Source organism: Polyodon spathula, chromosome 31 (assembly GCF_017654505.1).
Source record: "Polyodon spathula isolate WHYD16114869_AA chromosome 31, ASM1765450v1, whole genome shotgun sequence".
NCBI lineage: Eukaryota > Metazoa > Chordata > Actinopteri > Acipenseriformes > Polyodontidae > Polyodon > Polyodon spathula.
In genome coordinates this window covers 2,544,844-2,833,201 of record NC_054564.1, presented here as the reverse complement: position 1 = coordinate 2,833,201, position 288,358 = coordinate 2,544,844, and the positions used below count along the sequence as shown (strand labels likewise).

The 288,358-nt window shown below is 42.2% G+C and overlaps 2 protein-coding genes across 4 annotated transcripts; one reads left to right on the top strand and one right to left on the bottom strand.

Moving 5' to 3' along the window:
- Nucleotides 1–97,562: 97,562 nt before the first annotated feature.
- On the bottom strand, nt 97,563–242,072 carry dock5 (dedicator of cytokinesis 5). 3 transcript variants are annotated; one of them, XM_041233352.1, is made up of 53 exons: nt 241,950–242,072; nt 202,835–202,918; nt 201,696–201,736; nt 200,865–200,920; nt 198,728–198,824; nt 197,570–197,718; nt 196,749–196,884; nt 195,097–195,254; nt 193,962–194,043; nt 190,692–190,821; nt 188,169–188,241; nt 179,211–179,353; nt 173,689–173,814; nt 172,970–173,094; nt 170,524–170,622; nt 169,641–169,713; nt 168,520–168,623; nt 167,705–167,885; nt 167,009–167,106; nt 165,397–165,486; nt 163,866–163,966; nt 163,295–163,429; nt 163,077–163,188; nt 155,938–156,008; nt 154,744–154,850; nt 152,591–152,727; nt 150,764–150,859; nt 149,323–149,421; nt 146,232–146,326; nt 145,335–145,413; nt 144,625–144,725; nt 140,655–140,713; nt 139,956–140,110; nt 139,707–139,792; nt 139,080–139,236; nt 138,610–138,650; nt 138,005–138,095; nt 136,498–136,617; nt 135,149–135,238; nt 134,180–134,284; nt 130,380–130,521; nt 129,610–129,691; nt 128,252–128,336; nt 123,402–123,488; nt 120,382–120,558; nt 118,011–118,094; nt 116,117–116,254; nt 115,679–115,842; nt 114,452–114,504; nt 109,383–109,468; nt 102,789–102,939; nt 102,027–102,148; nt 97,563–100,497 (listed from the first exon to the last, which is right to left on the bottom strand). In XM_041233352.1, exons 1-53 carry the CDS (start codon nt 241,990–241,992, stop codon nt 100,393–100,395), a joined length of 5,601 nt encoding a protein of 1,866 aa, XP_041089286.1. In that variant the 5' UTR covers nt 241,993–242,072; the 3' UTR covers nt 97,563–100,392. The 3 variants fall into 3 exon arrangements, with proteins under 3 accessions (XP_041089286.1, XP_041089285.1, XP_041089284.1); XM_041233350.1 differs by lacking the exons at nt 97,563–100,497; nt 102,027–102,148; nt 102,789–102,939; ... (5 more) ...; nt 120,382–120,558; nt 123,402–123,488 and adding an exon at nt 125,601–126,309; XM_041233351.1 differs by lacking the exons at nt 97,563–100,497; nt 102,027–102,148; nt 102,789–102,939; ... (6 more) ...; nt 202,835–202,918; nt 241,950–242,072 and having other exon boundaries at nt 115,326–115,842; nt 197,570–197,657.
- Nucleotides 242,073–260,121: 18,049 nt separating this feature from the next.
- Nucleotides 260,122–286,224, top strand: LOC121303037 (matrix metalloproteinase-21-like). Its single transcript, XM_041233433.1, has 8 exons — nt 260,122–260,168; nt 260,399–260,462; nt 263,544–263,853; nt 265,399–265,538; nt 269,969–270,110; nt 274,794–275,051; nt 284,125–284,297; nt 285,922–286,224. Exons 1-8 carry the CDS (start codon nt 260,122–260,124, stop codon nt 286,222–286,224), a joined length of 1,437 nt encoding a protein of 478 aa, XP_041089367.1.
- The last annotated feature ends 2,134 nt before the right edge of the window (nt 286,225–288,358 follow it).

Genomic DNA, 288,358 nt, shown 5'->3' with positions numbered 1-288,358 from the left:
AACAGTATCCCAGGAAATGTCTTCATTTGCAGAAGGTATGTCCCTATTCCAGATAGCATTAATCACTAAAGGTTTATACGAGGCTTTTAATAGGTGAGTATGAAGTGTGGACACCAGTCCTTTTGTTCTACCCCCATGTTCAGCATGTAAAGCATGAGATGAAAGCTGTGTCCCCCAGGGAACACCATGTACACATAAATAAAAAAAAGAAAGAAGTACCAGGTAAATTATAACGCAATTGCAGGTCCTGAAATGTGCAAAACTAGCTGTCTTTAGTAACATCCGCCAGAGTACGAACACCCCTATTACTCCACTGTGAAAAAACAAAGGGGCAGCCGCCTGATAAGAACACAGCATTGTGAAAGATAGGTGAATGAATATACTATTTTGTTTGAAATAGTTTAGTGTGCTTTTCCACCAATTGCCAAACTGTAACCAAATAGGAGATTATAAGACCATAGCGTAGTTTGCATTGCTTAAGTGGAATGCCAGAATAAACCAAGTCTTGCAGCCTATGTGGAGAAACAACATTTTCTTAGGCCATGCAAACCTAGAGATCGCCGAGTGCTATGTATCCCAATATCTAGTAGGGGGAGGGAGAGGAAGCATTGAAGTGAAAAAGTTCATACGTGGGAGTATGTTCATTTTTATTATGGAGACACAGTCTGGAGTGAATCAGGAAGCTGCATCCTTCTGTTTAAATCATCATCAACCTGTCTGAATATCTTATTAAAGTGGGTTTGTGCAGTTAAGTGTAAGCATGGGTGGATTTCCACACCAAGATATTTAAAATGCTTAACTACCTGTATGTTTGCAGGCAAGCGTATATCTGTCACTGCAGCATTCAGAGGCATCAGGCCAGACTTAGCCCAGTTAATTTAATATCCTGACGTGTACTGAAATCATTAAAAAGAGCAAGCAAAAGAGGGAGTGCAGCAGCGAGGGCTGCTGCAGTAACGTCAGACCAGGAAATGAAACCAAAACACAAAGGTAGGAACTGGCAAATGGCGCTGCTGCGCTTGCATTTTAATTAAATATAAAATATTTGAACAAAAATAAACACACAGAGCAAATTAAATAGTCAAACAAATCACGAGCACAAACGATTGCCTTCACTGAGCCTTATCTTTAGTTTACTTTGTTTTAGACTCCTCTCACTCTTTCTCTCTCCACTACTCTCCACCCACAGCACAAGAAACTGCAGGCTTTTTATACAGATGACTTTCCGCACAAGATTTTTTATGATGGGGCTTTTAACCCCAACCATGTTGCTAGACAAGAACAAAACACACACAACTATTTGTCATCATTTATAAACAATACACAATATATAATATACATATACATATACATATACATTTATAAGTGCAGGACTCTCTCCTACTGCCCTGCCACATATCCCCCTTCCTTGTGTGCAGCACACATGGCACAACGGCCACCTCCCCCATTAGTCTCAAAATCCCAGTGCGCTTTCCGGCCCAGGAACAGGGGCAGCAATGGGTCAAGGGTGGCGGTCATGGTGGGAGGTCCTCCTCCTTTGTAACCATTGGCAGCGGCCAGGCTAACCGTGCACAGGCCAAGTCCTCTGGCCCAGACAGTCCCCACCCCCCCCCACCCAACAACCATTGGCTCCCTAGCTGACAGCGGAAAGGCTGTCAATTTACCGGCTGGCAGCAGAGCCATTAATGGCTTCCAGGCTGGCTCCCCCAGCCCCAGCAATAAACCACCTCCAGGAGATGGCGAGCAGGTGACCCCAGGCGAAATAGAACAGACAGCGACCTCAGGCGAAATAGAACAGACAGCGACCCCAGGTGAAATAGAACAGGCAGCGACCTCAGGCGAAGCAGGACTGGCAGCAGCCCCAGGCAAAGCAGAGCAGGCAGCGACCCCAGGCGAAGCAGAGCTGGCAACGACCCCTGTCAAAGCAGAGCTAGCATTGACCCCTGGCGAAGCAGAGCTGGCAGTGACCCCTTACGAAGTCACACAGCAGGCATCCCTGGGCGGTGATGTGCAGGCACCCCCAGGTGGTGAAGCCAGAAGAGGAGCGCCTGGCCCAGATGGCAGCAGCGGACCCTCGGGAGGCAACGGCGGCAGTGGACCCTTGGGAGACGATGCTGGGAGGGGAGCTCCCGGCCATGAAGGCAGCTGCTGTTGGAGGTGGGCACAGCTGCCAGTCTTCCTCTGCTGGAACAGCAGCCCAACTCCCTTCTGGTGGTGGAGGCGGTAACAACCAATCCTCCCAGGGTGATAGAGGATGAACCAGCAGGCATTCTCTTTCTGCTGGCTGAGGCGCGAACAGTGGGCCGGAAACTTGTGTTCTGGACCTGTGGGCTTCCCCTTCTTGGGTTGTGGACGCTTGGCCTTCCGACTCTTAAACTGTGGACGCACAGGCTCCCCCCTTCTGTGTGCTGGATGCACAGGCTCCCCCTTCTGGGCACTGCTGCTCTCCCTCTGGTGGTGAAAGGAGAGGCACAGCCTGCTGCTCTCCCTCTGGCAGTGGAAACAGAGGCCCCTCGTGAGGTGATGGCAGGAGGGTAGCCCCTGGTGATGAAGGCGGGAACATCCCTTCCATGGATGTGACAAAAGGAGGAGAGGCAAGCAATCCTCCTCCAGCCATAAGAAGGTGCAGGTTATCATCACTCCTTCCACCCGGGCACGGCGTTCCCTCTCCTCCTCTTCCTGGAGAGCGAGGCAGCCGACCACACAGTGGCCTCATCCTCCACAGGCAAGGCATAGGTTCTCGGCCTCGAGAACGCTGAGGTAGGCCTCCCAGTTGCCCCTTGGCCATCCCTCCTCCTTTCCTGGCCAGGGGCAGTTGAGGATGAAATGGCCCCTCTCCTCGCAGAGTGGGCACCAACTCATTGTCTCCACCAGGTATAAATATTCGTCCCAGAGGCCCTTCCTGGGCGCTGAACGCTGGGAAGGTTGCTGCTGCCTTCTTCTGCTGTGTTTTCCCTTTTCCCTTTTTAAAAAAAAACAAAAACAAAACAAAACAAAAAATGCTTTTCAAAAATAAATAAAAACAGCAGTCTTTCCTTGTCTGACTCAGAGGCTGTGGTTTATCCCACTCAGTATACCATAGACTTGGTAGTGAGGGCTGCAGTGGTAACGTCAGACCAGGAAATTAAACCAAGACACAAAGGTAGGTATTGGCAAACGGCACTGCTGCACTTGTATTTAATTAAATGTAAAATAAATATTTGAACAAAAATAAACACACAGATAAAATTGAATAGTGAAACAAAAAACAAATCATGAACACAATAGAACACTAAGGTCAGGCTGAGCAATTACCTTCATGATCCTTATCTTTAGTTTACTTTGTTTCAACTCCTCTCGGCCTCGCTTTCTCCACTACGTCCACCCAGAGCGCAGGAAACTGTAGGCTTTTTATACAGGTGACCATTAGCAATAAATTAACTCGGGAGATGGTCACTTTCTGCACAAGGTTTTTTATGATGGGGCTTTTAACCCCATCCATGCTGCCAAACAAGAAAAAGCAGTGGAGTGTCTATGTCCATGGCCACATGGATAACATGAAGGAGATGGCAGACATTATCTGTCGCCAACCTTGTCTTAATAAATCCTGTTTGATCATGGTGGCTTTATAGTCATGTAGGTCTCAAGTCTGATGAGAGCACCTTAATACAATTTAGCGTCTGCGTTTATCAGTGACACGGGGCGATAACTAGCACAGAGAGAGGGATCCTTTTCTTTTATCAGTAACAATGCAATGATAACAGTGTTAACATCTGTACAAAAGAAACCCCTCTCTATCTCCAATAGTAAGAGTCCCAATTGATTCCATAAAATGAGATAAAACTCAGGGGGTATGCCATCAAAACCAGGAGATTGGCCCTTATTCTTACCCTGTACCACCTCTTTCATTTCCTCCAGAGAGATTGGAGCACCCAGTGCAGCTTATTTGTCATCTGAGAGACGTGGCAATTGAAGGCTCTGAAGAAACTGCTCACACTTGTCTCTATCATATGGGATATCTGAACTATATAATTTAGAATACAATGACTGAAATTCAGCATTCATTAGAAGTGGGTTTGAAACTGTATCTCCTTACGTGGTCTTCAGAGATGGAATGGCTGCAAGACGTTCGTTGTTGCAGAGCCTTAAAGCTAAAAGGTGACTTGCTTTGCTGCCATGAAAATAATAATTCTGTCTAGTCCTATGAATGAGGAACTCTGCATGCCGTCTAAGTAAAATATTAACATCCTTCTTAGTAATATCCAATTTGAATCACAATTAAAAGCAAGAAACTCATTGAGTTTGGATTGAAATGAGGTTTGGAATAATTCATTATGCAGTAGAGTACTACTGAAGCGCCATCGTGTGGCTCGATTGGAGATGTCATCGAGGACTAGTCTGCAATACATTGAGTTATGATCTGACATCATCCGTATGAGGGGTAGCCGATGCAACATTCTTTGTACCTCCCTGTTGCATATGTGATCTATCAAGAACCGAGTTCAACACAGCAGTCATATCAGTGCCAATAATCAAGCTAAAGTCAGACAGTTCTAATAACAATTTGAAAGAAATATGCAAACTAACATATGCTTAATCCAAATATGAAAATATCGAACATGAATTCAAAGTTCAGAGGCAGACAAGCAAGATAAGGAAAAAAATAATAGAATAGCATTGAAACGATCAAAGTCCTCTCCATCCCTTCCCCCTGAGGGGGGGGTTTAGTGGTGGAAAACCAAACCCCCCCCCCCCCCCCCCCACAAAACACCAAAAGTACTCCGACTTTCTCTTGTTTTTGACCGTGGGGGGGGTGTGGGGACATTTCAGTGGTTAGGCACCCACAACACACAGTGATGTCAATCATTAACCCTCCATAACCCTCCATAACCCCATAGCAAAAAAGTGACACCTAACTACAATCCCCTGCTGCATACATAGCACTCATTTACAGAATACCAGACAGTATCAGCAGCTGAATATAACAGATACAGTATTCTCCTATGTATCAGCAGCTGAATATAACAGAGACAGTATTCTCCTACTTATCAGCAGCTGAATATAACAGAGACAATACATTCTCCTACTTGTTAGTGTCCTTTTCCATAGCAGATCAATCGATCTGAAGAGCCTCCTAGAGGGCAGCGACATTGGGATGGCCAGATGAGACAAAAAGGTTCAGAAGATACAAACGAAAATTTTCACCTTTGTATGAAACTTGCACTGCAGAGTAAATTAGGAAATTGTCCACTCCTTTTTGGCGAAGCCTAGCCCTGACCTCCGTAAAAGCCTCACGCCTGATGACTGTTGCTTGACAGTAATCCGCAAAGAAGCTCAAGCGATGACCATCCACTTGGCTCGGCTGTGTTCCCCGTGCTCCCTGGAGTACAGCCTGCTGGTCGGTGTAGCGCAGTAGCTTGAACATCAGGGTGCAAGGTTTGTTGGATCCAGTTGCAGCGCCATTGTAGATGCGATGGGGCCTGTCAATCTCAATCTGAGCCATCAAAGCTAAGGGGAGACTGGGAATCCAACGAGGGAGCATTCTTTGCAATTCTCCAGTGGGATCGTCCCCCTCCAAACCTTCAGGCAAGTTGACCAGCCGAACGATACAATGGCATGATTGATCCTCGAGGTCATTCAGCTCATCCTGAAAGGCAGTGTTAACGTCCATTTTAGCTTGACACATTTCTGCCTTTACTGCATCAACTTTCGAGGTAAGTTTCTCCATCTCTTTGATATGAGTATTAAGGTCCTGTCAGAGAGCGGGGCATTGTTACATTGTCCTGCATCACCTCATTGATCGGGCCCAAAGCCTTGGATAATATTCCTGCACCAAGCCATGAGTAGCTTTGTTCTGGGCTGCCACAGCTCGCTCAATCACCGAGGCCAACTCTTCCTGCATGGACGATTGTTTAAAACGCTTCCCGTCTGGTGTAGATAGAGGGGAAGACATGTCTTTCTTCATGGATGACATTGCACAGCAGGGGATTCAGTAAAAATAATGAAAATTACGCAGATAAGTAATTACTTTAAGATATTGGGGGTAATGGTGTGGCGCCTAATGAAAAGTGACCATCTCAAGTGTGTGTCATGTGATCTCCCCCATGATCTACTTTGTATGTTCTGTGTCCTATATTTGATTAGCAGATCCTGTATTGCTGAGTTCTGTCTTGTATACAGTTAATTTGTATATGTTTAGTTTTCTCATTATTGTAATTTTTCTCTATCAAAACAATAAAAATTACTGGTCCAAAAAAAATAAATCTATTCTGTATTGCACAGGGAGCCCGTGTAGGAGGCTAAAACAGGGTAGTATGTTCACTATTCCAGGTTTTAGTCAGAATTCTAGCAGTGGTATTCTTAACGAGCTATAAGTGAGACAGCATAACTCTTGGAATGCCAGAGAGAAGTACATAACAGTAATCAATTCAAGATGAAATAAAGGCATGCATTAATCAGATACAGCAATAATTGGTCTACATTTGGCTATATTTCTCAAATGGTAAAAAGATACTTCTGTAACTTCGCTAATGTAAGTCTCAAATGATAGATCAGGATCAAAGATGAGCCCCACATGTTTTCATTTCTTGTTCAAGATTTACTATGGTCGAGCTCCTGGAATTTAACATTAAATAATTCTGAGACTTCCAACACTTGATATCTGCAAGACAAGCAGCAAGTAACTCCCCAGCAGAAGTATTTCCTGGCTTTAGGGACAGATATAGCTGGGTATCATCCGCATAGCAATGGAATGCCACTCCATGTGTGCGGATAATATCAACTAACGGTACCCTATGCAATGAAAGTAACAAAAGGACCTAGAATCGAGCCCTGTGGAACACCGCAGACAACTTCAGGTCTTTCAGATTTTGCCTCCCCAATAGAGACAAATTGAATTCTATCAGAAAGATAAGATTTGAGCCAAGACAGTCCCACTGTGTTTTCAAGATGATTCAATAAGATGGAGTGGTCTACAGAATCAAAGGCAGCACTTAGATCTAAGAGAATTAACACTAATGGAAAACCATGGACTCCAGACTAACTTCTCAGATACACCATTAGAATTAGAACTCTTTCTAGAACCTTATCTAAGAATGGTAAATTGGAGATTGGCCTAAATTGTGTTTCTTAAGCATAGGCTTTAGCACAGTGTAACAGGGAGATCTGTGCTGACTACCTGACACATGCATGATTCTGCAGGTTGGTAACCTTGTAGGATTCATCTGTCAATCAGTGATTTCCCCACAACCTTCCACACACAGCTACCTTAACTGCTGAGGGAACTATACCAGAGGAAAGTGGACCATTTATATTTTTAACAATGTGGGTATTAATAGCACCAGAAACATATTTGAAAATTTTTGTAGGAATAAGATCAAGAGAGCATGTGGTAGCTTTCATACGCTGAACTAGTGCTGTCAGTTCTTGTAAGTTAAATCAATGAAAAAGTCTCTATAGTAGGCTTAACAGTTCTAATTGGTAATATTGAGCTAGAATCCTCCTCAATATTAGGTGTCTGTGTAATTTGATTTCTCATGTATAGTATTTTATTTTTAAAAAAGTTTAAAAAGTCATTGCAGCTAAGAGAGGCGCCAATGTCAAGGGTGGAACTATGAGGGGGTTCATTAATTTGTCTAGGGTAGCAAAAAGAAATCTAGGGTTATTTTTATTTGTTTCAATTAAATTAGAATAATAAATCTAGCCAATGCCAGAGCCTTCCTATAATTAACCAGATGGCCCTTCCTGAAATGTAATGAACATGCAATTTGATTCCCTCCATCTCCGTTCTAGTTTACAACCCTCATATTTCAGTTTACGAATTATATCATTAAACCATAGTGAGCTATTTTTAAAAGACTCTCTTCAAGTTTTAACTGACACTACAGTATCTAAGATACCAGTCAAGGAGGTGTTGTAGATATTAACCAGCTGATCTGCTGATGAGGACTCAGTGAGTCAGAGACATCAGAAAACTTTACAGCAGCTGAAGAATTAATTACCCGGATCACAATCTTTGTAGATATTGGTTGATTAACCTCAAAAACAATGGCAAGATGATCAGAAATAGTGAGATCTATCGTTATGACAGATAAACCATGAGAAATGACCTGATCTAAGTATAGCCACGATTATCGTATGCCCTTATACATGCAAGATATAATCTAAGGATTCCAATAGCCTCAGAAATTCTAAGGATAGAATCAAAATCAATGTCACCATGAAGGTTAAAATAAAAGGCCCAATAAAACAATCCTATCCTATTTGACTGTAAGTATAGACAGCAGATCACCAAATCTACGCAAAAAGGGGTTTGATTTAGGTGGTCGATAAATAATTGCAATATATACAGGTAATGGCCTGTTTAATGTCAAGGTTAAAATTTCAAAAGATGACTAACCTTCAACAATTTCCAGTTTGATTTTAACTTCACTACAGAAGACCATAGCAAGTCCACCTCCCCACCCAGGAGAGCAAGTTTTTTGGAAAAAAAAAATAGCTAGGTGGAAAAGCCTCAATCAAGGAAATGTTGTGATCGGTCCAAGGGAAGTTTCAGTTAAAGAGTTATCAATGTTGTAATCCCTAATTAACATAAGAAAGTTTACAAACGAGAGGAGGCCATTCAGCCCATCTTGCTCATTTGGTTGTTAGTAGCTTATTGATCCCAGAATCTCACCAAGCAGCTTCTTGAAGGATCCCAGGGTGTCAGCTTCAACAACATTACTGGGGAGTTGATTCCAGACTCAGACAATTATCTGTGTAAAAAAGTGCCTCCTATTTTCTGTTCTGAATGCCCCTTTGTCTAATCTCCATTTGTGACCCCTGGTCCTTGTTTCTTTTATCAGGTCGAAAAAGTCACTTGGGACGACATTGTCAATACTTTTTAGAATTTGGAATGCTTGAATCAGATCGTTCGCATAGTCTTCTTTGTTCAAGACTGAATAGGATAAATTAAACACTTTTCACTATATATCCAAGCATTTTGTTGGCCTTTTTTATAGCTTCCCAACATTGTCTAGATGAAGACATTTCTGAGTCAACATTAACTACATTAAAGTCTTTTTCATAGATTCCGTCTTAAATTTCAGTATCTCCCATATGACGTTTACAATGCACATTTTTAAATGTCATTTGCCACGTGTCTGCACAGTTCTGAATCTTGTCTAGATCATTTTGAATGACATTTGCTGCTGCAACAGTGTTTGCCACTCCTCCTATTTTTGTGTCATCTGCAAATTTAACAAGTTTGATTACTATACCACTGTCTAAGTCATTAATGTAGATTAGGAATAGCAGAGGACCTAATACTGATCCCTATGGTACTCCACTGGTTACCACACTCCATTCTGAGGTTTCTCCTCTAATCAGCACTTTCTGTTTTCTACATGTTAACCACTCCCTAATCCATGTATATGCATTTCCTTGAATCCCTACTGCATTCAGTTTGAGAATTAATCTTTTATGTGGGACTTTGTCAAAAGGTTTCTAGAAATCTAAATAAACCATGTCATATGCTTTTTTATCCATTGTCAATGTTGCATCCTCAAAAAATCAAGCAGGTTAGTGCAGAGAGGTATAGTAAAGATATTTAAAAAAAACAAACCATGGGAACCTATGGTAAATCCACAGTATAAGCATGGCAAAAGCTTGAGAACACTGCAAGATTAACCCCTATGCACATTTACCATGGTCAACATTTAAACAGGCATTGATTCAGACATGTTCACATCAGTTCACTTTATTTATTTATTTTCATAATCTCAATGGGATGTGTTCCTGAAAACCATATTCCGCTGCTGTTTTGTTTGTCACCTTGTCCATCAACTTGGGTTCTGGGTAAATCCAGGCCAATTCGAGCTCACTCGAGTCGACTTCATTTGGCTGTCCATGGAAACGAGGTATTTTATATATATATATATATATATATATATATATATATATATATATATATATATATATATAATATTACATAATTTTATTCAAATGGGGACTACCCTGAGGGTTTGCCCAATTATTAATAAAATAATTTACACATGAAGATGTACTTTCCACCCCCTAGAGAGGTAGGGGCCCAGGCTCACCTGACCTGTAGGGGTCGCCGCAGAGTGGTGAAAACCGTCTAAGCCAGATCCCACCTCCCCACCCCCGGGAGCACCAAAGCCAATACATACATGCATACAGCTTCAAACAGCAAAAGCATCACACCTGTATTTCTATAGGTCTTCCTCCATTTGAATTCTGAAAGCATTACAGGTAAACTTGTAAATGTTTACTCTTTAGTTAACATCTGTTTTATGATCAGAGAACATCCACCTGCTTTATTACTGTTTGTACTCTGCTTTACCATACCAATGTGTGCATTGTCCTATATTACAAAATACTTTTTTTTTTCAAACTCCTGATCATTGTGGTAGATTTACTGTGTGTGGAATATAATTATCTGAATATTGTTTAGCAAAACACTCTGATCACCTTCACAATACAATTTTTAACATACTATTATAAGAAAATATTTTGAGTATATATATATATATATATATACACACAGCTCTGGAAAAAATTAAGAGACCACTGCAAAATTATCAGTTTCTCTGGTTTTACTATTTATAGGTATGTGTTTGGGTAAAATGAACATTTTAGAAATAATGCAAAGAAAATAAGTTCATATTCATTTTTAAACAACACAATACTAATGTTCCAGCAAGGCTGGAATTAGGCAGATTTGTCTTTGTGAAGGACGCATGAATCAAACCATGTACAAGGTTGTCCTGGAAGAAAACTGGCTTCCTTCTGCTCTGACAATGTTCTCCAATTCTGAGGATTGGTTTTTCCAGCAGGTCAATGCTCCATGCCACACAGCCAGGTCAATGTATAGAAAATGGCTATTATTCCCCACAAACTTTGCTTTTGTGACCAGGACAGTGATATTTCAAAATATCACTATTTCCAATGGGAAAACGGGCAAATGTGTGTCTTTTTGTTCACATAAAGTCAGAAAAAAACAACATATGAATCCAAATTAACATGTATTTATACTAAAGTAATACAAAAATGACTACAAAAGATTTAGGAGTGAGTAGTTTTTCGAGATTTACGATTATACTGTATTTATATTTTGAAATATCACTGTCCTGGTCACAAAAGCAAAGTTTGTGGGGAATAATAGCCATTTTCTATACTTTTGAGGCATAAGCAATTAGGAAATAACACTTACTACTCAGGAACAAAAAAAAAAAAAAAAAATTGTTACACGGTGTTATGTCCTCTGCTGCCTATCTGATGGCCCCTGTTACCCTTGAAAGCCGTGGTCTCCAGTTGAAAGTTGACACCACATCATTGAACAGAACCTCTTTCAGGACTGCTTCTCTCAAGCAGTCACATATCGTACAAGAGGGCAAGCTGGTTAACATCCTTGCAGGGCATGAGAGGAAGGCCATGGGTCTTGGCAAGCGGAGAAAGAAACGGCAAGGAAGATCACTGGAAAAAAATACTTCTACACTACAACAACAACTTCTGAAATCCCTACCAATCCCACTGGATCTGCTGGGCCCATCATTTATCAAACCACCATGTTTCGAACCAGCCCTGCTTTTCAAATGACTGACTCCCCTCCAAGCCTCAATGATACTGTAATTTATTACATCAACGAGACACTCTGTCCAGATAATGACAATTTCTTTGACTGCATTGGTTTAAATGCAACTGAAAACCGTGAAGGCATCTGCTTTTACTTCCAAAATAGTAAGACAATCAACTGTGAAGATGCCAGGCTTAATAAGGTAAGATCTTTCTAAGGACTACTGAGATGGGGCTGTTTGGTAGTCTGAATACACAGTGTAGCATCCAGCTCTGGGGTACAATTAATTATCCATATAATGTAGAGCAGCAAATGAAAAAACAGATCCTCGCAAATCAGAACCATTTGGAAGAACCCTGCTATGATTTGTCTGGAGTACAGAATGTATTATGTACAAACTCAAATTGAGAGACAATCATTTTAACTGTTTGATAAGCGTAATAAAAGAGCAAAAACAAAATTAAATTACCAAATTAACAATCAACTGAATCTCATTATCGAACAAATATCAATTAGGAAATAAATGTTGTAGGTGGCATAAACAACTTGTTAAGAAAATAATGCCTAATATCACTCAAATCAACATTTATCATTGTTTATCCCTGCGACAGAGAGTGAATGAATCCATCAACTGCTTCCGCGTTGATTTCCGTAAGGTAAATGCTATTGCCAAGTTCGATGTCTACCCCATGCGTCGGTTCGACGAGCTTCTCAACACACTGGGAACGGCAAAGTTCATCTTGACTTTGGATTGACGAAGGGATACTGACAGACCCCCTTAACACACAGATCACATGAGAAAACTGCCTTTTCTACCCCTGATGGTCTGTTTCATTTCACAGCCATGTCGTTTGGACTACATGGTGCGCCCGCTGCCTTTCAGAGACTGATAGACCAGGTCTTATGCCTGCATTATGAATATGCAGCAGCGTATATTGATGATGTGGTTATTTACAGCTCCACCTGGCAAGAGCATTTAGCTAGGCGCATGGCCATCCTACAGTCTCTGAGGGTACCCCGGCTGACAGCCAACTTGGGTAAATGTACATTTACAAAAGTAAAAACGCAATATTTGGGATTTGTTATGGGACATTGGCAGGTGAAACCCATCGGCACCAAAGTCTTTGCTCTGATGGACGCGAGAATCCCAAAAACCAAGTCCCAGGTGAGGTCTCTCTTGGGATTGACCAATTATTAATGACGATTCATCCCGAAGTACGCCACAGTGGTCAACCCTCTAGTGAACCTCACTAAAAAGAGTACATCAAATTTAATTAAATGGACGAGAATGTCAGGGGTCTTAAGCAAATACTCTGCTAAGCCCACACCCTTATCACACACGATTTTGACAAAGAATTCATCCTCCACACCAGCACTTCGGATGTTGGTCTGGGGGCAGTCTTGTCCCATCCCAGCAGGTTGACGGAGTATAACACCCCATCCTGTAAAAAATGCTCTCTCGGGTGCATAACTACTCCGTCATAGAGAAGGAACGTCTGGTCATTAAATGGGCTACTCAGACCTTACTTCCTATTTGGACATTAATTCAATCTCGTCACTGACCACGCCCCACTCAAGCCACAAGCACTATAAAAGATAGCAATGCCCGGATAACTTGGTGGTCTCTAGTGCTGGAACCCTTCATGTATTTTATGACACACCGTGCAGGGAAAGATCACCAAAATGCGGATTACTTTTCATGGGAGGGGGGTTGTAATGAGTAAAGAAGATTCAGCCGAGTGTTCCCTCGGCTCCAGTCTGAGTGGTGGGATATGTGACAGAGAGCGAATGAATTCGAGTCAATAACCTCCCTCCCAACTTGTGAGGATGCTGTGTAACAGAAACAGTGCGCCTCGTACTGGATGGTCTGGCAGTTGATTTCAGGGTCAGTCGGAAGCCGGCCATCCAGGATGGGGGCAGAGCCACAATACCAGAAGTCATCGCCTTAATGCGGCAGATGATGTGTCAGTCATGGATTGGAGGAGACCTGATTGGCCGTGCCAGCGAAAGAGAGCTTGACTGAAAGCATTTAGTGGCAGTGGCTGACAATTCCATTTGCATTTTGAACGCAGTAGGGATTCAAGAATACACATGTAGATGGATTAGGGAGTGGTTAACATGTAGAACAGAAAGTACTGATTAGAGGAGAAACCTCAGAATGGAGTGTGGTAACTAGTAGTGTACCACAGGGATCAGTATTAGGTCCTCTGCTATTCCTAATCTACACTAATGATTTAGATTCTGGTATAGTAAGCAAACTTGTTAAATTTGCAGATGACACAAAAGTCGGAGGAGTGGCAAACACTGTTGTAGCAGCAAAGGTCATTCAAAATGATCTAGACAAGATTCAGAACTGGGCAGACACATGGCAAATGACATTTAATAGAGAAAAGTGTAAGGTACTGCACGCAGGAAATAAAAATGTGCATTATAAATATAATATGGGATATACTGAAATTGGAGAAGGAATCTATGTAAAAGACCTAGGAGTTTTTGTTGACTCAGAAATATCTTCATCTAGACAATGTGGGGAAGCTATAAAAAAGGCCAACAAGATGCTCGGATACATTGTGAAAAGTGTCGAATTTAAATCAAGGGAAGTAATGTTAAAACTGTACAATGCACTAGTAAGACCTCATCTAGAATATTGTGTGCATTTCTGGTCACCTCGCTATAAAAAAGATACTGCTGCTCTAGAAAGAGTGCAAAGAAGAGCGACCAGAATTATTCCGGGCTTAAAATGCATGTCATATGCAGACAGGCTAAAGGAATTGAATCTGTTCAGTCTTGAACAAAGAAGACTACATGGCGACCTAATTCAAGCATTCAAAATTCTAAAAGGTATGACAAATTTGGCAATGTCGATCCAAGAGACTTTTTCAACCTGAAAAAAGAAACAAGAACCAGGGGTCACAAATGGAAATTAGACAAAGGGGCTTTCAGAACAGAAAATAGGAGACACTTTTTTACACAGAGAAGTGTGAGAGTCTGGAATCAACTCCCCAGTAATGTTGTTGAAGCTGACACCCTGGGATCCTTCAAGAAGCTGCTTGATGAGATTCTGGGATCAATAAGCTACTAACAACAAACGAGCAAGATGGGCTGAATGTCCTCCTCTTGTTTGTAAACTTTCTTATGTTCTTATGTTCTTATAAATTCTAGATCTGCACTCAGGTCTCTGCTTCCTGAACAACGTGTATTGATAAAAGATAACAGGGGAGGAGGAAATAAATGGCAAAATGGGATAATTAAGAAGGTACTAGGTCCAGTAACGCATATGTTTTTGGTAGCAGGTAAACTTGTAAAGAGACTGTCACAAAGACGGCTGTAATGGGTGACGCCAGACCAGAAACAGGGTCCAACACAGAACAGACACAGAGACAGGGAGTTTGGTGAAGCTGAGCGCTTGCTTGAAAGACAAACAAAACACAAGACATGGCACTGGTAGCCAAAACAAAGAGACAAACAAAACGGACTACACAGACAAATGCGGTGAGCTGTTATTATGATTTACTATTACCTCCATCTCCAGTCCCTTTCTCCAATCACCGAACACACAGCCCTGAGTGAGTGAAAACATGCTGCTTTTATGCAGCTGTACCAAGACTCGATTGCTAATCAGTCATTCAATTGGAGTCACGGTACAACTGCACGTGAATTAATAAAGTGCAATTCCCCGTGCTTGCATATTATTACATTTTACCGGCACGTGAAGTGCTGTGCAATCCTCGTGCCTAAATACAAGTATACATTTGAAACGCTTGTGTGCATAACCCATATTATATCTCGTGTACCAACTACAATTCACCAACATTAACACAATACACGCAACATAAAACACAGAAATACACACAGGGGCGGGGCTATATTGCCACATATACCCCCCTTGTGCGTAGCACAAATGGCCTCAATGGCCACCTCCCACTGACCCATTCAGCCGGGGCAGTCCTGGCAGAAGTAAGGGTGCGGGGGCAGGTGGTCCCCCGGACCTCCCCCTTCTTCATAGCCGGAAGCTCTCTTTTGTGGGGCTCCGGCCACAGTACTTCCAGCAATGAAAGTGCCTTCGGCTGGACTCAACGCCCTGGGTGACTACAAGCAGGCAACCCCAGGTGGCAGTGAACTCACCTCCCCAGGCGAAGCAGTTCCAGCGACCCCTGGCGATGACAGCAGTGGACCCTGGGGTGGCGAACTCAAGAGGGGAGCCCCTAGCCATAGAGGTGGCAGCGGGAGCTTCACTTCTGCCTCGTACCCTGTGAATGGTGGCTCCACCGGCAAGGCAGAGCTGCAGGCAACCCCAGGCGATGCAGAGCAGCAGGCAACCCCAGGTGATGTGAAGCAGCAGGCAACCCTAGGCGATGCGGAGCAGCAGGCAACCCCAGGTGATGTGGAGCAGCAGGCAACCCCAGGTGATGTGGAGCAGCAGGCAACCCCAGGTGATGTGGAGCAGCAGGCAACCCCAGGCGATGCAGAGCAGCAGGCAACACCAGGTGATGAAGAGCAGCAGGCATCCTTGGGCGAAGCGTGGCAGGCATCCCCGGGGCAGTGACGGAGTCAGGACCAGTCGTGGTCCTGTGGTTGGCAGTGGCTGCGGTGGTGCTAGCCCTCTTCGTGGCCGCTGCAGCCAGGCTGTTTTCTGCCATGCTTCTCTCAGCAGACTATGCAGTGGCTGCTGAGGAATGCTAGCATCACGTTCTGGTCCTTCTGGTGAAGTCAGAGGCAGCTCCTGCTGCTCTCTCCCTGGTGGTGATGGAGGCAGAGGCTTCTCCAGCTCCTCTCCTTGTGATGGTGATGGTGGGGGAAGTGTTACCAGCAGGTATTCACCCTCTGCTGGTGGAAAGGGACCCAGCAGGCATTCACCCTCAGTTGGTGGATGGGGACCCAGCAGGCATTCACCCTCTGCTGCTGGAGGGGGACCCAGCAGGCAATCATCCTCTGCTGGTGGATGTGGCAGAGGCAGATACAGCTCCTGCTGCTCTGCTCCTGGTGGTGGAAGCGGTGGAGGTGGGAGCAACATGTAGTCTCCTTGAGACGGAGGTGGGAGCAGCATGTAGTCTACCCTTGTTACAGGGGACTGGTGCGGCTCTCCCTCACTTGCAGGGGACTGGTGCGGCTCTCCCTCACTTGAGGGGACTAATGCGGCTTTCCCTGATTTGTAGTGAACAGCAGAGCTTCTCCCTCTCACTCTGGAGACAATGGTGGGACCTCTCTGGAGGCGAAACCAGTAGGCATTCTTCCTCTGCTGGTGGAGATGGGGACAGCTGGCTTTCTTCCTTTGCTGGTGGAGGTGGAGACTGCAGGCATTCTTCCTCTGCTGGTGGAGATGAGAGCAACAAGCAGTCTTCGTCCCTTTTGGGCTGTGGAGCTGGCACTGGCTTCTTCCCCTTTGTTCTGTGGGCTTTTCTCAGGGCCTTCAGGTGAAGCCACTCCTCCGCATCCTCCACCTCTCCCCGATCGAGGTCCTTCAAAAAGAGAGGGGCTTTGCCCTGCTCTCTTATCCTGTACAGGGCTCCTAGCCCTGTTACACGTGGATTCTTCTGTAGTTAAAAGAGGAAGAAATGAAATACAGAAAATGCAGATGGTATAAATCATCCATTTAATAAGCAGGTTAATGTGGCTTCATTTGTCACAGAGAATATACTTTCTCTGGAGGAAAAAGAAAACTAAATTTAAAAGGCGTAACTCATTAAGTTTCACATTCTGTCTTACAAGTGCCGAATGCCACCCCTTCAGAGACGAAGAACATGATGCTGATGGGAAACCATATATTGAAAATAAACACCTGGACATTTCCGAGGTTTAAGAGTATAGTTTCCCTGGATCTCTCCTACGGCTGGCTGCATGAAGTAGAAGGGAACACATTCACTTACATGCACACTCTGTACAGAATAGATTTTGAGGCAATGAGGAAGCCCATGTTTGAAGACACTGGCCAATGCTCCCTGAATACCTTGGAGATATTTTACTCATCCATAAACCTGATAGACGACTCTGCATTTTCTGCTCTGCAGGACCTGAGAGAGCTTCTGGTGAAAGAGTCCTCAATAAAAACTGTCCACCCAAATGCTTTGATGAAACTGCATGCTATTGAGTCCTTGACCCTTGAGGGGTGTTCACTGGACCAGATGCCATCTGCTTTCCTGGATTCCCTGACCAACCTTCAGGTTCTTAATTTAAGGAGAAACATGCGGCAGACCCTCCCAGCAGAGCTGTTCAAATACAATGGGAAGTTGTTCCACATCGACCTCAGTCTCAATCGTCTCCAAACTCTGCCTGAAGGCATCTTCAGACTCTTCCCATCTACTCTGTACGTGAACCTCAGCGGGAACTATTTCACGTGCAACTGCAGCCTGGCCTGGGCTTCTTCCTGGGTGAAGTCCCTGGGAAACACAACCAATGCAGAGGATTTCATATGCTTCGCCCCAGTAGAGCTTCGTGGCAAGCAATTGCAGGATTTTAATCTCATATGCATGCCTGAATATGTAGGGTATGTTCTCATAGTCATCCTCGGAATGACTATCTTGTCGATTGTGGTTGTCCTGCTTCAAAAAATATTCAGCGAAAAAAGGCACTTTACAGAGCATTAAAAAAGGACCGAAAAGAAAGTACGCAGAAAGAGTACACGGAACTGCAAACGCAAGTCAAAAAGGAAGTTAGAAAGGCCAAGAGAGAAATAGAAATGAACATTGCTAAGGGAGCTAAAACCAATTCCAAAATGTTTTTCCAATATTACAACAGCAAGAGAACATTCAAAGAGGAGATTAAATGTTTAAGAGATACAAATGGCAAAATCGTAGAGGAAGAAAAAAAAATAGCAAATATGTTAAATGATTACTTTTCACAAGTTTTTACAAAGGAAGATACTGACAACATGCCCCACATGTCATCCAGTTCCTATCCAGTTTTAAATAACTTTAGCATAACTGAGGCAGAAGTGTTAAAGGGACTAGCAGCTCTTAAAATAAACAAATCCCCTGGGCCGGATGAGATCCTCCCAGTAGTACTCAAAGAAATGAAAGAAGTAATTTACAAACCGCTAACCAAGATCATGCAGCAGTCTCTTGACACAGGGGTGGTACCGACAGACTGGAAAATTGCAAACGTAATACCGATCCACAAAAAGGGAAACAAAACTGAACCAGGTAACTACAGACCAGTAAGCCTGACTTCTATTATATGCAAACTTATGGAAACTATAATAAGATCCAAAATGGAAAATTACCTATATGGTAACAGGGTACTGGGAGACAGTCAACATGGTTTTAGGAAAGGGAGATCGTGCCTAACTAACTTGCTTGATTTTTTTGAGGATGCAACATCGATAATGGATAATTGCAAAGCATATGACATGGTTTATTTAGATTTCCAGAAAGCTTTTGACAAAGTCCCGCACAAAAGATTAATTCTCAAACTGAACGCAGTTGGGATTCAAGGAAACACATGTACATGGATTAGGGAGTGGTTAACATGTAGAAAACAGAAAGTACTGATTAGAGGAAAAACCTCAGAATGGAGTGTGGTAACCAGTGGTGTACCACAGGGATCAGTATTAGGTCCTCTGCTATTCCTAATCTACATTAATGATTTAGATTCTGGTATAGTAAGCAAACTTGTTAAATTTGCAGACGACACAAAAGTAGGAGGAGTGGCAAACACTGTTGCAGCAGCAAAGGTCATTCAAAATGATCTAGACAAGATTCAGAACTGGGCAGACACATGGCAAATGACATTTAATAGAGAAAAGTGTAAGGTACTGCACGCAGGAAATAAAAATGTACATTATAAATATCATATGGGAGATATTGAAATTGGAGAAGGAATCTATGAAAAAGACCTAGGAGTTTTTGTTGACTCAGAAATGTCTTCATCTAGGCAATGTGGGGAAGCTATAAAAAAGGCTAACAAGATGCTCGGATACATTGTGAAAAGTGTTGAATTTAAATCAAGGGAAGTAATGTTAAAACTGTACAATGCACTAGTAAGACCTCATCTTGAATATTGTGTTCAGTTCTGGTCACCTCGCTATAAAAAAGATATTGCTGCTCTAGAAAGAGTGCAAAGAAGAGCGACCAGAATTATTCCGGGCTTAAAAGGCATGTCATATGCAGACAGGCTAAAAGAATTGAATCTGTTCAGTCTTGAACAAAGAAGACTATGTGGCGACCTAATTCAAGCATTCAAAATTCTAAAAGGTATTGACAGTGTCGACCCAAGGGACTTTTTCAGCCTGAAAAAAGAAACAAGGACCAGGGGTCACAAATGGAGTTTAGAAAAAGGGGCATTCAGAACAGAAAATAGGAGACACTTTTTTACACAGAGAATTGTGAGGGTCTGGAATCAACTCCCCAGTAGTGTTGTTGAAGCTGACACCCTGGGATCCTTCAAGAAGCTGCTTGATGAGATTTTGGGATCAATAAGCTACTAACAACCAAACGAGCAAGATGGGCCGAATGGCCTCCTCTCGTTTGTAAACTTTCTTATGTTCTTATGTTCTTATGTGTATCGCTGGAAGATCTACTATCAGTGGTACCTGCTGTTGTCCAAGAGGAAAGATACAGAAGTCTGGGAGAACAACCCCAGGTTCAAGTATGATGCTTTTGTTGCCTACTGTGAGAGTGATTTTGAATGGGTAGTCCACGATTTGATTCCCAACCTAGAGGACAACGCCGGTCTTCCGAATGTGAAGCTGTGTGTGTCAGACAGAGATTGGGACCTGGGAGGCAACATCCTGGACAACGTGGAGAGCAGCATTCAGAGAAGCAGGAGGACCATCTGCGTGATATCCATGAACTTCCTGAAGAGTGAGTGGTGCAAGCTGGAAATGAGCCTGGCTCACATGCAGCTCTTCTCAGAGAACAGAGATGTCTTGGTTTTCGTATTCTTGGAGAAGATCCCTGTTGAAAGGCTGTCACAGCACCAGAAGCTCCGCAGGGAAATGTGTAAGAAATCCTGCCTCGACTGGCCAGGAGGAGAAACGACAGCTCAGAAAGTCTTCTGGGAGAAACTCAGGTCTCTCATTTTCAAAATCCCTGTCCAACAAATTTAAACTAAATGAAAAATCTACCGTGGCTCATTAACAACAGTGGCAAAAAAATAGAAATGTGTTGAGATAATTTATCTTGTGATTTTGACAAAACAAATTTTTATTATGATTGTTTTCCATATCCATGTCATCGTAAAAATGCAGCAGTGGCACATTATTCATTATAAATAAATAGTATATATCATAATTGTCTTATTTTGACAACAAAGACAGATAAGTAATATAAATAATTACTTTAAGAGTAGAAATTTAGAAACACTGACTGCTCTTCCAACAAAATGTTCCTTATGTTCCTTTAAAGATCCTGGAAAGCTAATGGGACCATAGTAAATGGAAAAGATATTTAGGAAAATTAAGATTTCAAACAAAATAAGTAATAAGAAAAATTCATGGAAATTAAGAAAACAGTGAGACTAAATAAAGATATCCCAACAAATCAGTAATAAATAAAATAAGATTAAGAATAACTGAAATTAACTAAATTACAGCCCTCATCCACCTTAACATAACAGATCTAAGTGCTGCCTTTGATGCTGTAGACCATTCCATCCTACTGAATCGTCTTGAAAGCACAGTAGGACTGTCTGGTCTTGTTCTATGCTGGTTCAAATCTTATCTTTCTGATAAAACAAAGGTTATGCTAGTGGGCTCACGGAACTAACTAAAAGGAAATGTAAGATTATATGAGCTCGATCTTTGCAGTCTCTCATTATAATTTAAACTAGAAGTTAAGAGTTTGGGGATTATCTTTAATCCTGATCTATCACTTGAGTCTCATATTAGGGAAGTTACTAAAGTATCTTTTTACCATTTGAGAAATAAACCCAAACTTAGACTAATTATTTCCATACCTGATGCCGAGAGACTAAAGCATGCCTTTGTTTTATCTGGAACTGATTATTGTAATGCACTTTTTTCTGATTTCCCAAAACATGCGTTATCCCGCTTGAAGCTTTTTCAGAATATCGCCACTAGAATCCTGACTAAAACCAGGAAAACTGAAAATATTGCCCCTGTTTTGGCTTCTTTACACTGGTTCCATGTGCAGTATATAATTGATTTTAAGATTTTGCTGTTAACTTACAAGGCCCTGAATGGATTAGCACCTAATTATTTATGTATACTGTTGCTTAAATCTGTTATTTAAATGGTCTGACTGTGGCAGTTGCATGTGTGACATGCTATACAAATGTATTGTGGTTTGTTCTTTTTTTTCTGCTATGTCCTTGTGACAGGCTGACGGGTGGATAGAGGCCTAGAGACAGACTGCAGTTCAAAAAAATAATACTTTTATTATAAATAAGCACAAAATAAAAGGGCACAAGGGCCAAAACAAAGGGATTGAAGCACCAACAGAAAAACACAAAACCAGACTTACAAAATTAAAGGTTTCCAGGCTGGGCGATGCCTTCATTGGACCAGAAAATTAAAAAAACCACAAAACAGCAAACAAAAAACAACAAGCACAAGCTTTAGCTTACTTTCTCAGCTCCATCCTCTCCCTAATGGAAAGCTGAGGCCTTATTTATGTCAGGTGGCTGGGTGCTGATTGATCGTTAATTACTCCAATCAACCCCAGCCACATGAACACAATAAACCCCGGCAGGTAGGGGAATTTAACCCCACCCCTGCCAATCTATACAGGGCAGAGCTCTGCTCTGCCATAGTCCTGTACAGAGCTTTACAATACTTTAATATAAAAAAAAAAAAACGCTATATAAATGCAATAAAAAAAGAACTAAAGAAATAAATAAATAATGAAATAGAGTAGCACTGACATGTTTAATACCTTGGGTTATGGAGAGAAAACTGGGAGGGACTTTCTCCTCATCATGCTACAGCAAACCTTGCTGGCCAGGCGCCCAGTGAGCTCAAAGGCAGACATCTGTCATAAGTGGACACACTAAAAAATCTGTGCTTGTATGTGATTAAATAACAAATAACTTACCATATGAATGGTTCTTTAAAAGTTGTTCTAGAAATAATTAAGGTACTTCCCCTGTTAGTCTGATTCCATTCAGTACAATCTGATTTGTCCTTATGAAACTATAAAATTGTTCCTATTGTAATTTTGGTAATTTATAGTTGTGAAGTAATTTTAGAGACTGCCTTACATGCTACATACTATACCTTGCCTCATGCTATAGTACTGCAAAATATCTTAAATGGGAATTTACGAAAGAGTCACCATTGTTTGAGAATGTCTTTTAGAGAATGTCTTATAGGGGATCTCTTAGAAGTTACTTGTCACATACTACAGCAATGGCTAATAGTTTTGCATCACCCTATATAATTAACACATTTTGCTTCATAGAGTCGATGAAACCTGATGTATAATGTTACATTAATATATTCAATGACAGACCACTTTGTTGTTTTCCATATACCCAATACTGATAAAAATGTAAAAATGTGACATTTCGAAATCTTACATGAAATATTGTACTACGATTATAGGTTCCAGTAGACTTTTGCGATATAATTTTGTAGTTTGTTTGATTACATGATGTTAAATAAAAGATCTAAATGATGTTCATGTAGTTTTTCTTTTGGCCATAGCTGTAGTGGAGAATATCTTACATACAGACTCAGATATTTCAGGAGTGGAGCACTGCCTTTTAAGAGCCACAACTTAATTAAGAGTCCTTGCTGTAATTGCATGCAACCTGCAGTTTTAAGCCAAGTGATTTTGAGAGAATCTCTTATAGCTCATTCTATTGAAGTTGCATTGACTAGTTACTCAAATGCTATTATTGTTTGCTTTGTTATGTTGTATGAATAAATAATTATTGTTTAAACAAACTGAAGTCTCATTTACAAGCTTAATTTGAGATATATATATATCTCAATCTCAGGCTGGAACTCGAGTTAAGAAACTCCAGGCGTAATGAAAAGGGTTTGAATCCAAGGTAATGACTGTATTTCTGAAGTTGCTATAGTTCTCACCAGCTTTCATCACTGGGTGGTGACACTATGATATCTACTAGGTTGAAAAAAGAAACAAGGACCAGGGGTCACAAATGGAGTTTAGAAAAAGGGGCATTCAGAACACAGAAAATAGGAGACACTTTTTTACACAGAGAATTGTGAGGGTCTGGAATCAACTCCCCAGTAATGTTATTGAAGCTGACACCCTGGGATCCTTCAAGAAGCTGCTTGATGAGATTTTGGGATCAATAAGCTACTAACAACCAAACGGCAAGATGGGCCGAATGGCCTCCTCTCGTTTGTAAACTTTCTTATGTTCTTCTTATGTTCTTATGATCTAAAAAAACAAAGACACCTTGTGGTGGAAGGGTGGTGAGTAATTCACTGACACAGGAGACAGACAGGTGGATTTGGCAACACCGCACAGGTGCCCAGTTTTATTTTCGGGGTGCTATTTTTAAGTTTATCCCGCAGATGGCACTGTGGGTCCATGGTCTGATTTACTAACGATGGTAAACAGAACCACGGGCATACCAAGCGATGGTACACAACACCGGTGCCCTTGAAGGTGCTCAAAGAAATAATAATGAAAACAGAAGGCGAAAAGAACAATGGAAAATAAAACAGTAATAAAACTACAAAACAAAAGGTGCTGCACTCTGCAGCAATATCCCGGTCGCCGCTGCCCGTGCGACCCGGATCACCGTCCTACGCTGCCGGCTACCTAGCCTGCTCCGCTAGACTTTTAAGGGGTCTGCCCAAGGGTTCCCCGCCCTCACTGTCTCGCTGTGACACGTTCGTTTCTTTTTCTCTCCCGGCTGGTTCTCGGTCCGGGACCAGCGTTTCCGCACTCTCAGCGTGTCTATAAGGGCAGACCTGAGGAAACAGCAGAGCGTTATTTTATAGGACCAACAATCTCCCAAGACTCGCCTCTCAGCCATTCAGAGAGGGGGAAAGTCCACACACCCACTTTCCCACCTCCCCTTGTCACTGCCATGACTCACAGGCGGTTGTTGGACGACTGCCACCCTCTTCCTGCAGCCCTGTGAACGCGCCAGCAGAGTCAGCACAGATCACTCCCTGCTACAGTTGGTTTAAATCATTAAAATAGGAACTTCAGAAATAAACTAGACCCTCCCAGTCCCTGTTAGCAGATTGGTTTTGGTAATCTCAACACACCTTTTTGGTTTAAGAACCATATAACCGAGAAATTCTTAAAGGATGAAAAAATGTATACAGATATATATTACTAACATAAGAAAGGCTGTCTTAAATAAGTTTAGTTTACTGAATCTGAACAGATGACTGAATAGACACAGTATGATTGTTTAAAAGCACCATCAGTTGAATTGCACTGTGAGTGTCCCTGCTGCTATTAAAGAATACACATTGCTTTTTTCTCTACTGCCAAATCAAAACAGCCATGCTGTGCAGCTCAGTGAGCTATAAGCCATATATGGCCTACACCTTCAAGTATTAATATCATATTCAGGGAATATGCACCACAGTGTGAAGAAAAGGTTGATGACCATAATAGGGCTAAACAATCAATCATCTGTGTGTTCAGTCCTGAAGGTAACCAAACCCAAACAGCAGCATCACAACAAGTCTCAAACAGAAGGTATTTAAGAGAGTTAGAGATTAATTCAGTGCATTCCTATACAACACACACCATCTACATCTATCTAGAACTGGTAATTATTGCTTTTGTTCTGCATTAGACTATCAACTTACTGTATAAGTCAAAATGCCAATATACCAGTCATAGGATGGAGATTAATACATTGTTGGTAAGATAAGGACTGAACCTCACACTGAGTAATAATGATCCATTTTATTATTCAGTATAATGTTATAACTGTAATCTAACATGTTGTGACAGAATATCATTTGATACCATTTACATATTGATTTAAAATAATGATAAGTAGCTTTCAAATTAAGGTTATATATATATTATATATATATATATTATATATATATATATATATATATATACTCGAATGTTACGTCGGACGGTCGTGAATCATAGAGTCCACCAGGATAACGTAGGTTCATGATTGGTCGGGTTCGTAACGAAAAGACGAATTGTAACGTACCATTTAAACAAGGCTAAAACTTCTCGAAGAAACCGGCAGTCTCTGAAACGTTGGGTCCCAGGGATGTTCTTCAAAGTAGAAGAACTGGGGAGTTTCAATTCCAGCTTAACTTTCGTGATGTAAATTTTTGTTACTCCAACAATCCCTTTATACGTTTATTCGTAACGTTCTGGTTAGCCAATCTCGAAAGCTACTTGTTACTACTGTGAAGGCGGCCCATCTAGGAGGCAGCATACCACCATCCTTATCCGTGAGGGTCTGGAATCAACTCCCCAGTAATGTTGTTGAAGCTGACACCCTGGGATCCGTCAAGAAGCTGCTTGATGAAATCCTGGGATCAATAAACTACTAACAACCAAATGAGCAAGATGGGCCAAATTGCCTCCTCTCGTTTGTTAACTTTCTTATGTTCTTGTGCTCTAATGTTCTTTCTTTCTTTATCACACTCTGAATTAACAACAAATGAATCAATTTAGAGAGGGTCATATTTAACACGATTTTAGTGGATGCCAACAAACAAACAAAAATTCTTGTTTTTGAATAAACACAAAATACATTCAGATCATACCACAACAAAAACACCTGTTCCCAAAGAATACATTTCCTTTTTTTAAATCCTAGTAAAACTATTTACAATTATTCCGGGCTTAAAAGGCACGTCAAATGCAGACAGGCTAAAAGAATTGAATCTATTCAGCCTTGAACAAAGAAGACTACGTGGCGACCTAATTCAAGCATTCAGAATTCTAAAAGGTATTGACAATGTCGACCCAAGGGACTTTTTCAACCTGAAAAAAGAAACAAGGACCAGGGATCACAAATGGAGATTAGACAAAGGGGCATTCAGAACAGAAAATAGGAGGCCCTTTTTTACATAGAGAATTGTGAGGGTCTGGAACCAACTCCCCACTACTGTTGTTGAAGCTGACAGCCTGGGATCCTTCAAGAAGCTGATCGATGAGATTCTGGGATCAATAAGCTACGGACAACCAAATGAGCAAGATGGCCCCAATGGCCTCCTCTCATTTGTAACCTTTCTTATGTTCTTATGTTCTTATTTGCTCAATACATTGAACACAAGCAGGGCTTTGCCCTGCCCTACTAACTGTGTACAGGGCTCTCTTGTGCCCTGCTGCAATCCATTTAATAATTATTCAAGAAAATAAGAAATAGTTACCATAATAATAAAACCCGACACCTGCAGCTAAAACTACTTTAGGTAATGTAAATCACCTGGTGAGCAAACACAATCTAGTATCTAATGAAGTAGAGTACACAGGAGGCTGGAAAGTATAGAATGCATATTTTATTGAATGTGATTGTGGTATAAGTAATAAAAAGGTTGTAATCCCTTTGGGTATCTTTACCATTCAATTCCAGGCATAATTATGTGCATGATTCAACATTTATATTGAACTGGGTTGATGTGCATACATATATAATTAAAGCATGTTTGACAGTTATATTATTTAGATTTAAAATACAAGAGCTATAAAAAGCATCATCTGCAGATCCTAATAAAGAGGATATGGCCGCTCAGCAAACATCCTTATGGAATTTTTCTAGGAAATGTCATAAAACCCTGTTTTTTTAATTAAATCTGTTTACATGGAGGGACTCTAAATTGACCTTCCTGAATGAGGTGTTTATTTAGTTCCAATGACCAATATAAAATACTAATAAAACGAACTGATATGGTGACAACTTTAGTGTATGCCAGATGTGCAGTGGCACCAAACATTTAGACAGTCTAACAGTGAACTGGGATCAAAATACCTCGATTCATCCTGAATAAAGACTTTTTAAAATGTTTTTTCTGCAACTATGTGGAGATGTAATACTTTCTAATGGGCCCTTTTAGCCTATGGGGCAAATCTGCTGATTTCATCGGACACACCCTGCACACTAGATGGCTGTGCCTTTACCAGGTGAGTCACTCGGGGACCCATAGATATGTTTATAAAACACAATTAGCCTCAAAGCAAAAAGCCTAACATATATCACACAGATATAATGTAACGTTACTCTTTATGAGGCAAAATGTTTTCAATTTTACCTCTAAGTCTGGAAAACTTCCAAACAAAAAGCCAACATAGTTTAGATTCAGAAGCATTCATTCATTATTTCTATACAACTATAGAAACCAGAGGAGTAAAATAAGTAAATTAGTTTGAATGAATGTTAAATAAATGGATTTATAGTAAAACATGTGTTATGTGAAAAACAATCCACTTAGAATCAAAACAGAAATGAATGCTTCTTGCAAAATGAGAAGTGTATCCAAAGCATGATTTGGGTTGGCTGCACAAGCCACTCTTACAACAGGAAGTCTATAAGAGGAAGTGCCTGAAATAAATATACTTCTTTATTTATTTATATGTAGTATGTAATATAATAATAAATACATAGCTCTAACACAAAGGCTGCCTACCGATCCAAATTCTCCATTCAGTCACCACTGTACGTTTAGAGAAGGCAGAGACACTCTTGTTCCCTCTGTAGTTATGATCAGCACGTCTGTTAGCCAATCATAAAACACTGAGTAAAGCGATGACACTGTTTTTGTTTGAAGGTAGGAGCTTATATAGCATGGCAACTGCCACAGTTTTGCATTGCACAGCGAGCAGGAGAGTTGACAGACCAGAATGCTCTCGTAAGTATTTAAGGACAACTTGTTTTAATTGTAAAGTGAGTTATTGCTAGTTTAATGCTGCAAAGTGAACGATATTTGCCATTTGTGCTGAATTAAGCATTTGCCAAGTAACAGCAGGGTGCAGCTGATTCAATTACTGTAATTTGCAAGCCACTGTCTGAAGCACACAGCTCTCGACCTCCAGGGTATTATCTATGCACTGACGTTAACCTCGTGCGCCAGCCCTCAGCAACAGCTCACCGAAGGGTCTTATCACCACTACTGTGGTAGTCCAAACGAGGACCGGATGCACAATCTTTTAACCAAGCAGTGACCGTGAAGGTTCAAACTCCAGACCAGGTTTGCATGCACTTTCCTTTCTTTTATATTTATTAATTAATGCTCTTGCTCCTCTTGTACCTACCTGTGTTCACCTCTCTGCACCACCCTCTCTCATAGCAACTTTTACTCCCTCTTCTCTACTGCTTCCTACCATGATTAACTTTAATATCAGTGTAATCCTCTCCTCTCATCCTCTCCCTGGCTTTTCCCTGCAGCTGCAAATTGAGCTTCTCTAACCTGATCTCCCTGCCTATCCCCCTTTCCTCTGCTCACCCCCCTCCTGCGCCCTCTCTGATGCCCTCTGGAACTGCCGCTCAGCTTCCAATAAGGCTGACTGTATCTCTGCCTTTGCCTCTCCCCTCTCTCTTGCCTTCCAGCTCTCACTGAAACCTGGATCTCCCCTGATACCTCTAAAACTCTGGCACCCTTTCCTCTCTTTGTGTCCTCTCCCACTCTCCTCGCCCCTCTGGACAGGGTGGGGGAACATGACTTCTGCTCTCTCCCTCCTTGCTCTTTTATGCCTCTGCTCTCTACTCTCTCGGTTAGCACTTTTGAGTTTCACGCGGTTGAAATCACCTCCCCTTGTCGCCTCCTCCTCTTTGTTCTCCACCGCCCTCCTGGACCCCTTACTCACTTTCTCGATGAAGCTCCACTGTGCTCCGCTCAGCTCGTACTGAACTGCGCTCTGTTGAACCTCCTCAACCACTCTGCTGCCTTTGACAGTCTACCACTATTTTTATTCCTCGCTGACCTGGGCTTCTCTGGCACTGCTCTTGCCTGGTTCTCCTCCTACCTCTCCGATTGCATGTACCAGGTGTCCTGGCGTGGATCTTCCTCTGCTTCTTGCTCTCGCTCATCCCCCAAGGCTCAGTCCTGGGACCCCTCCCGTTTTCTCTGTGTACACCCACTGCCTGGGTCTCCTCATCTCCTCTCATGGCTTCTCATATCATCTCTATGCTGATGATGCCCAGATATTCCTCTCCTTTTCCCCTTCTGACTCCCATACCTCCTCCAGCATCTCTCAACCATATAACAGGGATATATGTTCCAATCCAAGGCTATCAATGTAGGATAGCCAGGTCCTGTTGTAGGGTAGTACCCAGGGTCTGGACACTATGGGGATGATTTCAGAGAATACTATGGAGACTGAAATCAAGTACACAATTTTTTTTAAGAGTAGTGCCTAATACATTAAAAATTAAAGGGATATTTCAGCCTATATTTTGCATTGTTTGACTTGGACCTTTTTGTATGTTTTGTTCATAGCATCACCCCTTTTTTAGGATATCTTGAAACAAAAGTCCCGCTCTACAGCAGTTACTGCATTTTATAATGCATCTTTATCCTTGTCCTTATCCTTACACTTATTAACTTGTGTTATGTTACAATACATGATGATAGATGCCAGGTACAAAGTTTTCAGTATTTTCAGCTTCCTTGTTTATGGTGAATTTGTTATTAAACAGTTATTTTTTAAGGCTTGTTTTGTATTTAAAAATGTATCACGTACCAAAGTATGTATTCATTTGCACTCAAATTGTCTGCATTTGTTAAATGTTTACCTATAGGAAAAAAAAGCAGGTCTGCTGCTCCTGTCTGTGCCTGTGAGTACCTGCACAGGTCCGCTGCTCCTGTCTGTGTCTGTGAGTACCTGCACAGGTCTGCTGCACCTGCATTTTTTGGTTGAGAATTTAACTCTAGATTGAATCATTTAAATTGGAAAAAATGTATGCATAATTAAGAGTACTGTTTCTATTTGTTTCTTAGAATTGTAATCTAACTGGCTGTGGAATCGAGGGCTGGCTGAATTATTTACTTTTTATTAACTAGATAAGTGTCATATGTACAGAACAGAATATACAGTCGTCACTGCCTGATCGAGATACCGATAATCAGGGTTTTATGCTTAAATGGGACAGAACTCTGGGAGACGGTTCTTCCTAATGCTTTTTATGCTGCTTAATTGGGACGACACTTTGTCTAATTGGGATGCAGTATTTTCAAATTATGAACGGAGCTCGTTTTTTAAAGTAGGAACGTAATTTTTAAAAAGCCCTCGTGGCAGGCTGGCGAGTGGATAGAGGCCCAGAGACAGACGGCAGTTCAAAAAAAATAAAGATTTTATTATAAATAACACAAAATAAAAGTGCACAAGGGCAAAACAAAAGGATTCAAACACAAATAAAGCAATACAAAAAGCAAACTTATAAAAATAAGGTTTCCCGGCTGGGTGATGCCTTCATTGGATTCCAAATTTCAAAAATACAAACAAACCAAAAACCACCAACCTCTTTCCTCAGCTCCCTCCTCCCAAATGAGAATCAGAGGCCTCCTTTTATCTCAGGTGGCTGGGCGCTGATTGATTAATTAAGTTAATCATTTAATCAACTAATCAACCCCAGCCACCTGAACATAATAAACCCAGCCAGGTATGACGGCGTAGCAGTGCGTTTTGTTTTGTTATTGTTTTGAAAATGTATTTATTGTAAATCACCCCAGGGCTGTAAGTTTTGTTTTTGCAGCTTGGATGGGAAGCCCATCCGTTAATAATTAGAACTCGTGCAGAAGGTGGCCATCTCCCAAATTATTTAAGTGATCAATTTGTTGCTAATCGGGAGATGGTCACCTGTATAAATACCTGCAGCTCTCTGCACTTCGAGGTGGGTGTACCGAGGAGAGAGGTAAAACGACACTGAAACTCAGCTACTGCCAGCCGGATCAATGTTATGTTTTGTGATCAAGATTTATTTTTGTTTAAACTTTTTATTTTCGTGCTCTGTGAGCAGTGTTTGTTTTGTTTTAAATATTTTTTATTTTTTGTGTTTGAAATAAAACGGTGCACGTCGCATCTTTTTCACTGCAGTCCTTACCTGGTTTGTTGTTGTTCCGCCTTCTGGCCATATAATGGTGTGGTTTTATAAAGTTTTCTTTCTTTTCCTTTATTATTTTAAATTAGTGCTGATCCATTTCACAAAAACCTGACTCCTGTCTACTGACAATGGTAACCAGGACAGGACAATAAACAAAAGAAAATGTCCAAACAAAGGAAAAACGCTAACTGAAAGGTTGAGAGTTCAAACAAGACAAATAAAAAAAAGTAAAATTATCCAGGCTCTGGGTGGCTGACCTCACTACTCCTGGTTAGTTGTTTCCGTTTTACAGCAGTTTGTTCAAGTCTGCTGAAAAATCAAAGTTAGCATTTGTTTTACAAAAGTCCAGCAGCCCCTCTCCCATACTTCTGTGTAGTTCCAAGGACCAGCCTCGACAGCTACAGCACGACCCCCCTTATGTGGCTTAGAATGCCCCCTAATCAGCAGAACACCAACCAGCGATCAGTGTTTTAATCGCCTCTCAATTCTGGGACTTTATAGCACATTCCGTGTTGTTGCCCGTCAACAAAGATGGCGACCATCCTTTCAAGACTTCCGCCCCAAAAGCGGAACTGCCGCATTGCACGATCCCAGTTGGGGACTTCTAAACTGGCTCGTAGCCCCCCTGGGAGGGTGGGTTACAGCACAGGATCGCTTTACCTCATCACATGCCCACATGCCCCCCCCCCCCTCAGAGTGATGCCAAAGGAACACTCAGACCTGAGGAAACAGCAGAGCATTATCTTATAGGGCTAACAATCTACCAAAACTCGCCTCTCAGCCATCCAGAGAGGGGGAAAGTCCACACACCCACTTTCCCAGCTCCCCGTGTCACTGCCATGACTCACAGGCGGTTGTTGGACGACTGCCACCCTCTTCCTGCAGCCCTGTGAACGCGCCAGCAGAGTCAGCACAGATCACTCCCTGCTACAGTTGGTTTAAATCATTAAAATAGGAACTTCAGAAATAAACTAGACCCTCCCAGTCCCTGTTAGCAGATTGGTTTTGGTAATCTCAACACACCTTTTTGGTTTAAGAACCATATAACCGAGAAATTCATAAAGGATGAAAAAATGTATACAGATATATATTACTAACATAAGAAAGGCTGTCTTAAATAAGTTTAGTTTACTGAATCTGAACAGATGACTGAATAGACACAGTATGATTGTTTAAAAGCACCATCAGTTGAATTGCACTGTGAGTGTCCCTGCTGCTTTTAAAGAATACACATTGCTTTTTTCTCTACTGCCAAATCAAAACAGCCATGCTGTGCAGCTCAGTGAGCTATAAGCCATATATGGCCTACACCTTCAGGTATTAATATCATTCAGGTATTAATATCATATTCAGGGAATATGCAATATCCATTTTATTATTCAGTATAATGTCTCAAACAGAAGGTATTTAAGAGAGTTAGAGATTAATTCAGTGCATTCCTATACAACACACACCATCTACATCTATCTAGAACTGGTAATTATTGCTTTTGTTCTGCATTAGACTATCAACTTACTGTATAAGTCAAAATGCCAATATACCAGTCATAGGATGGAGATTAATACATTGTTGGTAAGATAAGGACTGAACCTCACACTGAGTAATAATGATCCATTTTATTATTCAGTATAATGTTATAACTGTAATCTAACATGTTGTGACAGAATATCATTTGATACCATTTACACAGTATTTATATATAAGTATATAAGGTATATATATATATGCATATATATATATATATATATATATATATATATATGCCTACAGCACTCAGTATTCTGGTGGTCTCTCATCCAAGTACTAACCAAGCCCAAGCATTGCTTTGCTTAAGCATTGCATGGTAAGTTCGATTTGAAGAGCTTTTTGCCGTCAGAGACGTTGCCCAGGGGTCACTACAAGGAAGTAGCTCTTCTTGACCCCTCAAGTTAAGGTGAATGAAAGCAATACATTTAAAAACAATGAGTTGTAGGGAAATATGCAAATAAAGCATTGCAAGAGCCAATCAAATTGTGTGATGCTTTAACTCGAAAGCTACTTGTTACTACTGTGAAGCTAATACTGTGAAGGCGGCCCATCTAGGAGGCAGCATACCACCATCCTTATCCGTGAGGGTCTGGAATCAACTCCCCAGTAATGTTGTTGAAGCTGACACCCTGGGATCCTTCAAGAAGCTGCTTGATGAAATCCTGGGATCAATAAACTACTAACAACCAAATGAGCAAGATGGGCCAAATTGTCTCCTCTCGTTTGTAAACTTTCTTATGTTCTTATGCTCTAATGTTCTTTCTTTCTTTATCACACTCTGAATTAACAACAAATGAATCAATTCAGAGAGGGTCATATTTAACACGATTTTAGTGCAGACAGGCTAAAAGAATTGAATCTATTCAGTCTTGAACAAAGGAGACTATGCGAAGACCTGATTCAAGCAAATCAGTATTGACAATGTCGACCCAAGGGACTTTTTCAACCTGAAAAAAGAAACAAGGACCAGGGATCACAAATGGAGATTAGACAAAGGGGCATTTAGAACAGAAAATAGGAGGCCCTTTTTTACATAGAGAATTGTGAGGGTCTGGAACCAACTCCCCACTACTGTTGTTGAAGCTGACAGCCTGGGATCCTTCAAGAAGCTGCTCGATGAGATTCTGGGATCAATAAGCTACGGACAACCAAATGAGCAAGATGGCCCCAATGGCAACTCAGGTAAGACAACCATTAAATGTATTTATCTAAATGCTATAAGTATCAGAACAAAATTCTAGAACTTGAAGCTACTGCACTAACAAGTAATTATGATATGATAGGTGTTACAGAAACTTGGTTGTCTGAGAGTGATGGGGACGAATATAATATTTGTGGGTATACACTGTATAGGCAGGACAGAAGAGGAGGAGGGGTAGCGCTATACATAAGAAACAGTCTTGAAGCCCAGGGGTTAAACCTGGACAAAGAAAATAAAGCCGAATCAATATGGGTCAGAATAACGGACAAAAATTCAAAGGGCATAATAATAGGAGCATGCTATAGACTGCCAGATTCAGACGGTGAGCAAAATAATCTGTTATACAATGACATTAGAAATGCGTGTAGCAAAGGAGAAGCCATACTAATGGGGGATTTCAACTTCCCCCATATAAATTGGGAAAACCCGGCTGGTAGCACGAAGGATGAAATTGAAATGGTGGAAATGACAAATGACTGCTTTCTAACACAATTTGTCAAGGCACCGACTAGAGGGGAGGCATGCCTTGATTTAGTCTTTTCAAATAACGAAGATAGAATAACTAAAACAGAGGTCAGAGAACCACTGGCAAACTCAGACCACAACATGGTCTCATTTGAAGTGATTTTTAAAACCCCAAAAGTAAAGACTAAAGCTAAGGTTTAGAATTTTAGAAAAGCAAACTATGAAGGTATGAAACAGAGACTAACAGAAGTAGATTGGAGTAAAATAGAGAAAACACCCTGTGGCAGAGCAAAGCTCTGCCCTTTTTAAATTGGCAAGGATGGGGTTAATTTCCCCTACCTGCCTGGGTTTATTATGTTCAGGTGGCTGGGGAGGATTAGGTTAATTAACGATCAATCAGCGCCCAGCCACCTGACATAAACGGAGGCCTCTGCTTCTCATTTGGGAAGAGGGAGCTGAGGAAGCAGGTTGGTGTTTGTGGTTTTTTGTATTTGCGCAATTCCCTCACTGGATTCACAGCCTGGAAACCTTAATTTTGCAAGTTTTGTTTTTGTATTGCTTTATTTGTGTTTAAATCCCTTTATTTTGCCCTTGTGCATGTTTATTTTGTGTGTATTAATAACAAAAGTGTATTTGTTTGAACTGCAGTCTGTCTCTGGGCCTCTATCCACTCACCAGACTGCCACACACCCACAGAAGGATGGTTGTTCTTCAAAAATGTAGTACTAGTGGTGTAAAACAATTACATCCCTAAAGTAGACAAATCTAAATGTAAAACTAAATTGCCAAAATGGTTTAATAGATCAATTAAAAAAAATATTCAGCAAAAAAGAAACTTTACAGAATATTAAAAAAGGACCAAAAAGAAAGTACGCAGAAAGAGTACACAGAACTGCAAACGCAAGTCAAAAAGGAAGTTAGAAAGGCCAAGAGAGAAATAGAAATGAACATTGATAGGGAGCTAAAACCAATTCCAAAATGTTTTTCCAATATTACAACTGGAAGAGAACATTCAAAGAGGAGATTAAATGTTTAAGAGATACAAATGGCAAAATTGTAGATGAAGGAAAAAAAATAGCAAATATATTAAATGATTACTTTTCACAAGTTTTTACAAAGGAAGATACTGACACCCCCCCCCCCCCCCCCCCCCCCCCCCCCCCCCCCCCCCCCCTCCCCCCCCCCCCCCCCCCTCCCCCCCCCCCCCCCCCTACATGCCCCACATGTCATCCAGTTCCTATCCAGTTTTAAATAACTTTAGCATAACTGAGGCAGAGGTATTAAAGGGACTAGGAGCTCTTAAAATAAACAAATCCCCTGGGCCGGATGAGCTCCTCCCAGTAGTACTCAAAGAAATGAAAGAAGTAATTTACAAACCGCTAACCAAGATCATGCAGCAGTCTCTTGACACAGGGGTGGTACCGACAGACTGGAAAATTGCAAACGTAATAGCGAGCCACAAAAAGGGAAGCAAAACTGAACCAGGTAACTACAGACCAGTAAGCCTGACTTCTATTATATGCAAATTTATGGAAACTATAATAAGATCCAAAATGGAAAATTACCTATATGGTAACAGGGTCCTGGGAGACAGTCAACATGGTTTTAGGAAAGGGAGATCGTGTCTAACTAACTTGTTTGATTTTGTTGAGGATGCAACATCGATAATGGATACTTGCAAAGCATATGACATGGTTTATTTAGATTTCCAGAAAGCTTTTGACAAAGTCCCACACAAAAGATTAATTCTCAAACTGAACGCAGTTGGGATTCAAGGAAACGCATGTACATGGATTAGGGAGTGGTTAACATGTAGAAAACAGAAAGTACTGATTAGAGGAAAAACCTCAGAATGGAGTGTGGTAACCAATGGTGTACCACAAGGATCAATATTAGGTCCTCTGCTATTCCTAATCTACATTAATGATTTAGATTCTGGTATAGTAAGCAAACTTGTTAAATTTGCAGACGAATCAAAAGTAGGAGTGGCGGCAAACACTGTTGTAGCAGCAAAGGTCATTCAAAATGATCTAGACAAGATTCAGAACTGGGCAGACACATGGCAAATGACATTTAATAGAGAAAAGTGTAAGGTACTGCACGCAGGAAATAAAAATGTACATTATAAATATCATATGGGAGATACTGAAATTGGAGAAGGAATCTATGAAAAAGTCCTAGGAGTTCTTGTTGACTCAGAAATGTCTTCATCTAGACAATGTGGGGAAGCTATAAAAAAGGCTAACAAGATGCTCGGATACATTGTGAAAAGTGTTGAATTTAAATCAAGGGAAGTAATGTTAAAACTGTACAATGCACTACTAAGACCTCATCTTGAATATTGTGTGCAGTTCTGGTCACCTCGCTATAAAAAAGATATTGCTGCTCTAGAAAGAGTGCAAAGAAGAGTGACCAGAATTATTCTGGGCTTAAAAGGCATGTCATATGCAGACAGGCTAAAAGAATTGAATCTGTTCATTCTTGAACAAAGAAGACTACGTGGCGACCTAATTCAAGCATTCAAAATTCTAAAAGGTATTGACAGTGTCGACCCAAGGGACTTTTTCAGCTTGAAGAAAGAAACAAGGACCAGGGGTCACAAATGGAGATTAGACAAAGGGGCATTCAGAACAGAAAATAGGAGGCACTTTTTTACACAGAGAATCGTGAGGGTCTGGAATCAACTCCCCAGTAATGCTGTTGAAGCTGACAGCCTGGGATCCTTCAAGAAGCTGCTTGATGAGATTCTGGGATCAATAAGCTACTAACAACCAAACGAGCAAGATGGGCCGAATGGCCTCCTCTCGTTTGTAAACTTTCTTATGTTCTTATGTTCTTATGACTATGTCATCGAATTTTGCCGACTATGCAGAAGTAACACCTTGTCCATCAATCTTTTGAAAATGCATGGGCACCGTGAAGACCAAATGGCATAGTGCAGAATTGTAAAAGACCTTCAGGGGTAACGAATATCATTTTCCCTTAGATTCCTCAGTCAACGGGATCTGCCAGTATCCCTTCGTCAGGTCCAGGGTCAAGATAAAGTGAGCCTGCCCCAAGAATTCATCCACCCGTGGCATGGGGTACACATCAAACTTGGAGACAGTGTTTACCCTCCTGAGGTCAATGTACAGCCTCAAAGTGTCATCAGGTTTCTTAACAATCACAATAGGGCTACACCATTCACTTCTAGAGGGCTCTATAACTCCAAGCCTAAGCATACTCTCCACCTCTGCCCGGACGGTTTCCCTCTGGCTCTCCGGGATCCGGTAGGCTTGGACTCTGACCCTGGTACCTGACGTTGTGACAAAAACATGTTTAATCACATGAGTTCTACCAGGCACCCTAGAAAACACATCACCAAACTGTTGAATGAGCTGCCTTAATTCTCCCTAGTGATCATACGTTAATTGTTCCCCCATCAGAACATCAGTGTAGCTCTAGTAGCTCAACTGAGGTCCCAAAGTCCTCCTCAATATTCTCTGAGGAAATAAAATTGACTTCTCGTTCTATCCAGGGTTTGAGTAGATTGATATGATAAATTTGATTTTCTTTGTGGCACCCAGGCTGTCGTATTTCATAATTAACTGACCCAATTGCTCGAATGATCTCAAATGGGCCCTGCCATTTAGCAAACAGTTTTGATTCTGATGTGGGGAGTAATAACAACACCTTCTCTCCTGGCCAAAAGATCCGCATTCTTGTCTTTTTGTTATAGTGTTGCTCTTGCTTTTGCTGTGCCGTTTTGAGATTTTCTTGAGCCAATTGACCAATCAATTCTAGATGGTCTCGTAGTTGTACTACAAACTTTACTACATTTTTGGATGATTTTGAAGACTGTTCCCAACCTTCTCTTATTAGGTTGAGGATTCCCCGCGGTCGACAACTCAAATGCAGAAAACCCTGTTGAGGATTGGGGAACCAATCCATCTGTGGATGATAAGTTGAGGTTCTAATAGAGCAAATTATAATGAACTTGCAGAGCTGCTGAACTCAGTCAAACATACAACTGGTGTCCTGATCAGTGAGAATTTATTTTGGGATTCCCACCCTTGAAAACATTTTTGCCAATTCTTCCGCTATTGTTCCAGTGCATCGTGCGTAAAGGGACTGCCTCTGGGTATCGGGTAGCATAATCCACCACCACTAATATGTACAGATTCATTTCCTTCCAGAGGTCCCACCAGATCTACGCCAATGCACTCAAATGGTGTAGAAATAATCGGCAGTGGGACCAAGGGAATGGGGTGAACTCGTTTTGTGGCTGCTAAATAACTATTAGGATAATCTGAGACATATTTCCGAACCTGAGTGTAAAGCCCTGGCCAATAAAACCAGGCCAGGATGCGCTCCTGGGTCTTTTCAAGCCCTAGGTGGCCTACAAAGGGTAAGTCATGTGCTAATCACATAACTTTGACCCAAAAGGGCTCAGGAACAACCAACTAAGTGTGCTCTCCATTTCTGGCTGCCCGGGTTACTCTATAGAGCAGGTGCGTGGCCACAATGAAGTGCGGAAACGTCTCAGGTTGACTGTTATTTAAATCCTCCACCTCAATGGACCTGACCTGCTCCATAGCAAATTTTAAAATGAAGTAATTCTGTTGTTCCAATGCTAGGTTTCACTGAATGGCTGTTCCCTTGCCAAACCGTTTAGTACTTTGGCTTACAAACCCATCAGTCCCCTCCCTTAGACGTGTTAGTGTACCTTCATGACGCTCCGCCCTACACTCATGGTGTGTCTTTCGTGGGCGAAATGGGGAATAAAACAGATCAGATTGGAGTGAGAAAATTTCACCAATTATTTTCTCCCACTCACGGTTGCATTGCTGAATCGGGACTGTAGCCACTTGTCGACCAAGAATTAAGTCAAAGAATGGTCGGTCTCTTCCCTGCAATACCAGATATGGCAGGGTTTCTGCGTCAGTGACTTTAACGTAGTAGGGTGTGTCCTAGTTTCGCCATGAATACAAGCGATAGTCACTTTGTTTTGTGGATCTTAGTTTACACCCTCCAACACTTCTTGCTGAATTAATGTCTGCGCGCAGCCAGAGTCTGCTAACGCATGTGTGACAGGACAACGTGTGAGGTGATGTCAGGCCAGATGCAGGAAGAATAACAGAGCACTTTGCGCCGTTTTGTTTTCAAATAACAAAAATAAATAAAAGGTTTTAACAAAAAAAAAAGACTTGCTCACAGACCACAAAAATAAAACATATTCACAAACACAAAAACACAAAACAACCCTTAAGGTCCGGCTGGGCAGTGGCCTTCACAGATCCTTTAAGCTTTAATCTTTTAGTTTTCTTTTCTCTTCGTTCCGTCTCGTTCCTCGTCTAAACTCCCACACAGAACCGAGAGCGTCGCAGGTTTATATACCGTGGCCGAGGGGTTTAACTAGTTAGTAATTATTCTATTACCCATCGGCCACAATCTGCACGGGTTTATTAATTATGTGTGACTGCCGGCTAGTTTAACAATGCACTAGCTGACAGCCACACATTACCACAAGGTTTTCTATTTAACAAACAACAAAACAAAACTCACGGTGCTTCACCATCATATATAAACAAACACAAAATAACACAAGGGCAGAGGGGGAGACCCCATTCTAAAAATAAATACACATTTAAACAGCAGGGCTTTCCTACCACCCTGCTACATATCCCACCTTTGTATGCACACATGGCCCCAATGGCCACCTCCCCTCTCAATCTCAAAGTTCTGGAAGAGGGGGAGCAAGTTGTCCATGGTGGTGGCCATGGTGAGAGGTCCTTTACCTCCCACTCCTTCGTGGCTGGCAACTCCCTCTTCCAGGGCTCCGTCCACCGTTTCTCCTGCCACGAAAGTGCGGCTGGGGGAGCTGGTCTCCTGACCCCCCCTTCTCCATGGCCGGCAGGTCCCCTTTGTGGGAAGCAGAGCAGGCAGTGACCCCTGGAAAAGCAGAGCAGGCAGTGACCCCAAGCGAAACAGAGCAGGCAGCGACCCCAGGCAAAGCGGAGCCCTCAGCGACCCCAGGCAAAGCAGGATCAGCAGCAACCCTAGGATAAGCAAAAGAGACTCAGGCTGCCCCAGGCGATGTGGAGTAGCAGGCAACCCCAGGCAATGCGGAGCAGCAGGCAGCCCCAGGCGATGCAGAGCATCAGGCAGCCCCAGGCGATGCAGACATGGCATGCCTGGCGGTGCGAGGCAGGAATCCCCGGTCAGTGTGAGTCAGTGTGAGGCAGGCATCCTTGGGCGGTGCAAGGCAGACATCCTTGGGCGGTGTGTGGCAGGTATCCTTGGGCTGTGCTAGGCAGGCCCCCTTGGGCTATGGCGAACTGGCATCTCCGGACAATTGCGAATTGGAATCCCCGGTAGACACACGACAGGGCAGCAGTGGTCCCCCGGGAGGAGACGGCAGCAGCGGACCCTCGGGAGGTGAATGCAGAAGGGGAGCCAGGACTAGCTGTGGTGCTGGGTATGGCCCTCTCCGCTCCCCTCAGCAACCTATGCAGGGGCTGCAGAGGACTGCCAGCATACTGTCCTGGTCCCTCCAATGATGAAGGGAGAGGCAGCTCCTGCTGCTCTCCCTCTGTCGGGGGTGGAGAAAGAGGCAGCTCCTGCTGCTTTGCTCCAGGTGGTGATGGCGGTCGATGCAGAGGCAGCTCCTGCTGCTCTGCTCCCGGTGAAGGCGGCAGGGGCTCCTCCCCTTCTAGCTGCTAGTGGGGGGGGGAACCAGCTGGCAAGCTCCCTCTGCTGGTGGAGGTGGGAGCAGCAAGCAGTCCTCCCACAGCGGTGCAGGCGATATCAGCAAGTATTCTCCCTCTGCTGGTGGAGATGGGAGCGGCAAGCAGTCCTCCCACGGTGGTGGAGGCAGAACCAGCAGGTATTCTTCCACTGTTGGTGGAGATGGGAGCGACAAGCAGTCCTTGACTTTTGGGTTCCTCCCACTCAGGCGCAGGACTTTCAGGCTCCTCCCACTCAAGTGCAGGATGTTCAGGCTACTCCCTCTTGGGCTGTGGATGCATCGACTTCTCCCACTCCAGGTCCCTGTCCCCTCTCTGCCTCCTTCTCCTCACCTTCCTCTCTCTCTTGGCCTGTAGAGTTGATGGGGTCTGCAGCTCCAGCAGCCAAAACCATCCGGACACACAGGACACTGTCTCCATTGAGTAGGACTCCCAGAAGCAGGGGTCTTCATATGGGCAGTCCTCCCAGTCATGTCCAAACACACTGCACATGACGTATAGGAGGCCCCTTCAGCCCTCCATTGCTCCTGCTTGGACTCCCAGTATGGGGGTCCCAGTCGCGTGGGGTCCCGTGACCACCATCTCCTCTCACCTCTCTCCTGTTGCTGCTGTGACTTCCTTTCCATCCTCCTCTTCCTCACTCCACAGAAATAAAAAAAAATGGAAAGCTACAGTACCCTTTTCTGGCCTGAGTGCAGGAGGCGCTGTAATCCCACGCTGGACACCACGTGTGATAGGCTGGCGTTGTGGTGACATCAGGCCAGAATGCAGCAAGCAAAACACGCAAAAGATACTGCAGCGAGAAAGATGCGCTGTGTGTCGTTTATTCAAATACATAAATAAATAAAAGGTTCAAACAAAAAACACTGCTCACAGAGTAAAAGTTAAGGTTTAAACAAAAAATAATCACAAACACAAAATAAACGGTAAGGTCAGGCTGAGCAACTGCCTTCACTGATCCTTAGTCCTTACTTTTAAATATCTCTTTTTTCTCTCGTTCTCCCCTTCCTCCTCTGAGGGCAGAGAGCTGGAGGCTTTTATGCAGGTGACCATCTCCCGATTAGCAACAAGTTAATCACTTAATTAATTCGGGAGATGGCCACCTTCTGCATGAGGTTTTTAATTATTCCTGGCAGAGGACAAGTTGCCGACCCTGCCTCTGCCAGAACACCCCCAAACCAAACAGCAAAAACCTGGCTACGTTGTCATATTTAAATAAACTAAATAAATCATAAACAAAACACATGGCATTCACCGTCATTTATATACATAAATAATAAATAAACAAAAACAAAATAACACAGGGGTGGAGGGGGAGACCCCGTTCTAAACATCAACAACTGTACAGGGCTTCTCGCACTGTTACACTACCGCAGTATCACTGTAAGAAATACCACACAGAACAAAGGGGATTTACTACAACCACCTGTGGTACAGACTAACTAAAGCCATATACCCTCTATATCTGAAGTAGGAAACTAGGTTTAAGTAAGTTGTTTATGCAGCCAGCTGTAGCTGTTAAATTGTGCTGAAATGTATATGCATCTGCTGCTTCCACACAAACTTAGTTTCAACAGTAACAGGAAGTCTTAGCTAAATCGTAGGCAACAAGAAGCCCTAGCTAAACCTCAGACAGAGCTTATGTGACAAAAGAACTAGGACTGCAGATGGGACCTTAAAGCAGAACAGAAACAGAGCTAAACCCCATATATAGAAAACAGAAAGAATGTTCTAGGTTGAATGCCATATATGGTTGTAAAAAACTAACTGCTGTAAGAATGTTGACTGCCTCTGCTGATGTAACAGGCGAAACGCTGTTCCTGTACTGTATAAAATAGACTGGAAGTTGCAATTCGGAGAGCTTGCCTTGTGAATTGACGCAGGTGTAACCTCCTGGGCTCGAGATTAAAGATTTTTCCTTATAACAATACACAGGGGGACCACAAGGTTAAAGTAAGTTTATGACAGGAAAAGAAGCTCAATCTCATTCTCTTAGGTGAAGTTATCTAGGAAGTGTAAGATTAACTGAAAGTATGGCTTACAAACTTAGATATATTTAACCTCGGCTAGTACCAGATATAGGGCTTTAAAAAGAAAACACATTTGAAAATTATGTTTCTTGAAAAACTGCACATATGAGACCAATATACTGTAACTAATGGAAATGCACAATGGGTAAGATTTATGTAATGATGCTGTTAGGTAAAACCACTTTAAGGAACTCTTGTTTATTTCAGGTGAAAGTCGCGCAATGCTTCTATTTTGGATTATGTCTTCTGCTGCCTATCTGACGGCCCCTGTTACCCTTGAAAGCCATGGTCTCCAGTTGAAAGTTGACACCACACCATTGAACAGAACCTCTTCCAGGACTGCTTCTCTCAAGCAGTCACATATCGTACAAGAGGGCAAGCTGTTTAACATCCTTGCAGGGCATGAGAGGAAGGCCATTGGTCTTGGCAAGTGGAGAAAGAAACGGCAAGGAAGATCACTGGAAGAAAAATACTTCTACACTACAACAGAACTTCCCACAACTTCTGAAATCCCTACCTATCCCCTCACATCTGCTGGGCCCATCATTTATCCAACCACTGTGTTTCGAACGAGCCCTGCTTTTCAAATGACTGACTCCCCTCCAAGCCTCAATGATACTGTAATTTATTACATCAACGAGACACTCTGTCCAGATAATGACAATTTCTTTGACTGCATTGGTTTAAACGCAACTGAAAACCGTGAAGGCATCTGCTTTTACTTCCAAAATAGTAAGACAATCAACTGTGAAGATGCCAGGCTTAATAAGGTAAGATCTTTCTAAGGACTACTGAGATGGGACTGTTTGGTAGTCCGGATACACACTGTAGCATCCAGCTCTGGGGTGCAATTAATTATCCATATAATGTACAGCAGCAAATGAAAAAACAGATCCTCGAAAATCTGAACCATTTGGAAGAACCCTGCTATGATTTGTCTGGAGTACAGAATCTATTATGTACAAACTCAAATTGAGAGACAAACATTTTAACTGTTTGATAAGCGTAATAAAAGAGCAAAAACAAAAATTAAATTACCAAATTAACAATCAACTGAATCTCATTATCGAACAAACATCAATTAGGAAGAAATGTTGTAAGTGGCATAAACAACTTGTTAAGAAAGTAATGCCTACAGCACTTGAATCAACACTTATCATTGTTTAACCCTGAGAGCAAATGAATCCACCAACTGCTTCTGCGTTGATTTCCGTAAGGTAAATGCTATTGCCAAGTTCGATGTCTACCCAAAAATTGAAATGGTGGAAATGACAAATGACTGCTTCCTAACACAATTTTTCAAGGCACCGACTAGAAGGGAGGCATGCCTTGATTTACTTTTCAAATAACGAAGACAGAATAACTAAAACAGAGGTCAGAGAACCACTGGCAAACTCAGACCACAACATGGTCTCATTTGAAGTGTTAAAAGCCCAAAAGTAAAGACTAAAGCTAAGGTTTACAATTTTAGAAAAGCAAAGTATGAAGGTATGAAACAGAAACTAACAGAAGTAGATTGGAGTAAAATAGAGAAAACACCCACAGAAGAAGGATGGTTGTTCTTCAAAAATGTAGTACTAGAGGCGCAAAACAATTACATCCCTAAAGTAGAAAATCTAAATGTAAAACTAAATTGCCAAAATGCTTTAATAGATCAATTAAAAAAAAATATTCAGCTAAAAAAGGCACTTTACAGAGCATTAAAAAAGGACCAAAAAGAAAGTATGCAGAAAGAGTACACGGAACTGCAAACGCAAGTCAAAAAGGAAGTTAGAAAGGCCAAGAGAGAAATAGAAATGAACATTGCTAAGGGAGCTAAAACCAATTCCAAAATGTTTTTCCAATATTACAACAGCAAGCGAACATTCAAAGAGGAGATTAAATGTTTAAGAGATACAAATGGCAAAATCATAGATGAAGAAAAAAAAATAGCAAATATATTAAATTATTACTTTTCACAAGATTTTACAAAGGAAGATACTGACAACATGCCCCACATGTCGTCCAGTTCCTATCCAGTTTTAAATAACTTTAGCATAACTGAGGCAGAAGTATTAAAGGGACTAGGAGCTCTTAAAATAAACAAATCCCCTGGGCCGGATGAGATCCTCCCATTTGTACTCAAAGAAATGAAAGAAGTAATTTACAAACTGCTAACCAAGATCATGCAGCAGTCTCTTGACACAGGGGTGGTACCGACAGACTGGAAAATTGCAAACGTAATACCGATCCACAAAAAGGGAAACAAAACTGAACCAGGTAACTACAGACCAGTAAGCCTGACTTCTATTATATGCAAACTTATGGAAACTATAATAAGATCCAAAATGGAAAATTACCTATATGGTAACAGTATCCTGGGAGACAGTCAACATGGTTTTAGGAAAGGGAGATCGTGTCTAACTAACTTGCTTGATTTTGTTGAGGATGCAACATCGATAATGGATACTTGCAAAGCATATGACATGGTTTATTTAGATTTCCAGAAAGCTTTTGACAAAGTCCCGCACAAAAGATTAATTCTCAAACTGAACGCAGTTGGGATTCAAGGAAACGGATGTACATGGATTAGGGATTTGTTAACATGTAGAAAACAGAAAGTACTGATTAGAGGAAAAACCTCAGAATGGAGTGTGGTAACCAGTGGTGTACCACAGGGATCAGTATTAGGTCCTCTGCTATTCCTAATCTACATTAATGATTTAGATTCTGGTATAGTAAGCAAACTTGTTAAATTTGCAGACGACACAAAAATAGGAGGAGTGGCAAACACTGTTGCAGCAGCAAAGGTCATTCAAAATGATCTAGACAAGATTCAGAACTGGGCAGACACATGGCAAATGACATTTAATAGAGAAAAGTGTAAGGTACTGCACGCAGGAAATAAAAATATACACTATAAATATGATATGGGAGATACTGAAATTGGAGAAGGAATCAATGAAAAAGAGCTAGGAGTTTTTGTTGACTCAGAAATGTCTTCATCTAGACAATGTGGGGAAACGATAAAAAAGGCCAACAAGATTCTCGGATACATTGTGAAAAGTGTCGAATTTAAATCAAGGGAAGTAATGTTAAAACTGTACAATGCACTAGTAAGACCTCATCTAGAATATTGTGTGCATTTCTGGTCACCTCGCTATAAAAAAGATACTGCTGCTCTAGAAAGAGTGCAAAGAAGAGCGACCAGAATTATTCCGGGCTTAAAAGGCATGTCATATGCAGACAGGCTAAAAGAATTGAATCTGTTCAGTCTTGAACAAAGAAGACTACGTGGCGACCTAATTCAAGCATTCAAAATTCTACAAGGTATTAACAGTGTCAACCCAAGGGACTTTTTCAGCCTGAAAAAAGAAACAAGGACCAGGGGTCACAAATGGAGATTTGACAAAGGGGCATTCAGAACAGAAAATAGGAGGCACTTTTTTACACAGAGAATTGTGAGGGTCTGGAATCAACTCCCCAGTAATGTTGTTGAAGCTGACACCCTGGGATCCTTCAAGAAGCTGCTTGATGAGATTCTGTGATCAATAAGCTACTAACAACCAAACAAACAAGATGGGCCGAATGGCCTCCTTTCGTTTGTAAACTTTCTTATGTTCTTATGTTCTTACCCCATGTATCGGTTCGACAAACTTCTGAACACTCTGGGAATGGCAAAGTTCATCTTGACTTTGGATCAATGAAAGGATATAGACAGATCCCGTTAACATGCAGATCACGTGAGAAAACTACCTTTTCTACCCCTGAAGGTCTGTTTCATTTCATAGCCTTGTCGTTTGGACTACATGGTGCGCTCGCTGCCTTTCAGAGACTGATGGACCAGGTCTTACGCCTGCATTATGAATATGCAGCAGCGTATATTCATGATGTGGTTATTTACAGCTCCACCTGGCAAGAGCATAAGGCCATCTTACAGTCTCTGAGGGTAGCCCGGCTGACAGCCAACTTGGGTAAATGTGCATTTACAAAAGTAAAAACGCAATATTTGGGATTTGTTATGGGACATTGGCAGGTGAAACCCATCGGCACCAAAGTCTTTGCTCTGATGGACGCGAGAATCCCAAAAACCAAGTCCCAGGTGAGGTCTCTCTTATGACTGACCAATTATTAATGGTGATTCATTCCGAAATACGCCACAGTGGTCAACCCTCTAGTGAACCTCACTAAAAAGAGTGCATCAAATTTAGTTAAATGGACGAGAATATCAGGGGTCTTAAGCAAATACTCTGCTAAGCCCACACCCTTATCACACACAATTTTGATAAAGAATTCATCCTCCACACCAGCACTTCGGATGTTGGTCTGGGGGCAGTCTTGTCCCATCCCAGCAGGTTGACGGAGTATAACAACCCATCCTCTAAAAAATGCTCTCTCAGGTGTGTAACTACTCTGTCATAGAGAAAGAATGTCTAGTCATTAAATGGACTACTCAGACCTTACTATCTATTGGGACATTAATTCAATCTCGTCACTGACCACGCCCCACTCACGCCCCAAGCATGATGAAAGATAGCAATGCCGAGTGTGTTCATGTATACTGCACGCACGAAAAAGTTACAATGTATATTAACACGTGTAAGGCTGCATGATAGCTAACATGTGTAAGGCCGCATGTTAGCTGCACTATAAAAGGGAAGGTGCATGTATGTTTCAGGGGTTCTTGGGTTTCTGTGTTCTGAGGTCTGTGTTCTGTGTGTAAATGCCTTAATAAATAACGTTTGATTTTGTACAGTTCTCCTTGTCTGGGCTTACTTATTTCTGGACCCACAATACATAACAAATTGGCGATGAGGATGGGATTTTGCTAAAAAAGGATTCAGCACAGTTAAAAATAAGAAAAGAGCAAAAGGATGGCTGCCATTGGAAGAGCCAAGGATTTCCAGTTCAACGAAAAGGACGAAAGTTTCGAAGTGTATCGGGATAGGCTTAAGCAGTACTTCTGCACTAACGAAATCGCAGATGAAAGTAAAAAGAAGGCAGTTTTCTAACGGTGGTGGGCCAAAAGACACATGGCGTGCTCACCGACCTTATGCTTCCAGACAAACCTAGCGAAAAGGAGTTTGATGCGCTAAACATTGCGTCCGAATTACCGAACTAAGAGACAGGTTGCTGAATGCTGCTTCTACGAAAGACCTAACGCTGGCTGCTGCTACGGAGATGGCCTCGGTGTACAAAAGCACGAAGAAAAGTGCAAAGCCATTTTCTCAAAGGCCAACTGTGTGTACAAACGTTATCAAGGGTAAGACGGAACCGATGGTGAAGAGGAGCCCTTGTTTTCGTTGCTCAGGAACAAGCCATGCTCCAGATTCCTGCTACTTTAAGGATTTAGTGTCGGGGTTGCGGAACGGGACACGTCTAGAGGGCTTGCAGTTCAACTACACCGAAGAAGAAAGCAGAGATTGCTTGAGAAAGTCGCAGGACATGGGCCACTGGCGGGGCTCGCTACCTTGCAAATCGGCCAGTGGACACCCCAGAGTCCCCAGCATTAAGCACAGATTCTGAGAAAAGTAACCGTGAGTCTGGTTGCGACGTTTAATTGTACAATGTAAATTATGCGCTGCCTGTGGGTTGCCGGATGAGATCGTCTCATACAATGGACCTCAGTTTACTTCCGAGGAGTTTCAACAATTCATCACGCTAAATGGTATTAGACATGCTCGATCAGCTCCGTACCATCCAGCTTCCAACGGTGCTGCGGAACGATTGGTGCAGACATTTAAACAAGCTTTTGAGAAAAATAGCAAACCGGCTTGTCGATACAGTATCGAGTTGCAAATTTTCTGTTAGCTTACAGATCGACTCTGCAGTCGACAACAGTGAAAACTCCAGCAAAGCTGTTTTTAAACAGACAGCTTTGCATGCATTTCTCATTGCTGAGACCAGACACATCAAAACACATGCAGCTTCAACAACAAAAATGCAATTTCCTGTGCTCACATATTATTACATTTTACCTGCATGTGAAGTGCTGTGCAATTCTTGTGCATAAATACAAATATAAATTTGAAACACTTGTGTGCATAATCCATATTATATGCCGTGTACCAACTACAATACACCAACATTAACACAATACACGCAACATACAACACAGAAATACACACAGGGGCAGGGCAACATTGCCACATATCCCCCCCTTGTGCGTAGCACACATGGCCTCAATGGCCACCTCCCCCCTTAGTCTCAAAGTACCGGTCGTATTTGCAGCCCAGAAACAGGGGCCTCCATGGTGGGACGTCCTCCTCCCAATCCAACAGCCCTAGTGGCCAGGCTGACCATGCCACAGCTGGCTCCTCCGGCCGAGACAGTCCTGGCAGCGGAAAGGCTGCTTTATCCCGTTGTACCCCTGGCAGCTGAAAAACTGCCAAGGGCAATGCTGTCAGCAGACCTACGGACAACTCTCAGACTGATCCATTCACCCGGGGCAATCCTGGCAGAAGAAAGGGTGCGGGGGCAGGTGGTCCCCAGACCTCCCCCTTCTACATAGCCGGAAGCTCTCTTTTGTGGGGCTCCAGCCACTGTACTTCCAGCAGCGAAAGTGCTGCAGCTAGAAACGCCCTGGGTGACTACAGGCAGGCAACCCCAGGTGGCAGTGAACTCACCTCCCCAGGCGAAGCAGTACCGGTGACCCCAGGCGAAGCAGTTTCCGGCGACCCCAGACAAAGCAGTTCCAGCGACCCCTGGCAACGGCAGCAGTGGACCCTGGGGTGACAAACTCGGGAGGGGAGCCCCTGGCCATAGAGGTGGCAGGGGGCTCTCCACTTCTGCCTCGTACCCTGTGAATGGTAGCTCCACCGGCAAGGCAGAGCCGCAGACAACCCCAGGCGATGTGGAGCAGCAGGCAACCCCAGGCAATGTGGAGTAGCAGGGAACACCAGGTGATGCGGAGCAGCAGGCAACCGCAGGCGATGTGAGGCAGGCATCCCTGGGCAGTGACGGAGTCAGGCCACTGTGGCAGAGTGCTGAGGTGGTGCTAGACCTGAGGCATTCACCCTCTGCTGGTGGAAAGGGACCCAGCAGGCATTCACCCTCTGCTGGTGGACGGAGACCCAGCAGACATTCACCCTCTGCTGGTTGACGGGGACCCAGCAGGCATTCACCCTCTGCTGGTGGAAGGGGACCAAGCAGGCAATCACCCTCTGCTAGTGGAGGTGACAGAGGTAGAGATAGCTCCTGCTGCTCTGCTTCTGGCTTTGGAGGCGGTGGAGGCAGAGGCAGCTCCTGCGGCTCTACTCCTGCCGGTGAAGGTGGTGGAAGCAGAAACAGCTCCTGCTGCTCTGCTCCTGGCAGAGGAAGCGGTGGAGGTGGGAGCAACATGTAGTCTACTCTATTTATAGGGAGCTGGTGCAGCTCTCCCTCACTTGCAGAGGACTGGTGCGGCTCTCCCTCACTTGAGGGGACTAATGTGGCTTTCCCTGATTTGTAGTGAACAGCAGAGCTTCTCCCTCTCACTCTGGAGACAGTGGTGGGACCTCTCCGCCTGTAGGCGAAACCAATAGTCATTTTTCCTCTGCTGGGGGAAATGGGGACAGCATGCGTTCTTCCTCTGCTGGTGGAGATGGGAGCGACCAGCAGTCTTCGTCCCTTTTGGGCTGTGGACGTACTGACTCCTCCCTCTTGGGCTGTGGAGCTGGCACTGGCTTCTTCCCCTTTGTTCTGTGGGCTTTTCTCAGGGCCTTTAGGCGAAGCCACTCCTCCAAATCCTCCACCTCTCCCCGATCAAGGGCTTTAAAAAGAGAGGGGCTTTCCCCTGCTCTCTTATCCTGTACAGGGCTCCTAGCCCTGTTACACGTGGTTTATTCTGTAGTTAAAAGAGAAAGAAAAGAAATACAGAGCATCCATTTAATAAGAAGGTTAATTTGGCTTTATTTGTCACAGAGAATATACCTTCTCTGGAGGAAAAAGAAAGCTAAATTTACAAGGAGTAACTCATTAAGTTTCACATTCTGCCTTACAGGTGCCGAATGCCACCCCTTCAGAGACGAAGAACATGATGCTGATGGGAAACCATATATTGAAAATAAACACCTGGACATTTTCGAGGTTTAAGAGTATTGTTTCCCTGGATCTGTCCTACGGTTGGCTGCACGAAGTAGAAGGGAACACATTCACTTACATGCACACTCTGGAGCACCTGTCTCTTCAGCAGCACCACTCTGTGCTAATGGTGGGATCCCAGGCCTTCTACCCACTTTATAAGCTGAAGTCTCTAAGAATTGGCAAAATCCAAACACAAGACATGAAGACTATATTTTTTGATCTAAGAAATAGCCAGCTGGATACTTTGGGTCTGTACAGAATAGATTTTGAGGCAATGAGGAAGCCCATGTTTGAAGACATTGGACAGTGCCCCCTGAATACCTTGGAGATATTTTACTCATCCATAAACCTGATAGACGACTCTGCATTTTCTGCTCTGCAGGACCTGAGAGAGCTTCTGGTAAAAGAGTCCTCAATAAAAACCGTGCACCGAAATGCTTTGATGAAACTGCATGCTATTGAGTCCTTGACCCTTGAGGGGTGTTCACTGGACCAGATGCCATCTGGTGTCCTGGATTCCCTGACCAACCTTCAGGTTCTTAATTTAAGGAGAAACATGCTGCAGACCCTCCCAGCAGAGCTGTTCAAATACAATGGGAAGTTGTTCCACATTGACCTCAGTCTCAACCGTCTCCAAACTCTGCCTGAAGGCATCTTCAGACTCTTCCCGTCTACTCTGTACGTGAACCTCAGCAGGAACTATTTCACATGCAACTGCAGCCTGGCCTGGGCTTCTTCCTGGGTGAAGTCCCTGGGAAACACAACCAATGCAGAGGATTTCATATGCTTTGCCCCTGTAGAGCTTCGTGGCAAGCATTTGCAGGATTTTAATCCCATATGCATACCTGAATATGTATGGTATATTCTCATAGTCATCTTCGGAATGACTATCTTGTCGATTGTGGTTGTCCTGCTTTATGTGTACCGCTGGAAGATCTACTATCAGTGGTACCTGCTGTTGTCCAAGAGGAAAGATACAGAAGTCTGGGAGAACAACCCCAGGTTTAAGTATGATGCTTTTGTTGCCTACTGTGAGAGTGATTTTGAATGGGTAGTCCACGATTTGATTCCCAACCTAGAGGACAACGCCAGTCTTCCGAATGTGAAGTTGTGTGTGTCAGACAGAGATTGGGACCTGGGAGGCAACATCCTGGACAACGTGGAGAGCAGCATTAAGAGAAGCAGGAGGACCATCTGCGTGATATCCATGAACTTCCTGAAGAGTGAGTGGTGCAAGCTGGAAATGAGCCTGGCTCACATGCAGCTCTTCTCAGAGAACAGAGATGTCTTGGTTTTAGTATTCTTGGAGAAGATCCCTGTTGAAAGGCTGTCACAGCACCAGAAGCTCCGCAGGGAAATGTGTAAGAAATCCTGCCTCGACTGGCCAGGAGGAGAAATGACAGCTCAGAAAGTCTTCTGGGAGAAACTCAGGTCTCTCATTTTCAAAATCCCTGTCCAACAAATTTAAACTAAATGAAAAATCTACCGTGGCTCATTAACAACAGTGGCAAAAAAATAGAAATGTGTTGAGATAATTTATCTTGTGATTTTGACAAAACAAATTTTTATTATGATTGTTTTCCATATCCATGTCATCGTAAAAATGCAGCAGTGGCACATTATTCATTATATATAAATAGTATATATCATAATTGTTTTATTTTAACAACACAGACAGATAAGTAATATAAATAATTACTTTAATAGTAGAAATTTAGAGACACTGACTGCTCTTCCAACAAAATGTTCCTTATGTTCCTTTAAAGATCCTGGAAGGCTAATGGGACCATAGTAAATGGAAAAGATATTTAGGAAAATTAAGATTTCAAACAAAATAAGTAATAAGGAAAATTCATAGAAATTAAGAAAACAGTGAGACTAAATAAAGATATCCCAACAAATCAGTAATAAATAAAATAAGATTAAGAATAACTGAAATTAACTAAATTACAGCCCTCATCCACCTTAACATAACAGATCTAAGTGCTGCCTTTGATGCTGTAGACCATTCCATCCTACTGAATCGTCTTGAAAGCACAGTAGGACTGTCTGGTCTTGTTCTATGCTGGTTCAAATCTTATCTTTCTGATAAAACAAAGGTTATGCTAGTGGGCTCACGGAACTAACTAAAAGGAAATGTAAGATTATATGAGCTCGATCTTTGCAGTCTCTCATTTTAATTTAAACTTGAAGTTAAGAGTTTGGGGATTATCTTTGATCCTGATCTATCACTTGAGTCTCATATTACGGAATTTACTAAAATATTTTTTTTACCATTTGAGAAATAAGGCAGTGAGCTCAAAGGCAGACATCTGTCTTAATTGGACACACTAAAAAATCTGTGCTTGTATGTGATTAAATAACAAATAACTTACCATATGAATGGTTCTTTAAAAGTTGTTCTAGAAATAATTAAGGTACTTCCCCTGTTAGTCTGATTGCATTCAGTACAATCTGATTTGTCCTTATGAAACTATAAAATTGTTCCTATTGTAATTTTGGTAATTTATAGTTGTGAAGTAATTTTAGAGACTGCCTTACATGCTACATACTATACCTTGCCTCATGCTATAGTACTGCAAAATATCTTAAATGGGAATTTACGAAAGAGTCACCATTGTTTGAGAATGTCTTTTAGAGAATGTCTTATAGGGGATCTCTTAGAAGTTACTTGTCACATACTACAGCAATGGCTAATAGTTTTGCATCACCCTATATAATTAACACATTTTGCTTCATAGAGTCGAATGAAACCTGCTGAATAATGTTACATTAACATATTCAATTACAGACCACTTTGTTGTTTTCCATATACCCAATACTGATAAAAATGTAAAAATGTGACATTTCGAAATCTTACATGAAATATTGTACTACGATTATAGGTTCCAGTAGACTTTTGCGATATAATTTTGTAGTTTGTTTGATTACATGATGTTAAATAAAAGATCTAAATGATGTTCATGTAGTTTTTCTTTTGGCCATAGCTGTAGTGGAGAATATCTTACATACAGACTCAGATATTTCAGGAGTGGAGCACTGCCTTTTAAGAGCCACAACTTAATTAAGAGTCCTTGCTGTAATTGCATGCAACCTGCAGTTTTAAGCCAAGTGATTTTGAGAGAATCTCTTATAGCTCATTCTATTGAAGTTGCATTGACTAGTTACTCAAATGCTATTATTGTTTGCTTTGTTATGTTGTATGAATAAATAATTATTGTTTAAACAAACTGAAGTCTCATTTACAAGCTTAATTTGAGATATATATATATCTCAATCTCAGGCTGGAACTCGAGTTAAGAAACTCCAGGCGTAATGAAAAGGGTTTGAATCCAAGGTAATGACTGTATTTCTGAAGTTGCTATAGTTCTCACCAGCTTTCATCACTGGGTGGTGACACTATGATATCTATTAGGTTGATCTAAAAAACAAAGTGTGTTGGTGTGGAAGGGTGGTGAGTAATTCACTGACACAGGAGACAGACAGGTGGATTTGGCAACACCGCACAGGTGCCCAGTTTTATTTTTCGGGGTGCTATTTTTAAGTTTATCCCGCAGATGGTGCTGTGGGTCCATGGTCTGATTTACTAATGATGGTAAACAGAACCACGGGCATACCAAGCGATGGTACACAACACCGGTGCCCTTGAAGGTGCTCAAAGAAATAATAATGAAAACAGAAGGCAAAAATAACAAGGGAAAAATAACACAATAACAAAACTACAAACAAAAGGTGCTGCACTCTGCAGCAATAACCCGGTCGCCGCTGCCCGTGCGACCCGGATCTCCGTCCTACGCTGCCGGCTACCTAGCCTGCTCCGCTAGACTTTTAAGGGGTTTGCCCAAGGGTTCCCCGCCCTCACTGTCTCGCTGTGACACGTTTGTTTCTTTCTCCCGGCTGGTTCTCGGTCCGGGACCAGCGTTTCCGCACTCTCAGCGTGTCTATAAGGGCAGACCTGAGGAAACAGCAGAGCGTTATTTTATAGGACCAACAATTTCCCAAGACTCGCCTCTCAGCCATCCAGAGAGGGGGAAAGTCCACACACCCACTTTCCCAGCTCCCCGTGTCACTGCCATGACTCACAGGCGGTTGTTGGACGACTGCCACCCTCTTCCTGCAGCCCTGTGAACGCGCCAGCAGAGTCAGCACAGATCACTCCCTGCTACAGTTGGTTTAAATCATTAAAATAGGAACTTCAGAAATAAACTAGACCCTCCCAGTCCCTGTTAGCAGATTGGTTTTGGTAATCTCAACACACCTTTTTGGTTTAAGAACCATATAACCGAGAAATTCTTAAAGGATGAAAAAATGTATACAGATATATATTACTAACATAAGAAAGGCTGTCTTAAATAAGTTTAGTTTACTGAATCTGAACAGATGACTGAATAGACACAGTATGATTGTTTAAAAGCACCATCAGTTGAATTGCACTGTGAGTGTCCCTGCTGCTTTTAAAGAATACACATTGCTTTTTTCTCTACTGCCAAATCAAAACAGCCATGCTGTGCAGCTCAGTGAGCTATAAGCCATATATGGCCTACACCTTCAGGTATTAATATCATATTCAGGGAATATGCACCACAGTGTGAAGAAAAGGTTGATGACCATAATATGGCTAAACAATCAATCATCTGTGTGTTCAGTCCTGAAGGTAACCAAACCCAAACAGCAGCATCACAACAAGTCTCAAACAGAAGGTATTTAAGAGAGTTAGAGATTAATTCAGTGCATTCCTATACAACACACACCATCTACATCTATCTAGAACTGGTAATTATTGCTTTTGTTCTGCATTGACTATCAACTTACTGTATAAGTCAAAATGCCAATATACCAGTCATAGGATGGAGATTAATACATTGTTGGTAAGACAAGGACTGAACCTCACACTGAGTAATAATGATCCATTTTATTGTTCAGTATAATGTTATAACTGTAATCTAACATGTTGTGACAGAATATCATTTGATACCATTTACATATCCAATTAAAATAATTATATATATATATATATATATATATACACACAGCTCTGGAAAAAATTAAGAGACCACTGCAAAATTATCAGTTTCTCTGGTTTTACTATTTATAGGTATGTGTTTGGGTAAAATGAACATTTTTGTTTTATTCTATAAACTACTGACAACATTTCTCCCAAATTCCAAATAAAAATATTGTCATTTAGAGCATTTATTTGCAGAAAATGACAACTGGTCAAAATAACAAAAAAGATGCAGTGTTGTCAGACCTCGAATAATGCAAAGAAAATAAGTTCATATTCATTTTTAAACAACACAATACAAATTTTTTAACTTAGGAAGAGTTCAGAAATCAATATTTGGTGGAATAACCCTGATTTTCTATTACAGCTTTCATGCGTCTTGGCATGCTCTCCACCAGTCTTTCACATTGATGTTGGGTGACTTTATGCCACTCCTGGCCCAAAAATTCAAGCAGCTCGGCTTTGTTTGATGGCTTTTGACCATCCGTCTTCCACTTGATCACATTCCAGAGGCTTTCAATAGGGTTCAGGTCTTGAGATTGGGCTGGCCATGACAGGGTCATGATCTGGTGGGGAACATTGTCAGAGCATAAGGAAGCAAGTTTTCTTCCAGGACAACCTTGTACTTGGCTTGAATCATGTATCCTTCACAAAGACAAATCTGCCCGATTCCAGCCTTGCTGAAGCACCCCCAGATGAGTCCAATTTTCAGCTTTGCCTAACACCTGGTCGTCTAATGGTTAGACGGAGACCTGGAGAGGCCTACAAGCCACAGTGTCTCGCACCCACTGTGAAATGTAGTGGAGGATGGGTGATGATCTGGGGGTGCTTCAGCAAGGCTGGAATCGGGCAGCTTTGGCATGAATCAAGCCAAGTACAAGGTTGTCCTTGAAGAAAACTTGCTTCCTTCTGCTCTAACAATGTTCCCCAACTCTGAGGATTGGTTTTTCCAGCAGGACAATGCTCCATGCCACACAGCCAGGTCAATCAAGGTGTGGATGGAGGACCACCAGATCAAGACCCTGTCATGGCCAGCCCAATCTCCAGACCTGAACCCCATTGAAAACCTTTGGAATGTGATCAAGAGGAAGATGGATGGTCACAAGCCATCAAAAGCCGAGCTGCTTGAATTTTTGCGCCAGGAGTGGCATAAAGTCACCCAACATCAATGTGAAAGACTGGTGGAGAGCATGCCAAGACGCATGAAAGCTGTAATAGAAAATCCGGGTTATTCCACCAAATATTGATTTCTGAACTCTTCCTAAGTTAAAACATTAGTATTGTGTTGTTTAAAAATGAATATGAACTTATTTTCTTTGCATTATTTGAGGTCTGACAACGCTGCATCTTTTTTGTTATTTTGACCAGTTGTCATTTTCTGCAAATAAATATTCTAAATGACAATATTTTTATTTGGAATTTGGGAGAAATGTTGTCAGTGTTTATAGAATAAAACAAAAATGTTCATTTTACCCAAACACATATCTATAAACAGTAAAACCAGAGAAACTGATAATTTTGCAGTGGTCTCTTAATTTTTTCCAGAGCTGTGTGTGTGTATATATATATATATATATATATATATATATATATATATATATATATATATATATATATATATCCTTGTAGGGAAATATGCAAATAAAGCATTACAAGAGCCAATCAAATCATGTGAAAGTTGCCTAAAGGCTTCTACAGTCACAGCGTTTTAAAAGTCAAAATACAGTAGCTGCATACATGTTTCGCCCTTTTTGGGGCTCATCAGTACAGCACAACTGTGTTTTGACTTCAGAAAGGCTCAGGAGAGTAAGTAAAAACAAGTAGCTTTCAAGTTTTCCATAATATATATATATATATATATATATATATATATATATATATATATATATATATATATATATATATATATATATATTAAGCTTAACATGCAGCCTACAGCACTCAATATTCCCAGGTGGTCTCCCATCCAAGTACTAACCAAGCCCAACATTGCTTTGATTAAGCATTGCATGGTAAGTTCGATTTGAAGAGCTTTTTGCCATCAGAGACATTTCCCAGGGGTCACTACAAGGAAGTAGCTCTTTTTGACCCCCTCAAGTTAAGGTGAATGAAAGGAATACATTTAAAAACAATGGGTTGTAGGGAAATATGCAAATAAAGCATTGCAAGAGCCAATCAAATCATGTGATGCTTTAACTCGAAAGCTACTTGTTACTACCGTGAAGCTACTACTGTGAAGGTGGCCCATCTAGGAGGCAGCATACCACCATCCTTACACAGCGCCCTTTCTGGTTGGGAGGGAGATTTACAACATTGATCCTTGTTCATTGATCCGTGAGGGTCTGGAATCAACTCCCCAGTAATGTTGTTGAAGCTGACACCCTGGAATCCTTCAAGAAGCTTCTTGATGAGATTCTGGGATCAATAAACTACTAACAACCAAACGAGTAAGATGGGCCAAATTGCCTCCTCTCGTTTGTAAACTTTCTTATGTTCTTATGCTCTTATGTTCTTTCTTTCTTTATCACACTCTGAATTAACAATAAATGAATCAATTCAGAGAGGGTCATATTTAATACGATTTTAGTGGATGCCAACAAACAAACAAAAATTCTTGTTTTTAAATAAACACAAAATACATTCAGATCATACCACAACAAAAACACCTGTTCCCAAAGAATACATTTCCTTTTTTAAAATCCTAGTAAAACTATTTACAATTATTCCACTATTTACAATTATTCTGGGTTTAAAAGCCATGTCAAATGCAGACAGGCTAAAAGAATTGAATCTATTCAACCTTGAACAAAGAAGACTATGCGAAGACCTGATTCAAGCATTCAGAATTCTAAAAGGTATTGACAATGTCGACCCAAGGGACTTTTTCAACCTGAAAAAAGAAACAAGGACCAGGAGTCACAAATGGAGATTAGACAAAGGGGCATTCAGAACAGAAAATAGGAGGCCCTTTTTTACATAGAGAATTATGAGGGTCTGGAACCAACTCCCCAGTACTGTTGTTGAAGCTGACGCCCTGGGATCCTTCAAGAAGCTGATCGATGAGATTCTGGGATCAATAAGCTACTGACAACCAAACAACCAAGATGTGCCCAATGGCCTCCTCTCATTTGTAACCTTTCTTATGTTCTTATGTTCTTATTTGCTCAATACATTGAACACAAGCAGGGCTTTGCCCTGCCCTACTAACTGTGTACAGGGCTCTCTTGTGCCCTGCTGCAATCCATTTAATAATTATTCAAGAAAATAAGAAATAGTTACCATACTAATAAAAACCTGACACCTGCAGCTAAAACTACTTTAGGTAATGTAAATCATCTGGTGAGCCAACACAGTCTAGTATCTAATGAAGTAGAGTACACAGGAGGCTGGGAAGTATAGAATGCATATTTTATTGAATGTGATTGTGCTATAAGTAATGAAAAGGTTGTAATCTCTTGGATATCTTTACCATTCAATTCCAGGCATAAATTTATATTGAACTGGGTTGATGTGCATACACATATAATTAAAGCATATTTAACAGTTCTATTTAGATTTAAAATACAAGAGCTATAAAAAGCATCATCTGCAGATCCTAATAAAGAGGATATGGCCGCTCAGCAAACATCCTTATGGAATTTTTCTAGGAAATGTCATAAAACCCTGTTTTTTTAAATTAAATAAATTTACATGGAGGGACTGTAAATTGACCTTCCTTACTGAATGAGGTGTTTATTTAGTTCCAATATCCAATATAAAATACTAATTAAATGAACTGTTATACAGTGTATGCCAGATGTGCAGTGGCACCAAACATTTAGACAGTCTGACAGTGAACTGGGATCAAAATACCTCAATTCATCCTGAATAAAGACTTTTTAAATGGTTTTGCTGCAACTATGTGGAGATCTGATACTTTCCAATGGGCCCTATGGGACGAATCTGCTAATTTCATAAAACATGTGTTATGAGAAAGAATAAAAAACAATCCACTTAGAATCAAAATTAAATGAATGCTTCTTGCAAAATGGGAGGTGTATCCAAAGCATGATCTGGGTTGGCCGCACAAGCCACTCTTACAACAGGAAGTCTATAAGAGGAAGTGCCTGAAATAAATATACTTCTTTATTTATTTATATGTAGTATGTAATATAATAATAAATACATAGCTCTAACACAAAGGCTGCCTACCGATCCAAATTCTCCATTCAGTCACCACTGTACGTTTAGAGAAGGCAGAGACACTCTTGTTCCCTCTGTAGTTATGATCAGCACGTCTGTTAACCAATCATAAAACACTTAGTAAATCGATGACACTGTTTTTGTTTGAAGGTAGGAGCTTATATAGCATGGCAACTGCCACAGTTTTGCATTGCACAGCAAGCAGGAGAGTTGACAGACCAGAATGCTCTCGTAAGTATTTAAGGACAACTTGTTTTAATTGTAAAGTGAATTATTGCTAGTTTAATGCTGCAAAGTGAACGATAGTCGCCATTTGTTCTGAATTAATTATATGCCAAGTAACAGCAGGGTGCAGCTGATTCAGTTACTGTATTTTGCAAGCCATTGTCTGAAGCACACAGCTCTCGACCTCCAGGGTATTATCTATGCACTGACGTTAACTTGCGCCAGCACTCAGCGGCAGCTCACCGAAGGGTCTTATCACCACTACTGTGGTAGTCCAAACGAGGACTAGATGCACAATCTTTTAACCAAGCAGTGACCGTGAAGGTTCCAACTCCAGACCAGGTTTGCATACATTTTCTTTTATATTTATTAATGTTCTTGCTTCTCCTGTACCTACCTGTGTTCACCTCTCTGCACCACCCTCTCCCATATGAATTTCTACTCCCTCTTCTCTACTGCTTCCTACCATGACTAACTTAAATATCAGTGTAATCCTCTCCTCTCATCCTCTCCCCTGCTTTTCCCTGCAGCTGCAAATTGAGCTTCTCTAACCTGATCTCCCTGCCTATCCTCCTTTCCTCTGCTCACCCCCCTCCTGCGCCCTCTCTGATGCCCTCTGGAACTGCCGCTCAGCTTCCAACAAAGCTGACTTTATCTCTGCCTTTGCCTCTCCCCTTCGCCCTCTCAGTGACTCCTCTCGATATCTCTGATCACTGCTTATCTCCTTCTCTCTGTCGCTCCTATCCCTTCCCCCTCTGCTGACCCCCTCGTCTCTTTCAATCAAAAACTCCATTCTTTCTCCCACAATGTCTTTTCCTCTGCTGCTCTCTCGCATCTCCCCTCTATTGACTCCTTCTCCCAATTCTTTGTAGACTCCGCTACGTCCACCCTCTTCTCCTCCCTCCTCCTGTTTTGTCTCTCTCTGCCCCTCACCTCTAGACCTGTCCCCCCTCCCCACCTTAGCCCTGACTCTACACCGTGCTCCGCTCAGCTCGTACTGAACTGTGCTCTGTTGAACCTCCTCAACCACTCTGCTGCCTTTGACAGTCTACCACTCTATTTTCCTGTCATTCCTCGCTGTCCTGGGCTTCTCTGGCACTGCTCTTGCCTGGTTCTCCTCCTACCTCTCCGATTGCATGTACTGGGTGTCCTGGCCTGGATCTTCCCCTGTTTCTTGCTCTCGCTCATCCCCCAAGGCTCAGTCCTGGGACCCCTCCCGTTTTTTCTGTACATCCACTGCCTGGGTCTCCTCATCTCCTCCCATGGCTTCTCATATCATCTCTATGCTGATGATGCCCAGATATTCCTCTCCTTTTCCCCTTCTGACTCCCATACCTCCTCCAGCATCTCTCAACCATATAACAGGGATATATGTTCCAATCCAAGGCTATCAATGTAGCATAGCCAGGTCCTGTTGTAGGGGAGTACCCAGGGTCTGGACACTATGGGGATGATTTCAGAGAATACTATGGAGACTGAAATGGCCAAGTCAAGTACATAATTTTTTTTTAAGAGTAGTGCCTAATACATTAAAAATTAAAGGGATTTTTCAGCCTCTATTATGCATTGTTTGACTTGGACCTTTTTGTATGTTTTGTTCATAGCATCACCCCTTTTTTAGGATATCTTGAAACAAAAGTCCCTCTCTACAGCAGTTATTGCATTTTGTAATACATCTTTACACTTATACTTATCCTTATCCTTACACTTATTAACTTGTGTTATGTTACAATACATGATGATAGATGCCAGGTACAGAGTTTTCAGTATTTTCAGCTTCCTTGTTTATGGTGAATTTGTTATTATCAAACATTTCTTTTTTATGGTTTTTGTATTTAAAAATGTATCACGTACCAAAGTATGTACCCATTTGCACTCAAATTGTCTGCATTTGTTAAATGTTTACCTGTAGGAAAAAAAAGCAGGTCTGCTGCTCCTGTCTGTGCCTGTGAGTACCTGCACAGGTCCGCTGCTCCTGTCTGCGCCTGTGAGTACCTGCACAGGTCCGCTGCTCCTGTCTGTGCCTGTGAGTACCTGCACAGGTCCGCTGCTCCTGTCTGTGCCTGTGAGTACCTGCACAGGTCCGCTGCTCCTGTCTGTGCCTGTGAGTACCTGCACAGGTCCGCTGCTCCTGTCTGCGCCTGTGAGTACCTGCACAGGTCCGCTGCTCCTGTCTGCGCCTGTGAGTACCTGCACAGGTCCGCTGCTCCTGTCTGCGCCTGTGAGTACCTGCACAGGTCCGCTGCTCCTGTCTGCGCCTGTGAGTACCTGCACAGGTCCGCTGCTCCTGTCTGCGCCTGTGAGTACCTGCACAGGTCCGCTGCTCCTGTCTGCGCCTGTGAGTACCTGCACAGGTCCGCTGCTCCTGTCTGCGCCTGTGAGTACCTGCACAGGTCCGCTGCTCCTGTCTGCGCCTGTGAGTACCTGCACAGGTCCGCTGCTCCTGTCTGCGCCTGTGAGTACCTGCACAGGTCCGCTGCTCCTGTCTGCGCCTGTGAGTACCTGCACAGGTCCGCTGCTCCTGTCTGCGCCTGTGAGTACCTGCACAGGTCCGCTGCTCCTGTCTGCGCCTGTGAGTACCTGCACAGGTCCGCTGCTCCTGTCTGCGCCTGTGAGTACCTGCACAGGTCCGCTGCTCCTGTCTGCGCCTGTGAGTACCTGCACAGGTCCGTTGCTCCTGTCTGCGCCTGTGAGTACCTGCACAGGTCCGCTGCTCCTGTCTGCGCCTGTGAGTACCTGCACAGGTCCGCTGCTCCTGTCTGCGCCTGTGAGTACCTGCACAGGTCCGCTGCTCCTGTCTGCGCCTGTGAGTACCTGCACAGGTCCGCTGCTCCTGTCTGCGCCTGTGAGTACCTGCACAGGTCCGCTGCTCCTGTCTGCGCCTGTGAGTACCTGCACAGGTCCGCTGCTCCTGTCTGCGCCTGTGAGTACCTGCACAGGTCCGCTGCTCCTGTCTGCGCCTGTGAGTACCTGCACAGGTCCGCTGCTCCTGTCTGCGCCTGTGAGTACCTGCACAGGTCCGCTGCTCCTGTCTGCGCCTGTGAGTACCTGCACAGGTCCGCTGCTCCTGTCTGCGCCTGTGAGTACCTGCACAGGTCCGCTGCTCCTGTCTGCGCCTGTGAGTACCTGCACAGGTCCGCTGCTCCTGTCTGCGCCTGTGAGTACCTGCACAGGTCCGCTGCTCCTGTCTGCGCCTGTGAGTACCTGCACAGGTCCGCTGCTCCTGTCTGCGCCTGTGAGTACCTGCACAGGTCCGCTGCTCCTGTCTGTGCCTGTGAGTACCTGCACAGGTCCGCTGCTCCTGTCTGTGCCTGTGAGTACCTGCACAGGTCTGCTGCTCCTGCATTTATTTCATATCCTAACCTGCATAGGTTCTGCTCCTGTGAATTTTGTTGATATCTTAATTATATATATATATTTAAATATATTATAATTGTATATTTTAATATATATATATATATATATATATATATATATATATATATATATATATATATATATATATATATATATTTATATTAAGAGTACTGTTCAAAGATAAACAAAGAATTTTAACAACAGATTGACAGACACCTTACCTCCGACCCGACTTAATAAATGAAAAATAATTATCTATTAACAGTATACATGTCTTGCCATAAACGGTATATACAGTCGTCGCCACCTAATCGGGATACTCATAATCAGGGTTTTATGCTTAAATGGGACAGAACTCTGGGAGACGGTTCTTCCCCAATGCTATTTATGTCGTTTAATTGGGACAACTCTTTGTTTAATTGGGATACAGTATTTTCAGATGATGAGCTGAGATCACTTTTCAAAGTAGGAATGCATTTTTAAAAAGCCGGTACACACATAGATTGATTTTAAATTTGATTCACATTTGGTACTGAGATGCTCCAGCGGGCATCTAGCGGCTATTAAAGCCCGCTCATGGGTGAGAGACGGCAAGCGTAACACAATGGGGGCGAGAAATACGCACACGAGGATAACACAAAGAGGGTGTGGGGCAGACAAGAGACCTGTACATTAAATTAAGTGCAACCGTACAACAATTAAACAACAAGTGGAACAATCACTTCAATTAAAAAGAGAAAACTTCATTGTACGTCCTGCAGCGAATGCTGGCAGTTAAAATAGCGCACACATATACCCACACACACACACACACTGAACTGTTAACATAACTTTCAAGAAGTATTTAATCAAACAGCTTAGTCTGACTCAGATTTTTTTTTCTTCTCCAAAAGAAAAAAAAAGAAGATGGAGCTAGTTTAAATATGCAATTATTTATTCTAATTAATAACACTGCTCAGTGTCTCTGCTTTCTCCCGTGGTGAAAAAGTTCACATTTTTCCAGAAGGCTTGGAGTACAATTCTTGTTATTGCTTTATCTGATGATGTGCCAAATGCAACGAGAACAGTATCGAGTTAAACGTGAAATTGAGGATTACATGAGACGATATTTATCTTCTATAAATAATAATCACTGTTTATATATATATATATATATATATATATATATATATATATATATATATATATATATATATATATATATATATATATATATATATATATATATATATATATATATATATATATATATATATATATATATATATATATATATATATATAATATATATGTGTATATACGGGATAGTGTATGTGTTTAAAAGGATCTGGGTTAAGGACACAGAGCTGTTCTTCCGTGGATTGCAGCATGTGAACCTGGAAGTTAATGCCATAATAGTATCAGCCAAAACACCAGAGTTCTGAAGTACAGTTTATAAATATTTTAAAACCATTGTATCTTTTCATTAGTGGAAAAGTAGCTTTGAAAGTAGCGAGCCACTTTTTTGTCAGAATAGCTTGTAGTGTAGCGAGCTACTTTTTTGTCAGAATAGCTTGTAGTGTAGCTTGTAGTGTAGTGTAGCGAGCTACTTTTTTTGGAGAGTAGTTTTTAGTTTAGCTAGATACTTTTTTGTCAGAATAGCTTGTAGTGTAGCGAGCTACTTTTTTGTCAGAATAGCTTGTAGTGTAGCGAGCTACTTTTTTGTCAGAATAGCTTGTAGTGTAGCGAGCTACTTTTTTTGGAAGTAGCTTTTAGCTTTAGCTAGATACTTTTTCAAAGTAGCTTCCCCAATCCTGAGCCCGCTAGAGCTGGAAGTTGATTGGCTGACGGTACTGAATCGTTTTTTAATACACACTGGAAACTTAGCATGGGATACCAGCAATACCGAATTCAGTTTAAGAAAACTGATATTTTTATTTTATTTATTTTATTTATTTATTTTACCATTAAAGAAACACCGCTTAGAAAACCTCCTAGGGACCTTTTTTCTGTCTTGTTTAAACCGTGTCAGTAATCACTGCCCTTTAAGTGCTGAACCACAGTGCAGTGACTGTGTGTTTGCCCCATGGTGGCCCCATGCAAGTAATACTGCGCTACGATACCATGACTTTCAAACAGGGCAACAATGACACTATTTAATGTTTTGCATTTACTACAGCAATCGCAAAAGAGAAAAACACACGGTCACGGTGCGAGTGGTGTGTGTGAAATAAACAAGGATCACAATGATAGATTTCCTTCCCAAAACGATCCGTAACTAACAAACAAACACTGGACAAAACAACAAACACTAACAAGCAAACACTGGACAAAACAACAAACAATAACAAACAAACACTGGACGAAACAACAAATAAGTACCGTGCTGGTCCTCCAGCATTACGAAGCAATTATTATTATTATTATTATTATTATTATTATTATTATTATTATTATTATTATTATTATTATTATTATTATTATTGCCTCACTCTCTCCTGTTCTTTCATCCTGAGCACACAACCCCGAGTGAGTAAAACATTCACCCTTTTATGTAGCTGTACCGAGATTGGATTGCTAATCAAACATTCAATTGAAATCTCAGTACATCTGCACGTGAACTACTTTGTGCACTCTTCGTGTTCACGTATTAATACACATTTAACCTGCACGTGAAGTGATTGTGCAATCCTTGTGCCTAAATACGACTTTGGGCCTCTGTGACAAATGGTTGAGTTAGGTGGAGCTGTAAAAATAATAAAGATGGCTTTGCAGGGGTGACGTCAGACCAGAGATGCAGACTCCAAACAATGATGAATGGCGGTGAATCTGAGACGCTACGGCGTCCAGAGTTTTATTGTAAAATAATAATAACAAACAACAGATTTAAACAAAGCACATGACTGAAAATAAAGGGCACGTTGGTCAAAGGAGATAGACAGACAAACAAACAAAGTAGACAGACAGAAAACAAGTACCATGCCGGAGCTTCCAGCACGAAATAACAATTGCTAATAGAATAGACTCTCCTTCTCTCTCCCGTTCTCCACTCACGAACAGACACCATCCGAGTGAGTGAAAACATGTAGCTTTTATGCAGCTGTACCAAGACTCGATTGCTAATCAGTCATTCAATTGAAGTTTCGGTACAACTGCACGTGAATTAATAAAAGTGCAATTCCCCGTGCTTATATTATTTTACCTGCACGTGAAGTGCTGTGCAATCCTCGTGCCTAAATACAAATATATATTTTAAACACTTGTGTTTGTAACCCATATTTATATCCTGTGTATAAACACCAACAATAACACACTACATACAACATAAAACACTGATAAACATAAAGGGGCGGAACACTCCGCCACAAATCCATACAATGGTGTGGTTTTCTAAAGTTTTCTTTCTTTTCCTTTATTATTTTAAATTAGTGCTGATCCATTTCAGAAAAACCTGACTCCTGTCTACTGACAATGGTAACCAGGACGGGACAATAAACAAAGTAACATGTCCAAACAAAGGAGAAATGCTAACTGAAAGGTTGAGAGTTCAAACAAAGCAAATAAATAACAAAGTAAAATTATCCAGGCTCTGGGTGGCTGTTCTCGCTTGTCTGGCCGGACACCGGACGCCTCCTGGTTAGTTGTCTCCGTTCTACAGCAGTTTGTTCAAGACTGCTGAAAAATCTAAGTCAGCGTTTGTTTTACAAAAAATCCAGCAGCCCCTCTCCCATACTTCTATGTAGTTTCAAGGACCAGTCTTGACTGCCCCCTTATCTGACGCAGAATGTCCCCTAATCAGCAGAACACCAATCAGAGATCAGTGTTTTAATTGGCTCTCACGAGAAAAATAGTCTGTATTTGGGTGTAACTTACCAGCTCGATGTTGGACATCAAAAGAGAAGGGCTGCAACGCCAGATACCACCACATTGCCCTGGCATTCTTGTCCTTCATAGTGTTCAACAACTGTAAAGGGGAGTGATCTGTGATGAGTGTAAAGTGACATCTCAGGAAATAATATTTGAATGTTTCCATGGCCCATTTTACCACTAAGCATTTTTTTTCTATTACAGAATATTTTGTTTCTCTAGGAAGAAGCTTATGGCTAAGATAAAGAATGGGGTGTTCTATGTTATCTTTCTCTTGAGCCAGAACTGCCTCCAAACCCACCTCAGAGGCGTTGGTTTAAAGGATGAACTCCCGACTGAAATCCGGTGCAATAAGTGCTGGGGTCTGACTAAGGATTGTCTTAATAGATTGAAAGGCCCTCTGACATTCTGCACTCCATTTTACTCTGCTTTTTTTTTTAGTAAGGTGGGTGAGGGAGTGGCTATGGTGGAAAAGTCTTTTATAAACTTACGGTAGTAACCCACCAAGCCTAACAGTGACCTCACCTGGGCTTTTGTGGTAGGGACCGGGGTATGTAACAAAGCCTGGACTTTAATAACAAGCAACTTAATCCTACCTTTGACCATGTGTGACGGGGAACTGCCCCGTCTATATGAATGTGTTTGGAACTGGCAGGGAGGGGGTTAAATTTCTCCCTGCCAGGAAAACATGTGAGAATGTGGCTGGAGCTCTAATTGAATGATTATTGATTAATTGGGCTCCAGTCACAGGGGATAAAAGCCAGGGGAGAGGCCCTGGCTGGAGGGTGTTTTCTGATTGAGGTGTTTGCTTTGTGTTGGAGAGTTTTTGTGTTTGGAAAAAAAAAGAGTGTCTTGTTTTAAAAGCCTTGGAACCTGACCATTTACTTTCATAGGTTCACTTATTTTTGTTTGAACTTCTTCTTGGTGACCCTTGTGCCTGTTTATTTGATTATTTTGTTTAAATAAAGACCTTTTTTACTTTACATTGTCTCTGAGCCTCAGGTGGCGCTATCCCACTTCTTATATCAAGTGTGACAGGATGACAGAGGGCTGAGGCTCAGAGACAATGTAAAGTCAAAAACTGCCCCAAACAGTCCAAGAATTCATCTACCCGGGGCATGGGTACTGTAACAGGGCGAGCAGCCCTGCACAGTGTTTATTTTAGAACGGGGTCTTCCCCTCCTCCCCTGAGTTATTTTGTATTTGTTTATTGTTTAATGTTTGTTTATAGATGACGGCGATCCGCCATGTGTTTTGTTTATTATTTTTTATGACGGCGCAGCCGTGCATTTTTGTGTTATTGTTTTAAAAATATATTTGTTTATAAATGACGACGAACCGCTGTTCATTTTGTTTTGCAGTGTGGATGGGAAGCCCCATCCACCTTTTAAAACCTGTGCAGAAGGTGGCCATCTCCCGAATTAATTAAGTGATTAATTTATTGCTAATCGGGAGATGGTCACCTGTATAAAAAGCCTGCAGCTCTCCATGTTCGAGGAGGGTGTTCAGAAGTGGAGAATGGGAGAGTGAGAGGCGAGAAAGAGATCTTAAAAAAAGAAAATAAGGATCAGTGAAGTCAGTTGCTCAGCCTGACCTTAGCATTTATTTTGTGTTCGTGATTTATTCTGTTTAATTGTTTTATTTCGGCTCAGTGAGCAAGTGTTTATTTTTGTTCAAATATTTTCTTTATTTTTTTGTTAATTAATAAAATGGCGCATGCGCCACTGCACCGTACCTCTGTTCTGGTTGTGCTTCCTTCTGGTCTGGGTCACCGCAACGGCGTCTCTGTCACACGTGGTGTCCAGAGTGGGATCACCAGCGCCTCCTGGAATTTTTTTTTTTTTTTAATTAATCGTTATTTTTTTGGAGTGAAGAAAAGGAAAGGATGAGAAGGAAGCAGCGGCAGAAGCAGCAGCGCGGGGCTGGTCGCAAAACCCACCATGCATCCAGCAAGGTGAACGTCTGCCTGACCTGCTTGAGAGGGGAGGAGTGGTGTTTTGAAGTTGGCAAGGTCTGGCACATGTCGCCCGACTACCACCACTCCCCACCTCAGGAAGAAGAGGTGGAAACAGAGCCACAGCCACAGGAGGAGGATGGATGGGAAGCCTTCCTCCACAGCATGGGAGTAAAGTATTGTTGCTGCATCTGTGGGGAGTGGGGCCATTTCCCAGCTAACTGCCCCCTCCCACCAGAAGAATGCCTGCGGCCTCTGCATCAACCACTGCCACCAGCAGAGGGAGCGTGTCTGCTGGTCCCACCCCAGCCACCAGAGGAGAGCAGCTGGGAAGCCTTCCTCCACACTTTGGGGGTGACCACAGAGTTCTACCTCTGCGGGGAGTGGGGGCACGGTACACTCAACTGCCCCCTCCCTCCAGAGGAATGCCTGCTGTGCCCATCCCCACCAGCACCAGCAGAGGGAGCATGCCTGTTGGTCCCGCCGCTGCAGCCAGAAGGGGAGGAGCCCCGTCCGCCTTTGCAGCCAAAAGGGGAGGATCCCCTTCAGCCTTTGCAACCAGAAGGGGAGGAGCCCCATCCGCCTTTGCAGCCAGAAGGGGAGGAGCCCCGTCCACCTTTGCAGCCAGAAGGGGAGGAGCCCCGTCTGCCTTTGCAGCCAGAAGGGGAGGATCCCCGTCAGCCTTTGCAACCAGAAGGGGAGGAGCCCCGTCCGCCGTCGCAGCCAGAAGGGGAGGAGCCCCGTCCGCCTTCGTAGCCAGAAGGGGAGGAGCCCCGTCCGCCTTTGCCATCAAGAGGAGAGGAGCAGGAGCTGCCTCTGCCTCCACCACCTCCACCGGCAGGAGCAGGGCAGCAGGAGCTGCCTCTGCTTCCGCCACCCCCACCAGCAGAGAATGAATGCCTGCTGGTATCACTTCCACCACCATCACAAGGACAGCCGCAGGAGCTGCCTCCATCTCCATCACCACCAGGAGCCGAGCAGCAGGAGCTGCCTCTGCCTCCATCACCCCCACCAGTAGAGGATGAATGCCTGCTGGTATCACTTCCCCCACTATCACAAGGAGAGCAGCAGGAGCTGCCTCTGCCTCCGCCACCCCCACCAGCAGAGGATGAATGCCTGCTGGTATCACTTCCCCCACCATCAAAAGGAGAGCAGCCAGAGCTGCCTTCATCTCCACCACCACCAGGAGCAGAGCAGCAGGAGCTGCCTCTGTCTCCAACCCTGCTAGAGGAAGAGAAGCAGGAGCTGCTTCTCCTTTCAGCATTGGAGGGAGCAGGGCAGGATGCCTCGTCCACTCCGCCCAGGGATGCCACGTCCGCGCTGCCCGGGAATGCCTGCCTCGCACTGCCCAAGGAGGCTACTTCTGCATCGCCTGGGGCTGCCTGTTGCTCTGCATCGTCTGGGGCAGCTTCTCTCTCTCTTTTATCCCCTAAGATCTCAGAGGGTCTCGCTTCACCTGGGGTCGCAGAGGGTCTCGCTTCGCCTGGGGTTGCCTGTCTTTCCTCCGCTTCGCCTGGGGTCGCAGAGAGTCCCGCTTCGCCTGGGGTCGCCGAGGGTCCCGCTTCGCCTGGGGTGGCCTGTCTCTCCTCTGCTTCCCCTGGGGTCGCCGAGGGTCCCGCTTCACCTGGGGTTGCTTGTCTCTCCTCCACTTCGCCTGGAGCTGTTGCCGGCATTGCTTCGCCTGGGGCCACTGTCTGACTTGCGCCGCCTGGAGCCGGTACTAGTCCTGCAGGAACGCAGGAAGCACCGGGGCTGGCGCCTCAGAAAAGGGGGCGGCCGGCTACAAAGAAGGGGGGGCAGGTCAGGAGACCTGCTTCCCCAGCCACACTTTTGCGGCAGGAGAAACAGTGGCTGAAGCCCCGGAAGAGGGAGCTACCAGCCAGGAAGACATGGGGGGAGGAGGACATCCCACCATGGCCACCCCCATGGATTACTCCAAACCCCTTTTCCAGGACATTGAGACTGAGGGGGGAGGTGGCAGTTGGGGCCATGTGTGCTTTGCACAAGGGGGGGATATGTAACAGGTCAAGCAGCCCTGCAATGTGTTTATTTTAGAACGGGGTCTTCCCCTCCTCCCCTGTGTTATTTTGTATTTGTTTATTGTTTAATGTTTGTTTATAGATGACGGCGATCCGCCATGTGTTTTGTTTATTATTTTGTATGACGGCGCAGCCGTGCATTTTTGTGTTATTGTTTTAAAAATATATTTGTTTATAAATGACGAGAACCGCTGTTCATTTTGTTTTGCAGTGTGGATGGGAAGCCCCATCCACCTTATTAAAACCCGTGCAGAAGGTGGCCATCTCCCAAATTAATTAAGTGATTAATTTATTGCTAATCAGGAGATGGTCACCTGTATAAAAAGCCTGCAGCTCTCCATGCTCGAGGAGGGTGTTCAGAAGTGAAGAATGGGAGAGTGAGAGGCGAGAAAGAGATCTTAAAAAAAGAAAATAAGGATCAGTGAAGGCAGTTGCTCAGCCTGACCTTAGCATTTATTTTGTGTTCGTGATTTATTCTGTTTAATTGTTTTATTTCGGCTCAGTGAGCAAGTGTTTATTTTTGTTCAAATATTTTCTTTATTTTTTTGTTAATTAATAAAATGGCGCATGCGCCACTGCACCGTACCTCTGTTCTGGTTGTGCTTCCTTCTGGTCTCGGTCACCGCAACGCCGTCTCTGTGACAGTACGCATCAAGTAAGCCTCAAAGTCCCATCAGGTTTCTTAACAGGCACAATAAGGCTGCACCATTCACTTCTAGAGGGCTCTATAACTCCAAGCCTGAGCATACTCTCCACCTCTGCCTGGACGGCTTCCTTCTAGCTCTCCGGGATCCGGTAGGCTCGGACTCTGACCCTGGTACCTGGCGGAGTGACAAAAACATGTTTAATCACATGGGTTCTACCAGACACCCTAGAAAACACATCACCAAACTATTGAATTAGCTGCCTTAATTCTCCATGCTGATCAGCTGTTAACAGTTCCCCCATCGGAACATCAGTGGCCTGTAGTGGCTCAACTGAGGGTCCAAAGTCCTCCTCAATATTCTCTGAGGAAATAAAATGGACTTCTCGTTCTATCCAGGATTTGAGTAGCTTGATATGATAAATGTGGTTTTCTTTGCAGCGCCCAGGCTGTCGTATTTCATAATTAACTGACCCAATTGCTCGAATGATCTCAAATGGGCCCTGCCATTTAGCAAACAGCTTTGATTCTGACGTGGGGAGTAATAACAACACCTTCTCTCCTGGCCGAAAGATCCGCATTCTTGCCTTTTTGTTATAGTGTTGCTCTTGCTTTTGCTGTGCCATTTTGAGATTTTCTTGAGCCAATTGACCAATCAATTCTAGACGGTCTCAAAGTTGTACTACAAACTTTACTAAATTTTGGATGATTTTGAAGATTCTTCCCAACCTTCTCTTATTAAGTCGAGGATTCCCTGTGGTCGACAGCCATACTGTAACTCAAATGGGGAAAACCCTGTTGAGGATTGAGGAACCTCTTGAATTTTAAAAAGGAGATAAGGAAGAAGCTTAGCCCAATTATTTTTCTCCTGATCTACAAAGTGGCGCAGCATCTGCTTAAGGGTCTGATTAAATCGCTCTACTAGCCAATCCATCTATGGATGATAAGTTGAGGTTCTAATAGAGCAAATTATAATCAACTTGCAGAGCAGCTGAATGCAGTCAGTCATAAAACTGGTGCCCTGATCAGTGAGAATTTCTTTTGGGATTCCCAACCTTCAAAACATTTTTGCCAATTCTTCCGCTATTGTTCTAGTGCATCGTACGTGAAGGGATTGCCTCTGGGTATCGGGTAGCATAATCCACCACCACTAATATGTACTGATACCCAGTTTAATTTCCTTCCAGAGGTCCCACCAGATCTACGTCAATGCACTCAAATGGTGTAGAAATAATCGGCAGTGGGACCAAGGGAACGGGGCAAACTCATTTTGGGGCTGCTAAAACACTATCAGGATAATCTGAGACATATTTCCGAAACTGAGTGTAAAGTCCTGGCCAATAAAACTGGGCCAGGATGTGCTCCTGGGTCTTTTCAAGTCCTAGGTGGCCTTCAAAGGGTAAGTCATGTGCTAACTGCATAAGTTTGACCTGAAAGTGCCCAGGAACAACCAACTCAGTTATGCGCTCTCCTGTTTTGGCTGCCCAGGTTACTCTATAGAGCAAGTGCCCACCCACAGTAAAATGCGGAAACATCTCAGGTTGACTATAATTTAAATCCTTCCCCTCATTGGACCTGACTTGCTCCATAGAAAATTTTAAAATGGAATCATTCTGTTGTTCCAATACCAAATCAATATCTCTGTGACAAAATTCTGGTATATTGGGAGGAGTAGTCTCTACCGTGGAGTCTCTATCATGTCTCTGTTACCAGTAACTCCACCCCTTAGGTCTCACTGAATGGCTGTTCCCTTGCCAAACTGTTTAGTACTTTGGTTTACAAACCCATCAGTCCCCTCCCTTAGACATGTTAATGTACCTTCATGATGCTCCGCCCTACACTCATGGTGTGTCTTTCGTGGGCGGAATGGGGAATAAAACAGATCAGATTGGAGTGAGAAAATTTCGCCAATTATTTTCTCCCGCTCACAGTTGCATTGCTGAATCGGGACTGTAGCCACTTGTCGACCAAGAATTAAGTCAAAGAAGGGCCGGTCTCTTCCCTGCAATACCAGATATGGCAGGGTTTCTGCGTCAGCGACTTTAACGTAGTAGGGTGTGTCCTAGTTTCGCCATGAATACAAGCGATAGCCACTTTGTTTTGTGGATCTCAGTTTACACCCTTCAACACTTAATGTCTGAATTAATGTCTGCTCGCAGCTGGAGTCTACTAACACATGTGTGACAGGACAACGTGTGAGGTGATGTCAGGCCAGATGCAGGAAGAATAACAGAGCACTTCAGGTATGGTGCAATGGTGCTTGCGCCATTTTATTTTCAAATAACAAAAATAAATAATTAGGTTTTAACAAAAAAAAAGACTTGCTCACAGAGCACAAAAATAAAAAATTAAACAAAAACAAATTCACGAACACACAAACACAAAACAACCCTTAAGGTCCGGCTGGGCAGTGGCCTTCACAGATCCTTTAAGCTTTAATCTTTTAGTTTTCTTTTCTCTTCGTTCCGTCTCGTTCCTCGTCTAAACTCCCACACAGAACCGAGAGCGTCGCAGGTTTATATACCGTGGCCGAGGGGTTTAACTAGTTAGTAATTATTCTATTACCCATCGGCCACAATCTGCACGGGTTTATTAATTAATGTGTGACTGCCGGCTAGTTTAACAATGCACTAGCTGACAGCCACACATTACCACAAGGTTTTCTATTTAACAAAAAACAAAACAAAACTCACGGCGCTTCACTATCATTTATAATGATGTAGTAAATAATAAACAAACACCAAATAGCACAGGGGGGGAGGGGGAGACCCCGTTCTAAAGATAAATACACATTTAAACATCAGGGCTTTCTTACAACCCTGCTACATATCCCACCTTTGTATGCACACATGGCCCAAACGGCCACCTCTCCACTCAGTCTCAAAGTCTCGGAAGAGGGGGAGCAAGTTGTCCATGGTGGTGGCCATGGTGAGAGGTCCTTTACCCCCCCCACTCCTTCGTGGCCAGCAGCTCCCTCTTCCGGGGCTCCATCCACCGTTTCTCCTGCGGTGAAAGTGTGGCTGGGGGAGCTGGTCTCCTGACCTCCCCCCCTTCTCCATGGGCGGCAGGTCCCCTTTGTGGGAAGCAGAGCTGGTAGCGACCCCTGGCGAAGCAGAGCAGGCAGCAACCCCAGGCAAAGCAGAGCCCTCATCGACCCCAGCCGAAGCAGGATCTGCAGCAACCCTTGGAGAAGCAAAGAGACACAGGCAGCCCCCGGTGATGTGGAGCAGCAGGCAGCCCCAGGCAATACAGACATGGCATCCCTGGGTGGTGTGAGGCAGGCATCCTTGGGCGGTGTGAGGCAGGCATCCTTGGGCGGTGCGAGGCAGGCATCCTTGGGCGATGCGAGGCAGGCATCCTTGGGCGATGCGAGGCAGGCATCCTTGGGCAGTGCGAGCCAGGCATCCTTGGGCAGTGCGAGCCAGGCATCCTTGTGCAATGGCGAACTGACATCCATGGGAGACAGGGCAGCAGGGCAGGGAAGCAGTGGACACTTGGGAGGCGACAGCGGCAGCGGACCCTCGGGAGGCGACTGCAGAAGGGGAGCCAGGACTAGCTGTGGTGCTGGGTATGGCCCTCTCCGCTCCCCTCAGCATATGCAGGGGCTGCACAGGACTGCCAGCATACTGTCCTGGTCCCTCCAATGATGAAGGGAGAGGCAGCTCCTGCTGCTCTCCCTCTGTCGGGGGTGGAGACAGAGGCATCTCCTGCTGCTCTGTTCCAGGTGGTGATGATGGTCAATGCAGAGGCAGCTCTTGCTGCTCTGCTCCCGGTGAAGGAGGCAGGGGCTCCTACCCTTTTGGCGGCAAAGGTGGCAGGGGCTCCTCCCCTTCTAGCTACAGTTGGGGAACCAGCTGGCAAGCTCCCTCTGCTGGTGGAGGTGGGAGCAGCAAGTAGTCCTCCCACATTGGTGGAGGCGGTACCAGCAGGTATTCTTCCTCTGCTGGTGGAGGTGGGAGGAACAAGCAGTCCTTCCACAGCGGTGGAGGTGGAACCAGCAGGTATTCTCCTTCTGCTGGTGGAGGCGGGAGGAACAAGCAGTCCTCCCACAGCAATTTTGGGCTCCTCCCTCTTGGGCTGTGGACGCACCGACTTCTCCCACTTCAGGTTCATGTCCCCTCTCTGCCTGCTTATCCTCACCTTCCTCTCTCTCTTGGCCTGTAGAGGTGATGGGGACTGCTGCTCCAGCAGCCAAAACCATCCACTAAGTAGCCTCCCAGAAACAGGGGTCTTCATATGGGCAGTCCTCACGGTCATGCCCAAACTCTCTGCACATGACCTATAGGGGGCCCCTCCTGCTTGGCCTCCCAGTATGGGGGTCCCAGTGGGGTGGGGTCCCGTGACCACCATCTCCTCTCACCTCTCTCCTGTCACTGCTGCGACTTCCTTCCCATCCTGCTCTTCCTCACTCCCACACAAAATAAAAAAAAAAAATTAAAAAATGGAAAGCTACAGTACCGTTTTCTGGCCTGAGTGCAGGAGGCGCTGTAATCCCATGCTGGACACCATGTGTGACAGGCTGGCGTTGCGGTGACGCCAGGCAAGAATGCAGGAAGCAAAACACGCAGTGAAAAAGACGTGCTCTGTGCCATTTATTCAAATACACAAATAAATAAAAGGTTCAAACAAAAAACACTGCTCACAGAGCAAAAGTTAAGGTTTAAACAAAAAATAATCACAAAAGCTAAGGTCAGGCTGAGCAACTGCCTTCACTGATCCTTAGTCCTTACTTTTAAATATCTATCTCCTCTCGCTCTCCCCGTCCTCCTCTGAACACCCACCCTGAGGGCAGAGAGCTTCAGGCTTTTATGCAGGTGACCATCTCTCGATTAGCAACAAATTAATCACTTGCATGGGGTTTTTAATCATTCCTGGGAGAGGACAAGTTGCCACCCAAACAAAACAACAAAGTCGTGGCTATGCCGTCATATTTAATACATAAAATAAATCATAAACAAAACACATGGCTTTCACCGTCATTTATATACATAAATAATAAATAAACCAACACAAAATAACACAAGGGTGGAGGGGGAGACCCCATTTTAAACATCAACAACTGTACAGGGCTCCACGCCCTGTTACACGACCACAGTACCACTGTGAGAAATACCACACAGAACAAACTGAATAATACCTGCTGGCATGCCTACCACAGTACCACTGTATGAAATATCACACAGAACAAAGGAGATTTATTACAACCACTTGGGGCACAGACTAGCTAAAATCATATTACCCTGTATATCAATACACAGGGGGACCACAAGGTTAAAGTAAGTTTATGACAGGAAAAGAGGCTCAATCTCATTCTCTTAGGTGAAATTATCTAGGAAGTTCAAGAATACCTAAAAGCATGGCTTGCAAACTTAGATATATTATGAAAATTATGTTTCTTGAAAAACTGCACATATGAGACCAATATACTGTAACTAATGGAAATGCACAATGGGTAAGATTTATGAAATTATGTTGTTAGTTAAAACCACTTTATAGAACTCTTGTTTATTTCAGGTGAAAGTCGCACAATGCTTCTGTTTTGGATCATGTCCTCTGCTGCCTATCTGATGGCCCCTGTTACCCTTGAAAGCCGTGGTCTCCAGTTGAAAGTTGACACCACATCATTGAACAGAACCTCTTTCAGGACTGCTTCTCTCAAGCAGTCACATATCATACAAGAGGGCAAGTTGGTTAACATCCTTGCAGGGCATGAGAGGAAGTCCATTGGTCTTGGCAAGTGGAGAAAGAAACGGCAAGGAAGATCACTGGAAAAAAAATACTTCTGCACTTCAACTGCATCTACAACAACAATAACAACAACTTCTGAAACCACTACCAATCCCACTGGATCTGCTGGGCCCATCATTTATCCAACCACTGTGTTTCGAACGAGCCCTGCTTTTCAAATGACTGACTCCCCTCCAAGCCTCAATGATACTGTAATTTATTACATCAACGAGACACTCTGTCCAGATAATGACAATTTCTTTGACTGCATTGGTTTAAACGCAACTGAAAACCGTGAAGGCATCTGCTTTTACTTCCAAAATAGTAAGACAATCAACTGTGAAGATGCCAGGCTTAATAAGGTAAGATCTTTCTAAAGACTACTGAGATGGGGCTGTTTGGTAGTCTGGATACACACTGTAGCATCCAGCTCTGGGGTACAATTAATTATCCATATAATGTAGAGCAGCAAATGAAAAAACAGATCCTCGCAAATCTGAACCATTTGGAAGAACCCTGCTATGATTTGTCTGGAGTACAGAATCTATTATGTACAAACTCGAGGAACTCATGACACCATTCCCACAACATGACAGACAAACTTTAACTATTGGACCTAAGTGTAACAAAAGAGCAAGAACAGAATCCGATTACCAAATTAACAATCAATTGAATCTCATTATCAAATAAATGTTGTGTGGCATAAACAACTTGCTAAGAAAATAATGCATAACAGCATTCAAATCAACACTTACCATTGTTTATCCCTACATAATATTGGACTTTGGTTTCTAAAGCAGCTACTGTGATGTATTTCATTATGATAGCATGGTTTGGATTATTGGTCAGTTTGAACTTCTGGTGTTTGGATTAGCAAATAATACAATGCTGAATGAATGAGCTGCAGTTTGAAACACACAGCATAGTTAATAACCATACACAGTACATATGCACTTCATTAGTGAAAAATATTTTTTATTCAAATCTTTATTTTTATCCAAATGGCTTGTTCTGTGCCAGTACAAACATTTCAGCATTCTGTGTTAACTAGATCATCCAAAGGATATCTGTGGATAGAGGGCTCACCTGGTAAAGGCACAGTTGTGCTGTGTGCAGGGTGCGTCATAGAGTCAGGGATGTTCAGGTTCGCCCTGGCTATGTGAAGTGTGCTGTCTTTGCTGGGGATTCAAAATGGAGTGTTGCACTGGCTCTGGTGCTCTTGCGGGTCTGAGAGGCCAAATCAGCAGGGGATGTTTCTCCTCACCATGCTACAGCAGCCCTCTATTGGCCGTTCAGCTCAAGCAGACACATGCAGGGCTTGTCTTTGTTCTCCACAGGCAGATAGCTTACTGACATCTGCTCTCAAGTTTGTAGGTGAAAGTCCTCCTGAGCTCTTGTGGAAATTGCTGCAGTGAGGGAATGTAATTGGACATCTGGGGAGTAAATTGGGAGTAAAATAATTGAGCATTAGATTTTTAAATAAAAAGAGATGTGGACATACTCCAAGAAAAACAACTTCATGCCAGCTCTATATATACAATCTGTATAAATCTGTTTATATATAAAAGCTGCATGCAAGCAGTGTGTTTTCGTATTGCATCACAACAGAATCCATAGTTCAAGCTGCAGCTCTCTGTTTTTAACTGTTTCTCGCACTTGCCTATATACCTTCAGCTTCTCAGATAACAATGTAAGGGATCTAGCTGCTGGGACTTGATGTCAAATCTACTGGTTAAAATCCATGCTTGTTTGTGTACTCCAGTTTCCAAACAAGCATGGTTTCTTCTGCAGTTAAAAGAGGAAGAAATAAAACTGAGAAAATGTAGATGGTATAAATCATCCATTTAATAAGCAGGTTAATTTGGAAACAGCTTCATTCGTCACAGAGAATATATCTTCTCTGGAGGAAAAAGTTTCACATTCTGTCTTACAGGTGCCGAATGCCATCCCTTCAGAGACGAAGAACATGATGCTGATGGGAAACCATATATTGAAAATAAACACCTGGACATTTTCGGGGTTTAAGAGCATCGTTTCCCTGGATCTGTCCTACGGTTGGCTGCACGAAGTAGAAGGGAACACATTCACTTACATGCACACTCTGGAGCACCTGTCTCTTCAGCAGCACCACTCTGTGCTAATGGTGGGATCCCAGGCCTTCTACCCACTTTATAAGCTGAAGTCTCTAAGGATTGGCAAAATCCAAACACAAGACATGAAGACTATATTTTTTGATCTAAGAAATAGCCAGCTGGATACTTTGGGTCTGTACAGAATAGATTTTGAGGCAATGAGGAAGCCCATGTTTGAAGACATTGGCCAGTGCCCCCTGAATACCTTGGAGATATTTTACTCATCCATAAACCTGATAGACGACTCTGCATTTTCTGCTCTGCAGGACCTGAAAGAGCTTCTGGTGAAAGAGTCCTCAATAAAAACCGTGCACCCAAATGCTTTGATGAAACTGCATGCTATTGAGTCCTTGACCCTTGAGGAGTGTTCACTGGACCAGATGCCATCTGGTGTCCTGGATTCCCTGACCAACCTTCAGGTTCTTAATTTAAGGAGAAACATGCTGCAGACCCTCCCAGCAGAGCTGTTCAAATACAATGGGAAGTTGTTCCACATTGACCTCAGTCTCAACCGTCTCCAAACTCTGCCTGAAGGCATCTTCAGACTCTTCCCATCTACTGTGTACGTGAACCTCAGCAGGAACTATTTCACATGCAACTGCAGCCTGGCCTGGGCTTCTTCCTGGGTGAAGTCCCTGGGAAACACAACCAATGCAGAGGATTTCATATGCTTTGCCCCTGTAGAGCTTCGTGGCAAGCATTTGCAGGATTTTAATCCCATATGCATACCTGAATATGTATGGTATGTTCTCATAGTCATCCTCGGAATGACTATCTTGTCGATTGTGGTTGTCCTGCTTTATGTGTATCGCTGGAAGATCTACTATCAGTGGTACCTGCTGTTGTCCAAGAGGAAAGATACAGAAGTCTGGGAGAACAACCCTAGGTTTAAGTATGATGCTTTTGTTGCCTACTGTGAGAGTGATTTTGAATGGGTAGTCCACGATTTGATTCCCAACCTAGAGGACAACGCCGGTCTTCCGAATGTGAAGCTGTGTGTGTCAGACAGAGATTGGGACCTGGGAGGCAACATCCTGGACAACGTGGAGAGCAGCATTCAGAGAAGCAGGAGGACCATCTGCGTGATATCCATGAACTTCCTGAAGAGTGAGTGGTGCAAGCTGGAAATGAGCCTGGCTCACATGCAGCTCTTCTCAGAGAACAGAGATGTCTTGGTTTTCGTATTCTTGGAGAAGATCCCTGTTGAAAGGCTGTCACAGCACCAGAAGCTCCGCAGGGAAATGTGTAAGAAATCCTGCCTCGACTGGCCAGGAGGAGAAACGACAGCTCAGAAAGTCTTCTGGGAGAAACTCAGGTCTTTCATTTTCAAAAACCCTGTCCAACAAATTTAAACTAAATGAAAAATCTACCGTGGCTCATTAACAACAGTGGCAAAAAAATAGAAATGTGTTGAGATAATTTATCTTGTGATTTTGACAAAACAAATTTTTATTATGATTGTTTTCCATATCCATGTCATCGTAAAAATGCAGCAGTGGCACATTATTCATTATAAATAAATAGTATATATCATAACTGTCTTATTTTAACAACACAGACAGATAAGTAATATAAATAATTACTTTAAGAGTAGAAATTTAGAGACACTGACTGCTCTTCCAACAAAATGCTCCTTATGTTCCTTTAAAGATCCTGGAAGGCTAATGGGAAAATAGTAAATAGAAAAGATATTTAGGAAAATTAAGATTTCAAACAAAATAAGTAATAAGGAAAATTCATAGAAATTAAGAAAACAGTGAGACTAAATAAAGATATCCCAACAAATCAGTAATAAATAAAATAAGATTAAGAATAACTGAAATGAACTAAATTACATTTTGATCCTGATCTATATGGCTTTCTTATCTTAGTGGGTTTTAATGTAACTTTAAAATTGTTGCTTTTGTACTATTTTGTGTATACTGTTGCTTAAATCTGTTATTTAAATGGTCTGATTGTTGAAGTTTTTTGTGTGACATGCTATACAAATGTACTGTGGTTTGTTCTTTTTTTCTGCTATGTACTGTACTGTACAGTGCTTTACAATACTTTTATATAAAAAGTGCTGTATGAATGCATTAAAAAATAACTATAAAAATAACTAAATAAATAGAGTAGCACTGACATGTTTAATTCCTTGGGTTATGGAGAGAAAACTGGGAGGGACTGTTTCTCCTCATCATGCTACAGCAAACCCTGCTGGCCAGGCGCCCAGTGAGCTCAAAGGCAGACATCTGCAAGGATGACCCTTTGGCCTCTAGAGGTCATATCCGCTGTCGAGTTCCTGGGTGAAAAAGGAAGCTGGCTTGGTCGTGAGATCGGAGGATGCCCACTGAACCTTCAGGTCTCCTGAGCCATGTGGGGAATTGCTGCGGTGAGAGGAAACGTGATTGGGCATTCAAAATTGGGAGGAAAATAATAATTGGACACACTAAAAAATCTGTGCTTGTATGTGATTAAATAGCAAATAACTTACCATATGAATGGTTCTTTAAAAGTTGTTCTAGAAATAACACTGTGTAACTTTTTTTTTTTTTTTGTTCCTGGGTAGTAAGTGTTATTTCCTAATTGCTTAAGCCTCAAAAGTACAGAAAATGGCTATTATTCCCCACAAACTTTGCTTTTGTGACCAGGACAGTGATATTTCAAAATACCACTATTTCCAATGGGAAAATGGGTAAATGTGTGTCTTTTCGTTCACATAAAGTCAGAAAAAAACAACATATGAATCCACATTAACATGCATTTATACTAAAGTAATACAAAAATGACTACAAAAGATTTAGAAGTGAGTAGGTTTTCGAGAGTTTTTGTAAATACAGTTTAGTCATAAATCTTGAACAACTACTCACTTCTAAATCTTTTGTAGTCATTTTTGTATTACTTTTTACACATTTTACGTAGTATCTGTCTGACAGTTCATTGGTGGAGCCCCAAATCCTTAGAAATGGTTTTGTTACCCTTTCTAGACTGATGAGCATCAATAACTGTTTTTCTGAGGTTCTCAGAGATTTCTTTTGATCGTGGCATGACGTGTTTCCACACACCTGTATGGTGAAGACCAAACTCACAAAGTTTCTGATCTTTATATAGAGTTTGGCCTCCCAAACTCACCCCTGAAGATCTGCCTAATTATTTAAACACCTGATTCTAATTATCCCCTTAATTGAGCTGATAAAACCAGGGGTTCACTTACTTTTTCACAAACCCTGAATCTTAATTACTCATTGTTTGTCTAAATCATACATCATTTTGTTTCAAAAGACATGGAATTGGTTAATATAAACCCTATTGGATATTTAAGGAAATAAGGCTATCATGGTAAAACTAAGGAATTTCCATAATTATCATTGGGGTTCACAAACTTTCTTGGCTTAACAAAAGACTGACAAATTAAAACATTTGATATTTCAAAATCTAACATGAAATATTGTACTACGATTATAGCTTCCAGTAGACTTTTGCGATATAATTTTGTAGTTTGTTTGATTACATGATGTTAAATAAAAGATCTAAATGATGTTCATGTAGTTTTTCTTTTGGCCATAGCTGTAGTGGAGAATATCTTACATACAGACTCAGATATTTCAGGAGTGGAGCATTGCCTTTTAAGAGCCACAACTTAATTAAGAGTCCTTGCTGTAATTGCATGCAACCTGCAGTTTTAAGCCAAGTGATTTTGAGTGAATCTCTTATAGCTCATTCTATTGAAGTTGCATTGACTAGTTACTCAAATGCTATTATTGTTTGCTTTGTTATGTTGTTTGAATAAATATTTATTGTTTAAACAAACTGAAGTCTCATTTACAAGCTTAATTTGAGATATATATATATCTATATATATATATATATATATATATATATATATATATATATATATAGATGAAGGGTTGGTTAGGAAAAGATCAAAAGGTGAAAGGAGAACATAAAACTAACTAGAGGGTAAACAAATAAATTAAATAATATAATGTGCTTGAGGTTAAAATTAAAGATAGGATAATTGATTTAACTACTAAGTGATAATGGTGTGATAACCTAATTAGTTAAAATAATTAAATCTGATTTAAAGTAAATAAGTCTTATTTAGTAGAGACCATACATGGGGGCATTAGGACCCAGTAGAGATTACTGGAGTCAGGAACCAATGGCAGGTTTAAAAACATAACTACAAACGAATCCTAACTTCACCGCACATCATATTTGTGTACATCATATCCAGTCCAGTCTAGCAAGATGTTCCGATGGATACCCAGATACGCAATCGAATTGTCTAACTTTTTCATTTGGGATCCGATGTGTTCAGGTCAAAAATGCTGTTCACAATCTTTCCAGTACTCATTGGTATCACTATGCAAGATTTGGGAAAGGCTACACAAACATAAATCTCGAAAAACTACTCACTTCTTCTAAATCTTTTGTAGTCATTTTTGTATTACTTTAGTATAAATACATGTTAATTTGGATACATATGTTGTTTTTTTCTGACTTTATGTGAACGAAAAGACACACATTTGCCCGTTTTCTCATTGGAAATAGTGATATTTTGAAATATCACTGTCCTGGTCACAAAAGCAAAGTTTGTGGGGAATAATAGCTATTTTCTATACTTTTGAGGCATAAGCAATTAGGAAATAACACTTACTACCCAGGAACAAAAAAAAAAAAAAAAAAAAATTGTTACACGGTGTTATCAGACCTGGAATAAAAATAAAGTTCACTGTTCCAAATTGGATTACAAGGCTCTGTCTGTTTAATTGCCACACTGCATCACTCCTGCACCTGATCCCACTCAGCCACTTTGTCACATGTGGTGTTAGAGAGGGATCATGGACCACAACGCAGTGGCAGAGCTGCTGGAGATGCTGGACAGCAGAGGAGAGAAAGAGGGAGGAGTGTTACACTGCGCTTATTGAACAGGTAGGGCTGGCATTTTCCACAGCACCAGCTCCTACAGGAACATCAACAATGTTGGCACCGAAGACTTGGGTGAGCAAGATGTTGGCGGAGGATGACCCATGGCCGTGAGAGCTCTGGGCGAGCCAGCTGGGACCCTGCCTGATCGGGGAGGCTCAGGCAGCCTACCAGGCTATGAGCGATCTCAACGCCGCCAGTTACGACCTGGGCAAGCTGGCCAATTCAGTCACCTCGACCTTACGGCTGGGACTCAGCGGGTACGGTTCAGGGAGTACAGAAGATCCCCGGAGACACGCCCCAGGGTGGTTGCAGAGCGGTTGTGTGACTACATGGTATATAGGCTGACCCCCGAGAATAAAACCAACCTGCAAATGGAGGAAGCAGTGGTTGTGGAGAAATTCTGCCATGTGGTCGGCGCTGATACCTAAGCCTGGATACGGTGCCACAACCCCCACACCCTGGAAGACGCTGTGAAACTGGTTGAGGATTATGAGGACTCCCTAGTCTCCACCCAGACAGGGATACTGTTGGTTCCTGTCCTTTGGAGCAGCTGAGCCCCTCCTCTCTCTCCTCTGCCACCACCACCACCACCATCAGCCCCAGACCCAGACCTCTGAAACCGCCAACGCCAATGGGCCCCCTTGCCTCCCCTCCATGAAGACCAAGGTTTGCCCCCAGCTGGGGTAGAGGTGCTGCCCCTGCCCTGTTGCCATACCAGCAACGGGACAGATATCTAACCAATGCCTCCTCTGTCCCCCCAACTTGTTTTAGGTGCAACCAACAGGGACATCTGGCCAGGTCATGCCCCGCTGCCATGGAGTGTGACATGACTGCATGTAATTAGGCACCTGAGATGGGTAAGCATGGAGAAAAGTGATCGGGAGGGACCTTGTATGATTTATGTGGTTTTAGGAAATGTGAAAACCCACACATTAGTGGACATAGGGTGTGAGCAAACCTTAATTAGATTAGCTCTCTTGGGCGGTGTGTCGTGGCGGCCACGAGGTCAGGTGGCCATCTCCTGTATCCATGGAGACACAAAGGCATACCCCACACTAAAAGTATACTTAGGACCGATAAAACTGATCCTAAGTATACTTATATACTTAGGACCAGTTATTCTGGGCTGAGACTAGCCAAAATTCAAATAATTAAAACAAATGATGGCAGTCTCAGCTACATACGTGCATATGGCAGAAAAAAAGAAAAGGGAACGAATTGGTGATGTGTTTCCTTTTCAAAACGAAATGTTTTCTCCTATTTTCCGTCCAAGGAAAACGAATAAAGAGAGAAGGACCACAAAAGGCTGGGGTCTGGTGGGAGAGTGTTTTTGATTGTTTATAATTGCCTCATCTTGTCTTGTACGTTACCAGATAGTTAACACAGTTCCGGAGCTGTCACCAGGGGCCAGCACGAAACCGGACAACACTGCACCTCTGTCACAAATAAAACTGTATTTGTACCACTAGCACTAATTCACACACTAACAGACTTGTGTATGTGTTTTGTGTTTTGTGTGGGTGTGGCAGAGCAAAGCTCTGCCCTTTAAATTGGCAGAGATGGGGTTAATTTCCCCTACCTGCCTGGGTTTATTATGTTCAGGTGGCTGGGGTTGATTAGTTGATTAAATGATTAACTTAATTAACGATCAATCAGCGCCCAGCCACCTGACATAAAAGGAGGCCTCTGCTTCTCATTTGGGAGGAGGGAGCTCAGGAAGCAGGTTGGTGTTTTGTTTGTATGTTTGAAAGTTTGAATCCAGTGAAGGCATTGCCCAGCCTGGAAATTGTTATTTTAGCTTTTTGTCTTGCTTTATTTGCGTTTAAATCCCTTTATTTTGGCCCTTGTGCCCTTTCATTTTGTGTTTATTTATAATAAAATAGTTATTTTTTTGAACTGCAGTCTGTCTCTGGGCCTCTATCTACTCGCCAGCCTGCCACAGTGGGAGTATAATAAAACAGGATTATTATTTGTGGGGCAACACAGGGATTATAAACTGAAAAATACATGCCCCTGTATTACTCACCTCCATTATTATTTAATGTTTGTTTTGCCATCAGGCACTGGACTTAAAAATAAATAAAACAAACCTTTTCACCTGGATTACAATTGTCTGTCTGTTTTTTAATCACCTGCACCTGCACACAATCAACCACTTTGCCACACCCCTAATCACAATAATAAGGACGCAGCTGTCTGTGGAGACAGCCTGCCACTGATGGAAATGACATGAGGTGTGTAGCGTCAGAGGGGGGGTCATCATATCATTCTGTGCATGAAAGTAACATAATTGGAATATACAGTGGGGATCTTAAACCATTCTCTGTGTCTTCTTGGTCTGGTTACAAACTCACCCACTGACAAAGAATGTTTTTAGAGTCGTAAGCTAACTGCAGTACAAGTGTTTTATCTCTACCTGTCACTGAATGAGTAATTTTGGCGCCAGTAGTGTTCTTCCAGACAGTTCTGAGTACCTTGACACTAAGACGAGAAACAGTCCTTGTCGTAAATCCAGCCAACAGGGCGTGAAATAGCGGACCAATGGAGGACAAGGGGACGCATTGGTATGAGAACAACCAATGAAAGACACTTCACATGGACTCAGGCACTGCCCAAAATAACCAGACTAGCCAATCACAGGGTTGAAGAGAGAATCACAAAACCCGCTGACTTTCGAAATGTGAATGGCGAGCTGCTGCAGTGTGCTGCTGTAAACAAAGTTGCAGAGTCATGGGAGCATTCGAATTCACAGAAGACAAGTGTAGTGGAGTGTTCCGCCCCTTTATGTTTATCAGGCTCCTACAATGAATAGGAGACGACCCGGTAGTAGTCGTCCACATCGGTACAAACAACATTGGAAGAGACAGACCAAAATCCCTGCAAAACAAATTCAGAGAGCTAGGAAGGAAATTAAAAGAGAAAACCAAAACTGTGGTATTTTCTGGTATACTACCGGCACCTTGCAAAGGACCATATGGACAGCTGGAAATAATTAATCAAAACGCATGGCTGAAGACGTGGTGCACACGGGAAGGCTTCACCTATCTTGATCATTGGACCACATTCTACAACGAGGACTATCTGTATAGACGGGATGGACTGCATTTAAATAACAAGGGAACCAGTCTACTCGGAGAAAAGATCCTCGAGCAGGTTCAGAAGCATTTAAACTAGAAAGGAAGGGGGAAGAAATCAACAAAAAAACAGAATGGAGACCGCATCAAAACAAGAACAACAACTCAGGTAAGACAACAATTAAATGTATTTATCTAAATGCTAGAAGTATCAGAAACAAAATTCTAGAACTTGAAGCTACTGCACTAACAGGTAACTATGATGTGATAGGTGTTACAGAAACGTCGTTGTCTGAGAGTGATGGGGACGAATATAATATTTGTGGGTATACACTGTATAGGAAAGACAGGCAGGACAGAAGAGGAGGAGGGGTAGCGCTATACATAAGAAACAGTCTTGAAGCCCAGGTGTTAAACCTGGACAAAGAAAATAAAACCGAATCAATATGGGTCAGAATAACGGACAAAAATTCAAAGGGCATAATAATAGGAGCATGATATAGACCGCCAGATTCAGACGGTGAGCAAAATAATCTGTTATACAATGACATTACAAATGCGTGTAGCAAAGGAGAAGCCATACTAATGGGGGATTTCAACTTCCCCCAAATAAAATGGGAAAACCCGGTGGGTAGCACGAAGGATGAAATAGAAATGGTGGAAATGACAAATGACTGCTTCCTAACACAATTTGTCAAGGCACCGACTAGAGGGGAGGCATGCCTTGATTTAGTCTTTTCAAATAACGAAGACAGAATAACTAAAACAGAGGTCAGAGAACCACTGGCAAACTCAGACCACAACATGGTCTCATTTGAAGTGTTTTTTAAATCCCCAAAAGTAATGACTAAAGCTAAGGTTTACAATTTTAGAAAAGCAAACTATGAAGGTATGAAACAGAGACTAACAGAAGTAGATTGGAGTAAAATAGAGAAAACACCCACAGAAGAAGGATGGTTGTTCTTCAAAAATGTAGTACTAGAGGCGCAAAACAATTACATCCCTAAAGTAGACAAATCTAAATGTAAAACTAAAATTGCCAAAATGGTTTAATAGATCAATTAAAAAAAATATTCAGCGAAAAAAGGCACTTTACAGAGCATTAAAAAAGGACCAAAAAGAAAGTACGCAGAAAGAGTACACAGAACTGCAAACGCAAGTCAAAAAGGAAGTTAGAAAGGCCAAGAGAGAAATAGAAATGAACATTGCTAAGGGAGCTAAAACCAATTCCAAAATGTTTTTCCAATATTACAACAGCAAGAGAACATTCAAAGAGGAGATTAAATGTTTAAGAGATACAAATGGCAAAATCGTAGATGAAGAAAAAAAAAATAGCAAATATATTAAATGATTACTTTTCACAAGTTTTTACAAAGGAAGATACTGACAACATGCCCCACATGTCATCCAGTTCCTATCCAGTTTTAAATAACTTTAGCATAACTGAGGCAGAAGTGTTAAAGGGACTAGGAGCTCTTAAAATAAACAAATCCCCTGGGCCGGATGAGATCCTCCCAGTAGTACTCAAAGAAATGAAAGAAGTAATTTACAAACCGCTAACCAAGATCATGCAACAGTCTCTTGACACAGGGGTGGTACCAACAGACTGGAAAATTGCAAACGTAATACCGATCCACAAAAAGGGAAACAAAACTGAACCAGGTAACTACAGACCAGTAAGCCTGACTTCTATTATATGCAAACTTATGGAAACTATAATAAGATCCAAAATGGAAAATTACCTATATGGTAACAGGGTCCTGGGAGACAGTCAACATGGTTTTAGGAAAGGGAGATCGTGTCTAACTAACTTGCTTGATTTTTTTGAGGATGCAACATCGATAATGGATAATTGCAAAGCATATGACATGGTTTATTTAGATTTCCAGAAAGCTTTTGACAAAGTCCCGCACAAAAGATTAATTCTCAAACTGAACGCAGTTGGGATTCAAGGAAACACATGTACATGGATTAGGGAGTGGTTAACATGTAGAAAACAGAAAGTACTGATTAGAGGAAAAACCTCAGAATGGAGTGTGGTAACCAGCGGTGTACCACAGGGATCAGTATTAGGTCCTCTGGTATTCCTAATCTACATTAATGATTTAGATTCTGGTATAGTAAGCAAACTTGTTAAATTTGCAGACGACACAAAAGTAGGAGGAGTGGCAAACACTGTTGCAGCAGCAAAGGTCATTCAAAATGATCTAGACAAGATTCAGAACTGGGCAGACACATGGCAAATGACATTTAATAGAGAAAAGTGTAAGGTACTGCACGCAGGAAATAAAAATGTACATTATAAATATCATATGGGAGATACTGAAATTGGAGAAGGAATCTATGAAAAAGACCTAGGAGTTTTTGTTGACTCAGAAATGTCTTCATCTAGACAATGTGGGGAAGCTATAAAAAAGGTTAACAAGATGCTCGGATACATTGTGAAAAGTGTTGAATTTAAATCAAGGGAAGTAATGTTAAAACTGTACAATGCACTAGTAAGACCTCATCTTGAATATTGTGTTCAGTTCTGGTCACCTCGTTATAAAAAAGATATTGCTGCTCTAGAAAGAGTGCAAAGAAGAGCGACCAGAATTATTCCAGGCTTAAAAGGCATGTCATATGCAGACAGGCTAAAATAATTGAATCTGTTCAGTCTTGAACAAAGAAGACTACGTGGCGACCTAATTCAAGCATTCAAAATTCTAAAAGGTATTGACAGTGTCGACCCAAGGGACTTTTTCAGCCTGAAAAAAGAAACAAGGACCAGGGGTCACAAATGGAGTTTAGACAAAGGGGCATTCAGAACAGTAAATAGGAGGCACTTTTTTACACAGATAATTGTGAGGGTCTGGAATCAACTCCCCAGTAATGTTTTTGAAGCTGACACCCTGGGATCCTTCAAGAAGCTGCTTGATGAGATTTTGGGATCAATAAGCTACTAACAACCAAATGAGCAAGATGGGTCAAATGGCCTCCTCTCGTTTGTAAACTTTCTTATGTTCTTATGTTCTTATTTTGTATGTAGTGTGTTAATGTTGGTGTTTATACACGGGATATAAATATGGGTTACGAGCACAATTGTTTAAAATGTATATTTGTATTTAGGCATGAGGATTGCACAGCACTTCACGTGCAGGTAAAATAATATGTGAGCACGGGGAATTGCACTTTTATTAATTCACGTGCAGTTGTACCGAGTCGCCAATTGAATGATTGATTAGCAATCGAGTCTTGGTACAGCTGCATAAATGTTGCTTGTTTTCACTCACTCGGGGTTGTGTTCGTGAGTGGAGAACGGGAGAGAGAAGGAGATATTCTATTAACAATTGATATTTCGTACTGGAAGCTCCAGCACGGTACTTGTTGGGTTCGTCTGCATTTGTTTTGTCTGTCTGTTTGTTTCGCCAACACGCCCTTTGTTTTGTGTGTTTTGTTTAAATCTTTTTGTTTGTTAGTATTATTTACAATAAAACTCTGGACGCTGTAGCGTCACAGATTCATCGCCAGACTTTTGTTGTTCTTCGTCCTTCTTCTGGTCCGTCACCCCTGCAAAGCCATCCTGTTCACAGCAAGGAAGATCCAATGTTCTGAATAATGGCTAGAATCATCTTCTGAGGAAGGGCCCTGCCATCTGTCCTACGAGAGGCTGGATTAGTAAGCGGGATACTGCATTAATCGGAAAGCGGGTCTTTGTTTCAACGTATCTGCACGAAATAACATTAGATTAAAGAAGTCTTAATATGTGCTTGAACATTAGATTGAGGTTAATACACGAATTGTGAGGGTCTGGAATCAAATCCCCAGTAATGTTGTTGAAGCTGACACCCTGGGATCCTTCAAGAAGCTGCTTGATGAGATTCTGGGATGGGCCGAATTGCCTCCTCTCGTTTGTAAACTTTCTTATGTTCTTATGTAAATGAACTGAACAAAGCAGTCAATTATGTTTTTGGAAGATTCCGAGAGAATCGCCACAAAAACACTTAGTCTATACAACTTTTCAATTGTAACCCATTAGCTGAACTGAGTTACGACTGATCAACTGAACCATTCCCAATTGGAAAACTGCCAACAACAAAGATCATGTTGCAAGCCTTGGAGATCAACAAGCCGATCTCCATTTGAAAAGAACAAATATTTGTATTTACGAGCCTGTGTAATACAATGTGTACAGCAAAGTACCGTCTACATTGGAACTGCGGATCAAGCGCTGCAGTGTCCATCAACACAGATTTGACATCTGTATGTGGAAATCGATAAGTATTCAATATGTCTAATATTAAATACTTTATGACTCGAAAGTAACTGAACCAAATGCTATCAATTTAAGTGGATATAACTAGAATATAACTTCCTGTTTTAGATTGTATAAGAAATGTATTATGTTTGTTTGAAATGTGCAACTCAGGAGTTTCCTCGTGAATGCAGAGAATTTCATAATTGCCCCATTTGAACATATTATCAACTGAGGTTGATACATATTATTAGTTTGGTACATCACGTCTAAACTAAGTTAACACGGTAAAACTCATTTGTACTCAGGTACTGGAATGTTGGATTCTGTTCGGAATGGGAAGTTGAATTCTTGTGCATATTGACATGATCGATTACAACGAGAAACGGGTATTGAAAATATTAATGCAAAGTAGACACTTTGTGTGATAAAACATATTCAATATTAGTATATTAACCGTGTATGCTAATGATGTTATGGTCGTTGTAATCGTTTGACTATGGAATCAATGAACTGCATATTACTATTCACGCATATCTCTAATCAAGTCTTTCCTTTCTGTGGTATTAGATTGATTGTGTACCCCTTTTTTACTTAAATAAATAAATGTTTTATATTTCTGACACGTTGTGTGGATGTCAATTGTTGTCAAGGGAATCCGAGTTCTACATGCTATCACCGAACTATTATGGTATGTTTCAGTTAGTACCATTTGGCCGTTCTTAAACAGTGCGTCTAGAGACTCATTTATATATAAATAAAATGTATACCAAAGTCACTACAGGTGGCAGAAGCTCCTGTGAGGGGGGGGGGGGTTGATAATCTAAAGGTCTCATGGGGTCTGAGCCTTGGCAGCAGCTTGAGCGACAGGGGAAACAGACTCTAAGAGAGTTTCTCAATAAGCCTAAGCTCCACTATACTGGCCTCTTGGTGGTGAAGCTGACTCCAACTCGTCCATAAGTGTTAACTGATTGCTCTAACCCTTATACCCCCCCCCCCACAGACCGGACGAGGAGGGACGCTGCAGCATAGAACTTGTTGGCTAACAGAAGATATAGCATGTAGATATAACTTGTTGGCAAACCTCAAGATATTTTCTGGGCAATGCAGGGCAGAAACAAATTGGCCCAAGACACTGCTGCAGAAGAGGAAGATTTGGAGGGCTCCCAGTGCCTGAAACCGGTTCAATAATGGGCATGTCTTGTGTATTGCTGCTGCATTTTTTAAGATGTGTAGGGGTGCTGTGTTAATTTAGTTTGGACAGTTTATTAATTTTTCTCTTTTACTTTATTATAGTTTATTAACATACACTTGCCTATTGCTTTTCTTTTATTCCGTTTATTGCATATGTTGATGCAAGTGTGTCATAACAAGTAATACATATTTATTTATTGATTGATTCATATTGTGTCTGGTGGCTAACCTCGTCTTAGAGAACACTGTGCTTGCTTCCAGAGGGGTGTTCTCTTAGCTGAGACTACTGTACAACTGCTTGCTATTATTGCAAACAAAACATGTCAACTGGAAGTACACTGGAAGTAAAGAGAGTTTGACGCATGATCAAGGTGTTTTGAAAACAATAACTTTGAAAGGTTTTATTTTGCGAAAAAGATGACAGTGATGATGTGGACAAAGGAAAAACAGCATTTGAAAAAAAAAAAATAGATGTAAAGCAACGGGCAAGGTAGCCCTGCCTCACCTGCAAACCACATGGCCAACCAGACAAAGAAAGGGTTTGCTTTATTATCTTTCTGAAAATAACAGTGCTTGGTTATTATCATAATTATCATATTTCCTGAGATAGAAATGTAACCATTACCATATTGTTATTTCCCTCTTAAAGACCCGAAATCTGAATAAGATATCAAAGCTGCTCGCAGAGCCCCCAAGGGCACAAAAGGACTGAGCCCACAGATCTCAGCGACACTTTTCCTTTAAGACTGCTCCAATCATTGAAGCAGCGACCTTGAAGGTTAATGGTCACATTTCTATTTCAGGGAACCAGGGTTATGATAATAACGTTAGGTTATTATCATAACCCTGATTCCCTGAAATAGAAATTTAACCATTACCAGAGTGGGTATTTACCTCCTAAAGACCCGAAACTGGAATAAAATATCAAAGCTGCTCGCAGAGCCTGTGACACAGTCATGACCCACCCGCGAGGGCACAAAATGACAGTGCTCACAGACCTCTGCATCATTTTTCCTTCAGGCCTGCTGCAATCATGGACGTGGGGCACAAGGCCACAGTGGGACGTTAACAAACAGCAGGCTATAGTGCACACAAACGTGTAATTAGTGAAACTAACAGTGATAATCACATATTTTGTGTAAAAATACAATAATGTGAAAATCTATAGCAGATAGAAGCAACAAGCACTCTCCAGTCAGGTCAGCTCTTGAAAGTAAAAATGGTGCTGAGATCTGTGGGCACAGTCCTTATTGTGTCCTCAGAGGTGAGCCATGACTGCACCACAGGCTCCGCAAGCAACTTTGGTATATCTTATTTAGGTTTTGGGTCTTTAGAAGGTAATTACCCATACGGTAATGGGTACATTTCGTACTTGAAAGGGAAGCATTATTACACTACCAAGGTGCTAAAGCAGTAAGCAGACAGCACAAGAACAAAAAAGACATTTTTTCTGAATGTCACAAAGGCAGAAAATATAAGAACATAAGAAAGTTTACAAACGAGAGGAAGCCATTCGGCCCATCTTGCTCGTTTGGTTGTTAGTAGCTTATTGATCCCAAATTCTCATCAAGCAGCTTCTTGAAGGATCCCAGGGTGTCAGCTTCAACAACATTACTGGGGAGTTGATTCCAGACCCTCACAATTATCTGTGTAAAAAAGTGCCTCCTATTTTCTGTTCTGAATGCCCCTTTGTCTAATCTCCATTTGTGACCCCTGGTCCTTGTTTCTTTTTTCAGGTCGAAAACGTCCCTTGGGTTGACATTGTCAATACCTTTTAGAATTTTGAATGCTTGAATTAGGTCGCCACGTAGTCATCTTTGTTCAAGACTGAACAGATTCAATTCTTTTAGCCTGTCTGCATATGACATGCATTTTAAGCCCTTCAAGAAGCTGCTTGATGAGATTTTGGGATCAATAAGCTACTAACAACCAAACGAGCAAGATGGGCCGAATGGCCTCCTCTCGTTTGTAAACTTTCTTATGTTCTTATGTTCTTAATAATTCTGGTCGCTCTTCTTTGCACTCTTTCTAGAGCAGCAATATCTTTTTTATAGCGAGGTGACCAGAACTGCACACAATATTCAAGATGAGGTCTTACTAGTGCATTGTACAGTTTTAACATTACTTCCCTTGATTTAAATTCAACACTTTTCACAATGTATCCGAGCATCTTGTTAGTCTTTTTTATAGCTTCCTTCTGAGTCAACAAAAACTCCTAGGTCTTTTTCATAGATTCCTTCTCCAATTTCAGTATCGCCCATATGATAATTTATAATGTACCTTTTTATTTCCTGCGTGCAGTACCTTACACTTTTCTCTATTAAATGTCATTTGCCATGTGTCTGCCCAGTTCTGAATCTTGTCTAGATCATTTTGAATGACCTTTGCTGCTACAACAGTATTTGCCACTCCTCCTACTTTTGTGTCGTCTGCAAATTTAATAAGTTTGCTTACTATACCAGAATCTAAATCATTAATGTAGATTAGGAATAGCAGAGGACCTAATACTGATCCCTGTGGTACACCACTGGTTACCACACTTGTGGCAGAGCACAGCTCTGCTCTTTAGAAATTGGCAGGGATGGGGTTAAATTCCCCTACCTGCCTTGGTTCATTGTGTTCAGGTGACTGGGGTTGATTAGATGATTAGTTTAATTAACGATCAATCAGCGCCCAGCCACCTGACATAAAAGGAGGCCTCTGCTTCTCATTTAGGAGGAGGGAGCTGAGGAAGCAGGTTGGTGTTTTGGTGTTTGTGGTTTTTGACTGTTTTGAATCCAGTGAAGGCATTGCCCAGCCTGGAAACCTTTATTTTTGTGAGTGTATTTTTGCTTTATTTTGTTTATTTTGTGTTTAAATTGCCTTGTTTTGGCCCTTGTGCCCTTTCATTTTTGTGTTTATAATAAGTTATTTTTTTGAATTCCAGACTGTCTCTGGGCCTCTATCCACTCACCAGCCTGCCACAACACTCCATTCTGAGGTTTTTCCTCTAATCAGTACTTTCTGTTTTCTACATGTTAACCACTCCCTAATCCATGTACATGTCATATAAAGCAAGGTAAAGGAACAATGTCATGTAACTGGTCCTTTCAGGAAAATAAATTGTGAGGGTTGGCTGCTTGGGCACTTCCTCTTAAGAGAATTGTGAGCTTCTGGAACCAACTCCCCAGTAATAATGTTGACACCCTGGGATCCTTGAAGAAGCTACTTGACGAGATTCTGAGATAAGCTACTCGAGCAAAATGGGCCGAATGGCCTCCTCTCGTTTGTAAGCTTTCTTATGTTCTTATAAACTTCCTGTCGTGGGAGGGGCTTCTTTAGCCAACCAAGTTAAAGCTTTGGTATATACCTGTCAAGAGAGACTGACAAGAGAATGACTCATTCATGAGTGGAACTGACCTTTGTAAGACAACAATCCATTTAGATGAAAAAATGAATCCAGCTATGAAATGATAATGGTGTTTGAGTCCTTGAAGAACTACTATCAATTAATGTATATTTGGGGATGACTGTGAGCAAGCTGTGGGGTAAAGTGTGCATACTATAAATCAGTATAGTGAAGGAAAAGAGGACACACATATTTGCAAATAATTAAAGTTTTATTCATTACAAATTTTACAGTCACCCCTGATTAAAAAAAAAAGTGCCAGCCTTTGCATAGAGGCAGAGGACATGCTAGACTTGCTGTCAGGGAAGCAGAGTTCTCCACTTGCTGTTTTCCAAGTTCCTCATACCTGGAGCGGCTACTCGAAGCATTTCTTAGATGTGCTCCTTCTCTAGTCACCCGAGGGCATTACCATCTGGTAGTGAACCAGAAAAAGCCACACAGACAAAGTAAAATACCAAATGCCCCTATTATTATTTTAAACATTACAAGTACCGCTAAATGGAACTTAAAGGAAGTTAAGAACAGAAGATAACAAGCATTCTACACAGAGAGTTATAAATACATGGAATAGCCTACCAAGCGAAGTAGTAGAATCTACAATACTAGGAAACACGCATTCCTATTAAATTAGATCATCCAATTAAGGGCAAATGGTGTGCTAAGAATGGGTGAGCCTTGATTTTCAAAACTGCTGCTTCTTGTTCCCAAACAAGATGAAAGAAGTCTTAATGTGTGCTTGATTACCTTAAAAACAGCAAGTAAAGCACCCTGCTTTCCTGAAAATACATTAGGAAGAAGCCAAAAAGGACATACTCCATAACCATGTTTGGGTCTGTTCCTGTATTGACCGAGCCACAAAGACAGCCGCTTCCTGTCACAAGTACAGAACTCTCCTTGTCACCACGGAAACAGTTACACCTCAGAATATAACAGAGGCGGGATTACAGGAGAGTTCTGAATGCACCATTCTGTCTGAAATGCCAAACACATGTCAAGCAAATTGTACCTGCAAAATAATCATTATTAAGAACATGGCACAACCTAGTATAAATACGACAGACATGTAAGAGCACTGTTAAAAAGCCACTACGATTTTGTGCATCTTGCTCTTAACATGCATCTTTCAGCTAAACCTAACCATCAAAAAAACCCACATTTTCTTATAATTTATTATTGAGTTCCAGTGCATTTTGCTCACCTTTTTTAAATACATGAGGTAATATATGCATGTCAGTTAAGATCAGTTACTGCTTTTGATTGCTGTTCATTTTAGTTTCAGGGTGAATACATCACTGCTTTGGTGGCTATTACACGAATATACATCTTTGTGATGTACTGGACATGAAAAGTGAACACCAATCTTAGTAAAATTAAAAAAATCAAGACTGCAGGAGAAATGGAAAAATAAGGGCCAATAGGGTTATTTAAGAAAGTTTTTATTAATCAAACACAATTCTATGCAGATGAAACCTTACTGATGGTTGACTCAGTATTAGTTCATAAAAACAGACCCTCAGGAAGGCTCTGTGTTGCATCTCACGCAGTCTTAGTGTGTTCAGAGTTGTACTGCACTTCTTGAAGTACTTTTTGTTAATCATCTTAATATATTTCTCTTTTTAAAACATTATTTACGCAAAAATTTACTCAGATAGGATTTTTAGAGGATTTGCATTTTGTGATGGTGTTTGACGCTGTAGTTTTGAAGTCTGCAACACAGGGTTCAATGTCTCCCAGTAGGCTCAGTAAATCATGAGAGGAAGTTAATAGTATTTGGTAGGGTGGCTGCTGTGGAATTATCAAATTGCTAAACAATTTTCATTAACAAGAAAAAAAAAAAAAACATTAGATTGAAGTTAATTCTGTGTTGTGCATTTAAAATCATGATATTATAACATAATAATCTGACATTAGCTATCACATGTTCCAGGTGGGTGAATAACCCTTCTTTTGTGTAAGATTGCAGTTTACAAGGTATTTTTCAGGTGTGGATGACTCCTCTTTATATCGTCCATTCCTAACACAGCAGTGGAGAGTCTCTTATTTTTCAAGGAGTGTCATCTTGCGCTGTATGTTTAAAAAAACATTTTACAGGGAGTCCCATAAGGCAGTATCATAAGCATCATTTTCAACATTGATTGTCTCCTCTTTCCAGTGTGAAATGTCTTGAAGCGAAGAGGAACAGATTGAGATAATTCTGGTGTGTGGTGCAGAATGTAAGAGGGTGTGGCTGCCCAATGACCAGAGAGCATCCACATCAGCCTGATATCCAGTATAATACAATACCTGGCTCATAGGGCTTCCAATATAACAGTAATATAGAATTGATCAATGATCAAACAAAATGCTGATAGACTCCCTTCACTGGGAAAACACAATCAAAACAATCTCCACCAGCACTCCATTTCAAACCATCAATTCCTCTGAAAAGCTTGTCTAGTGTGGTATCTACATTGCACCCTGCAGGCCATGTTTTCTCATGGGAGTTAACTCACAAAACGAAGAGTAAGGCAACAGCTAAAACGTTTGTCTTCATTTCCGGATTACAGCACTCCATCTCACACCTCTGTAGAAAGGCTGTCACGTTTATTTGTTAATGAGTATCTTAAGTGTATTTGTTACTGTGTATCTCGGTTTAATTTCTCCAAAAAACAAAGAAACAATAATTAGTGCCAGTCTGCTTGCAAAACTAGGAGCACATCTTTAAATACAACTTTAGCAAGTGTGGCTCTAATACACAGGTCATGACACCAAAAAACAAAACAGCATTCGCGAGATGACACTCCATAAGAGGCACCCACTTGTATGAACTACATTAGATATATCTAGCCATCTGTTAAGATTCAGACAACCCACAAAACAAGCTATTAAACTGCCATCTGCAAAGCAGGCAACGCCCTGCCCATTACTGTAGGGGGCCTTGCTAGAAGAGGAGTCCCATGACATGAGGGTTGGAGAGATACTCTCCCAAGCTAGCCCGCCTCTCCCCTCCAGAATTGCACTGCGCTACCATGCAGAAGCCCTCTCACTGTGGAGCATGATCAGGGGATGGGACAACGGATCTTCTGGTTTTGGGGGGTGGAGGAGGAGGAGGTTTGGAGTCCCCTTTAACTGGTAATGGGGGCACAATCTGAGATAGAGAAAGAGAGAAAGAGTGTTGATCATGTCACATAATGCTAAACATAATACTGAAGACTGAAAACATTTAAAGTTGATTCTTACATTAAAAAGACTGATGCAAAGAATAAGGGTTTACACTCTGGTGTACCTGACAAACTTATGAGGTTTAAAAATTTACCAGGATGTGATGACTGAAACATGTAACAAAGTGAATACCAGATTCCTTCGAATTTGTATGGAGGCAGTTTGCAGAGCATTAGTTACGACGTGATGTTCTCATTTCCAGTCGTGATTTCACCTGTTTTCTCCCTTTTAGTGACCTGTGGTATTGCTTGGCATGTCTAAAAATACAGGGGATCAGCATTTCCAATCTGTCCAAGCTGGCACTATTTGTTAGAACGGAGCCTAATAATGAAATTCTGAAATTGTAAAAGCTTCTCTTCAAATTTTATTTTCTTTTTTGAAATTGGCAATTTTTTTTGGAAAGCCCAATTATCATTTTTTTTTTTATTTCAACCCAACTCACCACTGCCACCATGGCTCTGACTCGGGAGAGACAAAGATGGACACACACCATCCTCAGAAATGTGTGCATTCAGCCGTCCACTTCTTTTCACTCTGCAGGCCAGCCCTGCCACCTCAGAGCTACAGCGTCGGAGGACCACGCAGCTCTTGGCAACTTACAGGCAGGCCCGCAGGCACCCAGCCAGTCTACAGGGATAGCTGGTGCGCGGCGAACCGAGGACACCCTGGCCGACCTAAGCCCTCTCCACCTGGCAGTAGAATAGACTTGACTCGAACTGTCAATCTCCAGGCTATAGGGCGCATCCCGCACTCCATGCGGATTGCCTTTACCGGATGCGCCACTCAGAAGCCCTCTTCAAATTTTAGGATGCTAATGACACTTATGTATGTCATGGATGACTCAAGATCAGGCAGTAACGTTTTTGTTTGTCTTTTCTTGGGTACTCGATTCTAATACATGCACCACTTTTCTCAAATTTAAGATGCAGGCCATTTTTGAGAAAAAGAAATTGGTTTAAAAAGTGCGTCTTGAAGAAATATGGTATAAAATGTTAGAAAGTGAATCTTACAAGAAACAACAAGAATACATTAGCCTAGCCATTCAGAAAGGAGGTACTTGCATATATGCAGAATAGGTTTGTGGTGATACAAGACTTTTCACATCACAATACAGGCTGAAATGTTCAGATAGTGTATCTAGTTTGTAGAGATATAATCTATATACAGGTCCAGTCTATTATATATATATATATATATATATATATATATAACAATTAGTACAAAAAAAAAAAAAAAAAAAAAAAAAAACAAAGTGGGACAAAAAACAAAAAAACAGTTAGCTATACTGTTTAACTTGAACTCTGCAACTGTTTAAAGCTGAAAACAACTAAACAGGTCTGAGTAAGCAAATTATCAGTAGAATTATGGGTTTAGTTAAGTGATTGAGAGCTCAGTTGGAATGAAAACCAGTAGACACAGCAGACCGGGTTTGAGAAGCCCTGCCCTAACCCTTACCTCTGTGGAGCTCCTGTTCCTCTGGCTGCCGTTCTCGTGAGGTTTGTGTTTAGGAGGCATTGGGGGCGGAGTGTTGTGAAGGTCAGAGTTCACCTCCCCCTCGCTCTGTAGAGATGAGAAACCTTAACAGGAAGGAATACAGAAAGTGACCTGTTTAACAGGAAGGAATACAGAGAGTGACCTGTTTAACAGGAAGGAATACAGAGTGACCTGTTTAACAGGAAGGAATACAGAGTGACCTGTTTAACAGGAAGGAATACAGAGAGTGACCTGTTTAACAGGAAGGAATACAGAGAGTGACATGTTTAAAAGTTCCCTCGCAACAATATTTCCATACCTTTGCTTACTTCACTGGCACTATCTCATAACTTGTCTTGCATAGATAAGAACATAAGAAAATGAATGCTAACTGATCTCAGAACTTTGTCAAGTTGGGTCTAAAGTATCCAAGAGATTCTGCCTAAACCACATGACTAGGCAGCCCATTCTATAACCTCACCACTCTCCTTCCATCTGTCCTAAGTCCAAAGTATTGTTTCAGGTTAACTATATGAACTCCTTTTAAAATTTCAAAGACCAACCAGGTCACCCAAAATTCTTCTTTGTTCCAGAATAAACAGTTCTTTCAGCCTACCTTTGTAGCAAACTCTTTAAGCCCTGGGATTAGTCTGGTTGTGCCTGTTTGCTTGATAGGGCCATAGTTGTCCTGTAGCTCCCCTAACAATAAACATCTAAACACCTTGACCCTGCAGTGTTACTTACTGGAGCTTCGGGGCGAGCATTGGGTGCCTGGAGAAGGGCTCACTGAGGTCGACAAGTTCAGCTGGGAGGAAGATCCCTGAAACAAGGACAGGGTCACCCGCCGATCACCAAACTGCAGGCTCTTGGGGCGCTGTGGTCTCTCTGGGGGAGTCTACATATAGGAAATAACAATTACAATCAGTTGTTATTACTGTTGAAATGACCTAGACAGTAAAAACATCTAGACTAGATACATGTTTTACTAGATGCATGTTTTACTAGATACATGTTTTACTAGATACATGTTTGCTCCAATATGCATTTCTTTCAAAGCTGCACATGCAAGACCAATATAGTGATTAGAACTGGAATTACTTCATTAGCTATACAATCTTTAAGGAATGAAACAGGTCTACAGAGTAAGTGGCAGCAGAGAAAGGACAGCAGAACAAGGACACTGGCTGTGTTGTGGCTGTTCTGTGGTTGTATTGTGCACCGGACTATATTGAAACATATTTTGTGTTTTTATGCTCAATATTTTAAACACTTAATAAATCAACAAAAATGCATTCTGGAAACTGAAAAACATACACAGAGTAAAAATAGCACTGATTGTTTTACCAAGCATTTTATTAGGGCTATTTTGGTATTTGATAAATCTGTTGTAGAGATGTTGCTAGGTTTTGTTAAAGTCAATGATCAACCAGATATTGATTCTAATTTAGATGATCAAAGACAGCAAAAGATAACAGCTACATTTTAATTTCGCATTATTAAAGTACATAAGGTACTTAAGCTATTAATGTGTCTTGATGATAAAAAATCAGTTGCCTGGATAGATTGCAGCCATATTTCTGAAAGGTAGCAGCACAGACTGTTGCTCAACCATTAGCCAATCTCTTTAACCCTTTCAGGACCAGGCATTTTTTGGCTTGACTCTCTTCCTATAAAAATTCACCAAAAATCAATTTTTTACAGTAGCACTTTGGAAATGGTGCCCTTTTTTCAGAACTACTTCAGAAACCATATCAATTTTTTTGCTTTTTTTTTTTCAACACAGCATTTCTAAAGTATTTTTTAAATATATTCTGCTTAGGGATACAGGAATAAAAACATGTTATTCTATAACCCGAGGGACCTTACAATACTTGCTGAAAGCTTTTTTGAAAAATATTGATGTTTGAGCAATTACAAGACATTGTTTCAGCTGAGTGATTGCAATGACATAATATATGTTTTTATTCTCAGTCTTTATAAGCAATAATGGACACTTCTCTCGGTTTACTTTCTCAAAATAAATATTTACAAATAGTTATTCTTTTCATAATTATGAGTAATAAGGAAAAAAAAAATGTACCTGATACATTTAGTTCAGGAAAGAGTAGATGCTTATATCCAAGCGTTTCTTGTTTTTACAACATTGATAAATATCATGTATATTAAAACACGACACAGAATACATGTTCTAATATAATTACAAGTCAAACACATCAGATTTACAGTGTTTCCCTTTTTTTATTAGCTCCAAACAAGTTCCTTTCTGCTTTTGTCTCTGCCGAGCTGCTGTAAACTGTCTCTGCCCTTCAGACACTAAATGCTCCTCTATGTGACGACACGAGAAAAAAAAAAATCAATCAATCTATCTATGGAAGTGAACGTCAGTCCCCTCCCCTATGCAAAGATATATTTCCACAATCCTGGTCCTTAAAGGGTTAATCTCTCTCTCATTTCAAATTCAATTCCTTCACTATGGAAATCTACATATGCTGTATGACTGTTCAAACCTTAACAATAATAGTCCTATATCTGTACTTCCAGTTATTGCCAAAGTATTTGAGAGTTTAGTAAACGTACAATTATAGCGTTTCTGAGAACAGAACAAATTCCTAGCAGATCAATCTGGACTTCAATAGAAACACACAGTAGCACCAACTGCAGTCCAGCTGGTGGTTATTGAACTTGCTCTGGATGCTGGTAAATGTGTTGGTGCTTTATTACTGGATTTATCTCAAGCGTTTGATTCTGTGGATCATACAGTTTTGTGTAAAATATGATGTTGTTTTGGATTTAGCGATAGGGCTGTGGACTGGTTTAAAGATTAACTAAAAGATCAAACACAAGCAATAAGGAATTAATAATGGAATTATTTCCACCGCTGAGCCTCTATGTAAGGGGTACCTCAGGGTTCAGGCATTGGACCAGTGCTCTTTACCCTCTCTGTGCATGACCTGGGATCTGACTTGGGTAATACTAAAATTACCTATATGGTAACAGGGTCCTGGGAGACAGTCAACATGGTTTTAGGAAAGATCACGGGACTTATTGATGTATCTTTGTTTATATTGATAAGACGAAAGAATGAAACCGTCTAATTATCTAAAAACTTTGCCACGAGGATTGACGAAAATTTTTAGCATGTGGTATAGTTGTCTTTCTGTTAGTACTCTAAGAAGTGTTAGTTTACTAGATTAGATGGGACACCAAGAATAACACGACATCGACATCCACCGACCAAAACCGTCGTCGGTCACGAATGAATTTTGACCGGGGGACATCAACTAAAAACGTGCTGTTCGTTTCGTATTTGCATCGGTACAATGATAGGACGAAACTTGATTTGAGTTTCATGATGTCGGTCAAACAAAACTGAACGAGTCATGGTTTTAGGAAAGGGAGATCGTGTCTATGGAAACTAACTTGCTTGATTTTTTTATGGTAACAGGATGCAAACATGGTTTTAGGAAAATGTGTCTATAATTGCAAAACATATGACATGGTTTATTTAGATTTCCAGAAAGCTTTTGACAAAGTCCCGCACAAAAGATTAATTCTCAAACTGAACGCAGTAGGGATTCAAGAAAACACATGTACATGGATTAGGGAGTGGTTAACATGTAGAAAACAGAAAGTACTGATTAGAGGAAAAACCTCAGAATGGAGTGTGGTAACCAGCGGTGTACCACAGGGATCAGTATTAGGTCCTCTGCTATTCCTAATCTACATTAATGATTTAGATTCTGGTATAGTAAGCAAACTTGTTAAATTTGCAGACGACACAAAAGTAGGAGGAGTGGCAAACACTGTTGCAGCAGCAAAGGTCATTCAAAATGATCTAGACAAGATTCAGAACTGGGCAGACACATGGCAAATGACATTTATTAGAGAAAAGTGCAAGGTACTGCAAGCAGGAAATAAAAATGTACATTATAAATATCATATGGGAGATACTGAAATTGGAGAAGGAATCTATGAAAAAGACCTAGGAGTTTTTGTTGACTCAGAAATGTCTTCATCTAGACAATGTGGGGAAGCTATAAAAAAGGCTAACAAGATGCTCGGATACATTGTGAAAAGTGTTGAATTTAAATCAAGGGAAGTAATGTTAAAACTGTACAATGCACTAGTAAGACCTCATCTTGAATATTGTGTGCAGTTCTGGTCACCTCGCTATAAAAAAGATATTGCAGCTCTAGAAAGAGTACAAAAAGAGCGACCAGAATTATTCCGGGCTTAAAAGGCATGTCATATGCAGATAGGCTAAAAGAATTGAATCTGTTCAGTCTTGAACAAAGAAGACTACGTGGCGACCTAATTCAAGCATTCAAAATTCTAAAAGGTATTGACAGTGTCGACCCAAGGGACTTTTTCAGCCTGAAAAAAGAAACAAGGACCAGGGGTCACAAATGGAGATTAGACAAAGGGGCATTCAGAACAGAAAATAGGAGGCACTTTTTTTTACACAGAGAATTGTGAGGGTCTAGAATCAACTCCCCAGTAATGTTGTTGAAGCTGACACCCTGGGATCCTTCAAGAAGCTGCTTGATGAGATTTTGGGATCAATAAGCTACTAACAACCAAACGAGCAAGATGGGCCGAATGGCCTCCTCTCGTTTGTAAACTTTCTTATGTTCTTATGTAAGCACCTGGGCCCCGATGCCAGAGGGGGGCCCCTCACACACACAGAAATAAAATTGCAAATATGAGTGAATGTATTATTTCTGTGCCAGCTGTCCTACTCAAGCAGCCTTTAGGACCAGAAGCATTTTGTTTTCACTAAACTCCACTAAACTGTATGTGTGCAGTGCAGTGAACCTTTTCAGATCTCTCCCCCTTTTTACCTGCTTGCCTTTTGTTCCCTTAGTCCCGCCTTTTCTCATTTTCTATTGGCTTCCATCCTCCCCAGGGATTTGTAAAGCCAAAAGCTATTCGCTGATCTCAAGTCGACATACATTATACAAATTTGCCAATTAAAGACATCCTACAATTGGCACATTCACTTTCCAACAATCAAGACTTTCATCTGCCAAATGTTTTGTCAAGCCTCACTATCATAACGTCTATTATTATCAGAACGCCTGAACGCCTATAATAATTCTATGATTTTAAACCATCAAAAGTGAAACCAGCCGAACCTGTGGAACCTCCAAATAAAAAAAAAACAAAAACCTCAAGTCTGGATGTCAAAAAGAGAAGCAAAAGACTAAGAAAATAAAAACAATGTCAATAAGTAAAAAATATTATTTCTGTAAAGTGTTTTCTGCTTTCTGTTAATTGTGTACTAAGTAAGCTATGGTAAAAAAGAAAATGCGCTCCAGGTATTCATTTGATTTGTGTACAGGCCTGCTGGACAGATTTATTACATTTTTTTTTTTTTTTAAACACACAGCTCTTGTCTCCAGACATGTCGGGTTTAGCGGGGGACTACAGACTGTGAAAACCTTTTTGATAGAAACATTTTTGATTTGGGGGTGAAGGTGACCTGACCTCACCATCAAAGGATGAGCTATGACACCTACAAGAAAATTCACAGATTTTGGATTTTTGAAGTTGCATTTGTCATGCATTCAAGCATTGCTTATGTCCACTTTAAGGCTAGTTACCACATACTCCTAAACGAACCGGCTTTATTTTTCAGTATTCTAATATTCAATATAGGATGCTGTGTGGTTCAGTGGTTAAAGAAAAGGGCTTGTAACCAGGAGTTCCCGGGTTCAAATCCCAGCTCAGCCGCTGACCCACTGTGTGTGACCCTGAGCAAGTCACTTAACCAGTGACACATTTGAAGGTACCAAAACCTTTGCAGTTTGCGGTTACCACAATGTTTTGCTTGATCATTGTGGATCTCAACAACATCTATCCAAAAATATCTATGGGTGAAAAGTATTGAGCAGTTTAGAAGCAGTAAAGAAAAATTAAATCTTTATCTGCTTTAATCAGAAAATACAGTAGATTGGGAAATTACTGCAGCTTAAACTCTAATAGCTACACGTCTTTTTCTGATAAACTGAAACTCAGGCCATCTGATTACTTTCAGATTCAAACTTGGCGCCATTCTGAGACAAGGGGGTGGAGCTAACAAAGCACGTACAGGCATAGAAGCAAGGCAGTCCAAACAGTGGCAGCGTGGGAGAAGTGATTCGTGGAAAAGTGCAGAGCAGTTTAGAAGCAGTTTGACAGCTGCAGTAAATAAACTTAAACTTACAAAAAAAAAAAATGTACATGGCCTTCAATGTGGGAAATCCGAGAACATCCAGCAGAGCTAAACCAAGTGTGTGTAAAGTACTGCAAAATCCAGGTCTTGATTCAATGAGTAAGTATGCTAGAAATGGAGCTGCACGAAATGACAGAGCAACAGGCGTTTGAGGGGCTGGCACACCCGAAATTCTTGGAAGTTTGCATCCCTAACAGACAGAAAGCCACCAGGGAGATAGAAGAGGGTCAAAAACAGCTGGGTTCAGATAGGCAGAGACAGAGGAAAAAAGAATCAGTCAAACACAACCACCAGAAATCAAAACATCAAAGAAATTTGACCCACTTCTAGAATTTAGATGAGCAAAACCAACATCAAGAGAACGAAAGGAACAACATCCATAAACTTTGCTGGCAGGCCAGCAAAAAAGGGAGGTCGTGGTTGTCGGGGACTCCATATTGAGAAACACAGCAAGTTCAATGTGCAGTCTGGACCCCCTACAACAACAGTGTGCTGCCTTCCAGGAGCCACTGTCACGTGAATTCGCTCGATGGATTTGTTCTTTTTTCAAAACATCTCATCACACCTCAACTCATCAAACGCTGAAGTTCTTCAACACAGACGAAATTATGTAATCTTCAAAGCTATCCCAGAGAAGATGGGCTCCCTCCGGAACGACGAAAGCTTTTGCCTACTAAACACCTTTCATTTATATTTTGTTGTATTGCATTTTATTTTTTGTACAGTCTTGTACCGTCCTCTGTGCGTTACCACTGCTGGTAGCGTCACATGATATTATTGTTTGTTTTTTTGTTTTATGTGTTAATAAATACTAAGTGCTGTGCAGGCGTGTTTCACTGCACTTCTGTGTCTCCGTGCCTCCATTGCGGCTCTCACCTGCCTGTCTGCCTGCTTCAGTGCGGGAGCAATGCGTAACAATGCCACAAACACACATATTTTAATTGTATTGCTTGTACTTTATTGCTTTCCAGGACCACCTTGTAAATGAGGCCCCCTTAATGGGTAAATCGCCTGGTTATATAAACAAATAAATAATGTGTGATCCAAAGTAATTGTGAGAAGCCTGAGTGTCTGTCTGTAGCCCACTAATCTATATCTTCAGTGCGAGTGCATTGTTGAGTTACCGCTCCGTCTGGCTCTCTCTCAGTCAGGACTTGGGATTTGCTGATGTTCCACTCTTTCCTGTTGAACTGGCTGATTCTGCAATGACCTCAGATGCTAACACAGGACAAGCGGGAAAGGGGACAGGCGCGGGTTGTAAAGATAGACGTAGTACTAGCGAACACAAAACAAATATAGTAGTTGAGTAATGATTTATAAACAGCAAGTAAATATATATATATCTATATAATAATAGGCATGCGAATCCCATCGTCTATCTAATTTAATGATGACTCAGCGTGTACGTCCAGGTGCAACTTCGGGAGGGAGGGGACGGCGCGGGGTTGTAAAGATGGAGCGTCATCTAGCAAACCACCTTCCCGTGATTTATAAGGACCGAGGACTTACAGCAATTTTGTATGTGTCTTCTCCAGACTGTTACCGCTCGCTCCAGCCTTGCCCCAGACATACGCTGGGAGAGCCTCGTCCAGCCTCCCAGACTGGAGCAGCATCGTCACAGGCCCCACAGACTGAGCCAGGGCCTCGTCCAGCCCACCAGCTCAGAGAGCCTCGTCTTTAATTGCTTCTTTTATATTAAATAGATGTTTCGTATGTGCAGAACACTATCTATTACTTTGTTATCCACTGGCAACAAAGTGTCTATAACCCAAGAGCTCCTCTGACTAGAACAGCTTGCCTGAGAGTATATTAAATCCTCATTTATTAATAATATTTTATATATAACATTTAATATTAATATATTGAATTAATATAAAGGGATGAATTAATTCGTTTTGGGGATATGAATGCATTAATACCCACTAAACTGGAGTTGGGGTTGCCCTTCGGAGCAGGGTTTAAGGGGTCTGACTCGTAGAAGCAGGGTCGGGGGGTCTGACTCGTCGGAGCAGGGTCTGACTCGTCGGAGCAGGGTTAATAGGGGTCTGACTCGTCGGAGCAGGGTCGGGGGGTCTGACTGTCGGAGCAGGGTCGGGGGGTCTGACTCGTAGGAGCAGGGTCGGGGGGGGTCTGACTCGTCGGAGCAGGGTTAGGGGGTCTGACTTGTAGGAGCAGGGTTAGGGGGTCTGACTCGTCGGAGCAGGGTCAGGGGGTCTGAGCAGTTTCGTCCAGCCCCCAAAGCATCCTCGTCTGAGCAGCGTCACATGGACTGGCACCTCTCCCAATCCTACCCCCCGACTGACTCCGGAGCAGGGTCGAGGGAGGCTGAGGCAGTCTCTGGGACTCGTAGCAGCCTCGTTATCCCTAAACATCTCGTCCCAGCAGCCCAGAGGAGCGCTAATCCCTCAATCCCCAGATACTGAGCAGCCTCGTGAGCATACGTCCCCAGCCCCAAGACTTAGCGGTCGTCCAAAGAGCAGGAGCTCGAATCCCAGTCCCTCGTTCGGACAGACTGGGCCTCGAGGTCCCTCGTCCCAGCACTCGCACACGCGCCCAGACTGCAGCAGCCTCGTACAGTCCCTAATTCCCCGGTAGAGGGAGGGTCTGACTGATCCAGGTGGTCCCCCGACTGAGCGCCTCGCCCAGTCCCCAGACTGAGAAGTCCTCGTGCCCAGTCCCCCCGACTCGTGAGCAGCCTCGTCCAGTCACCAGACTGAGCAGGCCTCCGTACAGTACCCCGACTGGCAGCCTCGTCCCAGGGGTCTGACTCGCAGGAGCAGGGTCAGGGTTAAGGGGTCTGACTCGTAGGAGCAAGGTTAGGGATAGGGGGTCTGACGAGCCGTCGGAGCAGGGTCAGGGTTAAGGGGTCTGACTCGCAGGAGCAGGGTCAGGGTTAAGGGGTCTGACTCGCAACTTCGTACCAAGCCACTGAGTGAGCAACCTCGCCCAATTAAGCTCGTCCCAAAGACTGAGCGACACGTCAGCTCCCCCAGACTGAGAGGGGTGAGAGCCTCGTCCCAATCCCCCCAGACTGGAGCAGCTCGTGGTTAAAATCCCCCGAGGAATACTGAGCAGCCTCGTCCCAGTCCAGACAAGGTTGACCTGTTCCTCTCGTTCCCCCGAATCGTGCCCAAATCCCCCAGACTCCCCCAGACTGGAGAATTCCGTCCCAAAGCATCTGACCCAAGGGTGCAGGGATCTCGTCCCAATGACCCCCAGACTGAGCATCTCGTCCCCAATCCCCCAGACTGGAGCAGCCTCGTCCAGCAGTCCCTGACCCCCCAGACTGAGATCACCTCCTATGGGGTCTGACTTGTCGGAGCAGGGTCGGGGGGTCTGACTTGTCGGAGCAGGGTCGGGGGGTCTGACTTGTCGGAGCAGGGTCGGGGGGTCTGACTCGTCGGAGCAGGGTCAGGGTTAAGGGGTCTGACTCGCAGGAGCAGGGTCGGGGGGTCTGACTCGTCGGAGCAGGGTCAGGGTGACTGAATCCCAGGTCCCCAGCCAGACCTGAGCCTCGTCCCAGTCGGAGACTGGGTCGGTCCCAGTCCCCCAGTCCAAATCCCACGGAGCAGGGACTGAGCATCTCGGACTTCGTCCCAGGCCCCAGACTGGGCAGCCTCGTCCCAGTCCCCAGCTGAGCCCCGCTCCCCAGGGACTGAGCAGCCTCGTCCCAGTCCCCCAGACTGAGCATCCTCCCCCCAGGTCCACTACTTGAGCAGTCTCGTCCAAGTCCCACTCCTGAGCGTCAGGGGGTCCCAATCCCAATTCCCCCAGACTGAGCCGAGCTAACTCGTTCCCAATCCCTATCCTTAGCAGCTGCGTAGGAGCAGACTGAGAAGCCTCGTCCCAGTACCCCAGAGCTGAGTATCTCGTCCACAGGGTCCCAATCCCCCAGACTATGAGGGTCCGTCCCAGACTGAGAGAGCCTCGTCCCCTCAGGGTTACTCGGGGGGGTCTGACTCGTCGGAGCAGGGTTCGGGGGGTCTGACTGACTCGTCGGAGCAGGGTCGGGGGGGGTCTGACTGTACTCTGTCGGGAGCAGGGTCGGGGGGCCTGACTCGTCGGAGCAGGGTCGGGGGGCCTGACTCGTCGGAGCAGGGTCGGGGGGTCTGACTCGTCGGAGCAGGGTTAGGGGGTAGGGGGGCCTGACTCGTCGGAGCAGGGTTAGGGATAGGGGGTCTGACTCGTAGGAGCAGGGTTAGGGGGTAGGGGGTCTGACTCGTCTGGAGCAGGGTTAGGGATAGGGGGTCTGACTCGTAGGAGCAGGGTTCGGGGGGGGTCTGACTCGTAGGAGCAGGGTTAGGGATAGGGGGTCTGACTCGTCGGAGCAGGGTTAGGGATAGGGGGTCTGACTCGTCAGAGCAGGGTTAGGGGGTCTGACTCGTAGGAGCAGGGTTAGGGTTAGGGTTAGGGGGTCTGACTCGTAGGAGCAGGGTTAGGGATAGGGGGACTCGTCACTCGGGTTAGGGATAGGGGGTCTGACTCGTAGGAGCAGGGTTAGGGTTAGGGGGTCTGACTCGTAGGAGCAGGGTTAGGGATAGGGGGTCTGACTCGTAGGAGCAGGGTTAGCACTCGGGTTAGGGAGCAGGGTAGGGGGGGGTCTGACTCGTAGGAGCAGGGTTAGGGATAGGGGGTCTGACTCGTAGGGCACTCGTTGGAGGGTTAGGGGGTCTGACTCGTAGGAGCAGGGTTAGGGATAGGGGGTCTGACTCGTAGGAGCAGGGTTAGGGATAGGGGGTCTGACTCGTAGGAGCAGGGTTAGGGATAGGGGGTCTGACTCGTAGGGTTAGGGATAGGGGGTCTGACTCGTAGGAGCAGGGTTAGGGGGTCTGACTCGTAGGAGCAGGGTTAGGGAGGGGGTCTGACTCGGGTTAGGGATAGGGGGTCTGACTCGTAGGAGCAGGGTTAGGGATAGGGGGTCTGACTCGTAGGAGCAGGGTTAGGGATAGGGGGTCTGACTCGTAGGAGCAGGGTTAGGGTTAGGGGGTCTGACTCGTAGGAGCAGGGTTAGGGATAGGGGGTCTGACTCGTAGGAGCAGGGTTAGGGATAGGGGGTCTGACTCGTAGGAGCAGGGTTAGGGATAGGGGGTCTGACTCGTAGGAGCAGGGTTAGGGATAGGGGGTCTGACTCGTCAGAGCAGGGTTAGGGGGTCTGACTCGTAGGAGCAGGGTTAGGGATAGGGGGTCTGACTCGTAGGAGCAGGGTTAGGGATAGGGGGTCTGACTCGTCAGAGCAGGGTTAGGGATAGGGGGTCTGACTCGTCAGAGCAGGGTTAGGGATAGGGGGTCTGACTCGTCAGAGCAGGGTTAGGGAGCAGGGTTAGGGTACGCGCCTAGCCCTGAGTCTGAGCATCCTTCGCTGAACACCTTCGTCCAGCAACAGACTGAGAAGAGCCTAGTCCCAGCACCCCAGACTGAGCTATCGTCCAGTCCTAAGACTGCACGTCCAGTACCAACCCCCAGACTGGAGCAGTTCCAAATCCCCGAATGAGCGTCTCGCCCAAACCCCCGAGGACATGGAAATCCTACCCCCAATCCACCCAGGACTGAACATAGTCCAATCACCCCAGACTGAACATCCTTCGGCCTGAACATCATCGTCCCAGTCCCCCCAGGACTGAACATATCGTCCCAGAGAGTGAGCGTCTCGTGACCAATCACTACCCCACCGACTGAGCATAAACGTCCAATCCCGTATCACCACCGACTGATATCCTCGGGGGGTCCCCGTAACAATCCCAATCACCCAGACTGAGTTCCGAGCAACGCCAACGTCCCCAGATGAGTTCGCATCCGCAGGCCCAAATAAGGCAGCTCCCAGAACTGGAGGTAGTCATCAGATACGCAACCTCCATGACGCTGAGCAACCTCGTACCAATAATCCATATCCCCTAGACTGAGTATCATAGACCAATCCCCCGAGAGCAGCCTCTTGTAACAAGTCCCCCTGAGTGCGACGTCACGTCCCTACAGATTCCCAGGCTGGTATCCTCGTCCCAGTCTCCAATCCCCAGAAATGAGCATCAACGTCCAATCCCAATCCCCAGACTACTGCAGGAGTCTCGTAGACAGCCCCCAGATCAGTACCTCGCCAACCCCAGAACTTGAGAGCGCGTCCCAGGTCCCAATCCCCTCCGCTGAGCATAAAACGTCCCAAGACGGAGCATACTCGTCCCAACCCTATCCCACAGACTGAGCAGGTTCGGCCAATCCCTATCACCAGGAGCATCCCTCGTCCCAAGCCCCCTGAGGGAGCAACCTCCGTACCAAGCCCAATCACAGACTCATCCTATCGCCGATAATCGCCAGCCTCAGACGGAGCAGCTTCGACCGGGTCCCACAATCCCTAGAGCGGAAGTAACGTCAATCACTATCCCACAGACTGAGGGATCGTTCGTCCCAAATCCCTATCCCGCCGGAGACTGAGTCCATCCTCGTCCCTATCCACAACCCCCAGCTGAGCATCCTCGTCCCATGTAGTGTTAGCATGTCTCGGACCAACACTGATCCCCCAAGATACATGGTATCAGTCTCAAATCCACCCGGACAAGCATCAACCGTCCAAGACCCAATGCCACCGACTGAGTAGTAAAGCATCATGTCCTAATACCCTCGTTACCCAGACTGGCAGTCTCGTCCAACCCAATCCCCCAGACTTGAGCATCCTCGTAGCCTCCTGGTGACGTCCAAATACCTATCACCCAAGACTAAACAGTCTCGTCCCAATCACCTCTCCCCCATACTGAGCAGTCACGTCCAATCCCATATCCCCCAAGCTGGAGCAGTCTGAGTCCCTCCCCCCGACTTCACGTCCCAATCCCTATCACCAGACGAGTATCATTCGTCCACAATCCAAATCACCCAGACTGAGTATCCTCGTCCAACCCAAGACCCCAGACTGAGCATCCTCGCTACCAATACACTATCCCCAGACTGAGTATACTCGTCCAAGCCCAATCCCCCAGACTGGAGCATCAACGTCCCAATCTAGTCACCCCCAGACTGAGTGGGTGGTGGGCTCGTGTCGCTACCCAATCGATCCCCCCGGCCGCATAGGGGGTCTGACTCGTAGGAGCAGGGTTAGGGATAGGGGGTCTGACTCGTTGGAGCAGGGTTAGGGATAGGGGGTCTGACTCGTCAGAGCAGGGTTAGGGATAGGGGTCTGACTCGTAGGAGCAGGGTTCGGGGGACTCACTCGTTGGAGCAGGGTTAGGGATAGGGGGTCTGACTCGTCAGAGCAGGGTTAGGGATAGGGGGTCTGACTAGTAGTTGCAGGATTAGGGATAGGGGGTCTGACTCGTAGGAGCAGGGTTAGGGGGTCTGACTCGTAGGAGCAGGGTTAGGGTTAGGGGGTCTGACTCGTAGGAGCACGGTTAGGGATAGGGGTCTGACTCGTAGGAGCAGGGTTCGGGGGACTCACTCATTGGAGCAGGGTCTCGAGGAGTTTTCTGAGGAAGTGGAGCAGCTAGAGACCCCGGAGGATGCCATGGAGATGGTGGAAAGCCTGCGCAGCGTCGACGAGAGGATGTAGGGCATTACCATGGAGCCTGTACGGCTTTTCTTGCGCTCCGTCAGGGAGGAGGGCTTAAAGAAGAAAGTGACAATAGATGTAATTGTACCCTATGCTAATGCTAGTGCCAGTAATGGTAAAACAACTCTATTTTTTGGATATCACTTGTAGACAAAATTCTCTATTCTCTACAAACTCCATCACCAGGATGCTTCCTCCGTAGAGGACAATCAACCCCATCCATAACTATTACACATTCAAGAAAGCTACATTTAGAAACACTAACAGACACTTAAACGCAGAGTTTCTTAACGGCCCTTGGCTGAGAAGCAGCAGTGCGGTGCTCACCAGGGTAATGACTCCACAGTGCTTCTCCACCTTCTCCTTCAGCTCCTGGAAGCAGGTGACCAGCCGGTTGTGGAGTGGTTTCAGCTGCTCTGTGGATTTCTCCCCGTGAATCTGGAGCCCACGCGCCAGCAACGGGATCTGAGAGCAGACACAGAGACATACAGTTTTATTGAATTGTTTAGTGGTACAGATCAGTGGTGCGCAACATTTTTATATGCCTCCCCCTTTTCTTAGCATACATCTTGTTGACGCCACCATCCCCCCTCCACCACAGTATATAATGAATGGATGTGCATCGCAGAGACAATTTTTTATATTTGAATTCTCTCCAACTTTAAAATGAAATATTGTACTTACTCTGTGCAGTACTTATTTCTTGATGGCAGCAAATAAAGAATGGAGATTGTTTCTCAGAGCAAGACAGGTTAGTGTTGCACTGTGCAGCGAGTACCTGAGGTCGTGACCTTATGTAAAACCACGCTGAACTCTTAAAGAAGCTGCTGGAGTCTCCTGTGGTTTCTCAGGCTGCTGTGGCAAAGAAAGTCTCACCTTGTGAGAAGATGCGATTTCCTTATTTTTCATTTTGTTTTATTTAGAAATAAAATACATAAAAATGTAAAAATACATCTCTTGCACATGGTGTAAATTACGAAAATAAGTGTGACTAAGGTCGTCTCAAATGCCTCATTTCAAATGCCTCAGTGGCTTATTCAGAATATTTTTACATCTCCCGAGTAATCTTGAAAGAGCGGCGCTGACTGTATTTCTGTTCATACTGTATGTATTACATACTATATGTTAATAAGATACCACATAAAAAGACATTTGTGTACAAAGACTTGACAAGCTCCTCCCTTGAAGATCTGAATGCTCGATTTTCACGACTGTTCCGTACATTTGTGAGATTTGTGGATGACAAATGCACTGTATTTTGAAAGGGATTAAATTACCTGCTCATGACGAGATGCAAGACCGGTAAATATAATATTAATTTTAGACCTGCAATATAACATTTAAACATGCATCATCTAGTCTAGTGCCCACTCCAATTTTATAAAGAGATTCATTAATTTGAAGTGTTTGGCATGAGCGATATTCCATGCCATACTAAACTCGCTTCAATCGTTACATCAGCTTCTTTACTGAACACAGAAAGTAGCATCTGTTAACTCCTGCTTTTAAAGAGTCTAGTTTGTTTATCCTCAAGTCTGATGCAGGAGGATATTCAGATGAAAATGTGTTGTGATTTATTTCATAGACGCTGGTTGCTCATCTAATGTGTAAGCGATTTGTTACAGATGAGACACAGATGTTTACCACTGTTTTCAGTGAAGCAAACTCTTTCTCCCATTCTGGCTTACAGCCTCATACTCGTGTATCACTCATGGACGGTTTACTCAATGCCATTGTCTCCACGGAAGTTGGGGGCTTCACAGTCTTTGTTTACGCGCAGAGACTCTATGTGTTGAATCTGAGGGCCTCTTCCCAGGGCTCTCCTTATTGCTCCTTATTTAAACCTTTAGTAAAAGTGTGTGGTTTGACTCTACCCCCTTTGTGTGCCGCTGTCTCTGTTCGAATAATCTACATTTAAATACAGTTTCACTAGACATTCTCATTGACAATTTGAAATGGTACTGGCTTTAGGAGCTCAGAGAGAATGGTCTTAATAATGAGAGGGTTGTTAGATATTTCATGGGATGGCACTGTGTGCTTTTAGAAATCTAAATAATGACAAGGTCAAAGGAAAGTGACTTTGCCCATAATATATATGTTTTGGGTTTTTTTGTACGGTTCCGGGCTCCTGTGTGTGACTCAAACTAAGACCATGCTGACAGCTCCCCATACCAGACTCCTTGCCCCCCTTCCCCCCCGTTTGGAGCAGCTCCTGCGGTACCTGGATTGCAATGAGCTCCTTGAGGAGTTCAATACGCTCCTGGTCTTCTGGGTGCTCCTGGAGGTACCTTTCTGTGAAGAATGCCTGGCAGACACAGAGAACACAAATAGGTAAGCAGGCATGATGCTTCATGATACCAAGTGTGCTGGTAACATACAACCCCCACCAAAGCTGCAGAGCTAACAGTGTAACAATGTACATAAAACAGTCTGAAAAGCCAAGTTTCATCATTATGAATATATTGAGACATGAAGAAGGATGGTAAAGATGGTAGATTTATCTTTATAAGAACAAACAAGAGTTGATGTTTTGGCAGTATAATACACATACATAGTTTATATATGATGTATTGCTAACTGGAGGTTTTTTCAACTCAAAGGAAAAAGTTTGTGCCTATTAGATGCAAACTGCTGTCGTTATTTGATTTTTTTTAAATATATATAAAAAATTATTCATCCAGATACAGTTGGGATGGGGTTTCCTTGTAGTTTTCTTTTAGGGGAGAAATTCACAAATGCATTAATTAATTAAATACAGTAATTAATATACTAAAACAGGAAGGTACATTCAAATGTGTCTGTCCAAGTTTGTCTTTGCATGCCTATTGCGATCATGGAGTTTTTTAAAACTGGGTTTCAGCTAAGTTTTTAGGTTGTGCTGAAGAACCACAAGTCCAGCCTTCCTCATTTGCCCATCAAATTTGAAAAATAAAAAAAGCACAGGAAACAAACCAAAAATCTAGACACAGCGCAACACAAATACAGAAAACAAAAACACATTCCATTCTTATATTGCTAAACATTTTTTGACTGCATATATATTTATTATAAAACATGTGGATGTGTGAAATCAGCAGGTAAATGAGGGAGTCGTGGATAATTCCAGTCGCGGATGAATGAGGTTCTACTGCTACTACTCATACTCCTACTACTGCTATACTCCTACTACTGCTACTCATACTCCTACTACTACTACTACTCCTCCTACTACTGCTACTACGACTACTGCTGCTACTACTGCTACTACCAGGAGGATGATCCTGATCCTAGGAGTGAGGATGATGACGGACTGATGATGACTCCTGATAGGAGGATGATGACTGGGGAGGAGGATGATGATGATGACGATATGAGGATGATACTACTACTAGGACTCATGATGATGATGATGGACGTACGAGGATGAGTATGAGGATGATGACGACTGATGATGATGAGGATGACTGACGATATGACTCAGTACTCTAGGATGATGACGATATGAGGATGACTGACGATGAGGAATGATGCGACTGATGACGATGACGAGTATGAGGATGATGCTGACTATGCTATACTCCGACGATGAGGATGCTACTCCTACGCCGACGATGCTACCTACTACTCATACTACTACTACTTCTGCTACTCCTACTACTACTACTACTCCTCCTACTACTGCTACTACGAATTCCGCAGGGGCAGAGCAAGGAGCTCGCCAATTGAATGTGGTTATATATTTTGTTGTTGTTGTTATTTGGGATCCAGTACACCGATAGTCTGTACGAGTTCAACACAATTCTCCGTAGATGCTTTAATCCAGCAGGACTTTGGGGAACTTCGTTATGCAAGTCTCGCAGCAAGCTGATGTTCAGACCCGTACTTGTTTTTTTGAACAAATTCAAGAAACCAATTTTTTTTTTCATGTTTTTTGTTGTTCTAAAACAAATCTACACAATGAATTAGGGTTGAGAGGTTTACTTCACCTCTAGTACTGAATGTGGGCGCCCAAGCCTGGTCTTGTCTGTAGCCTGCAGCAATAATAAAGGAGACCACTGGCACCAATTATTTTTTTGTCCTCAGTAGGTACCCATGATAGATGCTACTTAAGGCTCATGTACAATGTATTGCATCTTATTGCTAAGGGACATAAAAGCCTAGACTTAAAGCAATCAGCGATCCGATGACCAAACAAAGACAACAAAAGTTTAAAGGATGAAAAAGAAAAAAAGAAAGGAATGCATTTTTTAAAGTCTTGTGAGCATAAGGTACAGTTTCCAGACAAAAAAAAAAGTGTTTGGTCAATTTGTGTGGCTTTTTAATGTGAGAAGGCGGTTTACCCACCCCGCACACTTCCTATAGCATGAGGAATGTGTGTGCGCTACATCACACTCTCACAACAATGAAATGAGAATTTTTAGTTTCTAAACTCCAAGCCCTGCCACTGATGGTTCAATTAAAGACAGGAATGCAAGTTTCAGTCTATGGGTTTAATAACATAATAACTGCAGTTGTCCTTATCAGTTTTTAGTTGTTTTGTTATCTGACACATCTTAAAGCTGCTGTAAGAGATGTGGTGCTACAATCAGAGTGTAATCCCCAGCCAGACTGACCTTCTCGTAGTTGGAGAAGCCGCCCATGACGGCAGGGTCCACAATGCCATTGAGCAGCATTGAGAGCGGGTGGACGGGCAGGGAGCGGTCGCAGGCCTGGTGCTGGACCAGGTTACTCAGCTTCTCATTGGTCAGCTCCATGGTTTCGATGGCATTTCCCAGGGGGCTGATCTCCTCCTTACCACACAAACACATGTACACACAAAATCAGTTTGTCCAGTTTTACACACCTTCCAGAATGTTTAAACAGAACATTTATATTTGTATATAGAAATCTTTAATCGTTGTAGTTTATACATAACCGTAAAATGCTCGAATATTATTTTAAGGTAACATTATAGAAACAAACTGATGCTGACAAGGGTTTCAGCTGGTACCATCTTATAATATCTCCTCAGATTCTCCTTAGAATCCCAGTAAAAGCGGTTTCATTAGAACTGCTAAGTGATGGGGTGTACATCCCTGGATTAAAATCTTGTATGTTATGTCCCTGGGAGGCTTCCGTAACCAGCAGCCACCTTGGATCAGACCGGACACTGGGGCTGCTGTACAGCCAAAAAGGCTGCAAGTTTCCAGACAATTAGAAACCAGAGGAAACAGTTCCAATGAGGAGCTGAGCGATTTAAACTCAGCTCACCTATTCTTCTGGTAGAAAACCAGCTGGAAGGATTGTGTGCTATACAAGTTTAAGGCTAAAACAGTTTGAAAGGATACTTGTGACAAATTCACTTTGATCTGTGTCTGCAACATTTGGAAACATTATACAGTGCACTCTGTTTACAAGAATCACATCCGGCCCGGATGATTTGATTCTTATAAGCAGTTGATTCTTAAAAGCTGACCGATAGGATTACAATTGGCAAAAGAGTGCTCCGTGCATCAGCAGTTTAAATACAGTATACAGATGTCAACGGTGCTCAATCGCTGAGGACAATATATTGAAACAAGTCCTCATGGGTAAGCAGCTTGTTATACGATTTAAGCATCTGTGGCTTACTTATTTTCAGTTGCGATGCAAACCTCAGTTTTTCACTAACCTGAGTTAGATAGGGAATGCAATGGTGTAGTTAGTCTTTGTTTTCCTTTTTATTTTTGTTCTGTGTGTTTGTAAATAAAGACTGTCAGAAGAGACTACGCCTGAACATTGCTGACTCCTTTGCTAATTATTTCTCAACTGTGTAAAATCTGAAAAGCTCACGGCTATACAACAGGCTGCAAGGGAAGCAATCATATGATCAGGTATTTGGATTAGGGGGAGTACATTCTGGAGGTTAATGAAAATGTATAAATAAAAAATTAACAAAATCATTGCATCCCTACAGGCATAATGTTCAATGAATGGCACTTCTAATAGAATAGTTTGTAAATAGAGATGTGGAACAAACATTTTAAATGGTCTGTACCACTGATATGGCCACTGGTAAAAACAATGTTGCAGTGAAATGGTTAATGTTTACTTAAAAACACATGTAACGCAACATTATTAAGAGAATCATGGAAAGCTGTAAAGACTATATTAAAGTGAGTGGTCCGTGTCATTGATCTGGTCAGAGGTTAAAACTCTTGGTCTTTGTTTCAATCATTTTCTAAATTGAACCAATTAAACCTGCATCCAGCACCTGAAGTAGTTAATTATCTAATTTTACCTGTTAAACCTGGAGTGGAATGGCCCTCCAGGACTGGGATTGGACACCCCTGCCCTAGAGGGACCACCCTTTCGGGTCATTCCGTGACAAATCACCCCACAGGTCACACCCTACCATCTCCGATTTACAGCAGACTTGGTTCTTGGGGTTGTTTCAGGCAAACAATCTCTAATGTACATTTTTAGACTGATCAGGTCAAGGGGTCCAAAGCTATAGAGAGGTCAAAATGTGGTTGATGGTAACACCCCCACCCCACCCCCCACCCCCCCCCGACCAAATCGCACAGCAAATCCAAAGGTTAACATATAAACAATACATTTAAAAAAAAACAAAAGGATTTCATAGTTTTTGAAAAAAAAATAAAAAACATGTGAGGGAAAAAAAAAAAGTCAGCACCTTTATTCCAGGTAAAAATGTTGAGATTCTGAAACGTGTAGCCTCTTGAGTAAGACTAGGTGAGACTGGGGCATATAACACTGCAAAGAATGTTGCCATGGGGTACCCAGCATTTGTCATCCTTCTCTGGCCAGCAGTCTTTCGCTTGACTGTTCCCCCAATACCATCACAAGAGCCTTTGTCACATGAAGTTGCAAAATAATTCCATTCTACATCCAGGTTGAAGTCGAGTTTATGGTGGCAGAGGTTTATGAAATTAACCCGGTTTTTGTATTGGGCAGCACAACCATCACTGCAGTAATGCATTTTCCTCAGGTGAGGAAGTTTTTCCTTCACTTGGGGGAGGAGTTGGGACTGAACGAATTCCTGGCACCTATTATTCGCCACATCAATGGGAAGTTCTCAAATTTTTAATTGAGTGCAAAACCTTGATTAACACCTTCCATACTTTACTTCAGTACTCTGATAGTACTGTGCTAATAACATCTTCACACCACATAAAAGTAACTGTCACCTGCAATAAAAGGTGCTGACTCCCCCACCCCCCCCCAAAAAAAAATATGCCCTTCTTGAAAGCTTGCTCAGTTGAAGCTGAGACCTTGACCTTTTCTTGGTAACTTTAGATATTTTTATTTTTGGGGTCAAACACTGTGTTAAGGTGTAACTTTTGTTTCCTTTCAAAATGTATTGTAGCACAAAGCCCAAACCACATTTCGACCTCTCTATAACTTCTGACCGCTTCACCTGATTTTGTCTAAAAATGTAAACTTGAGCTTGTTTTCCTGAAACAACCCTAAGAACCAAGTTTGATGTAAACTTGAGACAGTATGGTTTCAAATCCAACTTTTTTTGGGTGATTTGTCATGGAATGATCTCCCCATTCCCATCCAATCTCTCACCTGAGACAGCCTGTAAAAGGTACATTACTTTCATTTGTCAGATTCCAACCCAAATTTGAACTTGCTTATTATTCCTTACAATGGAGACTGATTTGACTTCGAACCACTTTAGGATCCCTGGAAACTTGTAGGCTGTGATGTATGAGGTTCTCTCAATCCACATGGTCTGCAGGGAACACAAAGAAAGCAGCCGGTCAGCAGAGAGGGCAACGTGTTACATGCATCTGGTTAACAGAATCCTTATGAGTGGTGTAGACAACTGCAGGTGAATACAGTGAAACGTTATGTTATTAGAATAATCCTGGTTACCTAAAATAGAAATGTAACCATTACCGAATAGGTATTTACCTCCTAAAGACCCGGAAAGCTGAATAAGATATATCAAAGCTGCTCACCGAGACTGTGATGCAGTCATGACCCGACCCCAAGGGGCATAAAGGGATAGCACGCACAGATCTCCACGTGATTTTTCCTTCAAGCCTGCTGCAATCATGAGCTTGACCATGACATTTAGCCTCATAGCAGACAAAAAAAAAAAAAAAAAATTCACACTGCTGCCAACTTTTGATTCTCTCAACATGATATGCCAGGTCCCGCACAAAGCAGAGCGTATGGAGCGGTCACTCCTGTCAGACTGGAAACGAAGTGGATGGAAAGCCTCCAAATCCACAGACTGGTTGACATGAAATGCCAAGATTGTCTTTGGCAAAAAGGCAGGATTGGTATGGAGCATAACCTTTCCCCTTTCCTCTGCAAAAATTAAGCAGGCTTTTGCAAGGAGAATGCCTGCATCTCACTCACCTCCATCTCAGTCACCTGCTTTGCGGTGATAGTAAGCAAGAAAGCTGCTTTGAACGATAAATATTTCAGCTCTGCTGAATGCATGGGCTCAAATGGAGGCTTCACGTGTGCATTAAGCTCCACGTCTAACTTCCAGCAAGGAATAGTTCTTCATAGGTGGCCGAAGCCGCCAAGTCCCTTTCAAAAATCGCCACACAAGGAAGTGAGCTCCTGAGGAGACAGAGTCCACTTGACATGGCAAGCTAAAATAGCTGCCAGATAAACTTTTAATGCAGAGGGGGATTCCCCTGGTCAAACAGGTCCTGCAAAAATTGCACCGGTAGTGGGGTCGAACCAACGAGGGAGATACCACGTCTGAAAAACACCCCACTTATATCCTGTGGCAAAGTGGTTCGTAGTGCTCAGGAATGATAGACACAAGAGAGTTCACGATGAAAAAGCAAACTCTTTATTTGCTGACACATAATAATAACTGGCTCTGCACAACTATTAGGTAAACCATGGGGTTCAGTCCCAAAATAATAATAAAGACACAAACAAACACAACACGGTCACAAGTCCAGAGTAAGTGCTCTTAGTGAAAGAGGTGATTTACAGGGTTATTCGTACACAACGGTAGTCTGAGTTTAAATGCTGGTGGTTTAGCCTTCTATAATCACAAGCACAGACAGTTAGCAACTAAACACTTAACACTCATAGTAATTAATTACTTGTTTCCCAAATGGGTCTTTTCAGTAACCACAACATAGGAACAAATTACATCGTCACACCTCCTGGTACAGCCTGTCACGCCCCCTGCTATAGCTAGTTCAATCACGTCTCCTACAATCTATGACTGACACATTATGTACCGCATTAGGGTGATGACTTCGGGTATTGTGACTCCGCCCCCTTCCTGGATGGCTGACTTCCGACCGACCCTGGAATGAACTGCCAGACCATCCAGTAAGAGGCACACTGTTCCTGTTATACAGCACCCTCACAGGTGCCTTGGATTCATTCGCTCTCTGTCATATACCCGTACTGAGAACGTGTGAACAGTGCTCTGGCATTTTGTTCTGTCAATGACCCTATTAGAAGCCCCAGATGGCTCAAATGCAGCTGTTGAGGGGTCCTATTCCTGGGAGGTAAAGAGATCTATCTCTGCTCTCCCAAACCTCTCCTAATGAGGCTCACCACCTCGGGGCACTGGGAGCTCTCCTTGAGAGGAGGTCCGCCACACAGTCTGTCACCCCGGGCTGGTGTGCTCCCCATAGTGAGACAAGGTTCTTGTGTGATCAGAGCAAAACAGGCTTGTAACCAGGAGGTCCCTGGTTCAAATCCCAGCTCAGCCACTGACTCATTGTGTGACCCTGAGCAAGTCACTGAACCTCCTTGTGCTGTGTCTTTGGGGTGAGACGTTGTAAGTGACTCTGCAGCTGATGCATAGTTCACACACCCTAGTCTCGTATCTTGTAAAGCACTTTGTGATGGTGGTCCACTATGAAAGGTGCTATACAAAAATAAAGATTATTATTATTATAAAAGCTTGCGGGCAGCAAAATGGAGACTGGGTGATCAGAGTCCGCTCTGGTGGTTGACGTAAGCCACCACTGTTGTATTGCCTGTACAGAAAAGCATGTCTCCCTCGAACCTCCTGCAAGTAAACTGCACATTAAGGTGGAGACAATGCCAAAGGAGTTACAACACCTTGCACCTCTCTGCCAATACTCACTGCGCCCCAGGTGTAGATGTAGATGCAGGCTGTTTCCACCAAGAGAGCACCTTTATACAGTACTGGTGTGGACCTCTGTTCGGGAACAGAGGAGGTCGGTGATGTACAGGGATGCCCACCTGTATAAGCCACTGGCAAAACCACTCAGCCAGTACCAACACGAGACTGAGGGAAGCCTGCATGTTAGAGGTACTAACAGCCTTCAAAATGGTAAAGCAAAAGCAGTCACCAAAATGGCAGCGAGATACGGAGGGAGAGACAGCAAGCAATCTCAATCAAAGCGCATATCTTGGTCTAGTGCAGTGCTACAAAAGTTCACAAAATAAACATCTCGTAATTAAAAACAAGAATTTAATTTAAGTCCATCCAGAGCTATGCAGCCTGTGGGGAGAGCGCAGTCAGCTGACCTATGTTGCTTGATCCCTGGGAAGGAGCGATTCAAACCGCTGGCTTCACGCGGCGCACAAGGCCACTGTGGGACAAAACAAACAACAGGCTGTAGTGCACAATATACATGTAAATGAATTGTACAACACAATCACCTGCAAAACATTATACAGTCATAAGCAACAAATACTTATCTGATACCAGGCTCTCCTGTCGGGTCAGTCTTGAAAGAAAAAAAGGCGCTGAGATCTGTGCGCGCTGTCCCTTTATGCCCTCAGGGACAGCTTTGATATAGCTTATTCAAGTTTGTGGGTCTTTAGGAGGTAAATACCCATTCGGTAAAGGTTACATTTCGTACTTGAATGGGAACCTGTGTGAACAGTGACTAGCTCCATCCAGTCAGTAAATCCAAGAACAGGTGTTTTTTTGCTAAACTGACATAAAATGGAAGACTGTTCACTGGGAACCACTGTAGTGATGGATCTTCTGGGTTCAGATTCTTCAGAACTCAACATACAGAAATGGGCACGTTTTTTGTGTGATGGAATAGCGTTACTGAACATGCTGCAGGGTTTAAAACACAACACATTACTTTCCCTAGATTCCTGCTTTTGTTGTAGGTATTCTTGAAATATATTTTTCAACATAACTGATTGTTTTAATATTTATCATCTCTGGTCATAAATCAGTTTTGACTACTTATTTTCATTTCATGTCTGTTATGCTTCAGGTTTTCACAGCAAAATGTCTTCTAAATTCATAACAACGGCTATTAAAATCAAACCTCAAAATCAGAAACACTTCATTGGTTCCCGACTCCTCTCCCAAAGTCCACTTTTTTTTAATATTATTTTCACCGTGTCTGTTGTCATAAGGCAGTTTTGATTTTTTTCACATCGGTTATGCTTCTGGTTTTCCCGGCAAAATGTCTTCTGAATTCATAACATCACAACTAAAGTCCAGCCTGTTCAATCAGAAACATTTCATTGGTTCCTGACTCCTCTTCCAAAGTTCACCAGTTTGATTGGTTCATTTATCCAGCACAGGTTTATGAATAAATAAATTAATTAATACATACATTATTTTGGTGGGTTAAAGTTGAGTAAGAAGCAGTAATTAAACCTTAAGAGAGAACGCGACACACTAAGCAACAGCACAGTGTTTAGATGGACAGCAGATTTCACTGCCTAGATGTTCTGTGTGACAATGTCGTATGCACATATTAAGTACATGTATGTAGTTGGAGCTGCTGCATGCCACCGGTACCTCTTCCATCTTTGCTCTAACTGGGTGGGGATGCAATGCAGATGTGATTACACAGGGCTTGTCATGAATATTCATACACCTGTTCCCGCCACCCTGAACCTGTGCCAGAGCCAGCAGGCAGGACAAATGAACCAATCAAACAGTTGAACTTTGGAAGAGGAGTCAGGAACCAATGAAATGTTTCTGATTGAACAGACTGGACTTTAGTTGTGATGTTATGAATTCAGAAGACATTTTGCCGGGAAAACCAGAAGTATAACCGATGTGAAAAAAATCAAAACTGTCTTATGACAACAGACACGGTGAAAACAATATTAAAAAAAAGCAATTATATAGAACAAAAAACAAACTGCTGGTGTTACAGAACCAATGAGAAACAACTAAGATGTGTGGTAAATGCTTTGTGAAAACGGCCCTAAAACTATATTACTGTATTACTTCAATCGACTACACTGCAAGTAAGACACAAATTAACAATTGAAGTTTGAATGAACACATCAAGCTTCAATGCCGAACAGAAAACAGCACTAGTTTATCAGGAGGTTGTGTGTATGTTTATAAGCAAAATATGTCAGAGGTTAAAAGATACTGCTAAAGTATCGACATTTGACATCTAATGTGCGAGTGTGCCTATAAACTGAATGGATGCTTTTTACTGTGATTATTTACGCAGGAACAGAATCTCAAAGTGTGGAGAAAGGCACAAAATGAATGATTCATAAAGCAGAAATGGCAGCATTGCTCTTTTTAAGGAGACTCACAGCAAACTCATTGTCCGGGTCCTTCTCTCCTTTCCTGAAGGCTCTTGAGTACTGGAACTGCTGCACCTCGTTGGCCCTGTAATAGCTGAAATCACCAGCTTAGTCAGAACCTCCATAAAACCACAGGGAGGAAGTCAGTGTGGTTCCCCAATTCCTTCAACTAGTCAGGATGAGATTCCAACACCATTCATCACACTTTCTGTTCAGTCAATCAAACAACAGCGCCCCTGCTAACAGGCTTGTACCATGTATTTATTATTATTATTATTATTATTATTATTATTATTATTACCACCATGATGAGCTGTGGTTATTTTATTGTTACTGTGTTGTAGTCTCCAGTGATTCAGCATGTTTGCCTGTGCTTTACCGTGTTTTCATTTTGATGAGCCTATAAATTCAATTGTAATACTAAAAGAATTTGAGTTCAAGTAATTTAATTGAAATAGATCAAATAGGCATGATACTGTGAAATAGTTCCTGAAATAGTTCCAAGGACAGATTAGGGTGATACTGTTTACCAGTCAGTTCTAACTTTCACTTTACATAAGTAAAGCTGGCTGGACGGCCGGCTGCTGATCAGTTTAATAGCATACAGTCAAATCTGCTTAACATTACTCCTGTTAATGTCCTCTTATTACCATCACATTGAAACGTCCCTGACAGAATATAATGGGAGTCAATTGGGACAAGCTCCAGCTCATAAGATCGCTTTGGTTAGAATCACACTCTTAATATTACTAACATTTAAGTGTGTTTCAAGGAGTTTTGCCTGCCAAAAATAGACACTGGTGTTTGTTTTAACTTCTACATGCCTGTAAATAGTTGTATAGCCACCAGTCAGCCCTAGAAATAAAAACACAGTTCTGCATTTATTTCTCCTGACTGCTTCCTGAGATTACACCAGCCTCTTCACCCAACCTTACACAACTGCTTTCCACTCCACTTCATATCATTTTGGAGAAAAAAGCACAACATCAGAAGGTTTATATGCAAGTAAGTTGCTGTACAAATAAAGTACAGTAGAAACACATAGCCCAGAGAATGACACAGAACTCCTGATGAAGTCAACCACTTTTGCTGAATCCCTTTCAAGTTATATTAAAAGGGTTGCATATAACTGAGTTTAATTCTGAAACCCAGGACTGGGTGCAGGATGAGTGTGACCATGCAGTTATCTAGCATGGATCTACATGCCCAGTAGGGAACATGTGCTGTTTGCTTCTACACCAATCTAACTCCATTCTGCTCTGCTTCTGATCACAGATTTAACCTGGAGCATCCTACCCCCCCAACACCCTATTCATTTCTCTTCCTTCCCCACTGATATCCCCAGCAATGGTACAGAGGTGCTTTACTGAAGTATCTGCTCCGGGGCCAGCTTGTCCTTGTATCGAGGAGGCAGGTTCATCACTGGCTTCACAGTGAAACACTGGATGTCTGGGACACAGGGTTAAGGACAGGGCTTAATGATATTCACATGGGCAGGGTTCAGTAAGCCTGGGAGCAAGTAAAGGTGTGCTTTCACTGAAGAAATACACATGCACTCTGCTTCTGTATTACATTCAGACCAGATTCAGGACTTACCTGAACAAAGGTATCGGTGCTTCACAACTCTGATTAACCTACTCTGTGTGTTTCCAATTCAAGTTAAGCAGTCATCAGAACCTAATGAGAGTACAGCAGCTTGGACTGTGCTGCATTTACAAACATGAACAAGACTGACTGTTTAAAATGACAGTCACAATACAAGTAAAGAAGGTGTACAAAACATCTCAAACACAACAGATTAAAATGAAATTACTGCTACTATACCATGTTATTATGTATTTGCATTGCTATAATATACTGGAACCGGTAATGCAATGTTGTGGCGCTTGCTATCCAAGGTCCCTTCATAAATTATAAAAAATATCTACATATAAACAGTTATAGTTACACAGAAATTAGAGCTGTTGTTACTGTACAAACCACAAAAAGATCACCAATAACATTTTAATTGTTAAAATTATATATTAAATAAGACCTTTTTTTTTTTTTTCAATTGATTACATATATATTCAAATAAAACATTTTATTAGTAAGCGTTTTAATTCAAAGACCGGCACCAAAATACTAGAAAGGATACGCTGTCCTGATGAACTGCGGACCTCCTCGCCAGGGGGCGCTGTGCTGGTCATCTTCGTTGCGTTGGGGAACTGAGACAGCAGCTTCAGTCCAAAGTCCTCCAGACGCTCGTACTCCTTCCCGCGGTAAATGAATATTTTGTTCTGAAATGGAATCAACACAATGCCATTCACCATTTAGCACTTTCAAACAAAGAGAATGATTTGTTTCTTATTAACTATCAGCATAGTAATCCAGTGATTTAATTCTGACCTCCTATGCTATGGATTGCGAGTATTTATTTTTGTAGGTTAAATGAATGTGTTTGTGTGAAAATGTGGTCATGTTACTATAATTAGAATATATAGAACAGCATTAACAAAATAATTCCATACATCTTAATAATGTTGCTCTTCCATTAGCTACATAATTCTCAGATGTGCAGCTTTGAAATAAACACGTTATAGCAAACACATATTTTCACTTTAAAGCAGACATCTGGTACTGCACTAACTTAAAGAAAGTTCCCAGTTTGTTTTCCTTGCCTTCCAGGGAGGTTAGTGCTTTACTTCCTTGGTTATTTCACCCCCACAGTGTCTTCTGGATCAAAGCATGTTACTGGCTGAAAGCATGTCAATCAATCGGTAAAGGCAGCTGATTGGTTATTGACAGGAAAGAAGCTAGTGAAAGGCTGGGGACAATTTCACATTCCAGGTGAAATGACCTGGGAAGTGCAAGACACCTAAAAGTATGACTTGCAAACAAATACTGCTTTAACCAGGGTTCGTACACTTATGTAAATTTCCAGGCTTTTTCCAGGCTTTTCCAGGCCCTCACAGGTAGGGAGCCAGCCAGTCCCTAAGCAGGGCCACCATGCATCCTCTCTCTGGCAGATGCCCCTGGTATACTACCTCCCCAATCCTCTCCAGTACCTCTCAGGGCACGAGCCAGTGGCTGTCCAGTTTGGGGCAACAGCCCCTCTTCCTCACGTGGCTATAAACCCAAACCAACTCTCCGGCACTGAAGTGGCGCCCTATTCCTGAGCTCATAATTCTGCTTATGACTGACCCCAGCAGCCTGCAGCTGGTCTCTGGTAAAGTGGTAGTGGTCACAGCCAGCTGCACAGCCAACGTCCGGTTAAACCGTTCCACCAATCCATCACTCTGTGGGTGGAGCAGGGTGGTCTTGGTCTTCTTGTACCCCAGGAGCTGGCACATCTCAGTGAAGACCTGAGACTCGAAGTTGCACCCCTGGTCCGAATGGAGCTCCTGTGGGAGTACACACCCGGCCACTTGGTGAAGTAATCGAGGGCCACCAAGACAAACCGGTTCCCCTTCTCCGAGCATGGGAAGGGGTCCAGACATCCACGGCGACCCTCTCCATGGGTCCGTCAACCTGGTACTGCTGGAGGGGGATGTGCGAACGGCCCGGGGGTCCTTTCCGGGCAGTGCAGGTGTCGCAGGTCCAACAGTGGTCTTCTACGTCCCGTCTACACTGACCCCAGTAGAAGGATTGGCGAAGCAGACGTAGTGTCTTCGTGACCCCAAAGTGCCCTATACCTGGGGTCCCATGGTGGGAGCCAAGCACTTCCCACCTTGACTCTTCCGTTGCTGGCTCCTTCTACTGCCACTGGAGGACTCTGCGACCACAGATCTCTGGTTGCAGGGGAGTATCGACCCACCTCTTCCCAGGACTACGCTAGGGTACTGATTGATCGTTAATAATTAACCTAATCAACTAATCAACCCCAGCCACCTAAACATAATAAACCCAGGCAGGTAGGGGAAATTAACCCCATCCCTGCCAATTTAAAAAGGGTAGAGCTTTGCTCTGCCACAAGCCCACATTCCAGACTGTTCAAAGTTCATAAATTGTGTTTGTTCAACATGAGCAAATGATTCAATACTGGGAATCTCTTCTTAGAAAGACTGTATTTATTAAGCATGCAACCAAAATAAGTTTGAAAATCACACAAAACAGTTACACAATTAATGTCACATTAAAAGCATTACAATGAGAACAAAGGTTTAAAACAACAACGTATCAAAGAAATACTAGTACATACTGACACAACAAGGGGTCTCACAGTACCTGAATAGATATTTAAGGGTATTGTTACCTAGCCTGAAAAGCAGTCACTTTCAGTGTTCCGTTACCTTGTGTTTCTCCGAGTGTCAGGGCTCCCAACCTTGAAGGATAAATACTGAGAGCTGAGGGCTCCAGGTGCAGTCTTGTCATTTCTTAGAGTCTGAGCGGATAGCACAGGGGGCTATCGCAGGTCTGGGGCAGGAAGGAGCTGGGGCTAAAGCAGGGGTTTTATACTTTTCAAACAAAGAGATCATTTGAATTTCCCGCTGCATGCTCCGATTGGCTATTTTGTAGCGAATGGGCTTGCAATCTTGATTGATTGCTCACCCCTTCCTCTGTCTGATTATCATAATCTGGAAAGGGGAAACTTTTTAAAACATGCATAACTTTTGCTAAATAATTCAGATTTTATTCTGAATTCCTGTTATTTTTACCACAAGAAATTACATTTCTTTAGACAACAAACATGTCTGGTTGTGACTTTGGTTAGGCACTGCAAACAGTTTAATTCTAGGGATTTATTACCTGGGTTATTCTATACTTGTTTGGTAATTTAAGAATAAAAACACTTGCATCTTGTACTCATAGTGGTATTAAATCAATATGATGTGAAATATGTCTGAAATCTTTTAAGCTATTTTTCTCTCTTTTTCAGACTCCTATGCTAAACCACCTCTCTCTCACTAGACGGGTTAATTAAATCACAGAGACGGGTCTGATTAGCTTTTTGTTTCCTGAGTGCCTGGTGCATTCATGGTGTTAGGTTGACCGTTATCTCTAGGCAAAGCTAGACAAATTAGATTAAAGTTCATTCAATGTAGATTCCTGATAATATAATATCATAAGAACATAACATAAGAAAGTCCATGACATTTGCAATATATTTGTGATGACAATGTCTATAGAACCTACAGAGTTTTTTTCTCCTCGTGTCTCCCCCATTGACAAGACTGTTCACAGTCTCATTGTTTAATGATAAGATGTCGGTTGCCTCCACTAACAAAGGGGCAGTAGTAGTTTTAGTGGTTATCTGCATTATGATTAGCAGGTCCCTCGAGATCTCTGCATCAGCTCTGTGGTTCACAGCCGCAGCAACTTTTTAAAGCTGTACTGGGCTGAACAGAATCGGCACAGGTTTCTGCGTGTAGAGTTCAGTGATGTCGCGCAGCAGTGCTCAAAGAATGCGCCTCTCCACGATTCTGTGCAGAACTGCAGAAATCTGTGCTACAAGAACCAACCACTGCATGCATGTCTCTGATTACCGATAACAAGAAAACTTTTCATAGCAAGATGCAACTAAAACACAGTGGGACAACAGATCCACAATTCAAGTCTTTTCCAGGCCAATCAAACCAATAATAAAATTTAAGGCTTTTCAAGGCATTGAATATACAAAGTGAAAATCAAGGCTTTTCAAGGTTTTCCAAGCCCCGTACGAACCCTGTTTATCCTACAGTAGACAAATTTTAAAATGAAATACATGTTTTCTAAAACACGTGTTTCCTTCAAAAATGCATATTTGAGACCTACAGTATATAGTGAATAGATGTGCACCGTGGAGAAATTGTATGGAACTATTTTCTTTAGACTACAGTATTTTAGTAATACAGACTATAATACTACACCTACACATATAAGAATCTCCTGAAGTTTTATCTAAAATATTTGATCAGGGAAATGTATGGTGCACAAACCGCTCACTAACCAGCTGCAGAGCAGAGGGGGAGTACTCACCCTCAAGAAGGAAGGAAAGCCAAGTCCATAGTATCCCACTGCAAAGTACTCGGGCTGGGGTCTCATGGCGTGCATGATGTTCTGATAGAACTGGGCCTGCTGCTTCTGTAAAGAAAAAAAGAGACACAGCCTTTCAACTGCACACCCCCACTGAGAAGAACTGACATTGCGATTCAAAACCAGGAAACAAGCGTGTTAGAAACACAAGTGTGGCATATATACATTCCTAAAGACAGGGGGACATATATTCCATGTACCCATATAAAATTAGACGTGACCAAGAGAGAAAAGGTACAGGAGGATACCAAGCTGTACTGGAGAACAGAGAAAATAAAGAATTGTTGAGGAATGTGTCAGCACTGGTTAATATAGACAGGCTTGTTAGGAGCTCTTCTCTTAGAGCAAAGGAAGAGAAGACTGCTACACTTGTGTATCTGAAACTGGTAATTATGCACATAAATATCTTTTTTCGTACTGCTTGCTGTTACTGAAGTTTAATAAAGTAAGACTCACACCAGTGAGCCACTTAACACTGGTGACATACAACCCACAAGAATTACAGCCTGCACTCTGTTATACGTGGTAACAATAAAAAAGACAAGAACTAGTAATGTTCCTTATAACAAAGATTTGAAATAACTTTCAGATTTGTTTTTACATTTATAATACGGGAATATATTTAGTTGATCTACACTGCCTAAAACACATTTTTCAGTGTTGTTTGTTGTATTTGTGTTATTTTTCAACACATTTCTCCCTGTCTTCTGCAGTTAAATCTTGCGGTGTTAACAACTTGTACTGCGGCGCTGTTTTGTTGTTTACAGAAACACATTTGTTTTGAGGAGCCAACAATGGGACGCTAGCAGATTTATCAACTGCATTCCTCAGTAACAGACCGCTACAGGCTTTTGAATTAACTATATATAATATTTTAGGTGGTTAGGGGTGCTGATTGCTGTTGCTTCTTACCAGCAGCTGGCTGAGCCCAATGAAGTCAAATATCTCATTCTCGTACATCCTGGCCAGCTCCTTGCTGTGCTCAATCGCCTTCTCCCACATCTGAAACCCCACAGAACCATTACACAAGCTCAGCTATCAGACACTCAACATACATTTCGAAATAGTAAAATAAACCAAGAGTCTTCTACTCGAAACATTCGTAATTGAATTTATGAAGTATATTTTAGCAAATTTAAAATGAAATCAGAGCTATCAAAACCCACCACAGGTTATTTAACATATGTTAATTAAGTAAGAATTAACTATATAATAGGGCTGTGCAAGTACTGAAATACCTTAACATGTTTTTTGTTGGCAGGCATTAAATGAAGCATATTTAAAATTTAGAAAAGCTGCACTTCCCAATCAGTGGCATGGAGTGATTTTTAAAAGCATGTTTTCCTTTCACCCGGGGCGCTGACATTCTGCAGAACCACGATTTATCTGGGATTATTTCTTACCTTTCTTTTATCCATTCTATGTACAATTATTTTGTTTTCAGTCCTACTTTTCACTTTGTTTCCATAGAAATGTGCAGTGAACTGGGGGTGTGAGAGGGCAAAGGCCCTGCACATGGGTTGAGTTGGAAGGGAAGGAGATAATCACTAGCTGGAGCAAATAATTGCAAAATGGATGTTTCAGTGGTATGAAAGGAGCCAGAAATCCTTTGTTTGGGAGATGGAGTTGGGGTGAGTTACAAGGGTGCTGTGTTGTGCTGTACTGGGGTAAGAGGCGTACTGGTCAGTGAAGGAGAATGTCTAGCCTGCCAAGTGTTTGCTTAAACCTTTTGTTTTGTCCCTTGTCCCTTTTTCTTTGGTGTGTTGTGTAAGAAATGTGTGCAACAGCACCTTTAAACTACAGCTTCTGTCTCTGGATCTGATTCCTGACATTCACCATCACAGACTTGGCTGTGGGCAAGATTTAACCTCACTAGACTAAACCTCACTGGCAAGTACCTCTCCCAAAATACAACCCCAGTATTTCACGGAAAGGTCTTGTGCACGTGACAGGCCAGTGGCATTTGCTCATTTTTCAGCAGTAAAAATGTCAGCTCCTGGGTAAAAGAAATTGGCTTCCAAACAGCTTTTAAATCTCTTTGCAGAATGTCACTGCCGTTGATTGGTAATCAGCGTACAGATGCTTGTTATGAAACTACAAATAGGCTTTAACACCTGCTAACAAAAAAAAAAAAAGTGGAAAAGGGAATTTTTGAAAGATCTGAGTGCTTCCACAGCTTTACTACATACAGTTGTAATGTGTGGTTATTTAACCCTTCTGAAGGATTACAAATGATCGGAGCGTGTGTTTGTGGAGCCCACCTTGCCCTTGTCAAAGTAGCTGATGATCTCCTTGAAGAGATACTCCTTCAGCTCCTGCTGGCTCCACACCTGGGAGTGGTCCCTGGGAATGAGGTGGGAGGCGCAGGGGCGATCGGACCACTGGAGACAAACAAACACAGGCCACCGTTACAACGGTCCAACTCACTCAGTGGTTTCCCAGTCAATTCTAGACTGGAACCACTTGCCAGTATGTACTACTGCTGTATAAATATGCTTCTCCTCAGTGTAAAAGCTCTTTCACATTGTATACTGCATTTATTTCCTTTAAAAAAAAATGTGCTGTTTACAAACAAACATAATGAAAATAATACATTTAATTGACTACTCTTTTTGCTCTGTCAGTACAAATTTATAAATATGATATACAACTTATGAATTCTAATAATAATAATAAATGTATTAAAACAGTGTAAAAACTAAAAAACATGTATGTTAAGGTAGGGAGAAATGCAAGTGTGACTAATCTGTCATCAGGGATATGCATCCCTTCTAGATAACAGGTTTTTAACAAAACACAGGCAGTGAAACATGTGTAATAATTGTGAGAGACAGTTGAAATCATTTAAATGTGACCTGCATAATATTTTACCAAAACACAACCATATCAATGAGGCATGAGATCTTGAGGCATGAAGACTGAACTGCTCCCCCTCCCTCCCTCACCCCCAAAGAGAAAGGGTGCTCCCTCCAATCCAGTGCAGGCTTGAGGCATGGACACTGAACTCCTCCCTCCCTCCCTCACCCCCTAAGAGAAAGGGTGCTCCCTGCAATCCAGTGCAGGCTTGAGGCATGGAGACTGAACTCCTCCCTCCCTCCCTCACCCCCAAAGAGAAAGGGTGCTCCCTCCAGTCCAGGGCAGGCTTGAGGCATGGACACTGAACTCCTCCCTCCCTCCCTCACCCCCTAAGAGAAAGGGTGCTCCTTCCAATCCAGGGCAGGCTTGAGGCATGGAGACTGGACTCCACCCTCCCTCCCTCACCCCTAAGAGAAAGGGTGCTCCCTCCAGTCCAGGGCAGGCTTGAGGCATGGACACTGAACTGCTCCCTCTCTCCCTCCCTCACCCCCAAAGAGAAAGTGTGCTCCTTCCAATCCAGGGCAGTCTTGAGGCATGGAGACTGAACTCCTCCCTCCCTCTATCCCTCCCTCACCCCCTAAGAGAAAGGGTGCTCCCTCCAGTCCAGGGCAGGCTTGAGGCATGGAGACTGAACTGCTCCCTTCCTCACCTCTAAGAGAAAGGGTGCTCTCTCCATGCCATAGCAGGCTTGAGGCATGGACACTGAACTGCTCCCTCCCTCACCCCCTAAAAGAAAGGGTGCTCCCTCCAGTCCAGGGCAGGCTTGAGGCATGGAAACTACGCTACTCCCCTGTCATAGTCTTTAGCAGGCAATGAATTGGAGTACCATATATAGCATTCCCGTCACTCCAGATATGTAAATCCAGCACCCTTTAAAAACACCAAAATGCAATTCTGCTAGTAACCATGCACCTGTAAGAGTTCAGCATGCAGGAGCAGGGTGCAGGCTGCCTCGGTGTAGTTCTCACTGGCCCGCTGCAAATCACGCAGCTTGTACAAGTACCTGGAGGAAAGGATTCAGAGTAAGGCTAAATAGCTCTATTAGTGATAATGGTCAGTATTCTCTGTTTAATCACATGTTCTTTTTTACAGGGATCTTATATTAAATGCTTTTCAAACCACTTCATCATTTATAATATCTTAGAGCGTTATAAACTACTGAAATCGAAAATCAGTATAACATTTAAATTAATACAAAAAGGAATTAGGACTATAAATACTAAATCAAGGGTACTCTTTAATTGAAAATGTATCTGAGCATTTAAACGGTAAACGGTATAAACATTTAAACTATTAAATGCACATTGACAACACTAGGTTTAAAATCGGAAATTAACAAAAATCAAACCGATTCCTGTACTGATTTCCATTTTAAAGACAAAAAAAAACAAACAAAAAAAAACACTGTTTCAATATACACAACAATTTGGTTTTCTTAACTACACTGTTGTGCAATCTTGGAAAAAGTTACATTAATGCGTAAAAAAAAAACCACACAAAGAGCTGAAAAGTCTTACCGTATGTAAATGTCTTCTCGCTTTTTCTCCTTATAAAAGTTCTAAAACAGAAACACAAGCAGAACATAACGATACGACTCCAAGGAATGTCCAGTCCCATTTTAACACAGTGGTGTACAGTTGAGTACAGCAGGACTCCCACTTTTGAGATTCAGTGGGATGTAATCAGCCTTTTGTCATTTAAAATAAACTGGCTTCACTAATTCATGCTGTCATGTTTACCTGTCTGTTTATCTTGGCTACAGTTCTCCCATAACTTCATTCTTCGACAGCTCAATCAGAACACATATACGCTTGAGGGACCTGCAGAGTTAGTTCTACAAGTGAAAATACTGCTTCATTCAATTAAAGCATCCCCACTACGTACCTCCTTCCCAGACAACCGCGAGGTTTTCCTTTTTTTAAAGGCACATTAAAGACTTCTGTATCTAAATATGCTTTTAATATTTCAGACAGCTATTGTCACACACCAGGACATTGACAGTGCAGCTCATGCGGTGCTCCGGGCTCTCGTCGTGGGTGATGGTGCGATAGGCCAGAAGATTCTCCAGCAGACTGCTGAGCAGCAAGACGAAGGTCTCCCCTGAGCTTGACAGGTAGCGGTGCCGCCGGCAGTGCTCCAGCAGCCTGGAGAGACGGAGTGGAAGCAGGAGGGTGGGAGTGGGAGGGTGAGTTGGATTGGGAGCGACAGCGAGTGGGGAAGGTGGAGCGGGAGGGAGCAGGAGCATCATTGTAGCGCCATGTCACACAATTATCAATTGTCACTGAAAGACGCAAAATTGTACAGCAATACTATTACCATATAGGAGTAAATTTTGTTGGTGTTGCAAATTAATTTGATGTACATTTCAGGATATTTTGGTTCAGATAAAATATAATGGGTATAGTTTTTGGATGCAGTCAAAGGATTCACACCAGGGTAATCTAGCTGGGCTCTTACATTCCAGATGCAGTCAGCTAATGCCCACTGCTCAGGGTTCTGTTTATAAATATGTAGTCATAAAAACAAACGTAGTTGCATCCTGAGTATAACATCCACTGTAACCAATGAAGGATCCTAGATACACTCTGTCAGCTTGGTGACTGGGAGAACCTACGTCTTCTCCAGCAGGACCTTGTACTGCTCATCCCCCCGGCCTCCTTCCACCTCCTGGTCCAGCTTCATAATCAGCTCGTTCTCAAACTGAAACCAGAAGATGAAGCCCATTAGAAATCCCCTTGGAACACTTCAACTCCAACTGCTCCCTAACAATCTGTCAGCTTCCAATAATGATGTACACGGTTTTAGCACACACACACACCGCACACGCACCACACATGCACGCCCTGACACTGCAGCTGCTCACCGCTTGGAAGCTGCAGCTGGAGCTGAAGTTGTGCTCACACTGCATCATGTCAAAGAATATTGGGATGGTTGCTTTCCTTAACTCAGGCTCGGGGACCAGAGTCACCTCCAGGATGGAGCCCACCATGGCAGGGATGAACTTCATCTTGTGGGGGCCTGTTGAGGACACCAGCGAGGTACACTGAGCATCAGAGAGGGCTGCTCCACAGCAACACAATGCAACAATGAAATTCATGCTTACAGTGGAAAACGCTAAAGAGTAGGATATCACGGTCTCAATTTCATTCAACTATGAGGCAACAAAATGAACTTTTGTAACAAATATGCTGACATTTATAACTGTAAATAAGCCTGGTACAGGATGTTACAATGCCAACAAATACTTCTGTACCTTCTAGAGCTAATTCCTTAAATATATTGCAGTGATGGTGCTCTGATCAGCAGGTTACAACATCCTTTCAAGAATGGCTGCTGTTACTGAAGCAAATGGAAATCACTTTGAACTGCGTATGGATTGAAACCTCGGAATGATGGATAACATCGTCCGCTATGGCCCGGAATGGGAAGACTTGTAACACATATCCGTGCACAGGGAGTAAGGCCCTTCACAAGAAGGATACATGCATTTGGTTTAATTCTAATTTAATACCAGCACTGGGAGGGAAGGAGTTTACAATTAAAAAAAAAGCCAGTTCCTTACCAAGATTGTACCACATGTCCCTGATCGTAAAACCAATTTCTTTCCTCATGTCTCCATACCTTTAAAGAAGAAAACAACCTTCAGTGTACTTTTATTTACTTATACAAAAAGTATCGCATGGATTAGTCTCTCTGCGTCAGATATGGAAATAATTGTTTTAAGTTTGGCTACATTTCTCAAATTGTAAAAAGATACTTTGGTAATGTTACATCAAGATATATCCAGTGCCTTGCAAAAGTATTCAGACCCCTGACCAATTCTCTCATATTACTGAATTACAAATGGTACACTGAAATTTCGTTCTGTTCGATATTTTTTTTTTTAAACACTCAAAATCAGTTATTGTAAGGTGACATTGGTTTTATGTTGGGAAATATTTTTAAGAAAAATAAAAAACTGAATCTTGCTTGCATAAGTATTCAACCACCACACATTAATATTTGGTAGAGCTACCTTTCGCTGCAATAACCGCTTTAATTCTTTTGGGGTAAGTATGTACCAGCTTTCCACACAGTGTCGGAGTGATTTTGGCCCATTCTTCTTGGCAGATTTGCTCCAGGTTGTTCAGGTTGGTTGGACGACGCTTGTGGACCGCAATTTTCAAATAGTGCCACAGATTCTCAATGGGATTGAGATCAGGACTTTGACTGGACCACTGCAGGACATTCACCTTTTTGTTCTTGAGCCACTCCAATGTTGCTTTGGCCTTGTGCTTGGGATCATTGTCCTGCTGAAAGGTGAATTTCCTCCCAAGCTTCATGTTTTTTAGCGGACTGAAGCAGATTCTCTTGCAGTATTTTCCTATATTTTGCCCCATCCATTCTTCCTTCAATTGTAAGAAGATGCCCAGTCCCTGCTGATGAGAAGCATCCCCACAGCATGATGCTGCCACCACCATACTTCACTGTAGGGATGGTGTGTCTTGAGGCATGGGCAGTGTTAGGTTTGCACCACACATAGCACTTTTTTTTGGCCAAAAAACTCTATCTTGGTCTCATCTGACCACAAAACCTTTTCCCACATCGCAGCTGGGTCACTCTCATGCTTTCTGGCAAACTCCAGACGTGCTTTCAGATGGTACTTTTTGAATAACGGCTTCTTTCTTGCCACCCTCCCATACAGGCCTGTGTTATGCAGAGCTCTTGATATGGATGACTGGTGCACCATTACTCCACTCCCAGCCACTGAACTCTGTAGCTCCTTCAAAGTGATTGTTGGCCTCTCTGTGGCTTCTCTCACAAGTCTCCTTCTTGTTTGAGCGCTGAGTTTTGAGGGACGGCCTTTTTTTGGCAGTGCCTGGGTGGTGTGATGCAGCTTCCACTTCCTGATTATCCAACTGTGCTCACTGGGATATCCAAACACTTGGATATTACTTTGTACCCTTTCCCTAATCTATGCAATTGTATTACTTTATCTCCAACTTCTGTAGAATGCTCTTTGGTCTTCATTTTCCTTCAGATTCACAGCGTTACCAATGATCCTTCAACAGTGGGGTTTTTATCCAGAAAATGTGACAGCAACTTTAATGGTTCACAGGTGGAGGCCAATGGTAAGGTAATTGTGTCCTCGTTAGGGCAATTTCTTTCATCGGTGCAAACTGGGAGCTTCCACAGCACAGGGGTTGAATACTTATGCAAGCAAGATATTTCAGTTTTTTATTTTTCTTAAAAATATTTCCCAACATAAAACCAATGTCACCTTACAATAATTGATTATGAGTTTCAGCGTTTAAAAATAAAATATCGAACAGAACGGAATTTCAGTGTACCATTTGTAATTCAGTAATATGAGAGGATTGGTCAGGGGTCTGAATACTTTTGCAAGGCACTGTGTGTATGTATATATATATATATATATATATATATATATATATATATATATATATATATATATATATATATATATATATATATATATATATATACACACACACACACACACACACACACACACACACACACACACACACACACACACAGTTGTAGTCAAAAGTTTACATACCCCAATGGAAATGTATAATTTCTAGAAATTTCTTGAAAGAATTTTAGGAAAAATCTTTTGTAGCAAAAAAAGTTACAAGAAATAGATATCTGCAATTATTTATTTCAGCATTTTTTTTTTTTTTAACAAAACTGTTAACATATTTATACCCTTTAATGCTATGACAGTATTGTCTACAAGATGCTAAACATTTCAATATGATAATGCAGAACAGTCTAGAAAATGCTGGATTGCAGGTGAACATTCTTGAGCGTATAAAAGGGTTAGGCATAGGATGATTGCTGTCATTATCAATAAGTCAACATGGGAAAAAGTAAGGAGCTATCTGAAGATTATATATCGCCACAAAGCTGGAGAAGGATTTCCAAGCATTTGAGTATTCCAATTTCAACTACCGTTTCTATTATCAAGTACAAGACTTGTGGTACGGTCTGGAATAAAGAAGGTTCTTTCACCAAGAACAAGTAGCAGAATTGTGAGGAAGGTTAATAACAATCCAAGATTGACTGCCAAAGATATTCAAAGTGAACTGGCTGCAAGTGTGACTGGGGTTTCTGTTTCAATCACAGGTCGAGGATTGCATGGTGAAGGTCTCAATGATCACAGGCCAAGGAAAAAGCCACTCTTAGGAAAACATCACAAGGACAATCGCTTAAAGTTTGCAAAAAGAATCAAGCTATTTGGTTACGCTGATAGTCGTTACATTTGGAGAAAGTCTGGTGAGGCGTACAAAGAAAAGAACATACCTACTGTCGAGCATGGAGGTGGTAATATCCTTCTATGGGGCTGTTTTTCCTCTAATGGCACAAGAAATGGAGTTCCAATACATGGTAAAATGGATTCCATAGCATACCAAAAGATACCGGCCAATCAGCCGAAACCCTCCACTACAAAACTTGGTGTAAAGCGCAACTGGATGTTCCAACACGTCAACAATCCAAAGCACACATCAAAATCCACTTCAGAATGGATAAAGAAGAATAAAATCAAGGTTCTGGAATGGCTTAGTCAAAGTCCCGATCTAAATCCGATTGAGAAGTTTTGGTATGAGTTGAAGAAGGCTGTGCAAAGTAAAAGTCCTTGGAATTTGAATGAACTGGAACAATTTTGCATTTAAGAATGGTCAAAAATCACAAAAGAATCATGCCAAAAGCTCACTGACAAATATCCTAATAATTTAAATCAGGTTATTATTGGTAAAGGTGCTTCAAATGGCAATTCATTTAAATTTTCCTTGTCAGGGTATGAATACTTTTGAATTAGCATTTTTGGAGTTTTGCAAAAAAATTGCTGAAATAAGTAATCTATTTCTTGTAACTTTTTTCCCCTCATCCACAAAAGCAAAACTTTTGCTACAAAAGATTTTTCCTATAATTATTTGGTTTTGAGAAATTTTAAGAAATTATAAATTCCCATTGGGATATGTAAACTTTTCACTACAAAAGGTATATTTATAGAACAGACATAGAAGTAGCTCAGGGATGCAAAACATAATGTACAGAGCACTCTTACTATTTGGAGAACCTAGGTGGTCTTGAGAAATACAACAAAAATATACATTGTCCAGAATAAAGCTGTTGAACATTCATTGAAATAATAACTTTTTAAAATGGTTTTAATAGCCTTTGACTGACATCTGCTATTACTGTAGCCGCACGAATATATGATCCAAACTATTTCACCTGCTCCATGTAGAATATCGTATAGGGGCTGTACGATACGGCTGGTCTAAACGTCCATCTCACCTTGAGTGGAAGATGCGCTTGTGTCTTACACAGCACCTTATACTAGATATATTTAGAATTAAAAATAATAATAATTTACACAGCATAGGTAATTTTAATGTGACACCAGTCCCATATGATACACATTTCAGATGTTTTTTTCACGTGAATATCAAGGTCCCATGTGTGCCTGAAGTAAGACTGGAAGTCTGTATTGCAGTCTGTGAACCCTGTCCTTCGCCTACTTGCTGATGATTTTGTTGCATTTCTCCTGCGAGAAGGTCTCCAGCTGCAAGGACTTGTGGGTAAGAAATGCAACAGTCAGATGAAAATAATTGTTCCACAGCTGCAGAAGGGAAGAGACACAAATTAGCTTGAAGGCATTGATAAAGAAAAAACAAAAAACCGCAGTATCCCCTGCCACGGGTATAAACTCAAACTCACCATCATGGAAAACAAATCATGCATAATATTGTCCTGCCCAAGGTACCGTACAGATACACAAGAGGGCATGTAGACTAATCCAGCTGTATTTAATGAGTAGATATTAAGAGAATAACAGCTAGAGTATCTACAACAAGGTGGGTAATCCTACTGAAGCTTTTAAATCGTATTATTAGTTTAGATAGTTAACCCAAGTCACTATTCCAAACTATTTTAAATATGATCTTAAACCATATTTAAAGTTAACACAAGGGCAACTGACTTGCTTCCATTTACCATGTGATTTGGCACAGTATTGTAGATAATCCCTATTGGAACAACTGTACGAGCCTTGATGAGCTGAACAGCACAGTCTCAATTACAACACTGTTCTAATACACTTCATACTATGATACTCGTTTCTAGCACAAACTCAAAGAGAGGAGCCACCGATGGGATGGCAGTGCTATTGCAGCTCTGTGGATACACTGTGATATAGTACCTACAGTTAAGATGTTCCCTGTACACTTACCTGAAGTTCAAAGTTTGCCTGGTCCAGAAAATACTTGTTGAGAACACCTGCAAACTGGTTGATCGCTCGTAGGAAAACCCTGCATAACAAGAGAGCAGAAAACCTGTGACAGTCCATTCGAAAGCACAGCATCAGTGCAATGATCAGACAGTGAGCAGAGAGCAAGCAGTCACGAGTGACTGATCTTTTCTGTGAAGGCTGCTGTGAGAGCTAGGAGCTGGCAAGCATCCTTTATCCTTAGTGTGGCAAACCGGGCTATGCTTTTCCACTGCCTTCTGGTGAAACCCTTAAAATACCATCAAAGTGTCAAATACCTTTCTGTAGGCCTGTCCCCCAGGCCTTAGCCTTCATGCAGACCTCAAACCGTTTCACCTGCGCATTTATACCTGCCTGCTCAATCTCAGACAGGTGTCCTTCATTAGATTAGAGCCAGGTTATTCCAATTATGGCTCTACGCCAACCCTATGGCATTCTGGGGGATGTAGTCCTTCAGCTAACAACTGGATACTCTGCCACATTAGTTAGTGCTGTTTGAGTTGGGTTGGTCAGCTGTATGAGGATGTGGGAAAGGGGGGCTGCAGATTGGCGCACAGCATTCCCCATTCAGGCAGTGGGCTCTGATTGGTGCACAGCATTCCCATTCAGACAGTGAGCTCAGATTAGGTGCTTGGAAGATAGTGCAGCCTCAGACTAATGTCAGGGTTTTGAAAATCTTACTTGCTATAAAATGTTTAATAGTAAAAGTCAGCTTTGCTTTTCTATTTTTCTTCCTTTTTTATTTTTTTTTTACTTTCCAGATTTTTTAAAGATTTACTTAAAATAAGTTACCAAGCATTCGAAATACCCTTCAGTCAAGTAAAAACATGTTTTCAGTATATTGTACAAAACTTCACTTGCCTGATCTGCAACAGGTTCATTATCATCCAGTCATTGGGAAAGACATTCTTCCCAATCAGGTCTTTAAACATGATGAACGTTTCCATCAGGAAATCCTAAATAGAACCAGGAGAAAGAAACAGTGAGCAAAATAAAATGACAACGTCATTCCAAACACAGGCATCTTTCCAAACACATGTATTTATAAATCAGCAACCCCTTACCCCTTCATTACGCTCGTATTGCGTTTCTAAACATTGACAGGAATGTTATTAATGAAGTGCTTATTTTGACAGGTGAAGGCTGAACTTGTTAAAGTCACTCCACTTATTGTCACTCAGTCCCTTTGATGTGATATTAAAAGGGTTTGACAGTAAAGTTTGAAAGTCTCCGATGAAAAGTCAGACAAAACGTATATAGGGACAGACTCAAGCCCAGGCCCAGTTGTCTGGTTTGCAGTGCTGAGTTATTTTTCCTAGAAATCTGTCTGCAGTGTTGAAAGTATTAAAAAGGTTGAAATTATTGAATTATTTCCATTGTTTATTATATTTTGCAAGGCCATGTCTCATCACAATCTAGCAACTAGCAACAGCATTAGTGCAATGATCAGACAATAATTCAGAGAGGAAGCAGTCACGAATGACTGATCTTTTCTGTGAAGGCTGCTGTGAGAGGGAGGAGTCGGCACGCATCCTTTATCCGGGCTATGCTTTTCCACTGCCTTCTGGTGAAAAGAGACACTTTTCACAACAATAGGTGGCCTGTAGATTTTTACTAATTCACAAACAAAACAAAAGCCTAACTTCAAGGAAGGGGGGAGAACTATAAAGAAAGGGGGAAGAAATCAACAAAAAAACAGAAGGGAAACCACATCAAAACAAGGGCAACAACTCAGGTAAGATAGCCATTAAATTTATTTATCTAAAGTCTCAGAAACAAAATTTTAGAACTTGAAGCTAGCTACTGCACTAACAAGTAACCACGATGTGATAGGTGTTACAGAAACTTGGTTCCAGAGAAAAAAGGCACTTTACAGAATGTTTAGAAGGGGCCAAGAACTAAGTACACAAGCAAGTCAAAAAGGAAGTTAGAAAGGCCAAGAGAGAGATAAAAATGAGCGTGCTAAGGGGGCTAAAACCAATTCCAAAAAGTTTTTCCAATATTATAAAAGCAAGAGAACATTCAAGGAGGTAAAATATCTAAGAGATACAATTGGCAACATCATAGATGAAGAGAAAAAAATAGCAAAATATATTCAATGATTACTTTTCAAAAGTTTTTACAAAGGAGAACATGGACAATATGCCCCTCGTGTCGACCTGTTTCTATCCAGTTTTAAATAGCTTTAGCGTAACACAGGCAGAAGTGTTAAAAAGGGACTAGCAGATCTTAAAATAAACAAATCCCCAGGGCCGGGTGAGATCCTCCCAATAGTACCCAAAGAAATAAAAGAAGTTTTTTGCAAACCGCTAACCAAGATCATGCAACAGTCTCTTGACACAGGGGTTGTACTGACAGACTGGAAAATTGCAAATGTAATACCGATCCACAAAAAGGGAAACAAAACTGAACCAGGTAACTACAGCCCAATAAGCCTGACTTCTATTATATATAAACTTATGGAAACTATAATTGCAACATTGACAATGGTTTATGACATCGTTTATCTAGATTTCCAGAAAGCTTTTGACAAAGTCCCGCATAAAAGATTAATTCTCAAACTGAATGCAGTAGGGATTCAAGGAAATGCATATACATGGATTAGGGAGTGGTTAACATGTAGAAAACAGAATGCACTGATTAGAGGAGAAACCTCAGAATGGAATGAGGTAACCAGTGGAGTACCACAGGGATCAGTATTTGGTCCTCTGCTATTCCTAATCTACATTAATGACTTAGTTTCTGGAATAGTAAGCAAACTGGTCAAAGTTGCAGACAACACAAAAATAGGAGGAGTGGCAAACACTGTTGCAGCGGCAAAGGTCATTCAAAATGATCTAGACAAGATTCAGAACTGGTTAGACACGTGGCAAATGAAATTTAATAGAGAAAAGTGTAAGGTACGGCACACAGGCAATAAAGATGTGCATTATACATATCATATGGGAGATACTGAAATTGAAGAAGACCTAGGAGTTTTTGTTGACTCAGAAATGTCTTCATCTAGACAATGTGGGGAAGCTATAAAAAAGACCAACAAGATGCTTGGATATATTGTGAAAAGTGTTTAATTTAAATCAAGGGAAGTAATGTTAAAACTGTACAATGCATTGTAAGACCTCATCTTGAATATTGTGTTCAGTTCTGGTCACCTCACTACAAAAAGGATATTGCTGCTCTAGAAAGAGTGCAAAGAAGAGCGACCAGAATTATTCCGGGCTTAAAAGGCATGTCATATGCAGACAGGCTAAAAGAATTTAATCCATTCAGTCTTGAACAAAGAGGACTATGCGGCGACCTGATTCAAGCATTCAAAATTCTAAAAGATACTGACAATGTCGACCCAAGGGACTTTTTCGACCTGAAAAAAGAAACAAGGACCAGGGGTCACAAATGGAGATTAGACAAAAAGGCATTCAGAACAGAAAATAGGAGGCGCTTTTTAACACAAATAATTTTGAGAGTCTACAACCAAATCCCTAGTAATGTTGTTCAAGCTGACACCCTGGGATCCTTCAAGAAGCTGCTTGATGAGATTCTGGGATCAATAAACTACTAACAACCAAACCAGCAAGATGGGCCGAATGGCTTCCTCAGGTTTTGTAAACATTCTTATGTTCTTAAGTGATCCAGCTCACATGCAAACATACACACTTGAAACTGACACTTTGTTCAGTCTTTTTTGAAACCTTTTTGTCAGGTCCACTGCAAACAGGGTGCTTGGAGTAAATGGTGTGTGATATGCACTGTGAGGTGCATGGTCATAAAGAATGGGAAACCAAATATCGAAAACGAAACATCACTGCGGATTTTTCTTTTTTTTAAACATACCATTTCTATAATACATTCTGAACTGTATTCAAGGTTGAAATAATTGTTACTTCTAAAAAGATCCTCAACATTTTTACTGCCTGCTTTAGAAAGGCTGGAATGGTGAGTATACACCACTCACAATGATGTCATGACGGGTTTTGAAAGTGCTGATGTAATGGCTGTAATGGGAATCGTCCATCTGCTTCAGGATGGCTGTCATGCAAGCCAGGTAGTGGCCCTGGAGGGAGGGAGGGAGGGAGAGAGAGAGAGAGAGGAGTAAATGAGGAACAAACATAACCCTGTCCAATTAAAACATCAGAACTGATTGATCTGTATAAGCAGAGCACCATGAACTACATCCAAAGTGTATACATCAAAATACACAGATTCTTAAATTCTGAATAACTTGTTAGTGTTAACTAAGTTCTGTATTAGTTTGAGTTCAGACAGTTCCCCAATCAAGCATGTCTGTAAACTCAATTTTAACATGAACTATGTTTATATCAAGTCCCTGCTGGCACACACAGTAAACAACCTCCTTTTGTAAATTTTTTTTGTTTGTTTGTTTCAACAATTTTTTTAAAATTTTTTATTTAGTAGTCATCAATTGTGTTTTTTTTTATTTATTTTTTAACATTTTTCTCCCAATTTAGAATAGCCAATTATTTTTAGGCTCAGCTCACCACTACCACCCCCGAGCTGACCGGGAGAGGCGAAGACAAACACGCACTGTCCTCCAAAGCATGTGCTGTCTGCAGACTGCTTCTTTTCACACTGCAGACCCACCATGCAGCAACCTCAGAGCTACAGCATTGGAGGACAACGCAACTCTGGGCAGCTTAGAGGCAAGCCCGCAAGCGCCCGGCCAGACCACAGGGGACGCTGGTGAGCGGTGAGCCGAGGACACCCTGGCCAACCTAAGTCGCCCCCCACCCCCTGGGATCTCCCGTCCACGTTCGTCAGAGGAACAGCCTGGAATCGAACCGCCGACGTCGAGGCTATAGGGCACATCCTGCACTCCATGCGGAGCGCCTTTACTGGATGCGCCACTTGGGAGCCTTTGATGTAAAATCTTATAATACAAAATAAAAACTGTTGAGTTTATGCTGTATAAGCAATTGTGAAATGTGTTGTGATCAATAAAACAATGTCTTAACTAAGTTTCATCACAAATGTGCCATGCACCCCCAGGGGAGAACAAGACACGTACAAAAAAATGACTTTTACGTTCCAGGATAGTTAGAGAAATAGTTTGATTAAGTGCACTGCAACTGAGTTCCACTGGAGGAGTACAGTGACAAAGCAGAGCACATGAAAGGAGTTCAGTGTCAATAGACTGGATTCTCAATGAAATGTACTCCAAATTACCATTAGCACCACTTTTGTCTGAAAGGATAACATTTACATTTCTAAAACGAATAATAAGCAGTTTTAGACTACTCACAAGCCCCTAAATGAAATGTCTCAGAGTTGCTTATTTCTGGTGTGGTAACTTTATTGGGTGCAGTTTTGCTATCTGAAAAAGCATGCTACTGAGATGCGCAGTAAATAGCCTTGAGAATGTGTGACAATGTGCTTACGATGAGCGGGGAGTGGCGGCTCATGCAGATGACCGTGCGGTTGACCCTGCGCAGGAGACGCTCCATGATAAGCTGGACGTGTGCCCTGGAGCAGCCCTGCAGAGAGAGGGAGAGCACAGCTACACACTGGGCACAATCGCTGGTGTCATTAGCCTGCCCTGGCACTGCATTATAGAGGGGTGAAAAACACAATAAAGAGCCAAAGAATGTTCCTCGTGAAAGCAGAACTAGTGATACAAAGCAAACAAAGCAATGCAACTGAAAGTGATTGTAGCTAAACCAAACAATCCCATGAATCTATCCTGTTCTGCACTTCCATTTGTAGGTCTTCAATGTGCAGTTTTGAAAGGGACACATGTTAGCACTTTCTATGTCTTATTCTCAGGATATTTGTTACACTTCCTGGGTCATTTCACCTCAGCAGTGTCTTTTGGGTCAAAGCGTGTTACTGGCTGAAAGCATGTCCGTCAATAAGGGAAGCAGCTGGTTGGATTAGGACAGGAAAAAAGCCACTGAGGGGCAGGGACACCATGGAAGTGCAGCCCTCTCTGACAGCATGGCAACCAAGAGATTTCTTTAACCAGGTGTAGTATCAGACACCCCTAAGACTACATGATGAATAGAAATACATTCACCACAAGTGCTTATTTAAAAACTGCCGAAATAACAAATGGAAGTGCACAACAAGTAATCACTTTAAAGACTTGTTATAAAGCAACAACGTAGGGAAATCCTCTGCAAAGTCAAGGGAACACACCCACACTCGCACGCACGCATGCACGGACCTTGTTCTGGAGTTAATGATTTGGCATCTCCAATTCAAGAAGCTGGTATTTCCAAAAGAATCCTCAATACTGAGCTTATGTGGTAAGAAGACACTATTTGTCTCTCAATATTAAAACTCAGCTCTGTCCTAAAGTGGAGGGAATGGCTCTTTTGCATCATCGACTGGTCAGCAGAAAGGGCTCATTTATACTCTTTCAGTTAAAAAACCTGACGATTAGTAACTGCATTGACATGCACATGAGCTATTGCAACAAACCCACATGAGCTATTGCAACACACCCAGAAATGCCAGGCAGAGTAACGGTTATTGATTTCAGACCTCAATTTGGATTCAGAGAAGACAAAGGTAAGTGTTATTGTTTTATTTTGAAGTGCTAAAGTGGTGGTCTGTTTCTTTTCAGGATGACAATGAAATGCATTATTTGTGTACACTAAGCAACTTCAGATAATAATAGGGGTACCATCACCAAGTGGACTATTCGAAAAGAAAAGTGACTGTTGACCTTAGGGTTAGGGTTAGGGCGAATCGCTCATTACAGTAACAGTGTAGCGTGCAGGTTAGGGTTAGGGCGAATCGCTCATTACAGTAACAGTGTAGCGTACAGGTTAGGGTGAGGGCAAATCGCTCATTACAGTAACAGTGTAGCATGCAGGTTAGGGTGAGGGCAAATCGCTCATTACAGTAACAGTGTAGCGTGCAGGTTTCCAAAGGATGAAAGTATAGCGGTTGCCACCCATAAATCACATTTTAGAACATTAATAAATAGTTTCAGGCAGTCTTTATAATATAGTGCACAAACAGCAACAGTATGTTCTGAATCTGACAGTAGCTGCACACATTAACAAAACGAAACTGTGCTAATGATTCAAAATCAGACTAAACAAGTCACTGAATGCAAGGCTCCGACACGCCTGCGTTGCTATTTTCTAATTCAGAATCATACGCTTTCATTTTTTTTTGTATTACTTCACTACAGCAAAAGCTTGGTAAATCTGGTTCAAGGTTGGAGGAAGCCCAGTGAATGGTTCAGAGATACGCACCACATTCTTGCGGTCCAGCACCTCCAGGATGTTGCTGAGAAGCTGGCTGCACGCCTCGTAGTCCGGTTTCTGGGAGCGGTCGTCCAGCTGACCGCTTAACTGGTCAGTCATCAGCGGGAGCAGCACGTCACGGCACTCTGCAAGAAAATCAACTGTATGGCTTTAGCTTCATTAGTGGCTTGTTTCACAGTCCTCAGTTAGCACTGATCTTGGACTGTTCACAAAGAGAATGCTTTATTAGTGACAGAACAAGCCATAGGAAACACAACTTTGCGATAAAATAAATGTAATATAGTCAATGACAAACTGACTTTTCCATGTTTAATTGTGTTTTTACAGTTGTTCATGCCAATATCAGCATTCAGAATTCTATGCATGCTACATAAACCACAGTATGTGTGAATATACTCCTAGCCATCGGCTTCGTGCCAGCACATTATATTAAAGTTTACCACTACGTGCGCTTGATAATTTTAATATCACAACTGTAATATGCAACTTTACTGATCTGTTATAAAGTATTACTGTAAATATAGCACTGGCTTGTTTATTGAGTATTCTTATAAAGTTTTCCTGGTTGAGTCACGCAGTGTTACGGTGCTGATGGTGTTCCTCACTTGATCTGCAGGGATTTTATTTCCCGCACTGGGGACTGCACTCTATCTGCAGAGAAGAAGTAACACAAGCAGGGCAGTTCCTTGTGAGGGAGCAGTTGTGTGTTGGGGGTCTGTCCTTGCAAGGCAGCAGCTGTATGTCAGGGGTCTGTCCTTGCAAGGGAGCAGTTGTGTGTCGGGGGAGCACTTGTGTATCGGGGGTCTCTCCTTGCAAGGGAGCAGTTGTGTGTCAGGGTCTGTCCTTGCAAGGGAGTAGTTGTGTGTCGGGGGTCTCTCCTGGCGAGGGAGCAGTTGTGTGTCGGGGGAGTAGTTGTGTGTCGGGGGTCTGTCCTTGCAAGGGAGCACTTCTGTGTCGGGGCTCTCTCCTTGTGAGGGAGCACTTGTGTGTCGGGGGTCTCTTCTTGCGAGGGAGCAGTTGTGCATCGGGTCTCTCCTGGCGATGGAGGAGTTGTGTGTCGGGGGTCTCTCCTTGTGAGGGAGCAGTTGTGTGTCGGTGGTCTCTCCTTGCGAGTGAGCAGTTGCGTGCCGGGGGTCTCTCCTTGCGAGGGAGCAGTTGCGTGTTGGGGGTCTCTTCTTGCGAGGGAGCAGTTGTGCGTCGGGTCTCTCCTGGCGATGGAGCAGTTGTGTGTCAGGGGTCTCTCCTGGAGATGTAGCAGTTGTGTGTCGGGGGTCTCTTCTTGTGAGGGAGCAGTTGTGTGTCGGGGGTCTCTCCTTGTGAGGGAGCAGTTGTGTGTCGGGGTCTCTCCTGGCGAGGGAGCAGTTGTGTGTCGGGGGTCTCTCCTTGTGAGGGAGCAGTTGTGTGTCGGGGGTCTCTCCTTGTGAGGGAGCAGTTGTGTGTCGGTGGTCTTTCCTTGCAAGGGAGCAGTTGCGTGCCGGGGGTCTCTCCTGGAGATGCAGCAGTTGTGTGACAGGGGTTTCCTTGCAAGGGAATGTTGCGTATCAGGGATATCCTTGCGAGGGAGCAGTTGTGTGAAGGGTCTCGTTATTTTAAGGGAAGCCAAGTGTTTCTGGCTGCTAAAATGACTTTTGTTATAATAAGAGACATCATAAATGTGACTATAAATTTATGATTTATGATTACTATAAATCATAAAAACAAAAGATTGTACTCAGGAACTACTATTAAACAGATAACTGTTGTTTTTTTTCTTTACTTTTGAACTATGCTGTGTGCTCTATCCATGGATGACATCTAAATGCAAGATACGACGTACTGGAATGTTGAACACTCCAAAAATAAAATAAAGTTCTTAATGTGATTGGTTCTCAAGAGGGATTTATAAGAGTTTGAAATATATAGCCTTTTTCACATAGCTTTAACCCATGAAATAATGTCTGCTTTTAAAGTTTGTTTAGTGGATTAAATACGGTTTTGTATGAGAACTCAGCAACAACTCTGGTTTATGAATAACAAATGAATGCTCAAAATGCACTATAGTTGTAGTTTCAGGCTCCAAGCTCACTTAGTCCGCCTATTTGTGCCAGAGCATATTTGTAATTATACAGTGCTTTTAATATGGGACTAGCCCTTGAACCCACCTGGCTGTTTGAAGAGGTCGCTCTCCACAATTTTGCACATACAGCCCAGTTTCTGACGGACGAGCTGGAAATCCGGGATGCTCTCGATAAACTTGGTTAACAGAACACTTGAGTGAAGGAAAAGAAAGAGACCTGGTATTAACGGAATGGTACATTTAGCACAGCCCTGAAGTTGAAGCCCTGAAGTTGCTGCTTTTAAAGTAAGATTAAAAACACATTTTTATAAACTGAGCATACTGTATGTATTTTAAATGGAAAATGTATCATCCTATTTTATACTAAGATTTGTTATACTACTTATTTTTATCACTGCTTTTTAAAGTAAGAATTAAAATGACTTTTAATTTCAATGTATGTAATTTACCATATTTTACTATTTTTCTTAATTCTTTCGTATGTTATACATGTTTGCTATCTTTATCTGTAAAGCACTTTGAGGAGATTTATCACGAAAAGGCGCTATATAGGAAAAAAGATTGATTGATTCATTGATTACTGAATTCATATCTCAAAGGGAGATAGTGACAGGCTTTCCTGCTTTCTTTTGAAGGTGCAGTTCAATACTTCCCTGTGGTTTGCAGTGTTATAAAGCAGTGATCTTGTTCTTTTTAAGAAGACAACAAAAAGCATTTTTACTGCAGCTTCAGTTTCTTTTTCTTTGTGCTTCCAACTTGTTAATTAAAAACGCCGGCATAACCTGCTGCTGAGGCAGGCTGCTTCAGCACTGGATACAGACGGCATTCTGCAGGAGAGTCTAATGGGAAACAGACTCTGCATGTCCTTTCGGAGAAAATCATTTTTAGCAATTGCTTTTGTGAGACAGGGTGTTAGTACCCACTTACAGTGAATTCTACTGTGGCTAAAACAGCCAACCGATGATCAGAAACCATGAAAACAATATGAAACTCAATGGTTGAGCCAGACTGCTCAACACTTCAGCAATGTGCTCATTAAAAAAAATTTATTGTTTATTGTTTGGTGTTTATAGCTGATGGGAAAATGTATATGTTTATTTTGAAACGGGTGTTTGTATTTTGTGTTAGTAAAATGAGTGACACTTTGTTATTGTTTGATTTGAATGTATTTTGAATTTATTTACTGTTTCTCTCTCTTTCATTTATTTCAAAGACAACACTATAGCAGTAAATGTTGCTGCTGCTTCCTAGTACAAGACCACTTCTGTATTTCTGTTACCTGAGTTCACAGGGATCGAAAACAAGCTGGAGATCATTCACAATGGCAGGAAGATACTTCAGTGTAGCGCCCTGCAAAGGAAAAAGATTGAAAGAATAGATCCGGCATCTACTGAACACAACTGAACTACAGGACTGCTGCTGTAACATGCAACACGAAACAACTTAAGACATGTGTTTTAATAAATCCAGAAGGAAAACACCTGCTCAAATGTTATACTCATTCTTTAACCACTTGACTGGTATTTAATGTGCCTCCTCAAATAATGCAGAAAGACTGGATTCTACTATCTACAACCGTTTATTTTGTGAGAAAGTGAATTCCTGTTCAGTCATTGGTTTTGCAGTTATTTCCCGTTTTCATTGGCTGAACTAGCTGTTGGTTTGGTGCAGGATCTCTTGACTTTACCAATCAAATTCATAAACAATAAAAGTACGAATAATCAGGAATTTAGCAACTATCTTGAAAAGTAAAAACAGTTTAGGGAAAATCCACACACTTGAAATGACTGTTCCAGGATCTTGCTTTGTTTACATTGGAAATCCCTGCCCCATACAGAAGCAAGTGACCTGAAAATAAATACTAGTGTAAAATAAATCAGGTAACTAATGGTCAATAAATACCCTGGTTAGGAACGCCCCAGCTGGTTATTACAGTGAAAGGGTAGCAGCATTCAGATCTGTTTAAAGCAATCAGACTGACCCCATGAAGACTAGCTATATTAATTAAAGGAGATCTAACCATAGTTTTAAAATATATATTCCTCATCTTTTATTAGAGCTATCGATATTATCACGGGTCCCCTATTTCTTGTGTTAAAGATCATTGCTTGTTTTATCAATGTGGAATATTCATTTATTTCAAAGATAACACTATAGACGTAAACGTTGCTGCTGCTTCCTAGTACAAGACCACTTCCTGTGCTGTGAAAACGTTTCAATAGTCCCATTGGATCTACTGCAAAGAAATGATTAAACACCAGGAAGACATTTGTTTTTTTCTCTGCAGTGTTGTATTTGAAAATCTGTATATCCTAAATGAAATGAAACGCATGTAAAGAGGGTTGTTATAATCGCATAATAATTGCACATTACCTGAAAGTAATAATATAAACAGTTAATTGCACCATAGCCAAATGCAATCTGAAATGTCTATTAGTCCCCTGTGAAAAGCACGGCAAATTATTACAAATTGTGCCAAGAAATTCTTGAATTCTTTAATTACCCTTTAAATGGTAAATACAGTTTTTTGTACAATTGTAACTTTTATACAGCTGTTTCCAAATATTACACTGTGTAACCTTTTTTTTTTTTTTTTTTTTTTTTTTTTTTTGTTCCTGGGTAGTAAGTGTTATTTCCTAATTGCTTATGCCTCAAAAGTATAGAAAATGGCTATTATTCCCCACAAACTTTGCTTTTGTGACCAGGACAGTGATATTTTGAAATTTACCTATTTTCCTGAACATTCCAGATAGATTCAGTGCTGAGTAAACTTGGAGTAACTTCTAGAACTTTCTAGAACTTTCCAGTAATATAAATAGTAGTATAAATACAGGGGCCTTAAGCCCAGCAGTTCAGTTTAGTTCCAGCTGCCTAAGTGGATACATGTCTGCATTTTTCTGAGATGGCATCAAAAGGCTGCAATGGTGGCACTCCTGATGGGTCTCCAAGGCGCTTTTACCAAGTTTCCCTGCTATCTTTGCCTTTGGGACAGCAGGGACACCAAGGCGCACTACCACAGGCGGGACTGGCCACAGCGGACAGAGTTCTCTGTGGGGAGGAACAATGTCAAGTGGGAGCCACTGGTGGACCCCCGGAAGGTGCCGATGCCACCACTGCACATCAAATTGGGCCTTATGAAACAATTTGTCAGAGCTCTAGATAAGGAGTCGTCAGCCTTCAAGTACCTTCAAGACTTCTTTCCTAAGCTGTCTGAGGCAAAGGTCAAAGCCGGTGTCTTCGTCGAACCACAGATAATGAAGATCGTGGAGTGCAATGAATTCCCCAAGAAGCTCACTAGTAAGGAGAAAGCGGCTTGGAACAGGTTTGTCGCAGTGGTTCGGGGCTTCCTGGGCAATCACAAGGCCGAAAACTATGTGGTGCTGGTTGAGACTCTGGTGAAGAACTACGGCACAATGGGCTGTAGGATGCCCCTCAGAGTCTATATCCTTGAAGCTCATCTTGATAAATTCAAGGAGAACATGGGAGCATACTCAGAGAAGCAAAGCGAGCGCTTCCACCAGGATATACCGGACTTTGAACGCCGCTACCAAGGACAGTATAACGAGAACATGATGGGAGATTACATTTGGGGGCTGACTCGTGAAAGTGATTTACAGTATAATCGTAAATCCCGAAAAACTATTCACTTCTAAATCTTTTGTAGTCATTTTTGTATAACTTTAGTATAAATACATGTTAATTTGGATTGATATGTTGTTTTTTTCTGACTTTATGTGAACGAAAAGACAGTTTTCTCATTGGAAATAAAGTAAATTTCAAAATATCACTGTCCTGGTCACAAAAGCAAAGTTTGTGGGGAATAATAGACATTTTCTATACTTTTGAGGCATAAGCAATTAGGAAATAACACACTACCCAGGAACAAAAATTGTGTTACAGTGTTATCACAGTACTTGCAATACCCTATTAAGCTTGAAACACAACATTGAAGAATACAGCAGATTAAATACACCAAACTTATTAAAACTTCACTAACTTGTATCTTTTATGGGGTGACGATAGTTGGAAAACAGGAATGTCAATCAATTTATCAGAAAGCATTCAAATAAAGAACGAGGACGCATACTAACAGGGAATTAGGAGCATTGTGTGGTTAAGAAGCAACATGGGGCGTTCTGGTTGTCAACGCAATTTCAGTTTGGCACTCCGGGTTATTGGTAATGAATATTGCTGTCCAGTTCAGCACTGCTTACAGAAATGCCATAAAGAAGCACAATGAAGAAGGGTCCGAAAACTGACACTTACATGCATCACTGAATGCATAAAGTTTTTGAATCGGCCTGACGAGGTCCTGATGAATCAACAACATCTTCCAATCCTGGTGTGTTTCTTGGGCTGGTAGATGTTGTTTCAAAGCTTGATCAGGCAATGGAAACACACTTGAGGAAGTAAACTGTCTTTAAAGGCGCCTCTAAGACAGTTCAAAATTAACTTTAGGCTGCATGTTAGAAGTTTGCAGGGAAAATATTGTGAAAGAACTGAAACAGACTGATTACGTTGCTATTCAAGTTGATAAAACCAGTGACATTACAAATATTTCCACTGCCATTATGCAACAGCTAGATGCCATATTCACAGAAGAAAGTGAAAAGGCTAAAATAATTGCACAGAGAAGTTTGTAAGGGAAAAAGATTCAAATGCACATTATGTCCATTGCTATGTCCATCAACTAAGTATCTTCTCTGGTTTTTCAACTTTTTTCTCTCGCTTTCCAAAGAAAACTGCTGTTTTGGATGAATTTGTAAAGAAAAGACAAACAACTGCTCCTCAAACAAGGTGGAAATGTCATAGTCAAGCCATGAGGACAGTGTCTGAACAGTGCAATCACCTGTTTGAGTGTTTTCAAACAATTAGTGATTCAGGAGACTTTGACAGTGTCACAGTTAGAGAAGCTAATGGTTTTTACCAGAGCCTCATGGACAGAGAGTTTCTGTGCTTCCTGTACTTGTTCCAAAAGATAATGATGAAGGTGTATATTTTGTAAGGGAAACTCCAGGCAAGGAATATTATACCTGTTGATGCAAATGAAGCGGTAACTTAATTTGTTCAAAGCATTCAGGACAGCTGAGCATCTGTTAGAACACTGGAATCCAGCCTCCCTGTGAACCTGCCACCAATGGCAAAAAGGCAAAGGGGCCCAAATACCACAGAAGATTATGACGCAGTTGTTTTGCAAATTTGTGACATCATCATCCCTCACACAATTCAAGCATTCAAAAATCTAAAAGAAATTGACAATGTTGACCCAAGGGACTTTTTTTAACTGAAAAAAGAAACAAGGACAAGGGGTCACAAATGGAGATTAGATAAAGGAGCATTCAGAACAGAAAATAAAAGGCAGAAAAGAAAATAAAAGGCATTTTTTTACACAGAGAGTTGTGGGAGTCTGGAACCAACTCCCCAGTAATGTTGTTGAAGCCGACACCCTGGGATCCTTCAAGAAACTGCTTGATGAGATTCTGGGAACAATGAGCTACTAACGACCAAATGAGCAAGATGGGCCGAATGGCCAACTCTCGTTTGTAAACTTTCTTATGTTCTTAAAGGAACTGTTTGTCTTCAGAAAGCACCTTGTCTTTGCAGAGTTGCTGCAGTGACCGTTTTGATGAGTATCAGGTAGCTTTCCCGGATGGTGTATTATATATCCAATGCTTAGTAAGACTTCCTTATGCACTGATTTTACACACAGAGTATGAAACAGATTTTAAAAATGCTGAAAATGCATTAAGTACGTTTCAACTGATGATATATAACAACTTGGACAGAACATTTCCAGAGATTACAAAAAAATTATGCCACAACAAGACATCGCAGAGCAAATATTTTGTATCGCTTCCAACAAGAAACAGATCCACTGGACAGTACTTCTACCAATGAGGTTGGCCTCCCCCTCACCTACATCTGAGGTGTGAATACCCAAACATTTTGGCCATCAGCCGCCACTGACAAATATAAATGATAAAAACACCAACTGAAAGCATGTTCTTAATGTATGCAAATGAGGCTTTAATATAAACTTCAGTGCACATTTTAGTTCATAGATAGTAAGAGATTGAGCTGTTGCTTGTGTGTTAATAAAATGTTTTTAAAACATAACCTACTTTTTATGTATTTTTCTTGAGAACTATATAAAATAGGCAGTAAAGAAAAAATGATTTAAAATCGACAATTTAAATCAGCCAACCTTGTTTAAGATCACATTTTTTCCGCTATGTGAATCGAACATGGGGTACGTTTTAAATTGAGATTTACACTACGGCTGAGAGAGATGACTGGTCTTGTGGGAAAAACTGGGGGGGCGGTTTACAGACAAGACTTCTGCCGAGCACTGAGTTTGACTTTTTACCTTAAAGTAAAAATAATACCGTTAATGCTACAAATCATGCAAAAGAATTTAATATAACTGCACTTTTTGAATTATTTTATCATTCATGTTTCTAGGAAAAAAAATAAACATATATAAATGAAAACAGTGCAAAACGTTGGATAAAAAGAAAAGCACCTTTTTCTTCTGCTGCATGCAAAAACTTCACGTCAGGCAATGGCAAAAGCAATGGAGAGTGCTCTGTCCCTCAGGGATGAACAGCTGTTGGCTCTCCTGACAGCATCTTATTATAAAGCAACACCAGTCTGAATGATGATGCAGTTAATTTTAATATATATGTATATATAATTATATATATATATATATATATATAATATATATATATATATATATATATATATATATATATATATATATATATATATATATATAACTATATATTATAAACACACACACACACACACACATATATATATATATATATATATATAGTTTTTTTATATGCAAAAGTGCCTTTTTTTCCATTTCCCTCAAAATTACACCCCCCCCCCCCCCCCCCTGCAGCTCTCGGCACTCAGGGTGGGTGTGAGAGAGGAGAGAAAGGGAGTGAGAGAGGAGAAAGAGAAACAAAACTAAAAAACAAAACACTAGGGTCAGGGAAGACGACTGCCCAGCCTGACCACGGTTTTGTAGTGTTTTTATGTTTGAGAATTGTTTTATTTAAAACCGTTTTTTTTTTTTTTTTTTGTTAACCTTTTATTTTATTTTTGTATTATTTAAATAAACAGCACGCAGTGCGTTTTGAACTGCAGTACTGGCTCCGTCTCTTCCTGCATCTGGCCTGACGTCACCACATGCCAGCCTGTCGCAGTAGCGTATATCTGTATTTAAAAATTATTATATTCAACTAGTTACATATGACACATCTGAATTCAATTAAGACTTGAAATGTAGGTACAGTGGGTCTACAGTTCTCAATTAAAACTAAACACCTTTTTCCCCATTTGAATAATTTATTTTGCTGGAGGTCAAGAGTTTCCTGGTAAAATATTGCATGCTGAGGCTGTCTCCTTTACAGTGATATACAATGTTGGGATTATTTTGGGTCTACAGCTAAAGAAACTATTTTTAAACAAAATGCTTGCTATTGTAAGTTTTGGTTAGGGGGCTGGTGCAGAGTGTTTTGTTTGTATAGGACTGCAGCGTTGTAATTCCAGATGCTGAATGTCTATAGAGTTAAATAAATAAATAAATAAATAAATAACAATCCTGGCCTGAATGCAGTTTCAATTCCAGTAGTTTAAACCCTTGCAGCTGGGGAAAAGAAAGTAGATCAAGTGTGCCAGACCCCCTGCAGTGCTTACAAGAAACTCATTACTTTGCTGTATCTGGTGTTTTTAAAATATTTAAAACATTTCTGTGACAACACCCTTTGATCGATTCATTCTACGAGTCTTCTAACTAAAAATGGCTGGGTGGCTTCGAAGAGAAAGGCAGATATATTGCTGATTAACAAATCCACAGCTTGTGCAACGCATCCACAGAAAACTGTTCAACAAAAGCACATTCAGAACAATTCAACAGAAAAGCAAATACCATTTTGTTACGCAACAATGAGTTAATTATATACTGAGCGTCAAGAGAACCATCACTATTGTGACACATTTATTTTTGGACAAAAAATAAGGTATAAAATGATGGACATTGACGAAATGTTTTTGGTTTGTTTTTAATTACTCGATCATTCATCCTTGACCGTGACACGCTGGAGAGACTGTGACTGAAGCACATGCACTTAATCACCTAATTAGTGAGACAGTTGATTGGATGTTGATCGAAGTGATTTCAGCTTATTAATTGCAACATCAATTCCTTCAAAATCAAATGCCTTAGTACTGACTACATAAAATAAACAGGTTCTCACTTTTCTCAGTACTGTGTTTAACCATTGATTAGGACACCTTCAAAACTACAGAGAGAATGTGCAAGAACCCAAGAGGTAATGCTCTGTGCCTTCCTTGCTATTCCCTATGGTATTATATGACTTCCTCGCATTGCTCTACGAGACCCACCTTGATTTTGACTGCCTCCTCCAGAGGCTGGTCCATCAGGATGTTGAAAGAGAAGAAGAGCTTTCTGATGGAGTTGTTGAAGTCGTCTCCATCCTCACTGTTTCCATAGAACCTGAAACAAAAAAAAAAAAGAAACTGACAATGCAGTGAAGCTTCCATTTTCGAAGTAAAACTGTAACCTCTCCACTACAGCCTTGAATATGAACAAGAATCCTCACCGCAGGTAGAGAATGCGGGACTGCACAATGAACCTGGACAGGTATTTGAGGGCCTTGAGTGCAGAGAACAGCAGATCTGTCTTATTGGGATCCTCTGCGTTCCCCACATAGTCATTTAACACCTTAGTCAGCTTCCTGCAGGAAATCAAAAGTGTGAAGGTGAGAAAAGGCAGGAGGGAGGCTGCAGCACTGAGTCTTGAAGTGACTGCAGCTAAAATAATTCCATAATTTGGTAACATTTAATATGGCTAATAATGATGGCAATAAAGAGCAACATGACTAATCCCAGAATGAGCTACGCAAACATGATGAAATAACTGAATCTATTCAGCCTGGAACAAAGAAGAATTAGGGGAGACATGACTAAGTCTTAAAAATCTTAAAAGGAGTTGACACAGTTAACCCTAACTAATACACAGTACAGAAACCAGGAAACACTGATGGAAATTAAGTGGAGACAGTGCTTCTCTAAATAAAATGAAACAAGTTTGGCATTATAGTTTTCATAGAAGATGTTATTTTAAGGAAGTCATTTTTATTTTGATAGAGATACAAACACACAGATACTCACACATATGCTAGTGTGGCACTAAAGTGCTTGGTAATGTAGGTTTCCAGTACAGGATTAAAGTGCTGAAACTTAATGTCCCCGATCAACATGATGATGAACACCTGCAGAAGAGATTTCACTTTTTATAAGTGGAGTTAAATTAATTATTACAAAGATACGCTATAAGAGGGGCCCCGTCTCAATGCACAGAGGCTCCTCACCCCGTCTCAATGCACAGGGGCTGCTCACCCCGTCTCAATGCACAGGGGCTGCTCACCCCGTCTCAATGCACAGGGGCTGTCTCACCCCGTCTCAATGCACAGGGGCTCCTCACCCCGTCTCAATGCACAGGGGCTCCTCACCCCGTCTCAATGCACAGGGGCTGCTCACCCCGTCTCAATGCACAGGGGCTGCTCACCCCGTCTCAATGCACAGGGGCTGCTCACCCCGTCTCAATGCACAGGGGCTGCTCACCCCGTCTCAATGCACAGGGGCTGCTCACCCCGTCTCAATGCACAGGGGCTGCTCACCCCGTCTCAATGCACAGGGGCTGCTCACCCCGTCTCAATGCACAGGGGCTGCTCACCCCGTCTCAATGCACAGGGGCTCCTCACCCCGTCTCAATGCACAGGGGCTGCTCACCCCGTCTCAATGCACAGGGGCTGCTCACCCCGTCTCAATGCACAGGGGCTGCTCACCCCGTCTCAATGCACAGGGGCTGCTCACCCCGTCTCAATGCACAGGGGCTGCTCACCCCGTCTCAATGCACAGGGGCTGCTCACCCCGTCTCAATGCACAGGGGCTGCTCACCCCGCCTCAATGCACAGGGGCTGCTCACCCCGCCTGCACAGGGGCTGCTCACCCCGTCTCAATGCACAGGGGCTGCTCACCCCGTCTCAATGCACAGGGGCTGCTCACCCCGTCTCAATGCACAGGGGCTGCTCACCCGTCCCAACAGTTTAGAGTAAAAAAACAAACAAATCCAAAACCTGCTACGGACGAAAGGCAGAAATCCTTGCTGATTATGAGTCAACGACTGTAGACTGAAACCAGACACATTTTTTCAAGAACATTTTGGTATTTTTGATATTGATTGTATAATTTCAGAGTCTAGAAAATAAGCCGTTGTATCAGAACTCAATTTCCTCTTCTTTTGGTGTAACAAATTTAATAAACCCACCAAGAGTGTTTAAATACAGTACTCTACTGTATGTAAAGTTCATTTAAAAAAAAAATAAAAAAAGGAAATGGTAGTGAGATATCTTTTGAAGCATGCAATTAAAATTGTACATGAAACATCAGTAACAACAGTAGCCTTTCTCTACATCTTCCTTTGAAGAGAGACTCTTACAAGCGACCACTTTTGCTTACTCCCGTAAGTGGTCACTTTTGGCAGGTTTTACTGTACTTCACATAAAAGCCATATCCATGGGTACCCAGCTAGCTTCAGCAATTCAGGTTGGACTCAATGTTTTCAGGAACATTAGGACATTTGGTTTGCTTTATTAAAGACTGCTGTATCTTAAGATGACAAAACAGGAATCTGACTCACCAAGGCATCAAACACCAAAGTGTCGTAGGTGTCCTTCTCTGAGGTGACCATCATGATGTTAAACAGTGCATCCAGAGTGTCATGCAAGAACTGCAGAGGAGAGAGAGCGAGAGAGACAGACAGAGTGAGAGAGAGATGACTGCTTATTGTTAAATAGAAATATTACAAACTTTATTTCCATAAGAAGTCTTCATCACCAATCTCGGACTACGACACAGTGCTCCCTCTAAGACCCTTCACGGCTCCCATTAGCACTATACCGCCTTCACTCCGACCATGAAGCAAATGTTGAAATTATTCATTAATCATTATCCAACTGTACGCGATTTCACGGATGTATGAGAAAAGGACTACGACTTTCCAAAAAAGACACTCAGAAATGATGTCGGAGTCTGAAGTATGAACCAACCTTAATAGTCCAACATATCACCCCTTTGGGCTTATTTTTAACTTCATTTTCAGAATGATAAAACTGATTATGTGGACTTTGGGGGAATATATTCACCAGCTTCACAGAAATTGTGAAATTAGCCCAATATAGTGATTTTTACAATATTCTTAAGAAATAAAAATACATTTCATAATTATTTGTATTTAATACAAAACAATAATCACATTAACAAAACTGTACGGCTCTGCTGTGTGCCTGCGTGTGCTATTCTCTAGGCACACAGTGCAGTGATTATGCCATGTCACTATATGCAGTCTAGGCGAGAAATTAAAATACTACACACTGTAAACAAGGAAATGGATTGCTCTAAAAATATCATGTAAAGCAGTATCCAGCAGGATTTTTACACAGCGATGGAGGTAAGCTCTTCTGTACGTCCTGCAACGTTACTGTAGATCACTACAGAGAATCGGCTGTTGACAGGCATTTAGATTCAAGTATTCATCGAAAGAGAAGGGCAGAAATCCAGAGTAGCACTACGACTGCTTTACTGCAAAGAAACAAAAAACAGTGAATTCCATGTTCCAAAAGTGCACTGAAACCGTGAAGCACGAAACACATTACAGACCTGACAGAGGCGTTTGTTTGTGCAAATATCCCTTTTGAAAATGCGGACAACCAAAAGTTACGCAAATTCTTCAGACCTAAAGCTGACGAGTATCACAAGCAGGAGATTATGGGATTGGTAAAACAGTCTGGTTGCTTGTCAGTTGTCACCAACGAGTTGACTGATCCAAGAACAGAATGGGTTACACACTGTATTTGTTTTGCAAAACCTAAATGGTGAACATGCATCTGATGTACTAGAACTGAAAGCTGTCCCAGCAGATACTCTTGAAAAGAATTTAAAAAAAAAATCAGAGATTTGCACAGGGCCTTACTTATGCCCCATGCAAGTTTCATAAGTGCTTCTCTAAATACATTTAAAAATAGAAGTTTGGCATTATAGTTTTCATAGAAGAGAAGAACACTTATGGAGACAGGCCATTCAGACTTTCTAAGCATGCTCCATTCCTAGTAGTAGTTCTGCCTCAACAACATGACTGAGTTGACATTGTGAGTGTGAGAGAACACTAGCCATCCCTCACAAGTTCCATGGTGGACACAACTTCTAATGTTGTGAGACAGAAGAGTAAGGAGAGTAAGCAGCCTCTCAGTTACCTTGACGATCTCGCTGCCCTGCACCTGCATCAGCCTCTGCAAGGTCTGCTCCAGGTTCTCTGGGTTCGACCTCCAGTTCAGCAGTGCCAGCAGGTCCACTGAAACACCAACAAGTGACAAGTCAGTGACAAGTTCCCATAGCTGACATTTAAGCAATGTGAAGAGGATTAAACCCAATCCTGGTTATTGGAAGCAGCTAATGTGTTACCATAAGCCTATTCACACAACCTAAATAATGTCTGAGCATCTTGATTTTAATGTCAATTACCTTCAATGCATGTTGATCTCGCATTGTTTGGATGGTGTGAAGTATGCTCTGAACTGAGTTACTAAAGGAATGCTCCAACCTATAATAGTCCAGGACCCAATGGCATGAGCTATAAAGCCAGGTTAAAATAATTAAATCTCTACAAAAAAAGGGAAAGACAGCACTTCATTTAAGTTTATAAAATCCTAAATTGCATAGAAGGTCACCACTTTAAATTCTGTACAGAGGGTAGAACGAGAGAGCATACAACGAGTAAAAGTAAGTTTAGAGCAGAAGGTAGGATGCACTTTTTTGAGCTGAAAATGCATTGAATAGCCTACCAGGTGAAGTAGTAACCTCAAAGACTCGAGGAACACTTCAAAAAAACATTCAATTCTGTCCCATGGATCCTAGCAGCACAGTATCTCCTGAATGAAAGCTAGGCTCACCGTTCTGGGTGAGTTTGGTGGAGCAGGTGAGTGTGCTGATCTGGAAGATGTCTTTGATGATGGGAAGGTTGCTGGAATGATGGAATGGTTTCCCAGACTGCCTCTCTCTGTCCTCCTGCTCCTCCCTTGTCCCTGGAGCACTCAGATACGACTTGGTGTCTTCTGCTTTCTTCACGTCTCCCTGTGCGGGGCAAACAGCAGTCAACATACTGGAGGTTTTTATTCACATGCCACTTGAGCTCACTTTGCATTGCCCTTTAATTCGCTAACTTGCTAATAACCAATACACTACCTACTGTGCTGTTTGTCCTTCATCACTAAAATGCATCCTGCAAGTGCAAATACAAATTTTTTGTGGTTTTATAGCATTATAACTGTTTTATTCTTCTTAGAAAACACCCCTTTGCTAAATAAAAAAAAAAACAACATTAAAAACAGGAGTGCACAATTATTTTACCCGTGTTTGTTCTCCCCAATTCAGAATGTTCAATTACGTCCCACCACTGCAGCAAATCCCCACAACAGCTCAGGAGAACAGTAGGTAAGTGAGCGTCCTCCGATCTCACAGCCAAGCCAATCGCCTCTTTACAACCAGGAGCCTGAACAGGTAACCCAGCAGATGTCAGAAATGTACTGGCCCCTGGATGATAATGGCCAACCCTAAGGTGTACACATGAGCTCCTTGGTCGCTTGGCCACTAGGGGCCGCTATTGCATGGTGAGGTAATCAGAACCCAAAGCTACCCTGACTGACTGTAATTGAACAGGTAAGGCTACCTGACTGTGTGTCCAGTCCGTCCACATCCGGGCACCTACCTTATACAAGATGAGGTCGTGCCTCCCGTCTCGCAGGGTGGTACCGTCGACCTTCATCAGCCTCACAAACGCCACGCCGAAGGGCTTCTCCGACCGGTCCCTAGCTAGAGACACAACACCATCAACTTGCTTTCCTTCTGTGTTTGAATTCCTGATCGGTTTTAAAATCGGATAAAAAATACCCTGTGTCTACCTCAGATCCCCTTTATCATCTTTTTAGGGCGATGGCAGGAGTAGCTTCAGGAGTCAGACAAAAAATTTGAATCACCTGCCATAACACGGTCAATAACGAACTGTTTCTGCATGTAAAACTAGCTAAATTAATTTATTATTATTATTATTATTATTATTATTATTATTATTATTATTATTATTATTATCATCATCTTTTTAAAAGTAGCAACAAAGACCACAACCAGAGGACAGCAAGAGTGTGTATGGTCTGGGTTAAGAGCGTGTACGGACGGGGTTAAGAGCGTGTACGGTCTGGGTTAAGAGCGAGTATGGACTGGGTTAAGAGCGTGTACGGACGGGGTTAAGAGCGTGTACGGACGGGGTTAAGAGCGTGTACGGACTGTGTTAAGAGCGTGTACAGTCTGGGTTAAGAGCGAGTATGGACTGGGTTAAGAGCGTGTATGGACTGGGTTAAGAGTGCGTATGGACTGGGTTAAGAGCGTGTATGGACGAGGTCACCAACCACGTATTTGCTACTTAGTCATTGGGATCTTTTAAGAACAAGCTAGACTGGCTTCTTCTCATTCTTCACTTGTATTACTTTCCCCTCATCTATGATGGAGAGGATGGTGTGTGCATGAACTGTCCACTAGGTGGTGATCCTCAGCCACCACTTACCATTGTTAACTATGACATATTGAGCTTTGAACATTCACATTCTCAATTCACAACAGTGTACTGTCTAAAATGGCAAAACCCAGTCTTATAAATAAAAATAAATAAATAAATACAATTTAAAAACCATGGTTAATTGTGACCGGGGCAGGGCTCGAGGCAGCAACACAGAGAGCAGCTCTTTCCGACACTTTGCAGGGGCTATAAGGGCGGACAGACGGGGGATGGAGGGCTCTCGCAGACCTCGTGCAGACACACAGCAGTGAACTCACATTCCTGGGAGGAGCGGTGCCGGAAGCTGAATCTCAGATGGCAGCGGCACACGTCTTCAATGGGAATCGCCACCTTCAACACAAGGCACAGGGAAAAGGGAAGTCCGTCAGGAAGACTAGCTCGGGTATTTGTATAATGTCACACTATGCCAGTCTGGGGTATTTTAACCCTGACCTTGGCTCCACCTGTTCAGTGGTATGGTGCTAATGCTGAAAACGGTACACATGTTTAAAGGATAAATGAAAATAAACACAATAATATTTTATGAATTTATCAGGCTATTGTACAGGATAAAAAAAGTAATAATTAAGATATTTCATCATTTACATTAAATCAAAACATTGTAAAGCATTTTAATTTAACTGAATGTTACATTTTTCATAAATCCGAAAATAAAATGCAATTAAATCTAAGAATACTAAACCAAGTGTCCTTATACATCAGAACTGAATGATAATTTAAAGGGTAAATAACTGTTTATATAAAAGGTTTAGATGTTTAATATATTAAGCCTAGATTTACAAAATGTAATGGCACAAAAAAATTAAAGAGATAAAAGGTAAGAAATGTAATTGGATTAAAACAGCACAATAACCAACTAGAAGCCTTTTTCATACCAGCTAGTTTACTGGATTATGAGTCAGCACTGCCCTGCAAATTCCCTATGCTGTGTTTGTCAACCTATAAAATTCAAAGGGATTTTTTTAGTAGCTTCAAACAGCCTGCCTATTGCCTGGGCCCCCTGTTAACTAGTCTCATGTCGAGGCACCCCGCCCCGCACGCACCACCCTGCCTCCGCATCTGGCCCCGCCCCGCCACGCACGCACCGCCCTGCCTCGGCATCTGGCCCCACCCCGCCGTGCTGCGTTTGGCCCCGCCTACCTTGACAGTCTCGTTCCAGCAGGGCTGTTTCACCTGGTAGTAAATCACAGACTTGTACTCCGTGATGCCCTCGCACCCGGCTCCAGGGAAAATCGCTTTCTGAAGGAGAGAAGCACAGCATCAGATCATTAGAAATCTGCATACATTTGCATTTAGGCTCATTTTAATACAAGTTTCATGACAATTTGGATAAGCGTTTATACAGATGTATGCAAAAATGTAACTTACAGATGGATGGGTGGATGGATGTACAGACAGACAGACACACCCCTATATTCCCAATAACTTATATTAAATAAAGTTAACACCAAGTTTCATGACAATTAGATAAGCTGTTTTACACACAAACACACACACACACACACACACACACGTATAGATATATCTATGGCTGCCTCCACTATACCCCTTTGCAGGGGATTTCTCCCTAGCGGGAATAATAAATTATTCCCTTTTCTAGTATTTGAGAAGTCCTACTTTTTTAAAACCGTAAAATCTTGTTTGCTGATCTGTGATAGGTAAAGGAATCAAACCTTTACTACCACAAACACTGCTGAACAGAAGGGATTCATGAATGAAACTTGAAACTTGTCTTACCAGTTCTGGACATTCGTTACATGTCACAAATGTACAGTTTTGAGAGAAACTAGGCACGAGAAGCTGTAGGTTCTTTTCTTACCGATTCAACACTTTGAGTTGTTTATGCCACTGAAAACATTTCTTCCTAATTGATACTTGTTCAATAATGAGATTCAATTGATTGCTAATTTGGTAACTGGATTTGGTTCTTGCTCTTTTGTTACACTTAGTTCAAACAGTTAAAGTTTGTCTCTCATATTGTGGGAATGGTGTCAGGAGTTTGAGTTTGAAATCCCACATACAAAGACAAAAGTGTCTGTTGTAAGTGAAGACAGTACCCAGGACTGTGTTTTAATGTAGAGCATGAACGTGACATAGAAAAAGAAAAAAAGTGAACCGGGAACAGAGAGTAAAGTTATTGATCATTTTGTCAAACCTAAAACTGATGAAGACCTAAACATCACTGCCAGCGAGCGGTTTGAGACGCAAGTGGGCTGGAAGCTTGTTTGAATTTATTTATTTTTTGACATCATGTTAATGAAATGCTACACTTAATTTGCAAGCCCTTTTCGAAGTGTTAGGTTTGAAATGTGTAATACTATAATTAACTAATTGTTGAAATGATTGTTGGGTAATGAAACGATATCCGCTTTTCTGTTGAATTGTTCTGACTGTGGTTTGGTTGATGAATCAACAGTTTTCTGTGGATTCGAAGCACAAACTGTGGATTTGTAAATCAATACATCTGCCCTGCACTCCCCTTCTCTTCAGCCACACAGACACTTTTAGGTTGAAGTGTCACACTGGTCGACGTAATGCTCGAACTCTGCACCAGTAAGCACATTTGGATGTATTAAGAAACACCATAATGACTAATAGTGTTTCAGTGGTTACCTTTTCAGCGTTTCGCAGAATTGTTTCTGCTTATCAGAAAGCAATCTTATTGCTTCCGCATCACCCAGCATTGCGTGACTTAGTTCACGATTGGGGGGGGTGTCTGCAGGTTTTTCAATAAAGCACACCCTTTATCTACGCTACGGGCTACTCAGTGCTGCTTGTAATGAGTTGTGGAGTAGTGTGGTGTACAAACCAAGATTTCTTAAGTACGTTAACAGATGGCTTAAAGGTCCTGTGTGCTGCATGTACGCCGAAACCAGGAGCAATACTTAAAAATAAACCTAAAATCTAAAACCTAAAAGTAAACATTAACACTGTTGCAAGTTTTTTAAAAACCGTCTACATTATATTCTTATTATAATGGATGGTAACAATTAAGGTAGACATAATTATTACTTTTACATATCATTAAACATAATAATTTTTTAAAAAATGTTTTATCATACACATTAATTACAATATGTGTCAACTACATTAATACTGCTGAAACCCAATTGAAAAAAAAAATTCATTTACATCACAGAAATTGTTAGACAAGTGAGCAAGTAATGGCACTTCAGAGCCTTTGGACATGCGCATTGTTACTTCGAACCCATAATGCCAGTAGTGTGATGTCATATGTCTAGGACACAATGGGATGATACCAGTAAAAACTAGAGGGTGTGGGACAACCGCAGAGGCGTGATTACAGGCGGCACATCGGATACATGCAATCTGTATTGTAACAAACTTTCCCCAACCATGTAGCATTGAAACTCTTTGTGAACTCCCACGGAAAGTGGAATAAGCGCTGTGTATTTAAATGCTTATACTAAGCGCAAAATGAAAGGACCATTGAACTGACCGGACAGAGTTAATCAATCAAAAAATGAAAGGGTGAAGTGACAGAAATGTTTTAACTGAAAGACTGGGATCTGAGAGGAGGGGGAGAGGCACTCTGCTCAGCTGTGACCCTGGCCGAGACGCTCACCTGAACAGGTGTCCCCTCCTCATCCAGCACACACATCATGACCTCCACGTTTTTGGGGGTCTTCTTTTTGCCCTTGTCGAACTCGCCCTGGATCAGAGTCACGTAGATGTCATTGCGCACGTTACCTGAAACAGCAGAGAGAACATTCAAAACAAATTTCAGATTTTACTGTTTTTTTTTTGTTTTTTTTTTTTAAACGGTTTTCAGGTTTAAAAAAATATGAATGAAAAAACAAACAAACAGAGCAAGCCCATACAGAGGGTCCTCGTAATCGTGTAATAATCTACCTGTAAGAGCAAGCCCATACAGAGTATTCAATCAATAGGAGGCTGTCTGTCAAGTTTAGTGAAGGCCTTCATAATTGTAATTATACCATATAATTGATCGATTACAATTCAATTACTAATGTATTTGTCATTCGATAAATATTCTTGTATTTGCAACCACTTTGATGACCCATTTATGTGTTAATAAAATAGTTATATTAAGTTACTGTATCTGTACCTGTGAGAATCACTTGGTTACTTAGAATAGAGTGAACATGTTAATGCGTGGAGTTATTTAGTGTAACTGTAATTGCCCCCAGGTCTGCTCTCCAGCTCCCTTGTCTTCTGTTAAGGGTTCTGTTCAGTTACCTCAGTTTGAATAGTAAAGCTCACACTCCAGGTGGAGAGTTGAAGCTCTTCCAGCCGTGCACAAGGCAGCAGGTCAGCTCTTACCTGGGAGGATGATTTCTGGGAAGCCCATCTTCCGCACAACGGCAGTACCTCGATCCACCAGGTGAGGGAAGTCCTTCTGCACCTGAGCCAGGTCTCCAGGGAGCAGCTTCAGAGAGACCCAGAGTCCTGACACAGGGGAGGGACAGTGAAGCCAACACTGCTGATACCTACTGCTATAGAGCCTCTGCATATAAATATAATTTCGTAACTTTAAACACCCCGACATAAAAGACATATGGTAGAAGCATACTGTGTAATAACATTTGACGAATGTTATGACAAGAAGTCGTGATCAAGAATGTGTTATTCTTCTTATTTCTTGGATTCCCTTTTTGTTTTCCAGTCATCACATCAAGGTGACTTTCAATACAGCTCTGAGAATCACCTCTACTCCCCAAGTACACTGGAACACAAAGTGTCAGCATTGCCCTGCCCCAAGGCACTGTCCCAAGTGGATGTAGTGTTTGTTTCCGATGCATTTCTTATGTCCACGGAAGCAGTGTTGAGGGAGACAGGGTAATGGTTACGCTCTCATCTACCAGATGTACAAGAGTCAGAAAAATAAAATGTCAAGCTAAACAAGAACACACTAAGATAGCTCTCAGTTATGCTAGCTTTGCAGGAGCAGAGATTTCACAGACAGGAGCAAGTTGAGAAGCAGATACTGGGGTGAGGGAGCCGTTCTGTCCCCATGCAGAATTGCATCGTGGTTTTGTGATATGGAACACCACTGAGGACTGCTCAGTAACCAAATTCATTTCAGTTGTGAGCAAAGCCAAATTCGAACCCTGTCCAGCTGGTGGAGGTGATGACATTCGAGTGGTTCTTGCAGTGCTTGGCTCCAAGACCACGCTCGTGGGTGCAGCGACAAGCGCCACCCATCCAGCTAGCAGAACAGTATCAGGCAGCAGAACCAGCGCCTGCTATGCTGCCTCTACTGGCCCCAAGGAGGGCGAAGGAACTGGGAGGAAGGGGCAGCCAAGTCTTTGAACGGAGTGTGGCGGCAGGAGTTCCTGCCCCGAGAACTGGGTCACCCACGGGCTGCTGCGGTGTTGGACCGGGGTTCAGGGAGAGCAACCAGTTCACCCACGTGTGGAACAAGTTGAGAGGTAAGCCACACTGATCGGGAGTGTCCCGTTACGGGATGTGACATCAGCCAACCAGGTAAGACTGTTCCATTACATCAGTCACTCCAGCAGACGGGTTTCGTTATTCCTGTGTCAGTGGATGGTACAAAAAAACCAGACTCTCTTGGATTCCGGGTGTGGTCAGTCCCTAATACATGAGAGCCTAATCTCACCGGGGCATAAACAAATATTGGGATGGGTGCATATAAAGTGTATTCACGGGTGGTCGAGCCCAGACCTGCAGCCGTGTCCCCTCACTTTGAAATTAATCGAGATCTCTTGTACCGTGTTGATAAATTACCACAGAACGGGCAAGTGCATCATAAGAAAGTTTACAAACGAGAGGAGGCCATTCGGCCCATCTTGCTCGTTTGGTTGTTAGTAGCTTATTGATCCCAGAATCTCATCAAGCAGCTTCTTGAAGGATCCCAGGGTGTCACCTTCAACAACATTACTGGGGGGTTGATTCCAGACCCTCATGATTCTCCGTGTAAAAAAAAGTGCCTCCTATTTTCTGTTCTGAATGCCCCTTTGTCTAATCTCCATTTGTGACCCCTGGTCCTTGTTTCTTTTTTCAAGTCGAAAAAGTCCCTTGGGTCGACATTGTCAATACCTTTTAGAATTTTGAATGCTTGAACTACGTCGCTGCGTAGTCTTCTATGTTCAAGACTGAATAGATTCAATTGTTTTAGCCTGTCTGCATATGACATGCCTTTTAAACCAGGAATAATTCTGGTCACTCTTCTTTGCACTCTTTCTAGAGCAGCAATATCCTTTTTGTAGAGAGGTGACCAGAACTGAACACAATATTAGCCACCAATTGCTCATCCCTCAGCCATTTTAAGAGGATTTGCTGCAACAGGCTCACACTATTCCCGTCTGGACATTTGGGGAGGGACAAGACCAAAGCTAGGCTTGTGTTCTATTGGCTGGGGCTGGATGGTGACGTCAGACGTTTTTGTGAACGTTGTAGGGAGTGTCAGAAGGCCAGCCCTACAGCCATCCCACAAGCCTCATTGGTGCCCTTGCCACTCGTGGAAGCTCCCGTTTGAGCATATTGGAATGGACATAGTTAGACTGCTAGAGCACAGTGCTGCAGGATACAATCCCCAAGGAAATACTGACCGACCAAAGCACCAACTTTATGTCCCGGCTAGTCTGTGGAACATGGAAACTTTTGGGGATTAAGACCATTAGGACCTCGGTTTTTCACCCCCAGACTGATGGTTTTGTGGAGCATTTTAATAAGACCCTCAAAAACATGTTGCGCAGATTCACTGACAATGACGTGCGTTACTGTGACCAGCTGTTTCCTCCCCTTCTCTTTGCTATCAGAGAGGTACCCCAGGCTTCTATGGGGTTTTCACCATTCAAGCTGCTGTATGAGCGGAGACCCCGGGGAGTGCTCGATCTGGTCAGAGAGATGTGGGAGGAACAACAGGATAATTCAACCAATACTGTCCGGTATGTGTTGGACCTGAGCAAACATCCTGAGTCTGTGGGAAAATGGGCACATGATAATTTGCAGCAGGCTCAATGCAGACAGGAGACCCAGTATAACAAGGGTGCCTGGTTACGCACGTTTCTGCCGGGGGATAAAGTCCTTCTACTGTTACCCAGCTCTGAGTCTAAATTTTTGTCAATGTGGACTATGAGATATGCCAGCCGGAGCGACGGAGAGAAAAGCACATTTATCATGTAAACCTCTTGAAGCTCTGGTTGCAACAGGAGCCGTTGTTAGTGGCGCAAGCAGACAACGTCACAGACCTGGGATCTGATCTTTCTGTGTTAGTGAAAAAGGGGTCGGTTCAGATTGCAGATAATCTGACACCAACACAGAAATGTCAGGCTCAGGGCGCTAGTGCCGGAGTTTCCTGATGTGTTGGGCAGACTCGAGTAGCCCACCATCACATTGAAGTTGAGCCAGTAACACCAGTTCACCAGAGGCCGGACCGTATACCTGAGTGCAGAAGGAAAGCAATAAAGACAGAGATTGATGAGATGATCAGACTGGGTGTGATGGAGGAGTCCCAAAGTGACTGGAACAGTCTGATTGTTTTAGTGGATAAGCCAGACGGGTCAACTCGATTTTGCATTGACTTCAGGCAAGTTAATGAAAAAATCAAAGTTTGACGCTTATCCTATGACCTGGGTAGATGAGTTGCTGGAGCGTTTTATGATGACACTGGATTTAACAAAGGGGTACTGACAGATACCCCTGACCCCGGAATCCAGAGAGGGGACAATGTTTTCACCTCCCTTCGGGTTGTACTAATTTAGGACCATGCCTTTTGGGTTGTATGGAGCGCCAGCAACTTTCCAGCTGTTGATGGATTGTGCTTTGCGGCCCCATCAGCAGTACGCCGCTGCTTACATAGATGACGTGGTTATACACAGTGAGGACTGGCCGAGTCATCTGAGTAAGGTAGCAGTAGTACTGCAATGGGCTCAGTGGTACTGCAATGGGAGGCTGAGCTCACTGCTAACCCAAAGAAATGTGCCAGTGGGAAGAGTGAGTCGGAATATTTTGGGTATCGAGTAGAGAGTGGCCAGATCAGGCTAAGGTGAAAGCATTGGCTGACTGGCCGGTCCCTATGACCAAAATCCAGGTGCACTCTTTTTTGGGAATAGCGGGCTATTATCATCCCGAGCTTCGCCACGCTCGCTACTCCCTTGACAGACCTCACCCAGAAGGCTGCCCCAAATACGGTCCAGTGGACGGAGCCGTGCCAGAGAGCCTTTCTCGCTCTGAAGTGAAGGCTGTGTAGCAAGCCAGTGCTATCTAGTCCTGATTTCAGTAGGAGGTTCACCTGTAAACGGATGAGTCAGAGACAGGTCTCGGGGCAGTGTTGTCTCAGGAGTTATGGGGAAGTGAGCACTCGGTCCTGTATATCAGCAGGGAGATCCTTCCCCGCGAGAAAAACTATAGTACCATCAAGGAGGAGTGTCTCGCAGTAAAATGGGCGGTGGAGTCACTCCAGTACTACCTCCTGGGGTGACACCCTGGTTACGGATCATGCTCCCTTAGCATGGCTTCACCGGATGAAGGAAAACAATGCCAGGATCATGTGGTGGTACCTGGCCCTGCAGCCCTATGCCTTCAGGGTAGTCCACCGAGCAGGGAAACTGCATCAAAAGGCAGATTTTTTCTCTCGGGAAGGCATGGGGTGTAGGATTTTCAAATGGACCGGTGGTGCCATTCTGAGGGGGAGGATATATAACAGGGGAGGCCTGTGCTGACTCTTCTGGTGCATTCATAGTGCTGCAGGAAGAGGGGAGCAGCCTAACAATATCCACCTGTCGGTTATGGCAGTGACACAGAGAGGTGGGAGAGAGGGTGTGTGGCTTTCCCTCTCTCCGAGTGACTGGCAGGCATTGGGGGATTGCTGGCCCTATAAAGATTATGCTCTGTGTTCCCTCGGGCTGCCCCCTCTAAGATGAAACAAGCCAGCTGGTGTAAGCTGGGCTGCCGGACCGAGCACCAAGTACACCTGTCTCTCTCCTGTGTCAGTGAATTACCCGCCACCCTTCCACACCTTCTATGTGACTTTTTTCATCCATAATAATTGGATAAAAGCTGTCGCAAATAATTTTGTTAGCTGCAGCTATAGACTAGCAGTGTTCTGAAATAGGGGAATCAGCGACCTGACGTCACATCCTGTGCACCATGTGAGAGCCCCAATGCACAGACCCTCAACATTTTTTTAATATTTTTACTGTATATCGGAAATTGGCCCAGCAGGGGGTTTAAATTGTGTCAGAATTTTTCAGCCACATCCTTTCTTGTTAAAATGATTCTATATTCACTACCACTACAGGTACCCTTCAAGGTCAACAGGTTTTAATTAAATCAGAAAAAAAAACTAGAACCGAGAAATAATGCTTTCCCCATCACTTGCATTCTACACATTACATGGATGGAAATAAGACTCCTTTTACATAGCAGTTTCCTCCAATACAGGTTTTAATACAAGCTTGATTAGCCTCAGTGTTTATAGGTAACAAGCTCTTGTGTGTTATGAAACCAGGAAGGGATCAAACTGCTATGCAATGGGAGTCCACCCATGTATTGTATAGTAATCATTTATATCTTATTACAATCTAATCTATTAAAAGCATTTATATTTAAGCTGCAATTCTTACCTTTGTTTGACCTGCTTGATATGAAAATCAATTTTCTATAATGAGGGGAATCAAATTGATTCATGACATTAAAAGCACATTTTGAGTGGTCTGGATTCATGGTACATGGAAGCTATCTGATGAATTACTGCACTCTCCTTAGAAGAGTTGTTTCTTAGTAAAGAAAATTGATTGATTATCAAACAGATAAACATGGAAACCAAGAGCACTATTAGAAGCCCCCTGGTTTGGAAGGTTTTTCAGGCTCCCTACCTTGGCCTTTGTGATTGACCTCTCGGGCAGCAATGACTTTGTTGAAGACAGAGGTCAGGGGCTCGTTCTCGCCGATGACTCGCGATGGGATCAACGGCGACATGATGAGCTGCCGCTGGCGGATATAGGTCTCCATGGCGATCCTGTGCAGGGGGTAATGAGAATACAAAATTAGAGCGCTCAAGATGATGAAAAAGCATTAACTCTGTCCATAGTATGTACAAATGTAACAGATTTGTACAGACAACAGTGTTTATTCTCAGATTCCGATAGTCAATAAGTAGTGCTAAAGAATGCCCTTGCCATACACTGGGTCAATTTAAAAAGGTGTGACGTATGGACGGTTCTCTAGATAACAATGCATGTAAAATAAATATGCAAGGACAGGTAAGTAAGATGATACAAATCAAACATCTAGAAGAGCAAAAGCAGCTTCACTTTTAATGGAATTACCATAGGGTACATTTACATAGGACAATGTACATTGCCATAGGGTACATTTACATAGGACAATGTACATTGCCATAGGGTACATTTACATAGGACAATGTACATTACCATAGAGTACATTTACATAGGACAATGTACATTACCATAGGGTACATTTACATAGGCCAATGCACAAACAAGAGGAGGCCACTCTGCCCATCTAAGCTCGTCCGGTTCCTAACAGCTGATTGATCTCAGAACTTTGTCAAGTTGGGTCTTAAAGGAACCAAGTGTTTCTGCCTCAACAACATGATCAGGCAACCCATTGCATCCCCTCACCACTGTCTGTGTGAAGTGTCTCCTTCCTTCTGTCCAAAGTCTGTCTCCAATTAATTTCCAACTGTGTCTGCAGAAATCCAACATTTCCTCATTTTAATCAGACTACCTTGTTGTATATTTGCAGAAATTAACTGGTCCATTGCCACATTCTTATGTTTTCCATGTGTATTAAATCCTATGTTGGCCCACATGTGTATTTTGCTCATCTTTCTACTTTGCATCCTGTTTTGTCGAAACCACCTTTAAATAATTAAGTTTGTTGTTTTGCATTAGGAGATACCATTATAAATGACGCTACTGTTTAGAGGTGGCACTTACAATAGAAACTGATTCAAGATAAATTAGCAAAACTGCATGTGGGCCTACAAAGGATTAGATACACATGGAAGATATAAGAATGTAGCGTTCATTTCTGAAAATATACCCCATGGTAGTGCAATTAAAAGGAGAAAATGTTGGGCTATTATCATAACCATGGTTCCCTGAAATAGAAACGTAACCATTACTGAATGGGAGTTTACCTGTAAATGGAACATGGTTTAGGGCTACCAATCACATGGTTTCGACGCGCGCCGTGACGCAGGCACTCGCCCAGTACCGAGTACGATAAGGGACTGCACTCCCTGACGGTGAGTAATACATTTTCATTATGTAAACAGGGAAGTTTGTATCGGACGATAGCGGGACCTGGAAGGTTTCTTTTTCCAAGTACCAAGGAAAAAAGAAAAGTCACAGTTGGTGTCAATACTATTATTGAGACGTAAGGGACAATTCATGACTTTACATTGGGTAATGGCTTACCCACTCACGTGGTTTCGGCAGCGTTTAGACCGAATGGGTGAGTGCACCAAAGCCGTCGCAAGGCAATATTGCAGAATGACCAGACTGCTACAAGACTAAGCCGAGGCTGCCTTGTGCGTTTCCACTCGGAACCCCAGGAACATAAGAACATAAGAAAGTTTACAAACGAGAGGAGGCCATTCGGCCCATCTTGCTCGTTTGGTTGTTAGTAGCTTATTGATCCCAAAATCATCAAGCAGCTTCTTGAAGGATCCCAGAGTGTCAGCTTCAACAACATTACTGGGGAGTTGATTCCAGACCCTCACAATTCTCTGTGTAAAAAAGTGCCTCCTATTTTCTATTCTGAATGCCCCTTTGTCTAATCTCCATTGGTGACCCCTGGTCCTTGTTTCTTTTTTCAGGCTGAAAAAGGCCCTTGGGTCGACACTGTCAATACCTTTTAGAATTTTGAATGCTTGAATTAGGTCGCCACGCAGTCTTCTTTGTTCAAGACTGAACAGATTCAATTCTTTTAGCCTGAACAATTAGCTAGGGCTAAAAATTGAGGGAAAACTCACCTCTATGTTATGTTGTAAGGGTTGACCCTGAAGCTGCAGTCAACACTTGTTCCAAAGCCAGGGTTTTGTGGATCCATGACAGTCAGTCGATATAATCTTATAAAGGTGGGGAGTAGCCCAAATTGGCTTGCTCACAGAAAGCCCTGACTGTGTCTACTATACATTTTGATAGCCTCTTCCACACAGGACTTGCCCATGGGACAGCCCCATAACAGACAAAAAAATGTTCGGACTGCCTCCAACTCTGTGTCGTGTCTAAATAAGCTAGTGCCACAGAGACGGCCGAAGTGGGCGGCGTCAGAACCAGGAAAGGTAATGAAATACACAAAACACAGGACGGATGAAATGAAGTGATGAAGACGCCTGTTGGCGCCGGTTTAATACAAAATAAAAGGTTTACACAAACACGAAAAACACAGGACACGGCACTCTACGCCAAAATAAATAGACAAACGAAAACAGACTACTACTAATAATTCCTCCGTCTCCAATCCCGTTCTCCGCTCACCGAACACCCAACCGCGAGTATGTGACAACGTGCATCTATATATACTATTGTGCTGGGATTCAATTACCAATTAATTATTCACTTGAATCCCAGCACGTGAATTAATAAAGTGCAATTCCCCGTGCTCACATATTATTACATTTTACTTGCACGTGAAGTGCTGTGCAATCCTCGTGCCTAAATACACATATACATTTTAAACACTCGTGTTACACAGACCCGTTTATATCCCGTGTACCAATGTCTATACACCAACATTTAAACACACCACACGCAACACATAACAGATAATATACACAGGGGCGGGCACTTTGTTACATATACCCCCTCCTGTGCAAAGCACACATGGCCTCAATGGCCACCTCCCCCCTTAAAAGCCCAAAAGTCCCGCCCAAAGTCCTTGGCCAGGACCAGAGGCTTCCAGGGGCCCACAGGTCGTAATGCTGTCAGCAGGGTAGCATTCTCCTGCCAGGGTAGTCCTAGCAGCGGAAAGGCTGCTTGGGGTGTGGTCTCCTGACCTTCCCCCTCCTTCGGCGCCGGCAGCTCCCCTTGGTGGGGCTTCAACCACCGTTCTTCCTGCAGGGAAGAAACTGCAGAGGGAGCAGGTCTCCGGACCTCCCCCACGATCTCCGGCAGCGAAACTGCTGCTGGGGTTGGCGGTCTCCAGACCTCCTCCCCCTCCTCCGGCAGCGAAACTGCTGCTGGGGTTGGCGGTCTCCAGACCTCCTCCCCCTCCTCCTCTGGCAGCGAAACTGCTGCTGGGGTTGGCGGTCTCCAGACCTCCTCCCCCTCCTCCGGCAGCGAAACTGCTGCTGGGGTTGGCGGTCTCCAGACCTCCTCCCCCTCCTCCGGCAGCGAAACTGCTGCTGGGGTTGGCGGTCTCCAGACCTCCTCCCCCTCCTCCTCTGGCAGCGAAACTGCTGCTGGGGTTGGCGGTCTCCAGACCTCCTCCCCCTCCTCCGGCAGCGAAACTGCTGCTGGGGTTGGCGGTCTCCAGACCTCCTCCCCCTCCTCCGGCAGCGAAACTGCTGCTGGGGTTGGCGGTCTCCAGACCTCCTCCCCCTCCTCCTCTGGCAGCGAAACTGCTGCTGGGGTTGGCGGTCTCCAGACCTCCTCCCCCTCCTCCGGCAGCGAAACTGCTGCTGGGGTTGGCGGTCTCCAGACCTCCTCCCCCTCCTCCGGCAGCGAAACTGCTGCTGGGGTTGGCGGTCTCCAGACCTCCTCCCCCTTCTTCGTGGCCGGCAGCTCCCCTTCGTGGGGTTCCGGCCACAGTACTTCCGGCTGTGATGCGGAGCGGCGGGCAACCCCAGGCGATGCAGAGCGGCGGGCAACCCCAGGCGATGCAGAGCGGCGGGCAACCCCAGGCGATGCAGAGCGGCGGGCAACCCCAGGCGATGCAGAGCGGCGGGCAACCCCAGGCGATGCAGAGCGGCGGGCAACCCCAGGCGATGCAGAGCGGCGGGCAACCCCAGGCGATGCAGAGCGGCGGGCAACCCCAGGCGATGCAGAGCGGCGGGCAACCCCAGGCGATGCAGAGCGGCGGGCAACCCCAGGCGATGCAGAGGCTGGCATCCTTGGGCGAAGCGAGGCTGGCATCCTTGGGCGAAGCGAGGCTGGCATCCTTGGGCGAAGCGAGGCTGGCATCCTTGGGCGAAGCGAGGCTGGCATCCTTGGGCGAAGCGAGGCTGGCATCCTTGGGCGAAGCGAGGCTGGCAGTCAGGACAAGCTGGGGTGCGGGTGTTGGCCCTCTTTTCGGCCACTGCAGCCGGGAGGTTCTTCCCCGTGCTTCCCTCAGCAGCCTATGCAAGGGCTGCTGAGGACCGCCAGCATCTAGTCCTGGCCCTTGTGGTGCAGGGAGAGGCAGCTCCTGCTCCTCTCCCCCTGATGGAGGTGGAGGCAGAGGAAGCTCCAGCTCCTCTCCTCGTGATGGTGGGGGAAGTGATACCAGCAGGCATTCACCCTCTGCTGGTGGGGGAAGTGATACCAGCAGGCATTCACCCTCTGCTGGTGGGGGAAGTGATACCAGCAGGCATTCACCCTCTGCTGGTGGGGAGGGACCCAGCAGGCATTCACCCTCTGCTGGTGGGGGAAGTGATACCAGCAGGCATTCACCCTCTGCTGGTGGAGGAAGTGATACCAGCAGGCATTCACCCTCTGCTGGTGGGGGAAGTGATACCAGCAGGCATTCACCCTCTGCTGGTGGGGGAAGTGATACCAGCAGGCATTCACCCTCTGCTGGTGGACAGGGACCCAGCAGGCATTCACCCTCTGCTGGTGGACAGGGACCCAGCAGGCATTCACCCTCTGCTGGTGGCGGAGGCAGAGGCAGCTCCTGCTGCTCTCCCCCTGCCGGTGGAGGTGGCGGAGGCAGAGGCAGCTCCTGCTGCTCTCCCCCTGCCGGTGGAGGTGGCGGAGGCAGAGGCAGCTCCTGCTGCTCTCCCCCTGCCGGTGGAGGTGGCGGAGGCAGAGGCAGCTCCTGCTGCTCTGCCCCTGCCGGTGGAGGTGGCGGAGGCAGAGGCAGCTCCTGCTGCTCTGCTCCTGCCGGTGGAGGTGGCGGAGGCAGAGGCAGCTGCTCTCCCCTGGGGGCGGCCACCTCCAAACGGGATGCAGATGCAGCTCCCTGCTCCTGCCTGTGGAGGTGGCGGAGGCAGAGGCAGCTCCTGCTGCTCTGCTCCTGCCGGTGGAGGTGGCGGAGGCAGAGGCAGCTCCTGCTGCTCTGCTCCTGCCCATGGAGGTGGGAGCGGCGTGTAGTCTCCTGGTGGTGGAGGTGGGAGCGGTGTGTAGTCTCCCCTTGATACAGGGGACTGGTGCGGCTCTCCCTCACTTGCAGGGGACTGGTGCGGCTCTTCCTCCCTTGCAGGAGACTGGTGCTGCTGTGGAGACAGTGGTGGGACCTCTGCCTTCCTCTTCCCCTTTCCCCTTCTCTGCCACCTCCTCACCTTCCTCTCCTGCGGCAGTTCCTCCTCTCCTTCTTGGTAGGGGCAGCGCACCACCGGGTGCCCAAACTCCCCACAGGCAAGGCACCAGCCCTGGTCCTCCAGACCACCGAGGAACTCCTCCAGGTCCTGGCAGCCATCTCTCCAGTCCCAGCCTTCCATGTTTTTTTTTTTTTTTGTTGTTGCTGTGGTTTTTTTTTTTTTTTTTGTTTGTTTTTTTTTGTTAAATTTTTTTTTTTTTTTGACAAAACACCTCTCCTGGTCTGACGCTTGGAGGCGCTGTTATCCCACGCAGGACACCACGTGTCACAGAGACGGCCGAAGTGGGCGGCGTCAGAACCAGGAAGGTAATGAAATGCACAAAACACAGGACGGATGAAATGAAATGATGAAGACGCCTGTTGGCGCCGGTTTAATACAAAATAAAAAGTTTAAACAAACACGAAAAACACAGGACACGGCACTCTACGCCAAAATAAATAGACAAACGAAAACAGACTACTACTACTAATTTCCTCCGTCTCCAATCCCGTTCTCCACTCACCGAACACCCAACCCCAGTATGTGACAACGTGCATCTATATATACTATTGTGCTGGGATTCAATTACCAATTAATTATTCACTTGAATCCCAGCACGTGAATTAATAAAGTGCAATTCCCCGTGCTCACATATTATTACTTTGTACTTGCACGTGAAGTGCTGTGCAATCCTCGTGCCTAAATACAAATATACATTTTAAACACTCGTGTTACACAGACCCGTTTATATCCCGTGTACCAATGACTATACACCAACATTTAACACACCACACGCAACATATAACAGATAATATACACAGGGGCGGGCACTTTGTTACATGCCCGCGTGTCCCGTTGACACTAGCTGTCAATTATGGAGCTGTCGCTCCCTGTCAGACTGGAAAGGAGGTGGATAGAAAGCTTCCAATCCCACAGACTGGTTGATGTGGAATGCCGAGATTTAGACAAAAAAGCAGAATTGGTACGAAGCATAACCTTTGTACTGGCTTCTGAAAAAATTCTGCAGGATTTTGCAATTGAAAATGCTTGCATTTGACTCACTTGCTAGTGGAGGTGATTGCAAGCAAGAAAGCTGCTTTAAGTGACAAAAATTTCAGCTCAGCTGAAAGTAAGGGCTGAAATGGAGGCTTCATGAGTGGCCTCCAGCGAGGAACAATATCCTTCAGAGACGGCCAAAGGCACCGAGATCCTTTCAAAAATTGTCCCTCCAGGAAGTACAGCACAGTACTCTCTGCCTCAGTATTGTACGCTTGCGGTGACTTGCACCGGGCCGGTAGATTACTTGTGCGATAACCTCGCCCTGCGCTACCACAAACAGGGGTATGCAAACTGAGGGAAGCCTGCTGTTAACCTAAACAGCCTTCATAAGCACAGCACTGTAACCGTGTTATTTTTTATTTATTTATTTTAAATCAAATACACACACAAGAGAAACTCTCACAGTAAACAGCTATCACAATATTATAATTCAAATAATAATAAACCTGTACACAAAGTTTTATTTTTAATTAGTCAGTGCAGAGCTGCTGAGCCCAGCAGTTGTGCTTGTTTTCTGGTGGAAGACAGAAAAACACACAAGAGAAAATATCATCTCACAAAAACAGTAATAAAACAACTACAGTTATAGAAAATAATAACATCGTTTCCAGAAACAAAATGTTTTTGTATTTTTATTTTAAACTCTAGCTGGAATTATCAGCCTGTAGGAGAGCCCAAAGTCAGCCAACTTACAGTACCGTGAAAAAGTATTTGCCCCCTGTCTGATTTTCTGCATTTTTGCATATTTTTGACACTGAATGTTATCAGATCTTCAAACAAAATCTAATATTAGATAAAAGGGACCCTGAGTGAAAAAATAACACAACATTTTGATATTTGTTTAATTTATTTATTAAAGAAAGTTATGCAACACCCAATGCCCCCATGTGTGAAAAAGTAATCCCCCCCCCCCCCCCCCCACCCCCCCCCCCCCACCCCCCCCCCCCCCCCCCCACACCCACCCTCAATAACTGGTTACGCCACCTTTAGCAGCAATAACTGCAACCAAACGCTTCCTGTAGTTATTGATCAGTCTCTCACAGCGCCATGAAGGAATTCAACTCGGTGACATTTGTGAGTTTTCAAGCATAAACTGTTTGTTTCAGGTCCTACCACAACATCTCAGTGGGGTTTCGGTCTAGACTTTGACTAGGCCATTCCAAAACTTTAAATTTGTTGTTCTTCAACCATTCTGATGTAGACTTGCTTGTGTTTCGGATCATTGTCTTCCTGCATGAACCAGCTATGCTTCAGCTTCAGCCCACAGACAAATGGCCTGACATTCTCCTGTAGAATTCTCTGTTACAGAGCAGAATTCATGGTTCCTTCAATGATGGCAAGTCATCCAGGTCCTGATGCAGCAAAGCATCCCCAAATCATGACCCTACCACCATGCTTGACTGTTGGTATGAGGTTCTTACTGTGGAATGCAGTGTTTGCTTTTCGCCAGACATAACGAGGCCCATGTTGGCCAAAAAGTTCCACTTTTGACTCATCTGTCCATAGAACATTGTTCCAGAACTCTCGACGATCATCCATGTGCTTTTTGGCAAACTTGAGACAAGCATTCATGTTCTTCTTAGGTGAGCAGTGGTTTCCACCTTGCTACTCTGCCATGAAACCCATTTTTGCCCAGTGTCTTTCTGATGGTGGAGTCATGAACACTTACCTTAGCCGAGTTAAGAGAGGCCTGCAGATCCCTGGATGTTGTTCTAGGGTTCTTTGTGACTTCCTGGACGATTTTACGCCTTGCTCTTGGGAGAGATTTTGGCAGGACGGCTACTCCTAGGAAGATTCACTACTGTCCCAAACTTTCTCCATTTGGACAATATGGCTCTGACTGTGGTTTGGTCGAGCCCCAGACTCCAGTTACCTTATCTGTTATCTGCTCTCCCATCAGGATCTTGAAAGGAAAATGACGACTAATACCTGTGAGTGCAGTCCTCTTACGCTCTCGGGGACGAGCATGACTGCGTCACGGGCTCTTGCACGCAGCTTTGGTACACTAATCAGGTTCGGGATCTTTACAGGTAAACTCCCATTCAGTAATGGTTACATTTCATATTTGATAGGGAACTATAGTAGTTCATTTTTGTCTGTCACTTGTAGGAAAATTTCCCATAATAGACACTTATCCTTTGACGTGTATGCATGGACGGACAGGAACTTTTTATCCCTGTTTTATCCCCGTATATGCATCACCTGAAGGGGGATAGCAGGTGGAACCATTTTACAGCCTTTTAAGTAGTAACTGCATTGTCATAATCTCATAACAATTACATGAGTAAATACAAGCACAGACACTCACTGCTGGAATGGGATGAAGTGCTGCTTCTCCTCATCGTCAACCTTCCCGTGGGCAATATCTGTGATATCCATCACTGCAGAGAACAGGCACATATTCAATATCTGTGATATCATCACTGCAGAGAACAGGCACACATTCAATATCTGTGATATCCATCACTGCAGAGAACAGGCACACATTCAATATCTGTGATATCATCACTGCAGAGAACAGGCACACATTCAATATCTGTGATATCATCACTGCAGAGAACAGGCACACATTCAATATCTGTGATATCATCACTGCAGAGAACAGGCACACATTCAATATCTGTGATATCATCACTGCAGAGAACAGGCACACATTCAATATCTGTGATATCATCACTGCAGAGAACAGGCACACATTCAATATCTGTGATATCATCACTGCAGAGAACAGGCACACATTCAATATCTGTGATATCCATCACTGCAGAGAACAGGCACACATTCAATATCTGTGATATCATCACTGCAGAGAACAGGCACACATTCAATATTATAATAATGTTTGAAGCAGAAACAACAATAGAGAATACTAGGATATTGAGGGGAGAATACAGAGTTTGAAAAGATATGAACACTTAAAACGTGGTCTGGTCGAGACACTGAAGTGGTTCCCCAGCATTTTACAATGTTAAACCCCAGACAGAACATTTGGAAACGTTTGGATTAACTCCTATTTTTTTTTTTTTTTTTTTTTTTTTTTTTTAATGAAAAAATTCATCTTAATGCTACAAATGCATGTACATAAAACCTGTGTTTAGAGAAATTGGATTATATTACTTAGCTGTCTGGTTCTAATTTTGTAACATTAACAGGCTTTACCTCTTTAAAAAATGTAGTTAATTAAAGACTGGCGAATACACGGCCCAACATTTATTCTACAAAAAGCTGGATTGCTAAACTGTGTTAGTGGTTTTGTGGTCTGTAATGATGTGAGGTTTTAGGCGACATAATATTTATTAACTTATAACCCTACTTATAATACATTTATTTAAAACAACTGAACAAAACTAAGATTAAAAAAACACCTTATCAAAAAATAAACAACAAAAAAAACCCATTTCCACAAGATATCAATATTAAACCGGCATGCACATACACCCCTCTGGGGAAGAACATATTTCTTGGAGGGGACAGTCTGGCTTCTACATCCTTTGTAAGCCAAAATCAGGTCACAGTAAATTAACCAGGAATGTTTTTCCATTTTCCACTTCAGGTTATTGTCCAAAATGTAATAAAAAACAGCCAGATATCAGGCTTCAGCAGAGCAGAACCCCAGGAACTTGTTATCCATTTAAATGAGCTTTCCTTGCTTGTCGTTTCTCATTAGCTCCAGCACAAAGCTACACATGTTCCAGTGCTGACTAGAAGGTGCTCACAACGACACTGCTAATCTTTCCAACAATCTCTGCAGACTCTTTCAAGATCATACAATTTTCAAAATGTGAGGGACCTTATTCGAAAGAAAGAAAACAAAACACTGCTGCTAAACTAACCTCCTGAGCTGTTTATATTGGGCTCCTAAATGCACCTTGTTTTTTCTTGCCAGCAACATATGCAGTTTACATGGCTGACACAGTGGTTAAGACTCTTGATATCTGGTACTACAACTACAGTACGTTAAATACATTTCTGTTTAAAGTCATGCATTTAGTCTGTCTTGCCCTTTCTGGGTCATTTCACCTGGACAGTGAAACTGTCCTCACCCCGTCACTGGCTTCTTTCCTAACATACAACCAGTTGCTTCCCCTACTGACTGACATGCTTTCAACCAGAAGACACTGCTGAGGTGAAATGGCCCAGGATGTGCTAACAGATAACCCCAGAATAAGGCAGAGAAGTTGATTTCTGTTAACCTAAAGTTGTCCCAGATATCATGTTTTAATATGTAAATATGTGTGCTATACCATGCTTTTTTCAAAGCTGCACATTTGAGACATATGTGGCTAATGGAAGTGCAAAATACCTCAGATTCATGGAATTATTTTGTTACCTGCAATTATCTATTTATTTTAAAACAACAGAGATATCATTTCACAACCTCTACCCATCTGGTGGAGAGGGATACAGAATTCAGAAAATTGGATGAATCAGAACAAAGGGCCAACATGCAACACGACACGATGCTGTATGATTAATTGTGTCTCTTGTTACAAGAAAAGTAACTTCTGGAATATTTAGTCTTCCTTTGTGTGGGAATCTAGCCCAGAAGAGAGCTGGGTGGCTGTAAATATTTTCATTCCAATGCAGAAAAACTTTGAGACTTAAGCCTCATTTTAAGGGTGTCCTGGAAAAACTTGATATCCCACAATTTATTGAATCACGTTAGTTATAAACACCAAAATATGAAAATGATGTATTTACTGAAGTACTAAATGCTATTTCAAGTTATCTGAGATTAGAGAAAAAATCCCAGGTCCAATACATCACAGGTATTGTTACAACCTATAAACATGTGATAATGTGTGGCCTCCTCATGAAGCTGGGACCTCACCTGCCACCCCAAAGGGTCTCCTCAGGCCAGCCGTGTGCTTCTTGCCCTCTTTGAGCTCCATGCACCCCACGCGGATGATCTGACACACCAGGAACACTCGGGGGTGAATCAGGTCACTGCTACTCAAGTCCTGGCAAGAGGGGAAGAGACGGGAGAGTCAGGAGATAACAAAACACAGTAACAGAAACCACTACCAGCGCAGCCTTTCAACCCTTTACACAGGGAGAGGATCTCAGGGACGTCATAATGACTGCATTGGCCAACGTGACCATCGACAGAGAGGGGCGTTAAGTAACTAAGCATCTCGAAGCGAGAATTTCTCCTCTCACTGGGACGATGGAATTGGCTCTGTCGCTCTCAGCTGCTCAAGAGGAGCGGAACTGAGCATGTCATTAAGTGGGTTCTTTCACTGAGCTGTTCAAAGCCGCTTGCTTACTTAACGCAGCCACTGTCTCCAGGGGGAGTTCCTGGAATAATAAATCCGGTTGCAAGTGGGTCATCACAGATCAATCTTAAAACGTCTGCAATGCAGGATACATAGGCTACACTGGCCCAAATTAGAGAAACCTTCAACAACGATGAGCCAGGTTCACTCCTTCAAAATGAACAGCCAGGTTCACTCCTTCAACAACGAACAGCCAGGTTCACTCCTTCAACAATGAACGGCCAGGTTCACTCCTTCAACAATGAACGGCCAGGTTCACTCCTTCAACAATGAACGGCCAGGTTCACTCCTTCAACAATGAACGGCCAGGTTCACTCCTTCAACAATGAACGGCCAGGTTCACTCCTTCAACAATGAACGGCCAGGTTCACTCCTTCAACAATGAACGGCCAGGTTCACTCCTTCAACAATGAACGGCCAGGTTCACTCCTTCAACAATGAACGGCCAGGTTCACTCCTTCAACAATGAACGGCCAGGTTCACTCCTTCAACAATGAACGGCCAGGTTCACTCCTTCAACAACAATGAGCCAGGTTCACTCCTTCAACAACAATGAGCCAGGTTCACTCCTTCAACAATGAACGACCAGGTTCACTCCTTCAATAATGAACGACCAGGTTCACTCCTTCAATAATGAACGACCTGGTTCACTCCGTCAACAACGAGCCAGGTTCACTCCTTCAACAATGAACAGCCAGGTTCACTCCTTCAACAACAATGAGCCAGGTTCAATCCTTCAACAATGAACAGCCAAGTTCACTCTTCTAATAATGAAGAGCCAGGTTCACTCCTTCAACAATGAACAGCCAGGTTCACTCCTTCAACAATGAGCCAGGTTCACTCCTTATTTATTTATTGGAATAAAGTAAAATATGCTTCTCGTTTTTGTTGTTGTTTCATTATATATTTTTAGTAATTGAGGTGAAGTGTTTTTTGTTTTTTTAATCTTAGAATTAGTAATGTAATTGACCAAAAAAATGTATGTGTAGGATATGCACACAGGGTCGCATTGGGTACTGTAACACACACAAGTGTGTGCTGGGATGTAGTTGGTACGCCGTGTGAAAGAGGGGGTGAGGTTACTGGGCCATCCAGGGACAGAAGCTACTCCAGCCCCTCTCAATATACCAGACATGTAGGCCTCAAGCCCACACTGGTGCACGCTTGGGAACAGGTCCAGTCTATTGAAGGTAAGGATGTTGACAGTGCTTTCCTACCTTCTGATTCCGCATATACGCATATCAATAGTGGTAGATTATGCAACGCGATACCTGGAAGCAGTTGCATCGAGGTCCACTGGTGCATCTGCAACAGCCAAGGAACTAGTGCAGATTATGTCAAGAGTACGGACCCATAAACAGATACTGAGTGATCATAGAACTAACTTCCTGTCTAATACCTTACAGCAAGTATATAAAATATAAAAAATACATCCCAGAAGGACATCTGTTATCATCCACAGACACATGGTTTGGTGGAGAGATTTAAATCAGACCTTAAGGTAGATGCAGAGATGACTTGTGAGCTAACAGCAAAAACACTGGGCAACGTTTCTCCCCTACCTCCTTTTTGTAATGAGAGATGCCGCAGTGCTCGACCAGGCTTTGATGGATGTGGCAATACCGAAAACCAAGGCTCAGGTAAGGTCTCTACTAGGGTTGGCCGGTTATTACCAAAGATGAATCTCTGAGTATGCCACAGTGGTCAATCTATTAGTTGACCTCACCAAAAAAAGAGCGCTCCAAATTTGATTAAGTGGTCAGGAGAATGTCACGGAGCATTAGATGTTATCAAGCAGAGACTTTCCCAGACCCCCACTCTCATCACACCAGATTTTACCAAAAGATTAATCCTCCACTTTGGATGTTGGTCTGGGTGCAGTTCTGTCCCAAATGGTAGACAGAGTAAGATGGATAACTTTGAGTTTAAAACCTCTTTCGATACCCATTAGGACTTTTCCTGACTTTGTCATCTTAAAAACTACTTGCAAACCCTACCAGGCAGGGGTTAGGGATAGGCTTAGGCTTAGGGTTAGGGTTATACTGGCCTGGATTAGCCATGCTAGACATACAGTGGGATATTCCCATTAATTTGGACCGAGTGATTGACAGCTTTGATGTTTTGTGCAGTGTGAGCAGACGCCATCCTCCTCTTCATAAGGTAACAAGGCTGCTAATGTTAATATAGCACAGCTTTGGCCTGTGATAAACAGAACTGTCAGTAACTGCATGATATGGTATATCTGTGTACATTCAGAAGTAACACATGAAACACCCAAGATCAGGGATCTCCAACCCTGGTCCTACAGAGCCCTTATCCTGTCCTAGATATAGACAGATTATCCAGGGTGAAACAATAGATCCTATATCCTAGATATGAGGTCAATATGTATATATATATATATATATATATATATATATATATATATATATATATATATATATATATATATATATATATATAACTATATATATTGTGTTTGTTTTTGCCCTCCCATATTTGCTGCTAATACTGTAGCAAATATGGCCCTAAGGTCAGACTCAGACAACAGGTGGGGGGGGAGGTACTGTCTCCTTCAGATGCCAGCGACAATCGAAAGGTTTGTGCCGGATGAGGGTTGTAATAATCTTCAGCTCCTTCGCCGCACATTGTGCGCGAACATTCTGCAGCCCTGGTATCAACTTGACCATTTTTTTTTATACTGTCTTTGCAAACACATCCCATGAGACAGGAGGTCAGTGCATGGGCTCGGGTGCTTACTCTGAAACTGCCTCCCCTCTAGGTATCCTATTCTCTATATACCCAGTTACTGCAGCCACTCTTACCGTAAACAGTGCTTGCAGGTTGTTGAGTTTCTCAATTTCCTTTGGCATCCCTGTACTTCCCCAGCGTACCAGGTAATTTTCACTGAAACAGATACATCAGTATTAGGAAAACTCAGATCTTCAGCAGGATATTGCATCCCTATATTATCCAGCTATTCTTATTGATTTATGTTTTAAAATCTCATTGACAGGGGTGTCAAATCATTACAACAATACAAGCTATACACTGATTCATTTAAAAACAGTTACAAAACAACACTGATCATCAAATTGAGCATTGCTTTCCTTCCATTTTGCTTTTCAATATAGAACTATTAAACTGTACAGCATTCACAGACCTCAAAGAATGTGTTCTATCAACTGGTACGGTTATTTTAGAAGGCTCCTCTGGGGTATTACCCAACATTATTTTAAAAGTACTTGTAAGCCAACGTTTACCCTTATAAAAGTTTACCATGGTTAACCTGTAGGGTAACCCTATTTTGCCATGTTTTTTGTAATATTGCATGCTTGTATCAAGTGATTGATAGAGATGGCAGTGAGGAATCTCCTATCTAAAAATATAATACTTGTGTAATGTGCAGTTGCAGATTGGATAGTCGACAGCAGATGGCGCCAGCAGTCGGCAGTCCCTGCTTGATATTGGCACCAGTTTGACAGGTTGGTTTCATCAGGGTCACTCCAGCTCACGGTTTGCACAACCGCTTGTTTGCCAATGATCTTGAAAGATCCAACATATTAATCTAGGTCACCTCCCACATGGGGAACCATAAGATCAAAATTGTCTTTTTTGCAAACTTCTGTCACATTCTCATCATGTGACAAACAGGAACACTGCAAGCACGTGTCTTAACCGCAATACAAAAAAGCCAGACTCTGATAGAGCTTGGATCCAGAGCTTTTAACCTCATCTCAATGCTTGATGTCAGAATCTGAAATGGCAATGCAAGCTGCACAGCCCCTCTTGTGCATATACACGATTACTGCCCTGGAACTCTTTTCTCCATCAGATGTGGTTTAATGAAGTACAAATGGAGAAAACGCCTCCCAGAAGGAACGTCCCATGGTGCAGATGGCATCAGAGGCAGGGCTCAGCTGTACAATGAGCTGATACTGAAGAGACGCTGGTTCTGACCTGATGAAGTTGGACTGGTCGGGGTCGTACAGTGACATGAGCAGCTCAGCGTCCTCTCCGATGTTGCACACAAAGTTCTTGAGGTTCATGAAGAGGCTGTAGGTGTGGACAGAGCTGAACAGAGACTGCCGCCGCATCTCCAGGTTCTGGCTCCGAGACTAGAGGAGGCAACACCAGGGGGAATGAGATGTAAGTGTGCTTACTTCACTCTTTAAACAAATCCATTTCATGAATCTTATTTGTTGAGTACTTCCGTTCACTATATAGGTCTCAAATGTGCAGCTTTAAAAGACGCACATGTTAGAGCAAATACGCGTTTTTATTTTAAAACATGGCACCTGTACTACATCAGCTTAAATAAAGTGATCAGTTTCCATGTCTTTCAGTCAGAAAATCTGTTACACTTCCTGGGTCATTTCACCTCAGCAGTCACTCGAAGAAAGTATATCAGTCAACGGCTAAGTCTAGGAAAGTAGGCCCTGAAGGGGTGGGGACAGTTCCAGTCTCCAGGTGAAATAGGCAAGAAAATGCAAGACTGCTAACAGAGATCGCGTTAATCTGGTGTAGAACCAGATATCATGCTTTAAAATGAAAAGACATGTTTGCTAATGCATAGGTTTCTTTCAGAACTACAGACCGTTAACCTTTATAGTGTGTGATGTGCATAGCATGGGCATGTACAGTGCGTGACATGCATGGCATGGACATGTACAGTGCGTGACGTGCATGGCATGGACATGTACAGTGCGTGACGTGCATGGCATGGAAAATGTATGGAATTATTATGTTAGCTACGATCACTTTGGTTATTGGTTTGTTTGTTCATTTCTAGTTTAGAGGTGTAGTTTTTATTTTAAAAAAGAGAAGCTAATTAAAAGTGAAAGCTAAGGCAAGTAGGCAAACATTGTGTCTAATGCCTTCATTATGCTGTACACAGAGGGAAGACAAACACAGTGCCAGGAGTGCTTTATGTCATTGCTCATAAACTGATAAACTGATTATTTTTCAGTTACCCACAAAGAACCACAGTGTTTTCTGTTTATCCCACATGTAATTAACAATTTACTCATTATGATAGATGATATTTTAGTTTTATGAATGAAACATTGCCATTACTGTGGGGAGCTCTCAATTCTAAACTTGGTGAAGCCGTTATTGTGACATCACACTGCTACACACTGGCCATTGAAATACGAAAATAAATAAGCTTTGGAACGCCTGCTCACGTGGTGTAAAAAATATATTTCACAGACACTGGTGAAGGCATTAACCAAGATAGTTATCTATTTGACTTCAGCTATTTGTATGTTTCAACTCAATGTTTATATTCATACTGTATAAAAACAAAGACCCTTCAGATCATTCAATAATATCCACAAGAGGGCAGTATAACTCACAGCTGTTCCACAGACTCAGTATCCATCTTAGTAACACTATTTTACCTGGGATCAAATTATACCAGTAATTACTTTAATGTGTGTCTAAACAAGTAGAACTTGTACCCCAAGCTGTTCTTTAATATTCTAAATCCAAGTACTACAATGCACGGTCTCTAAAGCACTCCCAGGGTTTGCCTTCTCTCATGTGTTTGGCTCTCTCCGGTTCTCAATTACAACTCATTTTGCATCTCGGCTAGTTGCAGCTTGGCCCACCTTCTCCTCCTGGATGTGCTCGTCAATGGCGCGGGACGCGGTCTCGTGAGCACGGAACAGGCTGATTGTGCTGCTGCTCTCTGGGTCCAGAGCGTTCCCGCTGTCATCCCGCACCACCAGGTCCAGACCCAGGATCCTAGCAAAAGTGACAAAAATGACCAGCTGGTCTTACTAAAGCAAGATCACTGGAGGACATGTGGGGAAGCTGCAGCATTTTGTTTAGTTATCTATAATGTTGTATTTGAAATTAAGGCAAACATCCTGAAATAAAAAAAAAACATTTTAGACTTAAACCAAGCAATACTATCTTCTGGGACCATGAAGGGACATGGGAACTGAGCTGCCCCCTTCTAAATGAATGATCAAGATTGGAGGATAATTAACAAGGCTGTAAACTTTACAGAAGACACAAAGCTGGGGGAGAGGCTGTCACATTTTCAGACACTCAGGAAAGAATTTAGACCACACACAGAACTGGGCTGAAAGGAAGGAGTTATGGTTATGAGGGAACAGATTTAGCCTTGAACAAAGAAGGATAAGGGGGAACTTGATTAAAGTTTTTAAAATCTAGAGCTGACAAAGATAATCCAGTCAATACTTACAGCACAGAAACCTGGACTAGAAAACACAATTAGAAATAAAGTAGAGACAGACTTAGGGCAGGGGTAGAAGACACTTTTTTGGTGCAGGTGTGGAATGGGTCACCTAGACATTTTGTTGATGCTGAATCACTGAATCAAAGAGCACTGATCAGTATACTCTCTAAAGTTCTTGTGTGCTTTTGTCTACTTGCAGTCCCAGTTTGCTCTGTTTAAACTCACCGGTTGCCGTAGTCGATCTTTGCCGTGACCTTTTTCTTGAGCTCTACAAGGTCGTCCTTGGGCAGCGTCCCCGACACTATCTGCGAGCGGTACTCAATCAGGCTGTACGCCATCTGCTGGATGTGGCGGAACAGCGTGGTCTTGTTGTTCTGTCACACCAAACAAACGTGTCAAAAGAAACGTACAGCACCTAAAAACACTTGTTATACCACCTTCCACCAGCCAGTGGCGACTAAGGTGACATTCCTAAATTGCTGCAGGATTATCTTGTGAACTTCAGTGAAAAACAGCTGACAGTTAACTTTAAAATTAGTTTTGTTCTCTGAGCCCTCAGGATTTATTTGAAGATTTTTTGCAAGATGGATGTTGTCCCCCCATCTAATACACTCAAACATTTGTGAAAAAGAATATTAAAGAATATCTGCCCCGGCACAATTTTTGTGACTCATGGACAGACTGACTAACAAACACACAGGAACATACTCTCAACATTTTGCGAAAAACAACGCCCACTGTTACCAATGTTGACTCAATTGCATGCACGGACATATCAATTATACCAGCAGTAAGTAATTTCGCTGTGTGAGTGAAGGTAATAAGCTCTGAAAGGTAAAAGCTCCTGCTTCATACCCAGTCTTACCAGCCCAGCATGCAGGAGCATACCCAAGAGAGAGTGTGCAGGCTCTGCCCCAGCCCAGCATGCAGGAGCATACCCAAGAGAGAGTGTGCAGGCTCTGCCCCAGCCCAGCATGCACGAGCATACCCAAGAGAGAGTGTGCAGGCTCTGCCCCAGCCCAGCATGCAGGAGCATACCCAAGAGAGAGTGTGCAGGCTCTGCCCCAGCCCAGCATGCACGAGCATACCCAAGAGAGAGTGTGCAGGCTCTGCCCCAGCCCAGCATGCACGAGCATACCCAAGAGAGAGTGTGCAGGCTCTGCCCCAGCCCAGCATGCACGAGCATACCCAAGAGAGAGTGTGCAGGCTCTGCCCCAGCCCAGCATGCACGAGCATACCCAAGAGACAGTGTGCAGGCTCTGCCCCAGCCCAGCATGCACGAGCATACCCAAGAGAGAGTGTGCAGGCTCTGCCCCAGCCCAGCATGCAAAAACATACCCAAGAGAGAGTGTGCAGACTCTGCCCCAGTCCCCTGCCACTCACCACAAAGAGTTTGTGCCAGATCTGTGCCCACTCCCGCAGGGTGGCAGTGAGCTCCTGAACCAGGGGCATGTCAGAGGGGATAACCGTCTCCTGCTGTCTGGAGAGGAAAGAGAGATGAGCAAGCTGGGCCCCTCAATGCTTGTGTATCTTTACAAATGCACTAATTTTGTTGTACCTAAATTTAAGCTGAGTTACTTTTCCTATCTCTGCCTATCCTATTGGACCATGCTTTCAGAGGACTTGAAATCTGCTTATCCATTTAAAAGAACACCTTGATGGGCAAGTGTTATTGATTGTATTTTCCTAACATTGTATTTTATTTATTTTGCATTGTATGCGTGTGTATGATGTAACATTGTGTATTCTATTTATTTTACATTGTATGTGTGTGTGTGTGTGTGTGTGTGTGTGTGTGATGTAACATTCAACTTTCACCAGGCTTTGTACCCCCATAACAACACTTCAAGAGACAGTACCGCAGGAAATAAAGGCTCACGGATTGAATCACCATCATTTTGAATTTTGGAATAACTATCGTACTACTACGCCCTCAAATTAAAGATGCCCTCGTATTAAAGACACCCTCGTATTGACTCTACAGTCATAAATCAGCTTTATAATAGAGGCCGCCCTCGATTAAACGGCGCTATCAATAAAGAAACATGAAGGGATTTTTTTTCTCCCCCTACTAAAAAAAAAAACACACAAAGTAAACAACTATTTTATCTGATGGCAGTACAGTTCTGAAAGAAAATGCAAGATAAACTACGTACAGAACAGCAGTCCTTCAGAAGTTCTTATAGGTGGTTTTTTTGTTTTGTTTTTAGTTCAATTGTAATTCCCGTACTCAATCCCATTCAAATAAAAACAATATGCTTATTATCCATAAGATTTAGTTTTGTTTTCTCTTGCAGAGAAATTACAAACAAGCAAGTTACAGTGAGAAAAAAAAAAAAGTCAGATATATTGTAGTTTTTACAGAAATCAAGCTGACATTCTGAGGTAATTTTTGTGCAGAAAAATATCCACTTCACACTCTTGGATTTAACTGCCACACAAGCATTGCCCCACCCCTTAACAACCAATACACACTTCTGATTCGCTGGTACAGTACTCCCCTGACCTTCCAGATCCCACCTAATAGGCTCTCGGTAACTGTCACCGATAAATGTACTGTAGTCAAAGTAGGTTAGACACACACACTGCAACATACTGGTAGGCTACCGTATTACAGAAAATAAGCAACCACGATACTTCTAAAATGTCAGAAATCATGTAATTAAATATTGCAGTGTTTGAAAATCGTAGTATTATTAATAAAGGCCGCCCTCTTTTAGGTGCTGCGGTCATTTTGATCAATTTAAAATAAACGCAGTGGCGTCAATTTTAAGTAAAACAGTATTTGTTTTTATTAGAATTTTTTTAATTTACAAGTCACCAATTAGTTTTTTGTTATTTTCTTCCCAATTTAGTCGTATCCAATTATTTTTAAGCTCAGCTCACCGTTATCACCCGAGCTGACTCGGGAGGGGTGAAGACGAACACACTGTCCTCCAAAGCGTGTGCCGTCAGCCGCCCGCTTCTTTACACACTGCAGACTCACCATGCAGCCGCCCAGAGCTACAGTGTCGGAGGACAACGCAACCCTGGGCAGCTTACAGGCAAGCCCGCAGGCGCCCGGCCAGACCACAGAGGTCACTGGTGCGCGGTGAGCCGAGGACACCCTGGCCAACCCCGGCGATGTCTGACTATAGGGAGCCATCTGTAGGACGCAGGTACATGCGTCGTGCACTTACTGGATGCGCCACTCGGGAGCCCCACTAATAAATAATTTAAACTAATAATGAAACACTGTACACTTTCACTGACAGAACCGGTCTGTACCTGATTAGGGGTTTGTTTGGACACCTGTACTTCAATGCCTTGTCTAGTCTTGGTTTTATGTTTTCCATTCTTACACTGCATCACAATAAGTAACCGCAGCTTGAATAGATAATACAGAGATAGTCGCAAGAATTCTGAAGTTAAAGTCTACAGCTGCTATGTGCATGCACCTCATTACGATGGCAGCATGATTCAGATTATATGTCAACTGGCACTAGCGCAAGCCTACGGCATGCATGCAGCAGACACTTACCCTGTGCCCTCCACTCTGGCCTCTTTCAGGTGGATGTATGAAGCCGGGAAAATGCCCTGTGCAGAGAAGAACAGTTATTCGAGCAGCAACTTTGTTAACTTATTTTATTTTGAATGTATTACTCATGAACGTTGACAGACAGACACTTATTTACACAGTTATGGGTTGACTGTTACAGGTTTGTTGTTCTCTTGCCTAAGTGTTTATTAGGTTACAGAAATGTAATTCTAGCTAACAAACTAATTCCACACATCTACCTGTAGTGTACTTACAGTCTATGTGCAGTTTTTATAAAAGCACATAAAATGGCAACCATGTTTTTATTTTTTAAGATGATATATGGCACCATACTGCCAGTAGGTTAACATTACTCCTGCTTGTGCATTTCTACTTTGTTACTCTTGGAATTGTAGTGGTCATTTAATCTCGACAATGTCCTTTTAGGGTAGACGCACATTACTGGCTGCGAAGCATGTTCGTCATTAAGGGAAGCAGCTGGTTAGTCATCACAATTTGATCCCAAAGACAATTTTGGGATGAAATGCAAGTATATAAGTGAGGCAGGCAAACTGAGATTTGTTATCAATTTTAAGTATGGTTCCAAATATGATTTTTGAAACGACGAGACAGGTTTGTGTTTAGAACTGCACACGTGAGACTGACATTGTGCATGCCATGTGAGATGCACAGAGTTCTTTCATCAGACAGAACCCCCAGCAGTCACATTCTGACTGACAGACAGGGACATGTTAAGATTCTTGTAAATTTAATTTCTGGTTGTAAATGTAAATTCAAATAAAAAAAATTTAAAAAATTAAAAAAAAACTCTACCTTTCGAGCTTTGTTTCTCAGCAAGTAGCCTCTGTACCACCCTGTACCCAAACGAGAACATACAGTTAAAAAAAACACCTGCCACTCTAAACCCTGCATTAACCAAGCAGAACAGTAGTTAAACTCACATTTATGATGTATTGTGAGGAAGCAAAACAAACATTTAATTAATCAAAAGAATTACACAAGGAAAGAATGACAAACTATGACTGTAGTTATATCTGCAATTGTCATTTGCCAAGTTTACTACCAGGTGCCCAGGTTAAAAATGATTTCTGACTGCACCACCAGTCAACTGCACCTGTAGATCCTTAGTCAGAGTTTAAACATTAACTAAAATAAATATATTTTTGACATGACACTAAATCAACCACCAAACTAAAAAAAATAAAATAGCTTTACTCAGTGGTAATGTGGTAAAAAGCACTTTTGAAACTATAGCTGCACACAAAAGCCCCATCATTGGTTGTGGTGTATTCTGGTTTATTTTATCACAAACAATGTGATAAAGGAGAATTCTAAAAGGGGGATAACCCTTTACATGTACCCATGTGGTCTATCTGTCTAATTATAGCTCATGGTTTTATATACTATCAACTATCAACTAAAGAGTTACAAGGTAGAACACTGGCTATGTATATGCTTATATTACAATAACCACAATTACTTTTGTTAAATGCCCCTACCAAGTTTTCTAACATTTGGAAGAGCAGTGAAAGTCCAAAACTATAAGTGAAACAGGCAGTGCTTTACAGGAGAATAGGACAGTGTTTGGAGTAGGAGGAGTTGGATTTTGTATTCCTCGATCACAGAGGTAAACATGGTTTTCAAAATTATAAGATTTAGAAAAGCTGGTACACCTGACTTTAAAATTTTAATGTTAAACCTAACCAATACTTTTAACTGCAGCACAGAAACCAGGACTTAGGACAGAGGGAAGGAGACACTTCTTCACTGTGGTGAGGGCTTGTAATGTGTTGCCTATAGTAGTCAAGCTGTTGATGCCGAGTCATTGAAATCCTTAAAGACCAGACTTGACAAAGTTTTGAGACAAATGAGCTACTCTTGTAGCTTGTAAATGTTCTGATGTTCTTTTGTAATTCAAGCTTATTTTAAGACAGCGTTCCCGACCAACTTACCTTCAAATTTCTCCAGGATGTGAACGGTGTCCCCCACCTGCAGCCCCAGCTCTGGGGTCTCAGTGGCATTGTAGTTATAGATTGCTGCAGGGAGAGAGCAGAGACAATGAGCTTGACTGTAGCTTCACAGTTACAGATTGCTGCAGGGAGAGAGCAGAGACAGTGAACCAGACACATCACAAGAGACACAGCTTTCACAATACCCTGTCCCTGTCCAAAACACAATGCTGCCACCACCATGCTTTACTGTAGGGATGGTGTTAGCAGAGTGATGTGCCGTGTTTGGTTTATGTCACACATATCGCTTAGCATTGAGACCAAAAAGTTCTCATCAGACCACAAAAGCTTCTCCCACATGCGTGCAGTGTCCCCTAAGTGTTTCTTTGCAAAAGCTATGCGGCACATATGGCTTTTTTCAGCAGCGACTTCCTTCTTGCCATCCTCCCATACAGGCCATGTTTGTGGAGTACTCTTGAAATTGTTGAACAGTCAACATTTTCCCCCAATCTCAGCCAGAGACCTCTGCAGTCCTTTTAAAATAATCTTACACCTCAGTGACCTCCCTGAGCAGTTTCCTTAAGACAAGGCTACTGACTTTAGAGGGACGGCCTGATCGAGGTAGTGTCTTGGTGGTGCCAAACTGTTTCTACTTTACAATGATGGACCTGACAGTGCCCCAAGGGATATTCAAAGACACTGAAAGTTTCTTATAGCCTTCCCCCAGTCTGTACCTTTCAAGAACTATCCCAGTTCTTTTGGCAGCTCCTTGTTTGGCATGTTTTGCCATTTGCTTCAAATTCACTTCATACAACAGAAACAGCTTGATTCTTCATCCAGGAGTACTCGAATCAGTTGAACTACTGTGACTGGACACAGATGGGCTCTATTTAACTTATTATGTGCCTTGTTAAGGCAATTTGTTGTACCTGAGCTAATTTGGGTTTGCTATGACAAAGGGTGTGAAGACTTATGCAATCAAGACTTTTTGGATTTTTATTTTTAATTACTTTTTGAATATTTCCATAATTGTTCTTTCACGTTGAAAGTGTAGATGATGTATGCAGACCAATGAAACAGACTCCTACTTTAGTGCATTTTGAATTACATTTTTTAGGCAGCAGAATGTGAAAAATGTTCAAGGGTGTGAAGACTTTTTCTTTTCTATCTCAATCATACCCAAGGATAATTACTTGGTACGTTATGTACACGTTTGTCAGTCATGTACACAAGTCAAAGCTGTAAATACCTCAGAGCCACCAGAATCGACAAAAAGTTGTAATGAGTTTTGTTTACTTAGTTTTTGTAACAGTATAAAAGATAAGTAGACAGAGCATTTAAAAATAGGCCTCTAGTCAACCTTGCAATTTACCAGGCCAGATTTTATTTTTTTGTAAAACAGAAATAACCAACAGCCTTCCCTCTGTATTTTTTTTTATTTTTTTTGCACAGCTCAAGGTTTAACCTCTTCCTCCAGCATGTCCTTAACACAGCACTGAGATCAGGTGCTGTAAATCATAGAGACCAAGTTCTGACAGCCTGTAGCTGCTTCTATCACAGATACCAAGTTCTGACAGCCTGTAGCTGCTTCTATCACAGATACCAAGTTCTGACAGTCTGTAGCTTCTTCTATCAAATACCTAGTTCTGACAGCCTGTAGCATCTTCTATCAGAGACCGAGTTCTGGCAGCCTGTAAACCTACCTCTCATTTCAAACTAGTTTAATCTTAGTCTGCTTCCAATAGAGAAGCTTTAACCTAGACCCCTTGGTAGATGAACATGGTATAACATATTGTGTCCAGACCCTGTCTACAGTACAAATGGGCTGTATGACTGGAACAGTTAACACCCAAGCTAAAATTCATCCATATGGTAACTAAAGCAAAAACTATAATAATCTAAGTGACTTGGGTACATAGTTCTTGCTAGAGTAGCTAAGCCTCTCGGTACGGCCAAGCTAAAAAAAAATGTGCTATTGAGACAGGCGGATGTTCCATAATCTATAAATAATAAAACGACAAAACAGAATTTATTTTTACTTGGGTTCTGTTGAAAGCAGTTTATCTAGCCGCCACACTTTAAATTTCCTTCCTGTGTCTAATCAATCTACAGCAACAACTTTGAGAATGGTACTAATAAGGAGATAAAAGGCTTGGTTATTGTCCCTGTACAGATTAGTTGTTTCTCAATACCTGAGAATGCTTTGCATGAAGTAAAATACAGTCTGTATGCCATAGTTTTCAGGTCTTTTTATTAATTCCATTGTTCTGGATTAGCGTCTCCGGGTGTGCAGCGCGTTTCTTGTTCTGGATTAGCGTCTCCGGGTGTGCAGCGCGTTTCTTGTTCTGGAGTAGCGTCTCCGGGTGTGCAGCGCGTTTCTTGTTCTGGAGTAGCGTCTCCGGGTGTGCAGCGCGTTTCTTGTTCTGGAGTAGCGTCTCCGGGTGTGCAGCGCGTTTCTTGTTCTGGAGTAGCGTCTCCGGGTGTGCAGCGCGTTTCTTGTTCTGGAGTAGCGTCTCCGGGTGTGCAGCGCGTTTCTTGTTTTGGAGTAGCGTCTCCGGGTGTGCAGCGCGTTTCTTGTTCTGGAGTAGCGTCTCCGGGTGTGCAGCGCGTTTCTTGTTTTGGATTAGCGTCTCCGGGTGTGCAGCGCGTTTCTTGTTTTGGATTAGCGTCTCCGGGTGTGCAGCGCGTTTCTTGTTTTGGATTAGCGTCTCCGGGTGTGCAGCGCGTTTCTTGTTTTGGATTAGCGTCTCCGGGTGTGCAGCGCGTTTCTTGTTTTGGATTAGCGTCTCCGGGTGTGCAGCGCGTTTCTTGTTTTGGATTAGCGTCTCCGGGTGTGCAGCGCGTTTCTTGTTCTGGATTAGCGTCTCCGGGTGTGCAGCGCGTTTCTTGTTTTGGATTAGCGTCTCCGGGTGTGCAGCGCGTTTCTTGTTTTGGAGTAGCGTCTCCGGGTGTGCAGCGCGTTTCTTGTTTTGGATTAGCGTCTCCGGGTGTGCAGCGCGTTTCTTGTTTTGGAGTAGCGTCTCCGGGTGTGCAGCGCGTTTCTTGTTCTGGATTAGCGTCTCCGGGTGTGCAGCGCGTTTCTTGTTCTGGATTAGCGTCTCCGGGTGTGCAGCGCGTTTCTTGTTCTGGATTAGCGTCTCCGGGTGTGCAGCGCGTTTCTTGTTCTGGATTAGCGTCTCCGGGTGTGCAGCGCGTTTCTTGTTCTGGATTAGCGTCTCCGGGTGTGCAGCGCGTTTCTTGTTCTGGATTAGCGTCTCCGGGTGTGCAGCGCGTTTCTTGTTCTGGATTAGCGTCTCCGGGTGTGCAGCGCGTTTCTTGTTTTGGAGTAGCGTCTCCGGGTGTGCAGCGCGTTTCTTGTTTTGGATTAGCGTCTCCGGGTGTGCAGCGCGTTTCTTGTTCTGGATTAGCGTCTCCGGGTGTGCAGCGCGTTTCTTGTTCTGGAGTAGCGTCTCCGGGTGTGCAGCGCGTTTCTTGTTTTGGATTAGCGTCTCCGGGTGTGCAGCGCGTTTCTTGTTTTGGAGTAGCGTCTCCGGGTGTGCAGCGCGTTTCTTGTTCTGGAGTAGCGTCTCCGGGTGTGCAGCGCGTTTCTTGTTTTGGATTAGCGTCTCCGGGTGTGCAGCGCGTTTCTTGTTTTGGAGTAGCGTCTCCGGGTGTGCAGCGCGTTTCTTGTTTTGGAGTAGCGTCTCCGGGTGTGCAGCGCGTTTCTTGTTCTGGAGTAGCGTCTCCGGGTGTGCAGCGCGTTTCTTGTTTTGGAGTAGCGTCTCCGGGTGTGCAGCGCGTTTCTTGTTTTGGAGTAGCGTCTCCGGGTGTGCAGCGCGTTTCTTGTTTTGGAGTAGCGTCTCCGGGTGTGCAGCGCGTTTCTTGTTTTGGAGTAGCGTCTCCGGGTGTGCAGCGCGTTTCTTGTTTTGGAGTAGCGTCTCCGGGTGTGCAGCGCGTTTCTTGTTTTGGAGTAGCGTCTCCGGGTGTGCAGCGCGTTTCTTGTTTTGGATTAGCGTCTCCGGGTGTGCAGCGCGTTTCTTGTTTTGGATTAGCGTCTCCGGGTGTGCAGCGCGTTTCTTGTTTTGGATTAGCGTCTCCGGGTGTACAGCGCGTTTCTTGTTTTGGAGTAGCGTCTCCGGGTGTACAGCGCGTTTCTTGTTTTGGAGTAGCGTCTCCGGGTGTACAGCGCGTTTCTTGTTTTGGAGTAGTCTCTCACCATGAGAACGGTCAGGAGGGGGACATGTTATATGAGAGGTGAAGCTTTCTTCAACCCTGGCTGCGCTAAACCGCAAGTACTCAGAAAGGCCTGTGCTCAAAGCATTCATTTACACTTCTTGTTTCTAGAATAAAGACCTTGATTATTGGAATGCACAATCAGTAACTGTTACAATTAGAACATTTTGCAACCAGCTACATTTGTAAATTTCATGACAAATATAGAAAGATAAAACACAAACACGCACACCCTGATATAAAAATAATGAAATCGGTGTATAGAATAAATACCGGAAAACAGTGGAAATGGTTACTCAATTCACACTGACTTCAACCCTTTCCTGTTTAAAAAAAAAAAAAAAAAAAACTACTACAAAAAACAAATAAAACAAACTACCTTTCCCAGTGCAGACTTTAAACCTGCCCCAACTACTGAGGGGCAGCACATCCCTACATTTCTATTGGAGACTTCACTTGCAAGATTAAAATGAGATTATAATCTGGATGGAGGCTTGTTCACGGGATTTAAAGCTGCATTACAGTTAGAGGATTTAAAACAGAATTGCAAATTGTGGCAAAATGTAAAAAAATGTCTACACACAAAAACCTCAGAGAAATGTGCCTGTGACCATGAGGATTTAGTTGTGGAAGACAGCAAAGGAAAGACAGTACAACTTATGTGTCCTAATGCTGTCGAGTTACTAGACGAATTGACAGAAAAAAACATCCCAGCATTTCAGGAAAGTGACCTAAAACAATAATTTCATACAGTATATTAAAAGCGAAAAAACCCCAAAAAAACGATTTACACAAAACTCAAAAATGGCTAAAAATAAGCACTGAAAAATGTAATTAATAAAAACAGAAGCCCTAATTATACCAAAACCACTTTCACAAAAAGAGTCTCTATTTGACATTATGATAGGATTATTAGGAGAGCATTTGAAGTGGCTTAATAAATGACAGCATTTAAAAGTTTGATGGATACAAAAGCTGAATACGATTAATATGATTAATAGGTTTCTTTCTGTTTAAAATATATGCATGCCTGCCTCCACTATATCCCTGTTGCCTTCATCTCAGGGCAGAAGGAAGGGTACACTGGTCCACACAGATAGTGGTGAGGGTATGGCATCAGTTACCCAGCCATGTAGCTGATGCTGAATCACTGGGATCCTTTAAGATACAACTTGACAGTTTTCAGATCGATCAGCTGATAGGAACCGGGTGAGCACAGATGGGTTGAATGGCCTCTTGTAATAAACAACCAAAAAGATTGTTGTCTGAAAGCAACATTTAGCAATATAGGGTTACATTATTTTAGGTTTTTGAATTTTAACTCAAAGAGCTCGATTTGGATGATGGGGCAAACCTCCAATGAAACGGTTAAACATCTTTGCTTATATAATATAAATACCTGTGTTTAGTCATTTATTCCACATCATTTCATATTTTTGGGGTTTGAAGATCGACAGCAAAATAACAAGTGCACATTCACATGTAAAACACACTGGACTAAATGACATCCCGAAAATATGAAGTAGACCTATGTAATAAAAAAATAAATAAATAAATAAAGGTTTCATACAAAGAGTTTTGACTCTCTCTTCATTGATCTGCACTGTTGTGTTCACACCAGCTCACAAACTCCAGTACAGAAGGCTATTCCACAGCAATTCATCCTGACCATGTGAAATCAACTAAAAGTTATCCTCAGTTTCTCTGCCACACCCGTATGAATACACACAAACACTACAAATAGGCAATTTTGTGCTTTGAAACGAACATGCTATTAGAGAAACATCTTAATGAATATCTTCATATAAGCAGTTTGCTGAAGTGAACGCCCTGGCCTGAGAAACAAGACAAAGATTTCGAATGCTGATAAATCACCCACGGTTTATAACATCAACTCTGGAAAAACTCCAGTCAGCGTGCGTCGTATCTACACTGCACCTTGGCCTGTAAACAGAAGAGAAATGTATACTGATAAATTACATGACTCTTGAGTCAATTGCTTCCAGGCTCAGAGTCAATAGTAACAGAATTGTACAACTTCATAACAGGAAACACATGCTTGTACAAGAAGGACACACTCATGTATTCAGGAACACTGATCTCTTTTAGATAGTGCCTCGCCAGTGCACTGCACAGGCCAGAACACAATGATGGATTACCAAACCACTGCTGGATTTCCACTGAGCACTTATTCAGTGTGGTTGTAAGAGGCTGAAACTGAACAATTCCATCCTCTGCAGCTCGCGAGAACAGCGTTACGAAGAAAAATCAGTTTTGATATACGAGCATTCAAATTTGAATATCAAAACAGAAATCAGACAACAGAGGTTTCTTCAATTTGTTTGTGTAGTTTTTGTGTTTAGCCAGTGAAACATGCATAAATAGCCAAAACAAAAATATTCAAATCACTAAGCACAGAGATTGCAAATTTATTTTTAGATTTTGCTAATTATATAGGCTACTGCTGCTGTACGCATTTCCAATCAATGCGATTGGATAATGTGACCAGACGTCCCGTTTTGGACGGTACAGTCCCACTTTTGGAATCCATCCAAAAAGGGCGTGAAGCCACAATACTAGAAGTCAGCGCCTTACTGCGGTAGGCGATGTGTCAGTCATGGATTGCACTTGGTACCAAAGGGGGCGTGTCTGAAGGTATATCAGGGAATGTGGCCGAGCGATGTTACTTTGTTATGGTTGAGAAAAGACCTGTAAAGGACGGAACGAGAAAAAGTAACCATGAGTGTTTCGTACTGTATCTGTCTGTCTATTAATTGTCACTCATGTAATTCACAGAAGACTAAGACTGGGAGCTGTCATTAATCAGCCAGCATCACCCCCGGACTACAGTGCACTACTGTTTCACTGTTACTGTATAATTCAGCACTTACACAAGGAGCTCTCACTCTTCGTGACTGTGTCCGTGTGTGTCATTATTATTTCGGGACCGAACCCCGTGGTTTTACATCTTTCTTTAAATGTGTAATCTGTTCACCAGGGTCAGTCACGTCTGGAATCACCTGCAGGCCGATTTCTTTTGTTAAAGCTGATGAGGGGTTGATGTGCTTGGTGTGTTGGGCATGTTGTATCTGGTAAAGGTTTGATCTGGGGTTTCTCTACTATTGCATACATGTGTGGGGAAACATCAAGCTAGTGTGTGCTTGTCAATGGTTATGCTAATGATTCATCTATTACCAGCCTTTCTGAAGCGTTTTTGCGGAACGGTTTGTAATCCTCATGAAATATCCTTTAAACACTAGAATTTGCAAATTAACCAATAAAATAAAAACCCATGCATCAAAGCTGTCCAGAACATTGCAATTTGCTGTGAATTCTTTCCCTGGGGTAGCTGGCAAAAGGAAACACCCTTCCCAACAACTGCCACTTTAAATCTCAGATGCAATTGCAACATTTTCTCGAGGCAGAAACTGGTGTCTTCAATATTCAACCCTCAGTTTTTACAGATCTTTCTCCCCAAATTGGCCAGGCCCGCTCAAACAAGAGAAAGTTGACCATTTCAGATATACCGGCCAGCCTAAATAATAAAAATGTTTTAATGCTCGATTACAGACTAAAACCTTTGTGTGTAACCATGCATTCTATGCCAGCCTATGACATGAATAATGTAGCCTTGTTTCTTGCTCAATTAATAATGGAAAACGTTTTTATGCATCAATAAATTCCTGTAAAATGTTATTAAAATATATTAAAATAGGGTTTTAACTGCACAGGTCTTTTTCAAACTACTATAACTAAGCATACCATCATTTGTTGCAAAACATGGTCGAATCAATAGGATTTCAGTTTATTGCGCTTGCTTGTTTCTGCTCAGACAACCGTGTCAAGAATTGCAGGATGAGGGGCAGAGGGGCTGCTGAGAAACCTATCCTGGTTTATGAGCTGTGAATCGTGTGGGTAAACTTGGGACAGTGCCCACCTGTGCTGCAGATAAACTGAAGACACGCTTCAGTCAGAGCCTCCCTTTTAACTGATTTGTTACCAGAACAGCTGAGAGCCTAAACCAGCTATTTAGGCCCTTTGGGCATTTGAGTTGTGTTCCTATCCAGTTTTTACTCCCCCCCCCCCTGTTAAAGGGACTCCCTCCTCCTATCATTACCAGCCACAGCTCAGAGGTACTTACTAGAGAACCAGCTGAGGAGGGCTGGGATTTACTGCAGGCCGTAAATACTGTGGAGTAAGTCCTGGGAAATAGCAAATAAAACAAAACTCGGCACACAAAAACATATCAATTTAACATCTGGCAGCCGTAATTTAATATAATAATAAAACGTTTTGCACTTGCCACTTATGCATTTTTTTTTTGTAGAAAACATATTCTATTCTGTGGTAGAAAGGTCCTCATGCAGCTGATCTATATGATGCTAGCAATCTACATTAATGAGTTTAGATTTACTGATGCAGGTGATACGGCCAAAAATTATCTTGGCAAAACCACACACAACGCACTTTATAGCACTGGGACAAATACACATCTTAATTAAAATGTATTCACGTCACACAATTTACAGATTAAAGTAAAACTACCATTCAAATTAAACCAGTGCAAGAGAGAAGCGTGAATGAAATAAAACCTGTATTAATATTATAGCCTACTTTGTGTTCAGACTATCTACTTGTGGGATCTCACCCAGAGGCTTATCAGCTACTGGCACTACTATGAAAACAAATCTCAAGCTATCATTTGTTTATTATATAAGCCTGCCTAATATAACACATATGACATAGTTAAATATTCTTAATTCTCGATTGTTTTAAATGTGGCAGGGTTTTTTCGTCTCCATGAAGTGACATCTTCAATGTCAAGGTATGCTACAGTGATGGCAATTCTACTATTGTATACAAGATTCTTCTGGTTTTAGTTCCAACTGAGTTACATCAGTTACTTTAACAATGAGGGTCTGGAATTTGCACAAAAGGAGATTCCGAACTAACTGACACTTTGGTACACTTGACGTTCGCAACTGAACTGAGAATGTTTTTCTTTCACACTGAAGCAAAAACAAGCGAACTGCCCCCAGAACAGATGCAACCATGCCGAGACCACCTCTTTCATGTGGTCTCGAACGGTTTGTTTTTATCGTTCCCGGGAACATTTGGAGCTTTCACACTTAAGGGCAAACGTTCCAAACTCAAACAAATTGCACCGGGAAGCAGAATATCAGCCAACTGTGAATGGTGCCTAAGTTATTAATGTAGATTAGGAAGAGCAGAGGACCTAATGCACTGAAACCTGAATGAAATACTCCACTGTATTACCTTATAGCCATTCTTGAGTTTCTCCTCTAATCAGTACTTGTGGGTTCTCACCCATGGCTTATCAGCTACTGGCACTACTATGAAAACAAATCTCAAGCTATCACTTGTTTATTATATAAGCCTGTAATATAACAGTGACATAGTTAATTCGTCTCCGTATGTGTTAAAGCTCGATTGTTTTACTGTGTTTCAACTGTGGAGTCAGTCTACTGAACTGCAAATAATGGTACACTTGACGTTCGCAACTGTGAGAATGTATCAAGTTTCACAATGAAGCAAAAATAAGCGTGTCCCCAGTTGCAACCGTGCTCAGACCACTGTTTCATGTGGTCTCACTGTTTGTTTTTAGTCCTGGGAACTTTGGAGCTTTCGCACTGTGTGTTCCAAACTCAAACAAATTGTCAGTGTACTCTGTGGTGTGGGGTTACTCGCTCCATTCTGAGGTTCAGCCTTGTTCTGTGTTAACCACTACGTTGTCAGGCACTGTGTGTGTTTTTGTGTTCTGTGTGTGTGTGTGGCAGGCTGGGGGGGGGGTGGGGTGTGTGTGGCACTGTGACACAAAAAAAGTGAGTCCCGTTTGCAGGACGAACGCTTCGTGGGGTGTACCACGAACACAGGCACTTTAGTCTTATACACACAGACACACACAGAGTCGTGTTACACAAAGTGACACTCGTTCAGGAGGAACTGTTTTTTGACACTAAGGGACACCATGCAGGTGACCAGTGTGTGTGTGTGTGTAGCTCAGGCACTGTGTTTCACTGTAGAGTAAGTCCTGCTTGCTTGTGTGTGTGTGTGTGTGGTGTGTGTCTGTGTGTGTGTGTGTAGCTCAGGCACTGTGTTTCACTGTAGAGTAAGTCCTGCTTGCTTGTGTGTGTGTGTGTCTGTGTGTGTGTGTGTGTGTGTGCTCAGGGTGACACAAAGTGACATCTCATTGGGAAGACGAACGAACACAACACACACAACACACATGAAATACGAGCAGTCACACAGGAGAAACATCACGTCCAAAGTGCACAAAGTGACAAGTCATCTCATGGACAGGGACGAACGAGCAACGAGTGTGTAGTATCATTGTCACACAGTGTACACACTGTTAACAGTCCGGAAGTGACACAAAGTGTGACATCTCATTCAGGACGAACGTAGCAACACAGCGCACACAAAAAGTTTCACATGTAGAGAGTCCGTGACACAAAGTGACACTTAAGTCCAGCTTGCTCTGTGTGTGTGTGTGTGTGTGTAGCTCAGGCACTGTGTTTCACTGTAGAGTAAGTCCAGCTTGCTCGTGTGTGTGTGTCTGTGTGTGTGTGTAGCTCAGGCACTGTGTTTCACTGTAGAGTAAGTCCTGCTTGTGTGTGTGTGTGTGTGTGTGTGTAGCTCAGGCACTGCACTGTGACACAAAAGTGACATCTCATTCAGGTCGAACGAGCACTGATGTGGTGTGTGTGTGTGTAGCTCAGGCACTGTGTTTCACTGTAGAGTAAGTCCTGCTTGCTCGTGTGTGTGTGTGTGTGTGTGTGTGTGTGGTGTGTAGCCACGAGTCCGTGACACAAAGTGACATTCATTCAGGACACGCACAAGCTCGAACACGGACACACCACAAACAGCGAACGTCACACTGGTGTGTGTGTGTCTGTGTGTGTGTGTAGCATCAGTGCACTGTTGTGTGTGTGTGTGTGTGTGTGTGCTGTGGGCACTGTGTCCAGCTGCCGTGGACAAAGTTGTGTGACATCTCATTCAGGACGAACGGAGCAAGGCACGCACTGCTCGTGTCCAATTGTGTGTGTGTAGCTCAGGCACTGTGTTTCACTGTAGAGTAAGTCCTGCTTGCTCGTGTGTGTGTGTGTCTGTGTGTGTGTAGCTCAGTGTGTTTCACTGTGGAGTAAGTCCTGCTGCTTGTGTGTGTGTGTGTCTGTGTGGTGTTTGTGTGTAGCTTGTGTGTGTGTGTGTCTGTGTGTGTTTGTGTGTAGCTCAGGCTCTGTGTTTCACAGCAGGCTTCTAGGCATGTTGTTCGCCGCACTATGTTTATCCCAGGCTTGTTTCGGCCTGCAGTAAATCCCAGCCCTCCTCAGCTGGTTCTCTAGTAAGTACCTCTGAGCTGTGGCTGGTAATGATAGGAGGAGGGAGGGAGAGGGGGGGGGGGGGGGGGGGAGTGAAACAGACACAACTCAAATGCCCAAAGGGCCTAAATAGCTGGTTTAGGCTCTCAGCTGTTCTGGTAACAAATCAGTTAAAAGGGAGGCTCTGACTGAAGCGTGTCTTCAGGTTATCTGCAGCACAGGTGGGCACTGTCCCAAGTTTACCCACACGATTCACAGCTCATAAACCAGGATAGGTTTCTCAGCAGCCCCTCTGCCCCTCATCCTGCAATTCTTGACACGGTTGTCCGAGCAGAAACAAGCAAGCGCAATAAACTGAAATCCTATTGATTCGACCATGTTTTGCAACAAATGATGGTATGCTTAGTTATAGTGGTTTGAAAAAGACCTGTGCAGTTAAAACCCTATTTTAATACATTTTAATAACATTTTACAGGAATTTATTGATGCATAAAAACGTTTTCCATTATTAATTGAGCAAGAAACAAGGCTACATTATTCATGTCATAGGCTGGCATAGAATGCATGGTTACACACAAAGGTTTTAGTCTGTAATCAAGCATTAAAACATTTTTATTATTTAGGCTGGCCGGTATATCTGAAATGGTCAACTTTCTCTTGTTTGAGCGGGCCTGGCCAATTTGGGGAGAAAGATCTGTAAAAACTGAGGGTTGAATATTGAAGACACCAGTTTCTGCCTCGAGAAAATGTTGCAATTGCATCTGAGATTTAAAGTGGCAGTTGTTGGGAAGGGCAAATAAAACAAACAAACACCTGGCGGCCATCTTGTTTTATAAAACATAACCATTTTGACATATTTGTATTCCACTGTTACTAGGACAATAACTACCAAGTTTGGAGTGTGTTGGTCAAATGGTGTTCAAATAGCAGCAGTTTGCTGTTAAGGGCGCGTTTCGTTAAAGTTTGTGGCAGCCATTTCGACATTAAAATTTATTGCAGAAACTTCTGCTTCTCAAACTTGATGCAGGTTTGGAAGCTGATGATATATGCCAAGAGTCTGATGAATTGCTTCACCGGTTCCCAAGAAGAAGATTTCTAAAGGTTTCATCTAAGAATGCGTCATGGCACCAACTGCAAGGACGCAGCAGCAAAATTTTTTCAGCATTAGACAGACAATGAATCCAGCCTGTTACCTGCCAAGTCAGAACCTGATCAGTCACACGACTTCGAGGCAACAGCAGTTTAAAATTTTGGGAAGAAAGAAAGAAAAAGAAAGAAAGAAAGAAAGAAAGAAAGAAAGAAAGAAAGAAAGAAAAGAAAGAAACCTTTAACAATAACAATAGGCTTCCCAGCCTTTGGCTTGGAAGCCTAATAACAATAATAATAATGGAACCACTTGTAAGTAGGTATCTTAAACATTTCTAAATTACTGACCTGAAAAAAATTACCAAGTTTTGCACATTTTTTCAGACTCTGCAAGGCTTTTTTTTTTTTTTTTTTTTTTTCAGGACTCTTTTCTGAGATGGCATTATTACACACGGTGAAATCCATGTGCTGAAAGCGTATTGTTTGTTGTTTTTTTTTTTTTCCCTGCTGATGCAACTTAACCATGCAAATCACATAACCATGTTATTGTTCCTAATTTGGTGTGCACAGGCGTCTCTAGTTGCTGTGGACAGACGTACATTTTGATGGGCATTACAACTGCCGCATGGCCATCGTTCATTCTGAGCCCTGCAAGTGCATTTCCTGTTTGTTTTTCTTTTCTTGCTTGTGTCCGTTTGCAAAACCTTGAGCTGTTTGTTCCAAATTGTAGAAAGAAAACCATGAATCTAGACGCAGTAGCATGGACCAGAGCACTGGGAGCCTGGTACTGAGTGTAGGGAAGCCTGAATCAATGACCGCCCACACGACTAGCTATCTGAAAAGAAAAGAAGGAACTCAGGCAATCCACCACCTTTCACAGGCACTTTGTGTGCAACAGTCAAATCAAACAAAGAACTGCAATGCCTGGGCATACAAAGGATTTCATTAACCGCGGAAAAATTACAACAATTCTGGGGCTTTGATTCACACAATACACATTTTATATCCGAGACAGTGTAACTTGTATCCAGTCTGGCAGTAGACACAGAGTCGATTATAATGGCACTTTGCAAATAATGCCGCTAATGTGCAATGCAGAAGTAACTATTTGTCATTACTGGCAGAGTACGTTTGTAGCTGTAAGGCAGAATGCAGAAAATGAGCGTTGGAAATGGAGGACGCAGTTGTTATGCAAAATGTTCATTATCCATTGTCCTATAAGATCAGTAATGCAAGACTTTTTTGCATCATTGTGTCCATAATGTTCTTTAACCAAATACAAATTCAGCCAATAAAGAGAAGAAAACAGGCATGCCCCCCACCACAGCTGTAAATTCAAATCAGAGCTAGAAGTACGAGTAAAGGTTTGATGACTATGTCACATATGAACAGTATGTTCAGAACAGTATAGAATAAGAAAGTTTCATCACAATTGGATAAGCAGTTCTCCTGATATATGCAAACACGCGAGTAACATACAGCTGGTCGGATGCACAGATAGACACCCCACGTATCGCATACTCTCAATACCACATGCCAAATAATGTAAACACTAAGTTTACCTAAGCGCTTCTCCAGATATATAAGAAGTATGATGGCTAGTAGTGGGATCTCCTCTAGTGCATTTAGGTGGCTGGATCCACATCTTTCAAAAACCAACTTGACAAAGTTTGGGAGATCAATCAGCGACTAGAAACTGGACAAGCACAGCTGGCCTCCTCTCTCATGTTCAGATTGTGTTCATATTCTTCTGAATCCAGAACTGCACACATCACTGTCTCAAACGAGGGTCATTTCTTGTTTTTTTTTTTTTTTAAATGCACCCTCATGTGGGATTTCCTTTCAGTTTAAAAATAAAAGCATGTCCTTGTTGTCACAGTGCTTATTAAAGTGGGTGCACCATACATTTTAAAATGATAGTGTTCTAGTAGCAGTTTCACTCCAGACCTGTGTTTTCTATCTCTTCTTTAATCATTCAGCTCAGTTGTCCCAGAATGTCTATAATTAATAAGCACAAACCCAATCTGTACAAACAGGGCCAATTCTAAAGACTCCAGACATCTTTGGAGGATTGGGAGTTTGAGGATTTTTAAGGAAAAATGTGAAATAATTTTTAATTGAACTAATTAATATATTACTGATTGGTTCTTAATTCTTAATTAAATATGCATCTCGTTAGGCGCCTGCCATATAGACCATATTACTAGCACATACTGTACATCTGTACTTGAAGGCTTTTCAGAAAATAAGTGTTTACCTGTCCAATTTGAAAATGATATATTGTTGGAAAATGTGCCACAACAAAAGGCTGGACGTTTTTAATACAAATAAAATGGTTTTGAAGAAGAAAAGCCTCTGCATGATACGAAGAGAAGCACACGGTACAGCCAGTGCAGCACCATGCCTTTACTCTCTACGGATCCCAAACCAAGTCCCTGTACACTTGATTAGATTAGATCAGGACTCTCATGTCATTATTGTTTGTATATGTAGTCCCCATGATAGGAGATATGTTTGGACTTGCACAGTCACCACAGTTGTCAAAGCCACTTCCCATGTAACCATGCCTGTACTAAAGTAAAATACAATGAACATTTCTATTACCAGGACACGCTACAGTTGCACTGCTTGCTTCATATTTAGATATGCAGTGCTCCCTCATTATAAGGCTGTAGTCGGGAGCCGTAATAAAGAGACCATGCTGTTTGTGTTCGCCTTATAACGAGAATACCAGTGTTAGTGTAATAGCATTATGGGGCTAATGGGAGTCATGACCGTACAGCCTTATAAAGGGGGAGCCCCATATGTCTACTTTAAATGGACAGCAGTCTTTTTTATAGTGAAATAAAAAATAGCAGAAATGGTGCTCGTAAATGTAATAAAACAAAAATGGTGCCTTTTTTTCTGTGATACGGCTGTTTCTGACACCTATTTACTTGCAGTAGCCTGCTACATTGGCTATTTGTGCTTTTCAGTTTTTGATTGTAAAAATTAAGTGTGGGGTTTGCATGTTCTTATTCACACCATTCATCGTACACTCCGAGCCTTCTCTTACACCATCGTACACTCAGAGCCTTCACTCACACCATTCATCATCGTACACTCCGAGCATTCACTCACACCATTCATCATCGTACACTCCGAGCCTTCACTCACACCATTCATCATCGTACACTCCGAGCCTTCACTCACACCATTCATCATCGTACACTCCGAGCATTCACTCACACCATTCATCATCGTACACTCCGAGCCTTCACTCACACCATTCATCATCGTACACTCCGAGCATTCACTCACACCATTCATCATCGTACACTCCGAGCCTTCACTCACACCATTCATCATCGTACACTCCGAGCCTTCACTCACACCATTCATCATCGTACACTCCGAGCCTTCACTCACACCATTCATCATCGTACACTCCGAGCCTTCACTCACACCATTCATCGTACACTCAGAGCCTTCACTCACACCATTCATCGTACACTCCGAGCCTTCACTCACACCATTCATCATCGTATACTCTGAGCCTTCACTCACACCATTCATCATCGTTTACTACTCTGAGCAAGTTCACTCACACCATTCATCTTATAGTACACTCCAGCCTTCACTCACACCATTCAACCTCTCGGTTCCCAGCAAAAAGTTGTCATCGTACACTCCGAGCCTTCACTCACACCATTCATCATCGTACACTCCGAGCCTTCACTCACACCATTCATCATCGTACACTCCGAGCAAATTCACTCACACCATTCATCAGAACACAATTTTAAAATACACTCCGAGCCTAATTCACTCACACCATTCATCATCGTACACTCCGAGCATTCACTCACACCATGAAACATGAACACAGAGTGACAGTATCCTAATACAACATGAACACAGACTCACAGTATCCTAATAGACTCACTGTGCAGTATGAAACATCCGAGCCAGTTCAATAGACTCACTGTGCAGAGCATGAAACATGAACACAGTACACTCCTAATAGCTCACTGTCAGAGCATGAAACACAACCAGAGTTATCAATAGACTCACTGTGCAGAGCATGAAACATCACAGAGTGAGTATCCTAATAGACTCACACCAGAGCATCATGAACACAGAGTCAGTAGCCTTCACTCACTGTGCAGAGCATGAAACATCACAGAGTGACAGTATCCTAATAGACTCACTGAGCAGAGCATCAAACATCAACACCAGTATCAATAGACTCACTGTAGTGCATGAAACATCACAGAGCCTATCCTAATAGACTCACTGCACAGAGCATGAAACATCACAGAGTGACAGTATCCTAATAGACTCACTGAGCCTGAAACATGAACACAGAGTCAGAGTGACAGTATCCTAATAGACTCACTGCGCAGAGCATGAAACATGAACACAGAGTGACAGTATCCTAATAGACTCACTGCACAGAGCATGAAACATGAACACAGAGTGACAGTATCCTAATAGACTCACTGTGCAGAGCATGAAACATGAACACAGAGTGACAGTATCCTAATAAACTCACTGTGCAGAGCATGAAACATGAACAGAGTGACAGTATCTTAATAGACTCACTGTGCAGAGCATGAAACATGAACACAGAGTGACAGTATCCTAATAGACTCACTGCGCAGAGCATGAAACATGAACACAGAGTGACAGTATCCTAATAGACTCACTGTGCATGAAACATGAACACAGAGTGACAGTATCCTAATAGACTCACTGTGCAGAGCATGAAACATGAACACAGAGTGACAGTATCCTAATAGACTCACTGTGCAGAGCATGAAACATGAACACAGAGTGACAGTATCCTAATAGACTCACTGCACAGTGCATGAAATATGAACACAGAGTGACAGTATCCTAATAGACTCACTGCACAGAGCATGAAACATGAACACAGAGTGACAGTATCCTAATAGACTCACTGTGCAGAGCATGAAACATGAACACAGAGTGACAGTATCCTAATAGACTCACTGTGCAGAGCATGAAACATGAACACAGAGTGACAGTATCCTAATAGACTCACTGCGCAGAGCATGAAACATGAACAAGTGACAGTATCCTAATAGACTCACTGTGCAGAGCATGAAACATGAACACAGAGTGACAGTATCCTAATAGACTCACTGTGCAGAGCATGAAACATGAACACAGAGTGAAAGTATCCTAATAGACTCACTGCACAGAGCATGAAACATGAACAGAGTGACAGTATCCTAATAGACTCACTGTGCAGAGCATGAAACATGAACACAGAGTGACAGTATCCTAATAGACTCACTGCACAGTGCATGAAACATGAACACAGAGTGACAGTATCCTAATAGACTCACTGTGCAGAGCATGAAACATGAACACAGAGTGACAGTATCCTAATAGACTCACTGTGCAGAGCATGAAACATGAACACAGAGTGACAGTATCCTAATAGACTCACTGTGCAGAGCATGAAACATGAACACAGAGTGACAGTATCCTAATAGACTCACTGCGCAGAGCATGAAACATGAACACAGAGTGACAGTATCCTAATAGACTCACTGCGCAGAGCATGAAACATGAACACAGAGTGACAGTATCCTAATAGACTCACTGTGCAGAGCATGAAACATGAACACAGAGTGACAGTATCCTAATAGACTCACTGCACAGTGCATGAAACATGAACACAGAGTGACAGTATCCTAATAGACTCACTGTGCAGAGCATGAAACATGAACACAGAGTGACAGTATCCTAATAGACTCACTGTGCAGAGCATGAAACATGAACACAGAGTGACAGTATCCTAATAGACTCACTGCACAGAGCATGAAACATGAACACAGAGTGAAAGTATCCTAATAGACTCACTGCACAGAGCATGAAACATGAACAGAGTGACAGTATCCTAATAGACTCACTGTGCAGAGCATGAAACATGAACACAGAGTGACAGTATCCTAATAGACTCACTGTGCAGAGCATGAAACATGAACAGAGTGACAGTATCCTAATAGACTCACTGTGCAGAGCATGAAACATGAACACAGAGTGACAGTATCCTAATAGACTCACTGTGCAGAGCATGAAACATGAACACAGAGTGACAGTATCCTAATAGACTCACTGCACAGAGCATGAAACATGAACACAGAGTGACAGTATCCTAATAGACTCACTGTGCAGAGCATGAAACATGAACACAGAGTGACAGTATCCTAATAGACTCACTGTGCAGAGCATGAAACATGAACACAGAGTGACAGTATCCTAATAGACTCACTGTGCAGAGCATGAAACATGAACACAGAGTGACAGTATCCTAATAGACTCACTGTGCAGAGCATGAAACATGAACAGAGTGACAGTATCCTAATAGACTCACTGTGCAGAGCATGAAACATGAACAGAGTGACAGTATCCTAATAGACTCACTGTGCAGAGCATGAAACATGAACACAGAGTGACAGTATCCTAATAGACTCACTGTGCAGAGCATGAAACATGAACACAGAGTGACAGTATCCTAATAGACTCACTGTGCAGAGCATGAAACATGAACAGAGAGTGACAGTATCCTAATAGACTCACTGTGCAGAGCATGAAACATGAACACAGAGTGACAGTATCCTAATAGACTCACTGTGCAGAGCATGAAACATGAACACAGAGTGACAGTATCCTAATAGACTCACTGTGCAGAGCATGAAACATGAACACAGAGTGACAGTATCCTAATAGACTCACTGTGCAGAGCATGAAACATGAACACAGAGTGACAGTATCCTAATAGACTCACTGTGCAGAGCATGAAACATGAACACAGAGTGACAGTATCCTAATAGACTCACTGCACAGAGCATGAAACATGAACAGAGTGACAGTATCCTAATAGACTCACTGTGCAGAGCATGAAACATGAACACAGAGTGACAGTATCCTAATAGACTCACTGCACAGAGCATGAAACATGAACAGAGTGACAGTATCCTAATAGACTCACTGCGCAGAGCATGAAACATGAACAGAGTGACAGTATCCTAATAGACTCACTGTGCAGAGCATGAAACATGAACACAGAGTGACAGTATCCTAATAGACTCACTGTGCAGAGCATGAAACATGAACACAGAGTGACAGTATCCTAATAGACTCACTGTGCAGAGCATGAAACATGAACACAGAGTGACAGTATCCTAATAGACTCACTGTGCAGAGCATGAAACATGAACACAGAGTGACAGTATCCTAATAGACTCACTGTGCAGAGCATGAAACATGAACAGAGAGTGACAGTATCCTAATAGACTCACTGTGCAGAGCATGAAACATGAACACAGAGTGACAGTATCCTAATAGACTCACTGCACAGAGCATGAAACATGAACACAGAGTGACAGTATCCTAATAGACTCACTGCGCAGAGCATGAAACATGAACACAGAGTGACAGTATCCTAATAGACTCACTGTGCAGAGCATGAAACATGAACAGAGTGACAGTATCCTAATAGACTCACTGCGCAGAGCATGAAACATGAACACAGAGTGACAGTATCCTAATAGACTCACTGTGCAGAGCATGAAACATGAACACAGAGTGACAGTATCCTAATAGACTCACTGTGCAGAGCATGAAACATGAACACAGAGTGACAGTATCCTAATAGACTCACTGTGCAGAGCATGAAACATGAACACAGAGTGAAAGTATCCTAATAGACTCACTGCACAGTGCATGAAACATGAACACAGAGTGACAGTATCTTAATAAACTCACTGTGCAGAGCATGAAACATGAACAGAGAGTGACAGTATCCTAATAGACTCACTGCGCAGAGCATGAAACATGAACACAGAGTGACAGTATCCTAATAGACTCACTGTGCAGAGCATGAAACATGAACACAGAGTGACAGTATCCTAATAGACTCACTGTGCAGAGCATGAAACATGAACACAGAGTGACAGTATCCTAATAGACTCACTGTGCAGAGCATGAAACATGAACACAGAGTGACAGTATCCTAATAGACTCACTGCGCAGAGCATGAAACATGAACAGAGTGACAGTATCCTAATAGACTCACTGTGCAGAGCATGAAACATGAACAGAGTGACAGTATCCTAATAGACTCACTGTGCAGTCACAGCAGCCATGAGCACTATCAGTGAAGAAAATGGCAAGTTCTCTTCTGGAATGTTTTACAGATAACAGCTCTATATCTGTGCGGATAACATATATCAGATTAGATCAGATCAAAAAGAACCTGATATTAGATATTCATATTCCATTGCACTGTGTCCTTTAGACACTGGCGTACTGGAGGGTTTATAGTTTCCAGTTTAAACATTATCTAATGTCTCAGAAAATCATAAACATGCATGTGATAGTCTCTGTGTGTATACTGTACAAACTATACAGTGCAAAAGCAATGTATTTAATATCCAGTATTTATTCATAGTCTGTTGCAAATGTACATTGTTGTAACACACCTGCAGGGCTGTACTTTCAAAGCAGTTGCCCAATTCCTTAACTCCTATTTTTAAATAAATGTTCCAAAATAAAAACAAGTCCTAAAGATAACTCAATAGATGTATTATAGATAACTCAATGCATGTATTAAAGATAACTCAATACATATATTTCATTTTTTGGTTCTGGTTTCGTAAAATTAATTGTCCATTTCCCCTTTCAAAAAATAGGAGTTAATTAAAGACAGGAATAACTATGATCCATAGTCTCTTACAGGTTAAAATAGAAGTAATTTAATTGAAGCTGGAGTGCTTCTCATTATTGCTTATTTGAGATTCCAACAAGTTAAAAGTGAATTCTTAAAGTTTTAAGAGTCAGGGAATTAAACAGCATCTAACATTCCTGCCTGTGTGTTTGTGTGTAATCTGCGGTGCCATTATCACAGACTTGCTCTGCTAGGTCCCTTTACAATTACAATCTGGCATCGATTGGGACCAGGAAATTGTGCAGGATAATAAGGTGTGCTGGTTTATAGATGTTAAATCTAATACTGTATAAATGATTAACTATTTGAACACTTAAAAAAACTATTATACTGTCCAGGTATGCCATGTACTTTCTCCATAATATAGGATGCTGCTGTACTGCACTTCACCCACAGGACAAGTGCATATTTATGCTTGATTATAAACAAGCTGGGTCAGTGTTGGAAAGCGTGAGGCATTTTGGAGAGCTGTACAGGCATCTGTATCGCAGAGGAACAGACCCTGATTCGACTCTCTTCCCAAATCCAAAACAGCACCCGTGACTTCAGCCAGAGATCACTATTCGGCAGCTTGGGTTGCGTGCATGTACTAATCTGCGCTGTTTAGTTCTTGCCATGGAAAACGTTTTAATAAGGGTCTAGAGACATAGCTGTTTATTCACTTGATAATTTAAAAACTTTTGCACAAATTCTGGCAATGTGGTTAATCCTGCAAGGCAAAATGTAGACATGTTCCTAATTTCTATACACACTGAACAAAAATACAAACGCAACATGTAAAGTGTTGGTCCCATGTTTCATGAGCTGAAATAAATGATCCAAGAAATTTTCCATATGCACAAAAAAGCTTATTTTGTTTATATCCCTGTCAGTGAGCATTTCTCCTTTGCCAAGATAATCCATCCACCCGACAGGTGAGGCATATCAAGAAGCTGATTAAACAGCATGATCATTACACAGGTGCACCTTGTGCTGGGGACAATAAAAGGCCACTCTAAAATGTGCAGTTTTGTCACAAAACACAATGCCACAGACGTCTCAAGTTTTGAGGGAGAATGCAGTTGGCATTCTGACTGCAGGAATGTCCACCAGAGCTGTTGCCAAAGAATTGAATGTTCACTTCTCTACCATAAGCCGCCTCCAACATCGTTTTACAGAATTTGGCAGTATGTCCAACTGGCCTCACAACCGCAGACCACGTGTAACCACGCCAGCCCAGGACCTCCATATCCGGCTACTTCACCTGCAGGATCATCCGAGACCAGCCAGTCGGACAGTTGATGAAACTGTGGGTTTGCACATCCAAAGAATTTCTGCACAAACTGTCAGAAAACGTCTAAGCGAAGCTCATCTGCGTGCTCGTAGTCCTCACCAGGGTCTTGACCTGACTGCAGTTCAGCATCGTAACCAACTTCAGTGGACAAATGCTCACCTTCAATAGCCACTGGCATGCTGGAGAAGTGTGCTCTTCACGGATGAATCCCGGTTTCAACTGTACTCGGCAGATGGCAGACAGCGTGTATGGCGTCGTGTGGGCGAGCAGTTTGCTGATGTCAACGTTGTGAACAGACTGCCCCATGGTGGCGGTGGGATTATGGTATGGGCAGGCATATGCTACAGACAACCAACACAATTGCATTTTATCAATGGCAATTTGGATGCACAGAGATACCGTGACGAGATCCTGAGGCCCATTGTCGTGCCATTCATCCGCCGCCATCACCTCACGTTTCAGCATGATAATGCGGACAGGGGGCCGTGCAAGGATCTGTACACAAATCCTGGAAGCTGAAAATGTCCCAGTTCTTCCATGGCCTGCATACTCACCAGACATGTCACCCACTGAGCATGTTTGGGATGCTCTGGATCGACGTGTATGACAGCGTGTTCCAGTTCCCGCCAATATCCAGCAACTTCGTACAGCCAATGAAGAGGAGGGGGACAACATTCCACAGGCCACAATCAACAGCCTGATCAACTCTATGCGAAGGAGATGTGTCACGCTGCATGAGGCAAATGGTGGTCACACCAGATGCTGACTGGTTTTCTGATCCACGTCCCTACCTTTTTTTTTTTTTTTTTTTTTTTTTTTTTTAAGGTATTTGTGACCAGCAGATGCATATCTGAATTCCCAGTCATGTGAAATCCACAGATTAGAGCCTAATGAATTTATTTCAATTGACTGATTTCCTTATATGAACTGTAACTCAGTAAAATCTTTGAAATTGTTGCATGTTGCGTTTACATTTTTGTTCAGCGTAATTTCTGAAGGACAGGGATGTGGATTTTTGCCTGTGAAAATATGTTTGTTTGAATATTCAGCACTAAAAATACCAGACGGTGACATGTGGTGAAGCAGAAAAAAAATGGTTGTCTCAATCCCCATTAAAGATTAGTCTAAATTCCAGTACATCTGAGCGTGTGTACATTTCTTCGCTTCACTATCCTTTAAGACACCCTCCACAATGTATTATCTTACAATAGGTGACTATAAGTTAAAATGACACGTGATTGAACCCTTTTAGGTTGTATAAACAAAAGCAGACATTACTTCTGCCAGCAGCTATTAATGGGTGCTTGAATGTATTTATTTGCATGTATTAAACATAACTGACAGGGGTAATATGTGGGTTATCCACTGGATCAACAGCAGACAGGCACATTTGCAGCACATTAAAAGAAAACAAAAAACATGTGAGTATACACAAAGACTGAAAACACAAACCAGAAACACTGCTGTGCGTTCCTCTTACTACAAAGGAGGCCCAGCTGACACCTGGTTTTGCTAGAACAAATCCTGGCGTGAACCCCTGATAAACTCTGACCCTGGTCAGACACGCGGTGGTCCACAGTTGGGAACCTAGCTTCTTGGTTGCTCTGCACACTCGACCCCGTAAACAAAACCCAGCTGCAACACGTCGCAGGAGGAGCGCCTGGCCATGCATCTTAGAACGTTGTCCCTGCTACAATAAGATACAGGTCATTTGAACCATCTAGCTCTCTAAACTCAGCCCCATTCATTTCAGTGCACTGCCGTTACATGCATATTACTCAGGCACTGTGAAAAGCCGCCTACGTGGTTCAGAGTACAGACCCGGCGCGTTCCAATGCGTATTCAGTGTTTGTAAGCGGTACTCCTAGCTGAAGCTACGACCGCCTGAAGGTAAGCCTCTCATCATGTGACAGAGTTCACAGTTTAGGTTTCCTTTTGCGTTGATTGCTCTGTCATTTTAGCAGCTCGAGGGAAGGTGGTACGTTGGAAAGCTTAGAATCTCTGCTTTCCAGCAATAACCACACACATAGTTCAGAGAAGCTGCAGACCAGAGAGAGCAAGAGTTGTACCCATGGTGCTTGTGCAGACAGGAACTGGTTTACAGAGTGGCACAGAAAGTGACGGGTCATGTCTACAGATTAAAAGGCGACAATTTATTTTTAATGAAAGCACTTTGGAGATTACACACACAGCACAACCTAACTGTGTGATTTAAAAGTTTAACTGGCTTTCAATTGAAATGTGTCGACTCCGTGAGACGTTAAAGGAAAATTATTCAGAGCTGCTGTATTCGTCCCATCCCTAATTTTTATATATATATTTATACACACTGTGATGAGTCAAAGGGATTTCGGGCTGTGATTCAGCCTCCCGACAGTAGATGGCATCAAACCAACTCGGGACTTCCCTTACCCAGATCTCGTGACCATGGCAAAAGTCATCTTTTGAGGGGCGGCACCTTGGTGAGGGGCGGAAGTACGAGTATGTAAATTCCAGCCACTGGAGTCAAGTGAAGGATAAGGACACTTGTCAGTTGGGGATTGGTGTTCCACTGACTACAGAGGCGGGACATTACATACTAAAGGGAACGTACTACTGTGTTCGGGGTTGGTCCGAAAGTAAAATAGGAGGAGTAACGGGTGGAGGGAGAGACTAGTTTGGTGCAGCGGGATTTAAAAAAAAAAAAACACTAACATTTCTTTTGTCTTTTTTTGTTTATGTATGGTTTACCACGAAGACGATTAAAGACGAGTTATCACAATCGGTTTTGGATTTCACCCCTGCACTCCTTCCCTCACACCATTTTGTTTTCTTTTGTTATTTAATTATTTTTGTTGTGTATAGATAATAAAAATAAATTATTTTATTTCTGTACACATAAATTACTGTCTGGACATTCCATTTAATACACTCTCGTCTCACATACACACACACACCATTTCCAAGATGTTACTGTAAAAAATAGATTTTTAGTGAATTTTTATAGGAAGAGTGTCAAATACAGCCAAAAAACAGCTGGTTCTGGGGGAGCGTCCCACTGAAAAATGCCTGGTCCTGAAAGGGTTAAACCCATTATCAACAAAATCATCCTTAAAAGGGTTAAAACAACGTTTTTACATCCAATATGCTCATCTCTATTCTGGCATTTATACATGTTCACTTATTGTAGGGTCTGGAAACCTGCTGCACATGAGAGTCGGAAAAAACTGACAAATATCCAAAAATAGGACAGGTGACTAGGATTAGGGCTATTAGGAAATATCGTAAATTAAATTGCTTTGTGAGAACTGCATGTTTGCATTCCAGTTAACACAGAACTCCACCCCAAAGGTAATTACAATAAAGCAAGCAATGTGACATCGTGTTCCATTAATGCTGTAACTCAAAAAGGAAGCCCACTGGGCCCACGTCTAACAAGTGCTATTTACACATTTTCATTTGTGTTTATCTTGCTTAATCTACACTGGTTATGTACACTGGTTGCTATGATGGCAAGAATGGGCATTGTTGTATTTGTTCATATAACAGCATTTATAACTGACGGTTTACAAAAGATGCAAATGAAACTAGCACAAGTGGTATCAGAATAAATAACATTATACTAAGAAAACAGTATTCTTTTATTAATAGGTCATGTGATGGTTTGGGTTTTTTTTGTTTTTTTTGTTTTTAAACTGTCATTTGGTACGAATTATGTTTTTGTTTTCCAGCTGATTCCAAACAAAATAATACTTGTTTACATTTTGAAAGAATAATCAAACATGAAAACCCATGCTCTTCCCAGCATTAGCCTACCTTACTCAGTGTTTTATTTTGTTTTGACAGTCCTCCATAAGCACTAAATATTCAGTTACAAATCTTTCAACTTTTTCAATGTCTTCAAATGATGACTGTTTTGACAGTGCTTGTTAACATTTGAACTGCCGGATTGAACCTAGAACGCCACACGGGTCAGTTAGACCCGTACAATTTTAAACTGCTTTGTTATGAAAATGAAAGACATCCTACTATTGGGATACAACTGTACAGTTGTATTCACGAACATCACATCTAACATTTGCATCACAGAAACACTGTATTTAAATGGATAATTAAACATAAAATGCTTTATTTTTATAATGAGGGCATATACAGCACGACTACAAACAGTGAAAAAATATAATAAAATGCACATTTCAAAAGAAACGGGTGTGTACATACATAAGAACATAAGAAAGTTTACAAACGAGAGGAGGCCATTCGGCCCATCTTGCTCGTTTGGTTGTTAGTAGCTTATTGATCCCAGAATCAAGCTGCTTCTTGAAGGATCCCAGGGTGTCAGCTTCAACAACATTACTGGGGAGTTGATTCCAGACCCTCATAATTCTCTGTGTAAAAAAGTGTCTCCTATTTTCTGTTCTGAATGCCCCTTTGTCTAAACTCCATTTGTGACCCCTGGTCCTTGTTTCTTTTTTCAGGCTGAAAAAGTCCCTTGGGTCAACACTGTCAATACCCGTGACAGTGTACAGCTGTAAATGGGTATATATATATATATACACACAAAGCTATAAAACTGATATCATTGTTTCTGATACTACATAAAAATGAAATATAACACTACTTCTGGTTTGACGGCTGCACTGTACTCTATGGAGGAGCGTACGAGTCTGCCAGCTGACTGTGCCTGCATCCAGGAGCTGTGTTGTAAACACAGACGCAGTTCCATTGAACACTATTGTGTAAACACGTGTAAACTGGTACATACAAACCTGCAAAACCGAAATGTTTTTTTACAAAAGGTAATATAAAAAAGAATATATAAAATATGTTTCATATTCGACACATACGTTGTTATCCTACCTGTCATTTCAGTTTGCTGTATGCATCTCAGTACAGGCCGTATTCCAATCAAAATGACTACTTTCAAGATGAAATATTTACTTCTGATATATTCCCAGTTGCATTTGTGGAACAAAACTAAGGATTGTTGTCACCCAGGTACACTGAAAAAATAAGCAACTAGGCTTTCACTGAGAAGTCCACTATCATAGCAATCTCTGTCTCGTAGTCTGTCTACAAACAAAGGCTTGAAAAACACGTGTGCTAGGAGGAGGGGGCGTGTCTTGTTTGTTGCATTTACAAAAATAGAATATCTTACATTATATTTAAAAAAGACATGTATTGTAATGTATGGGTCACACTGACCCGTGTGGCGGTTCTAGGTAGAACTGTTTATAACTTTACCATTTTTGCGATTCTGGCTATCAAACACAGTCAGGATATTTAATTAATTCATATATTTAGGAAAAGTCCAAAATGGACACACAGATACTACTTACAATGAAAGAGTAATTAACATTTAAAATGCAAAATGGGTCAATGACCCGCATGGCGGTTCTAGTGTTAATGGAACTAATCCCACAATTGAAAGGAATGAGCTATGATGACATGCTGAAAGAACTGCATCCATTTGACTAGGAACAAAAAAGAATTCAGGGGGCTTGACTGAAGACTTTAAAAGGTGCATAGTTAAACCCAACCAATACTTTAAGAGCTGCACAGAAACCAGGAGGGCAGAGTTTGAAATGAAGTGGAGATAGGACAGAGGGAAGGAGACAGTCACACACGGTGGTGAGGGGATGGAACGGGCTACCAAGCCATGCTGTAGAGGCAGAATCACTTGGGTCTTTCAAGACCCGACTTGACAAAGTTCTGAGATCAATCAGCTACTAAACTGAATGAGCTTAGATGGGCCGAATGGCTTCCACTCTGTCGTTCATTTTCTGATGTTCTTTTATCTGTCAAATAAAAATATGTTGTTTTGAGAACTGTTGATACACTTGCTACACAGAGAGCCCCTTTTGGCTTCCACTCTGTCGTTCATTTTTTATTAGATATATATATATATATATATATATATATATAGAGGTTTGATAATATCTACCGAAGTGGTTTGTGTTTCCGAAGCCCGACAGCATTATATATATATAAAGGATTACAAAAAAAATGAAGCAGTTTATGGGAAGATAAACGGCACTTAGTGAAATCTGTTTTACTCGCACACCCCTAATTATTTAACGTGGATGCACTCGTTTACTAGCAAGCATTTGAATCCCTTTCAGAATTGGTAGCATGCAAAATATTATATATTTTTTATTAGGCTTCCAAGCCAAAGGCTGGGAAGCCTATTGTTAAGAGTTTTATTTTTTTATGTTTTTTCTTCCCAAAACTTTAAACTGCTGCTGCTTGGAAGCTGAGTGCCTGATCAGGTTCTGACTTGGCAGCTAACAAGCTGGATTCATTGGCTGTCAGACGCTGAAAAAAGGTTGCTGCTGCGTCCTTGCAATTGGCGCCGTGATGCATTTTTTGATCAAACCTTTCGAAATCTTCTTCTTGGGAACCGGTGAATTGATTGATCTGACACTTGGCATATATCATCAGCATCCAAATGCGCAAGTTTGTGAAGCAGAAGTTGCTGCGATAAATTTTCATGTCAAAATGGCTGCCACAAATCTTATCGAAACACGCCCCTAACAACTGTTTGTCCAACAAACTCCAAACTTGGTAGTTATCGTCCCAGTAACAATGGAATACAGATATGTGAAAATGGTGAAGTTTTATAAAACAAGATGGCCGCCACTTATACGTTTACATTTGAAATTTAAACCTGCGTCAGTTGACAATTTACTTGACTAACTCCAAACTTCACAAGCACCACCCTTGAGACTGTAGCAAAACAATTGATTTTTTTTAAAAAAATGGTGTTGGCCTGAAACCAAAATGGCTTTTTGATGCATTTTTTTTTTTTTTTTTTTAACTAAACCCACTTCTTCCAGTAATTGCTTAAGTGTTTGGTTCTGTTGGAAAACATGGATCGAGAATTGATTAGCAGTTTGCTACGCATGTGGACTGGCAGAGCTATACTGGTGTTCTTTTCTGAAAAGAGACTAATATTGCAGATAGCAGACTGTTTGGTTCAAATTGCATGTAATGCTAACAACTGACAGAGACGTTGCGTCTACAAGCTTCTTGCCCAGCACTGACTGCAAGCTAACAAGATAACAATGCTGGGGACCAGAAGGGGCCAGGCTCTAAGACTTTTGGAATGCAAAGCATAAAGGGGATAAAAGGCTCCCAGGGACTGGCACTGGACCCAAAGGTTCTCAGGGAAAATAACAGATAATGCCACGTCTCAAGCAAAACAGAACAGAGAAATATGAACAAGGAAGATGACAAAAACTAGATGTATGGACCTTCTAGGGCGCCAGGGGTTTAAAGAATGCACAGAGTTCAGAGGTTGTCACACAAGACTACACACGCACACACACACATTAAATTAAATACATACAGTATATGGTAACAGAATAATGTGTTGTACCTTTGCTATTGGTTAAATGTCAAGAGAAAGAAGAGGTGGACCATCTATACAGAAGGGTATTTAATGTCATGCAAAAATTGTAAGAACGAGTAATCTGTTTGTCCTGTACCTGGGACCAGACTCCCTGCATATTTCAATAAACCTAACAACTGATTGAAGATTTCTTGAATCTACTTACTCACCATCCTTTTTTTTTTTAAGTTACATCGTTGGCGAGTCAACTGCAGACTGTTTCCTGCTACTTTTTTTCCCAAATACCGGGGGGCTGATACTTGACTACGGAGAAACCTGTTTGCCCAGCCTGTATCCCCTGCAGAGGACCAGGACGAAGCAGACAGAAGGAGACTGTTTCTACTCTCAGCTCAGACAGTGTGGAGAATCTTTGAATCAGGACTTCAGCTCGAACATATAATCACATACATTGGTGAGTAGTTACTGGTTTATTGTTTTATATGCAGTTTTTAGAATGTAGTGAGAATCAAGGGTAAAGTATGAAAGAGGACTTTTGACTTCTTGATAATTCATGTACATTGGGGACACAATTAGTTAAGGCTGCTTAACTAAAAGTGTATTGACTATTAGGACTTTATGTATGAAAGAGGACCTCGGGCTTCCTAAAAAAAGTCAGAGTAAATCGTGTAGTGTTATGACGTGCCAGTAGTCTATTGGACTAGTTACATGGACTTGTATTGCTCAACAGGAACGGGCATACTCGGATTGATGTTTTATGTTTGTTTTTAAGAGGATTTGTTACACCTGTTTTGTCTTTGTTTTTACTGTTTGGTTTATAAGTCATGATAAGGGGACAATAGGATAAGCCTCTTACTTAACTGTCCACATTAGGTGGTACAAATAAGGAACAATCAGACAATAAGTTCCAGTTAAGCCCAATAGCAAATACAAAAATGAAAATTAAATGTGCAATAAACCAAAATAAAATTTGATGCTTCCTTAAGCATAGCTTTAAATACAGAACATTGGTAAAAACAAGACAAAACTAAAAAGTGTTGTTGTTTTTTTGTTAGTTTTGTGTTTTGTTGGGAGTCTGATCAACTGATATGGAGTATGGGCTATGTTTTTAAACATGGCAAGGAGGGACCCTATACAAAAGACAGTAATGAACCAGTCAATACTATAGGGCAGGAGTATGTGTCAAAGGAATGTAAAATGTCTAAAATGTGCGCAAACTGCAAACGTGCTGGACATACAAAGAATCAATGCTGGGTTAGAGGGGGAAGTGCTGAGGGGCAGGGTCCACAACAAAAGCAACTGGCTGTAAATAGCTTGAGGTTACCTACTGCACCTCCACTCTCTTACGAGGAACTGAGACAATTGTTACAGTCCTTCTCAAAGCAGGTAGGAAACAATGGCCAACATAACCCTTCCCACAGCCCACAGGAACCCCCACCTTCATCTGCCCTATGAAGGGGTCGGGCCTCTATTGCAGCAGTGAGTTATATTACTGCTGACAAGGAGGGGCACCCATGTGTTAAAGTTTTGGCTGGAGGCCGTCAAGACTCATTTCTGATAGACACAGGGGCTGCTTGCTCTCTCACTTACCACACAGACCTACCATCCAGTGGGAGGTCTATTCAGCTTGTAGGAGTAGGAGGAAGTGTAACCAAAGCCAGAATATCCACTCCAATTACACTGCAATTGGGTACTATTAAATTGGATTTACCATTATGTATGGTCAGTACACATGAAGGTTGTATTTTGGGTGCGGACGGGATCGCCCGCCCTCGATTGATTATTGAGCTTTCTAATCGTTTGATTTGACAAGGGGCAAGAGATCCCCAGGGCATCAAGATGGCAGATAGGCATTCAGTGTTTACTGTGAAGGGTACAGAAGATTATGATGTTGTGAAGTTACTACATACTAGTGCCAGCCGGCTGGCTGAGATTCTGTTGCGTCACAGTAAAGTGTGGGCACAGCACAAGCATGATTGTGGTAATGTTAAAGGTATGGTAGTAGTTGTGAATAGCATTGATCCCCCTCCACAGAAACAATATCCCTATCCAAAGGAAGCAGAAGCTGCAGTTAGTCAGACAATTGACTCATTGTTAAGACAGAAAGTAATACGTGAGTGTGTCTCTACTGTAAACTCACCTGTATGGCCTGTGAAGAAACCAGATGGTTCATGGCATCTAACTATTGATTACAGGCAGCTTAACAAAAACACCCCCAGTGCTACAGCATTGATATCCACCACACCACACATGATGTCACAATTGAAAGGAACAGCAACAGTGTACTCTACACTGGATGTCTTGAATGGATTTTGGGGAATTAGAGTACACCCAGATAGTCAGTACAAGTCCGTTTTTACCTTTAAGGACAGGCAATTTACGTGGACTGTGTCACCGCAAAGGTATAGTGATAGTCCTATGCTGTTTCATCAATGCATGGCTAACATTTTGCAAAGTTGTTCTCAAACAGATAACATCATCCAGTATGTGGACGACATACTTCTACAAACGGATACCAGGGAGGAGCATTACGGGCTCCTTGATGAGGTTCTCACTTTGTTGGAGGAGGCCGGCATGAAGCTGAACCCGAAAAAGGCTGCATTAATGAAATCATCTGTTTGCTTCTTAGGAGTACAGGTAGAAGCTGGAGGACGTATACCTGACCCAGAAAAGATTAAGCTGATTCAAAAGTTGCCCCGCCCACACAAAGTTACAGCCTTACGATCACTTGTAGGTATAACAGGCTTCTGTAGGGACTTTATAGAGGGCTACAGTGAGAAAGCTGCACCTCTATATGAACATCTGAAGGGAAACCCAGGTAAGGAAGACACACTTACCTGGAACAGCGCATGACAGAATGCTTTCATGACACTCAAGACACCACTAGCACAAGCCCCAGCTCTGCGTAGTCCAGACACCACACTTCCCTTCATCATTGAGGCAGCCGCATCAGTCACTAGTTTGTCAGCAGTACTCATGCAGGAAGTGCATGGTAAGTGTATACCTGTGGGGTACTTCTCACGAACGCTTACACCGGTAGAAAGATCGTATGATCAATGTACAAAACAAATTTTGGCAGTACATTGGATTGTGATGCACACTGAATACATTTGTCAGTTTGGGAAAATAATAGTTCATACACCACATCGCTCTGCTCATTACAGGGCAGGTGAAGGGAGTGTCAGCCCAACGATGGGGCAGATGGGTTACTGAACTTAAATCTAAAAACATCACAGTTAAACACTCTGCATCCTACACACTTGCTAACATGCTCACCTATGAAGGGGAGGCTCATGAGTGTACGACACGACAGTTGGAGGCAAAGGTTGGTCCTTTTGCGACAGTACCACTTGCTGACTCTCTGTCTGTGTCGATGGCTCTCGCTTTTATGATAATGGTCTGTATCACACAGGTGCAGCATGTTGGGCTCCAGCTATTGGAAAGGAGGTACTGATAAAGTGTAAACCCACAGACTGTTCGAAGGAACATTGTATCATACCACAGCCCAGCTTGCCTGTGTGACACCTCACCGTTTATGCAAGGATCTAGTCATCTACATGCATCAAGTGAGTGGTCATGCAGCATCACAAAATGTGTTAGACCTCTTACAGGGATGCTACTGGTGGCCAGACATAGCAGATATAGAGATACAGATATTGCGCTGTGCTTTATATGCGCACAAATGAATCCAGCTCCTACACGCCACAAGGTCCCAATGGGTACCTCACATTGGAATGATGGGCCCTGGGAATCTATTCAAATTGATCACACAGGGCCATTACCTACAGCCAAAGGAGGATACAGATATATCCTTGTGGTAGTTGACATGTTTACACGCTGGGTGGAGGCATTTCGTGCACATCGATGCGATGCTCTTACGACAGCCAGGATTCTATGGGAACAGGTCTTCACTAGATGGGGCTTCCCTAAGAGACTGGAAAGTGATCGTGGAACTGCATTTACGTCCGAGGTAATGGCCTGCCTATGTAAAATGTTAGGTGTAGAACAACACTTCCACATTTCTTACCACCCGGGTGCTAGTGGTATGGTTGAACGGATGAATCGCACATTGAAAGATGGTCTCAAGAAGGCTGTATTAAAAGCAGCTACTGATCTTGGTAGATCTACACCTGATTGGGTTGCAGCTTTGCTCGGAGTGCTAATGGTAATTAGAGCAACTCCAGTGCGAATAACAGGATATACCCCATTTGAGCTAATGACAGGAAGGACAATGCGGGAGGCACACCCCACAGGGGTCCCAACCCCTATTACGAGCAAGGTTACTAATGACCAATTCCTTCAACTGGTACAATTGGCTCTCCAAAACAAACTTTTGTTTGCTGCTAACCAGATGGGGGCAGCACATCAATACACAGTTCAGTCCTCTCAACCCCCTTATATAGGGTCTCCTTTCAAATTGGAGACCAGGTCATGCTAAAAAACTTTTTAAAAGGCAGGGCATGGGAGGCTAATTGGGAAGGTCCATATCAGGTTATGGACAAGTTGGGTGAAACCAACCTGAAATTGGCAATACAGAAACGTGGCAGACAAAATACAGTACTTTGGGTTCCACGGTGACCACTGTAAGCCATATCATAAAAAGGTCATTGAGCCTACACAGACTGCATAAGAATATACACTAAACCTGGTCTTTTGTGTCCCCACAAGTGAATTATGAAATACCAACAAACAACCTTGATTGGCATATTCACTCTGCTCACTGAAGCATGATGGGACCCACCAACGACACTGGTGACAGAGACACAGTGTATAAAGAAAGGACAGTATGTGCAGTTACAATTTCAAGATAGCCTGGGGCTCCAGGCATGGAAAAAGGACCGTAAAATGTTTGGTCGTGATAAGGTATGGAAAATATCTGTTAATAATCAAGTGCCAGAGCCCAGATATGTCCAAAAAGGAGGGGACATAATACTACAATGTCCAGGGAACAGATTTGGAAATATTTCATTATGCCAGTATAATAATGAGGAATGGACATTTACAAAGGTCACGACAAACCCAGAGAAATGCACCTACTCGATTACGAACTATGACGATTCAAAGGGAGGTGTCTGGAAATTTAAAGTTTTTTTTGTAGCTGGTGATGAACCATGTGATAGGGTTTGCAGATATAAAGTAAAAAACAGGTCTGATAATGATGCCCAAAGGTTTCTGTGGTCTAAGAACCACGAGGGACGGTATGAATCTACTATATGTGAACCTCACAAGAATGGGAAAACCCAGATAGTTGGTGTTAATGGCTGGACACCCAAAAAGGTATTTTAAAAAATCAGACATGCAGGACACAATATATCAGTATCAATATCCAAATCAAATTTGTAATATTTCAGTTCATAGTAATAACTGTTCATACAAATCACTCAAAAATATAACATTAACATCATGCAAGGAGGACAAACCCAAAGTATGTCCCCATTTGCACCCCCTACCTCGGTAAGGTATCATTCTCGGACCAGAACGAAAAACTGTTTTGGATAAAGAGAATATAGTGTTATCATATGTAATTTATAATTTCACAAATCTAACTTATGTTTGAACAGCACTGCAAGCAGCATACCAATATCCAGAATTGGCTTCAAAGGGAAATAGGTAGTACAATAAAAGATTACAAAGAGCGAATAGCCGAACGAATGTATGAAGGTAATGAGAAACGTAGGAAGAGGGGGCTATTTGATGAAATAGCAGGCTGGTTTGGTGCAGGAAATTCTGTTGCAAACAGCTGGGATATTTATCAAATGTCAAGAGGGCAAACTTGGATAGCAAGTACAGTTGGAGAACGAATGGAAAGATTGGGGAATGGACAAATGTATGTAAATCAAGGGACAGAACTCCAGGGTACAGCCATATATGAGCTAATGGATGGAACAGAGGGTGCCTGCGCAATCTGACCAAAACAATAGATTGCTGGGTGACCTTTTAAAAACAATGAAGGAAGAAATAATGGACACTAGGCTAAGAGTGGTACCTAGACATGCACAGGAGGAACTCAGGTTGAGGTTGGCAATGTTCCATCCTGATCAGACTGCTCTCCTGGGAGCTAGTTTAGTGTGGCCAAAGGAGAACGGCAAGGAACCACCTGGTCACATAGGGTTCTATCTCTCAATACCATACATGGATCCTAATAACCAGTATAAAGACAGTTTGAAGATTAGACTGATAGGAGTACTACACAATGAGACAGTGATAGGTTGGGAAAAGGCTACATGGACAGTTCAATAAGGGAACCAGAGTGGTGTGGTGCATAAAGCATGCTGTTATGAAACAAAGTTATGTAGTTTGCGGGTGTCCTGCAATCACCGGAATCAATAGAATATAAGCACCGAATTAGAGGTACATCACTACAGGGGTGGAAGCAGTGCAGGTTGGGAAATATCAATGGTGTGTGTTGAGTAACCATACCAATTTTAAGTATGGAGATTTAACTTGTCAGACTTCTCCAGGATTTTGTTTTGATCCAACATATGCAGTTCTGATTGGAAATATATATATATACCTGAATCTGAAGCAGAGGAGTTCCAAATTACCGCTTGGTGGGATGACACATATCTAGATTCATATTAGGTCATTTTTTCTCAAGTGCACTAATTGGTTAAAATAGACCTACAAAGAACGGAAGAGAAGCTGCTCAAAGCGAAGGTCGAAGTTGATTTGGCACAATTAAAAGCCACCAAAACAAAGAATGTCAAACAGCAGTTAAGTTCAACGTTCTTTTGTTTATTCCTGAAATAAATAGTACATGAAGTTGACAACACAGTTTCCCATGATGAATGGGCAAAAATGTCAAAGACAAAGCCAAAAAGACTCATAGCAGTGATTGCTGTAAAAGGTGCTTCTACCAAATACTGACTTAAGGGGCTGAATACTTATGCAACCAGTAAATTTCATTTTGTACTGACTGTTCATTATTTGTAATTCAACAAAATGTGACATTATTGGTAGGGGGTGAATACTTCAGCAAACCTCTCTCTCTCCCCCGACCCTATTAAAATGTTCACTTCAATGATGGTAAAACAAAAAATATTTTATGCAAAGTATGTTAAGGTGATATGGTCTTGAAATCTCAAAGCTATATTAATGTTGTTTACAGTGCATTTTTAAACATAATGCTGGCAGTAACAGTTCAGAATATTCGAATAAACTGTGATGGGCTACTGTTTTCTATTCTTTGTTTGCTTGTGTAGAAAATGTGTTCCACAGCCGAACTGGGGTTACCTGACCCAAGAACCACGTTACTGGATCCTCAGCTGATGCACTACCCTTGCATTATTGTCTGTATATCCATATAGTACACACTCAGAGCGCTCCCTCTAGTACATAGAGAGCTGCCTCTGTATGTTTACATAGTACACACAGAGAGCTTCCTCAATAGCCACATAGTACACACAGAGAGCTTCCTAAATATCCACATAGTACACACAGAGAGCTTCCTAAATATCCACATAGTACACACAGAGAGCTTCCTAAATATCCACATAGTACACACAGAGAGCTTCCTCAATAATCACATAGTACACACAGAGAGCTTCCTCAATATCCACATAGTACACACAGAGAGCTGCCCCTGTATATCCACACAGGCTGGTCTTTTCAACTAAACATAGTCCAAGTTAGATTCCAATTGGATTAATCTCCATACACCCTGCGTTCTGTTACATCCAATGTATAGCAAAAGGATTCATCTCAATTCAAAGTGGTTCTTGCATCACGAACAAGGAAGAGGTTGCGTGCAAAACGGTGACCATGCATACCACAAGCAAGCATCTTAACCACCATGCAAAAGAGGCAGGCTCTTCTGCACTCAGTTAGAGGTTTTACCCCGGAATCCAAAAATATGAAAAGGATCACAGTTGTTCCTTTGTTCTGTTTTACATTTTAATTTTATAATATATATATATATATATATATATATATATATATATATATATATATATATATATATATACACACACACACACACACACACACACACACACACTTTGCAACAGAGGGTCTGAAAAGGGAGCATAGTTGGTATTCTTGAAGTATGTAACCTTGTATTGACCTGTAAAACTTATAAATCATCTTGGATAAGGGTGTCTGTCAAATAAATAAGAAAATGTGTAAAGCACTACAAGAACCTCTCAGGGCTGGTGAGCCAATCCAAACGATGCACACTGTCAAAAAAAAAAAAATAAATAAATAAATGTCCTTAAACATGAATTTAGTAAGTCATCACAGAATAGCTCCATGTAGGTCTGGAATTCAAACTTATTGGTTTGTCTGATAAATCATTACACAATTGCATGATAAACGTGAGCTTCGAAAAAACGGTTCCTTCCCGAGATAACGTTTGCAACAAGCACTATCCCTCACCAAATCCGCTACCCAAATGAAAAGGTGGGTTTCTGGAAATCACTTACTGTTTTTAAAAAACAAACAATAAACATAAACGTATACAATCCTAACCTCAATCAAACGGGAAGGTAGACAAACAGTGCTGGGGTTACTCCGGGGGTACCATGGTGTGCAAGCAGAGGGTCAAGACAAGTACGAATTCTCAGTAAACATGTAGGTATAAAAAGCAAACAGCCGACAGATAGCCCTGTTAATACAGTGAATCAGGAGAAAACGTGTTCACCCAAAGCGCAGCGCTGCTAAATTGCAATCGTATGATTCAGAACATCTGCAAAATCTCTGAACACCTCGCCAGGCAGCACCTAGCTCACCTAGCTCTAAATCTCATCTGAAAATCGGCAGATAAGGAAGAAATATAGGTATGGAAAACAGTACTGTGAAATCACCAGAGGTGCGCCGTGGCGAACTGTACCTATGCCAGACTGTTTTCCTTGATTAAAAAAAAAAGTTATGTCTGAAACTTTATTTTGATACCGTACTGACAAATACTGCATGACAGACGAAACCTTTCTAAACTAAGTGAAACTTCTTATCTTTTTTTGTTTGTTTTTTACAGGAAAAAGTGACGGGAAAAAAAAAACCCTACGTGCCGCATACAGCCAGTAAACAAAACCTTTTTTCAAACTCTTCCCAAAGTTGGAGAGGACAGGTTAAACGGATCGCATTCCCACGATCACGGTGTTTTGCTTGTTTACACCACACAAGAAAAACTTGTTACTTACCAACGCCATATTTTTCCTTCTTGGTCGGAATCCAGCGAGACATTTTTGTGAAAAACCTGATTTATAAACAGTAAAAGTCGTCCACCCGCTGCCTCTCTCCTGTGTTTACCGCTCCGCCATGATGCTGACTCATGGGGGAGTGGTGAGGGAGGCACGCCAGCCCGGCCAGCACAAAGGTTTGGATGTGCAAACTGGTCTTCTCTTTTTTCTATTTAAATTCATGTAATATTTGGAACCAGTTTACGTTCAGATATAACATTAACCCAACTTCCCATTTCTATCTTTGTTCTGATTATACCACTTCCCGTTCTTAACACATTTAGTGAGTCTGCTGGATTAAAAACTGAAAACGTGAAGAGTTTTATGTTTTCGTGGCAACCATTCCAATGGAGTGTGATAGAAATAGCTGTTTAATTGTTCATTTATATTTTGTAACATGTACCAAAAGAAATGACATCAACATATTTTAAATATGTTCTTCTTGGCAGCATTCACAGTACACCTGTGCTCTGAAATGGGAAACACACCAATACAGTAGAATCACATTACAGAATTTCTAATTTTACATTATTACCAAATAAAATCACCCTTCTATAATATCATCTAGACACATCACCCTTCTATAATATCATAGACACATCACCATTCTATAATATCATAGACACATAACCCTTCTATGATATCAACTAGACACATCACCCTTCTATAATATTATAGACACATCACCCTTCTATAATATCATCTAGATACATCATCCTTCTATTATATCATAGACACAGCACCCTTCTATAATATCACTGATACATCACCCTTCTATAATATCATAGACACATCACCATTCTATAATATCATAGATACATCACCCTTCTATAATATCATCTAGACACATCACCCTTCTATAATATCATAGACACATCACCCTTCTATAATATCATAGATACATCACCCTTCTATAATATCATAGATACATCACCCTTCTATAATATCATAGACACATCACCCTTCTATAATATCATAGATACATCACCCTTCTATAATATCATAGACACATCACCCTTCTATAATATCATAGCTACATCACCCTTCTATAATATCATAGACACATCACCCTTCTATAATATCATAGATACATCACCCTTCTATAATATCATAGACACATCCCCCTTCTATAATATCATAGATACATCACCCTTCTAGAATATCATAGCTACATCACCCTTCTATAATATCATAGACACATCACCCTTCTATAATATCAAAGACACATCACCCTTCTATAATATCATAGACACATCACCCTTCTATAATATCATAGATACATCACCCTTCTATAATATCATAGACACATCACCCTTCTATAATATCATAGACACATCACCCTTCTATAATATCATAGATACATCACCCTTCTATAATATCATCTAGATACATCACCCTTCTATAATATCATAGACACATCACCCTTCTATAATATCATAGACACATCACCCTTCTATAATATCAAAGACACATCACCCTTCTATAATATCATAGACACATCACCCTTCTATAATATCATAGATACATCACCCTTCTATAATATCATCTAGATACATCACCCTTCTATAATATCATAGACACATCACCCTTCTATAATATCATAGATACATCACCCTTCTATAATATCATAGATACATCACCCTTCTATAATATCATCTAGACACATCACCCTTCTATAATATCATCTAGATACATCACCCTTCTATAATATCATAGACACATCACCCTTCTATAATATCATAGACACATCACCCTTCTATAATATCATAGATACATCACCCTTCTATAATATCATAGACACATCACCCTTCTATAATATCATAGACACATCACCCTTCTATAATATCATCTAGATACATCACCCTTCTATAATATCATAGACACATCACCCTTCTATAATATCATCTAGATACATCACCCTTCTATAATATCATAGACACATCAACCTTCTATAATATCATCTAGATACATCACCCTTCTATAATATCAGATACATCACTCTTCTATAATATCATAGATACATCACCCTTCTATAATATCATAGACACATCACCCTTCTATAATATCATCTAGATACATCACCCTTCTATAATATCATAGACACATCACCCTTCTATAATATCATAGATACATCACCCTTCTATAATATCATAGACACATCACCCTTCTATAATATCACTGATACATCACCCTTCTATAATATCATAGACACATCACCCTTCTATAATATCATAGATACATCACCCTTCTATAATATCATAGACACATCACCCTTCTATAATATCATCTAGATACATCACCCTTCTATAATATCATAGATACATCACCCTTCTATAATATCATAGATACATCACCCTTCTATAATATCATCTAGACACATCACCCTTCTATAATATCATAGACACATCACCCTTCTATAATATCATAGATACATCACCCTTCTATAATATCATAGACACATCACCCTTCTATAATATCATAGATACATCACCCTTCTATAATATCATAGACACATCACCCTTCTATAATATCATCTAGATACATCACCCTTCTATAATATCATAGACACATCACCCTTCTATAATATCATAGATACATCACCCTTCTATAATATCATAGATACATCACCCTTCTATAATATCATAGACACATCACCCTTCTATAATATCATCTAGATACATCACCCTTCTATAATATCATCTAGACAAATCACCCTTCTATAATATCATAGACACATCACCCTTCTATAATATCATCTAGATACATCACCCTTCTATAATATCATAGACACATCACCCTTCTATAATATCATCTAGATACATCACCCTTCTATAATATCATAGACACATCACCCTTCTATAATATCATCTAGATCCATCACCCTTCTATAATATCATAGACACATCACCCTTCTATAATATCATAGATACATCACCCTTCTATAATATCATAGATACATCACCCTTCTATAATATCATAGATACATCACCCTTCTATAATATCATAGACACATGACCCTTCTATAATATCATAGATACATCACCCTTCTATAATATCATAGACACATGACCCTTCTATAATATCATAGACACATCACCCTTCTATAATATCAAAGACACATCACCCTTCTATAATATCATAGATACATCACCCTTCTATAATATCATAGATACATCACCCTTCTATAATATCATCTAGACACATGACCCTTCTATAATATCATCTAGATACATCAGCCTTCTATAATATCACTGATACATCACCCTTCTATAATATCATAGACACATCACCCTTCTATAATATCAGATACATCACCCTTCTATAATATCATAGATACATCACCCTTCTATAATATCATCTAGATGCATCACCCTTCTATAATATCATAGACACATCACCCTTCTATAATATCATAGATACATCACCCTTCTATAATATCATAGATACATCACCCTTCTATAATATCATAGACACATCACCCTTCTATAATATCATCTAGACACAGCACCCTTCTATAATATCATAGATACATCACCCTTCTATAATATCATCTAGATACATCACCCTTCTATAATATCATAGACACATCAACCTTCTATAATATCATCTAGATACATCACCCTTCTATAATATCAGATACATCACTATTCTATAATATCATAGATACATCACCCTTCTATAATATCATAGACACATCACCCTTCTATAATATCATCTAGATACATCACCCTTCTATAATATCATAGACACATCACCCTTCTATAATATCATAGATACATCACCCTTCTATAATATCATAGACACATCACCCTTCTATAATATCATAGATACATCACCCTTCTATAATATCATAGACACATCACCCTTCTATAATATCATAGATACATCACCCTTCTATAATATCATAGACACATCACCCTTCTATAATATCATAGATACATCACCCTTCTATAATATCATAGACACATCACCCTTCTATAATATCATCTAGATACATCACCCTTCTATAATATCATAGACACATCACCCTTCTATAATATCATCTAGATACATCATCCTTCTATTATATCATAGACACAGCACCCTTCTATAATATCATAGATACATCACCCTTCTATAATATCATAGACACATCACCCTTCTATAATATCATAGACACAACACCCTTCTATAATATCAGATACATCACCCTTCTATAATATCACTGATACATCACCCTTCTATAATATCATAGACACATCACCCTTCTATAATATCATAGTCCCCATTTTCCAGTAGTCTGAATATACTGTATTATGTTTTCTTTCCCTTTTTGTTTTCCTTTCCCCTCCTTCAATACACTATGTATTAATTTAGTATCCACCTCTAATGTATTGAACTGATTTATTAACACCAACCTTTGACAATCCCCATGTAATCCATCTGCATGTTTCCCTATTCTAAACAAACGCTGAGTCAATGCTTTATGTCTTATTCTCAATCTCCTCATTACAGTTTCTTCTGCCCTGTTCAGATGTTTCACTCCCTGATCTAACCTTTGGTTGTATATCTTAATAAAACCTTCCCTTAGGATTGTGTTCCAATTGGTTTTGCCATAATTCCATGATTTTTTGTTTACTTATTGCATTTATTTCTGCCTGGCACAGAGGGAGTGCCATATCCACATCCTTTCTCAATAACAAATATTTTGCCATAAAATCCCCCTGTTCATTTCCGAGCAGCCCAGAATGACTTGGTACCCATGCTAATATAATGTCGATGTCTCTGATTGCACATTCATTTAATGCTATTCAGCTATCAAATATAATATCTTTCGTGACTCCACTCCCTGTCTCAAAAGCATTCAGTGAACTCAGAGAATCAGTAAACAGAACTGCTCTGTCTGTTATGAATCGCATGCAAACAACAGTGCCAGTGCTTCTGCAATAAATATAAATAGGTGATCAGATAATCTTTCCATTTCCACTCAAAAAACCCTCCCTTGACCCAGCTGACTTGTTTCATTTCTGTCCCATCTCCAGTCTCCCTTTTCTCTCAAAAACTCTCAAAAGGGCTGTAGCCAGTCAGCTGATGAAACATCTCACAGACAACAATCTGCTTGAATCTCTACAGTCTGGTTTCCAGATGCATCACAGTACTGAAACTGCTCTGCTCCGGATTGTGAATGATCTCCTGCTCAATGCTGATGCTGGTGCTCCATCTGTGCTTGTCCTTCTTGACCTAACAGCTGCTTTTGACACCATAGATCATGGCATTCTTCTTGACCGCTTTCAGAAGTATGCTGGAATCACTGGAACCTGTCTCTCCTGGATGTCCTCTTACCTATCCCGATGCATGTAGTCTGTTTTTTTTATAGTGGTGTTGCAAACCCAGTTACTTGTGGTCTCCCCCAATGATCTGTTCTTGGGCCCCTTCTCTTCAATATCTACATGCTTTCCTTGGGTCACCTCATCCGCCAACACAGCCTCATGTTTCACTCCTATGCTGACGACACCCAGCTCTACTTACAACTCGACCCTAGTAGCCCCTCTGCCATGGTCCGACTCTCTTCTTGTATTCAAGAAATCAAGGCCTGGATGTCTACCAGTTTTCCTGAGCTGAACACTAGCAAATCTGAACTCCTTTAGTAGGATCTAAAACTAAACTTAAGGATCTCAATATAGCTACCCTGAACCTTGGAAACTGTCTGCAACTGCCTTCTCCTATAGTTCGAAGCCTTGGTGTACTTCTTTACAGCAACCTCTTTCTTGATGCCCACATCTCCCCCGTGGTCAAATCTTCCTTCTACCGTCTTCGAAATATCTCCAAAGTCCGTCCCTATCTTTCCCTCTCAGATGCGAAGACACTCTGTCATGCATTTGTCTCCTCTTGACTCGATTACTGCAACTCTCTATATGGTGCTCTCCCGGTACGCTCCATAAACCGACTGCAGCTAGGTCAGAATGCTGCTGCCAGGATCCTTACCAGATGTAAAAAAAATGATCACACTACCCCCAACCCTGTCTTGCCCAGCTGCACTGGCTACCTGTAAAGTTCAGGCTTATGTTAAAAACTCTCCCGCTCACCTACAATGCCCTTCATCTCACAGGTCCAGAGTACCTCCTCAACCTGCTGACCCGCTGTGTCCCTGCCCGCAAGCTGAGGTTCTCCAACTCTGACCTGCTTGTTATCCCCAAGCAAAAGTGCATCACACCTCATTTAGCTTTATGGCTCCGACTCTTTGGAACTATCTTCTAGCTTTGGTGTGTGATGCTCCCACCGTCGCTCGCTTTAAATCAACTCTCAAGACCCACCTCTTTTGCTTTCCATGATCTTTAAGCCTGATATCTACTATTAGCTGCTGTGTTGCTGCTGCTATTTCATGTTTTATGTTACTATCATGTATTATGTACTTTCCACTGTATTTAATGTATTATGCATTTTTTTTTTTTTTTTTTTTTACTGTATATCTTGTATTATGCATTTCTCTGTATTTAAAGAATTATGGATTTTCTTGTTACTGCAGCTTGTAAAGCGCTTTGTGATGGCAGTTCACTATGAAAGGCGCTATATAAAATAGATTGATTGATTGATTGATATTGCCATAGCCACGTTTCCTGACCTTGGATCCTTTGATCCATCTATATATATACACGTAGTGCTCCTTTCTTCCCTTTCATAGTCATTTGCCTGTGTTTTAATTACCTCTTTCCCCCTGCACTTATCTCTAATTTCTGCACATTGTTTACAGTTGTTTTTTGTTTTACAGAAGTCCACCTGGGTATTTGGATGTAATCAGTGTATTCCACCTGATCTAATTCATTGGTCTTTAAATGTTCTATCCACTTCCCTACATGAAACCCAAAAGTACAGCCCCTCTTTTTCCACTGGATCCTTTATACTGCCAAAACCAATTTTCACTGACACAATTTGTGACTGGATAATCCCTACCCAATGCCTTAAGTTTACTCCAATATGTAATATTTAATAATACCCTCCTGAGTTCTAATGGCATTTCTCCCATCAAAACCTGCAAATTCGCAAAGCTTGCGCCTGTATCTGCAGCTGGGGCTTGTTCGCTGCTCCCAATACTTGACATCCAAAATCCAAAACACTCCGTATTGCACAAGTTGCTATATTTGGAAAACAAGAGAGCATAAATAGCATTAAACGGCAGCTTATGTGATGACCCTATTGATGGTTACCGCCAGGTAAAGTAATTTGGGATAGTTCATGACGTCACGGAAATATAAAATAACAGCGATACAGTTTTTACATATCAAGTGCAAAAAGCAGTTCACCCTTACAGATCACTCTGAAAACATCCACGAGTTGTGGTGTCTATGAGAAACTGAGAAATGTTGCTTTTAGTCTTTCGACATTGTGAGTCCCTGTAGGTTGGTGACGAGTCTTTTAGCTTGGCTGATACAGCTATGTATTGTTTCAATTAAAAATACGGGATGTCAAATTAAATGTAAACCGTGTACACGCATACAGAGGGTCCCTGGAATCACAGCAGGGACGGTGATCACGCTCTGCAGAACCGGAAGGGTTACACATACCTGTATGAAATCAATCACAGCCAAGTACAACCCAGAACAGAAACCGGGGATAGTCTGATAAAAACAGTGGTGAGTACTGGTGCAAAACCAAGGCAGTTTCACAAGGTACAGTGTAACAGACAGGTGAGCGCATTGTTGGAATCCTATTTCGGTATCACGCTGTCCTATTGTTAGCTGGGTATTATTATTCTCTATTGTTGTTTCTGCTTATTTGACTACTTGTTATTGGATAACTATACAGAATATGGGTATGTGACAGGATGAAGAGTGGTGACGTCAGGCCAGATGCAGGAAGAATACAGAGCACTGCAAGTACGGTGCAATGGCATTTGCAGGGTTTTATTTCAATACAAAAATATATAAAACAATTTAACAAACAAAACACTTGCTCACAGAGCGCAGAAGAGAAAACTGAGAATAAAAATAATCATGAAACATAAATAAATAAAACTAAGGTCAGGCTGGGCGACTGCCTTCACTTATCCTTATATCTTCTTTTAATTTTAAATTTCTCTCTCGCTCCTCCTCTGAACACACCACCCAGTGCAGAGAGCTGTGGGTTTATATACAGGTGGCCATCTGCCGCTTTAGCAACAAATTAATCACTTAATTCGGGAGATGGCCACCTTCTGCACAAGGTTTTTAATCATTACTGGCGGAGCACGAGTTACTCCCTCGTCTCTTCCACAACATGTTTCAACATAAAAACAAAACAGCAGCAAAACAAAGCGCGGCTACGCCGTCATATAAAAACAAAACAACAGCAAAACAAAGCGCGGCTACGCCGTCATATACCTAAACACTAACTAAATCATAATAAACAAATACAAAATAGCACAGCTCAGGGGCGGAGGGGGAGGCCCCGTACTAAAAACAAACAAACACATTTAAATAGCAGGGCTTTCCTACCGCCCTGCTACAGGGTAGCATAGAATAGTTAACAACTAGTCAAATACTGTAGTAAAATGGACATCACGAGATTTTGAAGTCATTGTGAAGCGTGTCGTTTCAAATGGACCAGTACAGTTGCCATCGCAGTCGATTTAAATGTAAATGACATACAGGTTTCAAGCAGTTATCTCAATTAATAGAGTACCAGACATTATCAAATACATGATTTATTATGTTTTTATTTTTATTTTTAAGTGGCCACTAGTCAGCAAGACTGGAGGACATTAACCGGAGACCGCTAGGGGAAACAGCTTCTATTTACATAGACAACCGACTCTTGGCATGTTAGGATTGAACTGCCCCTGCCGTTCAAGGGTGACGGTAAACAAACATTTCTAAGTTGGGCAACAAAGCTGAAGGATGCGTTTGGACACAAACGGTTTATAACCTGTTTTCAAACACGTATAACCGCTCGTCCACGACAAGAAAAGGAAAGTTTGTAGGTTTATGCAGCTGAAATCACTAGGGTAGTGCGTGAAGCTTTTCCTGATTATGACGCAAACGCTCACAATTGAGAAAAATGGAGACGCTTTGTTGTTGGTTTGGATTTACAGGTTGGTGATTTCCAGTTTGATGTAGACATAGAAAGTAAAGTAAACAATGGACTGATACCGCTACATTCCACGATAGGAGGCGCCACAGTCCTTCACCACACTGCACCGCTTCTGGCGCTGAAGAGCTGGGATGTTACAAATGGGACTGTGCTGATTTAAGATGCCATTCATCACGTTATCAGGAGACTGATGCTCAGCTGAGGGGCTGATTTTTCCCTTTGACCTTATTTGATTTCCATTTAAGGGACAACTTCAATTTCAATAAACATATTTCTGAGTACATTCGGTGTGTTTAATATATTTGTCTTATTTCAACATCTCACTTATATGTTATATATTTTTTTATAATGTATGAAAAATGAATTATTAAATGCTTTAGCCATGTTATCAACTGCAAAAGACATGATTGCTGACTGTAACAGCAGAGATCTGTGCTGACTGTCTGGCGCATGCGCGGTTCTGCTGGAAGAGGGCAGCAGCCTCAGACGATCCGCCTGACAGTCATGGCGATGACACAGAGAGGTGGGGAAGAGGGTGTGTGGGCTTTCCCTCTCTCTGAGTGGCTGGGAGGCGGGCCTTGGGGGGATTGCTGGGCTTGTAAAATAATGCTTTGTTGTTCCCTCAGCTCTGCCCCTCTAAGAGAAAAAAAAACGAGCCAGTGGAAGCGCTGCTGTCAGTCCGAGTGCCGCCGAAGAGGAACGAGACCAAGACAAAATAAAGAAAAGAACAAAAAAAATGTATTTTAGCAATGGGGAGAGACTTGGGCAGAACCCTGAATTGTGTTATAGTTCAGGTTGAGGGAACAAGGGAGCGTAGGATGGTGACCCGGGCCGTGCGGATCGCGATGGTCAGGGTCACGCTGCAGGGTGCAGTACCTTTATTTTGTAGTTTTGTTATAAGTGTTTTGTTTTCTTGTTTTCCTTTATACCTACTGTTTTGGATTATAATTTCTGGCACCAGCGTGTGCACCAAAGGTGAACAAGAGTTGGGCTAATATCATCGTTGGCAGAAGCAGTACCACAGTGCCACCTTGTGGTAATTAATAAATCGGGCACCCAAGTGGTGTGAGAACTTCACTTTTCTGTCTCAGTGTCAGTGAATTCCCCACCCTTTCATGCTGACATTCCTCACTTTACTAATAAAGTAACTGAAACATTTGCCACGACAAGACAGCAGAGAAAACTTTTTGTATTGCTTCCAACAAGAAACAGATCTACTGGACAGTGCTTCTACCACTGAGTCTGGGCCTTTGGACACACACCCCTGGACCCCACCCCCACATCTGCATCTGAGGTGGGAACATCCAAACATTTTGGCCATCAGTAGCTGCTGGGTCTAGATCACAAGAACGCTACACATTACTTACCACAACAGGCAGTGTGTGCTCTAAAGCAATACACACATGCTTACAATTTTCAGCCACTGCATATTGCTTTAGACTGCAGTCACAAGTCTTAATCAGATAATGCAGCTGCACGAAATACTGTTGGTTTCAGATACACGAGATACATCATCATCCTTAACATCTTTGAGCACCGTTCCCAGGGTTAAGAGATCAATGGAATGGCATCACAGCCCATTGAATTGAATGGGAAATGAGAATTCAAAGACTAATGTCTTACCATTTATCTAAAGAGCAGACTTGTAGTCGAGAGTGTCTTATGTTGATGTCAGTATTGTGAACTCATCAGCCGCTAGGAGGGGATGTATTACACTCTCCTCTGCTTAATCAAAGCTTGCCCTGAACACAAGAGCACCTCCACCGAGGCTCAGGGAACTTCAATGTCAGACTTGTAAACGAGACCCCTCGCCATCCCTCAGGATCCAGAGCAACTTTAAAAAATGGTGCCTTGCAAGCCAGCATACTGTACCTGCCAGATTTTATAATGCAAGGAGTGCGAACATTAAATTACTTATCTCAACCACAGGGGTCAGGATTCTTTCCTATAGGGCAACACTGAAATGGCTTGGCCTCTGAGCCCATTGAATTGAATGGGAAGGCAAGAGCTGGACACAAACTGAAAACAATACATTTGAAACACGAACGTCTTACCTTTCAGCTAAGAGCAAACTCTGTAGTGACGTCTTACCTTTCAGCTAAGAGCAAACTCTGTAGTGGAGAGGCAAGTATGCGTCTTATGCTGATACCAGTATTGTTAACTCATTAGCCACTAGGAGATTAATTCAGAAATGAGTTGTGTATGCAGTGCCAAAAGGGCTGGACTGCATTGGCAGAGCATTTTTAGACTGCCCACCATGTCATTTACCCCTAATTTGAATGTCACCTCTCCCGATCACATGACTCTACCCAAACTCCATTACTATGTGAGCCACACCACAACACACAGCTTTCATAACTCCAGTAGTATCCTGTTGCAGTTTGTATTGCTGACAGCATACAGCGGTAGGCAGCCCCATTCTAATATTAGGAGACCAGATTGAATTTGACTGGAACCATGGGGTAGGTGGAAACACAGCAGAGTTTTCAGATCTCCCATCTCTGTACCTGAGCTATAGTATACCTCTCTGTACCTGAGCTACACTATACCTCTCTGTACCTGAGCTACACCACACCTCTCTGTACCTGAACTACACCACACCTCTCTGTACCTGAGCTACACCACACCTCTCTGTACCTGAGCTACACTATACCTCTCTGTACCTGAGCTACACCACACCTCTCTGTGCCTGAGCTACACCACACCTCTCTGTACCTGAGCTACACCACACCTCTCTGTACCTGAACTGCACCACACCTCTCTGTACCTGAGCTACACTACACCTCTCTGTACCTGAGCTACACCACACCTCTCTGTGCCTGAGCTACACCACACCTCTCTGTACCTGAGCTACACTATACCTCTCTGTACCTGAGCTACACCACACCTCTCTGTACCTGAGCTACACCACACCTCTCTGTACCTGAGCTACACCACACCTCTCTGTACCTGAGCTACACTATACCTCTCTGTACCTGAGCTACACCACACCTCTCTGTACCTGAGCTACACCACACCTCTCTGTACCTGAGCTACACCACACCTCTCTGTACCTGAGCTACACCACACCTCTCTGTACCTGAGCTACACCACACCTCTCTGTACCTGAGCTACACCACACCTCTCTGTACCTGAGCTACACTATACCTCTCTGTACCTGAGCTACACCACACCTCTCTGTACCTGAGCTACACCACACCTCTCTGTACCTGAGCTACACCACACCTCTCTGTACCTGAGCTACACCACACCTCTCTGTACCTGAGCTACACCACACCTCTCTGTACCTGAGCTACACCACACCTCTCTGTACCTGAGCTACACCATACCTCTCTGTACCTGAGCTACACCACACCTCTCTGTACCTGAGCTACACCACACCTCTCTGTACCTGAGCTACACCACACCTCTCTGTACCTGAGCTACACCACACCTCTCTGTACCTGAGCTACACCACACCTCTCTGTACCTGAGCTACACCACACCTCTCTGTACCTGAGCTACACCACACCTCTCTGTACCTGAGCTACACCACACCTCTCTGTACCTGAGCTACACCACACCTCTCTGTACCTGAGCTACACCACACCTCTCTGTACCTGAGCTACACCACACCTCTCTGTACCTGAGCTACACCACACCTCTCTGTACCTGAGCTACACCACACCTCTCTGTACCTGAGCTACACTATACCTCTCTGTACCTGAGCTACACCACACCTCTCTGTACCTGAGCTACACTATACCTCTCTGTACCTGAGCTACACCACACCTCTCTGTACCTGAGCTACACCACACCTCTCTGTACCTGAGCTACACCACACCTCTCTGTACCTGAGCTACACCACACCTCTCTGTACCTGAGCTACACCACACCTCTCTGTACCTGAGCTACACCACACCTCTCTGTACCTGAGCTACACCACACCTCTCTGTACCTGAGCTACACCACACCTCTCTGTACCTGAGCTACACCACACCTCTCTGTACCTGAGCTACACCACACCTCTCTGTACCTGAGCTACACCACACCTCTCTGTACCTGAGCTACACCACACCTCTCTGTACCTGAGCTACACCACACCTCTCTGTACCTGAGCTACACCACACCTCTCTGTACCTGAGCTACACCACACCTCTCTGTACCTGAGCTACACCACACCTCTCTGTACCTGAGCTACACCACACCTCTCTGTACCTGAGCTACACCACACCTCTCTGTACCTGAGCTACACCACACCTCTCTGTACCTGAGCTACACCACACCTCTCTGTACCTGAGCTACACCACACCTCTCTGTACCTGAGCTACACCACACCTCTCTGTACCTGAGCTACACCACACCTCTCTGTACCTGAGCTACACCACACCTCTCTGTACCTGAGCTACACCACACCTCTCTGTACCTGAGCTACACCACACCTCTCTGTACCTGAGCTACACCACACCTCTCTGTACCTGAGCTACACCACACCTCTCTGTACCTGAGCTACACTATACCTCTCTGTACCTGAGCTACACCACACCTCTCTGTACCTGAGCTACACCACACCTCTCTGTACCTGAGCTACACCACACCTCTCTGTACCTGAGCTACACCACACCTCTCTGTACCTGAGCTACACCACACCTCTCTGTACCTGAGCTACACCACACCTCTCTGTACCTGAGCTACACCACACCTCTCTGTACCTGAGCTACACCACACCTCTCTGTACCTGAGCTACACTGTACCTCTCTGTACCTGAAGTTGTTCTACACCACACCTCTCTGTACCTGAGCTACACCTACACCTCTCTGGGTCATCTTTTTACATGAGCTTATATTTTATATCTTTCCATCTTGTGGACTCCATATGTATTGCTGCCAATGCAACCTCATTTACTGCATGTGGTCTATTTTTAGCTGACTAAAAAACAGGCCCAGTTAGGGAACCAAAAATGAAAACTAGAAGATTCTGCCCCTCTTAATAATTAAAACAGAGTGTAACCCTAACCCTGACCTCTCTGTACCTGAGCTAACCCTAACCCTGACCTCTTAATAACAGTAAACAGAGTGTAACCCCAACCCTGACCTCTTAATAGCTAACCCACACCTCTCTGTACCTGAGCTTAATACAGTAAACAGAGTGTAACCCTGACCGCTTAATAGCATTAAAACAGAGTGTAACCCTGACCTCTCTGTAGCATTAAAACTGAGTGTAACCCTAACCCTGACCTCTTAATAATTAAAACAGAGTGTAACCCTAACCCTGACCTCTTAATAATTAAAACAGCTAACACTAACCCTGACCTCTTAATAGTATTAAAACAGAGCTAACCCTAACCCTGACCTCTTAGAACCAGAGTGTAACCCTAACCCTGACCTCTTAATAGCAGTAAACAGAGTGTAACCCTGACCTCTTAATAGCATTAAAACAGAGTGTAACCCTAACCCTGACCTCTTAATAATTAAAACAGAGTGTAACCCTAACCCTGACCTCTTAATAGCATAAAACAGAGTGTAACCCTAACCCTGACCTCTTAATAGCATTAAAACAGTGTAACCCTAACCCTGACCTCTTAATAGCATTAAAACAGTGTAACCCTAACCCTGACCTCTTAATAGCATTAAAACAGAGTGTAACCCTCCCTGACCTCTTAGCATAACATGTAGATTGTAACCCTAACCCTGACCTCTTAATAATTAAAACAGAGTGTAACCCTAACCCTGACCTCTTAATAGCACTAAAACAGAGTGTAACCCTAACCCTGACCTCTTAATAGCAGTAAACAATGCAACCCTGATTTACTAGCATGTGGTAACTATTTTAATAGCATGAGTGTAACCCTAAAAATACAGGTAACCCTAACCCTGACCTCTTAATAATTAAAACAGAGTGTAACCCTAACCCTGACCTCTTAATACAGTAAACAGAGTGTAACCCTAACCCTGACCTCTTAATAATTAAAACAGAGTGTAACCCTAACCCTGACCTCTTAATAGCAGTAAACAGAGTGTAACCCTGACCGCTTAATAGCATTAAAACAGAGGGTAACCCTAACCCTGACCTCTTAATAATTAAAACAGAGTGTAACCCTGATCCTGACCTCTTAATAATTAAAACAGAGTGTAACCCTAACCCTGACCTCTTAATAGCAGTAAACAGAGTGTAACCCTGACCGCTTAATAGCATTAAAACAGAGTGTAACCCTGACCCTGACTGCTTAATAGCATTAAAACAGAGGGTAACCCTAACCCTGACCTCTTAATAATTAAAACAGAGTGTAACCCTGACCCTGACCTCTTAATAGCAGTAAACAGAGTGTAACCCCGACCTCTTAATAGCATTAAAACAGTGTAACCCTAACCCTGACCTCTTAATAGCAGTAAAACAGAGTGTAACCCCAACCCTGACCTCTTAATAGCAGTAAACAGAGTGTAACCCTGACCTCTTAATAGCATTAAAACAGTATGTAACCCTAACCCTGACCTCTTAGAAAACAGAGTGTAACCCTGACCTCTTAATAGCATTAAAACAGTATGTAACCCTAACCCTGACCTCTTAGAAAACAAAGTGTAACCCTAACCCTGACCTCTTAATAGCAGTAAACAGAGTGTAACCCTGACCGCTTAATAGCATTAAAACAGAGTGTAACCCTAACCCTGACCTCTTAATAGCATTAAAACAGTGTGTAACCCTAACCCTGACTGGTTAATAGCAGTAAAACAGAGTGTAACCCCAACCCTGACCTCTTAATAACATTAAACAGAGTGTAACCCTAACCCTGACCTCTAATAGCATTAAATAGAGTGTAACCCTAACCCTGACCAGTTAATAACAGTAAACAGAGTGTAACCCTGACCTCTTAATAGCAGTAAAACAGAGTGTAACCTGACCTAACCCTAACCCTAACCCTAACCCTAACCCTAACCCTAACCCTAACCCTAACCCTAACCCTAACCCTGACCCTTCAAATGACAATCCTCGTGGAGTGCAGGATGCACCCTATAGTCTGGAGATCGCAAGTTCGAATCTAGGCTATGTTATTGCCAACCGTGACTGGGAGTTCCTAGGGGGCAGCGCACAATTGGCCGAGCACCGCCCAGGTAGGGAGGGCTTAGGTCGGCAGGGGAATCCACAGTTCACTGCGCACCAGCGACCCCTGTGGCTGATAGGGCGCCTGCAGGTCTGCAGTGGAGCCATTCAGATCTGTGTTGTCCTCCGGCACTACAGGTCTGGTGACTTCACTGTGGATCTGCAGTGTGAAAAAAGATGTTTTGGAGGATCCGTGTGTCAGCCACTGTTTCCCAAGTTGCCGGGGTGTTGCAGCGGTGAACCGGGATTAAGAATAACACAATCGGCAATTCGAAATCGGGGAGAAAATTGGGGTAAAAATCACTGGCAATGCCTAAATTAAAAAAATAAAATAAAATTTACAATCCTCCTAAAAGGTCAAAATTAACTTGTGGAAAGTCACTCATTTCTTCTTCTTCTTCTTCTTCTTCTTCTTCTTCTTCTTCTTCTTCTTCTTCTTCTTCTTCTTCTTGTCATTATTATTATTATAGTATTATTATTATTATATTATTATTATTATTATTTTAATTAATAAGGTGTTGTAATATTAATATATACGGTAAGTGAGTAGGTCTATGATGTCATAGCCATGCGGTGAGACAATTATTACTGCACTGACATGTAATCTTGTTCAGCCAATCACAGCATTTAATTTATCCAAGCCATTTTATAATATAATATTTGAGAACCATCATTTACGCTCTCTCCACCCCCTTTTTGCGTATTTATGCAGGAGCACCCATAATTACTTATTCATCTAAGGCTGAACCGCAAAGAAAAACTGCTGCAAAGCGTTCCCTAAAAAGTTGCCAATAGCATTGCGAGTGTTTAGTGCATTCACCCTAGACTTCTGACTCGTTTGCAGCTGGTTTGCGACGATTGCGACACTCGCAACACTTTAGTACATCTACCCCTGGGCATTTTTGCTGGGACATGATGCTTTTTGACTTACGCTTGCTTTTGCTCATCTGATAATAAACCGATTGCTGTTGAAAGTAAAAAATGTATTGCTATCGTTTCAGTTTCAAATATGTATGTTGTAAACTGATGTCTTTTCTTATTTTGATTTGTAACTTTTGATTTTTACAACATACATATTTGAGATAAACATTCCAATGGGTGTTCTCTTACCGGAGACTACTGCACATGTTAGTTGTTGAAAGAATAAAAAAGATAAAGTCTCTCATTAGATCATCGCTTCGGAACTGTACTGGATTATACAGTGTGCAGGATTACAGAAGTATTGTAAAATCTAATACTAACCTGAAAAACAATGTAAACATTTCTTTCTCCATAATTTAGCAAGGATTTTACTGCAACAGGACATGTGTACATCTATGCAACATACTTAATTATAAACTTAGAAAAGAAACATCGCATGATTTGGTGCTGGACTGCACAGTCCGATTTACATTGATAATTAATAAGCAGACAGAATTTACAAATCATGCCGTAATTTTAAAAGGGATTTGGTTGGGACCGGAATTGTACAGAATGCCGGTTGGTAGATGGGCTGGATTAGACAGACTTTACTATACATGACTATCTGACTCCTCAACACCAGCATGGCTATAGCATCACAATGGAAATTAGCCTGCATTGTCCTTTAGTGAGATACCATTAAAATTATATTACCATTGCAAATAAATAAAACTCTACCAGGACCATATGCAAACCAACATATCAACACCAACAACACACTGGATTTAAATCAGATATTGCACAGTGGTCCTCGATACATTGATAGGTATTGATATGGTGACCCTTGCACAGCACTTATGCAGTGCCATGAAGCTGCTCAGTAGTCTGTATTGTCTTCTTTAATGAATTCACTAGATTCACAGCATAGCTCTGATTAGCAGGGTCATGTGGAAGACAATGCAGCCTTGGACTGGAGATCTGGAAGCTAGCTGACTGGATACGATCACTTAAGTGCATCTCCCCCTGTCAAACAATCAGCATGAGTTTTAATAAACTACATGATTAAATTGCATGGTAATTAGCTTGGTATCATTTTCTTGTGCCTTCCGTAATGAAGCCAGCCCCGGGGAATGGATCCAGTGGCAATAACAGGGGCAGGTGAGCAAGGCAGTAGTGCGAGATGGGAGGGCAATAAAGGACAGCCTACCACCAAATGGAGCTCATCGCAGGTGCGTGAGAGTGTTTAAATACTGTATCTCAGCTCTGGATACAGTTCCATTGTCAAGATCCTGCATTGCTGAAGCAAGAGGCCACTTGAATGGGAATATGGACCTGCGAGTTCCAACACTGCTGGTGCCTGTGGGGGTTCTCTGCTTCCTTGCCTGCAGGGGGCACTGTGAGATGAGGAGCCAGCGTCTGACACTATCAGAGACCAGCACTCTCAGGGCAGTGGTGAGTGCTTCTCATACACACTCAGAGACCAGCACACACAGTGCAGTGGTGAGGGCTTCTCATACACACTCAGAGACCAGCACTCGCAGTGCAGTGGGGAGGGCTTCTCATACACACTCAGACACCAGCACTCGCAGTGCAGTTGTGAGGGCTTCTCATACACACTCAGAGACCAGCACTCGCAGTGCAGTGGTGAGTGCTTCTCATACACACTCAGAGACCAGCACTCGCAGTGCAGTGGTGAGGGCTTCTCATACACGCTCAGACCAGCACTCGCAGTGCAGTGGTGAGGGCTTCTCATACACACTCAGAGACCAGCACTCGCAGTGCAGTGGTGAGGGCTTCTCATACACACTCAGACCAGCACTCACAGTGCAGTGGTGAGTGCTTCTCATACACACTCAGAGACCAGCACACACAGTGCAGTGGTGAGGGCTTCTCATACACACTCAGACACCAGCACTCGCAGTGCAGTTGTGAGGGCTTCTCATACACACTCAGAGACCAGCATCTGCAGTGCAGTGGTGAGGGCTTCTCATACACACTCAGACACCAGCACTCGCAGTGCAGTTGTGAGGGCTTCTCATACACACTCAGACACCAGCACTCGCAGTGCAGTTGTGAGGGCTTCTCATACACACTCAGACACCAGCACTCGCAGTGCAGTGGTGAGGGCTTCTCATACACACTCAGAGACCAGCACTCGCAGTGCAGTGGTGAGGGCTTCTCATACACACTCAGACCAGCACTCGCAGTGCAGTGGTGAGGGCTTCTCATACACACTCAGAGACCAGCATCTGCAGTGCAGTGGTGAGGGCTTCTCATACACACTCAGACACCAGCACTCGCAGTGCAGTGGTGAGGGCTTCTCATACACACTCAGACACCAGCACTCGCAGTGCAGTGGTGAGGGCTTCTCATACACACTCAGACACCAGCACTCGCAGTGCAGTGGTGAGGGCTTCTCATACACACTCAGACACCAGCACTCGCAGTGCAGTGGTGAGGGCTTCTCATACACACTCAGACACCAGCACTCGCAGTGCAGTGGTGAGGGCTTCTCATACACACTCAGACACCAGCACTCGCAGTGCAGTTGTGAGGGCTTCTCATACACACTCAGACACCAGCACTCGCAGTGCAGTGGTGAGGGCTTCTCATACACACTCAGACACCAGCACTCGCAGTGCAGTGGTGAGGGCTTCTCATACACACTCAGAGACCAGCACTCGCAGTGCAGTGGTGAGGGCTTCTCATACACACTCAGACCAGCACTCGCAGTGCAGTGGTGAGGGCTTCTCATACACACTCAGAGACCAGCACCCGCAGTGCAGTGGTGAGGGCTTCTCATACACACTCAGACCAGCACTCTCAGTGCAGTGGTGAGGGCTTCTCATACACACTCAGAGACCAGCACTCGCAGGGCAGTGGTGAGGGCTTCTCATACACACTCAGAGACCAGCACTCGCAATGCAGTGGTGAGGGCTTCTCATACACACTCAGACCAGCACTCGCAGTGCAGTGGTGAGGGCTTCCCATACACACTCAGACCGGGATTTAATAGGCTGGAACCAGATATATATATATATAATCGTGCTATAGGGCTATTACATAAGCAGTAGATAGTGTGAAAGATTTCACTCGTTTTAAGGTCTGTTTGCACCCTTTTGAAGCAGACCCAGACCAGAACTGTAGCTTTCAAGCACGTTCCTGCACTTTTATTATATACAAAAATGAACTTTAAAAAAGGGTTGGGATGGCTAAGCCATTTACCCAACAAAAACAATTTTACTTTGAACACCACTGGACAGCTGATCTGTTTACCAGTCACACATATTTACTTCAGTTATAAACACACAGTACCATCCTTTCTTGACACACAGCACTCCTTGGCTGCCCACACAGTACCAGCCACCTGGCAGTCCTCTCCTTAATAGAGTTTAAAGCTCACTTTTTATTCTCTGTGGCTCTTCCCAAATTAACACCAATTATCTTATTTGGAAACAGCCACATTCTGACATGTATTTGGCAGGACTAGGGATTAACCCCATCCCTGCCAACCACCACTAAAACACATAAGCAGCAGATTATTTACAGGCAGGGATCTGCCCTGCCACAATAGTTACATGGCTAAGCAGTGATATTAATATGAATGAATCCAGGCCATAGTTGAGTACTATAAACAGAGTAGATGAATGGATAATTGTAAACGAATTTAGCACCTGTGAATCAGAACGTTTGTTAAATGAATACACCTTGCAAATTGTTGATTCTCAGGCAAATAGAGAAATTACTTAATTGACAAAATTCTATTCATACCAATCTGTTTCAGTCACACTGTGGTTTTTAAATATTAATAACTGACATGCTTTACCAACATATGAACAATTGTTTTTCAATTTCAGCTCATGGTAAGTCTATATCTATATCTATATCTATATCTATATATACATATATATACACATACACACACACACACACACACACACACACACATACAGAAATTTAACAATAAAAACAAATATGTCAGTAAGTTGATACCAAGTTCCATGTCAATTTGATTCGTACAACGACCTCACGAAATCCTCTATGCAGGTGATGTCATCTCCATCGTGGGAAAGTAAATGCTCCTTTAAATAAAACATGAGCCTTGTTTCTTCTCATTTTCAGAGACATCTCAACAAATATGAATGGGTAGAGGCTGGGAACTGGGAGAAACAACCATTTCATAGAAATCCTGCTGCCAAGTCTGCAATGAGTCTCTTTGAAGAAGGATTGCCTTCTCAAGGTTGTTTGCTTCTGCCCAAGCCTGAAACAGAGTACAAGGAGGACCTTAGCAGCCCAGTGACTGGACAGCAGGACACTAAACCCCAAACACTCACCCCTAGAGATCCATCCACTTTTTTTAATCCCAAGATGGTATTAGCTGGTGCTATTAAATCTTTATTCCATAAAACCAATTCAATAATGCAGAGAAATAACAACAAATTGTCAAGAGAGAAACAAACATTCAGAAACCAAATTGACAGCCAATTGTTATCACCCAAATCCAACCCAACTGAGGCTGATGTTTCCACTCAGAATGATCCTAAGAGCTCCCTGATCCACACGTTGAGGAAGAGGAGATCTTTGACTGTCCTGACCTTCAGGTCCAAACGGGCACGGAGGATCGATGCCACGCTGGAACTGATGTCAGGGATGGCGTTTGCCAAGCGTCTTCTGAAGTGGCGTCTCATGCCGGAGGGGTACAGCGCTCACCTGACCCTGATGGAGCAGCGTCTGGCACTCAGGCAGGCGTTCCGGCGCTGGAGTGAAGTGGTGCCCATTGACTTCCAGGAGGATCTCACCGCACCCATGCAAGAGATTGACATCAAGCTGGGATTCGGAACGGGTGAGGAGCTTTCTTTATTGTAAGGTCCATTAGAACATTAGTGCTGCTATACTTCAATCAATCAATCAGTCAGGTCGCCACAAAGCGCTTTACAAGGATAAAAACAATACATATTACAAAAACAAAAATGAGCAGTAAAAAAGAACAGAATTAAAACAAAACAGCAAAATATGTAAAAAAAAAATGGGGGGGGGGGGGGGGGGGTATCAAATTAGGATACATAAACTATATTATAGAAAAGTTTTTTTAATCTAGTTTTAAAAAGAGCAACACTGGGATCAATATGGAGACAGGAAAGCTCATCTACAGGAGAATACCAGGCTATAAAAACTGTTTTTTAGTCTAGATTTAAAGGCATTGACTGAAGGGGCTTCTCTAATTGTGATAGGCAAGTTGTACCATAATTTAGGTGCTATATAACTAAAAGAGTTACCACCTGAGGGTTTTTTTCTGAATAGTAGGTACAGACAGTAAGCCAGCATCCAGTGATCGGAGCGGGCGATTAGGGATATAGGGTTCTAAAAGATCTTTAAGGCCATTTAAAGCCTTATAACTAAGCTTGCTAGTTTTTGATATTAATCAAACATCCAATCCCCCCCCCCCCCCCCCCCCCCCAAAAACAAAATGACTCAAACTGACTTTATTTACACATGTACTATTTGATAAGGCATTTGGTGAACAAATAAATATTTATTTTCTTACCAAAAATAATCATTTAGAAATCATCTCTAGTTTGTGTAGTTTTTATACTTGCTGCTGTCCCATCTCGGTTCCACTCTGATTGGCTGGGGGTCTCTATCAGTCATCTCAGTGGTTTGTTAGTACTGTAGTTTCACTGTCACTGTTTCACCCTGTTCTGATGTCATTGGCTGAAGCAGTGCTAGAATGCTCTTATTTGTTTAAATGACTCTCAATCATCAAGACCGACGGCGCGCTTTAATTTGGCATCACAGTGGCTGTCATTCACAGAGCCTACTTTGAAATTAGCAGTTTAACGTGTAGGTAAGCATTTGATATAGGTGTACGGTGACAGTTACTAGTTTGATTTGAAAATGGTGCGCAAGAGGAAAACACTTAATGAATATTGTGCACACTACCCTGACTGACAACTGAAGTCTCCATGGCATGATGAAGCATCTGCCTTGCCTTCCAGTTAGGGATGGAACGAATACAGCAGTTCCAAATAATTTCCTCTAAACCAACACATTTCAATTGAAAGTTGGTTAAACTTTTAAATCACACAATTAGGTTGTGGTGTGTGTGTGTGTATAATCTCCAAAGTGCTTTTAAAAACAAATTGCTCGCTTTTAATCTGTAGACAGGTGAGTTTCGCGTGGCCGATGCAGAGCCACATTATAAACACACAAGCATAACAAAATAAAGTGACCAAACCAGAAGTTAACAACTCAGAAATTGCACTCAGGAATATATAAGTAGGGTTAAGTTGCTGTTTTAGAGTCGTTTGTTCCTTAATGATTTGCAGTAGTGCGAATGGCTTTGAGAATTGGGCCCCGTGTCTATGTGCTGTGTCATGTGTTTCTGCAGGCCGTCACTTGGGCTGCCCGCGGGTGTTCGACGGAGCATGGCAGGAGCTGGCACACAGCCTGCCACAAGGGGACATCCACTTTGACGACAATGAGGTCTATAGCACCTCCGACTCCCACCCGGGGGTCAGCCTGCTCAAGGTAGCTATTGATTCATTTCAAATGTTTCACCTATTGAAGCGTTTAAAATTATTGGTAGATAATGTTTTTTAATTGTTTTAAGAAGCTGTTTTAAACTAGACAGATGTTTCTATACCGTGCATGTGGATGATATATTTTATGTATTGTTTACAATAACATATTTAATAGTTTGTGAATTTGTCCAAACAAATATAACAATCTTCAAGCTGTATTGTCCCTTAGTCCAGTTCTGTTTTATTACGACAGGTCTTGTACTATTTATTTTAATTTAAAATTGTTATTGGAAAAAGGCCATATGAGTATAATTAGCGTATGAGTTATAAGTTATATATGAGTTAACATATGAGTTATAATTACGATGGGAAGTCTCAGATCCAAGTTTCATCGGCAATGCATTCAAATCTGAAACTGCAGCAAAAGCAAAAGATTTCCTTCCAGTGCCCTTGTTTGCAATGCAGTTTGTTGTAGTTGTAGGGACACAATCTTCAAACCTCCACTCCCAGCAGCTGCTAAGCATGCCACTGCTTCCAGCAAAACCCAATCGCATCTCCACCCTTAAACAGAACTGGAGGTTCCATGTGCTCTCTACAATCCTATCTGCAACAGGAGGTTACACAAGCTCACAGATTGCCTGCAAGTGTCACATTTTTGTGTAATGACCGTAAACATTTAAGAACATAAGAACATAAGAAAATTTACAAACGAGAGGAGGCCATTCGGCCCATCTTGCTCGTTTGGTTGTTAGTAGCTTATTGATCCCAAAATCTCATCAAGCAGCTTCTTGAAGGATCCCAGGGTGTCAGCTTCAACAACATTACTGGGGAGTTGATTCCAGACCCTCACAATTCTCTGTGTAAAAAAGTGTCTCCTATTTTCTGTTCTGAATGCCCCTTTTTCTAAACTCCATTTGTGACCCCTGGTCCTTGTTTCTTTTTTCAGGCTGAAAAAGTCCCTTGGGTCGACACTGTCAATACCTTTTAGAATTTTGAATGCTTGAATTAGGTCGCCACGTAGTCTTCTTTGTTCAAGACTGAACAGATTCAATTCTTTTAGCCTGTCTGCATATGACATGCCTTTTAAGCCCGGAATAATTCTGGTCGCTCTTCTTTGCACTCTTTCTAGAGCAGCAATATCTTTTTTATAGCGAGGTGACCAGAACTGCACACAATATTCAAGATGAGGTCTTACTAGTGCATTGTACAGTTTTAACATTACTTCCCTTGATTTAAATTCAACACTTTTCACAATGTATCCGAGCATCTTGTTAGCCTTTTTTTATAGCTTCCCCACATTGTCTAGATGAAGACATTTCTGAGTCAACAAAAAACTCCTAGGTCTTTTTCATAGATTCCTTCTCCAATTTCAGTATCTCCCATATGATATTTATAATGTACATTTTTATTTCCTGCTTGCAGTACCTTACACTTTTCTCTATTAAATGTCATTTGCCATGTGTCTGCCCAGTTCTGAATCTTGTCTAGATCATTTTGAATGACCTTTGCTGCTGCAACAGTGTTTGCCACTCCTCCTACTTTTGTGTCGTCTGCAAATTTAACAAGTTGTATAGCTTAGTTTAGTATAGCTTACTATACCAGAATCTAAATCATTAATGTAGATTAGGAATAGCAGAGGACCTAATACTGATCCCTGTGGTACACCACTGGTTACCACACTCCATTCTGAGGTTTTTCCTCTAATCAGTACTTTCTGTTTTCTACATGTTAACCACTCCCTAATCCATGTACATGTGTTTCCTTGAATCCCAACTGCGTTCAGTTTGAGAATTAATCTTTTATGCGGGACTTTGTCAAAAGCTTTCTGGAAATCTAAATAAACCATGTCATATGCTTTGCAAGTATCCATTATCGATGTTGCATCCTCAAAAAAATCAAACAAGTTAGTTAGACACGATCTCCCTTTCCTAAAACCATGTTGACTGTCTCCCAGGACCCTGTTACCATATAGGTAATTTTTCATTTTGGATCTTATTATAGTTTCCATAAGTTTGCATATAATAGAAGTCAGGCTTACTGGTCTGTAGTTACCTGGTTCAGTTTTGTTTCCCTTTTTGTGGATCGGTATTACGTTTGCAATTTTCCAGTCTGTCGGTACCACCCCTGTGTCAAGAGACTGCTGCATGATCTTGGTTAGCGGTTTGTAAATTACTTCTTTCATTTCTTTGAGTACTACTGGGAGGATCTCATCCGGCCCAGGGGATTTGTTTATTTTAAGAGCTCCTAGTCCCTTTAACACTTCTGCCTCAGTTATGCTAAAGTTATTTAAAACTGGATAGGAACTGGATGACATGTGGGGCATGTTGTCAGTATCTTCCTTTGTAAAAACTTGTGAAAAGTAATCATTTAACATATTTGCTATTTTTTTTTCTTCATCTACGATTTTGCCATTTGTATCTCTTAAACATTTAATCTCCTCTTTGAATGTTCTCTTGCTGTTGTAATATTGGAAAAAACATTTTGGAATTGGTTTTAGCTCCCTTAGCAATGTTCATTTCTATTTCTCTCTTGGCCTTTCTAACTTCCTTTTTGACTTGCGTTTGCAGTTCTGTGTACTCTTTCTGCGTACTTTCTTTTTGGTCCTTTTTTAATGCTCTGTAAAGTGCCTTTTTTCGCTGAATATTTTTTTTAATTGATCTATTAAACCATTTTGGCAATTTAGTTTTACATTTAGATTTGTCTACTTTAGGGATGTAATTGTTTTGCGCCTCTAGTACTACATTTTTGAAGAACAACCATCCTTCTTCTGTGGGTGTTTTCTCTATTTTACTCCAATCTACTTCTGTTAGTCTCTGTTTCATACCTTCATAGTTTGCTTTTCTAAAATTGTAAACCTTAACTTTAGTCTTTACTTTTGGGGATTTAAAAAACACTTCAAATGAGACCATGTTATGGTCTGAGTTTGCCAGTGGTTCTCTGACCTCTGTTTTAGTTATTCTATCTTCGTTATTTGAAAAGACTAAATCAAGGCATGCCTCCCCTCTAATCGGTGCCTTGACAAATTGTGTTAGGAAGCAGTCATTTGTCATTTCCACCATTTCTATTTCATCCTTCGCGCTACCCACCGGGTTTTCCCATTTTATTTGGGGGAAGTTGAAATCCCCCATTAGTATGGCTTCTCCTTTGCTACACACATTTCTAATGTCATTGTATAACAGATTAATGTGCTCACCGTCTGAATCTGGCGGTCTATAGCATGCTCCTATTATTATGCCCTTTTGAATTTTTGTCTGTTATTCTGACCCATATTGATTCGGTTTTATTTTCTTTGTCCAGGTTTAACACCTGGGCTTCAAGACTGTTTCTTATGTATAGCGCTACCCCTCCTCCTCTTCTGTCCTGCCTGTCTTTCCTATACAGTGTATACCCACAAATATTATATTCGTCCCCATCACTCTCAGATAACCACGTTTCTGTAACACCTATCACATCATAGTTACCTGTTAGTGCAGTAGCTTCAAGTTCTAGAATTTTGTTTCTGATACTTCTAGCATTTAGATAAATACATTTAATGGTTGTCTTACCTGAGTTGTTGTTCTTGTTTTGATGCGGTCTCCCTTCTGTTTTTTTGTTGATTTCTCCCCCCTTCCTTTCTAGTTTAAATGCTTCCGAACCTGCTCGAGGATCTTTTCTCCGAGTAGACTAGTTCCCTTGTTATTTAAATGCAGTCCATCCCGTCTATACAGATAGTCCTCGTTGTAGAATGTGGTCCAATGATCAAGATAGGTGAAGCCTTCCCGTGTGCACCACGTCTTCAGCCATGCGTTTTGATTAATTATTTCCAGCTGTCCATATGGTCCTTTGCAAGGTGCGGGTAGTATACCAGAAAATACCACAGTTTTGGTTTTCTCTTTTAATTTCCTTCCTAGCTCTCTGAATTTATTTTGCAGGGATTTTGGTCTGCAAAACCTTCCATATTTCCATGATTTCCATGAAAGTGAATTTGTATTTGATTTACTGGTCTGTTTCACTCTCTCTTACTCGACCACGCTTCCACGCTTCAAATGCTGCGTTCCCACTCCTGCACAGAGAAACGTAAACCCTAGCAAATACCTTGCATATAAAATAAATAGTTACTGTTAATACAATACTTGAACTAATTCTGACAGTTTACATGGCCTCCCTGAAGTGGTGTAAAGTGCTAATTAAACTAATTGTTATTAATTGAATATTATTTTTATAAGGCTAGCTTCAGGAGTGTGCTGATAGTGACCATTGAAATATATAGTTCTCCATCATTACAAGGCAGCCCTTTGTACTGTGGACAAGGTTATTAGAAGGTGGGGTGGTCAAAGCTCCTATTTGCCTTATAATGACCCTGAATTAGAAAACTGTATATTTAAACTTTTGGAATAATGTTGTATTTAAATGTTTTGTCATCTTGTTTTGCTAAAAGGTTTCTTGTGTTTCTTGCAGGTGGCAGTTCATGAGATAGGCCATGTCCTGGGGCTGCCCCATCTCCTCCGCCCCGGCTCGGTGATGCACCCCTACTACTCCCCCACTGGCAGCACCCTGGAGCTGGACTCAGAGGACAGGAGGGCTATTCAGCAGCTATACGGTGAGGGCAGGGGCTCCAGGCAGGGGCTCACTGGCTTTTAGTGGCAAATTTGCCAGTTTACTGAAGGTGAACGATATAAAACTAAGGCTAGTGCCTTCTTCAGTGTACTAATTACTGTATGAACATTGGGGTGCCCAAGTGGCTAACCTGGTAAAGGCACAGCCACGTGGAGTGCAAGGTGAGTCACACAGTCAGGTCAGTGCAGGATGAGTCACACAGTCAGGTCAGTGCAGGGTGAGTCACACAGTCAGGTCAGTGCAGGGTGAGTCACACAGTCAGGTCAGTGCAGGGTGAGTCACACAGTCAGGTCAGTGCAGGGTGAGTCACACAGTCAGGTCAGTGCAGGGTCTGCCTGTGCAAAGTTGCAGTTTTTTGCTCGTGACTCCCAAGCGTTAATAGTGGGTAAAAATAACAAAAACTTACTGAAAAAAATATTAGGATAGAATGTGGCGACACACACACACACACACACGCACATGGTGGAGATACTGCTCAGTGTTGCTTTTTAGTGTTCCAGAACACCCTGTAGTGTTTACAAAAACACAGACTAATCAGTGCTGTCTCCTGTGTTGAATGTATTGCTGAAATATCTTTTTCAATATGATATTGATGGTTAACAATTGAGAATGAAAAAATAGAAGACAAAAAACACAGTGAGGGTTACATCATACTTCCAGTGATGCACAGTGACATTCCTTAGGATCACAAAACACTGCTATACACTATGAAGAGAATTATATTCATGTTTTTTTTTTCTTCTTTTTTTACTATTTATAGCCAGAAATGCTTATTTTGCCTGGTTGTTGGTGAACGCCTGGTAAAGGCAATTGTCACCTTTTCCTTGGAAGTGATATCAGGCAGGCTTGACTGTATATTGAGCATTTTCTATGGAGCCTAATCTATGTGATAATGAAATGAGTTGAATATAAATGTGTATTAATTTACTGCAGTAACAATATTATGCATTAGTTAAAAAAAAAAACTGTTGTGAAAAACTTTTTCAACAAAACATCTTTGTGACACCAGATAGGTGGCAAACTGTATTTTCAAAAGTCCTATAAGTTACTGGCGCAATGTCAGGGGGTGTGCTTTATGACAATGCACTTGCATTACAGCTTGTCAAGCAATTGAAGTCTGTAATTAGTTCCATTTTGTAAATAACGTCTTACCTGTTACGCCATAACTGTACTATAAAGGTTACAGTAGCCATTAATTTTCACGCAACAGGTGTGTGGCAAAGTGATGAGTGAATACAGGTGTGTGCAGTGCAGCGTGGATACAAAACAGACAGACAATGGTTTCCAGGTGCAAAGGTGCTTATTGATTAATTAACAATGTCCAGAGCTTCATGGCAAACACCTGTGAATAATAAATGATGAAGTGATACAGCGGTGTGTATCACTCCGTTTGTAATCTGTGGGTTTGTCCCAAAACAAAAGTCCAAATTCTTTCCTCACTCACACTTAACGCAGAAAACAAACACAGTTTTATTTAGTGCGTGAAACTAGTGCTCGTGGCGAAAAAACAGTTCTTTGTGCAAACAGAGAAGTGCTGTGGTATCCGAGTTTGTTGCTGGCCTGCGGGTGCAGCTCTGGATAGTGTTAGTACTCTTGACAAGACGACAAACAGACAGACTAACACAAACTCTCACGTTTCTCACAGATGCAGGGTCTCCTTTTTAGTTGAATGTTAAACATTTACAAAGGAACAAATTACTTTGCTATGCCCCTATTTTATACCCTCCCTCATGACCCCTTGGTTAACGAACACATCCGCTTTTCCAGTCCGTGGATGCCACTCTGTTTCCTATCCGGGTCATTGAGTTCGGGTACCGTAGCTCAGTCCCTTTTCTAGATGTCTGATTTCCACCTACCCACGGGAATAAAGTGTCATGCCTTTTAGTCCAGGGTACTCTGTTTCCTTTATCTAGCACCCTCTCAGGTCGGGAGGGAGATCTAACACCAAGTGTCATTTGATCTCTGCCACAGGGTGCCACCCAGACAACAGCTAGAGGCAGATCTGTCAGTCTTCTATGACAAAGATACTGACACAATAGATGCAAACACAAATTTATCTTGTCTGGTTTCCCAAACATGCTCGGTGTAATAGATTGCACACATGTTGAAATATCCCCAGATTCAAGGAATGAAAACATCATCATTCTTTAACTGCTTTTTATATGATGTTCAATGTTAGTGTGACAGAGATCGAATTATTCTTGGTGTGTGACTCTGCCTGCACCACCTCCACCAGCAGAGGGTGAATGCCTGCTGGGTCCCCGTCCACCAGCAGAGGGTAAATGCCTGCTGGGTCCCTGTCCACCAGCACAGGGTAAATGCCTGCTGGGTTCCTTTCCACCAGTTGAGGGTGAATATAATATAAAATACATTAAAATCACTACACAAAATTTTGAGCAAGTTGGGCACTATTTAAGCAAGGCATTTCAGAATGAAGTTCTTGCCTTGTTCTGTCCCATGAGATTCTGTCGTGCTCTAAAGCAGCGCAACGCATTTTTGACCAAGATGGCCTTCCATAAAGGTCACTATGTGTGGGCGCACATAATCTGGTTTATTTACTTTTAAATAGAGGCTCAAAAGCTGTTGTGTTGCGCCTGTGCTTTTTTTAAAATATATTAATCTCAAGCTCTTTTTTCATTTCCATTTTTGAAAATGTCACGCAACTTCTGGTGAGGCATTAAATAAGTGCAAGGTATTTTTGTCATTTGTAGCCAATACGAACATCAAATTTTTACACCCAAATATATGTCAAAAAATATTTGTTAGAATATTTGGATATTTGTCCCAGCACTAATTATTATTAATATTAATATTATTATTATTTAGTCTCTAGCAGACGCTTGTATCCTAGGAGGAGCATCACAGCAGCTGTTCTGAACAGTCCATCATAGCTTATTTTAATAAACTTAACTGTTACACACTGCAGGCATATGTTTAAAAATGCAGTGTATACAACATGAATATAGCATTGAGATTTCAAGACCATGTCACCTTAACATACTTTGCATAAAATATTTTCCAAACAAAGTTGTTAACACAGGAGAAAATCTTATTGTCTGGATTTGCTAAACTTAAATAAATGTCAAACAAAACATTTACTATTTATACATATGAAACATATTATAAAAAGGAAAAAAATTCAGCCAGACTTTAGTTCTTGAGTAAGGAACATTACTCAGTTGTATTTCTTGAAGCAGTACTCTTAAATGAAAAAAATGTGTTAACATTTACATGCATCAATCTATATGCATTCGCTACATCCTTAATAATCTATACATAGCGTCTTTCACAGCGGATCACCATCACAAAGTGTTTTACAAGATACAAGGCTAGGGTGGGTGAACTATGCTTCAGCTGCAGAGTCACTTACAACAACGTCTCACCCCAAAAACAGAGCAAGGAGGTTCAGTGACTTGCTCAGGGTCACACAATGCGTCAGTGGCTGAGCTGGGATTGGAACCAGGTACCTCCTGGACCACACAGCATCCTGTGCGTCATTCCTTTACTCAGTATTAGCATCCTACGTCAGATGAGACAAAAAGCTCAAAAGGGGAGGGGAGGCATGCCACCCTTGCCTCCCCCAAAAGTACAGCGGTAGCTGAGTGGAGAATTTGGATTGGACAGAGGCCTCTGTGTAAAAGCTATATATTTATTGTCGTATATTAAATATAGATAAATACATAACTAAGGCTTATTTATTTTAAAATTCTCAAGTAGGCAGTGCCTCCTCTGACGAGCCACCTCTGTACTGTACTTATACTATACAAAGAAAAGCTGTGAAAATTATTGCAAAAAAGCACTGTAATATAGTATTTGGGAATTTACAAAACAGCATTCCAAAAACAGCATTCCAAAAACAGCATTCCAAAAACAGTTGTTACTGTGTATTCTCAGTCCATGCAAAAGTAATCAGTAAGTACATGTTAACCCGAGATAGAAATGGCATTAAAAAAAAACAATAACAAAAAAAGTGTGCACGGAAACACAAACTGGCTTTGGAGGTCAGCGAAAAAAATCTTGTTTCAGCTTTTTAACGGTGCAGTAATTATATTAATCCATTGCTTTCTTGTTTTATTTTACTGTACATGGTTATACAGGGCAGTTTGTTTTATGTGCAGTGACAGCATGTAAAAAGTGAAACTGAATTCCCAAACATACAGTATTTTCTTATTAGTAACACTTTAAGGTGTGAGCTCTCAAAGAGAACCTCCAGTGATGAATGCAGAGCACACCAGTGAGAGACCAGAATCTCCGACAAGCACTGTCCTGCCAAATGCTACTGCTCTACTAGTAGTGAACTTAACAGCCTCCTGCTGCTATGGATACACAAGGGCACAGAGTGTACACAGTGTGGAGACGATGCTATGACAGGCTGGCTACATAAGGGCACAGAGTCTACACCATATGGGGAGGATGCTATGAAAGGCTGGATACACAAGGGCACAGAGTGTACACGGTATGGGGAGGATGCTATGATAGGCTGGATACAAAAGGGCACAGAGTGTACACGCTGTGGGGAGGGAAGGATTATCAAAAAGTCATGGACGTCTATCAGTATTCTGATACTGTTGACTTATCCAGTGTAATAAACGTTACATTTGCCTTTCAGACCAAACGGAGGAAAAAAGTCTCTGCTTCACAATACTCTCTTCTCTCACTTCCACAGGGGTGTGTGAGGGGCCATTTGACACTGTTTTTGACTGGGTGTGGAGGAAGACCAATCAGCAGGGGGAGCCAGTGATCCGCTTCAACACCTATTTCTTCAGGAAGGGCTGGTACTGGCTGTATGAGAATCGTAATAACCGCTCGCGCTTCAGGGACCCGCGGGAGGTGCGCTCAGGCTGGCTCGGGATTCCTGTGGAGAGCATCGACGCCTTCATTCACGTCTGGACCCGCTGTTGCAATGCTGCATACTTCTTTAAAGGTACCCACACAAAAATATATATCAACATTTTTTAACAGGAGATGTTTTGCTCAGTTTCTAAAGCACAGTTTATCATTTATCATTTAGCAGTTAACACATTTTCAAACATTAGCATGCAATTGCAAAATGCATTATTTCAAATTTATTATAAAACCTAATACTTACATCAATATATCAGACAATGTTGCTTTTAATTAGAACCAAAATAGAATACACACAAGATCATACATGAAAACATTGTGCAAACTTTAAACTGATTAGTCCTTGTACTTTTTTTGGCATTTATTTGTATTAGAAAACAATTCTGTATCACCAATCAGCTTCCAGCTGTAGCAGGCATTAATGCAGACAGGCTGAAAGAATTGAATCTGTTCAGTCTTGAACAAAGAAGACTACGTGGCGACCTAATTCAAGCATTCAAAATTCTAAAAGGTATTGACAGTGTCGACCCAAGGGACTTTTTCAGCCTGAAAAAAGAAACAAGGACCAGGGGTCACAAATGGAGTTTAGACAAAGGGGCATTCAGAACAGAAAATAGGAGGCACTTTTTTACACAGAGAATTGTGAGGGTCTGGAATCAACTCCCCAGTAATGTTGTTGAAGCTGACACCCTGGGATTCTTCAAGAAGCTGCTTGATGAGATTTTGGGATCAATAAGCTACTAACAACCAAACGAGCAAGATGGGCCGAATGGCCTCCTCTCGTTTGTAAACTTTCTTATGTTCTTATGTTCTTAAAGTTATGTGACGTTACGAATGTTTACAGGGGGCTGTACCTCCGGACGGTACCTGAAGGACAACTGAGGAAGTCAGCACCTCGCTTATTCACTGCCAAATATGAACTGCTTTTAGATGTGTAATGGCTGCAGTATAGGATACTAACCTTAGGGTTAGGGTTTTGGTGTTGGGAGAGGATTATTCATTGTATAATGAAGCTGATTTGCCTATATTGTAAAACAATACACTGGGAATTACATCACCATGTTTATTAATCATTTACACTCCCCAATTCTACTCTTGTTACTATCTTATGTGTAAGGTTATATTAATTACAATGAGTTTCTGCTACATTTTATTCAGAGGTCAAATGTTTGATAAAAATAAAGAAATTAAGATGTACATGTAATGCTTAATTGATCAATACACCCTTTACAAAGCATGAAACAGAGACAAACAGCACATGGATTTGAAAAGTGTTTTTTTATTATTAATTTCATCTTTTTTTTTTTTTTTAAATCCCATTACTTTATCATGGCTTATTTTACAAATAGGAACTGCAAACAATTCAATGAAATTACTTTTACATTACAAATGATTACACTACATTATAATTACCACAGTGTGTCTTTTAAACCAGAGTAAGCTGTAGGCATCTAAGTATGTGTTGTAGTAAAATACATCAAGCTTATCCTTAATTGCATTAATCTGGGCATCATCTCTAACAGCACGCTCTACAGTCAGGTCACTTCTGGTGTTCGTGGCAAAGTCACATCATGCAAGGCCAGTAAGTGTCCTTGAACTTGCCAGTAGTAATTGTGTGTTTTCTTTAGTTTTGCTTGACCATCAACGGTTTTGATGTATGTTGTGTCTGAAACACTCAGACCAAAGGGAGGGTATGCAGTAGGATCATACACTCTACCATCAGGGCAGGCCCCAGGATGTGGAGCATCTGTGTGCACTATCAAACCACAAGGTAGGACATTCACATTGCACATGTCTGCATACTCCTGGAACACTTCTGGCTCAAGTTCCCTTCATAACCCTAGCTGCAGAGATTGGCTAGAGGATTCTCCCTGAATATGTAGCCTTCTCAATTATTAATGATAATTCGTGAGTTAACTTTATACATTCAAAATGATAGAATTGCTGGCAATTTGGGACAAAATTGTAATAATTGTTGAAACTATATCCAGTTAATGGGAGGTGTGGAAACAGTGGTACAGGATGCCTGGTATTGCCACCAGTCAATAGGTAGGCACTGGTATGAAGAACAGAACCGCGAGCAACTGGATTAAATATGGATTCCATCATAATAATTCTAACCAATCCATGAAGAATTTGTTGAAATCTAGAGTTGTAGTCTAATACTACTGAGGATAGATCCTGCAGATAACACATGATGATCTGGAAGGGGTCCTGAAACATAGAAAAGAAGGCACTTGGGTAGAGAAGCAAAAACATGTATAGGTGACTCAGGTGAATGAAACAAGCAAAAGCTAGTTGCGGGAAGTTTTACAGATTGAGAAGCCTTGAACAATATGTTTAATACTAATAGAAATACTGGCTAACCTGATTCTGCACAGTGTTGATTTCACACCACTTGTGCCAGATGTCTTTGGCTTTCTCACAACCAATTTGTCAACAGACTGGATGGATTCCCTAGAGAAGAAAAGTGCTTTTTATTTCTTTAGTAATGTTTCATTAGGCTTTCATGCATGTGCACAGTGTGATTTGTAATCCTTGTCTGTTTAGGCTTGTGTATTATAGTTACAGACTCATTGAATGTTACATGCAGTAATTGACCTGTGTTCTGTCTGTGCCACATTTGAAGAGAACTCGTACAGCCCACAGCAGGGGTACACTCTTCATCTTAGTGTACGGTTTGAAAAAGCAGAGCAAGCAATTGGCTACATAAAGCATTAACATAACAAAGCCAGGAGCACAGGAAGAGATGAAGTTCTTTAGAATGGCGGGCTGCTTCTCTGTGATCTAGAGGTACAGCAATTTTGCAAGTGACTCACAAGCAGACATAACCTAGGCCAGTGAACAGAAAATAATTTTAACCAGGATATTAAAAAAAGAAAAGTTAACACAAGCTGATAAAATGAAAGAAAATCTACATTATTAAATCAGGTTAGTTAGAAAATCTGCAACCGCATTAAATAATAAAACAGGTAAAGAAGGAAAGCAATGAACTTGAACAGTAACACAAACTGAACTCTAGTTTCTGCTTTAACACTAGAATGGCCGCGTTTATAGGCATACCTAGAACAACCATGACCGGTCAATTTGACCAGCGTATTAAAAACAACATAAATATTTTAATGAAAGGACAAACAATTGAATATAAGTCGTAGTTGTATTCAGGAACGTCATATAAAGCGCCATACAACCAAAACATTGTGGGAGATGTGGGATTACATGAGCTCGACCGTAGAAATGAAGAGTTTGGGGCTCATCTTTGATCCTGATCTATCATTTGAGACTTACATTAACGAAGTTACAGAAGTATCTTTTTACCATTTGAGAAATATAGCCAAGCTTAGACCAATTATTTGATGCAGAGAGACTAATGCGTGCCTTTGTTTAATCTAGAATTGATTATTGTAATGCATTTTTTTCTGTTGTCCCAAAACGTGTGGTATCCAAAAACGGTCACAATGACCACCTTGGTTATTCTCGCTGTCGTCTTCCCAGCGACAGCGAGTGGAAGCGACAGCGAGTGGAAGAAGTACAGGCGTGGAAAAGTACAGAGCAGTTTAGAAGCAGTAAGGAGAAATTGCATCTTGAATTGCTTTAATCAGAAAACGGAGGACACTGGGGAAACACAGCAGCATCTCAAAGTCAAACAGCCGCGTGTGTTTTTCTGATAACAAACAAGCTGAAACTCGGAGCAGCTGATTCAAATTCAGTGCCGTTCTGAGACACGGGCGAGGGGAGGAGCCAACAGCACAGCAGAACAATGCAGTTAAACGAGGCAGTCTTCCCAGCGACAGCGAGTGGGAGAAGTACAGGCGTGGAAAAGTACAAAGCAGTTTAGAAGCAGTTTGAAAGCAGGTTGACGGCTGCAGAAGAAACTAAACTTCAAAAAAAAAAAACCCTCAACATGGTCTTCAAGCCAGTAATCTGTGACACCTGCTTGATGTGGGAAATCTGAGAAAACCCAGCGGAGCTAAACCAAGTGTGTGTAAAGTGCCGCGCGATCCAGGACTTGCATAAACTAGTAAGTATGCTAGAAATGGAGCTGGAAGAAGTGAAACAGCAACAGGATCTTGAGGAACTGGCACACCCACAATTCATGGAAGTCTGCATCACCCCTAACAGACTGAAAGCCACCAGGGAGATAGAAGGTCAGAACAGCTGGGTTCAGGTAGGCAGAAGCAGGGAAAATAAGAAACTTCGTCAAACACAACCACCAGAAATCAAACAACCAACAAATTTGAGTCACTTCAGAATTTTGATGAGCAGAACCAACAACAAGAGAATGAAAGGAACAACATCCAGGACCCCATTGACAGTGGTGACCAGACAGCAAAAAGAAGAGAGGTCATGATTGTTGGGGACTCCATATTGAGAAACACAGCAAGTTCAATTTGCAGTTTGGACCCCCTTACTACAACAGTGTGCTGCCTTCCGGGAGCCTCGGTCAAGCACATCACTGAGAGCGTGGACAGGCTCCTAGAACAAACAGGAGATGACCCGGTAGTAGTCGTCCACATCGGTACAAACAACATTGGAAGAGACAGACCAAAATCCCTGCAAAACAAATTCAGAGAGCTAGGAAGGAAATTAAAAGAGAAAACCAAAACTGTGGTATTTTCTGGTATACTACCAGCACCTTGCAAAGGACCATATGGACAGCTGGAAATAATTAATCAAAACGCATGGCTGAAGATGTGGTGCACACGGGAAGGCTTCACCTATCTTGATCATTGGACCACATTCTACAACGAGGACTATCTGTATAGACGGGATGGACTGCATTTAAATAACAAGGGAACTAGTCTACTCGGAGAAAAGATCCTCGAGCAGGTTCGGAAGCATTTAAACTAGAAAGGAAGGGGGGAGAAATCAACAAAAAATCAGAAGGGAGACCGCATCAAAACAAGAACAACAACTCAGGTAAGACAACCATTAAATGTATTTATCTAAATGCTAGAAGTATCAGAAACAAAATTCTAGAACTTGAAGCTACTGCACTAACAGGTAACTATGATGTGATAGGTGTTACAGAAACTTGGTTGTCTGAGAGTGATGGGGACGAATATAATATTTGTGGGTATACACTGTATAGGAAAGACAGGCAGGACAGAAGAGGAGGAGGGGTAGCGCTATACATAAGAAACAGTCTTGAAGCCCAGGTGTTAAACCTGGACAAATAGAATAACGGACAAAAATTCAAAGGGCATAATAATAGGAGCATGATATAGACCGCCAGATTCAGACGGTGAGCAAAATAATCTGTTATACAATGACATTAGAAATGCGTGTAGCAAAGGAGAAGCCATACTAATGGGGGATTTCAACTTCCCCCAAATAAAATGGGAAAACCCGGTGGGTAGCACGAAGGATGAAATAGAAATGGTGGAAATGACAAATGACTGCTTCCTAACACAATTTGTCAAGGCACCGACTAGAGGGGAGGCATGCCTTGATTTAGTCTTTTCAAATAACGAAGACAGAATAACTAAAACAGAGGTCAGAGAACCACTGGCAAACTCAGACCACAACATGGTCTCATTTGAAGTGTTTTTTAAAGCCCAAAAGTAATGACTAAAGCTAAGGTTTAAAATTTTAGAAAAGCAAACTATGAAGGTATGAAACAGAGACTAACAGAAGTAGACTGGAGTAAAATAGAGAAAACACCCACAGAAGAAGGATGGTTGTTCTTCAAAAATGTAGTACTAGAGGCGCAAAACAATTACATCCCTAAAGTAGACAAATCTAAATGTAAAACTAAATTGCCAAAATGGTTTAATAGATCAATTAAAAAAAATATTCAGCGAAAAAAGGCACTTTACAGAGCATTAAAAAAGGACCAAAAAGAAAGTACGCAGAAAGAGTACACGGAACTGCAAACGCAAGTCAAAAAGGAAGTTAGAAAGGCCAAGAGAGAAATAGAAATGAACATTGCTAAGGGAGCTAAAACCAATTCCAAAATGTTTTTCCAATATTACAACAGCAAGAGAACATTCAAAGAGGAGATTAAATGTTTAAGAGATACAAATGGCAAAATCGTAGATGAAGAAAAAAAATAGCAAATATATTAAATGATTACTTTTCACAAGTTTTTACAAAGGAAGATACGGACAACATGCCCCACATGTCATCCAGTTCCTATCCAGTTTTAAATAACTTTAGCATAACTGAGGCAGAAGTGTTAAAGGGACTAGGAGCTCTTAAAATAAACAAATCCCCTGGGCCGGATGAGATCCTCCCAGTAGTACTCAAAGAAATGAAAGAAGTAATTTACAAACCGCTAACCAAGATCATGCAGCAGTCTCTTGACACAGGGGTGGTACCGACAGACTGGAAAATTGCAAACGTAATACCGATCCACAAAAAGGGAATCAAAACTGAACCAGGTAACTACAGACCAGTAAGCCTGACTTCTATTATATGCAAACTTATGGAAACTATAATAAGATCCAAAATGGAAAATTACCTATATGGTAACAGGGTCCTGGGAGACAGTCAACATGGTTTTAGGAAAGGGAGATCGTGTCTAACTAACTTGCTTGATTTTTTTGAGGATGCAACATCGATAATGGATAATTGCAAAGCATATGACATGGTTTATTTAGATTTCCAGAAAGCTTTTGACAAAGTCCCGCACAAAAGATTAATTCTCAAACTGAACGCAGTTGGGATTCAAGGAAACACATGTACATGGATTAGGGAGTGGTTAACATGTAGAAAACAGAAAGTACTGATTAGAGGAAAAACCTCAGAATGGAGTGTGGTAACCAGTGGTGTACCACAGGGATCAGTATTAGGTCCTCTGCTATTCCTAATCTACATTAATGATTTAGATTCTGGTATAGTAAGCATATACAAAATCCTAAGATTATACTATACAAACTTGTTAAATTTGCAGACGACACAAAAGTAGGAGGAGTGGCAAACACTGTTGCAGCAGCAAAGGTCATTCAAAATGATCTAGACAAGATTCAGAACTGGGCAGACACATGGCAAATGACATTTATTAGAGAAAAGTTTAAGGTACTGCAAGCAGGAAATAAAAATGTACATTATAAATATCATATGGGAGATACTGAAATTGGAGAAGGAATCTATGAAAAAGACCTAGGAGTTTTTGTTGACTCAGAAATGTCTTCATCTAGGCAATGTGGGGAAGCTATAAAAAAGGCTAACAAGATGCTCAGATACATTGTGAAAAGTGTTGAATTTAAATCAAGGGAAGTAATGTTAAAACTGTACAATGCACTAGTAAGACCTCATCTTGAATATTGTGTGCAGTTCTGGTCACCTCGCTATAAAAAAGATATTGCTGCTCTAGAAAGAGTGCAAAGAAGAGCGACCAGAATTATTCCGGGCTTAAAAGGCATGTCATATGCAGACAGGCTAAAAGAATTGAATCTGTTCAGTCTTGAACAAGAAGACTACGTGGCGACCTAATTCAAGCATTCAAAATTCTAAAAGGTATTGACAGTGTTGACCCAAGGGACTTTTTCAGCCTGAAAAAAGAAACAAGGACCAGGGGTCACAAATGGAGATTAGACAAAGGGGTATTCAGAACAGAAAATAGGAGGCACTTTTTTACACAGAGAATTGTGAGGGTCTGGAATCAACTCCCCAGTAATGTTGTTGAAGCTGACACCCTGGGATCCTTCAAGAAGCTGCTTGATGAGATTCTGGGATCAGTAAGCTACTAACAACCAAATGAGCAAGATGGGCCGAATGGCCTCCTCTCGTTTGTAAACTTTCTTATGTTCTTATGTTCTTATGTTCTAGTGTGTGGGTCTGCTCATTCTTCCTGTAGCACCTAGCTCTCACTACCACATCTTGGTGCACAATGTTTGAAACTACATATACACACACAGAAGAAAATACATACAATCTTATCAATAACATAAATCACATAAAATGGCAACGTATTTTTATTTATGTAAAATTTCAGTTAACCCTTTTTAGTCAATTTATTCAGCGCTTGTCAGATGCGTCAGTGCCAATTTATTTTCACGCGCGCTGTTTATTTTAACTGCTTTTAAGTGCTTATTTTTTTTTTCTCAGTAAAACAGGTTTAAAGGCGGTGCATGGCAAAAGGACATCAGTACTGCATCTCCAGCCAAGCCCCACCCCTTGTTCGCTGTATTTTTCACATCCCTCTTTATAAATGTTCATATTGATAAATCCTCTCCTGATCGTTTTATCACCAAACTCCTGAATAATGTGATCCCAGTTATTTTTTTTACTATAACATCTCAAAAAGCTGTGCAAATGTCCATGATATTCTTTGAGCACTGGATGCAGAAGCAGCTACCTCCTTTGTTTGTGTCTGTGTTATCTCTGTGATGCACTGGGTTACCGTATTGCTCAGATTCGCCTTTCTTTTTCGGCTTCATTCGCCTCCTATCAGCCTCACTTGGTCATTGAAAGGTTTTCTCAGCTTTTTCCAGAGAAAGATAAAAAGGCCTGTGCTTTACTTCTTTTTGACAGGTACCGACATTGGACCTCAAAGGGTTAGTAGTTTTGTAAAATTGTACTTTTAAAATAAATAAACTTAAATTCCCCTTTGTAGTTAAAAATATACTCCTTGAAGAAGAATTTGCATCCCTTGTCCAGCTTTGAATGTTTGCTTACGAGATCGATCAAGTGTCTAACTTTGGGAGAGGGATCAGAGACTACTTGAAAAAATCGGCGAGCCAAAAAAACAGGCAACAGCGGAAATATCCCAGTGCGCAAGTTCCCTGGTACTGGACCTTGTTTTACCCTGCAAGCTGAGGCGGCCCGATTTAAAAATGCTGCCAGAAAAAAAAAAACAGATCGCACTCCCTCCTGCAGCGTTTCCTGGCAAACGCTCTCTTCTAAAAGTTGAAAAAAGTAATTTCCTAGTTGATTTACCGATACTATGGCTTATGTCTTACATGAAATATATATATATATATATATATATATATATATATATATATATATATATATATATATATATATATATATATATATATAGTCTTGTAAACCCTGCAGGGGGTTCTGTAACAATGTAATTTATTCTCAAATGTATTGTCCAATAGACAACATATTCATTTATATAAGTGGTATGACAAAAGTGACAAAGTAAACAAAATGGCTTCTGGAGCTACTTCCCCTAATGGCAGTGGTATCCTTGACAGGCACGCAGTACTGGCGCTATGACAGTGAGAATGACCAGGCTTACACTGAGGACCCACAGGGTCACCGATACCCCCGCACAATCTCACAGGGCTTCCCTGGCATCAGCGGGCCCATCGACACTGCTTTCTTCCACAGGCGAGATCACTGCATCTACTTCTTCAGAGGACACATGGTGAGTTTGTCATGGAATTGATTACATTTCATTTCAGAACCTGAGTGGTTTTTATTCAGTTTGAAACAATGGTTCTTTTGAAACTGCTGTTTTGCTTCATAGCGCCCTAATGAAGTGATCTATCAGGTTTCACAACATTTATGTTTCCAGCCCAATAAACTCCAGCAATCACACCTAGGGCTGTACTAGTATTATTCAATAGAAATTCAATTGGACAACAATTTAAGAACCAGTGGGTCTGTTTCACAGCTCAACTAACCAGAACACAAACACATCAAGCACAACAGAAAACATTTAACTCAGCATTGCAGAGTAAAGATACGACTAAATAATAAATAATTGGGAACTGCAACTCTACTTCTATTTAAGCCATGTTACACCTTGTTGTTTTCCTTGTAAACCATTAGTTTACAATTCTAGCCCTAACCCTGTTTGGTTTCCATTTACCATACATGGCCCTTAAACCTTGTCCAACTCATGTTCTTATAAATCCATTTTATTTCAATGTCCTGTCCTTTTTGGCACACAAACATATGTACTGAAGGAACATCATTGGTTGGTTTCACAGACTGATTCACAGTAATCTTGGAATGGCCAATAGTAAATTGGGTAAGGTAGTCCACAGTTAGTGCGAATCAGGGTCCTGCTTGTGCAAATTATTTTGGAACCCTCAGGGAAGAATGAGCAATGACAGCACAGCAATGCGCAATGACAGCACAGCAATGAACAATGACAGCACAGCAATGAGCAATGACAGCGCAGCAATGCACAATGACAGCACAGCAATGAGCAATGACAGCATAGCAATAAGCAATGACAGCACAGCAATGAGCAATGACAGCACAGCAATGAATGACAGCACAGCAATGAGCAATGACAGCACAGCAATGCACAATGACAGCACAGCAATGAGCAATGACAGCACAGCAATGAGCAATGACAGCACAGCAATGAGCAATGACAGCACAGCAATGAGCAATGACAGCACAGCAATGAACAATGACAGCACAGCAATGAGCAATGACAGCACAGCAATGAGCAATGACAGCACAGCAATGAGCAATGACAGCACAGCAATGAGCAATGACAGCACAGCAATAAGCAATGACAGCAATGGAATGAGCAATGACAGCACAGCAATGAGCAATGACAGCACAGCAATGAGCAATGACAGCACAGCAATGAGCAATGACAGCACAGCAATGAGCAATGACAGCACAGCAATGAGCAATGACAGCACAGCAATGAGCAATGACAGCACAGCAATGAGCAATGACAGCACAGCAATGAGCAATGACAGCACTTTGAAGGAACTGAATTGAGTTAGGCTAGAACAGAGAAGAATTATAGGGGACTTGATTGAAGTTGAAGTGAAGCACAGAAACCAGGACCAGAGGACACAGTTGAAAATTAGGTGGAGATTTAGGACAAAGGGTAGGAAGCACTTCTTTACACATTGGTGAGGGTATGGAATTGGCTACCTAGCCATGATGTTGATGCTAGTGTTCTTTAAGACCCAAAAGTTTTGAGTTCAATCAGCTACTAGGAACAGGAGGAGCATTGATGGGCTGAATGGCCTCCTCCCATTGGTAGATTTTCTTATGCTCTTATGAATTTCTTCCAGGTTACAGCGTTCAATGTCAGCAGTAACCAGAAGCTTGTGGGCTTCCCCAGGCGGATCCTGGAGGTTTTTCCAGCGAGTGTCCCTGGTGACCACCCCATTGCACACCTGGACGCTGCATACTACTCCTACAGCCACCAGGCACTCTTCTTACTCAAAGGGCTGTTCTTCTGGCAGGTGGCAGGGGCTCAAGACAGAGGCAGGGAGCCCTCCCTGCCCTACAACACCCTGCTACCCCACAGGAGAGTGGCCGAGCAGTGGCGTGATATCTGTGACGTCCACTCCAGCATACTGACCTATAGATGAGCATTGCTTTGAAAAGCACAGCCTGATTTTCAAAAAGGGCAGAGGTAAAAGCAGGTCACCAAACAGCTTTGCGAAACAGAGAGGTGGCAAAATGTATTTTCAAAAGTTGTAAGTCAGTGGCGCAATGGAATTTTAGGCTTTGCGCTTTTTTTGTAAAATACACTAAACAATAGAAATTCATATTTGGTTCAATTCTGCAAATACGCCTTGTTTTCAAAAGGTACAAAACACTGACGAGCCGACTTTATACACCAAAATACACTCGCTAATTTAGACATGCCCCCTCTCGTGTTTTATTTAAATCGCTGACAGGGCTTCTGAGCTGTAATCTGCAATGGAGGATATCGAAACACTTCCAATTCTTTGATTCAGCACAAACTATGGGGTTCAGTCCCGAAATAATAATAGATACTAAACAAGACACACACAAACACAATACAGTCCAGAGCGAGTGCTCTTCGTGACAGTGGTGATGTACAGGTTTATTCGTGCACAATGGGAAAGTGCAGTCCGGGTTTTTGCTGGCTATTTGGCTACAGCTCCAGGATATTAGACTTCTATAAACTACAAACATAACAGTTTAATAGAGAAACAAAACAACACACAAATACTCACGGTTTCTTTATAACATAGTACTCCTTCACTGGTCCGTAAATCACCAAAACAAAGGAACAGATTGCTTCGCCACATCCCCTGATATACTCTCAGTCACACCCCCTTCGGTAGCGTGTGCAATCGTTTTTCCTCCAACCACGATTGCCACATCACCTACCGCATTAAGGCAATGACTTCTGGTATTGTGACTCCGCCCCCTTTCTCGATGGTCGACTTCCAACTTTCCCAGGAATGAACTGCCAAACCATCCAGTCCGACGCACATGGTTCCTGTTATCCAGTGCCCTTCCAGGTCTGGACGGAGATTTATGACTTGGATTCATTCGCCCTCTGTCACATATCGCACCGCTCAGAGTGGAGCTGAAGGAACACTCGGCTGAATCTACTTCGCCCATTACACCCCCCTCTCCAGTGATGTAGTCGAGCTGGAACCCTGTTCCAGTACTTTTTCAATAGGCAGAACCTTGACTTAAGAGTTAAATTAAGAAACAAGAATAATTTTGATGCATGCGCACCGATGAAGCGATCTGTTTTCTGTGTGGAAATCAAAATAGTCTTTCTGTACTATGCCATTGAATAGACAATGTTATTTTAGCAAAAATTCTGATGAAGTAGCCAAATTTAGTTTTTTAAAGTAACCAAAAACCGTACTTATATTACGTGTCTGGGGATGGCCTGACACGCCACAGATTACTGTTAATAAAGAAACCGAGACAGCAATGCTTTCTCTCCTTCAGCCAGAATCTTTACTAATCACAAATGCAAAAGCATGTTTTATTATTTTTCTTTTACAGAACATAAACATTCATTTATATCATCCATTCTATTTTGTTGTGCACAACATGCTATAGCCATTTTGTTTAATTTCAGAACAATTCACATCTCCATTTACTAGTCAACATGAATCCACTGTAATACAAAATAAATCTGTCAAATTCAAAGTGTAAGATTTCAAGAAATATATGTTAGATTAGCCTATGTTACCTGTAATATCAGTCTGAAAATATTCACATTTTATATAAGAACTTTGTTCTTTGTGACACACGTGGCAAACCTTCATAATCAAAATACTTTATTTACTCTCTTTTTTCTACAATTAAACTAACCAAAGTCATAACTGGTAATGTCAAGAACAATTGATCATTGTTGTAGTTTTACTATTTTTAGCTATTATTAAGTTTATTTTATCAATACTGACCTGTTAATAAAGAAACCGAGACAGTAATGCTTTCTTTTCTTCAGCCAGAGTCTTTACTAATGAAGAGAAGGTTCGAGTTCTCTTTGACCCAGTGACTAAGTGCACTGCCACCTACTGGATAGTAGTGATAAACAGGCTAGTAGTTTTAATAGCATAGACTTTAAGTGAAGTGTGCGATAAACCAAATCTCTGACAATTCTCTGTCTGTCACACTTACATTTAAGATGTAATATATATTATACAAGCATAAATAAGTGCTACACGTTTATTAAAATATACAGTAATGTTATAAACTATGTATTTGTTTATCTGCTTTGCTTGT

What these genes read in the sequence shown, in the direction of transcription:
- dock5 (XM_041233352.1), bottom strand. Translation starts at nt 241,992, where the DNA reads ATGTCTCGCTGGATTCCGACCAAGAAGGAAAAATATGGCGTTG. An exon ending in CATCCTGGAGAAATTTGAAG is followed by an intron (nt 201,737 to 202,834) that starts GTAAGTTGGTCG and finishes GTTTGGGTACAG; the next exon opens with GGTGGTACAGAGGCTACTTG. An exon ending in GCTTCTCCAACTACGAGAAG is followed by an intron (nt 118,095 to 120,381) that starts GTCAGTCTGGCT and finishes TGTGTCTGCCAG; the next exon opens with GCATTCTTCACAGAAAGGTA.
- LOC121303037 (XM_041233433.1), top strand. Translation starts at nt 260,122, where the DNA reads ATGAAGCCAGCCCCGGGGAATGGATCCAGTGGCAATAACAGGGGCAG. An exon ending in AGTGGCAATAACAGGGGCAG is followed by an intron (nt 260,169 to 260,398) that starts GTGAGCAAGGCA and finishes CCTTGCCTGCAG; the next exon opens with GGGGCACTGTGAGATGAGGA. An exon ending in CGGGGGTCAGCCTGCTCAAG is followed by an intron (nt 265,539 to 269,968) that starts GTAGCTATTGAT and finishes TGTTTCTTGCAG; the next exon opens with GTGGCAGTTCATGAGATAGG.